We start from the raw sequence: 280,024 nt of genomic DNA on the forward strand, positions 1-280,024 counted from the left end.
ATCACTGCATGCAGAGCACTTCAATGACCAAAACACAAGTAGTTTTTCAAAAAACATTGGTTTTATTGCAGAACATTTTCGTGGTGAAGACGAAAAAATAGTCTTCAGGTGGGGACTTCACAGCAGGCCCACTGCACCTCCTCGCCTGCGTAAAAGCACTGTCAAAACAGCACACATTTGAACTGTCTTACCGATTACCAGCAGCAGAGGCAGCAACGGTCCACTTGCTCGGCACCTACATACAAGATTTAACCCACCCAAGCAACTGGGGCGCTCACCCATATCTGTGTAAAGGCTAACCCAAGCAATAGCGACACGATAACAACGCCGTGTAAGCGCACTAGTCGCTATTACAGGAGTTAGAGTGATACGTGTTGCCCCGATGTAATGATGGGTATCGGGCGTAGCAATCATGGTTTAAATGAGGGGAAGTGAAGCATCACTCACGCAAACACACTTGCCCAGCATGCACGCACGCAACCACACTATCGCATCCACCAGCATTCAAACGCGCAATCACGCATGACGCATACACTCGCACAGTCACTCTTGCTCGCCCGTGTAACACTTCATACAATGAGACAGTAGAACCCCACCCATTCATTTTTAATAGACAAAAATACGGTACAGTGCAATACAATAATTCACTTCGCGAGAATTTAATCCCTAGGGCCCTACCAAAAATAACGCACTAAGGGTTAAGGGATGTGGTTCAAGGGAAGGGGGCTAAAAATAGAACTTACCAAATGATTCGAAAAACCCAGGACGGCTGCTTCAACATTTGGCGACAGGAAAAAATGCGGACGCGACACGGATGGCACCAGGCTTTCAGACACGACGTGGCCAGCAGGACTTCCAAATCGAGACGCTTGAATGGTCCTCCAAACGGGCTGCTTGTTGTGCACGGGTCAACGCATACGCGATTCACGCCGATGATTAACTGAGACAAGACACTGACAAATGATTGGGCGTCTTCGGAGAAGCCTCTCAAGGGAGGCACATTGTAACAACTTTTACTTAACGGTATGTTACAATATTGGAGTACAGCAAATAGCATACATACAAATCATCAAAACCTAATAATGAAGCGTCGCTATTGTGTCATACGAGTTAAGTGCCAATGCGGCAATGCAATAACGATAGCGATGCTTCGAAATCGCCTGATACAATCGTAGCCGCCGCACATAACGTCGGACGTTGCACATAAAGATGAACCCCCAACGCGGCAGAGGCTAGGATTGTCGTGAGGCAAAATCAGAAGTGAAAGTGAGGGACAGGAAAGGTGGGGGTAAGGGGTCGGTCAGAGGGCTACGTACCATGAGATGGAGTCGACTGCTGCTTGTCCGGATGATAATTGGACGGGCCGGCGATTGCAGGAACGCCCGACGTGTCCATGAACATCATGGCCATGTTGGAGCCCTCTGCAGAAGAGGCCGCAGCGGCAGGAGGGGCGGCGACCACGGGCGATATCGCCTGATCGTCGTAGGGTATTAAACTAGAAGGCGACGGCTTAATGTCCACTGCAAATAGATCACACAAAAACAATTAGAATAAGATCACTGAAGACAAACTACACAACACCGCACCTTGACTGGAAATGGAGATGTCTGAAGGCAATGAGGCTTGAACAGGAACAAGAGCGGTACTGTCTGATGTGGACCCTGTATGATGAGACTGCTGCGACTCGCTCCCTAGTGGTTGTGATGAGGCAACTTCCGTGAACACTGGAACCTACAAAATCAAACAAAACACTCAAAACTCTTGCTCCGATTACTTGAAAAGCGAGTCCACCGCACAGACTCTTAGATTTAAAAACCTACGTTTTCTGTCGTCATGGACTGTTCCATAAGATTTGAAGGCTCCACCTCAAAGTCCGCATCATCGCCCTCCCCCACGTCATCACCCATGGAGTCCTGAGTATGCTGAGAGGTGGCCGCCAAAGAGTTCGTGGCCTTTGCAGTGGAACCGACAACCGCACCCGTAGACACAGCCGTGGAAGACACCGCCACAGTAGTAGAAGTCCGACTCGAAGGAGAAGCGGCCGGAATAGTCGTAACGCGGTCGCTCGACATGCTGCCATCTTCAATTATTTCGGGGCTCTCAGGTCCCTTGATGCGCGTCGCCGGAGGCCCGCCCTGATCTTCGGAGTCGCTCTTGTTGGAATCGCTGGGCGATCGTCTCCGAGGCCGCCCTCTTTTTCGTTTACTAAGTGGCGGAGATTCGGCACGAGGCGTGCCCACTGGCTTAGGGTCCGCACCGTCCACACTCACGAGCGCACCATGCTTGTTCTCACCGGTGACCTCCGCGAGTCCTTTCACTTTGAGCGTCTCTGCCGTTTTGAGAAGCGCCGAGAGTTGGTCTTGAGAAACGTTGACCTCTCCCCGGTACATAAACTCGACAATGGCTTTCAAGTCCATGTAGCGCATGTCCTTCATGATCACAATAGGGTGCTTGCAAGGATTTTCGATGAAGAGAGCTTGGAAAAAAGGACTGCAAGCTGACAGAACCATCTTGTGGGCCTTCAACGATAGGCCTTCGCAGGCTAGCGTCACGTCCACCAGTGCTTCATTTGATAAAAGCTGTTCGAACACGGCCAGCATGTTCGACTGGTGGTTGTTCCACTTGAGGCAAAACTGCTGAGACCCCATCTTGCTTGAGGTCGTTGCGTGGCTGCACAGGAAAAAGGGGGAGGGGAAGGGTTAGGCCTTCGCAACCGGCGAGACAATATGGCGGCTAACAAAGCGGACAACATGGCGGACTAGCCATGTTGTCCGCACTAGCAAGATTGCGCACTAGCAACGCCTTTAGATTTCCGTGCCTGCCAGATTATCGGCGGTCACTTGAAACACGGCGGTCTTAGTAATCGCAACGGTGGTAAATGCTATTGAAATACAAGCAAATATGTAGAAAACGTGAAAAGTGCCGATCTTGAAGGCCAAGTACAAATACCCTTACTCCTACGTAGGCAGCGCTGCATTGCCGACCGGCGTGTCGTGCCCAAGCGGCATGCACCGAAAATCTTGACAGGCGTTGGCACTAGCCGAACAAATTGCGTGACGGCATTCACGACAGATCCGCCTCATTAAGTGGCTGCCGCAAGGGCCAAGTAACGCCCCAATTTAGAACTCCACAGGTTACTAGCAGTAACTACAGCTTCGCGCAGAAAGAGTTGACCATAATACAAAAATAACGCGCTAAAACCTCACAATACCCGGCGTAAAATTAAGTTGACCACTTACCTATTCTGGACTAGGAGTTGTGTTCATTCGTGTGGGAACGCGGCTCACCGCGATGCGGCCGTCTCCACTCGCGTCTTCGTCACTACTGAGATCACCCCGCTCAACCGCTCCGATGCCTCTACCAAATTTTCGGTACGGGGCTCACATTTGTAGTAGCACGATCCAATGGAAAGCCGCGATTTATATCCCGCGCATATTTCGACCTATCAGAGCGCACAACGTCGTTTCGTGCCGTGCGCATAGAGGAGGAAGAGGGAGACGAGGAAGCCGGTCGGCAAAAATTTCAAACATGGCGAACGCGACCAATAAAAAAATAACAAAGAAAAAACAGTGCAATGGAGAATTATTTTGCTTAGGCCTCGTTAACTGTGCGTTCAATACCGACAAGCTATCAGAAGTAATTGCACAAATTTTGAGGTCACTGTTTCACAGTCATGCGCTGGTGGTCTTTGCATGAGACACTGTGAAAAACTCGTTTTTGTCGGTGATCAAGAAGGGACGCGATGCCGCCATTTTGAAAATTCGTTGCGGCAACCCCGTACGATCTTACAGTGTTTCTGCCTGAAATAAAGCACCTGTCTTGTTATTTTTGAGCTGCACCGAATGCTCGCGATGTACTTAAGACGTATTACGAGTCTTTTTTTGCGCTTTCTGTTTTCTTACAATGATAGTTGATGCGACGGGTACGCGTTTGTTCAACGGTGCAGCAAAAACAAAGACCGAGTAATCTGTCGCTACGGGGGCACTTCAGTGAAACTATTTTAACATTGCCAAGGACGCTATGCAAGCGTGATTCATCTTGCGAGAATAAAAATGGTTATGTTCCTTCGCTAGAAATATTGAAAAAGATGGGCGCTCAGTCGAAAGCGCTGAAACGCTCTCTTTTCTGTCGATTCAGCGATTAGTAATAACGCCATTTTAATACCTCGGTTGCCGTTTTTCTACCTGCCTGGCGAGGAATCCTACTGAATGTTAATTGTGTTTGAAAATACTACGGGCATGAAGTCGATTACATCGCCGTTTGTTGTGCTGTCATTAACGTCATTAACACAGTGCTTCAATAACCGACACTAAAATACTTCTTACGTGTTTATTTATTAAAGGTACTGCAGTAATAACGAACATTGAAATGTGTCGCTGCGGAGTCAGTCCAGTGACACAATTGGGTTATTTCAACGTTGAGAAGGAATGACATGCAAGCGTGAATGAAAACGGCTATGTTCTATAGCTATAAATATTACGAAAGATGTTGGGGCAGCTGGAAGCAGCCGAGCGGGATCTGTTCCGTCGATTTGACGATTAATAACGGTTCGGTCGCCGTTTTTTTCTACCTGTCTGGCGATGAACCCTAGTGCACATGAGTGAAGTGTTTGCATATTCTTCAGGCATGAAATTAGCATCTCCTTTTTTTGTTCTTTCATTAACGCGGTCTTTTGATATCCGGCACAAAACCACCCCTTTAGACAACGACGATATGCGTACAGCTCAGCGCTACGACGGTTACAAACGACACGGCGTTTAAGCCCTTTGTTTCCGAGAAAGTACGCGTAGCACCTGTTATTCAGCGACTCCATCTTCACGATATCAGCCTTTTTATATTTAGAGATTTTTAAATGCCGGCAAAACACGGTTGCGCTTGAGCTATGCACGATAGCAACCACCAAATTTTTCGAGCTTTTTTAATCGCAGAGAAGCATGGCCCAACGACGTGTTTGTTAAGCCTCTGAGCTCCTTTTATCTCACAAGCTGCGTTCTCGTTCGTTCAAGGCTGTTACCGCGGTACGTAGCTGTTATGCGAGCTTCAGTTTTTCTAATTTAGGAGTTTGTTTTGGGCAAGAGGCCGCGGGCACTCTTAAGCCGGTGCTAGCTTAAGTTGAGCAACACGTGTGCAACGCCGGAATTTCTCGTTCTCGCACATGTATTCATATGTAGCGCAAACAACGGCTCTATCAAGTCACGGGGACATTAAAAAACACTACAACGAGCAGAAGAGTTCACAATGCAGACATCTTTTCTAGTGTAGGTGGCCGCCTTGTTGTTTCTTTTTGTATACATTTAACATAGCTGACTCGGAAACACGTGAGCTAAGTAGCGAAAACACGTGCTTTTTCGATTGTCAGGGCGTGGTTATTTTCGCTCAAGTTTGCAAAGTATTAACTACCTGCCTCAGCAAACTGTAGAATCACGTAACACGCTTACATCGATAAGCACTACTAGATTCATGTTAGTGAGAAATATATGCACACACAGGTGAAGCGATTTTTTAAATGTGTATTCAGGGGAGAGTGGGGTTCCACCTGCCACAACCATCTCCCTTTGGCTATGCCGCTGTGTGCACCTATATTTATTATTCGCCTATCAGCTTTGTCTTATTTTGAGAAAGGTTGGGGCTCTCACATTATGACTTCTCGATCCCTAATTCCTTGAGGTTATTTAGTGGCTTTACCATCTGCATCAGCAGTTAGTACTTCTACAGAAGCATTACGGTGTCAAGATATGCACAAGTATGGAAATTCATTAGCTACCTGTGTCAGCAAACAATTATATGTAGCATCACATGGCATGCCTACATCAGTGTGTTCTGCTTGATGCACGTAAATGAAAAATACATGAACACAAAGGCAAATAGAGCAATTCTTTGTGGTGTGTGTGTGTTGGGGGTAGGGGGATTTTGATCTATCCGTCCACCCTGGCTATGCCTCTGTATGCACATATATTTATATTCACCCATCAGCTGTGTCCTGTTTTGAGAAGGGTTGGCACTCTCGCATTATATCTTGTCCATTCCTAATACCTAAAGTTGATGTACTGGCTTTATCATTTTCAAAAGCAGTTAAAACTTATGCAGAAGCTTGGTGGTCTTATGTGTATTAACGGCATCATGTATGTGCCGTTATTTTCTATTGCTCGAGATAACCACATCATGTTGCTGCAAATCTGCCTGCTACAGGTAATGTTGGCCTTGATGTGAGCGTTCACATTGAAGTTACGCTGATGAGACACGAACTGGAGATAGTGGAAACAAAAATATTGTGCATTACTTAGCCCTGAATCGAAGCCACACTGATATGACTTGAACTAGTCGTAAATTTACGACTATGACATCACATAGTCGTAAGTTGTTGCGATCCAATCAGTTCATTGTATATATGTACACCTGTAATCAACAGTATATTGGCCACAGGCATCATTTAGAGTACAACTCAGTGACTATAGGTCACAAGCAAATGCTCTCCTGAATTGCAAATTTCTCCCATCTCGACATCTGAAGCCGCAGTGTTACTGCTTAACCATTTCAGATGCCATGTACACACTTGTGTACAACACTCGTTTTCATTATTTGCATCAAGTAGAGGCTAAGAAAGAGCAAGATATATCGTACATTAGATGAATTGAACCTCCTGCATGAATAATTTGTTTTCATTTAACCTCATTTTGCAGTCAACTGACACATGATCACTTTTTTGAAGGCACGACCACATTTGACAAGCCGTATATAGGTCGCAAGCAAAAGCTCTCCTGAATTGCAAATTTCTCCCATCTCGACATCTCAAGCCGCAGTGTCACTGCTTAACCATTTCAGATGCCATGTACACACTTGTGTACACCACTCGTTTTCGTTATTTGCATCAAGTAGAGGCTAAGAAAGAGCAAGATATATCTTACATTAGGTGAATTGAACCTTCTGCATGAATATGTTTTCATTTACCCTCATTTTGCAGTGTACTGATACATATGATCACTTTTTTGAAGGCACGACCACATTAGACAAGCCGTATATAGGTCACAAACAAAAGCTCTTCTGAATTGCAAATTTCTCCCATCTCGACATCTCAAGCCGCAGTGTCACTGCTTAACCATTTCAGGTGTCATGTACACACTTGTGTACACCACTCGTTTTCGTTATTTGCGTCAAGTAGAGCCTAAGAAAGAGCAAGATATATTGTACATTAGATGAATTGAACCTCCTGCAGGAATAATTTGTTTTCATTTAACCTCATTTTGCAGTGTACTGATACATATGATCACTTTTTTGAAGGCACGACCACATTAGACAAGCCGTATATAGGTCACAAACAAAAGCTCTTCTGAATTGCAAATTTCTCCCATCTCGACATCTCAAGCCGCAGTGTCACTGCTTAACCATTTCAGGTGTCATGTACACACTTGTGTACACCACTCGTTTTCGTTATTTGCGTCAAGTAGAGCCTAAGAAAGAGCAAGATATATTGTACATTAGATGTATTGAACTTCCTGCATGAATAATTTGTTTTCATTTAACCTCATTTTGCAGTGTACTGATACATATGATCACTTTTTTGAAGGCACGACCACATTAGACAAGCCGTATATAGGTCACAAGCAAAAGCTCTCCTGAATTGCAAATTTCTCCCATCTCGACATCTGAAGCCGCATTGTTACTGCTTAACCATTTCAGATGCCATGTAGACACTTGTGTACACCACTCGTTTTCGTTATTTGCATCAAGTAGAGGCTAAGAAAGAGCAAGGTATATCGTACATTAGATGAAGTGAACTTCCTGCAGGAATAATTTGTTTTCATTTAACCTCATTTTGCAGTGTACTGATACATATGATCACTTTTTTGAAGGCACGACCACATTAGACAAGCCGTATATAGGTCACAAGCAAAAGCTCTCCTGAATTGAAAATTTCTCCCATCCGGACATCTCAAGCCGCAGTGTTACTGCTTAACCATTTCAGATGCCATGTACAGTTGTGTACACCACTCGTTTTCGTTATTTGCATCAAGTAGAGGCTAAGAAAGAGCAAGATATATTGTACATTAGATGTATTGAACTTCCTGCATGAATAATTTGTTTTCATTTAACTTCATTTTGCAGTGTACTGATACATATGATCACTTTTTTGAAGGCACGACCACATTAGACAAGCCGTATATAGGTCACAAGCAAGAGCTCTCCTGAATTGCAAATTTCTCCCATCTCGACATCTCAAGCCGCAGTGTCACTGCTTAACCATTTCAGGTGTCATGTACACACTTGTGTACACCACTCGTTTTCGTTATTTGCGTCAAGTAGAGCCTAAGAAAGAGCAAGATATATTGTACATTAGATGAATTGAACCTCCTGCAGGAATAATTTGTTTTCATTTAACCTCATTTTGCAGTGTACTGATACATATGATCACTTTTTTGAAGGCACGACCACATTAGACAAGCCGTATATAGGTCACAAACAAAAGCTCTTCTGAATTGCAAATTTCTCCCATCTCGACATCTCAAGCCGCAGTGTCACTGCTTAACCATTTCAGGTGTCATGTACACACTTGTGTACACCACTCGTTTTCGTTATTTGCGTCAAGTAGAGCCTAAGAAAGAGCAAGATATATTGTACATTAGATGTATTGAACTTCCTGCATGAATAATTTGTTTTCATTTAACCTCATTTTGCAGTGTACTGATACATATGATCACTTTTTTGAAGGCACGACCACATTTGACAAGCCGTATATAGGTCACAAGCAAAAGCTCTCCTGAATTGCAAATTTCTCCCATCTCGACATCTGAAGCCGCAGTGTTACTGCTTAACCATTTCAGATGCCATGTACACACTTGTGTACACCACTCGTTTTCGTTATTTGCATCAAGTAGAGGCTAAGAAAGAGCAATATATATTGTACATTAGATGAATTGAATCTCCTGCATGAATAATTTGTTTTTATTTAACCTCATTTTGCAGTGTACTGATACATATGATCACTTTTCTGAAGCCACTACCACGTTTGACAAGCCGTATATAGGTCACAAGCAGGAGCTCTCCTGAATTGCAAATTTCTCCCATCCTGACATCTCCAGCCGCAGTGTTACTGCTTAACCATTTCAGATGCCATGTACACACTTGTGTACACCACTCGTTTTCGTTATTTGCATCAAGTAGAGGCTAAGAAAGAGCAAGATATATTGTACATTAGATGTATTGAACTTCCTGCATGAATAATTTGTTTTCATTTAACCTCATTTTGCAGTGTACTGATACATATGATCACTTTTCTGAAGGCACTACCACGTTTGACAAGCCGTATATAGGTCACAAGCAAGAGCTCTCCTGAATTCCAAATTTCTCCCATCCCGACATTTCAAGCCGCAGTGTCACTGCTTAATCATTTCAGATGTCATGTACACACTTGTGTACACAACTCGTTTTCGTTGTTTGCATCAAGTAGAGGCTAAGAAAGAGCAAGGCATATCGTACATTAGATGAATTGAACTTCTTGGATGAATAATTTGTTTTCATTTAACCTCATTTTGCAGTGTATTGATACATATGATCACTATTTTGAGGGCACGACCACATTTGACAAGCCGTATATAGGTCACAAGGAAGAGCTTTCCTGAATTGCAAATTTCTCCCATCTCGACATCTGAAGCAGCAGTGTTACTGCTTAACCATTTCAGATGCCATGTACACACTTGTGTACACCACTCGTTTTCGTTATTTGCATCAAGTAGAGGCTAAGAAAGAGCAATATATATTGTACATTAGATGAATTGAACCTCCTGCATGAATAATTTGTTTTCATTTAACCTCATTTTGCAGTTTACTGATACATATGATCATTTTTTTGAAGGCACGACCACATTTGACAAGCCTTATAAAGGTCACAAGCAAAAGCTCTCCTGAATTGCAAATTTCTCCCATCTCGACATCTCAAGCTGCAGTGTCACTGCTTAACCATTTCAGATGTCATGTACACACTTGTGTACACAACTCGTTTTCGTTGTTTGCATCAAGTGGAGGCTAAGAAGGAGCAAGGTATATCGTACATTAGATGAATTGAACCTCCTGAATGAATAATTTGTTTTTATTTAACCTCATTTTGCAGTGTACTGATACATGATCACTTTTTTGAAGGCACTACCACGTTTGACAAGCCGTGCGATGTGCGGCTTCCTTCAAGCAATGTGAAAAGCAGAAATTTTTCTTCCTCACAATTGACACAACGAAAAATGAATTTGCACTATATTTCTAGCCTGAGATTACATTCTATCCATGCCAAAAGTGAGCATCAATGACTTCAGGATAAAGAAAAACTTAATTCCAACTTGAATAGAATGAGTTACTATGACACAGATAGATTCAACAATTATCTCGTTATTTTTGTTGCAATAGAATATTGAGTACCTTGAAGCAACGTTGTAGTGATTTAACACATTTAGAGGCATTTCTTAATATTTGGCGTCTGAAAGGGTTAAAACTACATGCAATTAGAACAAGAAGTAACAAAACCTGTTTTTACAAATTGTGTGATCTAACAAACAACTTTCCATTCTTGGAAGATACACATAAAATTCAATATTGTTATAGACTCGAATTAACAAGCCTTTTATGGCACCCATTTAAATTTAAAGATGCTTTTCTAGGAAAATATATGAGCAAGAATTCAGTGATTTCTTTCCAATTTTTACAGACAGCTTTTGTTCAGATGTGCGCTGTAACACTATCGTGTTAAAATATCTACCCACTCTATTCATGACAGTAGTTTTATTTTGACAGGGCTGCATGCAGTGGTCCACAGTGCTTTCATATATAAAATGGCACTGCAGTAGTGATTTATTCTCCCTACAAGTATTCCCACAGGAACACGGTGGTTGCTTTCTGCTTTTGTTATGAAATAGGTGGCACAAATTTTATTGTCTTGTCTTCGTGCCATCTGCTTTTTTATATTTTCTGGGTCACATGCAAAAGCTCTTTTGAATCTCAAACTTCTCTCATCTCCACATCTCAAGCCACAGTGTCGTTCTTTAAAACAACATGCAGTGAGAACTCGACGTAACAACACCTGTTTTTACAAATCGTGTGATCTAATGAACATCATTCCATTTGCCGGCACATACCCATAGGATTCAATGTTGTTATGAACTCAAATTAACGAGGCTTTCATGGTACTCATCTCAATTTAAAGATGCTTTTCTGGATAAATGTGAGCAAGAATGCAGTGATTCCTTTCCAATTTTTACAGACAGCTTTTGTTCAGATGTGCGCTTCAACACTATCATGTTAAAATATTACCCACTCTATTCACGACAGTAGTTTCATTCTGACGGGGCTGTATGCAGTTGTTAGCAGTGCTTTTATGTATCAATCGGCAGTCCAGTAGTGATTTATTCTCGCTGCAAGTATTCTCACAGGAGCACGGTGGTTGTTTTCTGCTTTCGTTATTTAATGGTTCCTGCATAGATGGCACTGATTTCATTTTCTTGTCTTTGTGGGCCCCCTTACCTGCCATCTGCTTTTTTGTATTTTTTTTTTTCAGACCTCCTGTTTTCAGCCACTGTTACATGGCATACTTTTCACGAAGCACAGCAATTTGCATCTTCTCATACACTGCACGTTGCGACTACTTTCTCATGACATGCATATAATAAAGTGGCTGTTAAGTTATATCTTGCAAAATATGTCTCTAGAGATGTGGGCAGCACTGCACCAATTATACATAGGACTCTGCAGCAACCCACATAATTGCCTTTACATTCTGGATACCTTAAAATAATAGGTTTTGCAGTCCCTTTGCTCTGATGAAGCCAAACTTTCTGGCCACAACTTAACAAAAATCTGTGAAAAATAGTGGCCAATTACTTGATGTGACAGCAACTTGCAGATCTTGCAGCACATTTCTGGTCCTGATTATAACGTTATGTGTACATACAGCTAGAAATGTTGACGCAAACCGTTCTTTACTTCTTCATCTCGTATCAATAATTGTTTATATTTATTGGTTCTAATGTATGAACATCTTAAACAACTTCTTGACAATCATAGATCTAAGGAGTGCTGAACAGTTAATAGGGCAACCGTCAAACATGATTTAAGTTTTCTTAGCATTTAATGCAGACCGGTGTCAATATGAACAGCATGGTGTTCTATCATTATGTTGAGGTTGAACTCAGTCAGAATCAAAATGATTTATTTCTAATCAAACATAGGAAAAAGTACATCGTAGCAGTATACAGAAGGAGGTCCCGTAGTTACAGACTACGGGACCAGCTAGAACAACACAATGTGGCTATTCTGTATGCTTTTTTCACAAAACTGCTGTGTGAGGCCCCCCTCCCCCAGGTTGCTTTCATAAAGTCATGGGGTCAGCGCCTGTAAAGCACAGTTGCATTGTAGAGAGCAGAAGCAGTTCAAGCAGATCTTTTGGAGTGCACAGGGATGTGGTGCACAAATAACATAAAGTGGCACGATAAGCTCAGATGTTGTAAAACACCTGTATAGGTCGAGCCTGTTGCAGCGCAAGAATTGCACGAGATATAGTCCTGCTTTTTTAACATTTTTTTTAAGCTGTAGCAGTGGCATAGGCAGGAAGTTCGAGACACCGAAAAAAAATTTCTTTCTACGCCCCTGAGCTATTGCAAAAGAGACATCTATAGGACGGTGGCACCAGGATTTTTTTTAACTGGGAAAGGGCGGGTGGGCAACCACTGCTGGTGAGTTTCTCAGGGAGGCTGGGAACTTATGCGCTGCGTTTCGAATATGTTCGCTCTAGAGGAGGGGGGGGTGGAGGGGGATAGGAAGGCTGGCAGAAATTTGAAGAGGACAATTACCTGCCCCCTCAAGCTCCCCCCTGGCACCGCCACTGTTTCTACATAAGGTACCAACCTTCTTACAGAGTTTTTTATGTGGGGCGTTATTAGTATTCATATACAAACATAAAGGTCATTGCCTTTCATTTTTCTTTCTTTTTTTTTTCTGACTGGCAATCTGTTTGGGCAGGGAAAACACAGGTGGCATGTCACTTTGACAGGCAGGTACCAAAATTCATCAGCATATTTTCACTGCTTGCAACATATTCTGTAGAGGAGCATGAAATTGAAGGAGCAAGACTGGGCACTGTCTACCTCCAAAAGCAGTGAGCAGTTTGGGCCTCATCTGCCTCAGGAATGCTTTTTCATTTGTCTCGTTTTTGTTAGTGGCCGGGAATCTTTAACTATGCCACAAATTATTACGGCGCCTTTTATGGTGATAAAAACTATCTTGCTTTCTCTACCACATTCCGAGTTCAGTGATTAGGATATGCAAGCACAAATAAAAACTATTCTCATCCATCAAATTTGTGACATTGGTGTACTAATATACAAAATCCTACATTAGTGTTATTACAGAGAGTTGGGAACATGGAACTAACGACTGCATTATCTTCTGCCCTCCTACAGTGTTTACTGCTAGTGTCCACTAGAGCCTAAGTAAGTCTCAGTAAAAAAAATTATGTACATTATTCAGTGCAATGTGACAGACACCATTTTTTACTTGGACACTGTGTGTAATGCTGGAGCCCATGTTTCGACAAGTGGTCTTGCTTCTTCATCTTCAAGAATGCAACAAGAAGACAAGATACTTTGTTGAAACAATGGCTCCAGTTATACACCATGTTCAAGGATTTCTTATCCCCTCAAGCTTCTTTGTTCCCCTAAACTTCTGTCTTTTTTGGGTTGGTTAATAGAAAAATATTTTAATTGATTTCAATAATATAATAATGTTAGCATACTTTGGACTCACTTTAAAAAGGTCTTATTTTGTCTAGTGAATAAATTCATAACAAACAAGAAAGAAGTTTTCAAGCAATCACTATAAATCAGTATTATTTGCTTGAAATGTAAAATTAATGTACTACAAAAGCTAGCCCATGCAAAGTGAAACCTGATGCCTCTAGTGCAGCACAAGTTTACTGTGCATAGTTCAAAAGATTAATATTTCAGCTTTTCTCTGCAAATGATCCAAGTAATTTGTGAAATTATGTTACAGAGACAAAGAAACCAATGTTTCAAATGACAGTAAATACAGAAGTCTTATGGAGGAGGTAGAACTTGCTAACCATTTAATACATTTCGCCCCAGTGTTCTGTCATAATCCAGTGATACTTCATACAACTGCGCAATGCTCAAACCATTTCATGTAAATTTTATATTAAATGCTGATATTCTCTGTGATGTTAAAACTAAAACCTGAATGTGCAAATATGACAATATCCTTATCACTATTTATTTGTATACTACATGCCAAAACCATATGAAAGTTTCTTGTTTTAATATTTCAAGCTTCATTATTATCGTCACAATTACTGAGTTACTGGAGGACAGTTCGAATTATGCCAGCTGCATACAAAACTAAGAAGGGATTGATTGATTTGATTGATATGTGGGGTTTAACGTCCCAAAACTATCATATGATTATGAGAGACGCCGTAGTGGAGGGCTCCTGAAATTTCGACCACCTGGGGTTCTTTAACGTGTACCTAAATCTGAGCACACGGGCCTACAACATTTCCGCCTCTATTGGAAATGCAGCCCTTGCAGCCGGGATTCAATCCCGTGACCTGTGGGCCAGCAGCCAAGTACCTTAGCCACTAGACCACCGCGGCAAGGTAAAACTAAGAAGGGAGACTGTCTGCATAAGACGGGATACTGTCTGCTGGTTGAAAATTACCTTTCATTTCTTTGATGTCATATCATGCTGCCAACTCATTGAAGGTATTCTAGCAAAATGCATAACCATGGAAAAGCATTCTATTTAAGCTAACTTTGAGCACGGATTCAGAAGGAGGTGTATTCAACTGCCATCTGCTTGGTCATTGGGTTTCAGACTTTTGCATCAACTATTATTGGAGCAGACAAAATAGCATAATTCTTTTAGACTTCTGTAAGGCATTCAATATGACCATGCAAGATAAGTTCATTCTTAAACTTGAAAATGCAGGAGTTTTCCTGAGACATTTATTGTTTAAATAGTTGCTTATTTGTCCTACTGAAAACAAAACATTGAGATTAATGGTGGAAAAATGCGAAAAATGTGAAAAACAGTATTCTCTGCCCTCTTCTTGTTCTATATTTTAATGTCATTTTCATGGTGAAATATCAGCATGCACAAAAGGCAAGGACACAGTGAAAAAAACAAATGAGGGCTCAACTCTCAACTGTTTATTTTTGGTTTACACAGAATATATAAGCACCACCAATCTTCATCGAGCATGTGCGAAATGAGTCATGAATTATACAAATACAGAAAGAATAGGAACTACAAGCAGAATTGAAGTATCCAAATTCCTTTTGGATAAGTACAACTGAAGGTTGACTAATACATCTATTTGCGCACTTTCGATGAAGAATGCCTCAACTATTTTATCTGCAGTTTTATTATTATAAGTAAACAAAACAGCAGCATCATAGAACACAGAATGGTAATGACAGAGTTTACATTAATTTGACAAGTGAGAATAGTTACCTGTACTTAGAGATTATAAATGTTCTTTTAGGCAGATATTATAAAAGTTTTTGCCATGTATATTTTACTGTAAGTCAATGGTAGCATGTGCTACGCTACACCAGAATGGCATTTAAAATCCACTTTTTGAGCACAACAGCGTTTTCTTTCCATTTTTTTCTAACTTTTGCTACAGTTTGACAGAGTTTTCACATCTTGTTAGGAGCTCTAAAATCTACATCAACACCATATACCAGTTGGCAACAATTTTTAGCGCATGAGAAAAACAATGGATGTAAGCGTGCAAAAGTGAGACAGTAACTTCACTATGGCTACGAAACACATGATCTCGCAACATGATAGAAGCAACAAGCCTGTAACTATATATGTTACACAGCAATAAAACTTAGCAAACAATCTTCAAGTAGACAATCATGTTATTGTGCTTGACATTTCCCACAGATGGTGGCATGCATATTCAAACATTATCACAACTTCCAGTCACATTATCTCAGCTTCATCATCACAGCTTCCACTGCAGATATGGTGCCCCACAGATTGTGACTAACATTCAAACATTATCACCACTTGACAGGGCCCAAAACAATTTTTAAGCAGTAGGAAATGGCCCTTGCTCTAAAACAAAGCACATGTGATAAAAGTTGACTATAACAGAAGCCTATGACAGCTGAGTGTAGGCGTGCGAACGGGGGAGGGTGGGGGGTGGGGGGGATTAAGGTGCTGCAACAAACCCACTCCCCCTGAAGGTGTAGCTGTGCACGCTTATGAGGAAAAGAACAAGCATACCCGCCAAAAAAGGTCCTGATTTTCATTTTTTTTAATTGCTAATCTTGCACCTGACACACTTCTATAGTCTTTGCGCACAGAGCTCGCAGGTTGAAACTCGACGTCAAAATCTTTAGCAAAAAGAATATTGGCAATATGGGTCTGATATGTAAAAAAAGTATGTTAAATCCAAGTACTGTTACAACAGACTTTTATGTAAACACTGGATGAGTCGATTAAAACTCGTAAACGGCATTTTCTCTCTATCCTTTTTCCTATTCGATTTCAAAATATGTTCGCTGAAAACTAAGTAAATGTGCTGTAAAATGTTTCTGCACTGGCCTAGGTAGCAAAAATAATTGCTGAAGTCGCAAAAAAAAAAAAAAAAACGGCCATTTTCTTTTGCGAAAATTGCGGCAGTGAAGAACCGGGTGTTGCCATTTTGAGTTCGTAAAAAAAATTTTCGTAAAAAGCATTCCACGTTCAAATCGCTCGTTTCAGCTAGCTTATCTATTCAGATAGAACCACACAAAAAGCAGATGTCTGAAATTTATTTCGAGGCCTCTGATTGTCTGCTTGCACTGTGTTGCTCCAACACGACTCGCTCGCGATGCTCGCTTCGTAGTTCACGGGTCGACGATAATTTGGAGTACAGTTACGCTTTAGGTAAGGTAACTGCAAGCCGAAATTGAGTCATCAGATTATGATAGCACGCCGCACTCGTCGCCAACAATGCGGACGCGCGTCTCGGACACATAGTGTGTCCATACTTTAGGCGTGAATAAGTTTGCGGACATTTTTCAAAGGCTCCCATATGAGACGAAAATTTTTTCTCTGCCGAGTACTTGTTTTAAATGCAAGAAATCAGCATCAATATATTTGAGATAGCCATCAAAAATGGCTGGCATGTTTGGCGTAGATGACCCTGTCACAGAACACCTACCTGCTTCTAACCCATCTGCTTTTAAGCCAACTTTGTTGATAATAATTGGCTCCTGTTGCAGTAGTGCAGCTAACCGAAGGTCGTGTGTTCGAGCACAGCCACGGAGGTGGCGTTCCATAATGGAGCCAAAATTAAAGTCGAAATGCTAGAGGACTTTGTGCTCTGCGATGTAACCGCATGTTTAAGAACACCAGATGGTCGAAATTTTTGGAGCCCTCCGCTACAGCGTCCCTCATTCGGGATGTTAAACTCCTGACATTGTTGACGTGGATTGTTGCAATTGAATTCTAGAAACCTCGTAGTGCTTGTTTTGCGCCCTTCAAATGTTTAATTTGAAAGTTAAAAAATAATGTAGTGGTCGATATAGTGCAGTTCAAACTGCCCACCGGCTATATGCCGCATCATGTAGCATTCGCCATTCCCACTCTTTACTGCACAACAGCTGAGAGCACAGGCCTACAAAAATGTAACTTGTGCCATTTTCAAGAATAACATCGAGTTCTTTTTTTTTTTCAAGAATCAAACTGAAATGCGTAGTTTCCTTGTTGTTTTGATCTTGTAACTGTTTTTTCACATCATCAATAGTCTGAGTACACTGATCCCTAAATAGCTACGATTGTACTGAAGATGTTCTGTGGGTACTCTTGATTCAGAATGTCCCACTAGGGCTGCGAATCATATGTCCTACACTCGCCTTAACTTCTCGATTGCAAAATAACTCCTGCGCACAATAATAAAGTCTTAAAGGTTCTAAAGCATTGGCCTGTCCCTCTGCCACCAAATTTTATTTGCCTATAAAGTCCCTTTCAGTGTTGATCTTAGCTGTCTCAAAACCACATTTTTAGTACCTATCCACCCTATCTACTTGAACCAACGTGTAATTTTATATTTTATCACCATTTTACTGTGAATGTATCATTATGTTTACCATATTTTAAAAATTAGAATGAGGTGTTGTAATGCTGCTGTATCACACTAAATACTCGGCAAATGTATGTCTGATGTGCTACAAGCAAATACGATAAGTGCTACAAGTGATTTTCTCTCGGATACACATTTTCAAGTTAGCATATAATTGTACCAAAATCTTAGTCTATACAGCCTACATATAATCTGTTTTTCATTCTTTAATAAATTAGTAATAATTATTAATTATTTAATAATAGTAAATAATTATTTTATAGAAAGAATAATATTGTGAAGTTAGATAATGTTTAGAGAAAAGCTGTTATATATCTGCACAACCCTTTTGGGTTTTCTCACTGAACTCTCAAAGAGGTCTGTTGGTGAGTGAGCGTGTCACAGTCAGTGAGTGAGTGAAATTCTCGCACCTAAGGTTTGTGCTGTTAGGTATAACAGCCAATGAATTCACCCCAGCTGTTGCTTCTTCCCTTCAAACACAAGAAGTGCTCAAGCTAAACACAGCTCACCCCTTAAATAATACAAATTTTCTTGCACTACTGTCAGAAATTCATTTTTTTAAGCATGGTCAGACAGTGGAAACTGCTCTTTCACTACACTGTAGATAGCTTAATTAACAAATTCGTTTGTGCACTAGCTGATTACATTCACTGCTCTTCAAGCACATGCATGTTAACAAAATATCATGTGAATGGTCAGTTGCCCTCATGTATTCCAAAATTTTTATTCTTCTAACATGTGCCATTTACTTTTTTTAAATGAATGAAGTATTTTAAAATTATTGTTCTAACTGTGTCATTATGCTCAATTACATATAGCACTTCGTTTTTAGCTTTGATTGTTTGGCACTTATGCTAGCTCATATGACGTGATGAGGTCTGTTCCGATATTGTCACTTCATTCTGTGGTAATTCAGTAATCTTGAGTGAGCTATATGTAATTTTTGTGAAACACATTACTCTTTTTTGTCACTATAATCTGCACCTAAGATGTACGTAGTACAATAGTATATGCAGCTCCAAATTTTTTTATATATAATAACTTTTATATCTTTACAGATTCTTACAAAGTTGGCACCCAATTGATGGCACCAGCGACTGAAGGTGCTGCGGCCAACAATTAACATTAGAAAAAATTAGATGAGCTACAAAACAATGACACAATTAAATGGAAATTTTATGGGCACATACTGAGACACACAGGCTTGTGTTGGGGGAAAGACAGCCACACCTGCAACCATTGTACAAGCCAGTAAGCCTGACTACATAGAGAACACCCCACACGAAAGTTCGTCACCAAACCAGGCGGACCAATATCCCTACCCAAAGATCTGGGCAGAAGGCTTGTCTAGCATTGCATTTGCATCCGAATGAAAGTAGACAACAAAAAGCAATATCTGCTGTGCACAAGCTAAGGATTAAGGGTGGGTCTACCCATCAACGAGAATTCTTTCGCAACAATGAAGCTCGCCAATCAAGGGCATCCATGGAACTTTTTGCTGGAGGGTGCATCTGCAAGGCGGGTACGTAGCACAGGCAGCCTTTCTTTCATTGTCATGTTGTGATCAGCAAGATTAGCAACATTGCAACATAAAGTTGGCTGGCAATCCTGAAGGCCGTCTTACACGAATATGTAAGGCTTGAGTGTGCTAATCAACCTGTGTAGCTCATTGCTGTTGCATAGAAAAATATTACTATAAATTTCTTGGGTGCAGTTGGGGGAGGTGCAGCACTCCCTCCTAGCACCCCTGTGTGGATGCCTATGTAGCTAATGCTGAACACACGCCATATGCGTACCTGTCAAATGACACAAAGCCAGAGAACCTTTGATTGCAAATACTTTCACCAAATTCACACACACATTGTCAGTTAATTATTATGCCGAGCAGACTTGGAACTTCATTTGAGACTAAGTAGCTTTCTAACTAGGGTGATTCAACATCTACCACACGATGCAGCAAGAAACTCTGCTCTTGCATTCAACACTACAGTTTAACACATCTCTATCGAACTCTGGTCAGTTGAATTACCTTTTACATCGAACAATTTTCCACCATGAAAATGCTTTGACAAGAATTTATTGAAAAATCTACAGTTACATTGAAAAAAAAAAAAACAGTCAGAACATTAAGTATCGAACGTAAAGCAGTGGAAAATGCCCAGAAAAATTATTATAACAGACAATGCTGCCAAGGAAAGTACAGAGAATGTTATTAGAAGTTTTTGTAATGTAAATGTAAAGAAAGAAAAGAGGACGTAAGGGTAACTTGCCGCAGGCAGGGACCCGCCAGTCTCCGGCGGCAGCAGGTTGTCTTTTCGTCCACTTTTCTTTCTTCACATCTACATTGCAATTACTTTTAATAACATATCTTATACTTCCTTGGCATCATTGTGTTTTGGTTTTCATTAATGCTGTGTCTCACAAAGTAAACAAGCCCTTAAATTTACACTTCTTTCCTTTGCCCCGAGAAGTTGATTTTTTTTTTTCATAGAAGGGGACATTCCCACATGGACGTGGGAGACAGCAGTATCAGGAAAACACTGCGCTCATACAGTAGCAACTACCACTTCCCATCACGTGCTTTCGCCCCTTGATTAATTTTTGCATGGCCAGCCCGTCTCGTGGGGATGCTGATTTATTATGCGCTAGTTTGTTGTCCTGGTAGATGCCCTGCTATTTTCCACCCAGCTGGTGATAATAAGTAATGTTGAACTTGGGAAATAGAAGCCTTACATCACTGCTGTTCATCACGCCCCGACAAGCACTCTAAGTAACATGTTAAAAAACAAGGCTGATATTAGCACCCTGAATTCCGGCACTCGATGAGTATGCGCAACCACATATGAAGATTTTGAGGCACTACTTGTGGGGGTACAGTATTTTATTGCGCACAACCTTCCCCTGGATATAAGATATGTCAGCTGGAAATTATGGAAAATTGCAAAGTATTAAGAAAAGACACTGCATATTGCCATAGAAGGGTATAGAAAGGTACCTCAGGCACAGGTGCAGAAATGACACAGAAGGAATGAACATGACGATATTGTTGTGGGGCTGTGTCTGGACTGACCTGTAGTCCTGCGTCCTTGCAGAACGGAAGGTCATCTGGCTCTTCTGCTTCGACGTGGCTTGCTCAGACGCTCTTCTTGACTGCGGCAGCGAACGCATGCGGTTAGGCGGTTCTCGGTGCGGGTTGAGTGGCTAAGTACCGGATAGTTTTTATTTTTTGCTGGTATTTGGTGTGTTTTTCATTATTTCATGCAGGATAATTTTTGTTTCCTTGGTCTAGTCTTAAGGCTGTACTGATGTCGAGGAATCTTCCGGGTCAGGAGCGTTCCCTGTGGATGGCCTCGCTACACGATGATGACTTACCTCTCGATTTGTTTCTCCGCAGTGGCGTGAGCAATATTCCCGTTGCTCTGGTACCTTTGGGTGGAAATTTCATTAAGCTGAATAACCCTAAGGCGACACAAGAACATCTCTATGCCGTGACCCAAAACTACCAGAGCATAACCGACGTGCGGCAGTTTGGTCGTGGTGGCATTGTATGTCAGACACCAGATCAGCAATGTGTAAAGGATCTTCATAAGTGTTCTTCCTTTGCTTTGATCCCGGTAAGTGCGTATATGCCACAACATCTCGCATGCACTAAAGGCATTGTGCATGGGGTTGACGCACAACTAAGGCCTGCGGAGATGCTCGAGAAGCTGTCAGTGGCAGGTGTGGTTGCAGTTTACCGGTGCAATAAACTCGTTGACAACAAACGACATCCCACAGAGTCAGTGATTGCGACTTTTGCAGGTACGTTATGTCCGTCAGAAATTAAAGCATGGCCATTAGTATTTCGAGTAGATCAGTTAGCGTCCCGCCCATTGCAATGTCAGAACTGCTGGAGGTTTGGACATAGCTCTCGTGGCTGCAAATCGGAGGGTCGATGTCGTAGATGTGGTGAACGCCACTCAGATCAAGATTGCAAGGCCCAAGATGACTTGTGTTGCTTGTGCGGTGGACATCATGCAGCTGATTTCGCAGAGTGCCCAATGCGCCATGAAGAAGTACAAATACTAGAAATCCTGGACAAAAGGAGATGCTCTAGAAAGGAAGCCATTACAGCTGTTAAGGAGAGAGCCTATGGCTATGCTGGCGTTACAGCACGTCATTCATGTCAGGATACTAATATCGCGCAGGCAGTTGAGGTTGCGGTAGGAAGAGCGATGGCTACAGTTATGGACCAATTGGTAGCTAGCATATTTGAATGCATAGCACAAGTTTTCAGTAATCAAATTACTAAACTGTTAATTCCAACTGCTTCGGGTAATCCTGATCCCAATAAAATACTGACTACCAGTGATGCTACTGCAGTATGTAATGATGAGCTGAATAATGCGGATAACATCCAGGGCTCCTCAGAGTGCACAACAAACGTTGAACGAGATCAAGTGTTAGTCCTAAGTGTGTCTACTGATGTCGAGCTTGATGCTCGGGCACAGAAACGCAGCCGGTCCCCATTGAACCACGACGTCTCAAGTTCCCTTCCATCAAATCCCGAAAAGACGCTGTCTAGTAAACTACTTAGAGAAAGTATTTTGGAGAAAGCTATCTCCGCAACAATTCTTACACCAAAATAGCGTCCCTAAGAGTTCTGCAGTGGAATTGTCGTTCTCTATTTCCTGCTCTTACTGATTTACATTTCCTGTGTAATAAACTAAATCCCCATTTAATCTTACTTCAAGAATCTTGGATTGCTCCTGATACTAGTATTCATTTTAAAAATTACCGTTTATTCAGACTAGACCGCCCTACGAGAGGTGGCGGAATAGTGACAATAATTTCGAACAAACTTTGCCACAAAGCGAAACTGATGTTAAAGTTCCTCTCTCCGGCATACGAAATATTAGTTGTAGACTTAACTCTCCAGAGCGGGCAGGTTTTGTTAGTAGTAAATGCTTACTTTCCTTCAGCCGTACATGGCACTCGGCCATTAGATACCTTAATAACCACGTGTGGAGGAAACATTTTACTAGCAGGTGATTTCCACTCCCACCATGTCACATGGGGAGTAAAAACTGATAAGTGTGGCAGCCGGTTGTGGCATTCGGCCCAAGATAATCATTTTTCATGTCAGAATTCGGGAAGCCCAACATACGTATGCAGTCATACTTCTTCAGCGCTAGATTTAACTTTTACAAGCTCCAACCTTAATGTTTCATCTTGGTCAGTCGTTGATTGCGCAACAAACAGCGACCACTTACCGATTACTTTCGAAATAGAAAGTCAGATAGCCTGATCAATCTCTATTACTCGCATGCATATTAACTACTCAAAATTTAAGGATTCCTTCCTTTCTTCACTGTCTTCGTTGTCAGATAATAGCTCGATGACAAAGACTCGGAGCTTATATTCTTTATTAAAGAATTCCCGAGAGAAATTTGAATTCGTGGTGTCGTCAGCGAATCATAACTCGAATTCTCCTTGGTGGAATGACGATTGCTCGAGGGACTGTAGACGCAGAAAGGCAGCATGGAAAAAGCTTTTGTATAATCAGTGCCCTCAAAATTGGAAAGACTACCAGTTCATTCCAGGTGTTTTTAAACACACAGTTGCCAAGTCAAAAGAAGATCACGAAAGGCGGAAGTTCGATTATTTTTCTAGATCCATGAATAAAAAAGCGTTATTTAGATTTCTACGTAGAAAGAAAATGATTCTGCAATCAATAAATACAGACTCTATCATTTTGTCGGCTGAAGAAACAAAAGCTTCATTAGAAGTGATTGGTAAGGGATTAGAGCAACGTTTTTCCAGCCAACTATCACCACATCCTTCACCGGCGCGAAGGGATGAGGACTTCACAGACGTTTCCAGGCATGAATTATTGCAAGTGTTAGCTAACTTGCCATCAGCAGCTCCGGGCCCTGACGGTGTTACCTCATTTATGTTGAAACTGATGTATAAAGAGTGCCAAGAATACCTATTGGATATAATCAACTATTCTTTAAGTACGGCATGGCTCCCATTTGAGTGGAAAATAGCAAAGGTAACACCAATATTGAAAGCTTCGGGTAAAGGATACGTTTTGGATAATATTAGGCCTATTGCGTTAACCTCAAACTTTGTAAAGGTAATTGAGAGAATCCTGAAAGTTCGAATAACAAATTTCATCGATAAGAGAGAAATTCTGAATCCATCCCAAATTGGCTTCAGATCCGAATGCTTCATATGGCAGGCCCATATAGACCTTGAAAGTCGCATAAAATTAGCTAAGCGGGAAGGAAAATATGCTGCACTCGTCACTCTCGATATAGCAAAAGCGTACGACAGCGTTGAGCATATAGTGTTAATCAACCAGCTGCACAACCTTAACTTCCCAAACTATATACAATCATGGATAGCAGAATTTTTACGCAATAGAACGTTTTATTGTTACAAAAACGGCATCTCGTCTTCTAAATATGTGCAAACAAGAGGTGTCCCGCAAGGGGCCGTCCTTTCCCCGGTGTTGTTCAATATCTTGATGAGCTCTGTACCTCGGCACCAGGACGTCCACACTTATGTATATGCGGACGACATCGCATTCTTTTCAGCAGCAGAGGACATTCATAGGCTATTTAAAATATTACAGACATACCTATCGGCCATAGAAATGCGGCTTGATAGCTTACATCTGTATTTAAATGTCAAGAAATGTTCTGTTTTAACATTTCCACTCAAAGACCCTTTTCACGTTTCGCTCTCCTATCACCTGGATCATATTCCTCAAGTAGTGAATGTGAAATATCTGGGGGTAACCTATGACCAATCAATGTCTTGGAACACACACATTGAAAACATTGCAGCAAAGCGAGGTCGTGCAATGGGAATATTAAGCAAAATTAGTAATAGTCGCTTAGGTATGCGGAGAAATACTCTTATCTCAGGGTATTGTACGTACATTCACCCGGTGCTTGAGTTTGTGTGTGTGTTATACGCGGGGGCACCTGCCTACAAGATACATCCTCTGGTAGTCATAGAGAGACAAGCTTTGAGACTATGTTTAGGTCTCCCCAAGTTTGTTTCAATCAAGATCTTGTATCTTGAAGCTAGGGTTCCCTCACTTGCGACCCGTTTTAAATTGTTAGCTACACAGGCATTTCTTAGGCTCTATGAATCGCCGGTAAGGCGCTTAGAAACAGTTTTTATTGACCGTCCTGACTTGTTTTTTTGGACAATACTGGCCGAGATCTCGTATACCACAAATTTTGGTTATACAGCGCTTTCTAGATGACCTAGATGTTCAAATTGATGCTGTTCCTTTAATTAGTACCAATAACAGTGCTATAAAATTACAGTTTGATGATATATTTCCGAAAAATTCAAAATTGATGCCGCTCAGTTTTTTAGAAGCTATATTAAGAGATTAACTGGAACATACGCCAATACAAGCAGTCATAGCAACTGATGCGTCACAAAGGGAAGAAAAATGTGGAATTGGTATTTTTTCTCCTGCTCTAGACTGGTCCTTTTCGCTTCGCCTTCCCGATTATGTGCCCATATTTGAAGCAAAATTTTTTGCGATAATTTTAGCTCTTCGTAAAATAACTGCTTCAGTAAGAACCGCAATAATTTTAACAGATTCACTATCAGTATGTGCCTCCCTTACAGCAGATGAGAACTCGCATGCTCAGAACGCTTTCAAAGCATTAGTTCCCTCGCATCTCAATCTCATCAAACTGGTCTGGGTTCCTGGACATAAGGGCATTTATATGAATGAAATGGCAGATGTGTTGGCCAAGTCATCTTTAAATGGGCCTGTTATTGATGTATTACCGGCATCGAAATTCTTGATAGGTGCTACATTAAGAAGGAAACTACTGTTAGAGGAATTTTATACACCTTCACTAACAGCCACACCAGAATTCAAGCACTTGTTATACCATTGAAATAGTAAAATATGTCAAACGCGAGGAACGGAAGTCGCAATCACTAGACTGCGCTGTCAAATTTCACAGCTGAATTTATATTTACACAGAGCTGGTCTGGCAGCCTCCCCTCATTGTCCTGTTCGTGGAGTAAATGAGTCAACAGAACATTATCTCATTTATTGTAATAGATTCTCTGTCTTACGTAAAAACACTTTAGGAGCCATTTGCCACCTTCTCGGAATAGATTTAAATACTGAAAATGTGCTTTCTTTCGGGGCTTTGTGTCTAGGCCACAGCGACGGGAAGATGGTTGACGCATTGCAGGAGTTCGTCAAAAGTTCAAAGAGGTTTAAGTGTTGAAATCATTGTTTGGTAGATTTTGAAATTTCCAATTCATATTAAATCAAATACGACACCCTATTGCATTACACTGCAGATTATTTACAATTCAACCATCAAATTTGTCTTGTTGCATCTTTCTTTTATGACTCGTAAATAGATTAATTTTAATCTGTTATTAAATGAGAAATTCATGAAAACTATCCGGTTCTTGGCCAATCCCCCAGCGTAGGTATGCACCACATCATCAAGGATCTTGACTTGACTTGCATCCTTGCGCACTGTGTGCAGTGTTAGCCCCACCGGCGTTAACTTATTAAATACTCCCCGTTACGAATTTTTGGTGGAGGTGCTGGGTTACATTCCAACTCTGGGTCTCCGTAGCGGACGTCAGCTTCGTCCAGCCACAATGCCTGAAGGCAGTGTGCTCTCCGTTCAATCTACGCCTGCTCCGTCACCTGTGATCCCTTCCCATCTTCTCGATCCAGGTACATTTTGGGGCACCGACACAACTGACGTTGACGAGTGGCTCGCCTTATACAAGCGCATCAGCAAGCTATACAGGTAGAATGAGACGCTTATGCTGGCCAACATCATCTTTTACCTGCGAGGTACTGCACGCGCCTGGTACGAGACGCACGAAGAAGACCGGATGAGTTGGGACGTGTGCAAGCAGAAGCTCCGGGACTTGTTCGGCCGGTCAGTTGCTCGACAAATGGCAACCAGGCAGGAACTCGGAGTTCAATTTTCCACCGAGTTGTACATCACCTATATCTAACACGTGCTCGCCTTGTGCTGGAAGGCCGACAAAGACATGACCGAACTAGACATGGTCAGCAATGTGTTGAAGGGCATAGCCGACGGTGCCTTCAACATTCTAGTCTGCAAGAACTGTACCACCATGGACTTAATTGTCATTGAATGTTGGCGGTTCGAACAAGCCAAAAGCAGAAGAATCACTCAACGCTTTTCCCGACTCCTGAACACCACTGCGACTTCTTCCTGTGAAGATCCTGTGGCACCACGTCTATTCATAAATTCTAATCACAAAAATTGTCCGCCAGGAGCTGGAAGCCGTGGCTCCTTCCGCTTATCAACACCTTGTGCCTGACAACTTGGCCCCAACATCTCTTATTCAGGCTGTTGTACAACAAGAGTTTGCCAACATAGGCATCTTAGTTCCCCAAAACTCCAGCCACATACCACAGCCCATAAATCCTAATGCTCATAATGCTCACTATCACACTGCCCCACTTGTTGCTGCTGCCGCATCGGTCCCGCAGTTCTCATCGGGCTACCGAAATCCATCTGAGTGGTGCACACAAGATTATCGACAGATATGCTTCTCTTGCCATCGTGTTGGCCATATTTCTCGCGACTGCCACAACAGATGGTCTTTCCGGCATCGTTTTCTAGATGACCACCGACAGCATCATGGGCAGTGTTTGCCACCTCGTTTTCCACATAACCGTTCTACGCTATGCTCTGAACACATAGCCGTTCTACGCTACGCTCTGAACCATTCTACGCCGATTTCGTCGCCCAGAGAACCCGGTCCAGCTGCTCGCCATCGCCCCAGGGTCGCCAGCTGCGCTCCTCTCAACGCCATCACTCCCCGTCACCGGCGTATTCTGGGCAGTTCTCGGGAAACTAATAGATGCAGCTCCTGGAGGTGGCACTGCATTGACAACTCGGACCGAAAAACCTCTACAGACCACTAATTCCAGACGAAATTTACTTGGTGTTCTCATCGATGGCCTGACCGTTACAGCTCTAATAGACACTGGTGCCCACATATTCGTTATGAATTCACGTCTTCGATCCCGTCTGAAAAAAGTTCTTACCCGTGCCATGTCTTGGACTGTGCGAGCAGCCAACGGCAGCCGAACATCAGTGCTTGGCATGTGCACTGCCCGCGTCACTGTTGCCGACCTTCACACTTTAGTCCTTTTCGCTGTTCTAGACGCTTGCCCACACGACGTGATTCTCGGCATCGACTTCTTGATCGCGCCTTCAGCCCTCATCGATTGTTCAACCGGCACTTTACAGCTAGAGTTGCCTTTGTACTCTGATGTCCCTCCTGCAGCTCGCACACGGCTACGGTCCGTGGAGTGTCTACGATTACCACCTCAGGCTGCTGTGTACCTTTCTATGTCGCCGCCCCCACCTGTTCCTAATGACGACTACTTGGCAGCTCCACTCATTTACTTGAGCCTTTCCCGGAACATCATACTTCCTCATACTATAGTGAGGATTAGCGACAACAAGGCGCTTCTCCCTGTCCTCAACTTCTCCGTGCCGACCCAGGTCCTTCCTCAAGGTATTGCCTTAGCAGAACTCTCCACTCTGGAGCAATGTACAATTTCATCTCTCACTCCTGACATCAATACCATAGCCGAACCTGTCGCAGCCGCACAGAATAGAGCTTGACTAGACAAAATGATATGAAACGACCTTTCGCCATCACAAGTTAAAGCGCTCCGTGATCTTCTATTTTCTTATCTCAACATTTTTTATATCGACGACCGTTCCTTGGGCCACATGAGCGTCGTAGCCCACTGTATCGACACTGGCGACGCCAGTCCCCTTCATAAGCGTCCCTACCATGTGTCTCATTCAGAGCGCCAAATAATCCAAAAGGAGGTAGAGAAAATGCTCAACAAAGACATCATAGAGCAAATGCTCGACAGATACGTCATAGAGACGCTGCTTCCTATCTCATGTGGTTGACGACCTCCTTAGATCCTGTGCTGCGCGGCACAACTTTACGACTTCTTACCATCCTCAGAGTAACGGACTTACTGAACGCCTCAACCGCAGATTGACGAACATGCTTGCTATGTATGTTTCTGACGACCACACCGATTGGGACACTGCCCTTCCATTCGTAACCTTTTCCTACAACTCGTCGTGTCATGAAACTGCTGGCTACTCACCATGTTATCTTCTCTTACAGGCATGGGCTACGTCTTAAGGCATGGGCTACGTACAGTAGCCCATGCCTTGTTCTCATCGTCCCAGAGACCACAAAAGTCGCTCTACGGCAGCCGACATAGGGATGTCGATTTTTCTCCGGGCTCTCTCATGCTTCTGTGGCTTCCATCCCGTCGTGTCGGCCTCTGCGAGAAACTTTTATCGCAATAAGCTGGGCCTTACCAAGTTCTTCGCCAAGTCACACCTGTCACCTATAAAATTTCTCCTACTACGAACCCCACTGTTACATCCAGAAGTTTCATTGTGCATATTTCTCGCCTGAAGCTCTATCACAGTGACCCATCCGCCTAATAACAACAGCCAACAGGACAGTTCTTTGCCGCCCGGGGTAATGTCACAGGTATAGAAAGGTACCTCAGGCATGGGCGCAGAAATGACACAGAAGAAATGAAGACGACGATGTTGTTGTGGGGCTGTGTCTGAACTGCCCTGTTGTCCTGCATCCTTTCGCACTGTGTGCAGTGTTAGCCCAACCGGCGTTAACTTATTAAATACTCCCCATTAAAATATATATATGTTGTCGTTTGGAAGACAATATAAGAGCACATTGAAGCCTGGGAAATTTAATCTTGATGAAGATCAGTAACGAACCGAAATGTCGACCAATAAACTGTTATAGACATGCATACAACTTTTTCATAGACACACATACACACAAATGTGTGTGTATGCGTGCATGTATGCGTGCACACGCGCGCGCGCCGCGCAGTTTCTAATCGGATTAAAAAGAAAGTCCACGTGGTGATGGAACTCCATTAAGAGGCCTGGGGTGCGGCCTCACCAGTGACCACCACCAGTAACGCGCTCCCTCACCAGAGAAAGATTGGCCACCTTGGTACAGTATTTGGCCATTACCTCCCACATGCATACGTCAAATAACTCACGGCCCTCAGTCCCCAGCAGCTGCGAAGCGATTGACCACGGCGACGGTCAGATCTGCAACGCAGCAGAGGGTGCTAAGAGTCTCTGGATCTAGACAGGCCACCATTGGAACCTGAACTTGGCAACGTTTAACGCTAGAAACTTATCTAGTAAGGGAAGTCTAGCTATACTATTCGAAGAGCTAGAGGGTGTTAAATGGGATATAATAAGGCTCAGTGGTGTTAGGAGGACAGATGAGGCCTATACAGTGCTACAGAATGGGCACGTCCGTTGCTATCGGGGCTTGGCTGACAGAAGAGACCTGCGAGTTGGGCTCCTCATCTACAGAAACATAGCTGGCAACATAGAGGAATACTAGAGCATTAATAAAAGTGGGTAGGTATCGTAATTAAACTCAATAAGAGATACAAGATGAAGGTAGTACAGGCTTATGCGCCTACGTCCAGCCATGATGACGCGTCAGTCATCATGGCTGGACGTCATCATGATGACGCGTCTGGAATCAACAATGAGTAAGGTAAAAACACAGTATATTATACTGATGGGAGACTTCAATGCAAAAGTAGGAAAGAAATAGGCTGGAGACCAGGCAGTAAAAGATTATGGAATCTGTACTAGAAATGCTTGAGGGGAGCTACTAGTAGATTTACAGAACGCAATAATTTACGGATTTTGAATACCTTCTACCGAAAGCGAGGGAACCGCAAGTGGACATAAAGGAGCCCTAATGGCCAAAATAAAAATGAAATAAACTTTGTACTGAGTGCACACCCAGGCATCGTGCAGGATGTGAAAGTGCTTGGCAAGGTACGATGCAGTGACCATAGAATGGTACGGTCCCGAATTCGCCTAGACTTGAAGAAGGAACGACAGAAACTGATACACAAGAAGCCAATCAATGAGCTAGCACTGAGAGGAAAAGTAGAGGAATTCAGAGTCTCGCTTCAGAACAGGTACTCGACTTTTATCGAGGAAAACAGCCTTAGCGTTGACGCAATGAATGATAATCTGAGTATCATTACGGAGTGTGCAGGGAAAGTTGGAGGTACTGTAGTTAGACAGGACATTGGCAAACTGTTCCAGGAAACAAAGAATCTCATTAAGAAGCATTGAAGCATGAAAGCCTCAAGTAAAACAGATAAAATAGAGTTAATATAGAGCTTTCGAAGTTGATTAATAGGCGTAAGGTATCCGACGTAAGAAGGTAAAACATGCAGAGAATTAAAGATGCTCTGAAGAATGGAGGAAGCGTCAAAGCAGTGAAGAGAAAAGTTGGGACAGGCAAAAACCAGATGTATGCACTGAGGGACAAGAAAGGCAAAGTAACTACCAATATGAATAGGATAGTAAAATTAGCGGAGGAGTTTTACAGAGATCTGTACAGCAGCCAGCACAACCACGACCTTAATACAAGAACCAACAGTAACCCAGATGACACCCCACCAATAATGATAGAAGAAGTCAGAAAAGCTTTGGAGAGCATGCAAAGAGGCAAAGCTGCTGGTGAGGATCAGATCTGCTGTAAGATGGAGGAGAGATTGTGTTAGAAAAACTAGCGACCCTGTTTACAAAGTGTCTCCTGACAAGAAGAGTACCAGAATCTTGGAAGAATGCTAACATCATCCTAATACATAAGAAAGAAGATGACAAGGACTTGAAGAATTACAGGCCAGTCAGCTTGCTCTCCGTAGTATACAAGGCATTTACAAAGGTAATTGCTAACAGAATAAGGACAACATTAGGATTCAATCAAACAAAAGAACAAGCAGGATTTTGAACAAGCTACTCAACAATTAACCACATTCATACTATCAATCAGGTAATAGAGAAATGCTCAGAATATAGCGAACCACTATACACAGCCTTCATAGATTACGAGAAGGTGTTTTATTCAGTAGAATTATCAGCAGTAATGCAGACACTGCGGAATCAGGGCGTCGGTGAAGTATATATAAACATTCTAGAAAAAGCTACAGGGGATCAACTGCTACCATAGTGCTTCATAAAGAAAGCAACAGAATACCAATAAAGAAGGGTGTAAGGCAGGGGGATACAATCTCCCCAATGCTATTTACCGCGTGCCTATAGAAGGTTTTTAGAGGCCTAGAATGGGAACAGTTAGAGATAAGGGTTAATGGAGAGTACCTCACTAACCTGCGCTTCGCCGATGACATTGCATTGCGGAGTAAATCAGGGGACAAATTGCAACTCATGATTACGAATTTAGACAAGGAGAGCAGAAAGGCGTCTTAAACTTAATCTGCAGAAAACGAAAGTAATGTATATAACACCCTCGCAAGAGAACAGCGCTTCGAGATAGGTAATAGAGCACTTCAAGTTGTAAAAGACTATGTATACTTAGGACAGGTAATAACCGCGGAGCTGAACCACGAGACTGAAATAACTAGAAGAATAAGAATGGGGTGGAGCACATTTGGCAAGCACTCTCAAATAATGACAGGTAGATTGCCACTATCCCTCAAGAGGAAGGTAATAACGGCTACATCTTGCCGGTACTTAGCTACGAAGCAGAAACCTGGAGACTTACAGAGAGGGTTCAGCTTAAATTGAGGACGATGCATTGAGCAATGGAAAGAAAAATGGTAAGTGTAACCTTAACAGACAAGAAGAAAGCAGAGTGGATTAGGGAACAAACCGGGGTTAAGGATATCATAGTTGAAATCAAAAAAAAAGGAAATGAACACGGGCCGGGCATGTAGCACGTAGAAAGGATAACCGCTGGTCATTAAAGCTAACTAACTGGATTCCTAGAGAAGGCGAACGGGTTAGGGGGAGACAGGAGGTTAAGAGGGCAGATGAGATTAAGAAGTTTTCGGGTACAATTTGGCAGCAGCGAGCACAGGACCGAGTTGACTGGCAGTACGTAGAGGAGGCCTTTGTCCTGCAGTAGACGTAGTCAGGCTGATGATATATATAGATGTCTGTCTGTCTGTCTGTCTCTGTGTGTGTGTGTGTGTGTGTGTGTGTGTGCGTGCGTGCGTGTGTGTGTGTGGGGGGGGGGGGGGGGGGCAAGAGCATCACTGAAGTCTGAATATGTTATTAAATCAAGGATGTAGAATGTAGAAAGACGGGCCTGAACTCATTGTTTGCTTAACAGTCTTCTTACACAGACCCCTTTCCCATCTATTCTTCAGCTGCAGCCAATGGATCTCCCATTCCTGAAATTAAGCTAGGTGACGTCTATTCATATGGTCACTAATTGATGGCAACTGAAGGATCAAGCATCATCGATCTTGGCACTGTAAGTGACATATGTATAGTGCTCTGTGTGTTGTGTTTTGTTGACCCTGTTTTGCTGTGCTGCCAGTTTCAACATGACATAAATATATTTTCAGTGCACTCGTTATGTAATTTATAAACTGGGAAGTACAATTATCTCAGACCATTTATCTAATGCCTAATTTATGTTATTATTTATATTGTATGTTAATTTATTTTGGCAAATTACTCTGCTGATGTATTCTGATGATAAAACTTTTTAGAGACATCTTAAGCAGGGCCTTGCAAAAAGTTGGCTATTTGCAGAACTTTGTTCTAATTTCAATGCACATTAAAAGAAAAAAAACATGCTCTACCTTATACTCTCTGTTGCTGCAACTTACAAGATCAAAAACATCGTTTGAAAGTACTGAATTGTCAATTGGCTTACCTGTAAGTAATGCACATTGTCTAGGACTACACAATTTGTGTGCACCCAGTGTAAATAGAACAACAATAACAAACTGTACTAGATATACAAACTTGCGGTCACTAATAAGTATCCTATACATCAAATACAAGAAATAATCAGACCATAAATACATACATTACATAGTTTAACAAAACTTGAAATTCTGCTAGTGGTCTATCTCTAGGGAACATTAGAGTACAAAGCAGGGTTACCAACCGTAGGGTAATAGAGTTTTTTAGGGGGTTTATATGTGGAGCCATTAGCTTTGGTAACTGGAGTTGATGTGAAGACATGTGAATACTTTAATATTACCTGAAAAGTTAAAAGCATAAAAATTTCTGGGGGTGTCAGATCTTTTTCAGCTCCCCCTTATTTATAGCCCGGTTTGTATGGAATCTTCAAAATTTTTCGTGCACCATTGGGGTAGTAGGGCGGTTCTTTTCTCTTCAGGTGTAGGGACCGTAATTTCCACTTTTTGCTCACTGTTGATCAGAAAAAGATGTGGGCTAGTGACACAAAGTCTTCGAGGGTAAAATTTCTATATACCCTCAAAAACTAACTAATACTTTCAGTAAAACTGGAATCGTTCGAATTCCCATGTCACCAGCATAGCATGGAAGCAAAAAATATTCCATAAATCTTTCGAGGGTTGGGCGAATAATGCAATCGATGCCGAACACAATAGAGAGGGTAGTTTCCATTTTTGAGTGATCGTATAGGGGAGTGTGCAAGGTACCATGCGAGTTTTTTTGATAACGTTGGATGGATGGATGAAAGAGTATCCCCTTTATGGTGTAGCAGTGAGCCAGTGTTTCACAAAGCTCGAAATTTTATTATTATTACCTTATTATTATTATTATTATTATTATTATTATTATTATTATTATTATTATTATTATTATTATTTTATATAGTAAAACAGCCCAAGGCAGTTAGCTCATCCAGTGGTCAATTGCTGGATGAAAAGCTCATCTGTTCATGCATTAAGTGCTTAAAACCGTCCTTATCAAGTGGCCCCGATAGCATCCCTTTCACCATACTAAAGGCTTACGGTAGTATATTTGCCCCAGCATGGACTACAATATTTAATAACTCTCTGAATGCTTCCACATTTCTCAGCATGTGGAAAACGGCGCAAGTTTTTCCAATATTTAAGCTGGGCTACGAAACTGATGCTTCTAATTATTCCCCAATATCTCTTCTGCGTGCCACATCAAAGATCTTTTAGCTGGCTCTTCACATTGATTAATTGATTCCTAATCAACATGGGTTTCTTCCTGGCCGCTCAACTACCACCAATCTTGCTAGTTTCATGATACAAATCTCTTCACCTACTTCTCAGAGAAGATGGATTGACGTTGTCTACTGTCATATGAGCAAGGCTTTTGACGTAGTAAGCCACTCACTGTTTTTGATTAAAGTTGTCAACTTTGATGACTCGTCTGTTCTGAATCTCCTGCACAACTATCTGCTTAATAAATCATGTTAAGTTGCCGTAAATGGCCAAACGTCTTCCTTGTACACAGTGACTAGCAGAGTCCCTCAAGGGTCGGTATTAGGCCCACTCTTATTTTTAATTTACGTTAACAATGATTCTTTTGCAATTCATTATTCTTTTTTTCTCTTGTATGCTGATGATATCAAGATATTTTTAAAAATTTATTCAGTTAACGACTGTTGCTTGCTACGGTCATATTTGTGTTCTTTCTACGAACGGTGTGACAACAGTAACCTTTGTATGAATACCTCAAAGACAAAATTCATGAGTATGTCTCGCAAAACATCCATCGTGACATTTCCATACTCTGTCAATACCATGTCGTCATGTATATAAATTCAGTGATCTTGGTGTTCTTTTTGACAGCATGCTAAATTTCTCTGCTCACACTAAACGTGCTGCTATGCGTGGCCTTCATTCTCTCGACTTCATTTGTAGACTCTCTCGATGATTCAGTTCTCCTACAACAAGTTGTACACCGCCATATGTCTTCCTCAACTTGAATATGCATCTGTGATGTGGAATGGCAATGCTAAATCTTGCAGTGACGTCATTGAGCGAGTCCAGAAAAAATTTATGAGCATTTACAACAATTTTTTTGCTGGAAATGACTCTAGATCTCGTTCTAACACTGCCAGGTTATTGTGATTGCCATCACTTCACTGCCAATGAAATCTTGCTGACTTGTTACTTCTTTAAAAACTAGTTCACGCTATGCTATCCTGCCCTTCACCTTTCAGTTGTGTTTCGGATTCCGCATAAGTTAACCAGAGAATCGACCATTTCATGTACCTGCCAACTTCTTTCAACACTCTACTCTTCTCAGAATACAAAGTATATATAATGTTAACTTTCAAGATCTTGATGTTTTTCACAGTCCACTTTCATTGTTTCTACCTCAGCTCTGCACTGTCTTAAAATAGTTTTTCACAAAGTATAGAGCCTTTCCTTTTCTGTCTTTCAGGAACGTTTCGACATAGTTGTGTACATTCTTCTTTGTTTTTCACTCCCATTCCATGATTCTTGTCTTGTCTTTTCATTCTTCCCATTTCGTACTGTTTCTTTTTGTCTGTGTGTCTTCATTATTTTTATTTGATTTTGCTGAAAAGTATTTGTATTGTATTATTTATTTGCACTGTTTTATTTTTGCATGCACCTACACGAAAACCTTATGGCTGTTCCAGGACATGTTAAGTAAATTATTATTATTATTATTATTATTATTATTATTATTATTATTATTATTATTATTATTATTATTATTATTATTATTATTATTATTATTATTATTATTATTATGTATTACTCTCCAGAATAATAAATAAGGGTCTCATGCTATAAAAAACTTTATAAAAATACAGCCCTTTTTTCTGAACCTTGAGTCTTAATTAGCACAGATCAATGTTAGTTTTCTACCTGTATTTCTTTTCTGTGTCTTCTCTTATTTTGCTATCTGCCTAATTTTCTGACATATAAGTCCCTCGATTATCTTTTACTTATTGCTATCGTTGACCAGTTTACTTTCCCAGTGTTATCCCTAAAAACCAAGATTTATTGTTGGTTGCCCTAACGAACACCCAGGTGGATGTCTTCACATTCAAATAAACATGCTACATCCTTTTTTTTTTTAATTTTCCCCACATGTACACTTCTCTTCTTCACCGAATGTTGCTTTATAATTAAACATGTTAATTAAGGCAGCACAACCTTGCTTCAAACAGCAAAGCACATCCCCTTGAATTAGCGTAAGGTGTACCTTTGTTTATTTTGTCTTTAACCTTAAGGTGGTTTTTTAGAGCCAGCTTTTTTTTCCATCCTTACTATCCAATATATCTTTTCTGTATCTCCAATGTTTTGTTTTACGCTTTACACTGCCAGCCATATGTACTTGCTGACTAGTCTCCAGCTCTTTTTCTCAACTATGAATACATGTGCACCCTCTTCCCATACAAATATTGAAATGCTTTCTCTTCCCATCTTTTGTCTTTTATGTCAGTTTTTTTCAAACCGACTTAAAATTTTGTGGAAATTTTAAATTGGCATAGTCAATTCACATATGCCCGATTCCTACGGTGATCACAATGGTGTTTACAAAACAAGCAGCAATGTCCACCTTGATGGCAGACCATAAACATATACAAGGAATCCATCAGATCCAAACATTGCATGAGTAAATCACCTGATGATGGTGAATATTAAGGAAATAAATGTTCTTACTGCGAAGGTAAAGTTTACTTGCTTTTTTTGTTGCATTGAACTAAGGCATATATTGTCTTTTTCTGGCAGAGAATTGGATGCACATCCAGCTATTCAATTAATTCAATGCTTGATATAATGCACATCATCTTGAAGTAAACTATTTTACTTGGAGCCATAAAATGTTGGTGTATTCAATTCAGAGGCTGGTTGCAATGAAGAAAAATATATACTGCCAAATAAGTCAATGATGAGTTTTGTTTTTATATTGTGTCATGCTTAATTTAAACCACTGGGTAATTGTACCAGCTTATTAATTGGCTGGTCCCATCGGAGCATAGAAGTCGACTGCATTGAAATTGACTTTCACAGGGGGTGTTGTTGACATTTGTCATTTCATAAGTCTCAATAATATACTTGAAGTAATGTATTGCCAATTAAAAAGTGTCATAAGTTTTATTGTCCTCCATACTTTTTGAGATGTGCTTCTGCCATTATTCATCAAGATATATTGCAATGCTCTTTTCACCTCATCATTGTAGTTTCTTAGAGAACTTTATTATATGTTTGTCACTTTCCAGAATTGTGTTATGTGGTTGTTTTGATACTGTTCAGTTCAGCCTACAATTTATCTCTCTTTAATTGTTATGTATCATCAGGACTGATGAGAACATAACTTAACTTGCTTAGCTTAAACTATGTAAATCTCATATTCATTATTTGTTACTTGTCTTCTAGAACTGTTTATTCTTGTCAGTCAAAAAAGCTGCATTGGGTTTACAATGCTATTGTAAGTAAAATGTTTATTAGCTGCCCACCGGTATCAATGCTACCAGCATTTAATTGCATATATAGAATGTGGTGATTGATGCATATACACTTATTAGGCTGCAACAACTGTCACAGATAAACTTCACATTTCTCGTTAATTTTGCGTTCACCATGTAGAGAGAGCACATTCCCCATCACCTGCATATTTTATTTCATCACCTTTCGTGGTTTAAACACTGCAACTAGCTGTTTACCTCACAGAAGTTTTCTTGCTTCAAACAAAAGAAGTGAAGGGAGAAGAGAGCAATAATCGTCAATAATCAAAACAAACATTCAATCAGTACCTGATCAGCATTTAAAATCTTCCACAGCTTGACAGGGTGTGGACAGAAATATGTGAGTTAATGTACGACTGCAGGAGGGCAGTCATGTGACACATGTGACAAGCCAAGCCAAGGAGTAAGTTGAACTTCTGGATGGGGCGACATCACTGAGACTTCTCCAGGTAATTTATTGTAATTATTATATGCAAGCAGAGTTGCTGAGGCAAATGTCACTGACTAGACTGAGGTACGTTGAAGATTAGTATGAAAATTTCTCACATAAGAGACCACAACTATCAAGCTCATTATGATTCCCACTTGCCACCAATAAGCATAACCATCATCTCACTAAAACTGCTGCGTGGGTGAGTTGGTTTATGATTATTTAGACAGATATATCAGTGCAAAAAATACAGAACATTTAGAGATGAAACACACACATGCAGCACTGTTTGTGTGTTTCGTCTCTAAAAGTTCTGTCTTTTTTGCCCTGATAAATCTGTTTAAATAACCATCATCTCACTTGTGAAGAATATATCACTAGTGCAGTCATCACGAATTGAGCAGCACAGGTAACTGCTTGCTTGTTAACAAAGACTCTTTGCACGAGCACTGACTTCAAAATTAGTGGGATGAAACCATACATATTAGATAATGTGTCTTCACCAGCAACACCTTTGATGAAACTCTGGATATGTTTGTAACAGGAATTGTTGGAGAGATATGTTTTATGACAAAGTGCAGAATACGAGGCTAAATCTTACACACAATGTGAAGAAGTAGTGTGCACGTAGTGTAGTAGACAACATGAGTTCTGAATGCTAGACCATCATGGTAATGACAGGTGGCTGTGAAAAAAAGAATGGAAGCATTGCTTTAGTAGCTTCATTCTGCTCCAAATCACATTCTTGCTTGCTCCAAAATGACACATTTGAGGACAACTGCTGAACAAGGTGCCGTCTGCATCGTCTGTGGCTTCTGAATTGTGTTGCTACTATGGCCAACCCTATCAAATACATCTTAGCGGTCACCCCTAGCAACTGCATAGTGGTGCAGCCAATTCAATGAGCTACATATTATACTTTCAGCTTATTATAATTGCACAGTGTGTGCTTTGTTACACTGTTTTAGATGCCGAACAAGACATACGGCAACCGAGACCTAATCTCTTCCCAGTGTTGGCTAGCACTGAAAGACAATGGCGATTTCTGCGCAATATGCTATGTTACTCTGTGTTATTCATGGCATGTTAGCACAGCTATTACATGCAATGCAATCTTGCAGAAGCGCACCTAAAATGCAAAGAAACAGCAACACAGTGAAGGAGTGCTTATGAAAAGCCCTGTGCTTCAGGACTTTATAGATTTTTTACAACATGCAGAATTAGTGTCCTTGTACACTGTTTGAAATGCAACAGCAATTATGTTCTTGCTTTTAGTTTTTCTTCAGCCACAATGTTAAAACTAAAGCTTAAATTCAGAGTAGTTATGTAGTTATATTGCTAAATACCTTCATTATCAAAAAATGCAAAATATTTTTATAGTTTGCCACAAATGTATCTTGGTTTGGTTTCTAAAAAAGTTCTGCAGTCTTTAACAGAGAACAATTTTTTATTCATTAACGTTGGACATGTATTTTATAAATAATATGGTGATTTATTAGGCTACTCCAAAACTGCGAAGCGACCTCTGGTTCCCCTGTTGGCCAAGCCCTCGGACTTGACAAACGGAGGGACAGGGGGAGCACTGTAATGGATGGATAGATGCTATGAGCGTCCCCTTTATAATGTGGCAGTAACATGTGTGTCACCAGGCTCGAGAAAAAAATGAAAACATTACTTTCTTTAATGTTGGCATAATGCCTTATCTACTTTGATTAAAACAATCTTATTAACAAAGCAAATTATAAATTGACGTTCCATCTCTATGCCTCTTCAGACAGAATGAACTTATTCTCCCCACTATTTCTGTCCTTTGTCTCTACTTTTTTGCCACCAATACTCTAACCGTCTGTTACTAGCTTCTATCATGCATGCAGCTTTCCATTGTTGTCCCTAAAACCCAAGGCCTCATGTACGCTTGTACCCACATGTATAGCTGGGTAAATAATGCCACATTCAATCAGAACATGTTCTATTGTTTCCTTAGCTCCCCACAGCATGTACACTGTGATTCTTATTAATTGAATCTCGCTTTATAATTACTTGTTATAGGGCATTCCAACCTCACTTCCAAAAGGAAAGCACTTCCCCTTAAATCATCTTAAACCTCTCACTCGTTATTTAGTTTTTGCTCTTTCGGTAGCTTAGAGCCGGCTTCTTTTCCATTGCTGTCATCCAATAAATTCTCTTTGTTCTCTAACTTTTTGCTTAATGCTCTTTGGTGCCATATCGTCCACACTGCAAGCCATATATTTACTGGTGAGCCTCCTAGTTCTTTCCCTCCACTTTGTGTCCAAGCTCTTTCTATAAAAATACCTAGATACCTTTCCTGCCCATGTACTCTCCTTCCTTTTCCTAAGCCTCTTTTCAAATCGCATTTCGCTCTAAGCTTCCCTTACTTCAAAGCCTGTCCATCCCATATCCCCCTTTACAGCCTCATTTGTTGTATTCCCGTGATCACCCAACGCGAAGCATCCCACAGACCTTTGATTTACATCTAATTCCTGATGGCACCTCCAACTTCATACACACCACTGAATTCCCAAAATATAAGACCCAGAACCATTACGCCTTTCCACAGACCTCGAAGCACTGCGTACCTGTTGCATTCCCATAACACTCTGTGCTTCATTATTGCAGCATTACTCTTTCCCATTTCTGTCGATGTTTTTTCCTGTACCTCCACATATCAATCTCCCTCAATGTATTTGTACTCGCTTATCCTCAGTATTTTTTGGCCCTGTATTGAGACCGCTTGGTCTTTGTGATCACTGAATACCATCAATCCACATTTTGTGACATCAAATCCTACTCTTAGAGACTCGCCATCCCTCCCGCACATATTTGCCAGCCGCTGTATGTCTTGACTGTCGGCAAATAGGACAATATTCTCAGCGTAAAATAGACCTGGAAGGTTCTACTCCGCCATCGCACCAGCCTGTTTGTGTGACAGCTTAAGCCCAATGTTGCTACCTTCTAGTGCTTTTTCTATTCTCACCATGTACAGCATGAATAACAGCGGGGACAAATAACATCCCTGTCTCAGCGCCTTGCTAATTTCAACGCTGTCATTAGTGCTTATTGTTTCCCTTTCTATGCAAACTGTATTTTCTCGGTATATCTGTCTCAAAAGCTGTATACAGTCGTCACCTATGCCAACTTACTTCAATATATAACAAGAATTTCCTGATTCACGTTGTCATACACCCCAGTGATTTCCAGATAAGCTATGTATAAGGGCCCGTTTTCTATTTTAGATATTTCTAGGTTCGTCTAACCACCTGCTGATTCAGAATCCATTCTGAAGTTATCTTAAGATATCCTATTGCTCTGCCCATTTTTCTATTTTTAATTTACTGCCTGCATTGCCAACCGGTATAGCACTGGTGTAATGACTAGCAATCTATAAGAGCGAACGTTGACCTTTTATTCCTTATCTTTATAGAATAAGTTAAATCTACTTTTCCTCTAACTGTCTGGTATTTCCCTGTCCTGTAAGCATTTTTCTACTGATTTAACTAGTACATTGCTAGTGCTATGTTGTTGTTTGTTAATGAGGCTGACGGGAACCCCGTCTAAGACCCGATTAGTGTGCTTAGGAATTTTTTCTTCGGCCTTCTTTCAATTGAAGTTCTCAAGTACTACCTCTGCCTTAGTTCCATTCTTTTCCAAACTTTTACTCGCTGGAGAAATCCCCTGGGTTACCTTTTTAAATGAATTCGCTGTTACCTTCCCGATATGTAACCTAGCACTTCGTACCCTTCCAATTTATTTCCTTCATCTAAGATATGTTGTTATATAGTGACGGACCTCCTGACTGACACTTTTAGATCACTCCAAAATATTCTAGGCGTGGCCTTATCCTTTTCGCGAATCTCTGTGATCCAGCTTTCACTTTAACCTTTAATTTTTGCCTCGACCAGTTTCTTGCACGTTTTTTTTTTCTAAATATATTTTCTGCATGTGGTTGACTGCATCCTGTGGGTCCCGTTTTCCCTGTATGTGCTCCCGTGATGCCTCACGTCGCTTCTCAGATTTCTTAGCTCCACCAACTTTTTGGCTTTCTCTTTCCTTTCCAGCAAACAGATTTCTGCTCTTTTGTCATATTTGTTATTTGTGTGTCATTTAAATACGAGCTACCAAACTTTGCTGCTATGTTCTTATTTTCAATTATATATCCGATTTGTGATGTCATGCATTTATGACCACTACCTTTGCCCCCCCCCCCCCCCCCCTCGAGCTTCATACGTGAAACCCCGCGCACGCCCACAGTTCTTTGGTTGATACACGCGTAGGCGTTATTCCTTCATCGTCGTATTTTACAGGCAGCGACAGGTCTTCAACAGAGAACACCCTCACAAAATCGCGCTTCACGCTCTTAAATGGACGCGGCATGAAAACACGCCTGTGTAGCAAACGGCAAGCGAACAATCGGATGGTGCAATCGTTTTCCCTCTTCTTCCTTCCTTTGTTATGCAGAAAAAATCACAGAACATGCGTCATGTGGAGCAACAGGGATTATATTCGACACTCATACATGCGCATCCAAAAGATATTGCGGAGAATAACAATCGACGCGATGGCAGAGAACACACAGTACATCGCAACGATCGATAAGGTTGGCGATCGCGGCTACGTCGCAGCATGTTAACTGCTTTCAAGAAGGGCTAAAGAGCTGTATGACCGCTAACGAATCAAAGGCACAGTTTCCATACCCTAGATGGTGGCAGTAACATTTCCGAAATTTAAGCACGCTAGTCGCAAAAGCAAGCTAACTGCCCCCTTCGCCAAAAGGCCGTTCGTAAGCTTCACGGTTGTTTTCTTTCCTTCCTCCGTGGTGGTAAGCCTGTTTCGCCGCAGTGGCGCTACAGACCCTACAGTAGCGCCAAAAAAACATCTGTCTCAGTATAATAACTCTATGTATATTAGCTCTGTAGTGTACTTGAATAATTTTAGCCACTATAATTAGCTTTAAAAAATGGCGTATTTGAATTTAAAATTTTCTATGCAGGAATTGGATACATAAAAAGTCGACCTCTGGCGCTCAAATCACGAAAGATTGCTCTCGAGTTGCCATAGCCTTGCGTAAGGCAGCAGCACATGTATTGGACTCACTTTGCCGTTTCTAACATACACAGATATTTTAGAACATCAACGACTCGAAAGACGGAAACTTCCACCCCCGGGGCCAAAGCTCAGTAAAGAATCTCAGGTAGCGTGGCGTCGCCTGCAGACCATGTCTTACCCCAATCCATAGATACTATCCAAGATAGATCCCGACACATACGCACCACAGTGCAGGTTCTGCTTCACTAAAACAGCCACCCTGTACCACATGGTATGGGAATGCCCACACAATCCATCTCTACAACCCAGAGCACAGCACAACACTGTAGGGGGGGGGGGGGGCGTTGTCAGATAGGAAGGAGACGCGGCGCTGAAACGCTTTGTCCCAGAGTCACACTTAACTCATCAACCCATCATCATCCTACGTCTGTCCCGGCTCCTCCTCCCCCCAGGGTTGTGTGGGGGGAAGATTTGTTTCGGGCAGACGGCCATGCCCTGGCAAGGGGGCCACCGTTCGGCGCCAGGCGCCCAACAGACGCGGCCTGCCTCCCGGCATACAAGCCAGGGAGGCCCGACAAAGGGACTACCCTCCGGCGGAGCAACTTCAGTCGCAACGCGCAAAGTGAACGTACCCTGGCAGGGTGGGCTATCGCGGCGCATGGGGCGCGCTGCGGTCATGGCCCGTCTCCTGACCACTAGGGCCCAGCGAGACTTGACATAGGGGCTACCCTTCGGCACGGTAGCTCTCGCCACCACACGCAAAGCGGACGTACCCAAAAACGTGGCAGCGGTGCTGCCTTCGGTCGCGGTAACTTCAGTCACCACAGCCCGTGCCCTCACACTGTCGCGCGGCTGAGAGCCTGCGACAACACCCCCACAGTGCGGATGGGCTATCGCTCAGCGCGAGGCGCTTTGCGGTCATGGCCCGTCTCCTCACCACAAGGGCGCAGTGAGACACAATCCGTCCTGTGGGGTCTACGGGACTACTATTTGGTGCAGAGGCCAGTGCTGCTGCACACAAACCAAACGTACCCACGGAAACCGGCACGGCTGAAAACCGGCTTAGTCCTTCTCGAAGAAGGAAACCACCTTCCGCCTCGACGAGTAAAGTAGCCGAGCCTACAGAAGGGGCCAACACGGACCTTGCGGGTAAAGCCCGACAAGGTGACAGGATCACCTTAGCACATGCAAAACTCGGGTGAAAGACCATACAGACCAAACTCGGGGGCGACTGGCTCACTAGGCCTAGTCGTGGAGCCTTAGAGAAAGCCATCATTAAAAGTTGATGGTTATCTGCTCTCCTGCCTCACTGAAAATCACTGCCGGACGGTGCCACGTCTCGTAGAACTTCTTTGCACCTAGGCGCTGCCACTCTCGGTGGAGAACGAACCAGACCTCCTTCCGTACTTTTGCAAGTACTTCGAGAAGCCCGGGTCGCTTGCCATCAAAGACGGCACAGCACCGTGCAACCCACACTTGGTACGAGCACTCAACAAGCAGAAGCACGTATTGCTTAGCCGCTTGTCGCGACAGGGGATGAAGAAAACGAACGGTGTTGAAAGGAACACCTGGGTGGCCAAACAAGCTAGCTATCCTTCGATGGAGGGCAGCTGGTAGTGCGCACTGAGAGAACACGTGAACCAGGTCCTCCTTAGTGCCACAAAAAGGGCACACTCCTCGTTGAGCAATTCTTGTGAAAGGCCTGAAGCTTAGAGGCAGGCGATCTCTGGCCAGGCGATACATGAATGTAGCGCGCTTGGCGTCCAGGAAACTGGCAGTAATTAACCGCCAGTTAGGACTGTATTCGGACAGGTCGTGTTCTCTGTAGCGTTCGGGTAACTCCGGAGCGAGTCTATCGACTAACTCACGAAGTTCGATCGAAACTAAATCTATCTCGGGGTCGACCTCTTGGAGACGGGCCAAAGTAGAAGCGGCCCCTGCATAAAAGGCAGAAGGCGTTCCCGCCCGAGGCACGGAATTCGAAAATGCCCCAGGCGAGAACAACCTCAGCCTGGTACTCAGGAAATAAGACGCGAAGCTTCTAGTAAGGAGCATATCTGACTCAAGAGCTACCCGTGTCCATTTAACATGTAATGCCGTGGTCACAACGCTAAGGTCGGGAATACCTAGTCCTCCTTCGTTCCTGCGCAACTTCAACACGGGGCGCGCCACAAAAGGAGAGGCGCGACCCCAAAAGAATTCGAAAAACTTTCTTTTCCAAGATAACTTTGGTGTGGGGTTTAACTGGCATAACCGAACCTATGTACGTAAGGAAACTGAACAACAGTGATTGAATTATCGTGGCCCTAGCTGTAAGCGGACAAGACAAGGCACCGAGTTCCTTAATCCTGTCAGTCAGCTTTTGCCTTGCTAACCGCCAGTTCTCGGTAGTCAGGCCGTCCGGCTCGAAATGGAAACCTAATATATGTAGGCGCTTCTGTATGGGGAGGCCATGTACAGGACGTGGACAGGAGGGAGCGCAGTTCAGATACATGACTGCGCTCTTCGACTTATTTATTCTGGCGCCGCTCGCCGAGCAGTAGCCCTCCATAACGTCCAAGACGGTGCAAACAGTTGCTTCGTCCGGGACGACAATAGAGAGGTCATCTGCATAGGCAAACATTGCCACCGGGGGGGAACCTGGCGGAAGGGGAAATCTACCTATGCTGGTGTCTTTAGAAAGCCTCTGCAAGAGCGGCTCGAATGCGAGCACGTAGAGAGCGGGCGACAGTGGGTCACCCTGTCGGACTCCACGGCACACACCGAACGACTCCGAGACGCGATCTTGTATGACAACAGCAGAAATAGGACGAAAGTAGAGAGCCCTGACCATGCTGATGAACTTTGAACTGAAGCCCGCCTGCTTTAAAACTTTAAAGATGTACTTGTGACTGATAATATCAAAAGCCTTTTCTTGATCAAAAGAACAAAGGATTCCGCTTAGGTTGCGAGAATTCGACCATTCTATGAGGTCCCTGATAGCAAAACCATGAAGTTGGCACGACCTATTTTGGACACAACACGCCTGGTACGGACCCAAAACAGTACTGAGCACTGGAGTGAGTCGAACGGACAGGCACTTAGCTATGAGCTTGTAATCACAGTTCAAGAGGGTGATGGGCCGCCAGGCTCTCAGGTCGGTGCGTCTCGTCTCATCCTTGCACAGGAGAGTGATCCGCCCCTCTCTTTGAGTCGCTGACAGGGTCCCCTCACGGAGAAGCCTGTTTGCCAATGTGGTAAAAGGCCCCCCCAAAACCCTCCAAAACTTGACATAAAACTCGCATGTCAAACCATCTGAACCTGGGCTGCGATTATGCTTTATGGATTTAAGGGCTGCAAACACCTCCTCTTCGACGAAAGGAGTGTCACAAATATCAAAGTCCTCGTAAGTTTTGGTGAAAGGAAACGAGTGCGGAGTGGGAGGTGGTTCGGCGTAAAGGTTCTTGTAGAACTGTCTTGCCACCTCTAATACTTCGTCCTGCGTTTCCACTAAACCGCCTGTGTTAGGATCGACCAAAGAGGTTATCGCTGAGCTCTTTCTAGCCAAGTGTCTGCGAAGGACATTTCTGCTGCACCAAGCCTCCATTTCCCACTGCTCTGCGCGTGCTGTGGCCCGCAAGCGGTCCCAGCGTCGCTGGAGCAGGACTATATATTCTTTGCGCAGTGAAGTAAGAGCCGCGGTTACCCCCGGGCCGCAGGACAACGGCTTTGAGAGCAGGAGGATCGCGTCAGAGACCGCTTTGATCTCGGCGCGCTCCTCCCGCGCCCGCCTCTTGCCCCAATCCCGAAAGCGCTCCGCGACTCCGGCCTTCACCGTGTCCCAATCGCTACCGCCTAAGTTCTGGTCGCCAAGGAGTGAACCGATGAGATAGGTCGCCACATCTTTTGTGGCGTCCTTATCTTTAAGGAGCCGTGGATTTAAACGCCACGGTCGCTTGCCCCATGGCACCAAACTAGAGTCGGCAAATCTCAGTGCAAGAAGGCTATGGTCACTCAATGCGGAAGAACACAGCCAGCTAGAGTGCATGCTAGGAGCAAGCGAGGGCGAGACATAAAAACGATCGATCCTCGACCGGCTCCCCCTCCCCGTCCAAGTCATGCCTGACTGGAGAGGACGGAGGGACCGCCAAGCATCGACAAGCCCCAGCTCTTTAACAAGCTCCCGCAACTCTAGGTCGCCGTTTCCGTCTCTAAACTTTGGAGTTCCTTTGAGGGAAACGCGATCCGCTTTTTCTAAAACGCAGTTGAAGTCGCCTACTAAAATGACACGGGAAGGGCCAACTAGATAAGAATCCAGGGAATTAAAGAAATCTTTCTGCTGTCTGTACTGCGTTGGAGCATACACATTCACAATTCTAACGCCAGAGTCAAGATCCACTGACAGAACACGGCCGTCCGAATCCCTGACGTAGCGTAGCACAGAACCGGTGAATCGTGGCATTAAAATGACAGCAACTCCCCGGCAATGTGCGCCACCATAATTCCAGTAGGATTTGGTGCCAAACGTTCTGTCAAAGTTCATAATCTGTTGCAATTTAGACACAAAAGTTTCCTGCAAAAGGAGAATGTCTATTTTTCGAGACCGAGCTAAATGAATGACCTCAGCTTGTTTCGCTGCTCTAGTAATACCCCGACAATTAAAGGTAGCAATAGTGAGAGAAGAAGCCATGATGAAAGATAGGAGAGAAGACAGACTCTAGAATAGGCAAGAAGCGAAAAGAAAATCACAGAAGAGAAGAAAACAGCAGATACTCGAAGGTATCAGCTGCTGAAAAGCTACCTAATATAAAACCTACGAACGAGAGTCCCCCTCGGAGAGGGAATCCTCGTTCGTGGACGAGTACACTGTGTTAGACATTAACGAACACTCGCAATTGCCTGGTCCACAGTTAGGGCAAGAAGAACTGTTGTTCAACTCACCCGTGGTACCGTCCGTGACAGTCGACGAGGTGGACTCCTCGTCGGACTCTGTCGCTGCGGCTCGCTTCGGAACCGGGAGGTCGTCCTTAGGGCTGCCGGGGCCGCCGCTCGGAGCCGCCGCCAGCCTCTCCTTGGAGGGCCCTGGTGATCGGTTGGCACGCCGCTTCTTGCCCCGAACAGCGTCCGTCCAGCTCATGGGTTCCTGTGTCTCCTCGGCAGCAGGCGCGTCAGCAGGGCTGGTCCCGGGCGCACCGGCAGGCGAGGCCGGCGACGGCTCGGCGGCAGCAGAGAGGGTGGGGGCCTCAGCTAATTCCGACCCCGCCTCCTGCTCTTCCCCTCCTGGAGCCCGTTCGCTAATGGGCTCCGGCTGTGGCTGGGTCGAGCCCTCGGCGTCCCCTGGAACAGCCTCCCGATCCTCCGCAACGCCGCTCACCTGCTCCTGGGAAGAAGAAGAGGCTACAGGCGGGGCGGCCGACGAAGTCGTCCGCGCCTTGCACTGTGAGGGGCCATGATCGCCGCCGCAGTGCTTGCATTTGACCGCGCACTGGTCGTGACCAAAAGCCCCACAGCGCACGCACTGTGGTACAGTGCACTTCGCCGCATGGTGTCCGGTTCTGTAGCAGCGCCGGCAAACCCGCGCGACCCCCTCATACTCAAACTGGACGATGATGTCCCTCACCTCGATGAGGTTGGGGATACTCTTGTGCATCTCCATTTTGACCATGAGGACGCCGCTCCAGACTCCCGGCAGATACGCTGACTCCTCTCGCGTCACATCCAAAACCTTTCCAAACCTCGCCAACAGTTGTGTTATGATGCGCACATCCGCGTCCGCCGGGAAGCCTATGACGCGCACCACCTTGACCCGAACACCTCGGTACTGAAACCTGATCCTCGCATCGCGAATGGCGAGGACTGGATCGTCGGAAAACCGCCGACTCGCCTCGTCGTTCGCGAATGTCACCTCGAACTTCCCTAAGCCATAATCCTGAACACACTTCAGCTCGCTGACCGTGAAGCGCTTCACGAGCTCCCTGCAAATGTCGGCACTGCCGACGCCCTTAGGCACGCGTGCGTAGTGCACCCGCGGCCTAATCTGCGAGAGCAGACTGGTAGTCATCGTGGTACCACCACCACGAGGCTACCAAGTCAGTTAGGAGCTAGCCTAACCTGAAAAAAAAAGCAGAGAAAAGGGGACAAGAAACCTCACCAAAACCTTGCGAAAACCGACGAAAACCTGTGCAGGAGTCCGCCGGGTCACCGCATGCGAACAGCGGGTCTCGTCCCACTCGAACAAACCAACACCTCCTTCAGACGAGGACGACGCCGCTCAAAGACGCTTGTCTCACGATGGCCCAAGAGGCCATCGTGAGACAAGCGAGGACAGCGGCCCGTGTCAATGAGATCCCGGACTAAGAAGCCCACTCACCGACACTCCCTCCTCAATCGCAAATAAATGTTTTATTCTCTCTCTCTTACTTAGTTTCGCGCAGAAAATCATAACGTTTTATTCTCTCTCTCTCTTCAGCGGTCAATGAGATCCCGGACTAAGGAGCCCACTCACCGACACTCCCTCCTCGATCTCAAATAAATGTTTTATTCTCTCTCTCTTACTTAGTTTCGCGCAGAAAATCATAACGTTTTATTCTCTCTCTATCTTCAGCCGTGAAAGTATTCACTCGAATGCAATACGAGTTTTTTGTTTTTTTTTTTTCGCAAGTTTGAATGTATACCGACTTATTTTCTTCCTGGACCAAATGAAAAGTCTCCCCGCATCTCACTTCGTGTGAGCTTCTGGATTTCTGAAGAATAAAAAATATTTCACCTAAATCATAAGGGCCTCAAATTTGTTTCATGTAATCAACTGCAGCAAGTTGATGACGAGAAGTTAACTTACACGCTTAATTGTATCGCTCATGTGGGTTCGGCTCAACGTAAAGCTCGCCTATGAGTATGTCATTTCTTATATATTGCTTAAAAGCAAAAAGAAAGGAAGAAAAATGAAGCACCATTTCATCTTTGTTTTTGCTAGAATTTAGAAAAGCCATGATCCGGCGTTTCGTCTATGTGACTCGTTTACTCTTCCTCTAAACAATAGTACCTAGATTATTCTAGGCATTATACTTTGAACAGTAGCTGTTGCTGGGCTGACCCACGCCACCCACGCTCAGATACGTACGTCGATGCCGCCGCAGTGCGTACTTGTACAGTGTATCAAGTCACGCACATTTAGGGAGCCATTGTGGAGAAAGGATGATCCGCTTCCATTTAGGGATAATCCGCGAGGCACGGAGCTGATATGTTGGAAAACATTTTACTGTCGCACCCGAATGAAATTGGAAAGTGGCCCAAACCTTTGTGCCTTTGTAGGGGAGTCGGCACCTGGAGGCACTACAGATAGGCGTGCCCACGAGGGCTATCAGATAGGACTACATATGTATGGCTAATGTAGATAGGCCGTCACTAGAGGTCCAGGGAAGTTTAAAAGGAGGTAGAAAGCCTGTCAGTGTAGCTTAGCTTGCTCTTTCAAGCAAGGAAAGTGAAAACAAGAACGTGATGTCGGTGTACAGATTCATGCTTATTCCTATATTACTGCTCTATCCCCCCCCCCCTTCTTTCTTTAAATAAAGCCATTTGTAAGTTCAGCGCTGTGTGTGTCTTTCATTGTCGTTATCGTTCCGTGAAGATAACGGCAGCCGATGGTCCCAGATAGGCTGCATTCCTAGAACTGTTCGCTTCCAATCTTTACTTCAGCGTCAGGCGCTGCGCCGTGCTCCGGGCTGCAGAGATTAGGCGCCTTTTTCTTCTTCGAACCACAACCACCACCACCACACTTCAGCAAAGGCAGGCCGTTGAGAAGCATGTTGTCCTTTGGGCTCGACCAGGGGTGGAGGGAGAAAGGGCTACGATGAAACATCGCCCCCTCTAAAATGGTGAACCCTGCCCTGCGTGTGCGCGCGCTAGCTGTTGCGGCGACGAGTTCCCGCGGCTTCTCCAAGCGAGGGGACCCCAACAAGAACGTGGCCTGCCTCTTTAGGAGAGACGTCGACGAACCTTTTTGTGATCAAAAGCATTCCAGGGGGTGTGGACCTGCAGGTGCGGCTGCAAGTCTCGTGAAGATGTCTACATGCGAGATTAATACAAAGTTTGTAGAACTGCCGGTCGGGCGTGCACGTGTCTTTTGCTGGAACAGCTATTCCCGGTACTTCAGCTATCGTGGTGAGAAAGCGGTGGTAGAGTGGTGGAGATGTTGATGCCCAGACAAAAGCATACCCGAGCATTCCACGTTCTCGGTAAAGCTGGCGAAACCGCTTTGAAAGTGGCTTTGGCTTCTTGAGCAGCAACGGCCAGAGGAAAGGACACATTGTGTTGCGAACGGTCGAGGAGGAGAGATTGAGGAGAGGAAAAGGTGCAGCTCGTGGCAGTTGGAGGCATGACTGAGCTGGTTCAGCGCCTGCAGGGGAATGAAGGGAGGGTAATAAAGACGATAAAGAGAGAGGTGTCTTTTCCAGGGGGGAGCCGACGTTTTATTTATGTTTAGAAGAACCAAGCGTTGGGCGGGTTCGTGCTTTTTTGTTTGTGTTTTTATTTCTTCAAAAAATGCCGTGCATCATGTTTGGTGTCGCTGCTCCTGTGGGCGCAGAATTAAGCTTGACCAGTTTAAATATAGTGAGCGATTAATTAAAAAAAAAGTGGGTGCGTCTGTGACTTCACCAACTTGTACATTTTTTTCTTTTTGTAAACGCACGTACTGGGTCTGAGGATATGTAATCTGTTTGTACAGACATCGGGGGTATTGGCACAAAAGCCGCGCCTGTTTTGAGTGATTTGTACTCAAGTCGGGTCAATAAAAAGCTGCAGGACATTCGAAAGGAATTTACAGTTCGTATAATATGGTTATTCGGTACGGTTTTGTTTTGCTCATGCAATGCTTACGCAAGGAAAGCCACGGATATTTTGAATGCAATTAAAAAGTGGCGGGGTTCTGGTTTTAAGCTTTTTTTTTATATCTGTGCCTTTCAAACAGGGTGATGTAGAAGTCTGTGTGATTCTTTTCTTTTTTTGCCATTAAAACCTGGCAATATAGGCGATTGCTTACCGAGCTGTTAGGTAAACCATTTCTAAAATATTTCTCAAGGGAAAGGAAAAAAAAAAAAACGCGCAGCACAGTTACAGCAAAAACTAGAAAGACTCTTTTCTAAACCCAAAGAGTCTTCTCTAAACGCTCTTTGGGTAACTGCTACAGGCACATTTGCTGGGTTTTCGATGGACGCGGCTGCATTTTCGATGGAGGTGAAAATGCTGTAGGCCCGTGTGCTCAGATTTGTGTGATCACCTCACGTGACAATCAAAATGTCTGGAGCCCTCCACTACGGCGTCTTTCATAATCCTATGGTGGTTTTGAGACGTTAATCATCAATCAATCAATCACTAGCTGGGTACCCAGTACGCCATAAATAGGCTAGCATATAATGCTATCCTTCATCATTTTTCGGAGAGGCGTGGCATCCGCTGCGCAGTCGCTAGGAATTTCGTGCGATTTTCTTATGCAGTGGCTGACGACCATGAAGAATTGTGCCTGAAGTGGGTATGCGCCACAGTTAATAGGAGATCAAGAACAAGCATTTGTAGTGGGTTGGAGCATTGGACGACCAACTCGTTACGCAATTCGCATTGTCTGACGGCTGGTTGTTGCTTTGATGTTCTAAAACGCTTTGTTAATTACTCACATTAACACGATTCCTTTCCCGACACCAAGCCTGCCTAAGGCGAGTGTAAAGACGAGTTCCGCACACCGGCGTGGCACAAGATTCTGCTTCTGGTCACCGACGCGTGCGGACGCAGGATGGCAGGCTCCTCAAGAGCTGTTACAGCGGCCGACGCTGGCCGCGGTTTCTCGTGCACATCGCTTCCCAAGGACTACCGTTTAATTCTGCCACCACTGCCCACAGGAGAAGGACTCAGACCATAGCCTCCTATATTTTTTTGTGCCCGCGCATTAGCGCTAAATACATACGCGCCATCCGTCCCTTATAGTTTTGGCGCTCGCCGCCAGATGCCGCACCGATCCCATAATAACAGCAGACGACGCGGCCTATGCACGCTTGCGTTTATGACGGTCTAGAAACCGTCTACATTGCATTGGATTATGCGTATACGTTAAGAAGTGCGCACACACCAAATTTTTAACACAAGCACTGTATGCAGAATGCAATGTGAGCTTTGTTATTTGATTTCGCGCTCAAAGCTTGAGCACTTTTCGAGACAATGGTTTGACATGAAAATCTTTTGCCAAGTCGTGTTTGTCAGTCACACTCGTCGCGAAGTTCAGAAAAAGTGGGCGGAGAAACTTCACGAGCACAACCTCCAAAAGTTTTTTATGATGTCCCGGGGTCGAGCACTTGAGTTTGTCACGTTTCTGTAGTATTTGCGCGGCGTTGTCAACGGCAGCCTTCAGTGGCTGATTCATCTTTCTCGCTCTTGCGAGGAAAACTTCCGCGTAATTCTTTAGAGAATTTAGAACCATTACGAGCTCAGTTGACGGATACAGGAGTACACCTGGGTGGATATCTCCACATTCAATCAGAACATGCTCCACCGTTTCCTTATCTTTCCCGCAGCATGTGCATTGTTCTTCTTCTTTACTGAATCTTGCTTTATAACTACGCGTTCTAAGGCAACCCGATCTCGCTTCAAACAGTAAAGCGCTTCCCCTTGAATTATCGTAAAATGCCTCCCTCCTTATTTCATTTTTGCCCTTTAGGTAGTTACTCAAAGCAGGTTTTTTCTCCATAGCTGCCATCCATTCTCTCGTTTTGCGCCTCGGCGCTCCGCCAGGAGCGCTCGCATCCCATAATAGCTCATAATATCCCATAATAGCTATACAAGATTCGCTCGTATAGACCACTAACCATTACATCGGTACTATACAGGTTGGCGATGCAAGCAGTAAAAATGAAAATAGAAACATGGGCCGAACATAACGATATTTTGGGAGAACTTCAGAACGGATTTCGAGTCGACAGGCGGTTAGACGATAACCTGTTTGTTCTCACTCAGTGTATAGAAATATCTAAAATAGAGAATAGGCCCTTGTACGTGGCTTTTCTGGACATCACTGGGGCATACGACAACGTTAATCAGGAAATTTTGTGGGATATATTGAAAGGAATGGGCATGGGCGACGACTGTATACAGCTTTTGAGGGAGATATACCGAGAAAATACAGTTTGCATAGAGTGGGAAGGAATGCGTAGCAAAGAGAACGTTGAGGTTAGCAGGGGTCTGAGACAGGGATGTCCTTTGTCCCCACTGTTATTCATGCTGTACATGGTGAGTATGGAAAAAGCGCTAGAAGGTAGCAACATTGGTTTTAATCTGTCACACAAACAGGGCGGCATGATGATTGAGCAGAAGCTTCCAGGTTTATTTTATGCGGACGATATCGTCTTATTTGCGGACAGTCGAGATGATATACAGCAGCTGGCGAATATATGCGGAAGGGAAGGTGAAGCTCTTGGACTAGGATTCAGTGTAACGAAGTGTGGTTTGATGGTATTCAATGATCCCTGTGATCAGACGGTGTCCATACAAGGCCAAGAAATACCGAGGGTAAGTGAATACAAGTACCTTGGAGTATGGGTAAATGAGAGTGATAGATACATGGAGGTACAGGAAAAAGCCTCGGCAGCAAAAGGAAAGAGGAATGCGGCAATAATGAAGCACAGAGCGTTGTGGGGATACAATAGGTATGAGGTGCTTCGAGGTCTGTGGAAGGGTGTAATGGTTCCAGGGCTTACTTTTGGGAACTCAGTGGTGTGCATGAGGGCAGAGGTGCAATCGGGAATGGATGTAAATCAAAGGACTGTGGGACGCCTCGCGTTGGGTGCTCACGGGAAGACGACAAACGAGGCTGTGAAGGGCGATATGGGGTGGGCAGGTTTTGAGGCGAGGGAAGCGCAGAGCAAAATAAGGTTCGAAGAAAGGCTAAGAAATATGAAGGAGAGTAGATGGGCAGAGAAGGTGTTCCGTTATTTGTATAGGAAGAGCGTGGACACACAGTGGAGAAAAAGAACTAGAAGACTCACTAGTAAATATACGGCTGGTATTGTGAGCCATATGTCAACAAAGAGCGTTAAGGGAAAAGTCAGGGAGGCGGAGAGGATTTACTGGATGGCAGCTATGGAGAAAAAACCGGCTTTGAGTAACTACCGAAAGGGCAAAAATGAAATAAGGAGGGAGGCATTTTACGATAATTCAAGGGGAAGCGCTTTACTGTTTGAAGCGAGATCGGGTTGCCTTAGAACGCGTAGTTATAAAGCAAGATTCAGTAAAGAAGAAGAACAATGCACATGCTGCGGGAAAGATAAGGAAACGGCGGAACATGTTCTGATTGAATGTGGAGATATCCACCCAGGTGTACGTTTGGGCACGAACCTACAGGAAGCCTTGGGTTTTAGGGACAACAATGGAAAGCTGAACACACCCGCGATTGAAATAAGTAAGAGACGGTTAGAGTATTGGTGGCAGAAAATTAGAGAGAAAGGACAAAAATAAATATTGGAAAAATAAAATATGGACAGTGTGCCGTAAATGGCAGAGAACTTAAGCTGAAAATTTACCTTTTTCCATTAAGATAGAATTTATCGAAGTAGAGGCATTAGGCCAACATGGAAAAAAGGGAAAAAAAGGTTTTTTTTTTTTTTTTGTTGAGCCTGGTGGCATACTTGTCACCACCCCGTTATAAAGGGGACGCTCATAGCATCCATCCATCCATCCAGCTCGGGGGACGGCGCTGAGGGACCGACCGCTCGGGCACAAAGTTATAGAGGAGGCTATGCTCAGACGCACGTTGGTTCTGCACTGCGACATCGCAGCGCGTCCGTACGGGATTAATGACTTCCGAAAGCCGCTCAAGGAACTAGGCATCATTCAAGAGGTAAGCGGCATAGGAGCGTATCAGATGTCGCACGTCTGGCTTCTTAACATGAAGACAGATGAAGCCAAGAAGATAGTTCTGGACGCTGGCCTACTCTCCGTGAAAGACCGGCCCTGCGTCGTCGTCGACCCAGAAAGGCAAGAGGTGCGTCTCAAGTTGCATTGGGTAGCCTTTGACGTCAACGTAGAGACTGTACGGCGTGCTTTCCGGGAGTACGGTGAAGTGAAAGAAGTTATCAGGGACAAGTGGAGAGACGAAGACTTTGAAGGAGTTGAGTCAACCACAAGATTCGTTCGGCTACTACTTAAAGAAGGCGTTACTACGGATCGCATACCCCACCAGATGCGTCTCGGAAGCGGCATGGCACTGGTGGTCGTGCCAGGAAGAGCACCGCTGTGCCTGCGTTGCCGGAACACGGGACACATTCGTCGCGACTGCAGGGTGCCCAGGTGCGCTGGTTGTCGCGCTTTTGGGCATGAGCAGGCGGACTGTACTCGTTCCTATGCCAGTGCAGCAAGTCGAGCAACAAATGCCGACCACAGTGAATTGTTCATGGATGAAGAGGAAGCAGAGAGGGCCGCGGCGTCGAAGGCAGGAGAGGAGGCGTCTCATGCAGTGGCGACCAGCGAAGAAAAGACGGAGACACCTAAGCAAGACACAGGCACAGATGAAAATATGGTTGTGGGCACTCCAACGCAACGGCGTCCGACTCAAATGGAAACCCAGCACAAGGCTGAACCAGTCATCGGGTCCGACGCTACTTCGGACATGGATACAGTTGAAGCTACGCCAGTAAAGCGACGCCTGAATGAGGGAGACGCGGCGTCCCAGCAGCGTCTGACCCAGGAAGATCAAGGGCAGTGGCGAGTGGCTGGCTCCAAAAAGTCTCGGGGTGCTGGCCGCCTGCGTTCGTCGTCGCTTTCACGCGGCGGCGACGGGACGACGCCTTGAGCGTCGGCCGGACAGTTGTTTAGGTGTTGGTAAGGTAAGCGTCTTTCGCTCGGCTTTCTCTCATCACGATGGCGACGATTAGATTGGCGACGCTAAATGTACGTGGGCTTTCTGCCAAACGGCGGCAAAACCAGCTTTACCGCCTGATTATAGAACAAGATCTGGACATCGTCGCTGTACAGGAAACTAAAGTAGAGAGTGAAGAGCACGCTGAGCGAATGGTGCAGCCTTTCACGAGAGTGTTTGATGTGTGCGTTTGTCACGCGGTGGGTGCGTCTGCAGGTTGCCTCTTGTTAATTCGGCAGAGCCTTAATGCGAAAGTGGAGTCTGTAACTACCTGCGAGGCGGGTCGTTTTATTATATGTGATTTATCCCTACCAAGAGAAAAATGGAGAGTAATCTGTGTGTACGCACCCACTGTGATTCAAGATCGAAAGGAGTTTTTTGAAAAACTTGATGTGTATTTAAAATGTGAACGTAAACTAATTTTGGCTGGGGATTTCAACTGCGTTTGTTCGAGTATAGATAAATCAAGTTCCAGGCCATACAGAGATTTAAGCACTGCCGTTCTAATTGATATGGTGGCGAAAGCTCAGCTAGAGGACGTGGGTGAATGTCTTTGCAGTGGAAAAGGGGTTATGTTTACCCACTTTCAGCGTTCAAGCCATGCTAGACTTGACAGAGTATATGTGTCTTCCGAAATCATTCCTTCGTGCCATGATTACAGAGTTACACCTGTTACGTTTAGTGATCATTGTTTGGTTTCATTCTCAATGGGTAAACATAAAAGGAATAACAAACATTTCTCTTGGGACCTCTGGAAATTTAATGTAAAGCTACTAAAGGATGAAGAGTTTAATCGGATTTTTCTAGAGGGCTGTCACAAACGACTCCAATTTTCGGAGCATCCGCGGGCCCCATCTTCCAAGGAAGGGCGTTTTGTGTTGGGAGACGACATCCGGCGACTATAACGACCCAGCGTGGCGCCGGCTCGTCTTCCCTGCCCCTGACCGGAAGGAGAACCGGCGGTCTCAACAAGGAGAATTACTCCCAGATGAGACGGGAACACGTGTACGCCCCTGAAGAGGTTTGGAATGCATCGGAATAGTCAGTTGACGTACAACCAGCAACAAGTGCGGTCGTCGGTGTCGCGAGTCTCGCGTAGGCGGCGAGCACGGAGTGACCCGCGCAACGTATTGAGACGGCTGCAATTCCGGGCACCCTCGTCGTCTACCAAGCCGGCGAGATCGTCAGCGGCACCCGTCAACTCCCCTACGTGCACCAAGGGCTGGTTTGGTCCGTATGGAACTTTTTATTGTGACTTTTTTGTTAAACCGTAAACTTGTTTTAACCAGCCTTTTTTTTAAATATTTGTAGTGTGCGCTGCGTCGCACGTTTAAATTCTAAAGCGCCACCATGATCATTCTGTAATTAATTTCTAGTGTCTCTCTCCTTTGATTTCCATCTTGTTGTTATTTTATTAATGTTCCGCATATTTGTCTTTAGTCTGTATCTTTTGTAGTGTTCTTTTAGCATATTTTGTTATATAGCTGTTCTTTCCTTTGCGTATCAGTGTTACTCCTCTCTGTTATTTTTCTTAACTCCTGCCTTTGCCAGTGTTCCAATTAAATGCTTGTTTATGTGTAATCGAACTCCGTGTCTGCTCTATGAGTGCGTCGGTCAGGCCCACACATCACCACACGTGCAACCCCGCACGGGTCGACCAACCCGCAAATAAATTCGAAATGTGCCACTTCGAGGCCTTTCAGGCGTCGCAGGCCGAAGCGTAAAGTGGAAGCCTGCGAGTCTGCCACACGTCGATGTTGGATCGGCGGGGCCTCACCCGAAGTGTGTGACAAGGGCATAGAAGACTTAGCAAATAGAACACTTGAATCCTGGGGACATAAGTGGGAAATATTTAAACACACCATTAAACTGAAAGCACTTGAGAGAGCCAGTATCCTGAGACATGCTGAAAAACAACTTGAAGTGCGTTTGCGTGAAAACTTGCAACAGTTAGTAGCGGATGAATGTACTCAGGCCGGAACATTTTCAGAGGAGATAAACATAACTAAACAGAAGCTAGAGTTGATAGACCAAGAACGTTATCGTGGAGCATTGATTCGAGCTCGAGCAGAAAACTTGGTAGCGGGAGAAATGCCAACAAAACGAGCTCTTGGAGCTGAGAAGAGACATGCCTGTAAGAATGAAATAAGAGAAATAGAATATAAAGGAACAAGGTGCCATACGAAAGAAGCAATAGCCGGTGCTTTTTTCGAATATTACAAAGAGTTATTCACACCAACCAGTGTACACGCAGAACGTTTTAATAGCGATTTCATTTCATTAATGCCAAGACTTGATGACGAAAGAAAGACAATTTTAGAATTGCCTATAACAGAGCGAGAAGTTGAAAAAGCAATTGATAAGTTAAAGAATGGTAAGTCTCCTGGACCAGATGGCCTTAGTGCTGCAGTGTACAAGGAATTCAAACACGTAGTTTCACCTATTTTGAGGGAGGTATTTAACGAGGCTTTTAAGTGTAAACAACTTCCACCATCATTTTTGTCAGCCCACACGGTCTTAATACCTAAAACAGAAGATCCCGCGAAGTCAAGAAGTGTTACTGCATATAGACCAATTAGCCTAACTAATGTTGACTATAAAATATTGATGAAAATATTGGCCAGAAGACTCCAGACAGTTATGACAAAACTGATTGGGCCCCACCAAACTTGTGGCATAAAGGGAAGGAAAATAATGACCAACATAAACATAGCACGATCAATCCTAGAAAGTTGTGACGTTATGCATCTCAATGTTGCCATGCTTCAAATTGACCTCGAAAAGGCATTTGATCGCGTGCCGCACGACGTGCTCCTTTCATTACTTGAGCACATTAACGTAGGGAGTTTGATTAGCGAAGGAGTGCGCATGGCTTACACTGGATGCACGACGAGATTGGTATTAAATAAAACTGCGGGTGAGCGTATACCTGTGCTGCGGTCAGTGAGACAGGGGTGTCCACTATCGCCCCTGCTTTTTGCTATTTTCATAGAACCTTTCTGCTTAAGTGTAATTAATAACCCTGCAATAAGCGGCTTTAAACTGCATGAAGCTGAGGTTAGCCTCCTCGCATACGCAGACGACATTGCAGTTTTCTGTACAAATTATGAGAGTATAATGCATGCTGTAAATGCCGTGAAAACTTTTTGCCAGGCGAGTGGTAGTGCCGTGAACTGGGATAAGTGCCTTGGCTTCTGGCATGGGGAATGGGACGTCACGCCAAGAGTATTTCTAAACATTAAATGGCAGGAAACACCAGTGAAGTATTTAGGAGTGCCGCTGGAGTTCTATCATGACAGTGAACCGTATTGGAAAAAAGAAACACAGGCATTGCGCAATGATGTAGAAAAATGGAAAGGTTGGGGTATTTCGATATTCGCACGGGCCACAACATGCAACTTGTTTCTGGTGAGCAAGCTGTGGTACGTAATGCAGGTTTTGCACTGCAGTAGAATAAGTGTACAGAAAATACACAGAGTATTTGCAATTTTCATATGGAGCTCTGTATGGGAAAGATCAAGCCGCACAAACCTTTTCAGAAAAGTTAGAGATGGTGGACTCGGATTAGTTCATTTGTACATAAGACAACTTGTCAATCGTTTCCTTTTTCTGCGTGATGTGGATGACCCCTTTTTGAGAACTGTTATACAACTAAGGTTATCTAGAGTGCTGCCGGGATTTCTCGTATCATCATCAAATATGCAAGGACCAATACAAGGGTATTTAAAAGAAGTTGTTTCGTCTTTCCGCCTTTTGTCAGTAAGATTTTCGTTAGAGTATCTGGCTGAAGTACCACGTAAAAAATTGTATAGAGACCTTGTCGATGTTTTACTGCCTGGTCCATTGTACCGTCAGCTATATTGTGCAGGCCCAGGACAGGATGTTCTGAAACGTGTTAAAAGAATGCTTGTAGCGCCAGGGGTCAAAACTTTTTTCTTTAAATTACATACTGATACTTTACCAGTTAAAACGTGGTTGCAGGATAAGGGAATATTCGTGCCATGGAGCACAAATTGCCACTTGTGTAATAAACCGGAAACAATTGAACACGTGTTTATAGATTGCTGGAGCGGGGTCTTTTTCTGGGATATACTGCAAAGAACCTTGAAAAAAGAATTACCGTTAAGTCCACATGGCATCCGTTTTCTTTCGGTTAAAAAATGAGGCAGGTGTACCTTATGATCTTATCATGCTTCTGGGCCTGCACAGTATATGGAAAACCCGATGTGCCTTTGAAAACGCGGATGTAGAAGTGCTAGCTGTGCGCCAATATTTTTGCAAATCTGTGTGCCATTTTCTTGAAATGCTGAAAAGCCAAGAGGATGTGCCAGACTGGATTGGGTGCATTGAGCGATTGTTACGAATGCCCAAGTACTGATTAATAGTCAGCCAAGAGCTGACGGTACTTCAATGAATTCTGTGGGTGTATTTTGTGACACACTTGAATATGGACCAATATGTAAAATGTGAACAGTCATGATTTGCAAGGCAATAAAGAAAAAAAAAACACCGGCGTGGCACAATGTTAGAATACTTGGCTGGCACTCAGAGGACTCGGGTTCGAATCCTGCTGTGTCCTTGGTATTTCTATTTACTTAGTTTTTTATTATTTCGTGCGATATTGGTTACGGACACCAACGGCGGCGGCGGACAACCACGACGCCGCACGTGACGCGTGCTCTGAGCTCATAACAGCTTTCGCTGTAGAGGCTGGCTATTCTGCCCATGTTTAATCATCAGCTTGGGAATAGTTCTCGGTATGGATAAAGAAATGCGCTGGAACAAGATGTCGTGCCGTATGTTCGGATATGTTCTCGGCGCCGTGCGAATGATTAAACATTTTTACTATTGTAAAAAAACAAAAACAAAACGAGCAGTAATGAGGCGGAAAAGATGATCGCATTGTTAGGCGTGCGTGTTCATTTGTAGCGTGTTGCGCTGGCGTTTTGTATCGAATTCCACGTACGTACGGAAATTCTTGTCTTGAACAGGCCGGCAGACTCGTCAATATAAAAGGGGCGTACTCATTGTTCATAATCCTAATGTGTCACATCTTAGCGGCACATTGTATTATATGCGGCTGTTCAACTGTGTTGATAGAAAAAAATATTTCAAGGCACAAATGCCGAAATACACGTTAAATGATTCAAACATTCCACTATAAAAAAAAATGGGAGACTCTTGCATTCTGTCGATTCTTAGCCCTTTAGCGCTCGAATCTTCAATTTAACAGTGGGCAGTCATCTTGTGATGGCGGGCCCCCCTTTCGGTCTTTGTTTGCTTGTGGTTTTTATAATTACTAATCGCAATGAAACTCTGGGAAAGGTAACATGTCGAAAATAAACCAACGTAATTATTGCAGTCTCCGAAGTTTATGATTATGTTTTACATAACTCGCAGGCAAAGCGCCCTGCTATGCATGATCACGAGCCAGCTTTTAGTGAAAGAGGAAGAAGAAAACGCCCCGTCAAGCGAAAAGTTGCTAAACGTGAGTGGATCTGCTTATCGTCATTTTCGCATGTGTTTTTGAGAATAGCCCACCATTTATGGTGGTGAAACCCATGCTATAGTACAATTCAGCTCTGAAGAGAACGTGGCTACGCTAGCTGCACTGTATTGTGTCAATTTTCTCGTTAAAGAAATAACGCGCTCTGCCATTTGTTGTTGTTGTTAGTGGTTCATGAGGAAAAGGAAGAAGGCACCTAATTTCTGTCTGCCTACAGGCGACACGGCGCAGTGCCTTTGGGGTGGGGTGGAGGGGGATGAAAGAGGATAGGAGAAATAGTGTGTGGTGTGTAAGGAGGGATGTCCGGTCCGCTTCAGCGCGAGCAGCAGGCCGTCGGCAGGGGCAAGGGCACAGCCATTTGAGCCCCCCTGCCGACTCATCTCGTACAGGTACCCTTTCCGCTTCCCCACCTCCTCACGTCGTTGAAGTAAGCGCCTTTCTTGAAACCCCCTGTTTCTCTTGAAAGGAGGACCCAGAAGGGGCCCACTGAATGATTGTTGGGAAGGTTTCCACAGAACTGCGTCGCCACTCCGAACCGTACGACGGGTGCACTACTCCATTGTGTTACATCATTGGTTCCGGTGTTGGGAAATACCTTGTAGCCGTCGAGGGGTCTCGCTTTTTCCTTTCCGAGGGCGCAGCAAAGGTTTTGCGATACCTTCTCCACATGACATGACATGAATACTGGACACTGTGACGGCAGGGAGAATGATGACGATTCCCTAGAACATGAACATAGGGAACACTAATGCTACCAAAGAAGCGGTATTTCGTATAAACTCGCTCCTATAGTTTTGGCAAAATTATCTAAATAAACATGCGACCTCTTCCAGTTGAGAGACCGTATTTCTCAGTGAGATCATCGCCCCGAACGTAAACGAGGGGGATGACGGCGTGGGCCAGCTACGCTGGATACATGTGCCTGACCTTCTCGTGGAATTAATAGCTGAACAGCAATAGCAGTTTGATTCCTGCTGCTGCGGATATGCACTCGACAGGGAACATTGAATTTTGCCAGGGAGCGCATGCAATATTCCATTGAAGGACGAAAGAAAGCCTGAGTATAACTACATTATATTTGTAATCATAACTATTGTGACAGCATGATAAAGGTAGCGAGTTCTATGAAAGGTAATAAATAGCCCAGAAGGGTTCGAATAGTTAACATACAAATACTATAGGACAATATATGCCAAATAGTAATACAAGGCTGTACGAAGGCACACAAACAAATGAAGCCCCGTAATAAGGTGCCCTTTTAGCTGCTAACGAAAGGTTTGCTCATGCAAGTGAGTGAGCAGGGCCCATTGGAGATGTTATGGTTCCATAACATTTGCAGTAACTCTCGCCAGGATGTTCAATGAGTTGCTCGCGTAAACGTCTACACAACATTCGTGCCTGAGGTAACGGCCACTCGTAAAATCAAATGTAAGAGTGTTTATCCCCATCCCGACATCTATCTCGAACAGAGAAAGGAAATGAGTCACGTTCTGACACCGGTTACTCTCGCTTTACCATTAACGCTTCACAACAACGCATATAAGCCATGCCAAACGTCCCAGCTATTTGGCGACTATCTCAAATGTATTCGAAAAAAATAGTGCTGGTTTGCTGCATTAAAACAGTGAACTGCTAAAATATTTCGGAGAGTAAAAAATTTTTGGTCACTGGGGGTGCCTTCTGAACTTCCCAGAATATCGTCTGGGTGCTGTAACAAAACAAAATTATTTTAAAAGTACTGTTATCTTTTTTTCTATACCAAATTCTGTCTATATGTTAAGTAAAGGAGCTTGTGTAGGGTGTTTGGAGCTCAATAATATTATTGCGGTTTTTCTGCCACATAGGCCTCCAAGAATTTATCCAAAATGTGTTATGTTTGAATTTTTTTTTATTGCAATGCTGCACTTTGTATGCCTATCTGAGCAATGAATACTTACCTAACAGAAGGTATACTTTGCGAAAAATGTATTTTTAGGCCTCTCAAGCGGTTAAAGTTTACGTCAAAAATCACGAGTTTCACAAAATTGTCATTTTTGTTCATAATGATTTGCAATTAGCACAATGTGGTGGTCCAATTAAAAATCAACTTTATATCTAACTCAAATAAAAATTTTGATGTGGCAAGTTTTATCATTATAATTTTAGTTTTAAGGAAGAAAATAATTTTCGAATTTCCCCATTGACGGCAATGGGGAACATCAAGGCGGAAGCTGTCATGTGACCAAATGGGAAGATAGCCGTCAATGGGAAAGTTCAAAAATTATTTTCTTCCTTAAAACAAAAATTGTAATGATAAAAATTGCCACATAAAAAGTACTGTTTATTTGCTTTCGAGTTAGATAAAAAGGTTATTCTTAATTGGACCACCACAAGGGCAAATGATGATGATATGTGGGGTTTAGCGTCCCAAAACCACCATATTATTATGGTGGTTTATTATGGTGGTTTAGCGTCCCAAAACCATTATATTATTATGAGAGACGCCGTAGTGGAGGGCTCCGGAAATTTCGACCACCTGGTGTTCTTTAAACGTGCACCCAAATCTGAGCACACGGGCCTACAGCATTTCCGCCTCCATCGGAAATGCAGCCGCCGCAGCCGGGATTCGAACCCGCGACATGTGGGTCAGCAGCCGAGTACCTTAGCCACCAGACCACCACGGCGGGGCAAGGGCAAATCGTGTCTCAATATCAACAAAATTCTTAATTTCATGAAATTCATAATTCTTTTTTGTAAAGTTTAACAACTGATATGTGAGGTTTAACCTGCCAAAACCACCATATGATTATGAGAGACGCCGTAGTGGAGGGCTCCGGAAATTTCGACCGCCGTAGAGTTCTTTAACGTGCATCCAAATCTGAGCACACGGGCCTACAGCCTTTTCGCCTCCATCGAAAATGCAGCCGCCACAGCCGGGATTTGATCACGCCACCTGCAAAAGCCTTGAGAGGTCTTAATACATCTTTCTTCACAATATATACCTCCTGTTGAGTAAATATTCATTGCTCAGATATTCATACAAAGTGCAGTATTGCAATAGAAAAAATGCAAACATAACACATTTAGGATAAATTATTGGAGGCGTATGGGGCAGAAAAACTGCATTAGTGTTATTCAGCTTCAAACGCCTTATACAAGCTCATTTACTCATATAGACCAAGTTTTGTATAGAAAAAAAGAAGAGTGGTACTCTTATGTAACTTTTTTCCTCCAAACAACACCCAGACGAAATTCTGGAAAGTTCAGAAGGCACCCACGTGACTAAAATTTTTTTTCTGTTCAAAATATTATGGAAATTCATGGTTCTTAATGCAGTAAATCAGCACATACTTTTTCGAATACATTTGAGATGGTCGCCAAAATGGCTGGGACGTTTGGCGTGGAATGACCCACATGTATTTCGCGGTGAAGCCAACATATGACATCATTCCGTGTGAACAGTCTCTCTGATGGCTACTCTGACGGTTGGCCTTGCCTCGAGTTCGCACGCACAAGAGAAAATGCGGTAAAAAGTTCGTCTTATTATACCGCCTCATATGAACCCAAGCTCCGTTTTGCCTGCTCCAAACCCAGGGTTGGAGCAAGTACTATGCCCAAAACGCCGCGTCTTCAACTCCAAACCCACTTCAAGGCAGCTTTTTGCCTGCTTCAAATACGACATTGGCTGGACCTCCGCTTAACGTACCTCTTAGACAGTATTCCAAACAACATGATATGCGAATGTCTGCAGGGGCTGAACCACGAGGTTGGATTAGGGGACGGGATAAGGAGTGGGGAACTAATTCTGACTCGCGCATCGAAGTACGTATTGCCGTAGGCGACGTCTGCCCGCAGAGCGTTTCCCTTATCTTTGTGTTAATGCCTGTTTGAATAACTGACTTGCAGGTTAAATCATGGGCGACGAGGAGGCGGGCGACAAGGAAAAGGAAGATGGAGCGGGTGACAAGGACGATGATGACGATGACGATGATGCCGGAGGTGACGACGGAGCACCCAAGGGAAAGAGGCCACCGGACTCCATCATGGTGCAGCGAAAGTCCGCCAGAGGGTGCGCAACTGCGTGTTACTGTCACCACCCCGTTATAAAGGGGACGCTCATAGCATCCATCCATCCTGTAGAGTGCCTCGATGCGCGCGCACCCCCGCTTAGAGTGGTGTCAGCTTTTGCAAGGGCAGATGCCGCCGCCTCGGCTTCGGCGCCAGCGCGACCGCCATTTTGGCGCCTCCGGCCGGTAGTTCGTGCTTGGCGTGTGAGGTGTTGTTGGGCAGTGTTCATTCCCTTCCAGTTTTATGCACCCATCTCCGCATCACCATGCCCGGCTGCTGCGTGCCGCAGTGCTCGAATCACTCGAGAAACGGATGGAAGTTGTACCGGTTTCCAAGAGACCCAAAAAGAAGGCTTCTTTGGACCGTTAAAATCAAACGAGACAAGTGGCAACCGACTAATACGTCGCACGTATGCAGCGTAAGTAAACATTTTTTTTTAGTGCGTCGTATTCTGACTGGTCAGCATTATTTAGGGCGCCGTTGTTTTTTATTTAGGTGCGCAATGTAAACGCAGGACAGCCAAACGTCATGCAGGGTACTGTGCGGCGTGCTCGTGTTAAAAGATCACGCTTTAAGAAAATGCGTCAAGTACGGGGGCTTCGGAAGCCCCCGTGTCGATAACATTTCATGCTGGTTCAAGGGCATCGAGTGTGCTACTACATTCATAGGAATTGCGACTAGTTTCAGTGCCCTTGCACGGGAAAGTGTTGCCTTGGCAGCAGCGTTGTGAAATCCTTCCCACCCCCTACCCGAGGCTGTTAATTTCGTGCACTGCGCTTCGCAGCTATTTTGCTCGCGAGACCGGCTGCCGCTGTCGTGACCGTCCGCCTCGCAGCCCGAAGACAGACTTCGTGAAATTGCCGTACTCGCTCGCCAACTCACCCCGACAGCGTACGCGTCGACCGGGTGCTGGCGGAGTTGAGCTGAACGAAAAGTAGGCAAGAGATGGGGACGCAGGAGGTGTAGTTAAACAGATGAGAATTTAGAAAGTGGAGGAGGGAGAAAATTATATGCAAGGGCAGAAAACGGGGAGTGAGTTCAGGCCGCGTGCCGGCGAGCGAGTACGGAAATCTGACGGCGCCTGACTGCTGCCGAACTTCAAGAGTACGGCACGTAGAGTTCACGTAATTCACATAAGAGGAAATTGGACGTGAAATGCGCGCATATGGCCTCGCAGGGAATTAACATAGGCTCGGGTGCGTGGTAGGGGGATTTCACAACGCTTACGAGGCCTGCCCATGTTTATTCGTGCACGCGTTGGCACTGATCGGTCGAAATTTGAACGCCTCTTGTGAAATCAAGCCGTTTGAACATAAACATGCTGTTCCTGCGAAAAACTCGTAATATTACGAGGCCGGACTTCTGCCCGTCTTGTGTGTATCGTCGTATGTATACTTGGGAATCAGGAACACTTCAGTGACGAACAAAACAAGCGCTGTTACGGAGTGTTGTCATTTTTACCTGACAAATAAATTCGATTGCATTGGGAACTTGGAGGCTTGGGTACAAAGCTTTCGATAGAACGAAATCTGTAACGCTCGCTATAAAATCAGACCTGGTCCTTTGTCGGCACAATAGACTAATATTTTATTCACATGAATTCAGGAATCCTTACAGATTTTCAGTGCGAAAATTGAAAGGGTTATTATAACAGCAGGCTGGGTCTATGATCGCGCTCACTGAAGTGGCTTACGTGAAAGCGCGCGTGAGCTCAATTAGTTTCCTTCTTTTTGTGCTTCAAAGTTGCTGCTAGTTCCTGCTGCGAATCATACTGAATGCATACATGAAATCTTGTTTATTGACAGTGACAGACATTCGTTTTTCTTCTGCCAGTGTGTTAATTTCCAATTCTGGTTTTATTTGCAGGCTCACTTTGAAGAGAACAACTATGAGCAACATCGTGCGGATGGCTGGAAGAAGTTGAAACCAAATGCCGTCCCAACTTTGTTCACATTCAAACGTAAGATTGAACTTTTTTCTTGCATTACATAAAGCAGCACCAGTTGCAAGTACTCTATGTACCTGGGATTTCTACAAAGCTAACACCAAATAGATCCTCATATGCTGCGTCCACATTAGTGCATAAATTCTGGAAATGCAGTCACGGACAAAGCTAGGAAATGCGAACACAAAAATGTGAACCAGACCACGCAAAATCGAAAAATACTGCTAATATTAGACGGTCAAATAATGGCACGCTATTAGTGCGTTTGGAAAGCTACATTTCCCAACTTTGTTTTTGTGATTACGTTGCATCACTTTGACTTGCATGTAAAAAAAAATTGTGATACTTGAGTGTTGTGGTTTATATTTCTTGTTTGCATTTTTTGGTCATGACTGTATATACGTCTGGATTTCAGTGTTTACAGGCATGACCCACTGCACAACAGTTTTCCGCTACTTAGCACACGGTCGTGTACTGCTAGGATGTCAGGTGCAGTGGCTATGTTATTTACAAAGGGGGAAAACGGAAACCATTATGTATACGAGATCCACGATGCACGAGCCCCCACTACAGTGCGCCTCATTACCTGCGTTGCGTTGGCGTGTTAAGCCCTACAATCAAATAATCAATAAACTGCATAGGGAGCGAATGTCAGTTGAGCCCTCCACAACGGCGCACACGTGTAGCTCTGGCATATGAAGCTCCAATTTGAATTAGAGCCATTTATTGTGGGGAGAAATTTTGAGCACAATTTAATTATGGTATTTTAAGACCTTCCCCTATCCCTTGTGAAAAGGGCGGGGGAAGGACAAGTGTCTTCCTCACGTCAATAACTAAGCCGGTATCTGCTGCATGTGTTACATTTGTAAAATTAACAAGCTAGACATGAACTGGCATTGCTTGAATATGTTCATGAATACATACATTTCTGCTTGCAGCACTGCCTAAGGAACGAAAGCCACCAAAAGAAAGAACTGTGCCTGCACCCTCCAGCAACGAGACCAACAAATCTCCTCCTGGTCTGCGTCAATATCCAGCTGCAGTTAAAACTACCCTAGAGACCCCACAAAACCACGCCGTTCCTGAATCTACACGGCAAGGAACATCGTGTTATGGGCACGACACCATGGAAGTTGACGACGCCGTTGTTGAACTGTCAGCGAACACTAGTGATGCAGCGGCTGGTGAGACATCAAATTCTACTGCAGAATCAGCAGAACTGAAGAAGAAGCTTGCTGACCTTACAAGAAAGTACTCTGAACTTCAGCAACATCATGACACAGCCAAGAACACCATTAGTGGTCTCAAGAAAAAAGTGCAAAAACTCGAGACTGAGGCAACAAATATTTCGCAAAATATGAAATTTTTCAACGACGATCAAGTACGCGCTCTCTCAAGGAGCAGCAGCTTGGGGAACTCTTGGTCTCCGCACACTGTCAAGCAAGGCCTTCAAATTAAGTTTGCTTGTGGAACAACCGGATATGAAACATTGAGAAAAATGGGATATCCTCTCCCATCCAAAAGAACGCTCGCACGGAGGATTCAAAATTTGAAGTTTCTCCCAGGCGTTCTTCACGAAGTGATAGACGTTATGAAATGCAAAGCCGAGACCATGGAGGATGTAGAAAAGGACTGCGTCCTTTTTTTGGATGAAACGGAGATAGTGCCGGGGTTTGAGCTAGATCGGGCTGAAGACGCACTTCTCGGAGGAATAACTCTTCCTCCGAAGCCTGAAGAGCCTGCGGTTCATGCTCTGGTATTTATGTTGGGCGGACTTAACCAGCGATGGAAGCAGGTGATTGCATATGAATTTACCGGAAGAAACATCGATGGCGGCTTGCTGAAAAACTATGTGTTGGAACTAGTACAGCTGTGCAGTCAAATATATCTGAGAGTTCACGCAATCACATGTGACATGGGCTCGGCAAACCGCGCAATGTGGAGGGAATTCGCCTTTTCCAGTCACAGAGATTCTTCCACGGTGTGCTCCATACCTCATCCGTGCATGGACGGGAAGGAACTTTTTTTCATTGCTGATCCGGCTCACGTCTTGAAGAACCTCAGAGGCCAGCTCTTGAGCTCAGAAGTTTTCACGTTGAGTGAGGCCACAGTTGCCAAACATGGCCTGCCTTCTTCACAAGTCAACTTGGAATATGTTCAGGCTGTGCTCGAAGAAGATTCTAAAAGAGAACTGAAGGTAGCCCCAAACTTATCCGAAATGCACACCAGCGCAGGCCACTTCACCAAAATGAAGGTTGGTGTCGCTGTACAACTTTTTCGGGAAGCTCCCCCAGCTATCAGATTCCTTATAAAGGAAGGAGTTCTTAAACAGGAAGCAGAAACAACAGCTTGGTTCATGGAGCTGATTTCAAAATGGTATGCACTGATGTCTTCGCGGCATCCAACACTGGCCCTGAGTCGGAGAAGTAGGGCTAAGTACTCCGAAGCCCTAGATACATTACACACAGCAATAGAAACCATCAGAACTATGAAAATGGGTGCCACATCCCATTGGAAACCGTCGCAAGCAGGTGTACTCATATCAACTACAGTTGTACTTCGCCTCCAAGACGTTCTTTTAGGAGACGAAGGCTATGAGTTTTTTCTTACGAGCAGGCTCCTGCAGGACTGCTTAGAGAACCTCTTTTCTGTGGTGCGGCTTATGAAGCCGGTTCCCAATGCCTACGATCTCAAGTGCGCTCTGAGACTGGTGAGCGTAAGCCAATTTTTGCATACACCGAGGACGACCAGCTACGAGCTTGATGACAGGGAGTACCTAGTGGACCTGCTATCCCAGGGGAAGGAAGCCTGCGTCGAGAAGGAAGCTCAAGAAATCGATGATTCAGAGATTTTGTTCATCGAAGGATTGTCGTCCACAGAATGCAGTATTCTCTTTTACCTAGGAGGATTTATTTTGAAGGGAATTTTGACATCTGTGAAGTGCGCAAAATGCAAAGATGCTCTCCTTGGAACTGCCAACGACGAGCATGCTTCGCTGACAGCACTGAAAGAGTACGTTTCAGATGGAGGCAACCTCATCTACCCCAGCAAGGGAGTTATGAAAGCCTTGATAGACTATGAGGAGCATTTTGCTGCCATAAACTCTTGGTGCACGGACAAAGTAGTCACGATGAAGTCGCCGCTTCGTTCACTCACCGCATACCTAAACAAGGTGCACCGCCGCAGCTTGTGTGTATGCGCGGAGCACGAGGACAGTATATACCGACTGCTCACAGAGAGGTACGCAAGAATAAGGCTGCGCATTCACCTTCGGCAGGTTCCAGTCGGGAGTTGCAATGGACATGCAAGCAAAACATGTGCCGGCGTCAACCTCTCATGAGAAATGGACACGCCAAGATAAGCTGTATGCTTAAAAGGTTTCGGCTCACGTGGGCACGCTTTTGACTCTTGCATTTTTAATTTTAAACATTTCATTTCGTACTGCATTTGGTTTGTCTTGTATCTGACTTTGATTTTCACTAGTGGGACAACGCAGCATTAAGGCGCACAAATAAATGGCCTGTTCACTGAAATCGTGGGTGTCGTTTCATAAAGGTACACTGGTAAAGCATGTTACTCTCGGGTATGCTGCCTGCACAGTGCATGAAATGGTGAGGCAGGGGAAGGTGGTACCGAATGTCAGATAATGTGTGTGCGTGTGCGTGCGTGCGTGCGTGTGTGTGTGTGTGTGTGTGTGTGTGTGTGTTATATACACACACACGCAAGTATATAAAGTACAGCGATTCCTGCCTTTGCTATTCGGCTGATTCACAAAGACCCAAATATTGCATTCCTTTCAGCAAGCGTAGTAATAAAAGTTCATGCGCCCCTCCGTCTTAACGACGACAACGGTTTAACGCGAATCTTTCTGGTGTGGGAGTTCGTGGCTCATTTCATTCAGTCTATGTCAGCCCCTGGTGCATTGTACAAGCACAGGCCACCAGTTTGTATGACGTGCGTTGTTCCATTTAACAATTAGGCAACAACAGCACTAAGAGGTGTCCAAGTTGCACCAAAAAAAAAAGCTCGCCAACGAGTACTTCTTTCCTACCATACGCGAGCACCGCAAGCGGTAATGCGCTTCGCATGCTGCCCCACTACGGCAGGAGCCGTAATGGCGGCCGTCGTAGCAGACGACGCGGCTGTCCTCACCCTCAGCGGAGCGCGCGGGCATCAAGGCACCCTATGTTACTGTCACAAGGGGGGGGGGGGGGGAGTTATTCTAAGTGAAAAGAAGGGAAAAGTGAACCCTGTAAGTGTCTCTCAGGGAGAGGGCACCTAAAGAGTAGCTCAATTGGGATGGGGGTAGAGAAGGGTGTAAAAGGTAATATTAAAAGGGTAAGATATAGAGAGAGGGGAACAACGGCATATGCTACCAAATGATATACTGTATACTTGCAACTTATGCCTAGTTTTACTGCATGTACTACGCCACAGCCTTAAAATTTTATGCAATTATTTGATTCTGCTGCTTTTCAAGTATTTTGAAAACTAACGCTGCGAACTTCATATTTTAATGGCATGTACTACAACTTACTTGGTGAACTGCAGGAGACAAAAGTTCTTTTTTTTTGGGGGGGGGGGCTTCACAACTGAGCAACCACTTCGCTTCTAAACTGGCGGATTATTGTGTAGGTCGCAAGAAGTTTCATACAGGCAGGAACTTTTAATTATGCGCTATCTGTGCGAGGTTAACGAGAATTCACAATTTCTGAAAATCTTGGCTCCCGGACACGTTTATCTCCAAATGTGAACAAGTAACCGAATAAAAACTTGGAGAATGTTTATATACGATAGCGTTATCGGGCCCAGTCTGCGCCGCTTTCTCATACATTTGTCGTGATTCGCTTCTCGGTGGGCACCTCGACAGTGCCGTGATTGTGAGGGAATCAAGGACGCCTGTAATCGTGCTATAGGCCCTTGTGGTAAAATTATAAACGGACGTACATGATAGAATATATGGCAGCATTAATCAATTCACAAAGAGGATAACCGGGAAATTCTTACAACATATAACGAGGTCACTAAACATTTCTACCTGTCTAGAAGGATTTTCCTTCCACCTCACAAAAATCTAACCCGGCCCCAAGCACTTACATTAAGGCTTTTGCAAACGCGGATGTACCCTACTTTGAAAATGTTACACATCATGTACCCTGACTTATACCCAAGTAATCTTTGTCCACATTGTGGGGAAATAGCTTCATTAGAACACATGCTCTGGCAGTGCACCGAATTCGCTCATTTATCGCACATCACCTCTGCCAGATGGGAGGCGGCAATCCGCAGCTCATCCTTGGCAGATCAGCTCTGGGCTGTCCACCAAGCCCGCGAGGCGGCTGAGGAGCTCGGCATCTCAGTCCCCATGTGGGAGCTGCCCGCAACAACTGAGTAATCTGTGTTTTGGAGTACCAAATAAAAGTTTACGCAATCCAATCCAACCAATTCACAAAAACCTCACTAAATAAATGTTGTTCTTTTGTGTCAGCTAATATGGCCGAATTTCGCAATGTCTTTCGTTTTTCACCGCCTGTCATCTATGCTGCAGCGAGGTAAAGCAAACGAACGATGGACCTATAGGTAATCATTCAAGCTATAGGTCACTATAGGTCTATCAGATTAGACAAGCGAACGAGTGCCTACCACTGTGGTTCTGTCTATTTTTTTTCTATTGAGCAAAGTTCACGGAAAGAGCAAAAGTCACGGAGTGTTCTGTGACGACGCAGGAGCCAGAGCAGCGCGGGTTCCTCGGGTAAGACGGACAGCGACGCCAAGTCTACCGCCTCGATGATCATCACCATCGGGGGCTTGCTCATATTCGCCGCCGTCGTTCTGGGTGTCGTCGGCTTCATCGTCTACAAGATTACGCAGTGTGAGTTACATTCTCGGAGTGCCCGGAAGTGCACATTAGAGGCAATGGTTCCTTTAACGGAACACAGAAGCACAGAATGCACATGAACGTGGCATGGGTTTGCACTAATGTTTGTCTATAGCTGCCCTTGCTAGGATGCACAAGTTCTACACCCTCCGACTAACCCAAATCACTGCGTTGAATAGTCTATACGTTTAAGGTATTGTTACAGAATTACCTTAAGAGGTGAATTCTTTTAGAAAAAAAAACTACGAAATACAATATCCTCAGAAAATAAGTAAGCTCTAGGCGTAGGTGGCAAATAGCGGGTTATATCGAGGACTGAAATTTTTAAGTTTCACTTGAGCAGCTAACAGTGACGAATGTCCTTGCGCTTTTCTTTCCGCCTCTGTTGCAGCCGGGGAAAGCGACGTGAACGAGAGTACCAGCACTGGCGGAACAAGCAAGTATACCTCTGCAAGATTCCTTCAAAGACAGACCGTTCCTCTGTGCAGGCTTGAAAAACAGAAAAACAAAACGTTGATTGATATTTGGGGTTTAACGTCCCAAAACCACCATATGATTATGAGAGACGCCGTAGCGGAGGGCTCCGGAAATTTCGACGACCTACCCGAATCTGAGCACACGGGTGTCACACACGTCCCGTTAATTAGGGAGGCAATCGCCGGGCTAATTCTAAGAGCCGAAGTATCGGCCCCCCGAACCGCACCACGAAAGCGTGGACAATTTAAGAGTGGTCCTTATTGGTGCGCCAGCGGACGCCGGCTGTGGTCCAAAGAACAAGTCAGCGCTGAGAGTTGATAAACAAAACAAATATTATATTCTCAGAAATGGCAGATCGAAAACAACACACAAGAATGCACACTCCACAGTAGTTACATACAATACGTCACCAATCAAACAACGTACTACACAGTACAATCAGCCACACTCAAAACAACGGACACAGACAACGATACGCACTACAATGCAGTCGCATGCATTGAACAACCAAGACACTTAAAGACTAAAGAGATATAAAACCTATTCAGTCCAAAGTCCTTGGAACAAAAGTCTGAATGATACTCTTCCGAGAATCACTCACTCAAAGTCCAGCGTTGTTGTCGTTCCGTAGCTCTCGAAGTTTCTCTTCCAGGAAACCTCGCGTCCTCAATTGGCCACTCTTCAAACTTCAACTTCTTCGCCGGAACACGTCGGCTTCACACACGCAGCTGTTGCCCGCGTCTTCGCTCGATAGCGGTAAACACACGCTCTTGCCTGTAGCCCGAGCCTTCACCCCTAAGGTGGAAATCCTCTTCATCTCCGGCTTCGTCCCTACGGACCAAAAACCTTCGCCGACTACACGGCGGGATACCCTACGCGCTCTGGCGTTAACTTCCGTCTCCTCCTGCTTTCTCGTCTCGGCTGCTCGATTAAATACCTTCCGCGCCGCCTTCCAGAAAGTTCTCCTCATTTCGTCGGCGCGATGCGCAACGAAGGCTGGGGAGAGGTGCGAGACGGTTCGACTGCCCTCCGCGTCGGATGACTTATCTCGGCGTGGCCCCGCCTCCTTCGTTCTAGAAAAATCGCGGGCTTGCTCGGCCGCCGTTGTGGGGTGAGGAGGTTCGTCGAGGAAGCCACGCTTCTGCGGGGAGAGCGCGCGCCCGGGGGAGCCTTGGACGTTTGCTTTCTTTTTTTTTCTTTTGACCTCGCGGCGTTTGTCCCGCCCGTTGTCGCAAGAATTTGGCGGCGCGCTCTTTTTAGCGCTCGTTTTGTGACACTGCCCCCCACTTTAAGAATATTATCTCATAATATTCAAAACCACACAAACGAGCGCGAAAAGTCACCACACACTCTCACAGACTGTAACACCATCAGTCGCTCATGACACTTCACATTCACAATAGATCACTTAATACAATTGTACATTGTAATTCAATTAAACAACACGTGAAAACACAACCAGAAGCACATGAGTACAACACTCCACCACACATTCCCAATAATACAAATGTACAAAGTTCTCTCATTACAACAATGGTCCAATACTATACATCACATCACAGCACAACACTTCGACACTTGTAACACAGGATAATCAGAACATTAACACAACATATGTCACTCAGCACTGCCAAACCCATTCTTCTTTGACCTCAGCACTTATCCTGAGTACTTCGAGCAGCGCTTGCGCCCCTTTTTGCGGTGCTCGCTCGATCTCTTCTTGTGTTTCCACGTTCCTTTTCGGCGAGCCTTCTCCAACGACGATATCTGAGGCGTCGTCTCAGCCATCGTTGTCTCTTCCGACACCGTTAACGCGTCATTACATTCGACGGGTCCTGTCTGTTTATTTACCCGCTTGACCCTGCCTCTACATTTTGCCCGGCTGGCCAACTCCGTCTCCTTTACACTGTCGGTCGGTTGAGGTCGTGCCGACGTAAGTCCAGTTGCTCGGCCCGTGAACTTATTCGACACGATCGTCTTCTCCTTCGCTGTCTCTTGCGCCGCAGCTTCACCTTGGGCTCTAGTGAGATCCGTCACGGGGTGCTCCTCCACTGTATCTCGCAGCCGCTGTGTTGGCGAGGGCTCTATCTTCGGGTCTTCTCCCAAACATTCTGGATCACTTGGCCCTCGCGCCCCGTCGATGTTTCCGATGACAAGGTCATACAGGGGGGTCGTCATGCATAAAGCAGTAACCTTCCCGCTGAAGTACGGGGTTTCCACCTCAATTTCTGCTTCGGGAAGCATCCGAACCGTACGGTCAATTAGGCAAACCGGTTTCGTTCTGCCTGTCAACTCACTTTCCCGTACCAAATTTCTCCGCACGATAACAGTGGAACTGCCGGTATCTCTTAACACCGTAATCTTTTTGCCCGCAACTTTTCCAGGCAGCGTTGGCATTCCTTTCGTAACACCGGTTGGCTGTTTTGACATTACAGCACCCACAATAGGAATTTTCTCCCCATTCTTCAACTCTACGAATCCATCGGTGACGGCATTATTATCAGATTTCGGTGCCGCTTGCACACAAGATACCTGGTGAGATTGACTCACTCTGTTCCGACAAGCATCTGCTTTGTGCCCAGTCTGACCACACTTGAAACATTTTACTGCCGTAGGGCTCGTAAAGATCGTTCGACAGTTTTTCGCGCGATGACCCACTCGGTTGCACAGAAAACATCGCGGAATGCTCTCTGGTGCACGCTTCTTTTCTTCGGGAGCCAATTTCTTCGAATCATCGGGACAATCTTTCTTGACCTTGGCCAAATTAGTGCCACCTTGCGCTTCCAAGAATTGATCAGCCAATTCAAGCATGTCTTCAAGTGAGTCAGCCTTCCTCTCTTTTAAGTACAGTGACAGGCTTGGGTGGCAACTAGTAAGAAATTGTTCTCTAATTAGCAGCTCTCTAAGCTCATCGTACTCCTGCGCTGTCCCTGAAAGTTCAATCCATCTGTCGAAATAATGGCAAAGTCGGGCGGCATACTGCGTAGCCGTCTCCCCATCAGCTGGCTTTCCTGTCCTAAATCTGTCCCGGAATCCTTCCACGGTAAATCTAAATCGCTTCAGCAAAGCAGCTTTCACCTTTGCGTAGTTGGCTGCATCGGTCGGCGTCAGCCTACCGTACACACTGAGCGCTTCACCACTCAAGCAAGTACTCAAAGCAGTTGCCCATTGATATTCCGGCCAATTCTGGCTCTTCGCAATCGTCTCAAATCGGTGAAGGTACGCGTCAAGGTCGTCCTTCCTTTCATCAAACGCTACGAGCAGCTTTCTTGGGTTCAAGCGGAAGCCGTGATCTTCCCGTTCGCTGCTTTCAACTCTAGCTTGGACGGGAGTTTCGCTTCGCTGTTGCAAACGGAGCCGCTCGAGTTCCATCTCGTGCTGCCGCTGCCGTTCCCTTTCAGCCATCTCCGCTTCTCTTTCTTCTCTCGCCCTTTCGGCTGCCAACTTTTCTCTCTCCAGCTCCAACTTCAATTGCTGCTCTCTTTCTTCCTTCAGCTGTCGCTCTTTTGCCTCTCTTTCTTCTCTCGCCCTTTCGGCTGCCAACTTTTCTCTCTCCAGCTCCAACTTCAATTGCTGCTCTCGTTCTTCCTTCAGCTGTCGCTCTTTTGCCTCTCTTTCTTCTTTCAGCTGTCGCTCCTTTGCTTCTCTTTCTTCTCTCGCCCTTTCAGCGGCCAGCCTTTCTCTCTCCAACTCAGCTGCCTTTTCTTCCTTGGCCCTCTCTGCCGCCAACCTCTCTCTCTCCACCTCAGCTTCTTTTTCCGCTTTGGCTCTTTCGACCGCCAACCTCTCTTTTTCCAGCTCGGCTGCTTTTTCTTCTTTGGCTCTCTCTTTTTCTTCTTTTTCCTTCTGGGTGACCCACTTCCGTAGTTCGGCGCCAGAAAGACCCATCTTTTCACCAAGAGCAACTAACTTTTCGAGATCCATTGTGTCTCGCCACTCGCAACTAAAACCTTGCCGCGTGCAAAAAGTATCTGCCTAAATCAGTCTATCGGAACACTCCCCTGCACTCTTTACGAGAACACTGAACAACACACAAAATCGTTCCGATAGCACTATCAACAACTCGAGGCTCTTTCTCACTACTTTGGACACACTGTGCACCAAAAGGTCCTGTCGCGGACGCCAGATTAATTGTCACACCAGTCCCGTTAATTAGGGAGGCAATCGCCGGGCTAATTCTAAGAGCCGAAGTATCGGCCCCCCGAACCGCACCACGAAAGCGTGGACAATTTAAGAGTGGTCCTTATTGGTGCGCCAGCGGACGCCGGCTGTGGTCCAAAGAACAAGTCAGCGCTGAGAGTTGATAAACAAAACAAATATTATATTCTCAGAAATGGCAGATCGAAAACAACACACAAGAATGCACACTCCACAGTAGTTACATACAATACGTCACCAATCAAACAACGTACTACACAGTACAATCAGCCACACTCAAAACAACGGACACAGACAACGATACGCACTACAATGCAGTCGCATGCATTGAACAACCAAGACACTTAAAGACTAAAGAGATATAAAACCTATTCAGTCCAAAGTCCTTGGAACAAAAGTCTGAATGATACTCTTCCGAGAATCACTCACTCAAAGTCCAGCGTTGTTGTCGTTCCGTAGCTCTCGAAGTTTCTCTTCCAGGAAACCTCGCGTCCTCAATTGGCCACTCTTCAAACTTCAACTTCTTCGCCGGAACACGTCGGCTTCACACACGCAGCTGTTGCCCGCGTCTTCGCTCGATAGCGGTAAACACACGCTCTTGCCTGTAGCCCGAGCCTTCACCCCTAAGGTGGAAATCCTCTTCATCTCCGGCTTCGTCCCTACGGACCAAAAACCTTCGCCGACTACACGGCGGAATCCCTACGCGCTCTGGCGTTAACTTCCGTCTCCTCCTGCTTTCTCGTCTCGGCTGCTCGATTAAATACCTTCCGCGCCGCCTTCCAGAAAGTTCTCCTCATTTCGTCGGCGCGATGCGCAACGAAGGCTGGGGAGAGGTGCGAGACGGTTCGACTGCCCTCCGCGTCGGATGACTTATCTCGGCGTGGCCCCGCCTCCTTCGTTCTAGAAAAATCGCGGGCTTGCTCGGCCGCCGTTGTGGGGTGAGGAGGTTCGTCGAGGAAGCCACGCTTCTGCGGGGAGAGCGCGCGCCCGGGGGAGCCTTGGACGTTTGCTTTCTTTTTTTTTCTTTTGACCTCGCGGCGTTTGTCCCGCCCGTTGTCGCAAGAATTTGGCGGCGCGCTCTTTTTAGCGCTCGTTTTGTGACACTGCCCCCCACTTTAAGAATATTATCTCATAATATTCAAAACCACACAAACGAGCGCGAAAAGTCACCACACACTCTCACAGACTGTAACACCATCAGTCGCTCATGACACTTCACATTCACAATAGATCACTTAATACAATTGTACATTGTAATTCAATTAAACAACACGTGAAAACACAACCAGAAGCACATGAGTACAACACTCCACCACACATTCCCAATAATACAAATGTACAAAGTTCTCTCATTACAACAATGGTCCAATACTATACATCACATCACAGCACAACACTTCGACACTTGTAACACAGGATAATCAGAACATTAACACAACATATGTCACTCAGCACTGCCAAACCCATTCTTCTTTGACCTCAGCACTTATCCTGAGTACTTCGAGCAGCGCTTGCGCCCCTTTTTGCGGTGCTCGCTCGATCTCTTCTTGTGTTTCCACGTTCCTTTTCGGCGAGCCTTCTCCAACGACGATATCTGAGGCGTCGTCTCAGCCATCGTTGTCTCTTCCGACACCGTTAACGCGTCATTACATTCGACGGGTCCTGTCTGTTTATTTACCCGCTTGACCCTGCCTCTACATTTTGCCCGGCTGGCCAACTCCGTCTCCTTTACACTGTCGGTCGGTTGAGGTCGTGCCGACGTAAGTCCAGTTGCTCGGCCCGTGAACTTATTCGACACGATCGTCTTCTCCTTCGCTGTCTCTTGCGCCGCAGCTTCACCTTGGGCTCTAGTGAGATCCGTCACGGGGTGCTCCTCCACTGTATCTCGCAGCCGCTGTGTTGGCGAGGGCTCTATCTTCGGGTCTTCTCCCAAACATTCTGGATCACTTGGCCCTCGCGCCCCGTCGATGTTTCCGATGACAAGGTCATACAGGGGGGTCGTCATGCATAAAGCAGTAACCTTCCCGCTGAAGTACGGGGTTTCCACCTCAATTTCTGCTTCGGGAAGCATCCGAACCGTACGGTCAATTAGGCAAACCGGTTTCGTTCTGCCTGTCAACTCACTTTCCCGTACCAAATTTCTCCGCACGATAACAGTGGAACTGCCGGTATCTCTTAACACCGTAATCTTTTTGCCCGCAACTTTTCCAGGCAGCGTTGGCATTCCTTTCGTAACACCGGTTGGCTGTTTTGACATTACAGCACCCACAATAGGAATTTTCTCCCCATTCTTCAACTCTACGAATCCATCGGTGACGGCATTATTATCAGATTTCGGTGCCGCTTGCACACAAGATACCTGGTGAGATTGACTCACTCTGTTCCGACAAGCATCTGCTTTGTGCCCAGTCTGACCACACTTGAAACATTTTACTGCCGTAGGGCTCGTAAAGATCGTTCGACAGTTTTTCGCGCGATGACCCACTCGGTTGCACAGAAAACATCGCGGAATGCTCTCTGGTGCACGCTTCTTTTCTTCGGGAGCCAATTTCTTCGAATCATCGGGACAATCTTTCTTGACCTTGGCCAAATTAGTGCCACCTTGCGCTTCCAAGAATTGATCAGCCAATTCAAGCATGTCTTCAAGTGAGTCAGCCTTCCTCTCTTTTAAGTACAGTGACAGGCTTGGGTGGCAACTAGTAAGAAATTGTTCTCTAATTAGCAGCTCTCTAAGCTCATCGTACTCCTGCGCTGTCCCTGAAAGTTCAATCCATCTGTCGAAATAATGGCAAAGTCGGGCGGCATACTGCGTAGCCGTCTCCCCATCAGCTGGCTTTCCTGTCCTAAATCTGTCCCGGAATCCTTCCACGGTAAATCTAAATCGCTTCAGCAAAGCAGCTTTCACCTTTGCGTAGTTGGCTGCATCGGTCGGCGTCAGCCTACCGTACACACTGAGCGCTTCACCACTCAAGCAAGTACTCAAAGCAGTTGCCCATTGATATTCCGGCCAATTCTGGCTCTTCGCAATCGTCTCAAATCGGTGAAGGTACGCGTCAAGGTCGTCCTTCCTTTCATCAAACGCTACGAGCAGCTTTCTTGGGTTCAAGCGGAAGCCGTGATCTTCCCGTTCGCTGCTTTCAACTCTAGCTTGGACGGGAGTTTCGCTTCGCTGTTGCAAACGGAGCCGCTCGAGTTCCATCTCGTGCTGCCGCTGCCGTTCCCTTTCAGCCATCTCCGCTTCTCTTTCTTCTCTCGCCCTTTCGGCTGCCAACTTTTCTCTCTCCAGCTCCAACTTCAATTGCTGCTCTCTTTCTTCCTTCAGCTGTCGCTCTTTTGCCTCTCTTTCTTCTCTCGCCCTTTCGGCTGCCAACTTTTCTCTCTCCAGCTCCAACTTCAATTGCTGCTCTCGTTCTTCCTTCAGCTGTCGCTCTTTTGCCTCTCTTTCTTCTTTCAGCTGTCGCTCCTTTGCTTCTCTTTCTTCTCTCGCCCTTTCAGCGGCCAGCCTTTCTCTCTCCAACTCAGCTGCCTTTTCTTCCTTGGCCCTCTCTGCCGCCAACCTCTCTCTCTCCACCTCAGCTTCTTTTTCCGCTTTGGCTCTTTCGACCGCCAACCTCTCTTTTTCCAGCTCGGCTGCTTTTTCTTCTTTGGCTCTCTCTTTTTCTTCTTTTTCCTTCTGGGTGACCCACTTCCGTAGTTCGGCGCCAGAAAGACCCATCTTTTCACCAAGAGCAACTAACTTTTCGAGATCCATTGTGTCTCGCCACTCGCAACTAAAACCTTGCCGCGTGCAAAAAGTATCTGCCTAAATCAGTCTATCGGAACACTCCCCTGCACTCTTTACGAGAACACTGAACAACACACAAAATCGTTCCGATAGCACTATCAACAACTCGAGGCTCTTTCTCACTACTTTGGACACACTGTGCACCAAAAGGTCCTGTCGCGGACGCCAGATTAATTGTCACACCAGTCCCGTTAATTAGGGAGGCAATCGCCGGGCTAATTCTAAGAGCCGAAGTATCGGCCCCCCGAACCGCACCACGAAAGCGTGGACAATTTAAGAGTGGTCCTTATTGGTGCGCCAGCGGACGCCGGCTGTGGTCCAAAGAACAAGTCAGCGCCGAGAGTTGATAAACAAAACAAATATTATATTCTCAGAAATGGCAGATCGAAAACAACACACAAGAATGCACACTCCACAATAGTTACATACAATACGTCACCAATCAAACAACGTACTACACAGTACAATCAGCCACACTCAAAACAACGGACACAGACAACGATACGCACTACAATGCAGTCGCATGCATTGAACAACCAAGACACTTAAAGACTAAAGAGATATAAAACCTATTCAGTCCAAAGTCCTTGGAACAAAAGTCTGAATGATACTCTTCCGAGAATCACTCACTCAAAGTCCAGCGTTGTTGTCGTTCCGTAGCTCTCGAAGTTTCTCTTCCAGGAAACCTCGCGTCCTCAATTGGCCACTCTTCAAACTTCAACTTCTTCGCCGGAACACGTCGGCTTCACACACGCAGCTGTTGCCCGCGTCTTCGCTCGATAGCGGTAAACACACGCTCTTGCCTGTAGCCCGAGCCTTCACCCCTAAGGTGGAAATCCTCTTCATCTCCGGCTTCGTCCCTACGGACCAAAAACCTTCGCCGACTACACGGCGGAATCCCTACGCGCTCTGACGTTAACTTCCGTCTCCTCCTGCTTTCTCGTCTCGGCTGCTCGATTAAATACCTTCCGCGCCGCCTTCCAGAAAGTTCTCCTCATTTCGTCGGCGCGATGCGCAACGAAGGCTGGGGAGAGGTGCGAGACGGTTCGACTGCCCTCCGCGTCGGATGACTCATCTCGGCGTGGCCCCGCCTCCTTCGTTCTAGAAAAATCGCGGGCTTGCTCGGCCGCCGTTGTGGGGTGAGGAGGTTCGTCGAGGAAGCCACGCTTCTGCGGGGAGAGCGCGCGCCCGGGGGAGCCTTGGACGTTTGTTTTCTTTTTTTTTTCTTTTGACCTCGCGGCGTTTGTCCCGCCCGTTGTCGCAAGAATTTGGCGGCGCGCTCTTTTTAGCGCTCGTTTTGTGACAACGGGCCTACAATATTTCCGCCTTCATCGGAAATGCAGCCGCCACAGCCGGAATTCGATCCCGCGACCTGCGAGTCAGCAGCCGAGTACCTCAGCCACTAGACCACAATGGCGGGGAAAAAAAAAACATTGTTCAGGGTCGTATTTACAGAAAAAAAGAGAAAGAACTACACCATCTCCAACTAAAGTGAAGAAACGGAGTAATAATAGTAATAATTGTCGGACTTTAACGTCCCAACACCACTATATGAGAGACATATCGTGGTGGAGCCGGGCTGCGGAAATTTCGACCACCTGGGGTTCTTTAACGTCCACTGACCGACGTCCACTGACCGGCTCTGACCGAATCCAAACCGCGGGCCCGCGACCGGCAGGTTAGCAGAATGAAGAAAAGGAAAGCATGGGTGAAATTAGTTGTTTTCACCTGAAAAGTAGGAATGGCAAAATAAGGCCACTAAATGTGTACAAAAACAATTGACCATCGGTGAAAGCCGAACCCATAACTCACTCTAGTGTAAGCCTTCAAGATAATTATCACTATATGGAGGAGTGTAGGTATGCAGACACGGTCACGGAAAAAGAGAACGAGATCACACAAACACCGTTCCAATTTCGATCACATGGGATTTTGTCTAAATGCGCCTAAGTGTGAGCGCTCCATCTGCGTGTCACATTAATTGAAATGCGCCTGTCTGTTTGGACGTGTTGTATCATGTACCGCCGACGTCAAACGAAACGCGAACAGCGGCAAGCTTTAGCTATGGTATAGTGCGCGCGCCGAGGTACGCCATGGACATGGGCACTGCTGCAATACCGCAGGGTTGGACGCCTTTCAATTGCTAGAATGATTTGCATCTGGGCTAGTTGGTAGTCTTGCATATCGAGTGGTTGCAGCTAAAATTAAACGTACACACGAAGGAATTGTGATTCAACTGTGATAACGGCGCGCACTATACGATTTGTAATGCTTGCCGCTGTTCGGGTTTCACTTTACGCTTTTTGTACGTCACTGATAACAAACATGAAGTTAGAGTCTCATTTATGTCTTTTTCTCTTTCTCTCCCTTGCAGCTACAGAAGCGGGGAGCAATGGTAGCGTAGACGATGGTGGTGACTCCGTAGTGTCCTTCTTCAACAAGATCGGCGCACAAAAAGGTTAGCGAATGTGAAGTTATGTAATTTCGCGTGCAGAAACCACGCACGGCCTGTTTATGACTCATGCCGTTCTACACGGGAAACTTTGACAACGCTATTCGAACACACGAGCGTTTCTCCATCCATTCCTGTTCGAGATCGATCCCACGACCTTCCTGCTCAGCACTGCAGCTAATACGTAGCAACTATAGCAAGACGGAGTGATAGTTGACGTCGGCAGAGCGAAGCCAGCTGCAGAGACGCGAGCTGGTTGAGTTCGTCAGTTCGTCAATGTAAAAGTTAAGGAAGCCAAGTTTGCCAAACGGATTCATGTAGCTTTTCTTTGCATATCAGGGGGCTCTGACCGTTATTTCATTTTTTTATATGTCTAGGCGCGCGAGTGTTCTCATGTTTTACCTCGAACTTAATGCGACAATCATTCTCCGAATCAGGTACAAAAATTCGCACTCAGCAGCCGCAGAACGCATCTGACACTGACCCGCTGCACCGAGTTACAGCCTTGGGAACTTGGCCCCTGTGAACGGCACCGCACAGAAACGATAGGCTATAGTGGTGCGGGCCTATACAATGCCTGTATGTTTCGGTTCCTTAAATTACGTTTATATACCTTCTTGGCAGCTAGACGGGATTTTGAATAAGAATCTTTCAAGAATAAACTTTCACCTTGTTCCGATGTTTTATATATTTGTGGTACTATATATATACGTATAAGCATAAGGGAAAGAAGTGTATACCTAAGGGCTCGTTTTTCCGTGTGTAGACACAATAATGAGATCTAACAGACAATAATGCCAAGGAATGTATAGGGGAAGTTATTAGAACCAATGTAATGTAAATAAGAAGAAAGAAAAATGGGTGAAAAAGATGACTTGCATGTATATATGTTTTTATAGAGGCAAGCAGCGATATACCTGACTGGAGCTGACCTGTTTCTGTCTCCCTGGACTAAGACGACGGAAAAATAAACTTGCCTAGTACACTTTACTGGGACGACACTCAATTATGACAATTTTGTTTACCCTGGTGTGACAACGTAACATAAGTTCAGTTACATTAATGATTAGACAAGAAAGCAGCTGGTGTCAAATCTCGCTGAGGTAAGGTGCAACTATCATGTGATTTGACTAAATAATGACTGACACGGTCGACTTTCACATTGTTGGGGGTGGGGTGGGGGGGTTGTATACGCAGGGGTTGGTGCGGATTGCTGAAACTGGCTTCTGTATTGTGGTCGTGGTGTTGGCGCGACCGCTTTCTTTACAACGCATGTGCGCTTACACCTGAAAGCAATGTCACATTGTCTAAAACCATGTTTACTAACGCGCTGTGGCGAATAATGTGCGCCCAGATTGAGTGATCCTCCTTTCGATGAATAAGAGAAAGCATGGCTTAGAGTGCAAGCCCTGACTGCACTGTTGCTGGCAGTTCGCAGGGTCGCCCGCAGCGGAGCTCAGCAGTTCCTCGTCTTCGCGGAGGCCCCCGAAATCCTGGATGAAGGTGAAGTCTGCTTCACCGCATTACTCGCGCGACTTCTGGAAAGTGACGACGAAATTTGATTAGCCGTGCACGCACTCGTAAGCTCGCGGTGCTAGACGGCTTTTGGATAATGCCGGCACGTTTATCCACTCCTTCATGCAGTGCCGGCCCCCATAGATAACTACACCGGAGGTAGCAACAGTCGCCTGGACGTGTTGGACAACCTGTGAAGAGGTGCGCCGTTTCGCCGTGTCCTGCTCAACCTGAGGTATACCACGAGCGTCCAGTGCATCGCACTGCGGGTTATCTATGATTATCAGATAGAGACGGAATCAAGCTTACGGTCTTTAGATCACAGATTTTTTTTTCGTGCTATCTGCTTTTCTTTGTCGTGTTGAACCAAATATTTAAGCCATGGTGTCATTATAATCCCAATAAAATGGAGCCACATAGCCACCACATAGAACACGTCATAATTAGTGTTCAGGGAAGCGGTGCAGTTTGAAGTCAGATGCTTTAATGAACCCCCGACAGCCAAACTTTCCTTGTGACTTTTTAACTGTCATCTGTATAGTTTTGTGCCTGCTTATCACGTGATTGAATCGTAAGTGCTCTAACGTACCATATATTTAATGCTGTAGCGTCAATAATTGTGACAACTTTGAGCGTCACTTCGAAACACCTCCATAAAAATGTAAGAAAGCAGCGCCCCACCACGGGGAAGCGCCTAAGTGGCGGCGTTAAAAGCGCGGTTTTCAAATTGGGGCCCCGGGCGTGGTAACGAACGAGACGGTGTGAGTGCTTCGGCATTAATTAAGCCTGTTGACCCTCCTCATTAAAAAAAAACAGCCTTCATGGCTTAAGCGGCGAGGGCCATCTTGACAGCAGCCCGATAGCAGAACGAGAGAGGCGAGGAACAATAGCCCTCGTCGATTCCCTCGTAGATCTCTGAGGCTGACAATACCATAGCTTTACTAGTACAACGTCACACGGGGTCCCCGATCTACGTCGCGGCAGCGGCGATGTCGGGAGCTGCTGCTAACTCAGATGAGTATACCCACACCTATATATTTTACAACCAAATGCAAATTAAGACGTTCACCACTAATGTTCGTTCCTTACAATATTGATCGCAAATATTCAGTTGAATTTGTTCGTTACGGACGCTATATGTCGCTTGAAACGAGAGCAAATGTTCTCGGTTTGTAAAATTATTGCTTCTCATTCAACTCGCACGCGTAGTTTGTTCCTCTCCGTTTTGTACCGTATACGCGAACTTGAAATTCACCTACTCGCCGAAGTGCTTGTTCTTGTTCAGTAGGTGAACTATAGAACAAGTGCTTGTCTTAGAGGCTGCAATAACGCACAACTCATAATTGTCTCCAAAAGCACGGAAGATATACGTAATCGTATGCATGCAATATGTATTGGGGCTATAGAATGTTTTCTCTTAAACTATATAGGACAGCTCCTTGAGCTCTATAGAGGTTGCGACCTACTGCCCTTGTTCTTCTACTCCCTTTACGTATTACGGTCCTTGATTGTTGTTTCAGTGGGTCAGCGCCCGCGAGGAGTCCACGATGCCTTGTGGGAGCTGCCTTACAAGTTCGCCAGGTCATGCGTCCCACGCTATGCCGTCTAAAGTGCGGCGTGACGTTTTTCAACGGATCCGCGTGTCCAATATAATGTGAATGAATCCACACGCAGAGCCTCATGCCTCATCATTAAACTGCGCGCGTGTGCAGTTGTGATAAGAACATCCAGGTGCTTTGGAAATAAGATGTGCGTGTGTGTTAATCAATGGCGTAAATAATAATAATAATAATAATAATAATAATAATAATAATAATAATAATAATAATAATAATAATAATAATAATAATAATAATAATAAATTAAGAGTTTATGAGTTACAAAAGAATTGGCCGCAATATGAAGGTCAGAAACATGGCCACAAAAATGCGTATATAAAAAGAGACGCGTTATTGATTGATTGATTTGTAGGGTTTAACGTCCCAAAACCACCATATCATTATGAGAGACGCCGTAGTGGAGGCTTCCGGAAATTTTGACCACCTGGGGTTCTTTAACGTGCAAGAGACGCGTTATACAGCAAACCTTACAAAAATGGCTGGAAATACAAAATCTACAATTAAAGATGATTCGCGAAAGGAACTAGTAGCTGACAACTACTAATTTTGTAGCACGACGCCACTCAAAATTTATGCGGATTTACCAGAAAAAATTGCCTTGCAGTCCAGGATGGCACCCCATACCAGGACGAACTTACCACTTTTTAAGATCTGTTGATTGGCACTTTTCTGAATATATAAGTGAAAAGAGGGCAATATATTTCTTGGCATATCTCTCATTGCGGGCACTTGTTGTGTGACGTAAACTATCGCCATCGTCATCAGCATGCAGAAGAACATGCAGAAGAAGGAAAAGCAGAAGGTCACCTTGTCGACCATCGTTCTCAAGTACAAGCCAATCGATCGAACAACCATGATTTGAGGCTACAAAAACAAGATGCTCGCGTCAGAATCTGCACAGCAGATTGCCACCTTCAGTGGTGAATTATGTGCGATCTATTCAGAGGATAAAGCCATTGCCTCGTCCATCTGGCTGCCATCAAAGAGCAGCCCGTCGACGGGAGTCCTACCATCACCGCTTTGCAAGAGCTCTCATTGGATGAACCTCATGAGGTAAGCGACTTCACAGAACACGATGACGGAGAAATGAGGGCACAACGACAGACAACTCGTTAATAGATTGAACTGGATCTAGTTTGTACTGATTGAATTGTTCTGTAATACTCGGAACAGATACACAGACTAATACAGAACGACGCCGCGGGACGAGACCAGTTGATGCCTACAACGGCTGTACTGCGCCGTTTTGTGTAGCCTTTTTTTGTATTCGCTATAGTAATATGGAGGACAGGGGCCATATTATTGAAAAAAAAAAGTTGAGCAAGAGAAGGCTTGCTGTTGTTGCATGTAGGAGGAGGCAAGGCGCGAAATTCTTCATAGAGACGCACCGTAAAAGGCGTGATAGAAAGTTCAAGGGAAAGTGCGATTTATATTTTTAGTTTTCTTTATTCCAAGGCCTTTAAATAGCGCATCTATAGCCTTGATGTTTTACTAATGTCCGTCATAACGTTGCTATCAGAAGATAGTATCAGCTAACTATATATAGTAACTAGTGCAATGGGGAACAAACGTAGACGTTCTTTAATTAGAAGGAAATAGGCTGTCCAAGTTTTCTTTTTTTTTCTACTTGCAAAACAAATTATACAAATGCCCACACCTATGGGAGAGAGCAAAAAAAAGACGTGTCATTGCTGAGACTTGGGCCTTGCTTGTGAAAGCTATACGAAATGAACTAGAGTCGAAAAAAAAAAAACTCGAAGCGACGAAAACGAAACTTTGCGTCGCTTTCCGTGCTATCTTGCCTTTTGCGACTCTGTGGTGAAACAAGTCGTGTGTTGTTGGACCGTGGTGATTCTGTGGTTACTAAACACGTGAAAACTGGCGTCACAAAAATACGTGGTGGCGTATGCAGAAATGGCCTCAAAACCATCGTCAGTTTGACAAAAACCAAGCGATGACATATTATCCGACTTAGGGCACATTGAACATTGATTTTTTTTCACGCAGTATTAACAATCGCTTAAAGAAAATAACGTCGTCCCATTTCTCCATCTCAAGTCAGTGAGAGACTTCCCCGCTTTAGTATTTGCTTTGCTCGCTCAAGCCCCTCATCTCCAATATTTTCTTGCTAGGTAGATGGATAGAGCATTGTTTTGTCATTGCATATATGACTATATCATCAATGCTTTGTCCTGTTAACGACGCGTTCCCCTTAATAAATTAGGATTTCGCTTATTCTTCCCAATTTTCAGGCCATCGCCCTTCGCGTCGTTTGCCATATTCGTGTTTCCCTCCACTACGTCATTCTCAGCCATGCTTGCCTGGAAACGCCTCAACACCGGCGCCGCTAACATCGACGGAAACCCAAACGCACCTTTGTGCAATGTCTCACCCTGCTCGGGCCTAACGGTAGTCGCCTTCATTCATGAGGGAGGTCTTCGCGTTGGCGGAAACGCGGACCGTCGGCACGACAGCTCAGTTATCACCGCCCAGGAACACGTGGCCGTGGTCGTGCCGAACTACCAACTTGGTATGTTCGGGTTTGCCAGTAGAGACATCGTCGGAGCCGCCAGGAACCCGGGGCTACTGGACATCGTCATGGCGCTCGACTGGGTTCGCGAGGGCATAGCAGTCTTCTGCTGGAACGCGAAGAACGTTGTGCTGTTCGGCAGTGGATGGGGCTCGTACCTGGCCGGCCTGTTCATCGTCTCACCGAAGCTCAAGAGCTACTCCAGAACGTCCAGAATGATCCTCGGAAGCGTATCGCCTCTGCTCAAGTCTAACCACGAGCACCAGACGGAAGAACACTGGACTGGCTTCTTTATCGCTGCGGGCTGCGGTCACGCTGAGGAGAGCACTACGCTGGAGTGCCTGCGAAATGCGACAGCTTCGAGCATCGCTGAGGCGCAAGTGCAGTTCCCTGGAACTGTGGTAGTCCATTCATGTTCCCCGACGACTTCGTGCTGCCGGAACATCCCGAGGAGTTTGTAGATGAAGTCCGCCCGTACTCGTCGGTCGAGGCGCTCTTGAGTAACGTTATTTCGGAAGCACGAGTTCCATATCAACGCCTATTCGAAAATAAGTCTGACGGTGCCAACTTAAGCGTCGAGATTTTCATGAACGCTGTTGGACTGGCAGCCTCTCAACTTGCCTACGACAACTATGTCGAACTGCAAGGTAAAGTGGTATCCTATACTCACTTGTTGTTTACACAGGTGCAGCTAGCTCTACGAAGAGTTATCACTATAGTTCACTCATTTGGCTGCGGTGTTTACTTAATCCCCGTCCGCACGATGTAACAGAGGAAGAACGATCCTTCGACTACTCACAAAGCAGGAGACACAATATAATGTATACTCACTGCACACGTCGAAAGAAAGTCAGTTAGACATGCTTATGAAGTCACATACTGTGGAACGTACCGTTTCAGATGCGGTGAACAGCCTGTACAAGGAATGCGGGTCATGGCACGGCAGGGTGGGCGTTGAGTTCTTAAGTGACATGCTGCACAACTGCCCGTCCGTGCTGTTCGCCAAGAGGCTGTGCAGAGGCCGAGCACGTGTGGTGCACTTGCTGCTCACCGAGTCGACCGCCACTCGACCTGCAAGTACTGCTTTCTCTTGTTACATTGCGAACTCCGAAACTTCATTGTCCAAAATGAAAAACTTTGGAAGATGGTGTTTAAGTGACATTTATTATTGTGGAAGTGAACATACGACGCCGTAGCCGCGTCCCTCGACAACACTGGAAGGAAGAGAGTGTGAAAAGAGGAAATAAATTATTATCATAGCCACACGCATGTGGTTAAAACACACGAGAACGTGTTTACGGCTATCTAAGGTTAGATATTATGGATACCGATTTAACGGGTCACGCGTTTATATGAAGAACACCAAGTGGATGACACGTATGTTGTCAGTTTCAGTACATTACTATTCATTCAAAATACAAAGGTTCATGGTTAATAGCATGAAGACTATTGTATTCAAACAATGGTGTCCGATACATTTGATGCTGCTTTTACACCGGAGAAATAATAAATTTGCACCGAATCGGTTTCTTTCTACGTTGTGCAAGTAATCGTAGAAGCAATGAAACCAAACCGGTGCCTCATGCTATTCGTAGTTCTCGAGTATGCAGGAGCATGACGATCGGCGCTGACGTACTCTTATAGTAAGGCAGCGCTAACCATCCGTATCCACGTCCACTCGCAGATCCAAAACGCAACCCATGGTGATTACGTCCCCTTGGTCTTCGGAGCACCCATAGCCAAAAGCTTTCGGGAAGAGACAGCGCATTCGACCATTGGAGTAGAAGTGGTTCAATCCAAACGGATCATCTCTATTTTGACAGACTTCGCCAAGAACGGGTGCGAGAACGACCCTGCTGCGAACAACGCAGAGCTGTTCGGTTCATGCGTGGCCAAAGCTTGATTGATTGATTGATTGATTGATTTGTGGGGTTTAAGCGTCTCTAAACCATGATATGAGTATGAGAAACGCTGTAGTGGAGGGCTCCGGAAATTCCGACCACCTGGGGTTCTTTAACGTGCGCCCAAATCTGAGCACACGGGCCTACAACATTCCGCCTCCATCGGAAATGCAGCCGCCGCAGCCAGGATTCGATCCCGCGACCTGCAGGTCAGCAGCCGAGTACCTTAGGACTACCGCGGCAGGGGATGTGGTCAAAGCTTGGGAATATTGTCGCAAGTGAGGACGGGGCGCCTGCCTTGGTCGTCTCGCCCGAGGATTAATCAAATATAGTTTGAAGGAACGGAAGGCGCGTTAGCATGCAGCGCGCACGGAGCTCAACACGCTTAATTATTGTACTGAACGCTCGAGTGTGATGCCATACGAACCGAACTAGCTGTTCTAAACCGACACCACGTGACTTCACATAGCCCTAGTATGAGCATGCGCGGTCACTGACGATGTACTATCAGCGTCAAATGAAACCCCAACAGTGGCAAGCCTTCGAGATGATATATAGTGCGCGCGATCCACTTATGACTACGAACAGGCACGCATGTATGCAGAAAGCTACCGAACAGTGATGCGTGCGCCTGTCAATCTTGATAACTGGACGGCACGCACTACACTATCGCAAAGGCTTGTCGCTGTTCGGGTTTCATTTGACGCTGATAGTACATCCAGCTGCGAGTTATATACGACACCAGGCGTTATCGACAGACGTCACCTATACGTATGCTGGACCGAACTGCACCGGCGATAGAGGTCGAGCGTTCTCAGACAAGCATGTTGAGCTCTGTGAGCAGGCGTAACACTGTGTAATCGCGCAAACAAATTATTTGCTCGTACAAGCGCTTACGTAATGTGTCGTTCTACGTGTCTTGAATGTCGTTTGACGAAGTGGTTCGACTACCGCAGTGCTCCTGACACACTTCCGTTTTCGGTGGTTGGCACGTTTCATACCCGAAAGTGGTTCTCAGTCATGGGTGTGTTTAGATTTCACTGGGCACAAGTAGAAGTGATGGGTAACCAGTTGCAGTGAAAGAAAGAGGGTGGGTTATAAATTAACACAACGAGGAGCACAATGTAGGTGCTTTTTAGTGGTACCTGTTAAAGAAGGGTCAAAGTTTCACGTCAATTCAACATCGGCAGCTTGTCAATAAATTGTACGTTGCGCATGCTCTATAACCACAATCAACCTGTTTCTAGCTGTGTTTACCCTTCAGGTATGCCAGCCAGGAAAAAGCATACAAGCATAAATATGTCCTAGAAAACTACGACAAAATCTATAGAGCCATCTCTTGGAGAATGGTAATCATTTTCGCGGAAGCCAACCAGAATTACTCAAGACACGCTGTGGTAACTGCATTCATTTGTTTTCCGGAAGGTCTGATTGCAGCTCTGAAACGTCGTTAATACGGGCAACCACCGCTGCCGTGTGATTATCTCGCACTTTCCATCCATCACTGACGTGCAGCAAGTGCAGACTTTAAAGCTAGCTCGGTTTTAATGCAACAAAGTTTTGCGGTGAAGCATATAAAAAAAAAAAAAAAAACTAGAAGGCGTGGTAGTTTTGGCACGTTGCTAAAATACCTCTAAATAAAAATAAAAAAAAAATAAGGAAAACAAAAAACGTGCTTTATTTGTTTTTCGAGTGTGCGTTACGTGTACTGCTTAAAATAACATTGCAGATCCTATGGGGTCCGTGAATCCCCCCTCGTCTCTTTTGGGAACCTTTGCTTGAAGTTACTTGAAGCTTAGCAAGCTCTGGAATACCACGTCGGCGTCAAACTGCATGTAATCAGCCAGGCTTTCGCGGGCAACGTCTACTGTATACTTTTGAGAAAAACTGTGTGTGGCGTTGAGATACATTTTATACCAAATGCTTCCTTTCTTGCACTGGAGTACGGTAGGGGAAGCTACTGATTTCATTCATTTCTCTTGTATTTCATGCTGGCGCTTGTCCTCGGGTGTTATAGGCGAACGCTAGAGGGCGGGGAGAGGGTGCATGTGTATATGTGTGGATTTGTGATTCACGCACATAATTGACGGATGACTCGGGCGCAGGTTCGAGGCCCTGTCGGCAGAGTTCCCTGCATTCGGTGATCCAAGAACCAACGGAACATCTACCGTGTTGTTCCACGATCACGCCATTCGAACAGGCGGCTGAAAGCAGCTGGGGCAATGCGCTTTCATCAACCGGTACATGATGTACCACGCCACGAACAAGTTGGGCCCAGTGGCTTCGCTGCAACGTCGCCACTGCAAGTAACGCCACCACTGTTTAGCATCGGCCCCATTCTCCTTGATGGAGCCGTACACTATGATGAACAGCAATTCGTGCCACGCAGCCTTGATGCGACGCTTGTGTATTGACGTGCGTTCTATTCCATCGACCACTCTTTCTGTGATTCCAAATGGCCGATTTATTAGTTACAAGAGGTCATAATTTTTTTTTCGTTTGCCTTTATCTGTGAACTATAGACAATTGGTGCAGTTAGCTTCACCGTGAAATAAACTCGCTATGGAAACGTTCTATCTGTATTATCTTTTACTCCTAGCAGTCTTGAAGGTGTTCTACGACACGAGAAGAAAATAATGTAGGCTACTTTCACACAAGTGAAAGCTGTATGAATTGTCAGCATTTGTTTGCCTGTGTTTCCTGTGTGTTTATATTGCATTTATCAATTCGTTTCTGTTCTTTCTCGATAATTATCATATTTGTTTTGCATTTACCTATTTTGTTATCTATGGTATCGCACGATAACGCAGAGCCACAGAACAAGCATAGGCGAGCGAAGGGGGTGGAAAGACTGCTCCATGCATTGACTTAATAGGAGCGGGAGCACTGCAACTAGCCCTTACCCCCCCCCCCCCCCCGCCCCCTTCTAGAAGGAAATCCTGCACACGCTTACGATAACACGTAACCTTAACTGTACCTATTTTGAAGCCCTGTCTGTGTTCGTGGTGTTCAGCATTCTGGTTTCCGGTTTCGTAAAGCACAGTTTTCCGCGCAAAAAGCGTACCTTCGGGCAGCTAATGCCACCTGGGAAATAATCCCGTTACTCCAAAAGAAGGTAGTTCCATTTGACCCCATTCGGCGTCGCCACAGAGACGAAATGATTTATTATAAGTGATTGTAGCTGCCAATGACACGACTGCGCCAACCACGCGGCAAAAGCTTTCTTTCGCATTGCTGCATCTTCTCATAAAACGCACACGTTCCTAGATGCGCCATTCGCCAACGCAAGCCAGTTGCACTGCATACATTTTTCAAGAACTATTTGTATGCAGCTGCATGAGCGTCTAGTTGTAGGCGCTCTAGATACTTCCGGTTTCATAAAAATAACGAAATACTTTAGTTACGGCAGACAAACATTTATTATCATAAATTATAATTTTCCTTCTTGTTCGTAATGAATGGAACTGTTAAAGCCTATGCTATACGGTTGTTCATATTGATTTTCAAAGTGCTATAGCTCGAAAAACAACTGACAGAAAAAGCTACAAAATTAGAAGGAACTAACAAAAATATCGGAGGAGAGGCGTAGTTGTTAAACTTAACGAGGCATTCAAAGAAAGAAGGGGTAGTAGAAGAATAGCGTTTTAGCTCTGAATGAGACAAGTACGTGTGCGAGATGATTTACTTCATAATCGAAAATGGCCAAGACATACTACACACTCAAGTTACAGTGTACTAGAACTTCTAGTGCACTCTACTCAATTCAAGTACGAAAAAACAAGCAATGGAGAACAGATTATTCAAGGATGTCTATTATTATTGACATACCTATCATATTACCACGACTATATTTATAAGCTAGTTACTTCATTCTTTTATCATATTGTTACGGTGCACCATCGACAGGAGCAAGCGTAGCACTTTGCGAAGAGGACGAAGACGCCTGCGCGTTAGACGCTTGCGCTAGAGGCAACTCAGTCATCTTGTTCGGCTGCCGATTATCCGTGGACGCTATATTATAAACCTAGATCTCGCCCCGTCACAATATATAGAAAATTTCCGAAATGTTTAGAGGAAGAAAAAAAGAAGGGGGGGGGGGGAGTCATTTCCATTTATTTTCTTGCCTTCGGCTGCACATACAATGCGAAATTCGACATGAAGTTTGCGAAATTAAAAAAATTTTCTCGTCGTCCAGCGGGTCGAGGAAGCCGCCAGGATTCAACGACAGCTGGCTGTCCCTTAGGCAGGGTCATTGCAGTGCCCCACCGACTTGCAGGATTCAAAATGCAGTAACTTCGTTTTTAGGGGTGGGTCACTAGGACTCACTCCCTCCTCGGTAGTAGTAGTATTAGTATAGTATGTAGCCACTTCGAGTTTTAAGAATCGCTCACTAGATGGCGTTGTGTGTATATGTCTATATACATGATATAGTGCTAATGGCCGACTACAAGGAAGATTTGCAGAGATTGATGGACATCTGCGGTAATGAGGGAAATGGGATAGACTTCAGATTCAGTAAGGAAAAATCAGCAGTCATGATTTTTAATGATATTGAAGGAAGGAAAATAGGAGGAAAAGAACGCCAGGGAGGTTGACCAGTTTATAGGCAGCCGGTTTGCTACACTGCGCATGGGAGAGGCTGGGGACATGAAAGATAGAGAGCAGAGAGGGAAGAGAAATAAACACAGCACATTCGGCAGCACACACGCGCACACTCAGTCATTGTCCAGTCTTGTATTTCGCGGTGTGCGACATTGCTGTTGGAGCCGCTTGTTCAAGTCCGTGTCGCGTAGGAATTTCAACAGAGCTTTATTCACCTTCTGTTGCAATGTCTTTCCTCGGGCACTTGACAGAATAGTGTCCACAGACATTTAGCTGTTGTCGATGCGCGCAAGAACGGATGCCTGTGACTGTCTGTGGATGTCATACAACCGACAGTCACACAGGATGTGGAGTAGCATCTCTTCGCAATGACAGGCATCGCAAAGAGCTTTGTCCGCCATTATGACAAAGGAATAAGATTTTGTAAATGCCACTCCTAGCCATAAGCGATGAAGAAGGGTGGTTTCTCCTCGGTCGAGCCCAGTGGGCATGCGGAGAGCCATCAAAGAGGACAGGTGGTGTTGACGATTCGTCTCGTTGCTTGGTGGAAACCATAGTGAAAACGTGACTTCACGCGCAAGTCGTCGAAGATACCTGGCTGCATTGGTCCACGAAAGTGGTATGGCTTCGTCTCGTGTTCCTTCAAGAGCTGCCCGCGCGATAATAAAGGTAGTGAGCTTAGGATACAGGAGGTCAGGCTAGAAGTAACAGATAAATACAACTATCCGGGCGTATGGATAAGCAATGGGACCGAGTACTTAAGGGAACACGAAATATACGTGACGACTAAAGGTAACAGGAATGCAGCAGTGATGAAAAATAGGGCACTGTGGAATTACAATAAGTATTACGTTGTGAGAGGAATATGGAAAGGGGTCATGGTTCCTGGTCTGACGTTCGGCAATGCGGTCTTGTGCATAAGATCAGAAGTTCAAGCAAGATTAGAAATTAAGCAACGTGGAATAGGTAGGCTTGCTTTAGAAGCTCACGGGAATGCACCAAATAAGGAAGTACAAGGTGATATGCTATGGACATCATTTGAAAGCAGGGAAGCTAGCAGCAAGATAAAATTTGAGAAGCGATTGAGAGAAATGGGGAAGGAGCGTTGGGCTAGGAAAGTTTTCAGCTACTTGTACATGAAGAATGTCAATACAAAATGGAGGAAGCGAACCAGAAAATTGACGAGTAAATACTTAGAAAAGAGCAGGGGGCCAAGCCGTAAATAGCTATCGGTTAAGAAGAAGGTGCAGGAAACGGAGACCGACATATATCGGTCTCCGATATATATCGGTGTATATCGATATATATCGATATGTATCGGTGCGGACTTCTTAATCATGCCAATTCTGCACATATGTGTAGAATTGGCATGATTAGGAAGTCCGCACTAGAGATCTATCGAACATTAGGCAGGAAATTGCCAAGGAAAGGATCTATGATAATACTCGGGGTAGGTCTCTACTGTTTGAGGCCAGGACGGGAGTATTGAGAACCAAGACATATCGGGACAAAAAGGAAGGGGTAGAATAGAAGGGTGTGGAGAGGAGGAGGAAACTTCTAGACACTTGATAATGTTCTGTAAAGGGCTTCACCCTATAGTTAAGGATGATGGCGCAGACTTCTTCAAAGCACTGGGGTTTAGGGACAGGGAGGGCAAAATAGACTAAGAGGGTAGAATTAACTAGAAGGAGGTTATCTGATTGGTGGCTAAAGTCAAGGCACGAGTGAAAATTAAACCCTTCACTGCAAAGTACCAGTCCTCAACTTCACGATTTAAAGAAAAAAAAAGATAAATCTAGTTTTTGGTTCACTAAGTATCACGGCTAGGTGGCGTTACCTGCCACCCGATCTAAAGGGTACAGTCATATCAATCCACTCAATCCATCCATCCATCCTTAGATATATTATCCCTAGATGGCGTTAGTGATTTTTGCATAATTGATATTGTTAAGTTGACAAACGGACAGACAGACAGACGGACGATTTCGTATAGTTGATGGATGGACGGACGATGAATAAACAAACAAACAGACAGACAGACATACATACATACACACATACATACATACATACGTACATCTATCTATCTATCTATCTATCTATCTATCTATCTATCTATCTATCTATCTATCTATCTATCTATCTATCTATCTATCTATCTATCTATCTATCTATCTATCTATCTATCTATCTATCTATCTATCTATCTATCTATCTATCTATCTATCTATCTATCTATCTATCTATCTATCTATCTATCTATCTATCTATCGATCTATCTATCTATCTATCTATCTATCTATCTATCTATCTATCTATCTATCTATCTATCTATCTATCTATCTATCTATCTATCTATCTATCTATCTATCTATCTATCGATCTATCTATCTATCTATCTATCTATCTATCTATCTATCTATCTATCTATCTATCTATCTATCTATCTATCTATCTATCTATCTATCTATCTATCTATCTATCTATCTATCTATCTATCTATCTATCTATCTATCTACGTCCCGGTGCTCTCTATGAGACTGGAATCGGGCTTGAAAAATAAATGCGGATCTGGCTGGTCATGACATGAATAACGTGGCGATTTCGCGGCGTACGTTGTCAAACCCTGTCTTCGACAAGTGTGGCACGTAGCCGTTTATCTCGGACCGCGGTATGCAGGTATGCGTCACAGATGATCGACAGTTTATATCTACCCAGGAACGGCGAGAACAAACATTTGTAGTTTAAGTGCGAGAGCAAAAAAAAAAAAAAACACTCACATCGGCAGCGTTGACCCGACGACTGCAGAGAATATCAGGGTCCCAGCAGGAATCAAACCCAAAGAATTCTGCGTGGAAATAAAGTATTCTACCACGGCGCCACGCCAGATCTCGTAATTGCTTTGAAAAAACACCTTCTGCAAGATTAATGTTGGTGAAACGTCAATTGTGCTTGCAATGCTTCCTATCAAATTTTACGAAAAGATACATATGCACTCATATACGATACAGGTGTCCTGTCAGGCTACAATCAACGCCATCCGCTAAAGTTGGTCTACGTAGCACTAGCCGAGGCTACTGTCCTCGCAAGCACAAGCCCTCATTTAAGCTTACCGCTTCTGATGTTGGTTTTTTTTTTTTGCGACAAAGACTTGCCTTGAAGGCATAATGTTTTTGCGAGTATGTTTGTTAAATGTGCGCCGTTTGGCCAGTGTTGTGTATGAAGTGAAGTAGTGTCTTGTGGAATGTGTTGTCATGTATACCACTGCATGTTGCTGTTGTAATCGTTACGCAACAGTAATCAACTGGTTATATAAAAGGTATGCGGCTGCTCAACATATGTCTGTAGTTCAACAGTTGTGCATATCTTTGGCGTCATTTCGTAACGTTGCGCTCAATAAAAGAATTGCAATACTGCCCCCTTCCCTCCGCCTGCTTCGCATAACATCAATTCCCATGGTACATGGGATTTTTCTGGCTCTCTAGTGTCTGTGTTTGCATTTTGTTGTGTTGCATTTGCATCTACGAGAAATTACCAACGAGTAGTTAGTAGCTCAAGTTTCCGTCACTCAAACAATTATATTTTGCCCCTGCTCTTGAATGAATAAAAGCAAATAAAAAGAAAGCTTGTCCGTACGTTTTCTCATAAGATTAGGGTCAAGATGGTACCGCCAATAGAATGATACTGTAGCTTGCGAAAAAATTAGACCCGTCAGAATGTTTCAATATATAGATGCCGGCAAAATTTACTTGGGAAAAACGCAAATAAGGTAGTTAAAAGAATTCAAAGCACGATTTCTTCAACCAATTCTTTCGGTATATGCATTTATGCCAAATATATTACTCAATAATCTACTGTCTCCCGTAAGCTGTCATTACAATCTGTAGTAACAATGGCAGACAGGATTTTTTACAATGTACTTATTTTTACGACAGCCACCGCCACCATCTTGATCATCATAATCATCGTCCTTGTTTGTTGTTGTTACGTTAAGAACCCGTTGCCGTTCTAGTCCGCTAGTTTATAGGCTAAAAAATTCGGCAGATCTCACGTACCATGGGAATCGATGTTACGTGAAGCATGCGGAAAGAACGTGACTATGCTGTACGTTTTTTTTTTTTGAGCGAAACCTTACAAAATGACGCTAAAGATAGGTGCAGATGAAATGTTGTATGCACAGACATACGTTGAACAGTCTCATATGTTTTACGTAACCAGTTGCTTACAGTTACGTAACGAAGTCAAAAACAACATGGGTATTAGCAACACCAGAAGCAGTAAGTTTATGATGTAGCGCTATAGTGCTCACGATGATGATAGACCTGGACACTGCTACATAAATCGACTTCATTGAATGGCGGTTAGCTACAATTGACGTCAACCCGAAGTGACGGTTGTATAATAAGGGCAGTTACGTAACTTTTATGAAAGTGGATAGCCAGCACTGCAACTACTGTTGGCGTTTTACAAACGTTAGGGTCTATCTGAAAGGCAGTTCAAAGACTGGGCGTGGTTATGTGGTAGAATGCTTCACTCTCACGCAAAACGCTTGGATTTGATTACTGCTGGGACCCTGATATTTATTATTTGCATTCGTTGAGTCAACGCGGCCGATGTCAGCCTTTTCTTACCACTCTTGCGTTAAAATAACCGCAATCTGTTCTCACCGTTTGGTTAGGTATCAGCTGTCAATCACCTATGGCACATACTCAGATAGATAGATAGATAGATAGATAGATAGATAGATAGATAGATAGATAGATAGATAGATAGATAGATAGATAGATAGATAGATAGATAGATAGATAGATAGATAGATAGATAGATAGATAGACACGCGAGATGTGCCTGCGGTATGCAAAGAAACGCTTAGCATTTGGAATGTTTGGCGTGAGCAAGGCTTAGCCGTCAGACAGGCCTTGAAGCTTCAAATTTCTAAGTAGTGCCTTCGTAATGTCTGGGGATGAGTCCGCCAGCCACTCCCCCAGAGTCGTAGGGCTTAGATTGGTAAGTATGTCTCTGAGGCTCCCGCCTATGCATGGTTGCACGGCAACATGGGCAACCTCACAGAACGCGGGCGTGATGCGGGAAGCCCCTGCATTCGTGCACGCTGGCGTGAGGCCCCTCCTTGAATGTAGTGGGCAGTAATAAAAATACGGCAGATCCCACGTATCTTGGGAATCAGTGTTGTGTGAAGCTAGCGGAGGGAAGGTTACTGTGTTGTAAGTTTTTATTGATTGACACGCCATAAAATCATGCTAAATATATGTATAAATGTTGCACGCACCGGCACATGTTGAACAATTTCAAATGTTTATATTACCAGTTCTTTGCATTTGCGCAACGATGCCAACAGAAACATGAGTATTAGCAACACCAGAAGCGACAAGATATGAAGCGCTGGTGCTCGCGAAAATGAGAGCCTTGGGCACTGCGACATAAATCAACTTCCCCACATGGTACCTACCTGCATTAGGCATTAACCCGACGGGACGACGTGTATCATATGAGTACATATGTAATGTTTATAAAATTGGATAGTCAGCACGGTAATCGACATTGACGTCTCACGAACGTTAGGGTCTGTTTGAAAAGTAGTTCAGAGACCTGGCGTGGCTTTGTGGTAGAATGCTTGATTGCTACGCAGAATACCTGGGTTAGATTCCTACTGGGACACTGATATTTATTATTTGCATTCGTCGGGTCAAAGTGGCCGATGTAAAACTTTTCTTAGCGCTCACGCGTTAAAAATACCTTTGTGTGTTTTCGTCATTCAGGGGTTTAGACCATTCCATGGACACTTGCAGGGTACTCACTAAGTCATTAATCATTGTGTAGCAGGCAGGCAGGCATTCCCTATGCCATCCTTCGTCATTCTTTGTAGAAACGTGTTACCTGCTGCACACTGGCAAGGAACATTGGGCAATTTTTGTGTGCTGTGGCTGACCACGATGAATAATTACGCCCGAAGCTTTTGTAATCCCCACAATCCCCCACAAACGGTATGCGCCACAGTTATTAGACGAACAAGATCAAGCTTTTGTAAGGAGTTGGAGCATTCGACGATGCACTCGTTGCGCAATTCACATTATCTGACACCTGGTGGTTCCTTTGCTGTCGTATAACGCCTTGTTACTCGTGTTGACGCGATTCCTTTCCTGACATCAAGCGTGCCTATTTGCGTGGCTCAGTGGCAGAATACTGGGCTGGCGCGCAGGAGACCCGGGTTCTAATCCCATTGCGTGGTGTTTTTTTATGTACAGGCTTCTGTTTATTATTTCGTGCGATAGTGGTTACAGACACTGGCGATGGCGGACAACTACGGCGCGCACGTGACCCGTGTTGTGATCTCATAACAGCTTTCGCTGTAAAAAAAAAAAAAAAGAAAACTGTCGTTAGAACAAGTATGCGGCACGCATCACCAAACATCGTTTGTGTTACGGGAAAAGTTTTATATCGGCAAGTGCCGAAGTAAAACCGGAATAACCGGTGTTACGCTGGGTCAAATGACAGTCGGATATGGTTAGATTGACGACCGAATGTAAGTGGTCAAGTATGGACCCGATTTTTAAAGTGCAAAACATCTAAGCACCACTCGGAAGGTGCTTAAATGAGTTCGCCTGTGTTCTTTTGACGTCATTTTAAATGCGAAACATTTCTTTGAGTACTGAAAGCACATTTGGCGCCTCGCCGTGGTTGTCTAGTGGCTAAGGTACTCGGCTGCTGACCCACAGGTCGCGGGTTCGAATCCCCGCTGCCTTTCCGATGGAGGCGGAAATGTTGTAGGCCCGTGTGCTCAGATTTGGGTGCATGTTAAAGAACCCCAGGTGGACGAAATTTCCGGAGCCCGCCACTACGGCGTGTCTCATTATCATACGGTGGTTTTGGGAGTTAAACCCCACATATCTATCTATCTATCTATCTATCTATCTATCTATCTAGCCGCTTACGTCTGGGTGCTCTCGTGATCACCCCCTTAACTTGTTCTGAACTTGTTGTATGGGTGGGTAAGACGGTATGACGAATTCGATGCGCTGGTGAACACATGAATAACGTCACAATCCCGTCGTGTACGCCGTCAAACACTTCCCGCCAGACAGTGGCACGTACACTAACGTTTTCGCATACACTAGCGTGCGCGGGTGTGCGCATGAGGAAATATATTTTGGGGCCACCACTTCCCATGAAAACTGCTAAGTGAGTAGAACTGACATTTGGGCAATTCGGATGTAATTCATTGTGTCGAATGGTTCTACGCGACACGAATAAGGACAGAGTAAAAAAAAAAAAAGGGGGGGGACACAAACACCAAGGCCACGTCTCACGGTTATGTCTTTATTAGCACAAAAAACAGATAATTTTAAAGCGCATCCTACACCACGTAAACGCATGCCAACGAAAGACGTGATCGTCGTTTTCTAATCATGGAGGCAAGAGCACATCTTGGTTATGTCCGCTAGTGATATCCACGTGAAGAAAGATATATGCAGTGTGTATTACTTGAGTGGCCCTTCTAGAGAGGAATTAGACGTTCGATTTCGAGCGCGAAAACATCTAATAAGCGGAGGCTGTCGTATCTAGAGAGAGAGAGAGAGGGGGGGAGATAGAGAACGGGCGAGGAGGAGGAGGGCGATGGGGGAAGCCCTATTCGAGAAAGGGACGTCGTCGTCGTGGGCGCCTTCCGCATCGGCCGCTTCGATCGGCGGGTCCCGGGAATCCGCCCGGGCGCGCCGACTCCGGGTTCAAGGTCGCACGGCTGAGGTGGGGGCGGCTCTGTCAACAGCGCCTGTTTCTGCCATATCGTAGCCTCGGTAGCTGGGTGAAGGCCACAGCGTAGGAGAAAAACAGGTTTTGTGACCCACAAAAGTCACACTCTATTGCAGCATTCACTCCGGGGCTCGTCATCAGTGAGGTAGATTCCGATTGCACTGAAAACCAGCTTTTGGTGCAAACAAGTGTATGCATAGCAGAGAGCTTGATCGAGATTCTAAGCTACATGCTATGCACATAGCTTGGATAAGGTGCCAAGCTAAATGCGTGTGCTGAGTTGTGCGTAACTTCAACCGCCTGGATTCAGAGCGGGAAAGGATTCACTCAAAAAAAAAAAAATTCTCTCTTGTCCACGCCTGGTTACGAGGCAAACCTCGGTGACTGATGCCAAATTTTATTGATTTATTGATCGACTGACCGAATCGAACATCGGCCACCACGGCTGGCACCAAATCCGGAACCCCGAGCACTCCATCTCAAATCCACAGACACAGAAGCACAGATCATAGCTACTGTGTGTGTCCTATCCTTCTTCTCTGCGCCCAAGTTACAAAAGAGGTACAGAAAAAGAGACAAAAAAAATTAGCGATGATTATGACAAGAAGAAAATTGTAGGTATGCATAAAAATTACATCCCAAGCACTCCGTACAAATGGTTAACTAGTGAAAGCTGGAACGTGTGGCCTCGGTGTTTAGCAGTGAGTTCAACCCGACGCTGCACTGAAGCCTTTCACAATTGTTGGTTACATGTTCGTGCTTCCTAATAAGGTTAGACACACGTTTGGCTCGGCATACAGAGTTTATTTTACATGCCGCACACTGTGCCTCGCATGATCACAGTCATGAAATGAGTGTTTAAATGAGTCTCGCATTTGAACGTTAGTTGCCGGTAATCACAGTGGTAGTCCTAGAACCACAGGTGGTTACAGACGTCGCGCCGAAGCCAAAGTGTCGCAGGAGAAACTTCCGCCGTAAGCGGGCGTCCGCCCCGGAGAACGCACTCCAGCAATCACTATATACGTTAATGCTGTTGTTCTCGCAACATCGCTTGTTTGGCACGCCGTTGTTGCAAGCGTTTGACATCACGAGCTAACTCGGCGCCGTGGTTTGCAGGATACGCCCACCACCAGTGCTTTTGCATTCCAGTTCGCGATTTAGCGTGGCTTAGAAGGCAGCAGGATCATCGGTACGCAGGAGCTGCCAGCAATCCGCCTCACGGGCCTGTTTTTGTGCCCGTACTGCACCATTGGCCCGGATAATGTGATGTGTCTCATGTTTCCACTGTCGGCACCATTCTAAGAGCTGTCTGTGGCTTACCCACGTGGAAACTCTCAGTATAAACTTATGCGCGTGTGCTCGGCGCCACGGCTGCGACGGGATGAATGACGTCACTCACGCCGCAGCCAATGGCGCGCGTGCTTGGGTACGATGCTGAGGACGACGTAACTGATAGAACAGCCAATGGAGACCGCTCGTGACACCGATGCCGAATGGTTTTTGGTTCTTTCTAGCCATATTGCCACCACTACGATTGACACCACTACGATTTCGTGCAAGCAGAAAGAAGACAGTGAGTTGCTTCCTCTTATTGAATTTTTGAATGGCCGGACAACAACCGTCCCTAGAAGATTTGCAAGGAGCCTGCCGTCATTCTGCTTACGTAGTGGTGTTCTCTATAAGAAGAACTTTTCTCCCAGAGGAAGCACCCACCTACTTGTCGTTCCGACGTCACTTCGTGAGGAGATACTTTGTGCTTGCCACGATGAGCCAACGTCTGGTCATCTCGGATACACACGCACATTAGCAAGAATCCAACAGAAATACTACTGGCCAAGACTTCCAGCTATTGTGAAGCATTACGTGCGCACGTGCCTCGATTGCCAACGACGAAAATCACCACCATTAAAACCAGCTGGGCTATTACAACCAATTCAAGTGCCCACGGTACCTTTTGCCCAAATTGGAATGGATCTCCTTGGACCATATCCGACTTCCCATGCTGGCAACAAGTGGGTCATAGTCGCCACTGATTATCTTACGCGCTACGCCGAAACAAAGGCTTTGTCAAGTGGCACCGCCGTTGAAACCGCACGATTCTTCGTAGAAAATATCGTCCTGAGGCACGGTGCTCCAACAGTCATAATAACGGATCGAGGTGCCGCTTTCATGGCCGCGCTCCTGAAGACAGTGCTTGAGCTCAGTGGAACCGCCCATCGGAAAACCACTTCCTATCATCCACAAACCAACGGCTTAACAGAACGCCTCAACAAGACTATTGCCGACATGTTGAGTATGTTCTCCTGTTGAGTATGAGTTACTGCACGACTGCAATGACATCGATTTGGACGCTGCATCTTTTATCCAACGAGCAGAAGAAGCGAGGCAGCTTGCGCGCGTCCGAATCACCCAGCAGCAAAATTATGACGCCCAACGTTATAATCTGCGACACCGACATGTCGTCTATCGGGCCGGCGACAAAGTCTGGGTATGGAGTCCTATCCGCCGCCGGGGACTGTCTGAAAAATTGCTGAAGAAGTATTTTGGCCCCTACACAGTTTTACAACGCCTGAGCGACGTTAATTACGTGGTCGTTCCTGACAACCCCTCGACAACTCGCCAGCAAAAACCAGAAATCGTGCACGTTGTGCGAATGAAGCCCTACTTTTCAGACTGATTTACACCATGCATCTACTCCACCGTCTTTTGTAGAAGAACATCGGGACGCTGCTCTCTGGAGGGGGGTAAATGCCACATTGAATATGCAGCACGAAGAGAACAACGAAGAACACGCGCAGCGAGTGAAGAAGACGAGGTTCTCTTCTGATCAGTTTTCCAGTATTCTAATACAATTAAAGTGAGTTCCCTGGATTCGACTGCTGCTGTTTCTGCATTGTGACAATATAGCACTTTCGCTGGGAAAAGTACGGTTAGATGGGAGACGGGGCTATGTGCTACCAGAGACATTCTTGGCTCGATTGAGAGCGAACTTGACTGTCGTGAACAAGCGCTGCCGTACATGATCACCTGACGAAGCGCAGTTCTGTAAAGTACTTTGTATGGCATGTTGAACACTAGCCGTACACGTGCAATAACGGTAAACTTGGCGTTTAGACATTTCTTCGGCAGCTAGTAAGATACTTATAGTACAAACAGTTCTAGTGCAAATGCTCCACACCTCTCGTTCGCTTGCCAGTCCCCGGAAAACATAGAAGGGTGAATGAAGGTCGTTCCTGATAGCTTGTAATGTAGCAAGAGACAGAGAGGGCGAAGTGTTCTCTGCACAATAACAGAGGACCCCCGTGTGTGAGCGTACACACCCAAACATATGTATGTTTGCAATGCTCATTGTAAACGCAGATGTTTGTTGGCACACAAACATACCACCAAAACAAACAGATAACAAAGACGTTCAAATTCAAGAAAACGATGTTATTGGATTGAAGAAAGTATAATTTTAAGGGTTTGTTTTTGTTTGTTAGATGTAATATTAACAACAACTAACAGATAGCGATGTCAGGCGAAAGTATAGGGGATGTTATTAGGAGTAATTGTAGTGCAAATGTCAAGAAAGTGAAGTGGACGAAAAGATAGTGACGGTTGCGGCGCAGTTGCTTAATTCTTGTAACGTAACATGTAGTCGTTAAGACACCAGGCAGATATTACATTGAAAATTAACCCTGTGCACTGAAACGTGATTTCACAACGTTCGTTGAAGATGGAAGCCGGCATTGGCATACAGCGTGGCTATATAATTTGATAACAAAATCAGTTAGATTATGCTGGTTATGTAGAAAGTAATGTTTTGTTTTTTGAACACAACTGCTTTTCATACTTCAGATTCTCTACCTGCTGCAGAAAAGTGCGCGTCTGACATTTCAAAGTGTACCGGAGTCATACTTCAAACAAAAAAAAAGAAAATAAACACCTGTGTGTGTGTGTGTGTGTGTGTGTGTGTGTGTGTGTGTGTGTGTGTGTGTGTGTGTGTGTGTGTGTGTGTGTGTGTGTGTCTGTGTGTTGTTTAATAATTTCAGTAGCTCTTCTGCAATGAAACAATTTTCGCACATCGGGCTTCTCCGCAAGTGCAGTGTTATTGAGAAGAAACAAGCTTGCGGTCCTAATGACGGATGTAGTTGCTAGTTCAGCTGTAGTTCACCTTACAATAGCAATAATGAAGTAGAAAGGGGGGCGTAACCTTCACTATTGGTTAAACCAAGTCTCCTTTTTCTCTTCCATTTTTTTTTAAATATCTGTAGACGACAGCGAGCAATGGCTGAAGCAATTCTGATTCGACAAAACAGCAAACGGGTGATTTGGTGACAAGCTTCACCATTAAAGTGAGAATGAACACAGACGACCAGAGTGCAGGACGAGGGTGCCATACCCTGTTTTTTTTTTACCCATCCTTCTTCCTCGGCGTTCCCATAACACCTCGGTAATATATTTATAAAGATGTTAGTCATTACCAATAACAGACTGGTAACATAATTGTGCACTCACGTTTTTTTTTTCAAGAGAGAGAGAGAGAGAGAGAGAGAGAGAGAGAGAGAGAAACGTTTTAGAGTTCATATGCTACCTCAGCTTCACGAGAGCCACTTTATCGATCGATTCACGACAATACTCGTTTAATCATGTAGATAGAAGTTATTGCAATAACATTACACCATTAATTTTACTTAGCTATCACATACCATACTTTTGATATCAGATTTTGTCGATATGTTGTGACTGAAACGAAGTAGTTCTACAAGGTATCCTACTTTCAGATCAAATAGTACGCTTTAGGCATGATGAGGATGAATACGCACACGCTAAAAATAAAGCCAGCCGCAAAAGAACCACATCTCTGGGGTTCTTTCTGCCATTGCTTAATGGCTTCCCGACGCTGACGTGCTCTTATAGGGCCTGAACTCGATTTTTTCTATGGATGGCAAGTGCTTAGAGTAAACATGAATGATGAAAGCAAGCCATGGAGGCGCGCATAACAAACGATGCTAATGTAGTGTGTAAAAAGGCTGCAAACAAGACACGCGCGATGGGGAACACAGCCACACACAAAGTGGAAAATCACGTTTAGTAAATCGCACCGAATTATTCAAGAAGCTGTTTTAGTCGGGTGCTTTGTTTATACGGTGCACTCTAAAAAGACAAAATAGCGCTAACAAAACAAGAGCCTCATAAATGTTTGGCATTTCAGACAGTATGTCACCAAGGCTCCTCACTTTTGCTAAGCATTTACGTCATATCTCAATGCTCTGGAATTTTCGAACTTTGATTGTTCGGAGAACAAAAGTTCATTGGAAAATTTTTATTCAACCGTGCTTCCTTAAACTCATCAACACATAACAGAGGGTATAAGAGGTCATCTTTATCGAACGCAAGTAGCCACCCCCCCCCCCCAAAAAAAAAAGAAAAGCTGCGAGCTTTCTCCCGCAACCATATCGTTTGAAAACGTACGTTTATAACGTTTGCCTGTGATGAAGATAATATTTACAATCATAACAAGCATCAACAAATGGCTAGTCACTTATTTTTTTTTTTACTAATAAGTCTGTTCATTTTCACACTCCGCTGCCAATAACATCAATGACGTCAGTGCAAGTGCCGCAAGTTGAAGTACAAAATACTCTGTGCTCAAAGAACGGCTTGACCAAGTGTTAACTTGGTGGTGCATGTTGTTATTGCATATACTTTTGTCCTCTCACACTCAGGACTGCTTATTTACTTTACGTAACCAGCGTAATTCACTGTCAGTATAAAAATTGACCGGACCATTGCCCTCATCCCCTCTCCTCTTTAAAAAATTCGCTTAAGTTCAATGAGACTTTGCTTAAGAGGTACAAACTATTTTGGTATAATAGTAGGGAGTTTTAGAATAGCGCACCACGAGTCCTCGCGGTGGGGTCGCTGCCACAGCGCATGCGTCGTAACGCGAGTCGGCGTTCGCGTTCGCAGCCCACGCACAGGAAATCCGAAATAGCGTGCGGCGATCTCGGCCCGCATGTGGCCCGCAAACGCTGGTTTCCATGCTACCGTGACACTGCAACCGTGCGTTGCGGTTTGCAACAAAGAAAACGCTATTCTTAAGCTCATATGGCGCCCGCTACGCCCGCAACGCTCGCAGCGCTTGCAAACGGTATTCTAAAATTTCCTAGTATTTATATGTCACACGAAACACATTCTGCCAGTACGATCAACCAAACGTTTCGAGCTGTGACGAGGCAACGCTTGCAATGCAGAAGGATAATATCATTATGCATACGCTGCGAGACAAAAATAACGTACACAAAATAGAGCAATGAACGGCGTTGAGCGATGAATGGCGATGACGCCGAATGACGTTGTTACTTTTTATGTGTTTCTCATATTGCGAATGCACCGTATACTGACGTCATAATGCACCAACTTTCGTTCTGTTTTTGCGGCACTATCAAGGTGGTTTATTGGTGGGCACGGATCTAGAAAAGCACAACCTCGATAAATGCTGGTAACAACCTTGCAAGCCACGTACGAGAGCGTTCGACTGATTGGATGTCTAATTTTGTTTGTTCCTGTCGACGTTAAGACTACTATCACATGGGTGCATTATTACGGTCTTCTTGTGCGTAAGTTGATCCTTACTACATAATAGAGACTGCAGAACTTCATACTTCTTCTTTTTTTGAATAGCACACACTTCTTAGTTGACTTGTTGATCTGCAAAAACAAATCTTCCAGTATATACCTTGTGTGCATTTCCACTTTTACAGAAGCAGCATCTTCTCGCTTTCATGTGTACTTCAATTCACGCCTATGCACCTCACTCGACTTTTTGTCGAACTGCAGGCCTCGCTATGAAGTCGCCAAAGCTACGTAGTTTCAGTGTCAATCCCCAAAAGCACGCCGATCCGGCATCGGCGCGAAACCGAGGTCAGTGCTGACGTCACACAATTGCGGCTTCCGGTGCTACTTTTTAGACGACTGACCCGTTCCCCATTAGGACCCCGTCGGTCCTGAGAGATCGATGGCGGTGCCGCTTTCTGCGCCAGCATCGCATCGCCGTTCGCAAACAGCCAAGGGCTTGGCCCGTTGCCTGGTTGTCATACATTCCGCAATAAAACCAGCAGTAAGAGAGTGACAACCAGAGACCGAAGCTGTTGCCGTAGCCAAATTTAGTAGCTTTTGCAGACACTTAAGCATCAAATTTCAACAATCTTGGGGAGAAAATTTTATAAACTAGCACACGCATCCGATGATGTTCTGACACGCGATGAAACTTCGTCATTTGCAAAAACCATGCACATTTTTCTTCCATTAGTTTCCTCGAGTAATACTTTGGTTTGGGGTAGTTAGTTCATTGTCGATAGTTTTTTTTTTGCGCAGCCACTTTCTAACTTCTTTTAGTTCTGTCTTTCTGCCTCATCTTAATCACGCGTTCATTAAATATAGAATACGAAATGTTCTCTCATGCAAGCTTCTGCAATGGTTGGCAACCAAAGTACGCTTTTATTCTTTCTTGAAGCACGTAGGAAGACGCTGGTGCGTCAGAAGCCTCATTATTACACATATCGCTGTAAAATGTGCAGGGCACCGAAAATTTATTCATTAAGACGAAAATGTTACGTGAGGTACATTTCTGTTGATATGGACCGAAATACATATATCTTGAGTCACAGTCACCGAATTCGGACATTACGTGTCGTGAAACTTCAAGGTTATTTTATCGCTCAAATGTAAGTGCGATGTAAGTTAGTTAAGTGAATCGCACCTTTGTTCGCGATAATATAAATGCCCATGATCCCTGGTACAACGTTCGCGCAATTATATATTTTTGTGAGCCAAGCTTAAACATTCCGATTTACACCTTTCGCTCATGTAGGCCATCCAGCAAATGTTGACGAGACGTGACAGTTCTGACAAAGCCATATACGCGCTCAGTATGGAAACATATGCTCTAATAATAAGTTCTGCTCTGAAATAGTTCTTGTTACATATACAGTTACCCACTGGACTAATAGCGTCATGCGCTAAGAGAGCAGACATTCGCATTTGCTGTGGTGCCAACGTCTCGTAAACTTTCGCTGCCGGCTGCACTTTCTACGACAAGAAATAAAGGGAGTCGCGGTTTCGATAACCATCGGAATGCAGCGCTGAACGGTCTTCCCGTAGACGAGGAGAATTAATCATGAGGTCAAACAACGACGTGGAGCTTCATTTTTCAAGCTGTATGCCTAAGTGGATCGCCTACGCCAGTTCCCAGCCTAACACAACCATATAAGTGGCAACTCGTGTAGGAAAAAAACAACTTCTTTTTAAGGGAAGGGGCAGGAATGGAGTACTCCGGAGCATGTTGGGTGGAGCTCCAAGTCCGGATCCCCACTACATGGTTTTCGCCGCTCGCTTAAAGTGACTGAGAAGTGATGATTGCACCTCGGGGTCAGATGTGGTGAGTGGTGCCTCCCACTGCTGCAAGCTGCCTACAAGCTTTTTACATAACAATTTTTTTTTTTAATTCTGTGGCTTTTGGCAACGAGCGCCGGTGGTGCGTGTAAAGCTGGCAAACCGTTGCACCAAATTACGGGGGTTATAGTATAGAAATAACGTTTCGGTGATATTGTGCGCTTTCGCATATACTTTCATATTTTAAATAATTCAATATGTATGTTTTGACTCGATGAAACATTGCGATCGCTACTTACCACGTGCACTTCTTTTTATATGAACCATCATCTAAATAGCCTATATAATTTGCAAGATTAATGCACCATGCAACGACGATACGAGGGACAAGAGAATTTACAGCAGCCGAGAGGCGTGCGCATGGTACGTTCGTTGGTAAAATTTTGTTTGCTGATGAATCCCATTCCTTTCATTGTCAGACATGCGCAAGAGAGGGGGAGACTCCCTAACTATTTAAGGGAGGACGCCAAGTCTGCTCCACACCTTTGCTTAGCAGGACCTGTACCGTCCTTGTTTAAGGTGCACGAATATGGCTGCGCATGTATTTGACGGAATAACAGCCGAGGACACCTAAGGCTGCGTACCGAAATCTGTTTACTTGCCACCTTTGACCCGGAACGCTATAGAGACACTAAAGACCTCGAACACTAACGACAAGCCGCTGTGAGAAGAAGCAAATCATCACTTCGTCTGCAATTCTGCGTGCACTGCGGACTTTGTTTTCCTGCGGAAATGAGCGACCACGAGGGAGAAGAAGGGGGACACTGCAATGCTTCTGTTCCCATCCTCTTTAATCGAAAATTTTGAGCACGCCTATTGTGTCATTAACACGGCCGATCAGTGGAAACAGTTACAATGTAATGGCTTCGCGCTTCCTGAAAAAAAAAAAAGGCTAGGCGGAAGCCCCAGACTGCGCACGGGTATCTCCACAAGTGCGAACAGAACAGCCGACGCTGAAAGTGCACTGCAGTTAAAAACAAACAAAAAAAGGCTAATCAAATAGCGATAAGATTCGGAGACCGGAAATAAGTGGTCCAAGAGGAGAGGGAGAGTTCGCAGAGTAGTAAGAGCGGCGGGTGAGAGGAAAACGGCTCGATGTGCGACGTCGAAAGCGCTACTTTCTATTTCGGGAAACGCTAAAAGCGACCGCGGGTCAGACGCGTCGGCGAGAAGAATAAAAAGCGGCGTGCCCCATGGGCGCCGGCCATACAACAGCGAACGACCTAATGCGCCGGGAAGACGCAGGGTTCTTTCTTTCTTTCTTTCTTTCTTTCTTTCTTTCTTTCTTTCTTTCTTTCTTTCTTTCTTTCTTTCTTTCTTTCTTTCTTTCTTTCTTTCTTTCTTTCTTTCTTTCTTTCTTTCTTTCTTTCTTTCCGTCCGTCCGTCCGTACGTCCATCCGTCCATCCATCCATCCATCCATCCATCCATCCATCCATCCATCCATCCATCCATCCATCCATCCATCCATAATAACTTTCTTCTATTCGCCAACCAGGCTGACACATGCTTCGACCAATTATAAAGTTATCACGTCATGTGGTGGCGGGCAAGCTATGAGGCGAGCTAAGATTTGCTATATCGTACATCAAGTTGAGGTCACAAAATAAACACTGCGAGATGATTCCCGTGTGGCAGGGTTATCAGTTACTAAGGCAGCACAATCATTCGCGTCACGTGGTCGCCATCGTCGATTTCCACCTGATCACGAAACTGAGTCAGATCCGAAACGTTGAGAACAATTAAATGGATTTATTTTGGTTGGAGTCATACTGAAGAGAACCTTAAGTGCTCAAAAGAACGTACTCGCGTAGAGGCAGAACACGTCTGCACGGAGAAAAAGATCTTTCTGACCCTGTTCTTTTCTTTAGCGTTGCGCTTTTAAAGTAAATATTATTCGTCTATAGCAGATGCCCCTTTAAGGTGTATCCCCACTCACTCATCGCGCAGATGCATTCAAAATAAGTTACGTCCTAAATCTCTTTAGACACACGTGACCACTGCGTCGTTATGTGCTACATATTATCATCAGCTTATAAGGAGTGTCTATATTAGTGACGGTGGATTTGAGCCATTCTTGTTCCACCACTTACTCGAAGCCAGAAAAGACAACCGAAACCGGCATGCAATCAGTAATACGACTGTGCATTGTAGAACGAAAGTAACCGTTCTCTAAACTACAAAATTCGAATTGATTTACACTAAAGCGGCAATATGTGATGAATACGACGCATTATATTGCAGAGAGGGGGGGGGCCCTAGAAAAACGCCTACACAAAGTGAAAAAGAAATAATACTTTAGTCAATATATATAGACAGGCAGTGTACGTGCAGAGCACCTAAAGATAAATTAGCGCTATACAAATGACCCCATATAATAAAGAATATTGAGGTCTGGGAGGTCTTTAGTGTAGGAATGAGACTAACGGCGTTGAATTGCATGTATCGTCAATAGTTACACATTTTTATAGCTAGAGCATATTGCTAGCCATTCGTTTGTGTTTCTCTTCTCTTCATTTTATTTTCTCGTTTCTTTGCCCCCCCCCCCCCTCTTTCCCACTAGTAAAATATATGAGGTCATGAACGCGTGTTAATAAACTAGAGCTGCATATAAACGCGCGTACAAACCAAGAGCTTATTCGGACAGCATTATTATCGCTGTTTATTGTACACGCTCTCGTAGCACAATCTTCTACATTATACAAAAGGGGAAAAAAATACTCGGAGACAAACAACACGCGAGTGAAAAAAAATGACGACCAGAGACAAGCCAATGCGGCAGCTATAAAATGAACACATACGAGCTGCATATGTTGCTCGTGGGATGCAAACCACACAAAAAACAAACAAAAAATGAAGGCATGATCGGAAAAAGGCAGGACACAAAACAAGTATAATGTGCGGGACCGTGCGACGGGGAGCATTTGCGGAAGGGGGTCTTGTCACGTCCGCTCGGTCGACTCTGAAAGGGACGCAGCGTGACGTAGGTTGTCGTTGCCTCCTGACGTCACCACACCCAGTCCTGGCCAAGCTCGAGTGAAACTAATTTGGAGTGCGACAGGGATAACCCGAGAATAGAAATCCATCGACGCCCTGTTATCCCCCCCCCCTTTTTTTTTCTCGCGTCCTTGCGATTTTATTTATGCCTTCCTTTTTTACTTCTCTTCACGGATTTCCTTTTTATCGCACCTTTGTTTGCTTTTCGAAATCATCTTTCACGTCGCAAGCAAACATTACTAATCGCCGGAGCTGGCTTTATGAAACATGCCGACCGATTAGATCGCTGGGAAGAAAACTTGCAACGTGGCATGCTAGCGTGTTCAGCATGCGAGACCGAACATCGCCAAGGTGATGTTGGCAAAGGCATTCAGTGTATAAGCAAGAGACTGTGCGTCATTAATTTGCTTATTGAGGCTAGAAGTTCATCGTGCGGCTGCTTTTGGATGGGTTGACTCGTCAAAGTATAGGGTTAATTTTGTATTTCTGACCACTGCTGTAGCAGCTTTAATTATGTGCAAAAGTTTGAAAGTAGAGCTCTTGTACACAACGAATTATCGAGATGTCGAAGCTGCCACCATCCCAAATTTGCGGTGCCTCGAAGGTTTGACGTCATACTTCTGAGAAGATTCGCCCACATTTCCCCACTGTTTCCGATACGTGAATATGGTGGCTACTTTTATTATAACCTAATTTGCTGCGGATACTTTAGATTTAGCTGAACTGTGCTCAATCTTGCAGAACTTTGCAGCTTTCATTGACGTTAGAGAAGTCTAATATGCCTTCTATAAAAATTAAGTTGACAACGAAGGTTAACACTAGAGGGATGGAGAAATAACGATTTACTTTTTAGTATCGCTGGTGACGATCGCTGTTGTCGCTAAAGTGGGTGTTTAGCACCTTCTGTCCATTATTGTTTTTTGTTTTTACGGTGAATTCTGTGTGTTTAGAATCCACGAATTTGCACCACCCGCGTTGAAAAAAAAAGGCTCTTCTCAGAAATGTGAAAGTGTAAGAGACACCAACAAAATAAAATGAATATCGGCGCCCTATCAGAGCTGGAACCAAGTGGGAAAGGAGGATTTAAGAGGCAACCCTCCTCCTTCCGACCGGAGGAATCGTGGGAAAAAGTACAGTTTTGGTTAAAGTTTCGCAGGCCACGTTCCCATAGGAATACATGAAATAGTCACCTGTGAACTTTCGATCGCCCCTATACCTTGTTCGTCTTTCTTCCTTTCCTATTTGTTTCAGTCGTTCGCGCTGCTATTCCACGAAAGGAAAAACTGCAGTTCTACGTGTTGAATTTTGCCTCTCCGTAATGGTGGTTGCTGCTGATCATCCACCCCATTTTATAGCCAGGCTCTTCGGCGCACACATATCTGGGTTGAGCGCCGGTAGAGGCCACAAAACTTCGCTTTCTCGGTCGTTGACCCGAAGGTCGCGGGTTCGATTCTGGCCACGCTGGTCCCATTTCGAAGGAGGCGAAGTGGTAGAAGCCCACTTACTATGCGACGTCAGTGCATGTTAAAGAGCGCCAGATGGTCCAAATTTTCGGAGCTCTTCTTCACTACGGCGTCTCTCATAATCGTATCGTGGTTCACGATTCACGAACGCGAAACCCAAGACATCATCATCATCATAATCACCACCACCACCACCACCATTATTATTATTATTATTATTATTATTATTATTATTATTATTATTATTATTATTATTATTATTATTATTATTATTATTATTATTATTATTATTATTATTATTATTTCACTTTCTTTTCGCATTCTCTGGCCCTTCGGTCGGAGCTCGTAGACGTGCGCTGCGGTTGGTACACGTGCACTGCAGCTGGCTTCGCTCGTCGTAACGCAACTGTTGGTGCTTCTCTTGGTTCGCGAAACCCGCAATACACCTAGTGGTGTGCGTAGCACACCGGCGCTGCCACTTTCTGTGGCAAAGGGAAACGATTGTTACATTGCTACAGCCGTGAATAGCCAAACATTTGGAGACAGTTGACGTGGCTCCAACATGAAGCTGCGCTCAGAATTCACATTGTCTCGGTATTGTAATCATCGGTGATTTTTTTTTTCAACCACAAAGTCGCAGCCTCTTCACGGATGTACCGTGTGTTGCACAATTTTGACCCTGCATCTTGGTAGCTTCGTTGTGCGAAATAACATGATACACTAATCTGTCAATAATTAGGCAGATTATGCACGCCGCGGTATCCGATTTCATGCATATCGTTTTACGGACAGCTGCTATTGTCTGTAGCAGAACGAGATAAATAGAAGTGCACGAGTTCCGCAGCGACTTCGTCTCCCGAAGCAGCTTTGAACTACGCTGCTCAGAAATGGAGTACTTTGCACTAGTTCATGCATCGATGCTAAAGGTGACTCGTTGTTGCAAACCAAACGAAATCTGAGCCGATTGTGCAATGGAACATAGATGTTCGCAACTGTATTGCAAGGTGTCTCATCGCTCAAAACATGTTCCGACTTGCACAGTTTGCTCAGACAAGCGGACAAAACAGCAACGGCGACGCGGATGGCGACGGCGCCTATCTGTGGTTCCACTCTGGGATGCCGTCTCGACCAAAAGGAAGAGGAGCGAGAGGGAGAGAGAGAGAGGCATGTTGTCGACCTCGAAAAACCCGGCTGACGTCTGTCCGGGATCCCCACATTTTGCCCGGGGAAAGGACGCAATCGATACGACGCCCGCTGGCATCACACAGCGCGTCCCTCCTTCGAACACCGTTTTCCTTTCTTTCCCTCTGGCCTTGCTGCCCTATTACTTGTCTTTCGGGAAACGCCGTGAGGTTGAGACGATTCTCTTTTCATTTTGCGTCAATGCATATCCGCTCTGAGTGCGCCTACGTCACGCGCGCGCCCTGCAACACGAGGTGGCGTTCAAATACACGTTCGCAGGACTCTTTGTATATATGTGGTAATTATTACCAGTTAAGCAGCATATAGGTCGAAGGATTCACAGAAACTAATTGACAGACGCTAGCACAGCGATATACAGATAGCCGCATTGACTATTACGCGTAGGTACTATCAGCGCCCAATAAAGCGTGAACAACTGTAAGCATTAGCAGTGGTATAGTGCGCACCTGTCAGTGGCGACGGCTGGATGGCGCGCACTATACCATTTCTAATGAATACCGTTGCTCGGGTTTAATATGACGCTGATAGCACATGAATATATAGATGCTTATCGAAGTTATACCCAGATACAGATCTTCTAGAAGAACGCCTTATATTGAAGGAAGGTACCTAACCTGAATTAAATGTGGTCATTGCTACTTTTGATTAGGGAGTGTATGACAAAACCCACATAATGCGCAAACATATCGTACGCGTTCCGATTTTTCATTCCTGTAAAGCGTGTTTTGCCTGTAAAGCTGGTGTGCTAAGTGGGTGAAGGACTTGCAGCGCCTCAGGGGGAAAGACAGGGTGAACTCGATCGCTGCCGAATACGTCTGCCTTATATTTAGTACGCACGCGGAAGGGCCACAGGTGAGCGTAGTAGGCGAGCGTTGGAAGCGATATATTGACGTTTTGCCTTCTCAGCGGGTGACCGACTTTTATCAGAACGAGCTTCGTCTAGTGTCTAGGCATACCTAATCCTGCGCCACGACTGTGTTGCCAACGAAACAGAAGGAAGAACGCGAATAGACAACATGACAGGTATATGAATTCAAGATCTAAGCGAATTACGCAGCCGAATATCACCTTAGATGTGTTTGCTAACAACCAAAACAAACAACATCGAAAGGACAGAAGCATTGGCTGGCTCTTCCGCAACGAAGACAGGCTAGAAGTCAGCATGACATCTTACCAGCAATGCAGATTGATTGGAGACGATACTCGTCACTATCTTAATATGCGGCCACGACGTGGTAAAGACCTAAATTTTTTAATGAACCCGAACTAACCTGTCTTAAACTGAACCTCACTGCAAGTCTTGTGTTCGCCAAACAACATTAACGTCGCGAGGGACTCTGCCGGTGACGTCAGACAACGTGACACCATCTCTCGAAGGCGGTGGCTCAAAACTCGCTCAGCAAAACTCACAGACCACTGGCTTTGAAGATAGCCTAGGCAACCCTGTCTCAGTGCCAAAAGGTAACAATTAAGTGTATGGTGCCCTGTATCTACTTCTGCACCGTCGCTGTTGTATATTACAAATAAATGTATCGCAGATTCAGTACCAACACTTACAGAAAAAAATCCACCACATAAATCTCACAATATAAGCACAATGCTGTCCGTGGTGTGGCGATCGGCCAGCTCTCGCCCACATTACGTGGAGATGCGAATCACGGCCCCAAAACGTCAATTCTTCCCTTTCGGGGACAACACCTCGACTGAAACTGTGGGACACCTGGCTTGCTAGCAAGGATCGGGAAAGCCAGGTGGCTTTGCTCGACCAAGCCCAGCGAGCCGCAAAGGCCAGTGCAGCCCTGGACTGACGGCCCCACCCACTTGACCAAAAACCTTTTATGAAACATAAAGAAAGTTTCTTCTCCCCCCCCCTCTCTCTCTCTCTCTCTCTCTCTCTCTCTCAGTGATCTTGTGAACAAGCGTTAAGAACTTAACACCAATATTTTCGTGACTTCATTGGACGTATGAAATGCGCTCATGGCCCCGCCGCGGTGGTATAGTGGCTAAGGTACTCTGCTGCTGACCCGCAGGTCGCGGGATCGAGTCCCGGCTGCGGTGGCTGCATTTTTGATGGAGACGAAAATGTTGTTGGCCCGTGTGCTCAGATTTGGGTGCACGTTAAAGGACCCCAGGTGGTCGAAATTTCGGGAGCCCTCCACTACGGCGTCTCATAAACATATGGTGGTTTCGGTGCGTTAAACCACGCATATCAATAAAATGTGGTCCTGTACAGAACATTGGGGACAAGTGACAGCATTTTCTAAACTTTTGACTGTTTACCCGAGTGGTCCAGTTTCATTCTCACAACAATGCTCAGATATTCTGTTTAATGCCCCAATGACAGCTATGAATTTTGGCTCAAGGTAACGAGAAGGACGCCAACAATGAGGTATAAACGAATTTTATACTTAATATACTCGCGGTGTTTGTGTTGCTCGTCATTCTTGTGCGTGTTTGACATTGAGCGTATGCTTCTAAAATTTACCATATACATTGTGGTGGTCGTGGTAAAAACTTTTATTTGTGCGAAGATCACTCGGTAAAACAATACTCAAAAAGGAACGGCTGTGGTTGCGATGTTCACTGAGTCAGACAATTGATTAGAACAGGAAGTTTTTGGGAAGCTGCCTTTAGTGAAATGATGAGAGGCAGATGAAGCCTGCTCTAGGAAGAAGAATGCGCTCCTAAGTGTGAAAGAGGTCCACGCGCCAACGAATCGAACGCGACCGAATGATTTCGTAACGGGTCAGCCAAACACAGGGCAGGTTACGTCACAGCTCTTATCACCGCCAAACCGGCTCCCGTGTCCAGTGCTCCCGTGCACAATGTTTGACACTTTAGATGCTCGTTGTTTTTTTTTTTTTCGAGAGCTTACGTAAACGTTCGGGTGGCTTTGTACCAAGCACGCAAGTCTTGTTTGTACACCAGCTAAAAATCTCACGCGAAAGGGAACCTGTTTTCTACCGCCATATGAAGAAAACTCAACTTTTTTTTGCAAGTACGTGGCACGTGAGCTCAGCCTAAAAAAATTGACAGCATATTCACGGAATGAATGATGGAGAGTGGGGCGAAGCATCCGTCCGCACATTCGTTCTTGCTTCCGTCAGTCCATGCGTGCGTCTGGGTGGCCGCCCATGCGTCCATCCACCCGTCCGTGCGTGCGTCTGTTCGTGCGTCCGTCCCTGCTTTCGTCCATACATCCGCCCCTGCGTCCGTCCATGCGTCCATCTGTCCGTGCAGCCATCCGTGCGTCTGTCCATGCATCTATCTGTGTGTCCGTTCGTCGACCTATTCAACACTCCAAGTACCACCATCTCGCATTTTTTCATCAAATATTCTTGATATAGAGGCACCGCTATCCAGCGGACATTCCAAGGACTGAACAAGAGGAGGCACACGCACACTTTCTTACGGCTTGCGCTTCGTGTCTACTTCCCACCTTTAACCACCTCGAGTTCATGGTATATACTAGTTCACTGTATTCATGGCACTGCGGCCCAACGCTCGCTAAACCTTTCTAAAACCTAGGAGGTTACGCCCAGCGAGTATAACGTAGCAGCCCTTTCTTGTCTTCTGTGCGTTGATGAACAATCAAATTTTGCAGCGTGCGCGTTAACTAAAAGCTAAATTCTCCTGTCTTTCATTCCCCCTGAGCAGCCATTGGCATGTACATTGAGCACTATCTTTTATTGTTCAACAACGCACAGAAGAAATCTCTTACCGGCACCACCTTGGAGGTCAAAATGTTATACTTGTTACACACTACTACAACGGCTACGAGGGACGAACGGGTGCCGCTATAAAGAGCTTCGCCCCTAAAAAGTAATTGCCAGCAGCTTTGGGATCCCTGCTAGGGGGAAAACAGGTGGAGGGATATAGCCCTTTTCACAGGAGACGAACCTTTCTGGAATCTGGCACAGGTGTTCAAACGTTGCCGTCGCAGTCTCGGCAGTGCATTTTGGGGGTCGCAATTGTTTACGTCAGACCTGGGGAGGGGGGGGGGCTAGGGTGGCATCCAAGGAACCTTTTATGAAAGTGTGTATGCATACAGCAGCCATACGAAGCTGAAAAATTCAGGCAGCTAATACAGCTGCCACCCGATGACAAGTAGTGATTTCTTGCGAATGAATTAAAAAAAAAACATTTGTCGAAGGCTCTATTGCTGTTTTCTCAAAGCACGTGGAACATATTTACGATGTTGCCCCATAAAATGGAAGGAGACAGTTGCTTGAGTTATAAATGAAAACATTGACCGCAAGAGCAAATAAATAAATAAATAAATAAATAAATAAATAAATAAATAAATAAATAAATAAATAAATAAATAACAATTCCTTGGAATGTGGGGTACTAATGCAGCGCATGAAACTAAAATCGAAAATAGTTTGCAGCACTCAGAACATCATACAATGATAACCGAGGAATGCGACGAAAACACATAAATACACAGCTAAACTGTGAAAGACGCAGCAGCGACTAATTTTACAGCAACTTTTGCTGTGCTGCACGTCAGCGGCGCACTCAGCGCGAAAATCGCTTCATATTTTGACCGCTGTGCCGAAAAAGAAACAGTGACGGTTTTCGTTGGACGCCTGCAGCAGCTTCGCGTATACGCAGGCAGCCATTTTTAAACGGCTGTGACAAGCATGAAATATAGTTATAATATACGTTCATCCTACGACTGGTTGCTTAAAGAGAGAAAATTCGACTGCGAACAACATAACATGAACACAGAGCAGGGCATAGGGCTTCTCACGATCATACCTAGAGAGAAATCTGGTGCTAGTAAGCTGCTGCATGCAGGGGAATGGCGGGATACGGGAGCTTCGAACTTCACTTGGATTTGTATACCTCAAAGACGCGTCTGGCTTCACGTTAAAATGAATGATTTTTTCACTGTAAAAGAGCCCGTAATAAGCTATTTATTTTTGTTATTGCACAGAAACATGTATTTAACACTGGAACCTGCTACGTTGATGTACAATTTTACGAAACGAACGGTCGCTAAACGTGGCGGGCAGACGACAAGCAAGCGTTCCCTCCGCCATTTTTATGTCGTCTGTTCGTTTCGTTCGCCGTTTGGTTGTGATGTCAAGGTAAGTGCACTTTTGTTTTCGAATATAACACGCGCGAATGAGATCCGCCTACAAACGTTTTTGTTTTAGTAAAGCTTTATTTGCGCAGTCGTGTTCACTTTAGAGCCGAAGCCTCGCTGAACACCAGCCAACACAAACCTCGCAGTCAAATATACCGTCATTCCCAGCGCTCCAACATCGCCCCTTAAGAAATTCGCATAGACGGTGGCACCACACTTCCCTCTAGGTATTTGTGAGAAACTCCATGGCTGTGTTCCAATTCTTAGGCAGCACGTAGACAGTCTACGCAGACTGCTTAGAAGACCGCACTGAGCCCATGCTATCCGAGAATCGGAACACGTTTAGACAGCTTTTACGCGACGATTAGCCACCTCGCGTCAAGAACAAAAAGCTAAAAAAACGTAACAGTTGTAATTTCTGGCTTGTTTTGTGTTGAAATAAATAAAAAACAAATAAACTTTACTCAGATTGAGCGCCTGGGAAAGCGTCTGCTTGTGTGCAGATGGCTATTCTGGCGAGATTTGATCTATCTGAGCAATTCGCTGAGCCGCCATCTTGTTTAGACAGCAAAGTAGCCTGCATCGTATTTGTCTACGATGCGGTCTTCTCGGAGCTGTCTACTTTTCCTGCTACGTGAGAATTGTAATGGGACTTAAGATGGCCGCCGTCCATTTAGCTGTCTATTTAGCCGTCTACGGTGAGTAATGGAACAGAAACTATGTTGCAGGGCACCATCATATGACAAAATACTTTGGGGGACAAGTGAGCAGGTGGGGCAGACACCAGAGGAAACTAGAGTAAGTGATTTATCGATTCATATGTGGGGTTTAACGTCCCAAAACCACCATATGATTATGAGAGACGCCGTAGTGGAGGGCTCTGGGAATTTTGACCACCTGGGGTTCTTTAACGTGCACCCAAATCTGAGCACACGGGCCTACAACATACCCGCCTTTATCGGAAATGCAGCCGCTACAGCCGGGATTCGATGCCGCGACCTGCGGGTCAGCAGTAGAGTACCTTAACCACTAGACCACCACGGCGGGGCTAAAGTAAGTGACATTCTCCTTGAGAATGGCTTGATCATATGAACAGCCTTGATGCATCTCTTAACAACACACGGACCCGAGAAAGCACGTAAGGACATGGCACAATGTTATTAGCAACAACATGTTTATTTTCACAACCAGATTGCTCCTATAGACCAATATCACCAGGCAGACAGTGGATCACGTAGTATCACTCAAAGACATGTGCGAAAAAAGCCACTCCACCTAAGCGAAATCATGACAAGGGCAAATCAGCGCCTGCGCAAGAAATCCAGCTCTTTAGGCGACAATGATATCGCTGGCTTGGTAATACAGAAGTGACCAAGTGCATTCACAAGCTCGGCTTCAACCGTCAAGCGAGTGACCTCTTCTTTATACCGACCAAAAATGAGTGTGTTTGCAAAAAAAAAAAAAAAAAAAAAAGATCGCAAACAACACGCTTGAACGTGGAGTGGTAGAAATTCTCCAGGTGCTGGTTTATTTGATTTAAAATTGTGTTCTCTCAATCGCTAATTCACGCATCTGCTGGTTTGACCTAAATATTATTTTCCATATGAGGGGTGAACACACAAAAAAAAAGCACACAATGCAGCTCAGAAATCCCGCCAATAACTTTAGTATCAAGTGGCTTTCTTGATAATAATTCAACCCTAAATGCGCATACGCGTCAAAATACCTCCCAAGTGATACGCGACAAGAAGTTGAAGTTTTTGCCTATAGGCGGTACTGCTGAAGAAGGCGATAATCATTCGCATTGTGAGCACACATTGCTAAACTTGCAAATGATAAACTTGGGTATCATATGTCTTAGAGAATCATCTACGCCATCGGCGACACAGCTCAACAGGTAGTAATTCATCGTCGTCGTCATCATCATCATCATCATCATCATCATCATCATCATCATCATCATCATCATCATCCTTATTATTATTATTATTATTATTATTATTATTATTATTATTATTATTATTATTATTATTATTATTATTATTATTGCGCTATGCCATAATATGTGGTTACAGAAGAATACACAGTCGAACGTTCGATAGTGGAAGACAGCACCGGGATCCTCGACACGTATTCCACGCATTTCGCGAATGTCTGTGTTTGCCTCTGTGAGTTCAGCCCTTAAACTTAAAGCTGCCTTCACTGTAAAGAAGAAAAGAACATGTCGAGGAATATCACAAGATCAACGAGGAGGAAATGATGGTCAACACGAGAGCTGGTTCACGCCCCTATTTTTTGTATGGTTTCGCTTGGTTATAGTCATGCATTCATTATATATAGGCTTCTGATAAGTTGGTACGAACCAATACGAACGAAAAGTATAACCTGTTATTGCGTGTAGAGTCGTGTGGTAATCCGTGAAGCCTGGAAATCTGAGGTAACCAAGGCTCGATTCTGCCTATTCCCGGTGCACATCACCGGACTCTGTTCGGAAGTTCTGGCAAAGTTACACAACTAAGTAGGCGCATCATACAGCCTGTACATTTTAAAATATGCCGTTACGAAAGCCTCATCATTATTGTATTGATGTAATCGTTGCTTTCTTTCATGAGAATGGGGAATCTGTGACGATTGAAGCCATGGCAGGAGAAGCCGACGACAAGGACAAGGGCGTGCTTCACAACAAGCAAATTGGCGTAGAAAAAACAGCGCCTGTCGCATTGATAGCGTCCCGCATATACAGTGTTAAAACATCATGGGGTTAAAAATATTCATTATTTACTTTAAAACATAGTTGTGAGGAATGCGATTGGAAGAAGATGCAAGACTATAGTTTTACATTGCATTTATTTCGTCATTCCCTTTATTTGTAATGTTTCACAGCGTTTAAACATGCCCTTATAATCGACAGTGTAGGAAGCATTCCGCGTGGGTATGATCCGGCTTCCCCTAGGCGACAAAACAAGGACTGACACACGCAGCATACTGACCAAAGACGTTGAAGTGTTCAGCATCAACAGAGAAGCCTTGATTTGAACTGGTAATAAAAATGATGTTAATTAAGTGATAATTAAGTGTTAATTAAGATCTAGGTTAATAGATCATACGTGAATTTCGTGTTGTGTAATTCGCCGAACGGTTAGGACTCGGGTTTCGATTTACACTGTCCGATGATCGAGAGTGAGTAATCTGACTACCACCAACTATGATTTCCCAGGAGTTATAACCACAACACAAAAATTAGAAGTCACATTGCCGAGGTCACGGTATACCGCGTTCGGGCACCAAATTTCTATTTCTCGTGCTTAGGTTTGCAGCAGTATCACTTCGTATATGCATTCCAGGAAGCGGAAGTAATACACAAGTTTCTTTTTGCTTCTGGGACACTTTTCTCAAACAGGAGTTTCTCAATAAGCAAGTTTAATCTCAGAGTGAACACCCTCGCCGTGCTCTCCTACATGTTCTTTCCGCGCAGATGTATAACGAAACTTTTGCGATGACGATAGTTATAGCACGAGAACAGAACGGCGACAAAGAGGCAAGAAGGACACTTGGTCGTCCTTCTGTTCTCGCGCTATAATTATCGTCATGTCATACCAACTAGCCCAAACAGCCACACTTCCAAATTTGCGATGAGTCAGCTCTGACTATCATCGTCTGCTTTCGAATGACACACACACACACACACACACACACACACACACACACACACACACACACACACACACACACACACACACACACACACACACACACACACACACACACACACACACAAAAACGCTCACCAGTTTTCCAGCGTATTCGCCTCTCGAATGCCAAGGCCATAAGGTGTGGCTATAGTACCATGTATCTGATATCACGCGAACACTGTTTTTTGTCGTTCTTTTTAAAAATATAATGACGATGTTTACCGGAAATGTTCGTTGACGTGTGTGACATTGAAGAAACATGAGTTGCGTTTCCTTTGTATTTTTTCTTGTTTACTATAGTTCCCACAGAAATGCGCTGCGGTTGCTTTATTTGCAGTTTTATGTGCGCCATCTTTAGTGTTATTTCATAACGTATCACTCAATAAGAAACACTGCATAGTCACCTTCCTTGAGCATACTTCGCACAACATAGATCCCCAAGGTACGCGCAATTTATAGTTTTTTTGTTTTTTTACGCTTTGATTTGCAGACTTTTACTGTGACAGGATTACTCAGGGGCTGCATCACTATGTTGTTCTTGTCTTGTATCTTGCAGCAAAACTTGCAGGTGCATTATGAGACAACATCAACGCTGATAAACACTCTTTTGTTCCCTTCAACGCACTGCTGTGTTTTTTTACGTTTGAAAGCAAAAAGAAAATAATGGTATTCTCCTTTCTTTTTATTAAGCAACTACATCATAAATGTGTGCTGCACTTGAAACGCAATCAGGAAAGATTCGTACAGCTTCTTGAAAGCGTATCTCATCTTAGTTTTGCTTCGCGGTGCAGTACGTTCGTAGACTTAGCTTAAGAGGAGATGATTCACGGTGATACTCTTTGTGTGCACGTCAGAGCAGACGTATTTGCGAGAATGCCGACGTCCTCGTAAACGTCTAGGACGTGGTTAACAGCTGCAAAAATAAAGATGTCGAAGCAAGCAATGATGTCCATGCAACCAACCAACCACCTGCCTTGTGCAACCACAAATCTTTTTTTTTTTTTTACCTTCAGCTAATGCAACCTTGAATAACTAGGAAGGCTTGCAACCAAGCACCTTTTGAGTGGGACCGTGCACTGCGTCTTCGTTTTCGACAGTAGTGGCATAACGTTCCATTGTACAAGCATTTTATGCAACGCCCCACGATTTTCTGCGTCTTTCCGTTCGCCGTTTGCAAGCAGCCGCCTCCAGACGCGTAAGTCACGCGTCACTCCCGGGCAGGGCCCGGGAATCGGGAAAGGGCGAGACGCTCACCCTCTCCACAGCAACCGACGCCGCCCGAAGGCCGCGCGCGCTCCATGTTCCGCAGGCGCGGCCTTCGAGTCGCCGAAAAGGCAGAAAGCTGGACCGCAGATTCTCAACTACAGAAGTACAATACAAGAATATGCCTTAACAGTCTATAATTTTGCGAAGCAGTAATGTCGCGTATATTTACGGCTCCTGTGTTTTTTTTTTTTTTTTAATCTGGCCTCGCTCTCGGTGGTCATAATTTCTGCTGAAATACGTCAGCGTTGTAAGGCTAAAATTTCAAAGTGCAAGCATAACCACCGTGCTACCTTGCAGACTGAGTTCTTGCTTTGCAAAGCTGGATAATGCAAGCTAGATTGCATTATCCAGCAATCACCACCCGGCAGTGGCGGCCGCATTTTACAGGAACAAAGAAATTGAGAGAGAGAACACCCGTGCTACGTGCGCTTATACATATAGATGCAGGTTAAAGAATGCCATGTGTTCAAAGCTAAACCGGAGTCTTCCCCTTCGGCTAGACTCGTATTGTTCTTTCTACGAGATAAAACCACAGGGTACGGCAAGATTTCACAAAGAAGGCCCAGAAATGAATAATAATAATCGTCGGGGTGCAACGCCCCAAAACCACCACACGTGATGCTGTAGTGAAGGGCTCCGTAAATTTCAACCATCTAGGATTCTTCAACGAGCATCTAAATTTGAGCACACGGGCCTCAAGCATCTTCGCTTCCTTCGAAAATGTGGCCGCCGAAGCCGGGATTCGATCCCGCGACCTGCGGGTGAGCAGCCGAGTGCCTTAGCCACTAGACCACTGCGGCAGGTGGGGCAAAAGTGAAGAGATGTAGAAAATATGCACGCACTGCATGTGAAGCACCTCTGTGCGCTTGATAAAGTTATGAAAGTGACTGCCTCATTTACCGTATCACTATAGTGGCGTGTATATGGAAGTGTGGGCACTTTTTTCTTCCTGTTTGTCTACACCGGACAAATGACTACTGTGCTGCGATCTTCTAGAGTGTATACCAGCCCAATGACCTTGAACTTTACACAATAGCTGCGTAGCACCTGTTCATTATTCGTGCATCTGTGGCAGTACCATGCATTGGATAAAGATTTAATTTTGGAGCAAGGCGTATACAAGTGCCACAAAAGAAGTTTTTTTTCTTCACCATTGCATAATTACAAGCAAGCAAGACAATTACGACATGTGCGCAGCGCTACTTTGAGGAATTATGAACGCTCATGTCATACGCAAATTTCGACAAAAATGTGCCGCGAACAAGAAAAAGATGCTGTCATTAGGCGTTCCTCGGTGAAATAGATCTCCTGGGGCTCCCAAAAATGAAATTATCATTCTTGTTATTCGTGGAGGAGCGCATTGATACGAGTGTGCGGTGACAATCACGAACGTATTATTGGGACTATTATTGGAATACCGAAATATATATGATTTCCGACCATATAAATCATTTTAGCAGTCGAGCGGCCCATTTACATTGCCATTAGATCTGTTGATTTGAAATATTGTTCCAGTTCATGAATAATTAAGTAATAGTTATACTCCTTGGCACTATAGTCAAACGAGGGTTCGAACTGAAATTCTGGAGTATTTAGACTGGTCCACAATATTTTACAAGACATGAAATTTATTATGAAAAAGAGGCTGCAGTTTCCTGTAAGCTGCACTGAAAGTGTACACTACGAATAAAAATTTACTCAGACAGTTTTCATAACGTGCATGGTTATTTACTAAATTAGGCTAAATAAAACTTGGCATGCTTTAAGAACAGCAGAAATCCACATATTAAGTGAACCATATATGTTCCGCAAAATTTGTCGCCGAGTTGCTTGAAGTATGCATTGGGAATCTCCGTGGTGAATATTTGATTTGTTTGGGTGCAGAGGATTGCTCCTGCAGACAGCTTTCTCGTAAAGCCCATCGTCGAAAGCTCTCAGGCAGTTCCATTTTCTTTTTTTTTCTTAGCATACTATTTAAGAAGTACTTCGCATTGCAGTAAATGACCAACGCAATCAACGTGAGACGACGGCGGTTGCGATGACACCCGTCATAGCGTTTTGGCAACCGTCCCGTCTTACACGTTGCTATTCTACTTAGCTATTACACATGTAGCTCAAAGCAGAACTACTGATGTTAACTTTCAGGATAATATACCTAAACACGTAGTCGAAATATGCGTTGTTATTTTTTTCGTGCGGCATATGGTGCTGCACTGTCACAGCATTTGGCACCTGGCTGCCCGTGACCAGCAGCGATCACTGATCATGCGTCTGCGTTGGCTGTCTACATACTTTCTCCTCGTCAGCCCCAAATCCCACTTACCATTTTCACACGACAGAATTAAACTAGACAGCTCGTGTCATCACGCTCCCGGCGTCGGCGTCGTTCGTTATGAGCGAAAAATCAGCGTCGTATACGTGACAAACATCGAGACGGATGCACACAGGACAAAAATATTAACAATTTAGGTTAGAGTGGATATTGAACCGAGACATTCTGCATGGAAAATAGGTATTTTACCACAGAGCCACGTCATCGCTTGAGACTTGTACAGAAAAAAAAAAAAGACACTACAAGAGTGTCATAATGTGTGAGAAGTTTCCATAACGCATGTAATAGTGCACGTGGTAGGAGCATATAATGGCGCCAGGTATGAAACATGTGAAGTGCGTAACGAGATGGGTGGTATAAATGCCCTCCCATTACAAATCGCTCACTCATAATTGATCATTATCAACAGCACAGGCGTCAGCTGCACAGAATCACCTACAGACGCATATATAGTAGGACCGTCGCTGTTTCGTAGCATGATTTGCAATACAGCAGACACTCCGCGAGTGTATTTGCAGTAAGCAGTCTGGGAATTTGGCAAGACCAATGTTGCGCGCACAGACGATAGTTTCTCCAAGATATACACCGAGAACCACAACTGGATTAGCAGTTGAGAAGACTTTGCGCGCGGGGCCCGTTTACGTTACCGCGTTCTATATAGTCGTGAAGCGTCATCAAAGTTTTTCGCAGTAGAGAAACAAATGCCCGGTTGTCAGTGTTCTCTTCCTCCCTCTCTCATTTATTTGTGGATTTTAGTGACGATACAGGCCTGCCAAATGCAAGTTCGCGAATCAGAATGCCTACGACAGCGCCACCTGTGCACGCACTCAGCGCTTTCTATAGGCGCGCATGAAGACTATAACACAATTTCGCGTGCGATGTAGCGCACGCGAAATTCAACAAGCAGATGCGTGATCGAAGAAAACACTTTAAGAAGCAATTTCGGTCATTCAGACAATTCAACGAAAAACGAAATAAATGATCAAGACAGATGGTTCGACACATTAAGAACATATTTTCTTTTTTTTTTTTGTCGTCCAGTGTAGGAGAAGGTGCTTGTTACTGAAATCACCAGTCTCAAATGTTCGTCAGATGCCACGCTTCTTATATATCTTAGAGAGATTTGCATAGCCAGTGGTAAAGATTTAGTTCACATATATAACCAAACAGAGTCTAATAATTTAGTCTGCTCATTTGTATGCTCTAAAATGAAGTGTATTCGTACAAGGTCCATGATGAATTTGCAAAAGAAAACATGATCGAAAAAAGTGAAGTAATTTATATATGTAGAGTAGAAATCCTGCGCAATAAGATGAAACTAGAACTACGTTCAAGGGATGATACATTGTTTCGTATTACAGATGCTGAGTAAGCATCTGTAGCGTTGTGGAAAAGGGCAGTTTCAAGAACGTGCGCATGCATAAACGCACACACGCACGCTAACGCAAACACGTGCGCGCCCAAATGCGTTGTATTAATCGTTTCCCCCTTCGTCGTTGTCCATATTGATACAAAACAAAACAAAAAAAACCCCGGTGGCTAGCGTATAGCCAGCCATTTTCTCGCTTCAAGGTTTCGCTGCAGCCTCTTGGACTTCCCACTTCTCCCTGCAAGTACAGCGGCTAGAATACAGCAAGCAGTCCGAGTCGTGCTGCTGCGCAGCGAAAACTCTCCGCGCAGTAGATGGCGCCACTTTCCCGGCCGCTTCTTGCCATCTCCCGAGCACGCGTTCCCTCCACTACGTTCCCTCCACTGCCCACCTCTTCCGCGCACTGGCGCGGAGCTGAGCGACGCAGCCTTCCCACAGTCGGCGGCGAAGCGCCATCGGCCGATAGAGTTGGCGCGTGACGCCAGCTGCAAGCGCTAACGAAACCCTCGTGTCAGTGGCCGCCTGCGTCAAGCCGGTCAGGCGCGCCGGATTAACACGCGCGCCTTCGAACGCATCGAAAGCCCGCGATGGATCTCTAAGAGGACGACGTGCCGCGCGCGCCGCGGACAGTGCACCCAAGAGCGACGGGCTCCGCACGTAGCTCGGAGCCGAGGCTCGGAGCCAGCGGCCGTTCGCGACTACGGCACGGCGGCGGAGTCCGCGCAGCGCTGTTCGGTGTACCTGTGGCGCGGGCGGCGGTGAGGGGCGGCTGATTGCGGTGCGCGGTTCTCGAGTCGCGAAGGAGACGTCGTGTCTGCCAGGCAGGCGGACGCCGCAGAAGCGAGAGTGCGCCATGACCGCGCCGCGCTCCCGGAGAGCACGGCCGCGGAGGCGAGCGGCCCAGAGACGGGGACCCGGCGGGCACCGGGTCCTCCGGTCCCGTCACTGACGCTGGCAGGAGCGGCGGGAGAGGCGGCTGACGGCGATGCGACCTCGCTCAAGACCTACATGGAAGACGTCGGCAGGCGGTGAGTCGTCTCGAATGCAAACCAGTGTTTCGCTTTTGCACGCACGATGCTTGCCGACCGCCTGTTGCACTTTACAAACCTAAATCAAACGAAAACCTTAACATTCTAAGTTGCACGTTTTTACAAAGCAAAAAGTACATAATAAATTATGTACACATGACCGAATATAATGCATGGAATGTTCCCGGTACTCTGCGCAATGTTCGTTTCCCGTATTAACGTAACTATATATTGCATCGGTTACATATTGCGTCCCACGTGAATGGCTAGCACTTCTACTTTTGAAGTGGCCAGGGATGGGAATGTAAGGGTCGACGTATACATGCATGAATTCCGAGGTTCACGTGTCATTGCGGCTATAACGTGTTGCCTACTTGTATACTGTAGCATGCAACGAATCCAACATCTGCGCTGTGCGCTGAGCATAACTGATACAGAAATGTGGAATTCCGCCATTTACAACGAATGAAGAGTATTTGTAAGGGTACTTGAAGCTAGCTCCAGCACTGGCGATCTATAATTGAGATTTACTTAGATGGACTCGAAGTTAGACCGGCCCAGATGCGTTCATCACTGATAATTTAGGTTGAAACTGTTCAGCATTATTATATTAGAAAAGATGAAAGTGACGAGGACTTCAGTGTTGGTGAGGAGGTTAATTCGGAAACTATGTCATAGTACACCGGCAGCCATGCAACATACACCACACCTTTATTTGCCAACACAATGGCGAATTTCAGTAATTTGAGACACCAGATACTCGTAGCATTCAGGTCGAGAACGTCGTAATTTTTTAGGGGTGAAGCTCCTGAAGCCGGGTTTGTTCCTCCAAGGTCGTGATACGTGGGCGCCTATATAGTTCGATGACTCACTCCGCAGATGCGGACGGACGGACAGACAGACAGACAGACAGGCGGACGGACGGACGGATGGACGGAGGATTCAGAGTTTAGCGATAAAACCTCCGAAGCTTTGCCCCAATCATCACCATTCACTCCGTGGATATGCTGTGATGTTTTTTTAGAAGTTGGGGCTGTTTCGCCACTGCGAATTTCTGACACATTTCCAGCTGCTGAGGATGTAACAACTCGCTCAACGAAGCACGCATATTTTCTTAATGTTAAGGACATTCTCGTTCACGTTCTTGCTTTTGCGGCGTGCAGTTTTAAAGTAACGCATACCTCGCGCCTGCGAAGAGAGCCCGTTCGTGGACTGCATAGGCAGGCGTTTACGAACGTTTAGGAGCGTCGCGCATGCTACCTGTTGATTGTGGGAGAAAGACGAACGCCGCTGTGGTTATCCGGAAGGACTGCTTCTTGAAATCGCTCTCGCTGGACCTGCTTAAAGTGTGTACGTTCCTTGATCAATTTAATGTGACACGTAACAGGTATTTTTAGCATTTGAATTTAAAATATTTTCTCCCCAAAACAAATTTTTTAACAGAAAAAAAATAATATAACGCTTTTGTTTCGCTCCGCTATAGCTCACAATATTTGAGATATTTTTTTTACTATTTTCTGTGGATTAGCATCCTGTGCATGTGCACATAGCGTTCTCACAAGTTCTGTCATCACGTGATGATGCAACGGCGCTCGCCTTGAGACGATGGATACAAATGAACGCTGCGCCGTAACTAAATACTGCGGGGTGTACGGTCACACTGATTCTCGACACTGTACTATCACGACACCCGAAGCAGTAATAATGGTTTATCATACCGCTGTAAGGGCTTCCGCGGTAATTTATATCGCTGAGGCTGCGTTGTTATCACCTTTCAGCCGTTCTTGCCAATGCACAAGGTTCCTTGACATGATGGCGTTAATGCACTTGCATCAAATATAGGAACACTGGTATTTTATGCATTCAATTTCGCCATGTATTCAACAACGCTTTCGCCCGGAACTGTTATCGGGGCAGACTTAAGGTTGCTAAGGTGACACCGTTATTTAAAAGTTGGGGATCTAATAATAGAAACAGTTACAGACCTGATATGTCCTGAATATTAAGGGCACACATTTTGAAAATCTTGTTCAATTACAAATAAAGTAATTCCTTCTCAATAACTAAATACTTGACCCCGAGCAATACGGTTTTGTCTCCTGCAAATCCACAAGCAGAGTAATCCCGGTCTTATCGCAAATTAATAACGCTGCACCTAATAAGCCGGAAGTAATATCTGCGAGTAATGGACGTCCACAAGTACGATACCATCAATGCGTTGGGTCATCATGACCAGCGGGCCAGAAGTAAACAGCTGTTACCGAGGAGTGGTCTGATGAAATTCAAGCCTTCTAATTTTGTTAACCGTCCTACGGAGTAAGACAAAGCTCTACTTAATCAGGTTGGCTACCCCTCAAGACTTTAACAGGCTGGAGAGGTGACCTACCTGTTACCTAACACCATTGGGGATCAAGCAATCGCCTTTTTTGTCTCCGATTGTCCAGGAAGACGCAGAATCCAGGATTCTTCGTCCAGGAAGACGAAGAATCGCCCAGGAAGACGCAAGTCAGGGCCCCGACACTACAGAAACTTCGCTTTCCTTAATGAGGGACCCTGCGTATGCCTGTGGTAAACAGCCATCCGTCTTCTAAACTGTCTTCTGTAGAATGTATTGCAAACGCTACACCATTGCAGCAACGATGCCGAGGTGCAACCTTAGCCGCATCGATGAGACCCCCATCAGTCAGTATGGCCGTAATGGCGACTGTTGGTATGGCGCTAAGATGCGCATAACAAAAAAAGAGACTCGATCCTCGTTATCAGTGTCTCGCAATTAGGTTGCCGTACACGTTTCAGGCTGATACGAGACCAACGACGGTGTTGAGACTCCTCAGGAAAGTACTTCTGAATCCGGATTCACTAGTTTGGTGCCCCGCTGATGCGAGACGGGAGAGTAACGGAAGGGCCGACGGGCTTTCTCGCACCAGCAACTGTCGCAACCCTACAAAATTCCACGCCACACTCGAAAGAAAGGCAAAAAGGATAGCCACATAGGTACATCATTCCACATCCGTATGTTTGAGCAGAACAGTTGGAACATTGCGTGGAATACAAACGAACATATGATTGGTTGATTGATTGATTGATATGCGGGGTTTAACGTCCCAAAACCACCATATGATTATGAGAGACGCCGTAGTGGAGGGCTCCGGAAATTTCAACCACCTGGGGTTCTTTAACGTACACCCAAATCTGAGCACACGGGCCTACAACATTTCCACCTCCATCGGAAAGGCAGCCTCCGAAGCCGGGATTAGATCCCGCGTCCTGCGGGTCAGCAGCCGAGTTCCTTAGCCACTAGACCACCGCGGCGAGGCAAACGAACATATACCCTAAACTACAAAGAAGACGTCACATAAACCCCGGAATGTTCGTGGTACGAGGAACGGCCAACGCTCGCGCTCATCACGTTGAAATGCAAACTGTGGTTTCAGACCATAAATTATTCGCTTTTGTGGCTCACATATCGCAAGAAGTGGTTGGAGACCTGGCTTTAGCAGCAATCCCGTGAGCCAGCTGACTCATTTGGACCAAGCCCAGTGAACCACAAAGGCCAGTCATCAGTGCACTCATGTGCTGAGGGCCCCGTGCATCCACTTGTCCAGTAACATTATGGTCAAATAAGGTTTTTATTACAGCTAACTGTCCCGGATAACAATAACCATACTCAACTGATGAAATAAAAGAGATGCCGACCTTCGTAAGATAAACTAATATATTACAAAAGGAGGCCGTATCTGCTCACAAGGAGTTGTGATCTGAAAGTAATAATAAGGTTTTTGTGTTTAACGCCCCAAAATCACGATATGATAACGAGAGACACCGCAAATTTCGACCGCCCATACACCTAAATCTAAGCGCACTGGCCTCAAGCATTTTCGCCTCCATCGAAAACTACGCCGTCACGGCCGCAATTCGATTTTGCGACCTGCTGGTCAACAGTCGTGCACTATAACCATTAGAGCGCCGTGGCGGGTCAATTTGAAAGTAATATCTGCGAGTAATGGATGCCCACAAGTACGAAGCCACTATTTTGCTGGGTACGTTAATCCGGGAATGACTTTAATATAGCGAAGATGACCAGCCCTCCGAGAGTAATCTACTCTAAACTAAGAAAGGTTCGATAAAATTCAAGCGCTCTACTTTTGCCAACTGAGGCCCTGAAATACGGGTACCACCTACCATAACCATACAAAGCTAACCTTGATAGGATTGTTTATTCGTTTTTCCTTCGAAAACAATGGCACGTACCCACTCCGAGGAATCGGTCAAGAATCAGTCAATAATCAGGAGAAGGTCAAGAAGTCTTCTTCTTTTCCGTTTCCTTTTCCTCTCTCTTTCTCTTTCTCCTTCTTCTCCTTCTCCTTCTTCTCCTTCTCCTCCTTCTCCTTCTCCTTCTCCTTCTCTTTCTCTTTCTCCTTCTTCTCCTTCTCCTTCTCCTTCTCCTTCTTCTCCTTCTCCTTCTTCTCCTTCTCCTTCTCCTTCTCCTTCTTCTCCTTCTCCTTCTCTTTCTCCTTCTTCTCTTTCTCTTTCTCCTTCTTCTCCTTCTTCTCCTTCTTCTCCTTCTTCTCCTTCTCCTTCTTCTCCTTCTTCTCCTTCTCCTTCTCCTTCTCCTTCTTCTCTTTCTCCTTCTTCTCCTTCTCCTTCTTCTCCTTCTCCTTCTTCTCCTTCTTCTCCTTCTCCTTCTTCTCCTTCTCCTTCTTCTCCTTCTTCTCCTTCTCCTTCTTCTCCTTCTTCTCCTTCTCCTTCTTCTCCTTCTTCTCCTTCTCCTTCTTCTCCTTCTTCTCCTTCTCCTTCTTCTCCTTCTCCTTCTTCTCTTTCTCCTTCTTCTCCTTCTCCTTCTTCTCCTTCTCCTTCTTCTCCTTCTTCTCCTTCTCCTTCTTCTTCTCCTTCTCCTTCTTCTCCTTCTCCTTCTTCTCCTTCTCCTTCTTCTCTTTCTCCTTCTTCTCCTTCTTCTCCTTCTCCTTCTCCTTCTCCTTCTCTTTCTCCTTCTTCTCCTTCTCCTTCTTCTCCTTCTTCTCCTTCTTCTCCTTCTCCTTCTTCTCCTTCTTCTCCTTCTCCTTCTTCTCCTTCTCTTTCTCCTTCTCCTTCTTCTCCTTCTTCTCCTTCTCTTTCTCCTTCTCCTTCTTCTCCTTCTTCTCCTTCTCTTTCTCCTTCTTCTCCTTCTCCTTCTTCTCCTTCTTCTCCTTCTTCTCCTTCTCTTTCTCCTTCTTCTTCTCCTTCTCCTTCTTCTCCTTCTTCTCCTTCTTCTCCTTCTTCTTCTCCTTCTCCTTCTTCTTCTCCTTCTTCTTCTCCTTCTCCTTCTTCTCCTTCTCCTTCTCCTTCTCCTTCTCCTTCTTCTCCTTCTCCTTCTCCTTCTTCTCCTTCTCCTTCTTCTCCTTCTCCTTCTCCTTCTCCTTCTTCTCCTTCTCCTTCTCCTTCTCCTTCTTCTCCTTCTCCTTCTCCTTCTTCTCCTTCTCCTTCTTCTCCTTCTCCTTCTCCTTCTCCTTCTTCTCCTTCTCCTTCTCCTTCTCCTTCTTCTCCTTCCTCTTCCTCTTCTTCTCCTTCCTCTTCTTCTTTTTCTTCTTTTTCTTCTTCTTTTTCTTCTTCTTCTTCTTTTTCTTCTTCTTTTTCTTCTTCTTTTTCTTCTTCTTTTTCTTCTTCTTTTTCTTCACAATCTTCTTCATCATCTGCTTCATCTTCTTCATCATCTTCATCTACTTCATCATATTCTGCTTCTTCATCATGCCCCGCCGCGGTGGTCTAGTGGCTAAGGCACTCGGCTGCTGACCCGCAGGGCGCGGGTTCGAATCCCGGCTGCGGTGGCTGCATTTCCGATGGAGGCGGAAATGTTGTAGGCCCGTGTACTCAGATTTGGGTGCACGTTAAAGAACCCCAGGTGGTCTAAATTTCCGGAGCCCTCCACTACGGCGTCTCTCATAATCATAGAGTGGTTTTGGGACGTTAAACCCCACATATCAATCAAACAATGCTTCATCATCATCATCATCTTCTTCATCTTCTTCTGCTTCTTCATCATCATCTTCTTTTTCTTGTGCTTCATCATCATCTGCTTCACCTTCTTCTGCTTCATCATCATCATCATCATCATCATCATCATAATCAGCATCATCATCATCTTCTTCATAAAAATCAAAATCATCATCATCATCTTCTTCTTAAATAGCAGGTGTGCGTGAGCGAACAATTTTCTGTTGCTTCTTCATCATCATCATTATCTTCTTCTTCTTCTTCTTCTTCTTCTTCTTCTTCTTCTTCTTCTTCTTCTTCTTCTTCGTCGTCGTCGTCGTCGTCGTCGTCGTCGTCGTCGTCGTCGTCGCAAACATGAATGAGCTGGTCCACTCCGTCCCGCAGTTGCGGAGAACAGGATCATCTGACCACTTATAATAAAACTAGACGGCAAGAAAGTAAATCGAGTGCAGGCATCTACTTTCTGACTATCGCAGACATTTTCGTATTTCAGCACTTCTTTAATGTATAAAATTCCTCCCCACATTAATCGCAATAGTTCCTGCAGGCACTGCAACGAATTCGCTAGCTCAGACCACATGTTCTGGCGTTTCCCTTCGTTATGGGGCCGGACTAATACAATGAAGATAAGTGGATATCCGCTATCAAGATCCCCGAGGTCGGGAATCAACTGTGGGCTGCATCATAACCTATAGTCAAGTGTCCTAGGATACGACTTCAGGAATACCAGAATTTATACATACTAGCAGGTTTCCTAGTAAGCTTTTATGGAAGGCCGCACAAGCAGTAAAGCAGCTACAAGGATGTGTGGTTTGTAGGGCAAATGCGGGGAGGTGTTCTAGAGAAGGGATCTTTGAAGGACGCATATGTGATCGCCAGCAGATAGCGGCATTCCGCTGTCGTATATAGCGGCGTGGCGCACCCTACATCTTCCAAAGCGGTGCTTTCTGCGCGCTTCGATGCTCCTATCTGTCAAATGAAACGAACGCTCGCTTCGTGTGAACTGTGAACTGGAAAGTACATTGGGAAATTTAAGTTAGTTTTGAATATAAAGCGCCAAAGACGTCTACAGTACAGAAATGAATACAAGGCAGGCTATGATAAATCACCAGGAGATTGGTATAAGGTAACAAATGTTGGAAGCATTGATGACGAAATAGCAGACCAAATGACGCCAGGCCTGCGCGGAAGGCGCGGCACAGTCACTGCAAAAGCTATAGAAGAGCGGCCTTTCAGAGCCTTTTTTTTTAAACACTCATTGGGTAACTGCTGCAAGCACACTTGCAGGGTACCCACTACGGCATTATTAATACTAATTTCTAGGTAGTAGGCCGGATCTCGCTATGGTATGCTTCGTCGTTCTTCTGAGAAGCGGCGTGGTATCCTCTAGACACTTTTTTGCCCATTGTTCATGCAGTGGCTGACGACGATGAGGAATTTTGCTTGAAGCGGGTACGCACCACAGTTAATTGGTGATCAAGAACAAGCTTTAGTGATAGGTTGGATCATTCGATGACCCACTCGTTACGCCTGGTCGTTCTTTCACAGAACAGTTCTAAAACGCTTTATTACTCACATTGACGCGATTCATTTTCTAACATCAAGCCTGCCTAACGCAAGTTTGCGAACAAGTCCCAAGCACCGGCGTGGCTCAGTGGTAGAATACTGGGCGCAGCGGACCCAGGTTTGAGCCCCACTGTGTTCTTGGTACTATTTTTTTGTCTCATTTCGTGCGACAGTGGTTACGGACACCGGTGGCAGCGGCGGCGGCGGACAACCATGGCGCTGCGCGTGACCCGAGTTGTGATCTCATAACAGCTTTCGCTGTAAAAGAAAGCACGTGTCGTGAGATTTTTCCTGTGACTCTTGCCTTGGCATGTATATGACTCTCTTTAAGAGACAAACGCTAACTCTATATTTTGTGACTGCCCATTATACTTGACGCCAAGGAAGATGCTAACTTCAACGCTGGCAGGCATCTGAGGAACACCGCTTAGTGAAAGTTACATCTTGTCAGCAATGTGCGACCGAACAGTGTCAAAAACTGCTACAAGAGCTGTTCTATATTCTACCAAAAGCACTGGACAGGATACTAAGCTGTAGGGTATTGGGCTAAGTGGCTACCGTACATACGCACCACCTCTCCTTGTCCACATCATTCCTCTTTTTTCTATTCTCTTATCCCCTGTGTACAGCAGCAGGCTATAGAACGTACTATAGCTCAGGCCAATCTCTCTGCCTTATAATAAATTATCGGACTTTATCTCTTTCTCTCTTGAATTCTAGGACTCTCCAACGAGAGTATAAAAACCTCAAAATGAAGTTTACGTGTCTTGTTAAAGAGAGCCATATAAGTGAAAGCTCAGAACTCCCAGAAAAGAGGACTCTCACCTTTTAGAGTGCACATAGGGACGTCAAACCCTATGCAGTACAGTTGGAATGTGTTCTTGCTGTATATATAAGCGATGTGGAATTGCTGAACAGGGAATGGAAATGGCTCACGCGAGATTCCCCGTCTCCTCATCGCTATAATCTTCAATCTTCTCGCGAACTTCTGTCTTGTTACTACTTGCAATATAAGTAACATAAAGTCCGGTGTGTTGGAGCACAGGCGCAACTGCATAGACTTAGCAGGTACTTGAAACAGGACAGATGCACGTGTGCTGTCTATGCGCATTTTATGTTGCCCATGTAGTTGGGCCTGTGATACAAAAATAGCCAGGGTTGTAAATGCGTTATAACCTCACACCTGGGTTGAGGTTATAATTGTAGAGGTAGCTGCGGGCCTTCTGTCAAGTGTCTGAAGCAACTTTTAGCCGCAGTCTCCTCCATCGTTCATGGAAATAAAACAATTATTATTATTATTATTATTATTATTATTATTATTATTATTATTATTATTATTATTATTATTGTGTGCCTAGTGGATGATCAGTGCTACTGAACTGATAGTCCGAGAAATTAGCTCGGATCCCTCCAGTTTTTCTTAATAATTCAGAAGTTCACGAACGGAGATGGAAGTCTGAAATTCACCGTGCTTCTGCATCTTCTGCGTCAGAGTAAAATCATATAACGCAGACAGATAGGTAAAAGTAAACAAACTTCATTTAGGTACACCGAAGGAATCCACGTTTGTTTTCAAGGGGAGGATCGCCGATGGCTACCAAGCATGGAACGAAGAGGCCGCTGCCTCGTGGGCCTTCTGGACAGCCTTGAGCTGTTTTAGTCGGAGTGGATTCTTGATCACGGAATAAAACTCCTCTTCAGGGAATTCTCGATGCGCTCCCTGCAAAGAGGGGCTCCTTCGGGGCCCTAAAGTAAATGTAATCTTGGCTGTCCGGACAAAGTGCTGAAATTTCGGAGCAATGACTGCATAAGGGAGATGTTTAGAATTTTTCACCTCCTCCAGCTTTTTTGTTTGTTTGTTTGTCATTGAGCCATCGTATATATGCCACATTTCCCAGAGGAATATTCAACGGACTCCCAGCAGTCAGCCCTAGCGATGATCTAACATTGCGCAGTGTGTACCCCCGTGACATACGAAAGCGTCACGGCGTCTTAATTGCGTCCAACGTTCAGCAGGCGAACTCGTGTGCTTCCTCTCAGTTTTCTTGCTAGCCCCGCCGCGGTGGTCTAGTGGCTAAGGTACACGGCTGCTGACCCGCAGGGCGCGGGTTTGAATCCCGGCTGCGGCGGCTGCATTTCCGATGGAGGCGGAAATGCTGTAGGCCCGTGTGCTCAGATTTGGGTGCACCTTAAAGAACCTCAGGTGGTCTAAATTTCCGGAGCCCTCCACTACGGCGTCTCTCATAATCATATAGTGGTTTTGGGACGTTAAACCCCACATATCAATCAATCAATCAATCAATCAATCAATCAATCAATCAATCAATCAATCAATCAATCAATCAATCAGTTTTCTTGCTTTCGCGTTCACGTGTTTGTCGCAATGCGACATCGCGAATAGCGGCTGTTTTTGCTTGTTCTGCGGAAGGAAACGTGAACGAAAAGGAAAGCAGGAAAAGAAATGGAGCGATTGGGGCGCCGAAACAACGTGGCACAAGTGCGAGTGCGCCGCGCGCAAATGTCAGCGGTCGAGAGAGCCCCGCGATAGGTGAAAGAGGGCACTCATCCATTCGCGCGTTTATTTAATAAAACGAGTGCGCGGGCTTTAACCTTACACGTTCCGGTAAGTGCGACGAAAGACCATCAAGCAAGGTTTCTGGTGGCCCGCATTATACCTGGCTCTGTTTTGTTTAATACGTACCTGCAATTCTTCAGTTTTAAATGTCCATCCACATTTTTATGGTTTGGTTGTTCGGTGCGGAAAGGCAGTTGACGCATCAGTAAATTGTACGAAAAACTCAGGAATCAAACGAGACAACCAAGTAAGATGCAATGTGACGTCTTGAAGAATCAACTCAGCTGAATGTGTGAATAAACGTCATGGAAGGCAAGTGACGAGTTCCACAAAAAGCCGCTGAGTCGGTGGCACTATACCAGCAGCATGCAAGTGATTCATGCACTGGCCCAGAGGCTTAAGTCAGCATGTATTAGAACAGTTTATCAATCAATCAATCAGTCAATCAATCAATCAATCAATCAATCAATCATGTTCATTTGTTTGGTTGCATAGCGTAAATACATATGCAGTTAGGTATGTTGCAGTGTAGACGTTACCTTCACCTTAAAATCACTTAATTAACGTACTGAATTTACACTGGCTGCTACATAAATCATCATCACATTTATACCTGTAAATTCTCTTGGATAACGAAATAAAAGCTGAAGAAGCTCGAATAAGAGCTGTGGGTCCAGTGTGGAGTTAATTAGCGCGTAGGCAAGTTAATGTAGCGCGTAGACATGATAACCGCTGGCTATTAAGGGTAACAGACTGGATTGATAGGAGGAGGAACAGGAGGAAAAGGAAAGGCAAGGATGTTAACCAGTCTGGAGCGATTGGTGTGCTGCCCTACTCTGGGGATAGGGATGAGGAAGTTTGAAAGATGGAAAAAAAAAAATTAGAGAAAGGAGAGCTCGCACACGCGTTGGGTTCACAAATGCTGATGACTTGGAACATGTTGACGCACACTGAGTAGGCAAGAGGGTTAGGGAAAGCCAGAAAGCTAGGTGGGTGGACGAGATTAAGAAGTTTGTGAATATAAAGCACCAAAATTTTATTTAACTCCTATAGGGAACGAACGACACGAAAATGACGCACACGGGTACTGCATATCCTCAAAAGAAGCATCATGCAACGTTGAATTCTCGTTTGCTTTTCGTGTGAGCTCTGCTATATTAAATTTGCATGCTTCGTACGGAGAAGAGGGAAAAAAAAGCCCAGTGAGAGCTATCGACGAAAAAAAAAAAAAAACAGATCCCATAATTCGAGAAAACAATTATGTCGAGCGCAGAGGCCTCGTTGTGCGACCTACAATGTCTTCACGTACATATAATTTTGCCGTGCCTACTGAGGAAACGCACCGTATCAGTTTTTTTTAAGGCCTCATTTTTTCAAAGCCTTAAGCCGAATGTTAACAATCGGCGCCTTCGTAGTAAACTCGAGTGATGCGAAAAAATATCATCGTCGCGTTATGAAGTCACCACATGACGTCATCACATGACATTACACTCGGCTAGAGGGTGGGCCAATAAGGGGGCAGCACAAAACAAGGCGAGCCGCTAGCAGCTTTTGAAGTGGGACGGGAAGGTATCAATACATCGAGTGAAAATGAAAAAAAAATCATAGCGTTTGCCTTCAATGCTTGAGCGTATGCATAAGAGACTGTGATTGTATGATTTATTTATTTATTTATTTATTTGTCAAATACTGTAAGACTTTCGCAGGCCATTACAGGCCATTACAGGTTGTGTACCGAGGTGTACACAATGGAGTACATTGTGCAATATGTCAAACTAGAAATTGATAACAACAACCAAATCGACGAAGTACAGCTGAGTCTCGTAATCAGGGAGGAAATGGTTAAAATGTACAAATCCAACAAGACATTATTAATGACATCCAAAGCAAAGAATAATAAGCAAGTGTTCCCCTAACAAACTCCATCCATGCTGGAAAACAGTCTGTTTAAATTTCAGTCACATGCAGCGCGCACTTCGAATGGCGGAAAGCGCGGCTTCGGGAGCGCTTTTCCGTGCGACACGCGTGCTGACAGAAGAAGCCGAAAAGCGGAGAGAGAGAGACCGCGCGAACAACGTCCTCGACGACCGCGGTTCGAGTTGCGTGGACGCTGCGCGCGCAGGTACGGCGAAATGTCAACGACTCCTGGTCTTGCTCGGCGAACCATGAGAGTTTTATCTGCCCGGCGGCGCTATGCCAAAGGCGCCTGCCTCTCTTAGTGGCTGGATAAGAAAAAAAATGATGGAAATGCCGGCAGTGGTGGCGTATGCGGGAAGAGAAGGGATAAGGAAACTAGGAAAGACGGGTGCTGCGCATGTGTTGAGCGGTGGCTGAATTGTTAATAGACGGGAATGAATCGACGAGGTTCGTAAAACATTTAGAGCCGAGTGGACGAATGAGTTTGCGTAGTGTAAGTGATATAAATGGAGAATCGCTTTCGCTTGCAAAAGAAAGTATGGCAGTCGTATGACGAAGTGGACCTGCGAGCTATTTCTCCTCATTACCTTTTACGCATTCCATCCCCTCTTCCCCTCTCTCTTTACACACAGTGTACGAAGGTGAAAGTACGAAGCTAGCTGCCAAAGTGCCAAGTCCGATTTAACAAATCTGATTGTCAATTGAGAAGAAGAGAGCGTTATTATTGGCAGAGAGTTGAGAATTGAAGTACCGCGCATGTGTTTTTTTTGTTGATTTCTTCTTTATTGCCCCCGGGGGAATTAATACATGGACGTGTATCCCAATTACAACTGAGCTAACGTGGCGACGAGACAGTACCGATACCATGTAATAAATTGTACCACACTGCATGGTTTATTTGATAACACTAACTTGTTCATCTTAAGTGCAGATACTCAGAAGTTACTGAAAGCAAAACGAGATAAGACGCAGTTTCGCTTTTAATGCAAAGCATCGATTCGGTACATTCATATACATACTTCAGCGAGTCTTGCATTGACTGCGTGGAATTATTCAAAATCATTGTTTGTAGGCGTACTAAAAAAGGAAATTTTATTAAAGCAAGAGTATTTATTCACCACCAATTATGGGTCGACTCATCATGATTTGGGGAGATCGTGGTTCATAAAGGCTACAGAACGACTATAGGAATGAGTGCTTAACATCTGCTGTCGGTAAAAAATATAAAAAATACGAGAGTGTCAATAAATTAAAAGTTTGACCAATGAAAAGACGGTCTGTTTAGCTTAAACAGTGCATTGGGGTAATTTGTATATCCAATAAAATACAAAAATAATGAGGCGGTAAAGAGAATTGTTGGCATGACAAAAAGTAAAGAGGCAAACATTCTATCAAGCCGCTTTTGGCATTTGGCATGCTCGTCTTCGAAAAAATCTTAAATCGCTTCACGAAGAACAGAGTGCGTAGGAAGGAACCTATGCCCTTTCAGAAGCTCCGAGTTTACTCGCGGAGGAAATGCGTTACAGTGGCTCAAACAAGCAAAACGCTAAACGACACAACAGTGTGCACTTGTCGCCGAGTGCTAACGCAAGCGAAAGTGCCTAGCAATCGGCCTAAAGCGACGACGGCAGTTAAGTTCGTCGGAGCAGTGGGAAACGATACGGAGCGAACCTACGTATGGCAAAATGCTTCTGATAAATATGTTCGGAGGAAACATTCGGGTAGGCAGAAGATGAATGGCGTCGCAATGAATTCGAGGAGCTAACTCTTGACAGCACTCGACGTGACTTCAGAAAGAGAAAGAGAGAGGCAGGAGGAAGGCAGTGGGCGTAGAAAGGTTAAAAAAAGCAAACCGTGTCCGGCACTTGCGCAGGTGAGACGACTGCAATCGACACAGTAAACGGCAGGAGGCTAATGAAAGCGACGTTCGCCGGTGTCGAGCCGGAACAAATGCACGAATTTACAAGCACACCAAACGATTGTCGCGCCGCCGTGCACGGGCAGCGCGGTGCGGAGAAAGGCAGAGCGGCGGCGCTCGGACAAAAGAGAGCGTCGGCCGCGCGCTCCCGCAAATCCGCACGCTCAACTCTGACCTTTTGCAGCGACGTAAAAAACGCGAACAAATGGACGGCTTCGCCGAGGAAGCGGTCGTGGCGCGCTCGCGTAATTCCGCAGAATGCGGGAGCAAGGGAAAGGCTGCGCTGAAAGCCGCCGCCGCGTGTTCGGGAAATTCGGGAGCAAAAGAGCGCGCGCCTCGTTCCCTAGCCACGATGAGCGAAATGCCGGAGGCCAGCAAAGAGAGCGAGAGCAGACTTGACCTTGCAGAATCGCTACCCGATTTTCCAGCTAAGCGCGGAGTGTTTCGAGAATTCGCAATGATGTGTTCCCGATAACCTAAAAAAATCATATACAATTCAAAATGTTCACTGCATATCGTTGGCCCGATCGAACGATCGCTAGCCTATACATGCCCTTTCCTCTTTTCTCCTTCTTGCACACCTGTTTTTCTCCTCGCCCTTGCTTTCATGTTTTTTATTTCTCCTTTTCGCCTCCCTCTAGTGAAGGATTTTAAAGTTGGTTAACCTATCTGCCTTTCCCTCGTGTGCATCTCGCTCCATATATACCGCTTTCGAGCACTTGTTAAGAAATATTGAGAGAGGCAGTGTCGCACGCATGCACTTGTTACATCGGCAACACACACACACACACACACACACACACACACACACACACACACACACACACACACACACACACACACACACACACACACACACACACACACACACACACACACACACACACACACACACATGCTCACGTACAGAGATAGATAGATAGATAGATAGATAGATAGATAGATAGATAGATAGATAGATAGATAGATAGATAGATAGATAGATAGATAGATAGATAGATAGATAGATAGATAGATATCTGAACCGCTGAACACACTTGGATTCCATGCACTGTGGAAGGAAAGAAAGGGGTGCTAAAAAAAGAAATTGTGGGGAGTTCACAGTATGGATGCACACACGTACACGTGCTCAATCGCCTTACCGTTCATTTAACAAACTACGTCATTTAATCACAGGTGTCGTAAGTACATTCAGATTCCGCCAAGCTTTTGTAATTTAGCACATCCAATAGGCACGGAGGTTTGTTTCCAGGACGTTTTTCTTCGTGATATAAGCCCCATAAAACTCTCCAAACTAAGCGCGTCACATATTCGTTTGACGATCAGTCTCAGAGTATGGTCTCTTCCAGCATTCCACATCAAGTGTAGAGTGTGTGGCGCTTCAGTTTAAAGTATTAAAGTACACAGCATATATATATATATATATATATATATATATATATATATATATATATATATATATATATATATATATATATATATATATATATATATATATATATATATATATATATATATATATAGTTTCTCTACATTTCATGATTTCGTTTTTATACTGCAATGGTATTTTTTGTTTTCTTTTTCATGTATGTTTTGTTCGTCTCGATCTAAGTTAAATAAGGTCACAAGAGAAATTCGCGTGGAGTCGCGCACTCGAACATGTGAGGTTTGCGTAAACAAATCCGGTTGTAACCATGTCAGCAGAGCTGATACATGCTTTCGCTGCTCGCCTGAGTGAACACTGCACTGCGCGAGCAGCGCATAGCACGCGCTGTCGGGCAACTTGCGTTATGCGCCGGCGACGTTCTGCACCGCTGATCGCCACGTACACGTGTATTCGAGATCATGACCATATATAGAGGTCTGCTCGCGGTCTGCGCCTCGGTGCGGCATTACTAAACGCCGACTTCTCGTGATCAGTCGTGTCAGGCAGTGCATACTAGTGCAGCGTTTCGTACAACTGTTTACACGGGGCTTTGCACACAAAATAGCGCAATAGCAAGGAATAGCGCTTATTTGGCTGAAGATTAGAGGTGCGGTGCGCATGCAGAACAGCGCAAGTGGGGCTCAAGAGGTAAGCACGAAAAAAAAAAAAAACCCTGTCAGAAACGAATGATGTGCACGTCAAACCAATGCGGTAGCAGTTCATTATTTGAGAGGATAATAATAATAATAATAATAATAATAATAATAATAATAATAATAATAATAATAATAATAATAATAATAATAATAATAATAATAATAATAATAATAATAATAATAATAATAATAATAATGTGGCAACCTAAATGTGACTAAAGAAATGTTCTGTGGATTGGCAACGGAACGATTAGTAATTTGGAGTCAGCCTGTAGTAACATTAAAAAAGTACACTTGCCCATACCAAAAAGTCACAAGTGGCTCCATGGTCATGCAAGAGTAGTGAAAAGAATGAAAATTGGTGGGAGTACATGTGGCAGGAACTTATTCGGCAGCTCGTATCCCTGAAAAAAAAAATTAAGTGTACCGACAGTGTCTGGAACTTGAATATGGAAGTGGAAGTCGTGCAAGAAGCGATGTGATTATGGTAACCCTAACGCTGACAAAGACAGAAATGCTCGGGAATCCGCTCTTACGGGCTTGGCTAGATGTTCTCTTTCACTTTTTATGAGCTTAATTGCGCATACTTGGGTGCTTATATTTCTATGTATCTGTACCACCCTGAATGTGTTTATCTACTAGTGTGTCAGACATCTCAGGTATCTCACCGCCTTACTCTTCATCGAGAAAGGAAACACAAATGCGTGCGGTGTACTTTCGAAAATTACAGCGTGATATTGTCCCGCAAGAAGCTGCGGTTCTAATTGTCCATATTGTGACTAGCGTTGGCAGTGACAAAGTTAAAGTGCCGCAGTGATTACGGGTGAAGTCAGACAGTTCCCGCAAGAGGCTATATAGTTATGGACAACATTACGCAGGCAGAAGGGACTTGGTAGAAGACACAATTGTACCTGTCATGTTTACGAAGTTACTTTGAACTTTTCGAGAGTAAGCACATCTGCCAAACGACGCACCGCGAAGTATACCGCAGTGATATGCCCACGATTTGTTGAATTATTGATTGACGTGTAATAAACATCGCATGGAAGACACCTTAAAAAAAATATGGATGCACAGAATGGCGCCGCACACACAAAACTGTGTGCACGTCACTGATGATGACGATGACGGTGATTATAGTCGATATGTATGGATGGTTCCCTTCCACTCCGGGGGATTGGCCAAGAAACGGACAATCAGCTAGAAGTCACCTCACATCAGTTTTATATATAATGAGTTATAAAATGGTTAGAAGAAATGAATGATAATAATTTATAGATTTGCGATCCAAACCACCCTGATTCATTTACGAATTTTGTTCACAGCGGTACTCCCGGACTTTCCTTGTCTTTGTCTTCTTCTGCACTGTATTCCCTCCGATGTCTAACCGGTCTAACCAACACGCCCGACCTTCGATGCTACGTATGATCAGCTGTGCAATCAGCCAAAATGTGACAGCTATCGTTTATTCCCCCCCCCCCCTTTTTTTTTCGTTCGCAAAGAAAACGAAAGAACTTTGTGGCCTAACTCATTTGTGGCTTATTTCAATTTTGTGATTACTCGCTTAAAATTAATTGAACAGAATTACGCTCAAGGAACACGGGCATCTTTACCCAGCCGCCAAATCATTTACTAATATAGTAGTGGTTACCTTGCAAGCGTACTTGTGAACCCCAAGAGAGTTTGCAGAGGTTTTTTTCTTTATTTCTGGAAACAGTAGATCATTTCTTTTTGGCCTGCTGGCGGCTTAACACAATGAGAAAGACCATTTTAGAAATACCTCTACGTGGAATTGGTATGGATTTATCTGTGCCTGTTATTTTGTCTTTTGGAGCTTCCAATTCTGGGTTCTCCAGTGCGACAGTGTGCGTGGCCGTCCGGAACTATATTATTGAAGCTAATGGGTTGACTAATTGATATTTATTACTATCTTAACGTGTCTACAACATTATATACGTATAAAAATCAGAATATTGCTGTAATTTAAGAAATAATTCCTTTTTTTATTTCTATAATTATAAGCATTGGGTCAAGCACCACAATTTCCTGGGTCATCGGTTATCTTTCTATCATATAATCTTCATTATTCTAAGAGTGCACAATATTTTATAAAACCACTAAATTCTTGGCCAATCCCCCACAGTGGGTATGTGCCACGAACTATATATGTGAACAAGAACAAGAAATGGTGCTATTCCAGCTTCCGCTGTGATGGCTGTGCTGCGCTTTCCGTAAAGGCTTGTCGCTTGTCGACTTTTTTAAATGCGAAGCATTTCTTAGTGAACATCGGCGACATTGAGCAATCTATCTATCTATCTATCTATCTATCTATCTATCTATCTATCTATCTATCTATCTATCTATCTATCTATCTATCTATCTATCTATCTATCTATCTATCTATCTATCTATCTATCTATCTATCTATCTATCTATCTATCTATCTATCTATCTATCTATCTATCTATCTATCTATCTATCTATCTATCTATCTATCTATCTATCTATCTATCTATCTATCTATCTATCTATCTATCTATCTATCTATCTATCTATCTATCTATCTATCTATCTATCTATCTATCTATCTATCTATCTATCTATCTATCTATCTATCTATCTATCTATCTATCTATCTATCTATCTATCTATCTATCTATCTATCTATCTATCTATCTATCTATCTATCTATCTATCCGCTTATGTTTGGGTGCTCTCGTGGCCACCCCCTTAACTTGGCGTGAACCAAAATCAGCTTGGGAAGGTAAAATGGTTTGACGAATATGACGCGCTGGTCAATACATGAATATTGTCACAATCCCGTCGCGTACGTCGTCAAACGATTCCCGCCAGACAGTGGCACATACCCACGGGCGGGTATGTGCCGTTGGTATGCGGGTATGTGCCATAGGCGATTGACACCTGCAGGAACGACGAGAAAACACACGTGATGTTTTAACGCGTGAACCTTACGCAATACCCGACATCGGCAGCGTCGACCCAATGAAGGCATAGAATAAATGTCATTGCCAAGTTAAAAAAAAAACTCACATATATGCAGTGTTGACCCCTCAACGAATGCAAATAATAAATTTCAGGGTTTCTGCAGGAATCGCACCCAAGCATTCTGCGTGGCAGTCAAGCATTCTACCACAAAGCTATACGCCAGGTCTCGGAACTACTTTTCAAATAGACGCTAATCTTCATTAAACATCAATAGTGGTTGCAGTACTGCCTACCTAGTTTTATAAACATTGCATATGTACTCCTTTGATACACCCGTCACGTCGGGTTAACGTCAATGGTAGTGTTGATTTAAGTAGTAGTGTCAAGGGCGAGCATCTTCGCGAGCATCAGCGCTTCATATCAGCTTCTGGTGTTGCTATAGTACGCATGTTCCAGTTGACATCGTTGCGAAAGTGCAAACAACTGGTTATATAAACATCTGCAACTCTTCAACACATGTCTGTGCGTGCAACATTCGTGCATATATTTAGCGTCATTTCATGACATGTCGCTCAATAAAAAAAATTCCAACACGGTCACCTTTCCTCCACATGCTTCGCATAACGTCGATTCCCAGTAACGTGGGATCTGTCGAATTTATTTTTTGTTTCTCTGCTGTACCGTGTTTGCTGGTACGTCAGCTGTTGACGTCACAGGCTTTCGCTAGCGACGACGAACATGCTGAAGTTGACTGTATATATTGCGAAGACGACAAACGTATACGTCACCGACCTTTCTAGGAAATGGCAGCTTCGTTCAAGGAGAAGCAGTGATAAAGGAGGCTTTAAAAATTAATAATAATTGTTATAGGGTTTTACGTTCCAGAACCACGGTATGATTATGTGGGACGCCGTAGCGAAGGGCTTCGAAAATTTTGAACACCTGTGGTTCCCTAACGTGCATATAAATTTAAGTACATGACCTTTAAGCACCCTCTCCTCCACCGAAAACGCGGTTGCCGTGGCCGGGACTCTGTTATCCCGCCACCTTCAGATATAAAGAAGGTCGTGCGCTACGGTGTAAACAAAACACGCGGTCCAGTTTTTTCTGCCCCGCACTGCGACATGGCAGCAAAACCAATCGAACGCTTATGTCATCGTCCTCGCTGGCAGTTTCACACGCAGGATGGCACTCGGTGTACTCTAAACAACCTGTAACGGGAGCTGGCCGCTGAATGCAGTTTCCGTTAAGGACACCACGCACAGAGCATCACCTCGAAGGTGTCGACTGTTGATCCCGCGTTGGCGGCTCACCGTCGCTTTTGTGAAAGGGAGAGAGACGCCCTGTTGCCCCACACGCTATTGAGTGTGACTCCGCGCTCGGAGACTGCAGACGCTCGGATTGGGACACCAACACGACGCCGGTTTGCATTCGATTACTTAACAGGATCATGTAACTGATCCGACGTGGCCTTCGTCCACGTTTTTCGTTTTGCTGGGCTGCCCTGTGTGGTTTCGGCAGTGGGCCGGAAGGGTGATTCGAGACAACCGAGGTCGCCAGAAGAAAAGCTTCTAAAATCGTGTGGTGGCCCATAGAGTTTCCTGCATGCATTATTAGGAAACTTGGTGGCCCGGCCTCAGTCTTTTTAGGACTTTACCACTAGGAGGAGAGAGTGGTTTAATTGCTTCTGGTGTAGTGTTCGCGGCTTATACGAGGTCGCCTCGAACGACATTTAATCGCAATGACACACGCAATGAAAAAAAAAACGAGAGAATAATAATAATCTGACAGGTTCAACGAACTGTGGCAATGTAATGCGAAGCAATTAGCAAGGAGATGCAAACACCGTAATGCTTGGCTTTCAGACAACGCATTAATGTCATGACATATCGTTCACGATCGCATGATTGTTGAAATTTATTTGCATCATCATAATGAGGGAAGGCTCGGGGAAAAAATTGGAAATCGATTCACTTGAGAAGCGCCCGAGCCCTCAAATAAAAAGCACACAAAAAGGGGTATACAATATACATTAACAAGAAATTTTAACCGTTTCACATTGCAGGTCAACCTATAATGTTATACCATATAAGGCGAAAAGCTTGCTGATAATTACAAATACAGAGAAACACTAACACCACTTAAAGAACAAAGAACCCACATAATTAAATGAAATACCCTCGTATATTGCGTAAGCCTCACTGTTCCACATGAATATCTTGGAGAATCGGTTTGTTCAACGGAACTGCAAGTGCATGACGTAACATTTGCTGTCCATGCTTAGTACGACAAAATGAAACGAACCAGTACTCCTTGGTGCGAAATGCATATACAGAGGTATCCGTTTTCAGCGATGATACGCTAAGAAATGCATGCTCGCAGTTACGCACACATTTTTGTAGCGCCTACATAAAAAAGAAAACTCGTAAAGTTGGCGCACGGGAACATTTTTAAACTGGCGAAAGAGACCAGCAGTGTGTGCATTGTAATCAGCATTAGCGATTTGACCCAACGTCTTCTTTTGTAGCACATGCAGTTTGCTAATGTTAGATGATGTGGTATTTCCCCAAACTAGAAAAAACAATAGTTGAGGTACGATAATAAGATTGTGTTATAAATTAAAACTTTTACGGACACGGGAAGGTATGAGCGACATTTCGCTAGAACAGCTACACACCTATTTAGACGAGGCATTACTGAACCAACACGGGGATTCCAGGCTCATGTTTTTATTGAAAAGTATTCGTAGCGTTTTTACAGTATCCACTGTTTCAGTTTTACGGTTGTCGAACTTTATAATTGGTTCTAAAATAAGCGGGCTTTGACGCGCATGGAATAGTACAGCTTTTGCTTTTTCGGAATTCATTAACAAACAGTTTGCAGTGCTCCATGCGCTAAGTTTTTCTATTATTTCGTGGATCGCCAAGGTGAGGGGCTGTATGCCATTGCTTTTAAATAGAAGGCTTGTGTCATCCGCATACAAAATATAAATTGGAGCGTCGCTAATAGTTGTTATATTACTAATATATATTAAAACAATATTGGGCTCAGGATAATACCCTGAGGGACTCCTATGATGATGTTCTGGCAATTAGACACGTGGTTTTTTATCGCCACACGCTGGCGTCGATATTGTAGGAAAGTTTTTAGGAGAATAGCTGTGATTACGCAAATACCATTATAATTCCAGTTTTTCCAAAAGTATTTCATGACTGATTCGATCAAACGCCTTCGAGTAGTCTACAAATACTCCTATGCAACATTCCTTGTTTTCAATAAACTCCAGAATTACTTCATTTTGCTTTAAGAGAGCTGTTTCTGCGGACCTTTTAGGGAGGACGTCATACTATGAAGAAGTAAACAAGTTAAATTTTGTGCAGAGTTTCATTGGCCGTTTATAAATTAACTTCTCCAAGCCCCTGGAAAAAATTAGCAGAATCGAAATTGGCCTACAGTTCACCATGTCATTTCTATCACCACTTTTAAAAAGCATACTGACTTTAGCTACATTACCCGCAGGTCGCGGGTTCGATTCCCGGCTGCGGCGGCTGCATTTCTGATGGAGGCGTAAATGTTGTAGGCCCGTGTACTCAGAATTTGGGTGCACGTTAAAGAACCCCAGGTGGTCGAAATTTCCGGAGCCCTTCACTACGGCGTCTCTCATAATCAAATGGTGGTTTTGGGACGTTAAACCCCACAAATCAATCAACTTTAGCTACTTGCATCAGTTTTGGAAAGCATCCTGAAGTAGTCGATAAGTTATATACACAAGCCAATGCTGGTGCTATTAGTTTAACCTCGTGTTTAACTGGAATTATCTCTATGCCATCGATATCACAGGCTTTGCTGTTTTAAATGAGTAAAATATAGCACGTATTTCGGCCTCGTTGGTTGGTTCGAGATACATGCTCGACGGGTTCCTGTTTATAGCATGATTTGTCCTACTTGACCTTCGTGGACCGGACACAACATCTCCGAGAAATTTATTAAACTGCTGAGCAAGCTCGAGCCCCTCAATGTGATGTCCTTGATGATTTAGCTCAGTGACTCCTGGCGAGACTGGTGTGCGATTAAGCAATATGTTGATCTTATTCCACATCTGCGCACTGACCTTACATTTCTATTTAATAAATTGATCATGCAGAAGACAACGCTTTTCATTTTTTTTTAGAAAAGTGTTCAGCTTATTGTGGTATTTTTTCGTCAATATCGAGATCCTCTGGTGACCTGGTCTTAAGAAATTTGTGGAACAATCTTGCTTTATTTTTTATTCTGCGTAGACACTCGTGGTTGATCCACGGTTTCCGGCTTTTGTTACATTTTGGCGATATTTTTTTCTTTAAAATGTTCGAGATATATACGTATGAAAGCACAAATTAAAACCTCGCAGACAGCGTCGGCTGTTAAATATAGCTAGATGTCATTCCATCTTTCTCTTTCAAGGCATGCGCAGAAGGCTCTTAAAATTGTTGGTACGATATTTCGTACCGTCCTTACGTCATTCATTCGCGTGTGCATAGGTTGACCTTCACCCCTGATAAACAAATAAATTAGTAAGTGGTCGCTGATATTATAATTCAGGACACCGGATGTCAAACTTTCTGTATATATATTTGTAATAAAAAGGACGATGAGTGCCTCTGTGTGGGATGTAACGCACGTTGCCATATCTATTATGATGGCGTGACCAGATGACTCTACTGCGGAAAAAAAGTGCTTCCGTATTGTGGCTAGATTTTAAGATATCAATATTTAGGTCTCCGCCAAGAATTAGCTTTGCTTTTTCGATTGATTCATTGATTGATTTGTGGGGTTTATCGTCCCAAAACCATGATATGATTATAGGAGACGCCGTGGTGGAGGGCTCCGAAAATTTCGACCCCCTGGGGTTCTTTAACGTGCACCCAAATCGGAGCACACGGGCCTACCACATTTCCGCCTCCATCGGAAATGCAGCCGCCACAGCTGGGATTCGATCCCGTGACATGCGGATCAGCAGCCGAGTACCTTGGCCATTAGACCGCCGTGGCGGGGCTTTTGGTTTTTTCGAATTCACATGAATGAGAAGCTTTTCAAGGTATTCAATGAAATTTTGCATTTGTCCCTTCGGTGGCCTATACACGACAGTGAAAAAAAATCGCGAGATAAAAATTTGCGAAGCACTATATGACCTGGGATATATTGGAAAAGTGGTTATCAATTTCACATTCTAACTCACTCTTCACGAGGATTTCTAAAGCACCACCTGGCTTGTGTTGCCTATTAAGGAAGAAGCTTTGATGAACATCACGGTTGAAAATTTCAGTGGCTGCAGAACATCATGTCTCCGTAAACATTAAAACGTCGATATTGAAAACAAACTCATTTAAGAAAACTGACAGTTCATCCTCCTTGTTTCTGTGGGAACGCACATTAAAGTGAAAACAGGTGTAAGGGTTTTTAGAAAGGTGAAATGCATTGTTAACATATTATAAGAACGCAGCCATTGCAGAAACACTAAGTAACAAAAAAAAACATGTGCAGTCGACGCGACCTAGTTAGTCTTTTTTAGATCACGTTCGCTGCGAATGTGCACAGTCGGTGACGTTTCATATTCCCTGGCCAGAATCTTGCCATTGCTTGAACAAACAAATCGTCAGTTGCAGACATATGCAATCACCGGCATAACGGCGCGCATGTAATATACTCATATACCCACAAAATATTATATCTTAAATGTAAGTCTATGACTCAATAACAACAAAAATTACGTTTTGGAATATGCCGTGCTAATGCACCGTGTATTTCGGAATATACCCTGCATGACCTGTCTATGTTAACCTATGTTTTGCATAATATGACAATTTCGGTGTACATCGAGTTTTTGAAAAGGCCGAAAAACCACCGAAACCATGTCGTGAAATTGATGACATGCACGACGTCTACAACATCATTTTCATATTACGGAGTGTCACGTTCTTCACATACACACATGTCGTGCCATAACAATTTCTCTATCTAACCAAAAGGACACGAAAGTTACAACACCGTCTCATGTAAACTGACTTTTTGTCGTGACATGTCACTTATTCTCGTCATACTCATGTTATGCCATATCAATTTCGGTCTTCCTAAAGCTAAGGAAAACGGCCGCGAGAGCATTTTAGGCGACCAGTTAGAGATAGATAGATAGATAGATAGATAGATAGATAGATAGATAGATAGATAGATAGATAGATAGATAGATAGATAGATAGATAGATAGACAGACAGACAGACAGACAGACAGACAGACAGACAGACAGACAGACAGACAGACAGACAGACAGACAGACAGACAGATAGATAGATAGATAGATAGATAGATAGATAGATAGATAGATAGATAGATAGATAGATAGATAGATAGATAGATAGATAGATAGATAGACAGACAGACAGACAGACAGACAGACAGACAGACAGACAGACAGATAGATAGATAGATAGATAGATAGATAGATAGATAGATAGATAGATAGATAGATAGATAGATAGATAGATAGACAGACAGACAGACAGACAGACAGACAGACAGACAGACAGACAGACAGACAGATAGATAGATAGATAGATAGATAGATAGATAGATAGATAGATAGATAGATAGATAGATAGATAGATAGATAGATAGATAGATAGATAGATAGATAGATAGATAGAAAAACACAGCGTAAAGCTTATTTTACCCCCCCCCCCCCCCTCTGAGCTGCTTAATGTCAAACACTGATGTTTTCTAAAGAGACATCCTCATGCAATCTTCGCTATTAAATTCAATAGCATTTCTATTGCTAGTAGCGAAAATCTGGAGGTCGTGATATGTCAGTGAGATTTCCGCTGCAAAGTTCACTTTATTCACTGGTTGTGCAGACAATTACCATTTCAACCACCTAGCCATTAGCATTCTTATATGTTCTTGTGCGTGAACACTAAGTAATGGTCTTTGTCCCGACGAATGTACTCCGCTACACATAAACTTTAAATTTTTCCTCGCAATGAGCTTCCACCGGCTTAACGGTCTATTAGATAAAATTCATTATTTAATTGCACGAAAGGGTAACTCTTTCCTTGGCTTTCTTGTCTGTCAATTTTAATTTATTGAACTGCGTAGCACAGAGAAGAGATAAAGGCCAGCCGCAGGACGTACTAATCTTGTTCGCTCTGAAAAGAACAGCATGCACGTAAAATATTTCCAGCAAAACGTGTGCTAAACGGTTCAGAACACTTAGTACTAAGCCAACTTCCGTAAAATCGATTGTATTCTCGACTGGAAAAAAAAAAGCTGAAATTATTCCTGAAAATTCATTTATTAAGATTCCATTTATTAAGTGCTGCGGGTGGTGTCTAGACGTGCTATTAGATTACGTTTTAGCAAATTGGTTAACAGGCTTTGTTTGTTTTCGTATACAGAGTATGAAGTCAAGACGTCTGTAACGCTGAGAAAGTAACTGTATTATTGTTATGATTATGATCGTCATTTACAAATATGGCGCCTGTCTAGGTAGGGGAATATGCCTTCCGGGTAAATGCAAAGCAGTGGTGTGATCAAGTAGACGCCACAGTGGTGGCTGTTTCGCGCGAAGAAACAACGAGGGAAAGGGTCCAGCGGAACGCAAACTTTGGACTCGCCATTTCAAACTTACTGCAGCGTAATATACAGGCAAATCCATGCGCGGAAACCAAGCCATCCATCGATCAGACAGCGCTTAGTGCAGTGCGTTACATAGTTGTATACATGCGCAGAAGTGTGGCTTCTATATACTTGAACGTGAACCGACTAGCCCAGCAACGTGATGATCGCAGAAGCACTGTACCTCCTGCAATCAGCTGTGGCGGCTGCATTTTCGATGGAGGCGGAAATGCTGCAGGCCCGAGTACTCAGATTTGTGTGCACGTTGAAGAACCCCAGGTGGTCGAAATTTCCGGAGCCCTCCACTACGGCGTCTCTCATAATCATATGCTGGTTTTGGGACGTTAAACCCCACATTTCAATCAATCAATCCTGCAATTGGTGCGCGTCTGGGCTTTACGAGCTGCTTCAACTTCCACGACTGTCAATAAATGTCCAGATATGGCGATTCATTCGTGTTTTGCGTAAGAGTGTGCAAGTATGTTACGCCAGCACATATAGGTGTGTAGATGGTGCGACGCTTACATCAGCAACGCAGCATGACATCCACCCTTCCCGCTGCGCATATCCCAGGAGGATCTATCGCTTGTTGCGTAGCTCCAGCAGCAATTTTCGTGTGTCGCCTCACCTTACGGGGCTAGTCAATATCCGCAATGCGTCCTTGGCAAACAGGAAAAACTTGACCTGTGTTCGTGGGTTACACTATATATTTGTAACAGAAACGACGCACGAATGTTTTCCCTTGTCTGTATATGCAATGCGATTCACGCGAAAGGCTACGTATCGAACATTCGCGAAAACACTTGTCCTTTCTGAAGAGGAATGAGAAATGTTGTTTTTACGTTCAATTAAGAGAGAAGTGCACACGGCGCTGTTGGCAACGGAACTGGATTAGCATCTGGACGGTAACGGAACGAATTAACAAAGCTTCAGCGAATGGTGTATATACGCGGTGCCTCCACATAAAGTTTAGTTGCGAGTCAGTGTTTGTTTGTGCTCTTTCTTCGTCCCGTGCGCGCTGCTTCAGGACGAACAACTGGTTCGCTCAAGGCGTCACATGATTACAGCTTTCTTTTGCGTCTCCAGACGTTCGGGAACTGCACAGCAGTCAAAGCCATCGCTCTGCCCACTCCCCAATGCATACGTTTTGCGCCGCTGCCTCTCCCGTAGGTCTTCCTCGTCGGCCGTTCCCCAAGCGAACCACCGAAAAAAGGCCGTGATTTCGGCTGGAAGCCGTACGAGCGTCTGATTTACGGACACTGGGTCGCTGGCTCGCCCGACACGCGCACATGCAGACAGACTGACACGTGGCGAGCAACAGCAAACGAGAGAAAGAAAAGCGGAGGTCTCATTTGCTTTGTTCCGCAACCCGTCTTCCATTTCTGGTTCTCCCCGATTGTCGCCAACACCGACGGAATAAGAAGCAAAGCCGTTGCCGCGGCACGCGGTGCTCAGAAAAGGCAGCATGTCCTCCTGACGTCATCAAGGTCGCGCAACCTGTTGTCATGGAAACGCGTCGAACGGCGAACCAGCGAGCGAGGATGGGAGGCAAAGATGTCGCAATATGCCCCCCCCCCCTTTTTTTTTTCTTTTTGCTTTATCGTCTCTCAAAAACCGACACGGATGCAACGCCGGGCCCGAGTAACTCAAGTCGAAGGAGACCCCGACAGACGGAGGTGAACTTCCGGTGGGCAGTATTAGTAGTGCTTCCGCAAAACGCGTCGGGATGGCGCCACAGGTAGCATGCCAGTGTTGGCAGGTCCTGGCAGAGCGTTCCCAGCGCTTCGGTGCGCGCAGCTGGGTTTGGAGGACCCGGCGCAATAAAGAAGAAAAGGCGAGCGCGAATAGAGAGCTGCTCTCCCTTGACAACCGGCAGTAGTTTATTTTTGTCGTTTTTCGTTCGCTAGCTCTTTAAGCAAGGTAGCAACGGCTGGGACGCGTCTTCGCTCGAATTTCGACACGCTTAACTTTAGTTAACGCAATATCTGGTGGGTTGCCACGGGAAAGTTATTTAGAGCAACGCTTTCGCCCGTGCAACCGAGTCACCGTGGTCCGAAGACCTGTTAACATTTGACACTACATATTTTTGCATATGTTGGAGTAACTACCGCTGCGATTCAGGACACGTATTCACAAAAATGCCTTACGCTAGAAGTTTTCCTAAAATATATGTCAGCCAGTCATGATGCGGGACATATCATTTGCGAAGCCTTTTGGCCAATTGCAAAGAGCGCGTGAACGAAAAGCTTTGTGAATTCGGTTCCAGGTTAGTGCGCCCGTTTTATGAAATGAACGCACCGAAAGTGATTCTCCAAGGTCGAGTGAAAATGTCGGCTGCGGAGGTCACAGTGCCATCTCTGAGCGGATTCAAGGGCGGCGGCTCTCAAGCGGCACGTGATGAAGAAGCAGCCGGCGACCGAGAAAAAAAGAGGTCTCGTCAGCGCAGGCGAATGCACGATAGCATGCGAGGCAAAAGAGCGCTGGGCACGCCGATAAACTTTGGTGCCTAGCGGTGAAATCACAAAGTAGGACCACTTGGCGCCAAATGCAGCCGGAGAGGGCGAAGCGCCCGGAAATATTGATTTTCCGGTTCCGGTATCAAGGAAGACCGACCACGACGGGGAGAGAGTGGCGTGAAAGGGAAAGACAGCAAGCGTTTACACCGAGCAAGTGTTCTTCCTGTGATGAAGCTATACGTATGGCTTTTGTCGGCGGGCTTTGTCCGCTACGCGAGGCCGGGAATTTCCCGGAAGCATTGAAGGAGTGAATCGAATGCGGGCTACTCGACCGCGAGATCGCGGACTCTGTTTCGGACCGTCGTAGTGAACGATCTGAATTCCAAGTCGGCGAGGCTGACAGCTTCTGGAAACGAGAGCCGCAAACATTCATTCCAGCAGCGGGCTTCTGAGAAAACGGGGCCTGTTTCTAGAAGTGGTGGCGATATAAGGCAACCGCCTTATATCGCAGAAATTCATAACAAAAGCGGGTGGTAGCATACATTACCGCAGCAGACTGCAGTTTCTGGAATGTATTATTGCTGGAGGCTACTTTACGTCCTATTCTAGATCGTCGTTGCTGAATGTAAAAGAAAAAAAAAAAGTTGTTGCACCGCACGTGGTATTGATGCATTAACAATACCGACAAATGGACGGGAATTGGTACTAGAAAGAAATAGACACCGCGTCCGTGGATTATTCTTCTTTCAGTTTCGTGTATGTGTTGCGCCAAAAAGTCATGATTTTGATGCGTTATTCTACGAACACACAGAAATTCGTAAAAGAGTCTATCAATGATAGCTTTCATTATGTTTAATTGAAAAGATCCGTATCAACCGGTTCGGATAGCACGCAGCTACAAGGACAGTGATATGAGTTCGTCTAAAGAATAATATTTTTATGCACCAAAGCATTGTATGATTATTAGAAGTATCTAAGGGTTATTTAACGAGCACAAAAGTTAAGTTCCTGCAATAAAGCATCATCGAAATGCGGCCGGCGGAAATTGAATCCGTGTGCTCAAAATTGGGTAACGCAACAATCAGACGACGGGTCGTGTTCGAAAGGAAGGTGGTAGGTTGTTTCGGAAACAAAGCTAGACAGATGAAGAGAAAAAAAACATGTCACAACTTTGAATGAACGCGATGGCAACAAATGGGAAGGTATAACGCGAAAAATGGCAAGCAGTTCGAAACGTGCCCCGCGTCTCTCACGCACAAATGACGCATAAAACGCATTCACAGGTACAGATGAACGCGAATAAGCCTCTCAGTTGTCACTTCGCTGTATTTGAAAAGCGCGCGCTTTTCGCAAACGGAGACTGCAATGATTGCAGTGCCATTTGCGCGTCCGGTAACTACAACAGAATCGTTACACGTACAGCCCAAGCCTGCTAAGACATACGATCATCCCCTCCTCCCCACCGCGAGATAAGGGCGCGCGAGAGGTCGTCCACACCTTTCCGCGGGCCAAAGTAGTGGGGGCGCGCGCATGCATCGAGGCACCCTAGCCACCGCGCGCTCATTGCGGCATATTGCTGATAATGCTGAAAACACGATAGTTCCCTCACGAGATGCCCGCCAACATCGGTATGTGGTAGATATAAGTAGCTTGCCGTTTTAACGTCGAAACATGTACTTTTTGGCGGCTCAGTGGTTAACACCTTGCATTCACGACGTGGAGGTTCGATTCCGCGTGCCGTTGTCTTTTTCTGGATTTTTTTTCTTGCGTTTTCATATATATATAGATACGTATAAATATACGGTGCATGACGTCGACGCCGACGCTGGCGGCGAATTCCAGTCGATAGTGTCCATATAATTGCTATCGCAATAATAATTCGTCGTAGCCAAAATTCGAAGCTAACGCGCTAATTCACTCATGTGCCAAGTCAACTTTGATGATACAGTGCCATGTTGCAGACCACAGTGAACTTCACTGGAAGAACATCACCGCTATGCGGGGAAGTTCACCGCATAGCGTGGAAGCTGCATGACGTTCCTAACGAAATTGCAACTGCAGAATCAGCAGTCAGCATGGATAAAGTATTCCGTCCAGCAGCAATATTATGTTACTGCATGCACAGGCGCTCGCAGATAACCCCGTTGGGTCGACAAATCTTCATCCCCTATCCCTCTTTTTCTTCCCGGCTTTCCCATTGGACGAGCCCCAAAGACAGCATGCTTAATTCCCATCATATGAAAACGTTAAAATGAATTGACGACGTGCTTCTCCCAACGGCCTGGTTTTTGTCCCGGGCTTTCGTGAAGTGGAGATAGGAAGCAAACAGCTCTTGTAATGTTACATCACGGGCCTCCGCCTGTGTATATTGTCGAAAAACCTGCTTTGTCACAATCATGTCGTTCAACAATCACGGGAAAGGTTCGCCAGAGTAAAGTGTTGAGGTAGGCTTTGAACGCCCCACCCTCTCCCCTGCAGAACGCACGCTTGGGCAGCGAGCGTACGATGACTGCTGATAGTGCAATACTTTTTGCGAATCAAGCAATGCGTCAACCACGAGCAAACTAATCGAAAACATATCACCGTAAATGGCGCATGTACTGGAGCTATTTCTGTAACAGCCTCAGAAATTCTGTGGCTGAACATTCAAGTGAAAAGTGACCTGTTAGGGAATTTCCGCAACGGGGTGATTAAATAAAAATACTTCTTTTTTGCGCAGAATGTTTGAGAAATGAAGTCAGTTAAGACAGGTCCGACTTTTCTCAAACGTTCTGCGCCCAAAAAGTATTTTCCTTTTGGTATCAAACCCTGAATACTGGCCGGAACGCGTGATCTTCAGTTGACCACCTCTGTGGAGCAAAATAATATGCTACACCCTTCTACACTGTCTGAAAATATCTTCTCGGTACTGTAACCCTACTGACGGTCACCTTTACACCCCTCCCCCCCTCCTATGCGCACGCATATGGTGACACCCCCGCAGGAGTGCGGATTGAGTCGAGACGGTCGGCGCTTTGGGAGGCTATCGAGTGCGACCCATAAACCGCGCGTTTTTTTCAGTTGTTTGTGGACACGCATACGCGGCTATTGATAAACCATTTTTTTTCCTTTTCTATACGGCACAGCTGTCTGCTCCCCGACGTGTGTTCGGCGACTGCGGGAAAGACGATGGCCTCGCAGAGCGTGGTTCTTTCGCTTTTTCGTCATTGCGACATTGTCGGAGTGGTAGGCACGTGGCTGCCCTCACGGAACACCTGCAGTAATCGTAATGTTTATAGACTGTCGCGCCGCCTAGTGGGATTCAGGAGCGTCCTCCCAAGGATGATCAGTAGGCAGACTAGCCGCAGTGTTAACACGTTAGCAAGAAACGAACACAAACCACTTTGTATGTTTAGTGCATCAGTGAATATACCGGACCATTCGTGACACGATAAATCTGAGTCGTTCTTGCGAGACGCGAAGCATTCGTGAAAATACGTGGCCACTCGCGCTTTCGATTATAGCCCGGAGAGTACGCATATATCAGCTTCGCGAGATTTTCTGCAGCCACTTAAATGTTAACTTCTGACCATTTCAATTGAAACTCCTTGTTTTACGTGCGTATATCATTCGTCAGTGTTTTTGTGGTGCACAAATTCCATAACACTCATTGTATGAGTAAAGTAGCACAGGCTTGCGCTTTGCGCTTCTAAACTTTGGCCTAGGCTGTCGCTGCGCCGCTTGTTTTTTACGTTCGCTGATAGATGGCAGCACACTGCAAGCGATTTCTTTTTTTGCTGGGTATAGGAGCGAAATGATCTCCGCAACCCCTGATAAACGTGGTTAGTGACGCCGTGTGGGTGTTGTGTGTGGTGAATGACGTGTTGTTGGTGCTATCGAAGCCGTTTGGTGGAGAGAATTCCTCAGATTACTCTCAGCAGTGTTGTTCAAAAAAACTGTTTTTACGTAGTGAATTTTTCACTCGACACAGATGGTTGTCAACGCGCTGAGAGTGACAGCGGCGATGAACAATCAGCTGCTAGCCCACGAGCAGAGAGTTGCACTTCACTTCCCGTCGTGCGTTAATGTTTTTTCACGCTCGTAAGTCACTTCGATTGTACTTATCGCATAATATCCTTCAGCGAGCTCAAAATAGAAGCATACTTTTCCTTGTGCATTGAATGTATCCCATTACAGTGGGTATTACAAAGCGTCGCATGCCGCCAACTCGCTCGAGCTCGACCAGCGAAGCGAAATGGTTAGAGCTATGCAATATGCAGTCACGACTACAGTCCACGCTAACTTCTTCTGCACTTCACTGGTGCCGTCCAAACGACCTTGTTGTTCGACAAATTTTCGCAATTTTGACGTTGCGAAAAGCGTACGCGTGTATTCGTTTCGATATCCTTGCTTCGATCGCGCTGATGAAACCTGCAACATCCAAGTGCAGGGAATTGCGCACTGTTAGAGTCTGCTCATGGCTGCGACACAAGTGCTACTTGATGGGAAGTCAAATGCTTGTGTTCCGTTCAAGAAGCAGCTACATGATGCTTACAGCGCAAGTAACGACAGCCTAATATGTTTGCAAACCATCGCTACGTTAAGCATTCGTTCCTGTGCAGCGGCGATGGCGGGCTACTCGCTAGTGGCCCACTACTGCGGCAAATTCGCCATCGCCACAAATGATCTCGGAGTGCCGTTCAGTTCATACGTAAATTCTGGTTCGCGCAGTTTTCTGTAGCACGCAGAGGATTACGCAAAGCATCGTTGATACATGGTCGATTATAGCTGATACCACCACCCTTTGCACTGCGACGAGAAATTAGGTAGCGAACATTCGGCAGTTCCTATCGGTTGGGGAAGTGCTTTGGTTCGATATACAGTCATTTGACGATCAAGAGTTCATCCGGCGAAAGCGGCACGGGAAGTACGTCCGTGCGTCCTATCTTTTCTTAGGCGAGTTCCACAGCCATCTTGGATTGCACGGCATGCCACCTACAGGCCGTGGGCACTGCGAGTACTAGCCGTAGGAACTGTCGTGAAAGTAAGTTTAACCTACGTGTAGAATAACACGTACAACAGCAACGCTTCTGAGATGACCTTGTTACCTGACCTTGGCGAAAAATAATGAAGCTCGTCATACAAGGCGGAAACACGTAGTTGTGCTCACTTCTCCCATTTATCGTCAATGCCTTATAGGCGTGTACACAAATCGGATGATAACGGAGCTAATTATCAACGTGCTACCAACTTCAACAACCCGCGGGACGGAAAAGGGACAATAAAGAAAACAGAGACGACCGCTGTCGGGGACACCTGAACGTGAGCTTATCCTCTTGAGTATATACGGCATAAGTAAGGAATGGCTGTCACCCTCTGCCTTCACGCTGGCTGTTCTCGCCAATGTGCTGACTTATCTGATTTTTCTTCGGAATGCCCAAGAATTATGCTATATATATATATATATATATATATATATATATATATATATATATATATATATATATATATATATATATATATATATATATTAAGTGAACGCGCACAAAAATAGCGTAACTCTTGGGCATTGCGAAGAAAAATCAGCTAAGTCAACACATTGGCGAGAACAGCCAGCGTGAAGGCAGAGAGTGACAGCCATTCCTTACTCATGCCGTAGACTCAAGAAGATAAGCTCACGTCCAGGTGTCTCCGCCCTCACGGAACACCTGCAGTATATACTAGCCGTAGGAACTGTCGCGAAAATGAGTTTCACGACGGTCCTTGTTGTTTTATTCCGCACCGCGCAAGCTTCATCAGTTGTGTGCAAGAGCGTGCCACATGAGCCAGGTACACACCAAGTGAAGAGGAAAGATAAAAACCATTTTTGTTGAATGTACCGACAAATTCTTGTGGAGCGTTTACCTTTCCTGTAGTCATACGTTGGGCAGGCGGGGCGATGCATGAACAGCATAGGCTACAAGAGCAGACGGTAAGTTGGGCCAGTTGGTTAGGTTCCATGGTGAACTTACTTACAGCGCAACACCAGAAAAAATACAGGACAGCGAAGGAGCAAAAGAGAAAGAAAATCCCTGTCCTCTATTTTTTCTGGTGTTGCGCTGTAAGTTTACAAGAGCAGAGTTTGAAGGTACAAAAACAAAAATGACGGGTTTCTTGCCCAACACTAATATCAGTGTGGCTATATACTCCCGTGTTCGAGGAAGCCAGGGTCCTGACCAAACACGCGAATGATCAAACCGGCCTGACCATTGAGGCTTCGTTTATCGTCAAGGGCAACTGTGCCAGCAAATCCTCGACTGCCTCAGATCCCAAGAGACATGACTCGTCTTGACAGCATTAACCGTGGTCCATACCAGCGCTATGCTTTCTTTTTTTTTGTTTGTGCATTTGTTTATCATGGATTTATTGATGTCGGATAAGTGTTTTCTGCTTAACTTGTTGACGAGGAGTTAAGCGTTTTTTTTTTTTGTGCGCGTCACGTGGTGTGGTATACTGACATATATACACGTGCCGATAAATCCTCGGTTGGAAGACGATGATTGCTTCTGTTTCTTTTCTTGCGCCTTCCGTTCTGCACTGCTTGTCGAAGACGGGTAACCAACTGGCCCAGTAACAAACTTTGCTTCACTGATATTAACGTTTCAACGGGGCGTATTTACTGGAATATCGTATTCGGTCATTCTAGCGACGCAGGCGGCGCCATGTAGCCGTGCTCCGAAGCTGTCACACGGTGATAAACCTGCGACGCAGTTCGGTCTCTCAGTAGTCATGAACCAATGAACGCGTCTTCACGGTCCGCGACGCTGACGTAAACGCTCGCGACATCACCGTCTCGTCCGCCATTTCGACCTTCCGCTGCGCCGCCTATAGATGCTGGAATGATCGAATAGTTGCAGTCCCTTCTTTAGCGTTTGTGGAGACGTTTTGTCGCGTGCACATTTAGGAAGGCGAGGTGGTCAAAGCTTCCAAAGCCCGCCACTACGGCGTCTCCCGTAGTAATATCGTGGTTTTGTCACGTAAGACATCAGCAATTATAATTATGATTATTTGTCACTTGCTGGTCTCACGGGATAGAAAAATGGCAGTTAACATTAGCTATAATTACTGATGTAAAATCAAAACACGCGCAATCCCGGCTGCGGCGGCTGCATTTCCGATGGAGGCGGAAATGTCGTAGGCCCGTGTGCTCAGTGGAAATTTGGACCACCGTGTGCCCGGTGGTCCAAATTTCCGGAGCCCTCCACTACGGCGTCTCTCATAATCATATGGTGGTTTTGGGACGTTAAACTCCACATATCAATCAAAAAACGCGCGGCTCACTTGGCGAAGCAAGACAACCTGCCATTCGGCATCCTTATTATGTCGCCTGAAAACTATGATCATACCAACGCGTAGAGCACAAAGTAAACTGTTCCTGGTATAGTGCCTTGACTGTATTATGGTGCACTCGAGCGACGTATATTGGGATTTGTCATTACGATCGGACCTTTTTCTCACCCTTGCCATACGAAGGAGACAGCCAACTCAACGCCCATGATGTGAAAGTTAAACCTCAGGAGCGATAGTCTTGCTTCGGGTGGAGAATAAACAGCGACGTCAGCAGGTTGCTGTACTGTACATTAGTCATCGTTATGGTTCTAAACACATCGAGCTCGTTCGTGCGAAACACAGCATACTGTTGCGCAAGACGGACCGATCCCGCCGAAGCCACCACTGTTGCGAAAGACGGGGACGCCAACACGGCCCCGAAGGCGCCACTGCTTCCAACTCCGCCGAGAAGGTCACCAGCCGTTTGGTAGCGTATGTTTATCAGCTCGTGACTGCTTCTGCGCAGAGCTGATAAGACGAGCGGACGAGACGACGGTGAGTTAAACAAGGTTTATGTACAGCATATACACAGAGGCATTACAAATTCGGCACTGGGGCCGACAGAGACTCGAAGAGCCGAGCTCTCCTCTCTAATACATAGGTCAACTTTTCGCCTAAGACCGCCGACTCACACACATGTCGGCTCTCCGACATGGGGACTCCTCTCTCGTAGGACCGCCGATCGCGACGCACCGCAGGGCTTCTTTTATAGGCACCGGGTCCAACCACAAATGTCCAATCAGAAGCGCCGCTGGTCGTCAGGGCAGATTCCTCCAATGGGGTCGCCGCGCAATGCGTCAGACCACCAGACACGAGGACGCCGGCTCGCTGTCACGTGCGCCGCTGACTCAATGCACGTGGGCCAGAGAGGCGCCGCGCGTGTTTACTCCGTTGAGTTGTTCGCGTCAGGCGGACTGCGGGCTGGCCTTGACCCAGATTGCCTTTTTCAGAGGCACGGACGTTTGACGAGGACTCGCTGGCATAACAATACGCAGTGGCTCCTGATTCACGCCAACGAGTCAGAACTACAGATCGGCGAGTTCTGTATAGCGAGTGATTTCTTCTCCATTCTTCTATAAGAGTCATATTTATGCATACTAGTTTAGTCCGTCGCGGTGGTGCAGCATTTACGGGGCTCGGCTGCTGATCAGAAGGTCGCGGGTTCGATACCGGCTGCGGCGGTCGCATTTCAATGGAGGCGAAAATGGATAGAGACGATGGTTTACTGTGCAATGTCAGTGCTCGTTAAAGAACAACAGGTGGTCCAAATTTCCGTAGCCATCCACTACGGCGTGATTCATGAGCATATCGTGGTTTTGATACGTGGAATCTCAGATATTACTGTCAAGTACCGAAAATAGCGAAGTGTGGACCTGACAGTTCGTAACAAAACCTGAATTTTCTGCTATCGTAGTTAATAAATCACGTGTGCATTCCGATGCTTCATTTTATCGCATTATTATCTAAAACTTCAGCGACATGTTCAAGTTGACGATGACGATCCCGATCGATTTGTTGTACTCACGATACCACGGTGCATGCGCTCTTCCACAAAGTAAACGTAGCGAAACTACTCTCGATCTCGGAGGCCTTTGTTCAGGCAATGCGGGAATCGTTCCGGCCCCGACAAAAACGGCAGAGGGCAGCACAGAAAAAAAATATTAACAGACGGATTCTCCATCCCTGGGACATGCGTTGCCTCAATATTATACGATAAGCAGGTCGAATTTCGACAAAGCCACATTTCATAGCATTTGTAAGCGCCGCAACTCGTCGGCAAAATTCTTAATGGTGTGCACGGCAAACAGGTGGTAACAGAGCAGAGCAAACGCAAATGCACTGCAAACATGTGTGTAACTGAGCACGACACATATATCGACAAGCGCTTGCCTGTTTTATTTGTAATGTCACTTAGGGTTGACATAATGCTTAGGCCTATTTATGGACGCGCCCCTAAGCCTTCAAATATGGCTATGCGCTTGTGCTTGCCGACCTGGCTATGCGCATGTCCTTGCAAGCTTCATAACGCTGGCTAGAGAAAAATCCACATCGACTCAGAAGATCGCAGAATGTCGAACGAAATACTAATCCCACTCTTCACCAGGACTCTTTTTTTCCCCTCGTTCTCGTGTTCGAAACTTTCTCCTCTCGCAACAAGCTGTTATTGATGCTGTTCCGAAAGACGTAGCGCCACAGCAAATGTCTACATCGGTCATGCGCCAATGGTGCATCGCAGACGCCGTGCTGCCATTGGCTGGCCTAATCTGTCATCTTTTGCGCCAGTCTGCCGCCCGCCTGCTCCGGCGAAATCAAGCACATCGCTACATAAAATTAAACGCAGGGTCAGGTGTTCGATGACCTCTCCGCTGCACGCGCCTGGCACGCGTTGCCTTTGTCGCAACGGCCCTGCGCACCTCGGCTGTCGTGTGCCGCGCCGAGGTTTGAGAGAAAGGGGGAGCGAGAAAATCAACGACCAAAAAAACAACGTCGTGGCGGCGAAGGCAGTAGCCGACGGCTGCGTAACTGCCCCCGCGACCCCTCGCTCAGCAGGCACGCGCACTTCTCCGCAGACATCTGTCGTCTCGCCTCACCTGCTCCTGAAACCGTTCCTTAAGCGTGGCTACTTCGCCCCCCCCCCCCCCCCACCCCCCATCCCCACTTTTCTTCTTACTATTTCATGCCAAACTCCTCTCTTCGGGTAGTTGTTATTTCGGGCACCCTGCCTCTCGTTTCAATTTTGCGTCTTCGGTTCGGCGCCCCTCTCGCAGTTTTTTTTCCCTCTGCCACCCCCCGATAAAAGTTCTGGCCTCGCCGCGCGCACCACGCTAGGTGGCGCGTGCGAGTTTTGGAATAATGCGAACGAGGCACCACGGGTCCCTTTAAAGATGGCCCTGCCGACTTTCTCAATGCGACCGAGTGAAAGGGGAAGGTGAGATGAAAGCGCACACCTTCCCATGTAAACAGCGGACGACCCGAGTCGGGTGGCGCCGCCTCACCACAGACGGCGCAAAAGCAGCCGGCGACGCGTGCCACACTCGCGTGCCGTGCGGGAACCTCCTCTTCCTCCTCGCCCGGTCTGAAGCGACGCGCAGAAAACGACCGCGATCCACTGTTGCCAGGTGCCAGCGCGTTCTAACAGCAGGGGGACTTTCAGTCTGGGTCGAACGGGAGCTTCTTTACTTGACCTCGGTGGTACGACGATAGTTATAGCGCGAGAACAAAACGACGACACAGAGACAAGAAGGACACGAAAGACACGCACGCTCTTCTCCTTCCTGTCTGTGTGTCGTCGTTTTGTTCTCGCGCTGTAACTATCGTCGTACCATACCAACTAGCCCAAGCTGCCACACTCGGTGGTACAACCATGTTTTCTTGCTATCGTTTCCATCTGAGGTTTTTCTTCCCCTTCCATACTGCAGAGTATAGCCTACCGGACTTATCCCCGATTAACCTCCCTGCCTCTCCTTTATCCTCCTCTTCTTCCTCCTCGCATCATAAGCTTTCCTCGCGTGATGGCCGGGTGCACCGCGGCTATAATTTTGTAGCATTTGCTACGAACGTCCTTTCGCAAATGCACTCAACTCGGACCCCTCGGCGAAAATGTTCTTACGCGTGTCTTGTTCCTGCTTGATAAGGACGTGCATGTGCTTCTCTAGGCAGTCGAGACACGTTTGACCGGTTCAGATGAGACGATCTGAAAGCATTTTTCTTTGCAATATGAAAATTATGATGAACGCACATTATTTGATGCCGTTATGTGAACTTGGACTCGAAATTTCGATAACTGTCGAAAAATATGACAACACGAAACAGTGGGACAAGAAAACCTGGATGCATTACGCCAGGGACCATGCAAGTGCTCTCAATCAACAGTGAATTTTACCACCTAGTATTCTCTGCGATCCACTGTTTTCTCCCTGTGGAATGCATGTTACAGCTACAGTGATCGCTGAGGGCTTTAAGGGATGCAATAAATTAACTAAACGTTCTTATGTGATGTGTGGCCCGCATGTAATGAAAGTTTATGCCGAATGCCGCACCTCTTTTTGAACTTTTGATCATATGCCATATGAATTAGTATAAAATTCCGTTCAGACATTCATAAATGCCAATGATCTGGTTGCGTTTCACAAGATGAATTTTGCGACTGCCATATATAACAGCGAAATGTATAGTCTCGTGAGTTGGTGTACATATATTTCATTTGTGAGGTTGAACGTCCAAAACTGGCCCAGGATGAGACAGACGCCGTAGTGGAGGATAATATAAACCAGTACACGGGCCTCTACATTTCTGCTCCATCGAAATTCGACCGCCGTGGCCGGTATAGAACCGATGTATATTCATATGTTACACGAACAGCGCGACAAAAAACTGAATGCAAAGTGTAATACATGCGCTAAGCTGTGTTTTTGCTCTTTTTCAGGAAGTTCAATTTCAGAGAGTTGATCTCCCAATCACTTGTTTGCTTGTTTCCGTTGCATTCTCGCCATCACGTGCACCGCTCAGACTAGTTATGGTGCGCAACAAATACACGTGCAAACATCGAGAAAACGGGTTATTCACGGAACAACGAACATGGGGGACTTGAATAAGGGACGTGGTATAATTTCATCAAACGAAGTGAACTTGACCGATTCCGGTGGTGTGCATAGAGCCGCTGGACGTTACGACCACATCTATACTTCTGAGGATACGAGTAAGTACTTGCGACATTTGTGTGCTTCGGACGTGTTGGTTACCAAAACGTAGACGCACAACTACACGGGTAGACTGTAAGACACCGGCAGTATCGGGCAGCAACGTCGACTACACTGGCGTTTAAAGGGTAAGTTATGATGTGACGCAACGTCAGCACTCTCTCAAGGGCACAGATGTCAGTATTACCAAAACAAAGTGCGCTTTACACTGTGATGACGTGAATATCATACGTAATTTAGTTTGCGTATACTGCTTCGGGGTCTAGACAGTTATGAAGTCGGAGCCAACAACGAAACCGCAATAGACGTTAGGCCGACATGACGCCAGGCTAACCGCGCCTGTGGCAACATCATCACCAACCGTCTCATCGGAATACATTTGCCATGCTTATTGCGCGGTTATAAGCTTACGTGTACCTCGAACCACTACCACTATTGACGTTTCACGAACATTAGGGACTATTTGAAATGCAGTTCCGAGACTATAGGCGTGGCTCTGTGGTAGAATACTTTAATGCCACGCAGAATGCTTAGGTTCGATTCCTGCTGGGATACTGATTTTTATTTCTTGCTGCTAGTCTGGTTGTCATTGTCGATGTCGGTTTTTCTCGGCGCTCTCACTTTAAATTGACACGGTCTGTTCTGCCGTTCGTGTGTACATAAACTGTCAATCGCAATGTGGCGCATACCCGCGTACTGCGGCCCGTAGTATGCGGGTATGTGTCACACGTGCCTGGAGGACAGGGTTTGTAGTCGTATACGTGACAGGATTTTCTCTTTACCTATATATGCCGTTAACGAATTCATATTCGTCAAGCTAAGTTACTCTCCCATGCCATTTGTGGCCTACATTACGTCGACGAGGCGACATCGAGAGCGCCCATCGGTTGATAGTTAGAGAAAAACGCTCATATCTGCCTTACGTTGCGACTTAAGTGGCAGGAAGGTTATCATTTCAAGCAGGAATAACAGCACGCAAGGCAGCTTCATTCAGAAGTTGAGCTTTAGCAAAATACAGGGCCCAGTGACTAAGTACTGCGCACTGTTCAAGGGGCGTAGCCAAGATGTCTACCCAGCACGACGGCGGATATCACGCACGGAACCGCCGCACGCGCCTCATCCGGAAATGTCCCGCATCGCGGCTGCCAAGAAAGTTTACCCATTCGCTCTGCTTTCATTCCCCTAAAAACAACTCTCGGCCCGAAGGGAAACACTGCGGTGAAATAAAAAGGGACGTCTGGGGTCAGGCCATGGGAAGAGCGGTGGAGAAGGAGGGGACCAGCATATCCAGTACGGGCGCTGCGGGAAAGGAAAAGGGAACAAGGGATCGGAGAAGAGTTCCGAAAGAGCGTTCCGGCAGAGGGCAATGACGTCAGAGAAGCGCTATTTTTAGCCTCCGCCGAAGCCAAAGTTGGCTCGCGGCCCATTTCTTCTTGTTGCCACTGGTGACGTCCCCTCTTGGTGGTTTTGTTGGCTGGGCGTTTTTGTTGGGCATTGCGCTGACGGTGGGCGCGTGCAGGCAGGCCACTTTTCCTTGCGGGACGTCATGCATTCGGGACGTTTTCTTTTTTCCGCCCAGCAGTAGTGGCCGCGCTGTCACTGTGTGTGTGCTTCGATTGATTAGGCTTTCGGAGATAGCAACATCGAAGGTGCGCGCTTGTGCAAAGAGCGAAGAGAAGGAACAGTCAGAGCCTGTATAGCAGTGCTCGCTAGGTGAATTTGTCGATTTCCTGTTATAATATTATTCACCAACGTGTAGCTCCACAGTTAACCTCAAGAGAGAGAACATCTCGTTTTTTTTTAACAGCGCTGGTTAGGTGCACACATACCCGAGCTATATAGCACGCAGTGTGTGCCTCGCCTGACCTGGTGCGCATCTGGGATGAAACGATGACCACGTAGATATAGTACAGGTAGCGTGAAGTGCGTGCCATGCATGGTGCAATCGATGAAGCAGGCATCAACCATCGAGAACATTCCGTGAGCTTTATGACATTGCACAAAATAAGAACGGATGACGAATTTGCGCACACCGTCGAAAACATCGACGCCACCAGTGCATTTTCTATATCACATAAGTATGACCCAGGACCAAGTCCAGAATCGCAGTGGTGCATGCTTGCGTCTCACACATCAGGAATGGGCACTCCGTGTATTCGGTTGGTCGCACGACCTCCTCCGTCTGCGGACTATTCGTTGTTTGCACTTAGCATGGAGCACGCACACCTCGATGTTATGACTCAGTGATCTCGTCCGCATCGCGTCCTTGACCCGGACGCTACCCAAGCGCGTCGCACCTGCACTACGTATAGTCGCGGTGCAAAAAAACACCGTAACTCAGCGCACGTTTTTGTTTGTTCGTGTTTTGGTGCAGGCGCGACGCAGCGGTAGAGCCAAAGATCGCTACAACTGTTTGGATATGCAGCTATACACAACCTGCTACAACGTTTGGCGTCGTTTCGATCTGTGTTTCGGTGGTGACGCTTTGATTTGAGTGAAATGAAAAAAAAAAGTGTACACCGACTTGTGTGCACCATAAGTAACCCCAAACTTCCTAAATTGATCTAACGTACGCCACTATACGGAGTGACTCATAGTTTGTGATTTTGGCACGTTAAACATTATAATTTCTTTTTCTTTTTCAATTTATGATGAGCATCATGCGTATGACACATGTTAGGATGCTCAGAGGAATTATATCAAGCTGGATATATATTTGTTTAGAATTGGCCATTTTACACGCCAACGATTAACATTGCCCCCGCCTTAAAATAAGGCGATGACATCGACTCGTCGAAACTCCAATCACAGTGTAGTTGATAGCACAGTCTGCACATCTCGTGTGGAGTATTACATCATACTGCAACGGAGTTTCTCAGTTTGTCATACATCATGCTGCAACGGATAAATTGCAACTGCAGAGTACATCATGTCGCAATGAAGTTTGACAAACCGACAACTACATTTCTCGAAGATAAACATCTCTGACGGGCTCGGTGAGTTGTTTCCGCGCGTTCGGAGGCTTTGCACTCTTTCCCGGTATAATAGACGTTTGCTCGCTAGCGTGCTGTCCCGGTGGAAAGCGCATGCCAGGTTCGAAAGGACCAGGTGGAACGCTGCGGCAAAGCGTTGCCCTTCGCTGTTGCTGGTCGCGTGCGTCGCCCGCACATGTCTGGTTGCGAAGAGGACCAAATACATACGTGAGCGAACAGCGCCTGTCCTGACGCAGTGCAATTATCCGCACAGAAGGCGTAACCAGGAACTTGGGAGGGGCGTGGAGGCCGTCACAGAAGCGTACGTTCGAAAACTTCGCATTAAGGATGCGTGCTTCGCGATTTTCCTGCTTGTTTCACTTTCTTATGTTGTGCAACGATGGTGAGTGTATGTGCGTGCGTGTGAGTGAGTGAGAGGCGGTGTTCTTCTCGGGCAATTTTACTCGTGTTTTTAAGCGTTCCTATAGACAAGAACGTTTTAGATCCTAAATACTGTGCGTTTGATGAAGATGCTTTCTTAACATATGTAAATACCCACGATCCTGTATGAAATATTGATGTAATTGATATGTGGGGTTTAACGTCTCAAAGCCACCATTGATTATGAGAGACGCCGTAGTGGAGAGCTCCGGAAATTTTGACCACCTGGGCTTCTTTAACGTGCACCCCCTGTGTGAAATATTAAACACCGGCGTGAACACATTCGTTTTAATGCGTGACGGTCGTATATACACGGACGGCGCTTGCTTGCGTATTCGAGCTTTAGGAGCGAAGCTCCTTATAGGGCGTGGGTCGGTCGCTCCTCCATATGCATGGAGTAATACGTAGCCACCGATAACACATACCCGCTAGAGCGGGTATGTGCCACATGGGATGCGAGATGGGAGATTGCTACTTGGAGTGCTCACTAGATAGACAGGCGCGCGGACGGACGCACAGCCAGACTAGCAGACGGATGGGTGGACGCGTGGACGTACGGACGGATGGATGCATGTACGGACGGATGGACGCATCAACGGACGGACAGACGAATGGACGAACTCACGGAAAGACGCGCGTATAGACGGACGGACGCATGTATGGACGCATTGATGGTCGCGCGGACGGACGGAAGCAAGAATGAACGGACGGACGGAAGCACGGTCGGGCTGACGGACGCTTCGCTCCACTCATCATTCACTCTGTGGATATGCTGTCATTTTAAATGCGAAGCATTTCTTAGTGAACTTCCGCGACTTTGAGCGTATCTATCTATCTATCTATCTATCTATCTATCTATCTATCTATCTATCTATCTATCTATCTATCTATCTATCTATCTATCTATCTATCTATCTATCTATCTATCTATCTATCTATCTATCTATCTATCTATCTATCTATCTATCTGTCTGTCTGTCTGTCTGTCTGTCTGTCTGTCTGTCTGTCTGTCTGTCTGTCTGTCTGTCTGTCTGTCTGTCTGTCTGTCTGTCTGTCTATCTATCTATCTATCTATCTATCTATCTATCTATCTATCTATCTATCTATCTATCTGTCTGTCTGTCTGTCTGTCTGTCTGTCTGTCTGTCTGTCTGTCTGTCTGTCTGTCTGTCTGTCTGTCTATCTATCTATCTATCTATCTATCTATCTATCTATCTATCTATCTATCTATCTATCTATCTATCTATCACTTTAAAGTCAGCAGAACGTTACGAGGTGGAGGTAAATGATGCCGTACATGACTTCCGTGTCATGATTATCATGTTTGGATGTGTCGTTTACCTTCGTCATGTATTCACGTCACGAGATACCAAATTTAGTATATATGTGGAGCTAGCGAAACGGCCGCGAGCACGCTATGAGCGTGGTATGTTGTCATGTGCATGACACGCATCTCATGATTATGATGTTTGCGCCAGTCACATACCTTCGTCATTCATTGACGTCACGGAATACCAAATTTGGCATATGTGAATCTAGTGAAACGTCCGCGAGCGCATCATGAGTGTGGCATGTAGTCATGTTGTTACATGACACGCATGTCGTCATTATCAGGTTTGGATGTGTCATTTGCTCATGTCGTCCGTTCCCGTCGCGTAATGCCGAGTTTGGTACATGTGAAGCTAGCGAAACGGCCGTGAGCGCATCATGAGTGTAGCATGTTGGCATGTTGTTACATGACACGCATATCATGTTTATCATGTTTGCACTAGTATCATACCTTCGTCATCCATTTACGTGCCGTAATACCAAATTTGGTATATGTGACGCTAGCGAAACGGCCGCGAATGCATCATGAGCGTGGCATGTAGTCATGTTGTTACATGACACGCATCTCATGATTTTCTTGTTAAGGTCCACCGCTTGTGTTCGCCATGCAAATATGTCATACCATACCAGTTCTGCAACATGTCATGTGAACGAAACCACCGCAAGAGCTGCAGGACCATGAAATGTAAATCATGACATTCATGACATACATGTCACAATTTTCATGTTATGACTAGTCAAATATGTTTTTCATAGTCATGTTATGCCATATAAGTTTGGTATCGATACCATTATCGAAACGGCCAGGAGAGCTAAAAGTCGTAGGCGGCTAGATAGATAGATAGATAGATAGATAGATAGATAGATAGATAGATAGATAGATAGATAGATAGATAGATAGATAGATAGATAGATAGATAGATAGATATCATTGAAACCAAGGGCTGTTGTCGAAATCCACGTTTCTGTAATTTTGCGACTCATTGCTCGAGCGACACGGTTGACATTGCCGTCAGTACGTGTTAGGGCGTCGCCTCAGTTGCATGGAAACATTCGATATAGAAGTGGCGTTCTCCACAATGATGCAACTTATCTAACTGGGGCCAGCAGCCGATGGAACCGACACCAAATCCGGCTCGCTACCGAACGGTGGTGGTCCGTTGCTCCTTGTCGCTGTTGCGCGTTCGGCAGCGGAGGAGGCCGGTCCGCTCTCCTTGGGCTCTCTTTCTGTCTGCCATTTTCATACGCCGTTCGCCAGCCGTCGCCGCGCTGGAGCCGGAGACCACCTGTTGGGGCCGAGGTTGCGGCGCCGGCTATATGTCGCCGTTACAGGGGCAAGACGAAGAAAGAGAGAGAGAGAGAGAGAGGGGGGGGGGGGCGGCAATGGAGGAAGCAGTCCTTGCGGCGCCGTTAGAAAAGACTCCTGCGCCGCCCTGAACGAGGCCGGCGGGTCACGGGGGGGCTCCGGCAAGCATCCACATTGACGGCCCGACATTTTCGCAGTTTTCGAGGTTGTCCGATAAACACCCCGAGACAGAATAGCTGAGTGCGGTCACCTTCTCATCCTTCGTCGCGGTAATCGGCCTCTTTGGATGTAATAAACATGTGCACCAGGATATTTTGCCTGACTCGATCACTTGCTTGCGTATTTCACTGGGCCATTAAATGACTTGAAAAGAAAGCTGACAGAGGGTCGGCGAAATCGATTGTATAGGTGACATCCACATGATTATAATGTAAGACACGCAGGCCACAGTGACCATATAGCTAACTGACATTTTGTTCGTGTTCTTTGCGCAAAAAATATGTCGGATCACATAGGTAAAAAGTGTGTGCCATGACTCATGATGTATACGAGCAAACAGAGTGCTGGCAGTGGAAGATGAGCACACACTAACGTGTCACCGTCACGGCTGATGAGCAGCCTATAAAGTTTCTGAACTTTCACGAACAACATGGGCACCGAAACAACCGGCTGCTACCAAACAGAAGCGTGCTATTGATGTTACTACAGATGCACCTTGAGTTGGGCGAGCGAGGGTTCATACTCAGAGAAATGCAGCACGCTGCATTTCTCCGAGGTATTCCGTCACACTCGACATATGTACATCAAGCGAGAAGCGGATGTTTTTTTTACAAGCTTCAACAATTATTAGTAACTAGCGTGTAATTCAATAACTATTGATTCTCATGTTCGACATGTTAAATAATTTTGTCAATTAATTATTGTTAAATAAGTCAATTTATTCTTCATTTACTCTCCCGTTCAGAAAATCTATGCAATGACCGCAGCTGTCTTTTGGAACTTGCATATACACGAAAATTCACGCACAGTTTGCGAGTAGCCACGATAGGAATGCATTGGCTGAAGATAACAGAGTGAATAATAAACACTCATTCGAGAAATGGTTGGCGGTGTATTTCACAAGGAATGAGCGAAATCAATAAAGGAACCTCCAGCTTGCTGCACTAATACACGCTATGACAACCGTGTTCTCATGGATTTTACTTATATAGGGCGAGATATTTGCTCCCGATAGCTATACCGAAAGTTCGAACTGTCGCCACCATCCTTTCAGAAAGATGATGTTCGTTGGTATATGCACGGCAATGTCATCCCTTCGTGAAACGTCACTTAGAACGTTTTTGGCGGCAATACGTGAACACAATCGACAAATCCTCGACTTCACGATTGTACTGAATGGTCCGCACTTCTTTTATACTGTGAGTATAGACGACAGCCAACTTTCGAGTATAGACGACAGCCATCTTTGCGTCGATAGTGCACGTCGAACATATCAGTTTCAAAAATGTGTGACACACCTTGGTCTGATTTCTTTCAAGACAAGTTACCCCGGATCAATTTCCGTACATTTGCTGAAGAATCGAACTGCAACGCCTAAAGCGACGTGCAAGTTTGGACAATGCACTACATTAGAGAAGCGGCACGCCAGTATAATTTTAATTTTGGCATAGAGACGTTTTTGTCCTCACGACCGCGTCACAACTCACGTTCGAGCCCAGAGTATATTACACCCCCGTTAGCTGCGTTTGCGTCACTCCTACGCTACCTGGGTCTTTGACTCGAACGTATACGTAGACCCTCCCTTTCTTCCCACATATATGCACAACAAGCACAAATACGCGGCATTGTACGCCACAAACTTCGTGCGTATAGCATTCCCGCGACGCGTGGCGTCACGTAACACGTCACTCGCGCTCAAAAAACGCGGGAGCGCCCGTCGGCCAACAACTGGCAGCGCGGCATACTCCGCATAAAGGAACCCGGGTCGAGGCACACGGGCTTCCACGCGCGCCCGTTTGCGTGACGTCAACTGACGTCAGAGACCGCCGCTGGGCTCGTCACGTTTCCCGAGAATAGCAGCCGTTTTTCAAGCCTCTTTATGGCCGACACACGGGCTGCTGAAAAAAAGGGGACCGCAAGCGATGCCTCGGTGCTCGAGTTTTCGATCGGTTAGCGCTTCCGTCGGCACGGCATGTCGGCTTCCTCGTCCGGCCATGCAATATGTGGTAAGTGCAGTGCGGTCGGTGGCCGAGATTCTGCTCTCCGCGGTGGCGGGTTAATCGCGGAGGCCTGCGACGACTTGATCTATATATAGAGCGTTTTCTCGATTATACGGACCCATTCGAAAGACGACCACACAGCACGGATGCGTTGTAGTGCAGACGTAGTGCTTAGAGGTTGTTTCTGTAAATATCTCGTGCAATGGTTCGCCAGTTCGGGCGAGCGACGGTGCAGTTAAGCGAAGTCCATGTGCGTGTGCAGCATGGCACGCGTCGTGACGCATTCTCTGACGATGCGATGATCCACGGAGAACAGCTTTCGAAATAACTTGTGTATTACAAAGCTGCTTCGAAAGATACATTCTATACACGGGCCGTGTTATCATCGTATTCGCTGTGTGTCTCGAATTTCAACACAATGTTAGCGAACTTTTCCGAGTTTTATTAGGCGGGTCTAGCAGCTTCGCTTGCTTTCAATATACATGTAAACCGCCTAAGCCCCCTAGCCCCTACAGACACACTTTCCGCGATCGGCCTCGCGTTCTCTCGTTTGCGATTCCCTCAATAGATCGCTGATTCTGGGAAGTTTCTTGCAAGGGCTGCATATACACAAACGTCAATACGTAACACTATGCAACAGTTGCCCAGTGGTTCGAATAAACTTCCTCCAGCAGTTAACTTCCTAACTTTGATTCTGTCGTAATGCACGAAAGCTATTTTAAATAAGAACATTCTGGGCAGGCGTCAAGTGCCAATTATATTGATCGTGCTTTATCTATAATTGATAAAACTATAACTTTGTACATGTACATCATGTTATCTTGATTTCGGTACTTGTGGCAGGATTCTTATAGCTTCCTCTCATATTTTTCTTTTACATATTGATATCTCCAAAGCTTTGCTTTCACATGTAATCACTAGAAAAATACAGCGATTATGCTACTGTTACAGGTATTAAATGTATAATAAGTTGACTTTCCTTGACAAGTACATTCATAAGAGCGCCTTTTTGCCTTATTTTTATGGTTTGAGCAGCTGTCATACTGGAAAATAAAGACGTCTTTCTCATAAAAAAAAAAAACGATGAAGCAGAACGAAAACTTCTTGACAGAATTAAAGTGAGCGCGAAAGAACAGACAGTGCTCGCGGAACAAAGGGTGGACAAGACGTCGTGTAATGAACAGCTGAAAGATTGCGCTTTCTCAACGTCCGTCCATAGTCATCCGCGCGATCGAAGTGGCCGTTTTAGAACTGGCCAACTATATATATCAACGTGACACTCAGCAAGGGATTCTAAACTGAAGCAGTGAATCTGTTTAGGCTTTGAAAACTAATGACGCTGATTTCACTATATATTGTAAGCTTTGGAATAGATGAAAAGGAAATCTAGATCGAGCTATCACTTCTAAATTTCGCGCCGAGATCTCCATGCGTATAGGCATTTCAAATTGCATTTTGCGTATTTTGAGCGACGTTGGCTCAACGGCATCTCCCGAAACTTGTATATCTTAAACCTCTGGCTCCCGCAGAAAGCAGCGTCACTAATTTTTGCCGACTTGAAACGGCATGTACCCTTGCGGACGTCGTAATGATCTATGACGTCACTGTGACTTTATAGAATTTAAAGGTGGCGTCGCCACCGGCATTTTCTTTTCGTGCGTTTTCTAGCTGTACCTCTTTTCAGCGCAAGCGCGACGTTTTTAGTATTGTGAAAAGTAATTTACTAGTACAAGAAAAGGTCGTCTTGCTCTTCACCGTCCCTTTGAAAAATTCCATGATAAAGTTATTTCACTCACGCAGGACCTTGCGCGGGAGTTGTGTTGCGTAAGTGTCGCTAATCGCACGTCGTTTCATCCCTGTATGATGCTGCGTTGAAGCCAGTGCTTTCCCAAAAACGTCCCGATATCAAGTGTTTGCATTTTGCACGCTTGTTCGGTGTTCTTACCTTGCGAATGTTTACCGTGTAGAGACCGCACGCTCACGCCTTTGCCCTCAGCGCATCTTAATAATAATAATAATAATAATAATAATAATAATAATAATAATAATAATAATAATAATAATAATAATAATAATAATAATAATAATAATAATATCAAAACTCGATGTTCTTTAACCCCATTTCACGAAGCTTTCGATCTAATGAAGAAATTTCGCTTCTTCAGGAAACACGAATTCACGGACCTCAGTGTTATGATGATCAACCCGAATTAATGAGCTAGGTTGGCCCCCAAACCCGATTCAACGAAGTTGTTTTTTCTTTTTTCAGAAATTAGTAAACGAAAAAAAGGCATATTTTTTTCTTTTAAATTTTGACTGAGACGGATGTCGCTTCAAACCTGCGTGCTAAAGCTATCGCACTAAATATTCTAGGCGCCCTGCTTGCGGTACCTTTATTTTAGTTTGCGGAGGCTGCATGCCACGCCCATGCATGCAGTGATGAACTCGGCAGGCGGTACTTACGTTACCGGATGATGGTGCTACGGGTGGTGATGGTCGGTTGGTTTTGTTATTTCATGACACTATAGTCGTCTGATTGCAACTTCCCGGCTTCGCCCGCTCGCACAATCACTCCATTTGTTCTCCCCGTGTCCGCATATCGCTTGCCCCTTCATTGCATGCTTCAGATCCTTCTGGCCTGCATCGCATGGACATGGCGGCCCCTGTGTCCGAGTGACATGGCAGGCTCGATGTCAGGGTCGCCCTCTCATACTTTGCACACGCGCAGCAGTGACAAGAACGATATTCCGGTATCATTTTGTCGTCGTAACGTTACAATTTCAGATTTCGAAAAACTGAAAAAATTTCTCTCTAGAATTTGCGAACTTCTCGGTTGTAAGAAATAATTTAAGCGTTCCAACTACTTCGTACAATCAAGCTTCAACTACAACAGGTAAATAACTATATAAGAAGAGTTCAAGGCTGAATATTTGAGTAATTCGGACCGGTTGGCCACCGTGTGCTGGGGGAAAGGGCGTAAGGACAATAAAAGAAAACATCAAAGCGATGCTACACAAAGAGAAAGGAAACGAAAAAGAAAAAGGAAGGAAAGAGTAATATGACACTGAAAGTTTTCCTGCGTTAGTAGTGCCCCACTTAGCCCGAGGTCGCCTTGTCCTTATGAGCTGCTTATATGTACGGTTGTCTTTGCCAGTGAGTAATCGCTGCAGAACAGGTACTCGGCTCTTAGTGAGGAAACCAACCTTAGCGTAGATACAATGAATGATAATCCGACGAGTATCATTACGGAGTGTGCAGTGGAAGTTGGAGGCAGGGTAGTTAGACAGGACACTGGCAAGCTTTCCCAGGAAACGAAGAACCTAATTAAGAAGCGTCAAATCATGAAAGTGTCAAGTACAACAGACAAAATAGAACTGGCAGAGCTTTCGAAGTTGATTAATCGACGTAAGGTATGCGATGTAAGAAGGTATAACATGGAGAGAATTGAACACGCTCTGAAAAACGGAGGAAGTGTCAAAGCATTGAAGAGGAAACTTGGGATAGGCAAAAGTCGGATGTATGCACTAAGGGACAAAGAAGGCAAAATAACTACCAATATGGATAGGATAGTTAAAATAGCGGAGGAGTTTTACAGAGATCTGTACAGTAGCCGAGACAACCACGACCTTAATACTATAAGAACTAGCAGTAACCCAGATTACACCCCACCAGTAATGATAGAAGTCAGAAAAGCTTTGGAGAGCATGCAAAGGGGCAAAGCTGCTGGTGAGGATCAGGTAACATCAGATCTGCTGAAAGATGGAGGACAGATTGTGTTAGAAAAACTAGCCACCCTGTTTACGAGGTGTCTCCTGACGGGAAGAGTACCAGAGTCTTGGAAAAACGCTAAAATCATCTTAATATATAAGAAAGGAGATGACAAGGACTTAAAGAATTACAGGCCGATCAGCTTGCTCTCTGTAGTATACAAGCTATTTACAAAGGTAATTGCTAACAGAGTAAAGAAAACATTAGAATTCAATCAACCAAAGGAACAAGCAGGATTTCGAACAGGCTACTCAACAATTGACCACATTCATACTATCAATCAGGTAATAGAGAAATGCTCAGAGTATAACCAACCCCTATACATAGCCTTCATAGATTACGAGAAGGCGTTTGATTCAGTAGAAATATCAGCCGTCATGCAAACACTGCGGAATCAGGGCGTAGATGAAGTATATATAAACATTCTGGAAGAAATCTACAGGGGATCAACTGCTACCATAGTGCTTCATAAAGAAAGCAACAGAATACCAATCAAGAAGGGTGTAAGGCAGGGGGACACAATTTCCCCAATGCTATTTACCGCGTGTTTACAGGAGGTTTTCAGAAGCCTAGAATGGGAACAGTTAGGGATAAGAGTCAATGGAGAATACTTTAGTAACCTGCGCTTCGCCGATGACATTGCATTGCTGAGTAACTCGGGGGACGAATTGCAACTCATGATTACGGAGTTGAACAGGGAGAGCAGAAAGGTGGGTCTTAAAATTAATCTGCAGAAAACGAAAGTAATGTACAACAACCTCAGCAAGGAGCAGCGCTTCGAGATAGGTAATAGTGCACTTGAAGTTGTAAAAGACTATGTCTACTTATGATAGGTAATAACCGCAGAGCCGAACCACGAGATTGAAGTAACTAGAAGAATAAGAATGGGGTGGAGCACATTCGGCAAGCACTCTCAAATTATGACAGGTAGATTGCCACTATCCCTCAAGAGGAAGGTATATAACAGCTGTATCTTGCCGGTACTTAGCTACGGAGCAGAAACCTGGAGACTTACAAAGAGGGTTCAGCATAAAATTGAGGACGACGCAGCGAGCAATGGAAAGAAAAATGGTAGGTGTAACCTTAAGAGACAAGAAGAGAGCAGAGTGGATTAGGGAACAAACGGGGGTTAAGGATATCATAGCTGAAATTAAGAAGAAGAAATGGACATGGGCAGGGCATGTAGCGCGTAGACAGGATAACCGCTGGTCATTAAGGGTAACTGACTGGATTCCCAGAGAAGGGAAGCGGGTTAGGGGGAGACAGAAGGTTAGGTGGGCAGATGAGATTAAGAAGTTTGCGGGTATAAATTGGCAGCAGCAAGCACAGGACCGGGTTAACTGGCGGAACATGGGAGAGGCCTTTGTCCTGCAGTGGATGTAGTCAGGCTGATGATGATGATGATGATGATGATGAATCGCTGATTAACAGCCAAGGAGGCGACCGTGCACTCCACACCCCTCCTCCCTCTCTCCGCTGCGTTTTAAGTTCTGGACACTGCAGTCATTGATATGAACTCACGTATGTACCACATTGTGATACACAAGCGATCAGCGATCCGAGGACAGTGGTGTTCAAATTGCACACTGACGCGTCAAGGTTAGCTCCGCCGCTCTTGGAGCGCGCCGCGCAAGAAAGCCCGCTTCTGTGCAGCGCTGCACTGCGCCGTTGACTGACCTCTCCACGAGGTCAGTACTCCCAGGCTTCGCGCAGCCAAAACTCTAGTTATGCAGGTTGGCTCCCTGCCTTAATGCGCAAGTAAATTTTGTAGAAAGGTCACGAAGACCGGCATGTGTGGTGTCGAAAACTTTATATGGCTTCTACCCCCGTGAAACTACTCGCCTATAAGACTCCAGTCAGAATAAAACGAATAGCCATGCGCTATTTGGGACCCTCAGCACTAACAGAACTTAAACACTGGAATATGCACTAAACCGTGCAGCACGATTAAGCTTTTTAAAGAGTACTCACACCAGTCACGCGTAAGCGAAACTTAAATCTCGTGCTAGTCGTGATATAGTCTTTCATTACGCCGGCGTACAGCTCGTCGGTGCCTTTTGTGCAAGCTTTATCACGCATCATGTCGTACTCCCGCCACCATGCCAGCCCCCATCAACCACGGGGCAGCTGCAGATACCCGCGCACCTTTCATTTTTTCTTCTTTTTTTTTTCTAAGGCAACACAAGATTGGAATGACCTTCTTAGTGACGTTATGCACCACTCTAGTCTATAGTATCAACTTCAAAGCAGTGATCGATCATTTTTTTTTGTTCATTTAAAACGACCCACCCCTGATGCCCTTCAATTGGTCCCCTGAGGCAATACAAAAAAACAATTATTAATTAACTAATTAAAATCAGGTTGTATGCGCGTAGTACTCGTGCGTATGCTCCGTTACGCCATCTTTTTAATTTTTTCGCGTCTATTTTTTTTTCACTTATTCAAAAGAATGAATGTACCAAGCAAAAATGCACCAGACTTTGACGAATCCATAAAGCAAATGACCGACCCACAGTACCAGTACCACATTGTACCAGAACTATATCTCCCTTTTCATTTTTATTGCGGAGGAAGATCTTATTCAAGTGATCACGAACAGTACGAAGAAAGCAGTCTTGCTGCTCGCTCGTTCTTATTGCGTTATGTACGATCGCAGAAATGTCGAGGGGCTGTCACCTCCGCCCCAGCAAGCACGCGAAAGTCAAATGTGTTTGGCATCTTGTTTCGCCTTTGTCTTGGTCCAGCTTGAACCAACACATTTTTATTCCACAGTTGACTACTTCGGGAGCAAGCTTGCTTAACAAAATGTACCAGTGAACGCAGTGCTGAAGCTGTGCTAGCCTACGCGAACGACCGCTGACCATGCGATTGATTGATTGATATGTGGGGTTCAACGTCCCAAAACCACCATATGGTTATGAGAGACGCCGTAGTGGAGGGCTCCGGAAATTTCGACCACCTGGGGTTCTTTAACGTGCACCCAAATCTGAGCACACGGGCCTACGACATTTCGCTGACCATGCGAGGGCATCACAAAGTAGGTAGAAGACGAAAGGCGTACAAGCGATAGCCCTGCATGCGAGAGCTGCTAATCGCTCTAAATGCCAGTCAAATATAGTCTCAAAGAGCCTGGGCTAGGGGATGCAATGAAGTAATGTAGGCTTCCTTAAATGTACTCATCTAGTGACTTTTAAGCCTAAATCTTGTGGCGCATGACCCCATTCGTATCGCCACTTAGAAGTCCAAAACTACCAGGGCAAAGCGCCACAGGAAATAATACTTCACGGTCATTCGGTGGTACGCCCTGGGCTCTTGAATTAGCTTAGCTTATGGCAGCGCGCATAAAAAACAAGGACAAAACGGACACAAAGATACGCATACGTATACATCAATCTTTCTTTATGTGTCGGTTTCGTTTTTGTTTCTAATGCGCACCGCTATACGCTATCACGAACAAACTAGTTAACTTACCTGCCTTCTCTTTTCTGGGCAACCAAAGGGCCAACGTGACCCGTGAAGGCGAGTGATTCGTTATAACGAATTGCGGTGCCCCATTTAATCTCGTTAGAGCGGGGTTTTTTTACAATGGTATCGATGTAGAGTATACAGCAGCGGAACAAATGTAGTATCGAAATAAGCAGAGCGAGCACCAGCGTCAAACAGCAAGCACTGAAAGCGTATCGGATTGCTGTATACATTGCAGGCTTGAAATGAGTAAAACCTCGCGCGGGGGATTGTTGCATCTCACATGTGCCATGCTCCGTCACGCTGCATTGCGACACCGACTGGCGCGGCTGCACGCTGGGCGGGCGACAACCACGCGTAGGCTTCCCCGTATAGCCCGCCACGTGCGTGTCACATGCCCGCCGAAGGTAAGGAGAGCCAGTCATTGTTCTCGCAGGTGTGCACGCGGTCACAAAGAGCACGAAGAAAAAAAAAGAAATCTGGATGGTGGACGAGTAATATTGGGAAGGGAATGAGATATGGGAGATCGGGAGAGCCGAACGAGAGAAGGGAAGAAAGGCAAGCTGGTGACGGGGCTTGCACACGAAGCTGCTTGCGGTGTGTTGCAAGAGTTCGAGCTCCCTGGATATCACTTGGAACGTTGCTCACCGTGTTCCTTCCAATCCCGAACTCCTTTCGCATTCGGTTGCGTCTTGACCATTTCGATCGAGCATGAACAAACCAGCCCAACAACGTGTTTCGATAAGTTGTATTTCATTTCGAGGGTGTGAATTCAGCACGTGTCATCGGCAGGAGCCGTCTTGATAGAATGACCACGCTAAACAAGTTCCTAAAAATAAAATAGAAGAAGAAGAAGAAGAAGAAGAAGAAGAAGAAGAAGAAGAAGAAGAAGAAGAAGAAGAAGAAGAAGAAGAAGAAGAAGAAGAAGAAGAAGATATCGTGGTAGACGTGACGCACTGTCATGCCTCTGGGTCTGAAGAATCTCCGCTCATGAGCGGTGTACAAGCCTGCCACGACCCCCTGACTCCAAGTGTTTTTTTTTGTACTTTTATTCATTTTCACCTATCAGAACCCAGATATGGCGATAGCGCTGGCAGAGGCTGCGTATCACGAACTCCGATCCAAGCTTTGATGCTGCGGCCGAGTGATCGGAGGCAGTCAAGGGCCGTCGGGGAAGAGGAGTAGACGATGGATTTAAAGAAAGCTCGCGAAGGACAGAGGCAGGGGCCGCTGCATCGCCCTCCTGCTCTGGCTTGTCTCCCCTCCACCGTAAAGACATTAGCAAAGAAGCCCACCTGGCGACCTGGCACGGGACGCGATCGTGCAAGGACTCTGCTCGGTCGGCAAGCTGCCAGGCGCGGTGGGCACAGACCCCCAGACTCAGCGCGCCGATAGGAGACACCCTCTCCCCCTCGCTGAAGTATCGCAGGGGCTGAAAGACGCTGTCGGGGGGAAAGAAAGGTAGCCTGCTTCACCCTCCCCCTTCAAAACGATCATCGAGCGCCTCTTCTGGCGACGTGCGCGAGGCAGATGGGTGGAAAGGGTGACATCCCCACTCCTACTGTGCCCGCTCGGCAAACCGGCGGTGCACGTAGTCGCGTGACTGGCTCGTGACTGTCGCGTGACCACGAGCGCCTGCTACGAGCCGACACGTCGCAGCCGTGGCACGCTGGTGCGCGCGCTTGCCACGCGCCGGTTGAACTGACGACTCGCTGCAGCGATTTCGCCCAGTCGCGCATGCAGACTTTCGCGTGGTGTGCAGATGTCGAGAGCGTAGGCCTGGTGGTAACAACGATGCATCGAAATGAAGCGGCGTTTCGGTGTAGAAACGGTGCGCTCCGGTTTTTAGCGCTCAAATTTTGGCGGACGTCGCGCGTACAAACGAACGCAAGCAGGGCGCGTCGATTCGATTACGCCTGGTCACACTCAATTTGTACTGTTACGTTTCCGTCAGCGTAGAGAAACATTCTAGTTGGTTTTCTAAAACTCTGCGATTATCCATCTGCTGGCTGATTATTCATCTCTGAAAGAAAGGAGCGACCGCGCTGAGCCTTTTCAACGTTGTCGAAAAATGATTGTTCGGTTGAACGAGTTTCTCATTGAATAAACGTACTTCCAATGTAGTATAGCTGTACTGCTGTTGTCTTTCTTTAGTTTGATTATTTACATATAGTACGTTAGTTATTATTGCTAGCACCAGCGTGGCTGAGTGGTGGAATACTGGGCTGACACCCAGCGGACCCGGCTTCGAGTTATTATTACAGCCGCATTGGAACCATCGCCAACACGGTCTCATTTACTGTTTCAATGGAAGAGTGAGGGAGATATTGATTGATTGATTTGTGGTGTTTAACGTCCCAAAACGACCATATGATTATGAGAGACGCCGTAGTGGAGGGCTCCGAAAATCATAGACAAATTGGGGTTCTTCAACGTGCACCCAAGTATGAGCACACGGGCCTACAACATTTCCGCCTCCGTCGAAAACGCAGCCGCCGCAGCCGGGATTCGGTTCCGCGACCTGCGGGTTAGAAGCCGAGTACCTTAGACACTAGACCACCACGGCGGGGCAGTGAGAGAGATATAACTTGTTTGTTTCGTACCGTGAGTGAGAAGGCAACCGTGTTACTGCATGCATAATTCATAACACGTGTTGGTGGTGCAGTTCGAATTGGAGCCTTCTTTGACTATATCATCGACCATTTTGGATTGCAGAATTTTTTCTTCCTTTTTACCTGTCCCCCCTCTCTTTTTTTTTTCTCGAGCCTGTAGTTGCAGTCTGTCCGCGCTTAAAATAAAGTAAGTTGCCCGTTTGCGCATCACCCTACGCTGCCTTTCGTTTTCTTCGGTCCTTGTCACAAGCGCATTGCAAGGTGACGTCGTACTAACTAGCCCCCGTTGCAACCTGATTAGATCGCAGGTCCGTCGGAGCTCGCGCGCTGTAGAGCAATTAAAGTCGACTACGAAGACGCTCAATTATGTATTCATAAAGTAAGAGGGAATGAAACTGCAGTAGCTCGGAAAGGACTGTTCGCATTCCATCCGAGCAGCGGCGGTCGGTATAAACAGGTCATTGGCACAGTGGGCTCCGCACAGATGTTCAACGTGACCATGGTTCATTTCACTGTCGGATAGCATGCGGACTTGCTGGCGCGAGTCAATTAAACGGAGACGTCGCCGCAGCACCTGGAAACGAGAACATCGGCCTCGCGCACTTTCTGGCCTCCACGGCAGCGCTGGACGCGATCGGCGCAGGTGGCGCTTACCCGATCGAGATGCCCTTCACGGATTCGCGCGCCTCCTCCGGCGATAAAGAATGCTGCGTGTTGTAGCGACGAGGCATTTTATTCGCTACCCAGCGACTCGGAGAAAAACACCTGGGCGACACGGCCACTCCGAGTCGCTAGAGTTTATGCGACAATCAAAAGTTAAGTTTACGAATCACTCATGCACCTCGATTAAAATTGAAGATGCAAGTTCGTTTTCGTGAACGGAGACCCTTCGTGAGCTAAGTTCGCTCATTGTCTGGGTGGACTGCGTAGCAGGCTTTTCGTATATTTCAGCAGCAAGCGCGATAGGAAAAAAAAAAAAAGAGAGACGGAAAAGAGTAGACATAAAATTAAGACTACAAAAACTATGAGAAAGACACCCAGACCGGGCGGAGGGAAAAGGTGCCCAGTCGCCCGGGAGGCGCGCCCGCAGCAAATAAATAAATAAATAAAATAAATAAATAAATAAACAGCGACGAAGCTAAGAAGTGACAAGAAACGGGACGAAGAAAGGTCGCGCAACCTCTGAACCCTGCCGAATGTCGACGGAGGATTTTTTTTTTTCCTTTTTCATGTTTGCATCGCTTACCTACGGCGACGTCCGCAGATCGCGAAGGGGACAAATATACAGACGGAGACAGGAGGAGGAAGCAGACTAGCCCAGGGAGAACCCCGCGACCCCGGACAGAAAGAGCGCGCGCCCGATGCTGTTGCGGCAGGAAAGAAAGCGGTGCAAGAGCCCCGGGCTGGCACAACAGCAGGCTGTGCTTCTCTTTCCGTCGGGCCCCCACGGTGAGCGGGGTGGGGGAGGGGGTGGAACGGGGGTCGCGCACACCGGCGCACCGCCAGGCGCGTGTCTCGCACACCCCGCGCCAGCTGCCGCCGCAACAGATGCGCTCGCGGGGAGCGGTCCCCCCACCGCGCTTTCTCCTGCCGTTGGTGGGGGCCACCCTCCCCCTCTGTGAGGCTACGCCGGTAGGGAGGAGGGGGCAGACGGGATCGGCTCGGATCTTTCGGACCGACAGCCCCGCATTTGCGCCGTCCGTCAGTGCCGGTCACACACACGTCGACTGGTTGTGCCGTTGTGCAAGCGTGTTCGCGGTTTGGCGTCCGTCGGCCGACGTCGCCATGGTCGTGCTCTGTCTGGTCTACTCGCGGCCCGTGCGCCCGGAAAGCAGGCCCAGGAGACTCCGTCACTGTCACTTCGTCGTCTCCGACGAGGAAGACGCCACCGGCAAGGTCGTCGTTCGCACCAGGTCAGTCGTGGACGGGCCTGCACTATAGACGGGCGCGACGCAGCTCCCGTGTTCATTGCTGAGCATTACGAACGAAGCCCGGGCTGCCTGTGCCGGTGGTGAACGGCACCGTAGCATGCTGAAGCGACGTGTTGCTTTCGGCATTGTATTTGCATTTACGCAGATGTCTAGGAGGCGAACGCATCGTTTTCCAGAACAACGGAAGCATGAGTGCAAACAACTTTGACATTATAAAATATCATTCAATAATAGAGGTTTGCGCGCCAAAAGCAGGTCGTAATCGCGAGGTAAGCCGTATAATGAAGCACGCCGGATTAATTTATGCCACCTGGGACGCACTTACGTGTGCATGAATTTATGAACACTCGGATGCTTTGTACCTGGGGCTTTGAAATTACAAAAAAAAACATAATTAAATAAGCCATAAGCATCAGCCGACAATCAGCAAGTTCTCGATTTTCATATTGTGTCATTCGCTTGAGCCTTGGAGTTAGATCATGCGACCGAGTTAACCTTAGAGTATCCACGTGATATGACAGTAACAGGTGGAATACCACCGAGAAAGCGCACCGGAGAGAACTATCATGTTTGCATGCGCTGATAAGATTAGCAGAGTGTTTCTAGGAAACCGAAACTGTCGCCATTCCCGGCGCACGTGGACAACAGCGCCGTACATTGCTATCCGCTAAAAGGATCCCTCATTGTGCAAGGTAGAAGACAGTCAAGCAATACGCAGCACATTCAGTAAAAAGAAACAAAAAAACGAGCTGATAATCGTACTGTGTACGTAAAGCTTCCTGTTTGATTATGGTGGTAATAACAACATAAGACTGGTTAGTCTTCAATGCGCACTTCTACGTATTTTTCGTCAGGTATGATACAAATGTTGTATGATACCACGCAAAAACTGAGCCGACAGACACTTTCGTATGTAGCGAACCGGGGGCACCAGGAAGTATAGAGCTGATGTCCATGGCAGTCCACCGTTGAAGTTCTTTCTTGGAGCTCGGCGCGAAATATGCATGCGTGGTCGCAATTTGCACTTTACCTGTTAGTAAACTGTTATTTGACGGACGTCGCGCACAGGTCGCGAGTCATCGTTTGGAGATTTTAAATGCAACAATATTTGTTCCTTGTTAGAGCAAATGTGTAACATCGTATAATGTACCTGTGTATAATGCCCTAACGAAATTTCCTGCTGCACGACGTGCTTGGATACATGCATGAATGTCTCGCGGTAATCATCACACATAGACACTCTAGACGGGGAGGTTCGAAATTTGTACGCGCGAATTAAACCACTGCAAGCCTCTGTAGGCTTAGGCGGTCGCGGAGTGTCCTCACGCAGCACCTCCTCCGATGTCACTCGGTGCTATATTTAGTCGGCGTCCAAAATTTCCGCAACTCGTCTCGGTCTGGCGCCACACGGATACCTGTCAGAGACACAAGATGAACGGCGCGTTTTTTCAACGCGGAGCGTTTGGCCCGCTGAGCAAAGCGCGAACCTTGACAGGGATATAAGCCAGCGGCAAAATGCTCGGTGTGATGCAGTGACATCGGACGGTTCATTGCTACTCAGGAAGAGGACGCCTACACTTATGACCCTCCGCAGTTTCTTCCGTAATAACCATGGTGACGAAATGCCCTTGCCTAATAGCTAAGTTCGTTGGCTTATATACGCGCAAGATGTTTCTGAAGAAGTCTGCTCAGTATCCCCTTTTTTTTTAACGCTATTTGCTGTTTTACATCTAGTGTGATGATTTGCGAACATGCAAATGTCCCAGGATATGTAACAATATGCATACAAAAGCTCTGGTGCGCACTGATATAGCTGGTCGTCTTCAACGCCGGTAACCAAGGGGGGGCCTGACTTCTCTATATGCGCGTATGTTTGTATCTACGCACGTAAGTGTGTACATACCAAAATGAAATGGAATAAGACGGCGCTCTGAACAGGGCGAAGTCTGTCGTCTGTACTTCATCCTCCTCACCCAAAGCGCTGTTTTATTCTTTTTCGTAATGCACTATCCAGGACAACAGATCGGGCACACTGATGCAGTTTAAAAACGAAACATTTCGAGAAAAGGTGGTGGGTGAAGAGTGGATGATATGGTTGGACGCGTATATACGCCAAAACGTTTGATGCTCTCCGGGAAAGGTGTTGCATTTCACGGCTTTTATACGTTCTACATGGACTTGAACGTGCGAACAGTGAAACACTTCGTTATATCGAGAATTTCATTAAACAGAAGTTCGGTATAGCGGGGTTTACACAACCGCGCAGCTATATCGTGGACGACAGTGGCGAACGCGTTAGGTTGCTCCGCGGAAATTCCCTGTCGTACAGCCTCGTGCTCTATAATAGCGCAGACGCGACACTCAGCGTGCCGGCGGCGCTCTCGCACCCAGGCCCGGCGAGTTGTTTGCCCCGTGGCCCCAGTCGGATTCATCGCTATAGGGTCGACAACCAAGTGTTTGTGTCGTGCGTGATGAACGACTCGGCGGCGTCCGTTGAACAGCGCTCGTTTGCGCCGTCGGGCTAAAAAATGCTCTTGACAGCGAAGCCAACACTTGCGCGTCCGACGCGGACACGTTCGCACGTGTTGCTTGCGCGGAGAACTTCGAGGGTCGTGTCTAATACATGTGCCGCTTTTCCTGCTCAAACTGTTAAAACGAAATCGGGGGCACTGAGCAACACCACTGCGTGCGCCAGGGAATACACTCTCGTTGGACCAATGAAACCGCTCACCTGTATCACTGCAACGTACCACGTGATACGTTTGTGACACGAACCCAGAAAGATCGGCGTTTTCTGCACCGCGAGCGATGTGGCTTGCATCACTTCCCAGCCCGCAGTGTCCCCGATCACGACCCAACTCCCAGCCAATTTTTTTATGACATTCCTTGTAAACATGTAATCTTGGCAAGTGCAACCCAAAAAAGTTGACTTTGACCGAACTTGACTGGGTTTTGTTCCGAAGTTTGTATAATGTAGTGACTTCCGACGCCCTGAAACAGCCGCGTTCGCCGTCTGACGACTGGCAGCTCTTCGCCAGTGTAAGTAGGCGAATCCAGGATCGCGTAAGAAAAAGTTACCGCAGGAGCCGTCGGAAACGCAAAACCAAACAAAAGCGGCACAGCAGCCTCGATCGAGCTAGAGAAATGTGCAATAAACGCCACTTGGCCGCTCACCCAATGGGGGTAAAATGGAGCGCCCGATGAGCGCGCTGTTGCCGGGTGGCGCCACGGTGGGTACCCCAGGTGACGTCAGTGCGGGGCAACGCCTCGCCTCCTCGTCGTTTCGTGGGCGGCTTGCTTATTGTTGTCCCATTACGGGAATTTGCCGATCGCAGTGCGGCCGTTACTTGGGCCTCCTAATCGTTCACCATAATGTGCTCGTCCGTTTTCCGAGTGACCCGAGGCCGCGCGTGCGTCTAAACTTGTACGCAGCGCGTGTGTTAAAGGAAGCGACCAAACACCTTATCTTAGCCGCCTCATGGAGCATTTAATCAGTCCGGGGAATCGAAACCGTTGCTATTGTGGAACATCAGATGGTCGCTGGAGCGCGATAAGTCTGCCATGCACGCCCGCACACGCGTATACTGCAGTTCCGTTCGTGTGCACTGGTTGTACTTTTGTGCGTATTTTAGATTCGCTTTTTGAGGAATATCTTTTTGTAGCGAGTTGTCGTGGATGCATTTGCGGTGTTCTTGACGTTCAAATTCGTTGCGCAGTAGGTGCGCCCAGGGTTCCCATTTAGTGGAGGGGGCGATTCGTTTCAGCCCCCCTCCTTTACATTGGACTGCCTTTCGTCCCCCACTTTAGGGAAGCAAAGGCGGGAGGCTTTTGAAAAGCAATATTTGAGGCCTTCGGTCGCCGTTAAGGTCAAAACCTGCGTGACCATAACCCTGGTTCTTGAAAAGATGACAAGGACAGACCCGACTGGGTAAAGGCACGGAGCAGACTTTGCACCCCCTATTAGGTTGAGTGGAAGGGGAGGCACCCTCCTGACACCTATCGACCCTTGCTCCTATGGCTTTGCTCGTTAGTTTTAAGCATAGCAACAAATTTAATAAAAAAATTGGATGCACAAAGTAACGAGTACGAGAAAAGACGAGGCTCGTTTGCACCATGGATCAGCTATTATAGCCCAAGAACGCGTTTTTCTCAACAGAAACATTCCTTTTTTTTTCAATTTTGGACTTCAGCGCCTTTCGCCCCTATTCGACATAGTATTTGTCGAAGAGCCGTAAGGTACCAGCCCCCGCGGATTAGCATCGCGCAGACAAAGTTGGACACGTGCCTAGCGAGCAGCCGCCGTCGGCAGGTGACGGCCCAAGGCCTTTTCTTTTTTAATGAAACGCTTTGGCCAAGGCCACGGGATGGACTGTGGGTGTTTGGCGTTGCGCAGAACATCCAAAGGCCACGAACAATCACCAATCGCGTTCGGTGTAGTGCAGCTAACCGTAGCAAAGTGCGAGCTACACATACAGTGCAAATTTCTACTGCTTCGCCGATATCCTCATGACCACCTATTTATCGCGAATAATTTTAGGTAAAAGCCTTACATGCCTCATTAAACGAGAAAATTGGCTGTCGTCGGCGTGAACACGAATGAGGAGAAAAAAAATCGCATGATGACGTCATTATGTGAGATAATCACGGCTTCTCAGATCACCAAAATTTGGCGTCATCACGACGTCACGTAACGTGATGGCACGTGATGACGTCGGCACATGACATCATTGCTTGGTCAAAGGTGGGCTGATCACGGAGGCCATGCAACACCGAGAGATGTGCAGAAATCTCGCAACGCCTTTGATCCCAGAGCAGTGCAGCGCAACCGCTTTATGTGCAGAAAGCGTTCGGATGGAGGTAGGGATGGAGGTAGTAATTTGACTAATAATAAACAGAACAATGGCGTGGCCAAGAGGAAGGGGAGGCGGTTCAAATTTCTCCTGAACTTTTCCGATCCGCGTTTTCCAGGATGCCATGGCGCATGCGCCCTTCCCCTAGCGGAAATGTCGCGAAACGCTTCCTGGTCTCCGAGGCTTTCGCTCTAGCTATACCACTTCTCCCGACCCCTACCAAAACTCTATACCGAAACACCAGAGGGCAGCACAGAAAAATGGAAAAGGATGATTTTGCTTGCGTACGTATACACGCACACGTACAAACGTATGCTCGAACGTACATAAAGTGTGGTTGAACCCCCCCCCCCCCCCCCTACCGAAAAAAAAAGCTTTTTGAAAAAGATGGTGGCTTTTGCATTCCCGCCGTCGTACGCGAATGCATAATGAGCCCCGTGAGTTTCTACGGCTCGCGGCGTTGCCACGCAATCAGCGTGAGACAACATGTGGTGTGGCTGTTGATATAAGCACATTCATGCTTTGTTGTGTGTCTTCCCGATGCCGTGGTTTGGGATAATTTTAAGGGATAAAAACAAAGAAAAAACCTGTTCCATCTGCAAAATATATACTCTCGCGGCTTATTGCGCGAGTTTTAAGATCTTATACCGATTAAGATTTGGTGCAGCAAGAGAGTCGCGACGTTTACTTTATGCGCGATTTCTTTGCTCGCACGGTGAACCCTTTCGATTGACCAGCATGTTTAGGGGGTCTTCAATAAATGCGATTATTTTGTTCGAACGAATAGTTGTTATGTATACGCGTGACTAAACTGAACTGAAATACTTTTTTTTTTTCGTGTGCGCAGGTTGACCCGCACGCTTTCGACGCCCAAGCGCTGCTCCACATGCAACAAGATGGTGTACTTCACGGGCATCCGCTGCAAACAGTGCGGGTGAGTACATTAGTATTGCGCTTTGATTACATCCCGTGCACCGGTATATGGTGTTATCTTCACGGCCTTTGCGGCGCCTGCATAAAAGCGTCACTATGGACACGCCGTGGCACATATTTTATTAGGCCGAAAATTTTTAGATGCCTGATCACTGCACAAAATTGACCGTCGGCGGCGACCCGCGACGTCAACTCGAGTGATTCAACATATCATCACCGTGTGAGACGTCACGTATCACCGAAAATTTGTGACGTCATTATGCCATCACAAGCGTGGCGTCACATGCTGACGTCATCGCATTACACCGTCTGTTGGTCAAAGGTGGAGCCGATCACGGAGGGCATGCAAAAACCATGTGACGCGCAGAAAACTGTGACGTGCAGGCGGAAGGGCTAACGATGAATACACCCGAAAAAAAAAGGCACCGAAACAGCACGCGTGGTCCTAAACATCCGCTCAAAAAAAAGATTCACCCTCGGTTTGACCCGCAAGTGTGTTCGTCCACGTGTTGAGAACCGAATTGACCATCTGCTGTTTATGAGAACGACAGTCGGGTTTGCTTCGCGCTTGCGTACATCTAGGTCGTTATTATTTATTACGCCGATGGATGACATTCAATCAGAACGAGGAGTCGGACGCACGAGCCGCCGCGAAAATAAAAGGATGAATTAGCGAGCGAGCACCGGCCATCGCGTTGTCTCTTGACCTTTTGCTTCTGTCACAGGCAGCTGCAAAAAGCGTGCCCCCCCCCCCCCCCCCCCATCTGCCCGTTTTCACTCTCGTGGTTAACGCAGCCTCTACACCTGTGAACAATCTCCGCACGCAAAACAGATATGCCAAAACACTATTGACATTAGCGGGGGAAGAGACATATGATCCTTAGCAAAACGCGAGAACTCTATAGTCTGACGCCAGGCGCAACCGGTGCGAAATGCGACACGCTGCATTTCGCGCCGATGCATTAGCCAGACAACACTGCGTCTCCCTCTCTCGTGACGGACGGACGCTGAACGCGCTGAAACGCGCATGCGCCACAGCAACGCAGCGCGATGCGCACGCGCGAGTATATGGCAGGACCGGCACCTGGCGTGGATAAGGTCCCTATATATAGATAGAGGGACTTTAGGCGTGGCAACACCGGCGTGACGCGACGAAATAAACGCCGGCGAGCACGCGCACCGCGTCACGTCGAAATATATTGGCGCCTTGACTGTTGCTGTGGCATTTACTCATGTTCTCACATGACACGCATCTCATGATTATCATGTTTGCACCAGTCACATACCTTCGTCATCCATTGACGTCACGTAATACCAAATTTAGGTAAAGCTAGCGAAACGGCCTCGAGCACATCATGAGTGTGGCATGTAGTCATGTTGTTGCATGACACGCACGTCGTGATTATCATGTTTGGATGTGTCATTAACCTATGTCATCCGTTCGCTTCGCGTAATACCGAGTTTGGTACATGTGAAGCTATCGAAACGGCCGCGAGCGCACCATGAGCGTAGAATGTAGTCATGTTGTTAAATGACACGCATGTCATGATTTTCATAAAGTCTGTCGCTTGTGTTCGCCATGCAATCATGTCATACCATACCAGTTTTGAACATCCCATGTGAACGGAACCACCGCAAGAGCTGCAAGACCATGATGTAAATCATGACATTCATGAAATCCCTGTGATGATTTCCAAGTTACGACTAGTCAGATATGTTCTTCATATGGTCATGTTATGTCATACCAAGTTTGGTATTGATACGATCATCGAAACGGCCAGGAGAGCTAAAAGTCGTAGACAGACAGATAGATAGATAGATAGATAGATAGATAGATAGATAGATAGATAGATAGATAGATAGATAGATACGCTCAAGGTCGCCGAAGTTTCGCTAGGAAATGCTTCGCATATAAAATAATAATAATAATAATAATAATAATAATAATAATAATAATAATAATAATAATAATAATAATAATAATAATGTCTGGAGATTTACGTCCAATTTATATATGACCTCTAGACGGAGCATATATATGGCATCAGAAATAAGGAACGCGCAAGAAACGCCAAGCGCATGTGGTAAGTATATACGGCACATGTCGTGAAGCGGAGAATGCGAAGGAGCGTTCGCTAAATTCAAAAGGGTGGACAGGCATTTTCGACCATGTGGAGGGCGTGTGTTCGGCTGCGGCTCCAAATTATGCATCACCTCTTTGTTGTGTGCTAACTAATATTATACCGGTCGTCCACTTCCACATGGTGGGATGACTCACAATTTTTCATAACCATGGTCACTCCCCCACAGTGGGTTTGGGCGTTGTTTTAGCCAGTAACCACAACAATAAAATTCCACCACGTTTTAAAAGACCACTCAATTCTTGGCCAATTCCCCAGAGTGGTTGTGAACCACCAGAGAAGGTAAACAAGAACCTGAATTCTACCGGGGGTCGCACGCTGAGGTGCGCCGAATTTACAGCGAAAGGTGTATGGCTAGGAGAACGAAAATCCGTTCGGCAGCGGTGTCATGAGTGGTCTCCATTGAATGTGTTGTCAGTTACGTCATTCCCGAGCGCGCGCACCATTGGCTGCGTTGTGAGTGACGTCGTCGCAGCCGTGGCGCCGAGCCCTTCCCGCCGATGTTGCTCGCGATGTCAGATGCTTGCAACAACGCCGAGTTGCGGTGTCAATGTCTGTGACCGCCTGTGGTCCGAGAACAACCACTGTGATGGACGCATTTAACCGCTCATCACATTCCTACGCGACCATGATCATGCGAGACGCAATGTGCGGCATGTGAAATGAACTCTGTGGTAAACCCGAGCCAAAGGTGTCAATACTCGGCGACTTTTCTTGGCACTGAAGTGAACGCTACGGAGGCGTAGCTTCCGCACGTGTAGCACTACGCGAAGTAGTCCGTTTTGGCACGCTGTGGAAAGTGAAGGGGGTGCACCATCTGCGTTTCATGTAGACACAGACGCCGCTTAGCGTTCGATGTGCACGTAAAAAGGCGGGACATTTTTCACACATTCAGAAGCGCGAAGTCACAACCGATAAATTAAAAGAAATACGAATATCTGACAGGTGTGAGCTGTGTCCTGTCTCAAATATCTTCACGTAGACAATACGGGCGCTACTTTGGAACTACCTTCACTGGCGGTAGGATGCATGTGATTTGGTTCCGTGTCTTACCCTTCAGTGCCAAGAAAAGTTGTCGCCGAGTATAATCTCGTTGAGAAGCACGAACATGTAACGCTTCTGTACCACGTCGGGTCGAACCCGCTGCTGAACGCCCAAGGCCGCATGTTTCAGCTTTCGCTGGTTAACTATTAGTGCGGAGTGCTTGGGCGGTGATTTTCTGCACTTTTTGCTGATTAGTTTGAGCCACGCCGTAATATTTGGGGTTATACGTCCCAAAGCCGCGATATGATACGCCGTAGTGGGTAGGCTCCGGAAATTTTAACCATGTGGTGTTCTTTAACGTGCCCTCAGGCACCTTCGCCACCGTGTGCGTTCTGTGATGAACTGGAAACAATAGACCATTTCTTTTTGACCTGCAGGTGGTTTAACACATTACGAAAAACCCTATTAGAAATACCTTTACGTGGTATTGGTATGGACTTATCTCTGCCTGTCATTTTGTCTTTTGGAGCTTCCATTTCTGGTTTCTCTAATGCGACAGTATGCGCGGCCGTCCGGGACTATATTGATGCAACTAATAGGTTGACTAATTAACCAGTTTCATTATCCTAACAGGTTCACATAATTATACACGTATAAAATCTGATTATTGCTCTATTCTGAGAATAAATTCGTTTACGTAAATATTTTATGCATTACATTTAGCACCACACTTTCCTTGGCTATCGGTAATCTTTCTGTTAAACCTCCATCATTCCAAATATGAACAGTAAATTTTAAAACCACTCGATTCTTGGCCAATCCCCCACAGTGGGTATGCGCCACTAACAATAGGAAAACAACAACAACAACAATAACGTGCCCTGACATCGCCCCAGTACAGGACCTCAACCATTTCACCACCATCGAAATGCGACCTCCGCTGCAGGGGTCGAACCTGCGACCTTCGCGTCAGCAGCCGAGCACCGTAACTACAGCTCCACCGCAGCGGAGAGGGCCATATATGCATTTCGAGGAAAAGCGAATCGCACTGCAGGCTGATGACCCCCGTAACTTTGTCGACGAAGTGCAGTCAATGCGTGCAGGTTTGCAAATGCGTCAGCGATTTTGCGTGGATAGCAACTGGGCATAAATTCGCCAAACAACGTAGGTAGAAACCTGTCGAGACAACCGTCACAGCAGAGGTCGCCGAAGCTCCACTACGCATTTCGTAAAAAGGTTAAAGTGTACTTATCACAGCTAGGCTGTCAATTTGGCAAAAAAAAAAAACAAAAAAAAAAACACGTAGAGTCGCCAACAAGAATCGAAGTTAAATTGCTCGTTCAGCTACAATGATGGAGTCTTTTAAACGAGGCGAATCCCATCAGTGTTTCAGACGTCACCACGGTGATTGAATGCGATCAGTGCCACGAGCGGAGGAAAGAGTGAAAATATAAACGAGATCTCGAAAAGAAACGAAACGAAAAAGCCTCGGACTTTTCAAGCTAACACACATCATTAAGACAGCTTTTGTCAGAATCGAGAAACGGGCAAGGTACGAGAACGGTAGTGTGGACAAACAAAGGGATCGTCTTTTAGGAAGCGATAAAAAGGGGAGAATCCAATTGGAAGAACTAGGCGAGGCGTCTGCAGGCTTCAGCGAGGGGGGCCCCACTGCGCCGAACAGCTGCTGGCTCCGAGCGCGTTCCCGACCCAAGCTGTTGGGCGTCGCTGGGGCGCCGTCGGGGCGAGGGCAACGCGGGCTCTTTCAGTGGGCTTCGGTTCGCGCGTCCCTCCGGTAGCGCGAGCAGCTGCGGCTTCGGTGGCGGCTGACCGCGAGCCATGGCTCCTTGCAGGGCGCTGTCGCACGAATCGTGCGCCAACCACAGCCCCCACTGGTGCTCCCCGGCCACCGTCGTCGACCTGGGACGCCGCAGCGGCGCGGGAAACCACCAAACCCTGGATGCCGGTGAGCGTGCAATCTATCAACTGGACTGATTAATGCACTAATGCATGATGTGTATTGCCTGCACGCATAAGGCCCGACGTGCGACGTCCTGTCAGCCTTCAGCCACGAGAGCCACAAGCTCTATGCATGCTGATATTTGGCAGGAAAAAAAAAAAGGATCATGTTTTTCGGAAGTGAATCCTGTGTGGAGCTGAGCTGCACGTTTCTCGAGAGAAACTTTTTTTTTTTCTTTCGCGACACGGCCAGCCAACACGACCTTGAGAACCGTGTGGATGGCTGATCGTGACGTCATTTCTAGATGTGCTGCGAGTGTTCAGAAGAATGTGTTCGGATCGCGAACGTAGCCGGTTCAAGCCCGCACTAAAACGCTGTTCCGCACGTGCAGCCGAAGACCGCTGCGGGGAGCAGGAGTGGCGCTTTTCGAGCGTGGGCCACGAGGTGCTCACCGTGAGCCCGCTGATGGACCAGCCTTTCCTGTTCAGCAGTACCGGCGACCACGGCACTTCGGCGTCGGCTAGCCAGCTACAGCCGGCTCTGCCGGCGCCGCCGCCACCACCTCGGTCTCCGACGCTGGCGGTGACGGGACTGCTGAAGGTGGTCCACTGGCTCTCCCAGAGGCGCAAATCTGCGCGTCCCGACGCCGTCAAGCAGCTGGGCCGCTCGCGGCTGGCCGACGAGCGGCTGGCGCGCAAGAAGCTCAAGGTGCTGAGCTCACACCAGCCGGCCGCGGCCACGCCGCCTTGCACGTGCCACACGCGCAAGGCTTCGTTCGCTGCCGGCATCCTGTCGCCCAACGGCAGCCTCTCGTCGAGCGGCTACATCTCGTCGTCGGCCTCGTCGGCCGTGCAGACGCCATCAGACACCGAGCTCGACTGCCGAGGCGCCCGGGCGCACGAACCCTGCCGGCTGCATCCGACGCGCGGTGCTGGCCTGGTGCGCCAGAACGCGGTGATCAGCGAGCACGGCCGCTCGGGCCGCCAGTGGCTGGCCAACAAGGCGCGCACACTCAGCCTGGAGACCAAGGCCAATGACGTCGAAAAGCTCTGCGCTACGTGGCCTCCTCTGGGAAGGTCAGCTGGAAATCCAGCAGGTGAGCTCCGCTCGGACGTTAAGCATTGCTGCATGCACCGTGTGTCCGAACATCAAACATACCCTGGTGGCTTTCAAAATGGTCGAGTGGCGGGTTTGCACACAATGATACCCAGTCGAAGCCTACACAACGGCCAGGTAACCGTGATTCGTGCAAATGCCATCAAACACTCGATGCATTTATTTGTGCAAGGTAGCCAATGACACTTGAGTTTCCTCATTTCAGTGGTCATCCTTGAAGGTGTGTACAGTGTCAATTTTTACGAAAGGAAACACGGGAGCGCGTGGGCTCCACGCTCCGGGGGTAGAGTTACTGTATATACTAATGGTGTCATCGATTGGCAGATTCGGAGTGGTCAACAAACTCTGCGCCGAAACACTCCACCCTGGTGGAAGGCAACAAAAGGGAATCTACGAATGGAACACATGCGCTCCCTGTGGAGCAAATGGCAGGGTCAGGATGGAACGCGATGCGCGCGTATCTCTTCTTGCATGAGTGGGCACGCTGGCAGAATGACGCTACGCTAGCAAAACACAAGCTCCGACACGAGGCTATGGTCTGGCCACCATAGCGAGGCGCAACTTACGTGATCGGCGTCCGTTGGCGCGCCCAATGTTGGCACCGTTTCAAGACACAGCCAAGGGGCACCAGCCAAGGGGCACGAAACCAGCCAAGGGGCACGATTGCAACTTCTTCCCCCTTCCAAGGCGATTGCCGGCATCTTGCGTTATCGATATCACCAATGACTGCTTGTTTTGTTCGCCGCGAGATGACGCCATAAGAGGCCGTGCTTGCTGTCGTTTGCGCTTGAATGCCCTGCCAGCAGCCCCCGAAGCGTGCAGGCCACGCGCTCCTGTGTTCCCTTTCATAAAAATTGACACTGTACATTACTAGAATATCACTCGGCTAAATTGTTCCGCATTAGACATATCATGGTAAACACTGATGCTCAGTTGGTATGTTCTAGAACATCCTCACGGCCGAGAGTTGTGTACATGATTGGAGAACTGATAAATACTGCTTGAAGGTTTTCATGCAATTGATAAGTTCTAAATTGTCTAGTCTGAAGTGAACGACAGTATGGAATATAAGGGCAGAGTGAGCATGACAACACGAGCGCAACTGTCGTGTCGAATAGTTTCATGGGCTACTTTTGAACGGTATAAGCTCCCAGTGCGTTTGTAAATACAAACATGTCACAAACTCATCATGCAAGAAAGTAAGGAGTACAAACACTGACATTAGCAAAAAGCAAGCAACACAAATGCAGACTACCAACTGAAAAAAGTTTCACCATGGCAAAAAAAAAGTAGATACTAAACTTATCTGAGCATGGTAAGGAATGCAGGGCACATGTAAAACGTGTGTCATGCACACTAATTATTTGGGTCTCTGCAAAAGATAACTGTTTAAACTACTTGTTTCTTGATGCAGTATAATTGAAAGCTGTCTCAAATATTCAACTCCGCTAAAGTTAATATGCCAAGCCTCAATAATAAGACTTATTTCAGCATGATATCTATTTCTCACTTTCTTCACCCTGGATGATAGATAAGGAATGGCTGCATGGGAATCCAGAAGAAGGATCATGGAGGTAGCTGCCCCCCCCCCCCCCCCCCTTTGGAATTTCAGACTTTTTTTGTGTAGTAGCAGTAAGCTTCTTTCAGCTGGATTAGCTGTGTAGCTCATGTCCTGCAAATCCGTGTGAAACAGCCTTGAGGATTGCCAGTCGACCATGCATGTTATGCAATATTCACGAATCTTGCCAGTAATGTCACAGCAGTGAAAGAAAGGCAGCTTGTGCTGAATGCCTTGCCCCTCCACTTCCTACATCTGGATGCTGCCTTCTGCAAATGCAATGTTCTGTTGATAGGCTAAAATGAATGTATTAGTGCTACCTATTGCTCCCATCTTCTTATTGTTTCCTCTAACACTCTGTGAGTTTTGAATCTCCTCTTTTGTTTCAGTGTTTGCACGTGTTACCTTCTTTCAACATGAAAGTCTATAAACGTGCTTAACGTTGCTGTTTTATGAACTAAAAGGCTATGCACTTATGTTGAGCATGGGGGCAACAGCCAGAATCATTTTTCCTCCCAAGCTTTTTTTGACATTCTAAAACCGAGGCTTAGTAATTACTGCATTAAAGAGGGCTAGTGTCCCCTGCAATGTCCAAAAATGATAAAATAATCCCCCTCTATTGCTGGATCCTGTTAAGCCATCTTTGCAAATGTGCGGTTTGTCTACAGTGCATTTTTCTCATTATTTCATCAATCCTTTGACTAAACTGTCCCATTTATTCTGTGTGCAGAGAACTTTCTTGAAGAACCCGAGTCTGGCATTGAAGAGAGCGAGCAGGAAGACAAATCAAAGTGAGTTTCAGGAATCCATTGCTGTCAGGAAGACATGGCCACATAACTTGTTTACACGTCCTGCCTTCACTTATTTTTACAGAAGCCAGAGCACCAACATCAAGGACACTTTAGGTGAATGGTGTGTGCCGTACAAGGACGTGGAGTTTAAGGAAAGACTACGACAAGGCAGGGATACAGATGTGTACAGGTATAATATTTCTGGCTGTGTTTGCAATGAACTGTAAAAATACAGAGCTTGGCAACATAAATTGTCCTTACGTTTGACACAGTTATGCTTTGACACAGTTATGCTATAAATTAAACTTATTGTGTGTGTGTGTATGGTGTATATATTGAGCTTGTACTCTTTGCATCTTGTGTAATATTACGGTACTTATAACATTCCAAATATTGTTTGCATGCTTTGTGCACATTGGTGCCTGTAGCCAATATTTTTCTGCAAATAGATGCTGGTAGTTGCTTCTAGTTGGCAGAGAGAACAGTTGACAGAGAAGCTGTAAAATGAGGATAATAACTGTAACGATTGGGAATCATTACAGGGGACGATGGCATGGTGAAGTTCTCATCTATACCTTTCGACACACTAAAGAGCAAGATGTGACGAAATTTTGGGATGAAGTTGGCAAACTCAGCATGATCCGCCATGAAAATATCGCTCTTTTCATGGGCGCATGTGCAGAACCTCCACAGTATGCTATCATCACCAGGTAAGAAATGTGCTTTTGGCACTCTGCAGACATGAACTGTTAAGCTCCCTTCATCATGGCCGGTGAGATGTAATCATTGCAAATGTTTACAGCATGAAGAAAGGCCCATCACTGTTTGAGCATATCCACATCAAGAAGCACCACCTCTCATTCCATACCAAGGTCAATATTGCGAGACAGATTGTGCAGGTAAACAGATTTACTTATGTTTTATTGTCTTCAAAATAGCTTCAACTCACACAAATCACTGGCTTTGGCATGCAATGAAATGGCAGTTTGTGACATGCCAGTACCGTAGATTTCACTGCTGTTGCTTAGTGGCCATAGCGTTCTGTTGCTGCTCATGAAGATACCAATTGAATACCTTCCTGTAATGGTGGCTTTATGGGGGAGGCAGGAGTGCTTGTAACGCTGCTGTGCTTATATCCAGATGCAAAGTGAAAAGCCCCAGATGGTCTAAATTAATTTATCAGTCTGTGGCAATTGCTTCAAAAAAATTTTGTGCTTTGCTTTCCTTGGTTTGTCCTGCCCATGTGCGAGAAAAGTAGCATGCTTAGATCCCGTGAAAGAGTTGTACTTTACTATTGCAGTCATTAACAGAAACGCGGTATCCAAGTTTAGTCAGTTGACAATCTTGGGTTGAAAAGTGGCTTGGATTTGAACTTGTGAGCTCATACTCACCAGCAAAACACCTTAGCCATTGAGCAACCATGGCATGTAGTGTGAAACAATTGTTATGATTGCTGTCCTGAAGGTGGTTGAGAAAAGTTTTGGTGTGGCTAGTGTCTCAGCTCTGTATTTCATTGTTCTTGCAGGGCATGGGCTACTTGCATGCCAAAGGCATTGTGCACAAGAGCCTCACCTCTAAGAATGTTGTATTGGAGAGTAGAGTCAAGCTGTGCCTCATGGATCAAGGTCTCGCGGAGAGGGTACACGACCCATCCGATCGTGGTTGCCTTGCACGGGGTCATCTCACCTACCTGGCTCCTGAATTGATGCGCCAACTCAGGGTGGAGCCACCAAATGTTTTCTCAGACTGTGAACCATCTCAAGAGTCAGACCTTTATGCCTTTGGGTAAGTCAATACTTCTAGCCCAAGAAAACGGTTTTTGATTCCAGCCAGCTGTGTCACACAGGAATTGGAACCTCGGAAACCCTACTGTTATTTCTAGTCTAGCATGGCCCTTAGAAATCCATAAAGTGACGATTGCAATGTCATAGAATGCAGGATATTAAAGAAACAACTAAAATAGGGATGCATCTTGAGTCTTGCATGGTTCGTACGTGTTATATTTCATAATGTCAAACTTGCGCATAGCTGTGCTTTCTGTAGTGTTATTAATCACAAGAAGAGAACTATAAGCTGTATTGCACTCTGCAAGCAAATACTTACTATGTGCTGCTTACAACTTATCTTTTTTTTTTCTCTGTTGAATTTTTACAAGGTGTTTAGTTGTTTTTTTTGCAGACTTGCTGTAAGTATAGAGAAATGCTAAATCTGCTGAGCTTGTGTGGCGAATGCTTTTAAACAGCATCTGCCAATGCAAGCAATACCATAGTATAACACAAATATAAATTGCAATGTTTTTACACTTGCGTTGTGTCCTAGGGAATTGCATTCTGTGTGACACTGGAATAGCTCTAGGGCTCCTGTATTTCTTTGGAATGTGTTTCTTATTTCTCAGGAAGTTTTAGACGTTTGGCAGACTATGGTACTGCATGGCAAGGCATTAAGATGTGTTCTACCTGCTCTTTCAGGACGATCTTGTATGAACTGATTGCTGAAGCCTTCCCATTTGGTTTTCAACATCCACACTCGGTCATTTGGCAAATTGCATCTGGACAGCAGCAGCCACTGAACCATCTTCAATGCACTGGGAGCTTCAAGGTAAATTTCTTAATTTTTACACTGCCAAAGATAGTTTGACTTTTTTTTCCGGTTTTCGCTTTTCACCAGTGGCGTAGACAAGGGGTAGCACAACAGGCCTGTGCCTCACCCTCCCCCCCAATTTATTTCGCTATGGCACCCCCACAAGATGTAGGTGATCTACAGGATGCACCTACATTGTCTGAAATTTCTGCTCTAATTTTGTAACAGAGGCATGTCCTATGAAAATGTGTTCATGAGAAAAATGCACATTCTTTAAATAAAGTGAGTGGCCGTAATTACTACGAATCGCTGAGTAAGATGTACAGGTTGCAAGACTCATCTGCTCTGTGAAATTAGTCAACAAACAGACGGTTGTTCACTTTTGTCCTCACTTGAGCATTGTTCGTTTTTCTTGACACATTTCTGCTTAACAAAAGGATTGACTTCCCAAATAATGGTTGTACTAGTGTTTAATTCTTTGTCACTACAGCATAATAATATTAACCTGCCATTTGGCCCTTGTCTTAAAAATATCATGGTTTCTTCATATTTTCCAATTAAGATCACAACATGCCTTGCATTGTTTGCCTACCTTTATCAGCTTTCATTAAAATAATGTTTGCCCTTCTACATAGCAAGCAGATTCCGAAATGTAACTGAAGTAGCTCTGGCACATATAGGTATCTCTATAATGTTAACATTCAACATTTAATTGACCTAAGAGTGAACTGATATGACTCCATTCCAGCTTTAGCAACTAACTTGTGAATCTGAAGCAAACTGTGATTACAATGAGAGCTTGAACCTGAGGTTTTAAAACCAGAAGGTCTGTTACATGTGCATGTTTAGATGCTTGCTTCAAGGTCATGTTCTCATGGGAAGTGTGTATTTGTCCCTAGACATTGATCCATGAATGCTGGTTCAAGGCACCAGAAGCTCGTCCCTCTTTCGTCATGATTGGACGACAGCTCCAGGAAAATGTAAGTGTGCGTAGCGAGATTAGGAATGAACCTTGCTGCAGTATGTTCCAAGATATGGGCGTTCGCAAAGATGACCATAAAAATCTGTGTCCCACAACTATCACATTCTTTTATGCACCATTGTAGCAGTTGCATGTTAGGATCTACGCAACTTTACTCAAGAGCTGGCAGTAGTTCTGCTGTACAGGAAGCCAGCATATGCACAACTTGCTATCTGCGATTGGCCTGTAGCCTAAGTTTGCGCCTTTTATTGAAGCATTTGTAGTCTCTCCACTTGAGAAAGTTTTAAGATGCTGCACATTACGCTGTGGCCTAGCATGGCCATAACAAATCCATGAAGTGACGATTGCAATGTCATAGAATGCAGGATATTAAAGAAACAACAAAAATAGGGATGCATCTTGAATATTGCATTGTTTGTGTGTTAAATTTCATAATGTCAAAATTGATATGATTACTTGCCAAATAGTCCCCTCTGCAGTTTTTACTTGCTATTATGCTGCTTATGTGAAAGTAAATGTGGAGCCACCAGCACATACGTGCATCTATTGGTGTGATACCATGTACTTATCTACAGCTTGTAAATCCGCAAGTTGTGCTTCACTTTAAAAGTAGTTCAGTTTTTCAGAGAAAGATCTGGTTAGACTAAAACAACCACTGTTTACTGCTTGCAGGTGACTCTCCACCGAAAGCACAGTTCCTCCGAGCCTGACCGCTTGCACCATTCTGGTCTCGGCATTGGGCGACAACCACTGTGTTCCTAACCGACTCGTGTCTGCACTCACGTCGCCTGGTTATTCTCCCACTTCAAGGACAGCAATGCATTATCCAATACTCTGTGGCAGTGCTTTACACCATCCTTGCAATAATTGTGTGGACGGGCTGTCTTCCCTGCAAGTGGTGGAGGACTACGTAACGGCACCCGCAAGTGATAAGAACAAACTGTTCTGTGCCCAAGTTATGAACAAACAGGCTCCAGTTGCGACCAGCTTCAGCCTGCATTCTTCTAGGAGATCTCAACTTTCACATGGCAGCTGGCTGCAATCCAGTACAGTAGCGAACAACATTCCAATGCACATGCATGAAATTACCTTTTTTTTCTTTTTTTGCTTGTTTATGTTTCTGCAGATATCTAGTGTGAAGTACCTGAAATGATGCAGCGTGGTCAACTATGCTCGTTGAGGAATGTGGGCTCCTCCGGCAACGAACATTTATAGTGGACTGCCTACTTCAATGGGCACCTATAAATTTTTGTGGGAGCCAAAGTGTACCACTGCAACATAGCAGTTTGCATAAAAAAAAGGTCGTATGTTAATGTGTGTAGACTCGGTTGTATACATTTCATGTATTTTGCTAAATGTTAACTGCTACGAGTTCTTTGCTATAAAATGAACAGAATAATAGTCTGCAAAGCAGTTAGTAGCCAAAAGCTGTACACATCTGGCGGAATGCAAAGCTTGCTGGCACACCACTCCAGACGGACCTCATAATGCCTGACTACAATGAGGAGGCAGTAACACCATGCTTTCACAATTCGTCTTTGTTCAAGCAGGTTTCAAACCAACACTTGTACCTTGAGTTGCAAAGCACTCTCTGAAGATTCGAAGAATGTAACATTTAACCTTTTTTTTTTTTTTTACAACCATGCTTCTGATCTGTCAACGCAAACCTTTACAGCTTTTTAAAAACTTTGATGTAGGGTGCATAGTCACATTGCTGTAACTAGCGATTTCGAAAACTTTTGAGATTGCGACATTTTTTCTTGTTTGAACTCAACTGTGCTGACAAATTTCAAAAATCTTTTCGGCACTATTTTCTAGAAACCTGGCTGTGCAAGATGTAGTAACATAGCTGTTGACTTCATATGGTGGAGTCTAATGAAGAAAACAGGTTTTTCCTTCCTTGCTTTCATTCATACCTGTAACTACTGGTTTATTCTGAACTTGCGCTGTGTGGAGTTGGTGTAGCTGGCAAGGTTAGTTCAGCAGTGAATGTTTGAAAACATTTTTCAGTCCTCTCTGTCTAGTCAGTAAAGAGTACGATGTGACCACTGCATCTCCATGCCCTCCCGGATGTGTGAGGAAAAAGGGGGTCATCAGCGTAACGGCTGTTTTAAGCTGTTTTCACTTGCCTTATAAGCGGAGCAATCCAAAGAACAGCATGTACATAGTGTTTAGTGTGTCTCTATCAAAGAGCTGAAGTCATCAAAGCCAAAGAAAAGTTGCAGCTTGGTCCACTGCTATTGCACTCAGTTTTGACAGTGTGTCTTGCTGCCATACTGTCGCCCAGTAGCAGTGCAATGTAAACCACCACTAGATACTGCATCTGCAGCTTTCTTTGCCAACTGTTACTACCTCCAGTGAAAAAAAGTAAATCTAGCACAGTGTTACAATATCATAACGTCACAGAAAGATTGCATATTTGGAAACAAGGAAAGTAGCATGAAGCCTTTGAATTTGTGCTGCAGTGGCCGTGGACCAAACAGTGACATGTAACTTTACCTTTAAATAATGTGTTCCCTGTATACCAATGCACCATTACACACTCAGGGTGTTTACTGTTTTCCATCTGTCTAGAAAACAACAGAAAATTGCAGATTTCATCATCTATATCATGAATTGCTTCTCATCGTTACTGTTATATTACTATGTGCCAATGTAAAGTTGTCAGTCATCAGTCCGATATGTTTTTGTTAAACTTTGCACTTACCCTGTGCTTTTATTACTTGTAGCGTGTTCACTTTTTTCTGTTGTATGTTTTGTGATGCCTGAGAAAGAGCAGTTAGTCTTGGGGAGGGGTTGTCTCAGTAAAGCTCCATTTTTGCTTGGCACATTGTTGATGAGCTGGTAGACAGATCTAATGATCATACTACTACTGCTTGTTCTCCACATAATGTAGAGTATGTCACCATGGAACTTTAATAGTGTCAAGAACAAGATTGTTTGTTGTGTATTGTAAACTGGTGAATGCTGTTTTGTACAAACATGAACTATATGCTGAATCATATGACCCATTTGAAGTGCCCCATTCAGAAATAAACCAGTGGGTGCATTGGTTCAACTTCAGGCCCAGTAGTTGAAGCACAATTCAGATGTTGGGAAATATTCGAAATTGAACAAACTCTGCAAATTACACAGAGTTTTCTACTAAGGTGTCCTGTTTTGTTTTTACAAGCACACAATTTTCTGCAGCACCGTGTTTTCTTTACGGCATAAAATGATCAAAGGAACAAGTTCTTTAAATGCAGCCCTAAGATGCAGTCCATGAGCAAAACGAGAATATTAGTGGGTACATTAAATGCACACCAAAGGAAGCTTCATATTTAAGCTGACTGCAGGACCAATCTATGTTGCGAGCATAAATCTGAGAGCAACTATGATAATGTTCTTCCTAGGTGCACATGGTGAGAAAAACACTAGTCAGAAAGTTGCTACTGCTTCAGACAGCAATACATTTGATTTCACCAGAGATGTGCAGCGTAACATACCGCTGCACTATAATAACAGTTGAACCTAAGGGTGGAAAGAAAACTGGCTTAAGGGTAGCATCACTGAAGTACTGGTGAAGCATCTAAACAGCATTTGCACACCCACTGTTATCCTGATGAATGCAAGATGTGCACTGTCAATCTTCCCTGTGAATAGAGCTGTGCATATTTTACTATTGATGCCATAACAGATAAACAAGTATTAGCTTTTATAAGTTCGAATGTTCCCAGTGTTTTACTGTAAATAAAGTTGTGCTTCACACTGTCATTGATGCATCATGTTGAACCCTATGATTTTACACTTGCTACTGCACTACATTGAGATTTGAAGAAAAGCGAAATTTGTTTCAGTCTGCGCTGCTAAATGTTCAATATTTTTTTTAAAGGTGGGATTGTTAGAAAGTGAAAAAGAAATTACCACTAAATGTACATTTTGTCACTGAACAAGTGAGCCACTGTAAAGACACCGAAATTGGGGCACATAAAAATAAAACTGATAAACTAGGTAAACAATAATAACATGAAAGGTTTATTTAGTGATCTTTATGAAGTGTTACATGTTCTGTGAAGTAATGGGCACTACAAGAATGAGCAAAATCTATATATTTTGCAAATTTCAGTTTTTTATAGAAAATTCATTGTCTAAGTAAATCCTCTATAAAAACTAAATTCAAAAGTTTTCTTTTAAATGGCACAATGTTTTCAAATTTTGTGCGCTTAGATACTAAATAACATACTTAGAAAGGAGATCCCAGTCAATCTTTTTCTGGTGTTCTGAACTTTTTCTGTATACCTGAACTGGTGTCACAGTTCAGACGTACAGAAATGTAATGGCTGGCTGTAATGGCTTGTTAGAACAGAGGACGCTCTCCACACAAAATTAAGTTTTCTGGCACAACAGTGTTAAACCATTGCCAAGTGCAAAAACACTCAGTGCCTTGCCAGAGAACAACAGTCTTAAACACATTTCTAAATTAAAATTGCCTATTATGGCTTTTAATTATTTTCAAAGAACTGTTGCAATTTTTATTAATTCAACGTCAGCAACACAGCCTTCTCAATGCATAGGAAGGTGGTGGAATGACTGCGAGGTTTACAATCGTGAATTCAACGGTTTGTATACACCAGGACTCCATAATCTTGCACACCCATTCCTGCATGTGAACTGAGTCTTGCCTGTGTAATCTGCGCCGGGCCACCTCGTAAGACTTCCAGTTGGGTAAGTAGGTTATAGAGCACATAAGGCATGACAGCACAATGAAAGAAACATAAGAGCTAAGAGAGAGGAGGATATTGCAGTGGGGAGAGCTATTGCCCGCTTCACTGTCTGTTCCCCTTTCATAGATATTTTGTTTCCTTCAAAGTGCTTAAAATGCCTTACACTGATTGGTGAGCCAATTTGATGTGATGAGGTAAAGCTAGCTGCACAAGTACTGGTGGTAAGCATATGGTGAGACCAAGCCCTTACCTGTATCAGTGGTTTTTTTTTTTTGTTCTTTCTTCATGCACAACTTGACAGTACTAGCAAGGACGCACATTAAAATGAAAAGTTGGTATGTTAGCATTAAGTGCCTTGGCACAGCTGAACAATCACTTGAGTTGTATCAGAAAATTTCAATTTTATATTTAACGAAAAAAGCCCTTACTGGGAGAGGAGGTTCAGTAAGTCTGTAAAGATTGAAAAATCAAAGGCAGTGGGTGCCGATGCCTTCGCATGGCCTTGCCACTCTCCTCCTTCAGAGGAAGCGGAAGGGTGGCGAAAATGTTATGGGGATGTCAGCAGATAATGTGGCATAGATGAATATATTGTGAAGAATTTTCTCTTTTCCTACTGGCTAAGTAGCTCCTTAGTCTCTGCAGTGCTCCAACCAACTTGTGAAATGGAGTACAGATACAGTATACGTGATCATAGCGCTCACACAGCGAAGAAAAGAAAAAATGACAAGGATAATGTGCTACCTGTCCCAGTTTCTTCTTGTCTACATTACACAAGTGCTATGGTCCCATAGTTGTATATACATAAAAATAGCTGTCAGCCCATCGACTGCCACAGTGCTTGTTGGCAGAAAGAAATGCCAGTCACAACTTGTGTGTTGCTGTACACAGCTGCCATAACCGAGATAGCGCGGTGGCCCAGTGCTTATGGTACATGCGGTACATGGCTGGGGACCAGAAAAACATGGGATTGTTCCCGGTAATGGCAGTCTCATTGCGATGGTGGCAAAATGCAGGAGTCCTACGTAATGTGTGATTTCTGCACACTTTAAAGAACTCCAGTTGGTCAAAATTATCTGGAGCCCTCCACTGTGGCCTCTTTTGAGCCTTAGTCATTTGGAATGTTCAAACACCATAAACCAACATATGATTTCCCTTGCTTTAATCGTCAGGCAACTAATCTGTGTGACATTAAAGTGAGGCCTAACAATTCTTGGTCAGATTTTGAAGCATAGCTGTCAAAACAGTATGACTAGAGTCAAAAAAGAAACTTTGGTGCAAACAAAAAGAAATGTAAATTAAAGTGAGTTAACGAGATAAGTTGCAACAAGTATGGCAGTGTAACAAAATAAGTTGCTTTACATGTTACAGCATCAACAAGAACTACAATTTCCAAAGAGAGTCAACCATATAAAGAATCCTTCCAAAACACAGTATACCATAAAACAGTGAGAGAGAAAGAATAAGAAGGTAGTGGTGAAGGTTGGGAGGTGCCATATGTGCACACAGGCTCTCCAACTTGCACAGAGGGGTCAAGAGAAAACAGGAGGAGGAGGAAGGAAGTGAACATTGCGATTGCGCACATCAAGACACAATGAAAGACAACAATGAAAGATGACAATCCCATAAACATACCAGTCCCAACACCTTTGTTCCATATTACAATCTGAGAGCTTTCAAGTGACTAGGAATGATTTATATGTGCCCCGAAGACACACTCCAGAAATTTTTAGTAAACAAAAAAAAAGCAGCATACAAGTTTTCATGGCACTCGAGGCATCGCCACTGTCACTTGTATAACAGCTCAGCTTGTTTTTGACTTGGTCTCGTCTTGTGGAGCATCACCAGAGCCACTTGGTGCCTTCTTTTCCTCCTTCTCCAAGAACACTGTCGGACACACATAACATAGCAAAAATGTTGGCAAGCCTGAGTTTGGCAAGAAATGATACCTTTACAAGGACACTAAAACGCTCTTCAGAATTTAGGGCAAATAAAATGTAATGGCAATATTTGAGCAAAACTAACATTTCACCTGGTGAACATACTTGCATGTAATACATGCAGTTATGCATACATAACAGTACTGTGCCTTTCATCATGTGCCTTTCACCATCCTACAATGTCAAGGAACAGTATTTCCTGTCACGAGTGTCTCAGGTCATATGCACATTAAATTTGGTTGTAGAGAAAAAGAAATATGCCATTTTTATGTAACACACAGTGCTCCAGTACAGGCACCACAATTAATGAAGCTTGCACCCATAGCCAGCTTGCGGCATCACGCCTGGCTAACCACTAGATTGTAAAGCAGTGCTCACAACTATTCAGAGACACTGCCCAAGCAGCAGCTGTCATTATCTGGCTACACATGTGCTTACTAGCATAACACGCTCCTTTTATTAGGTCAACAGGATAAACTAGTGTTGTGTGAGTACTTCTGAAGATCAGCAAAACTAACAACTATGAAAGGACCAGAACAGGTTCCGACTTTTCTTTTACACCCCCCAAACAAGCTTGGTAATTCGTAGGGTAGACCGCAGCGATCACCTTTTCTGAATATTACAGAGCTGCACGCCGCACACAGCTTCCATTTCGAAAAAGAATTCCCGCGCTCCTTTCCTATGCCTGACCAATCTCCTTGCATGCGCAGTGACAACAACTCGGCGATCAACGGTGCGATGCAGCACATAAGCTTGTCGATTGGTCTAAACCAGGTCTCAACAAACAGTAGTGAAGTCGATGACGGTTCCTGTTCCCACCCACAGCTACAATAGAGCTATTCAATCATACAAGTTGCGAAACTCCCCATAGGCTCCATGCATCGAAATCAGGACACTTCACTGACCCAGTCTTTGGGAGTGAGCAGATTGTCGCGCCAGATGTTGATAGGCACACCCACTATTAAGAGCATTGTTTGTGCTTTGTGTAGCTGCTCCCAGATGGCGTGGCAGTGTGCTCCCAAAAAATTTAACACCAGAAATATCGGGCCAAATTCATGCGTGGGTTTTGGAACATAGTTCTGCTGCAAATCGTTGTCAGCTGCAAATCGAGTGACTGGGCTACGGAGAAGCATTGGCACCGGGTAAACGGAAAACAACCATGTATCGCAGCAAATGGAAGTGTGTTGTGATTGAGTTCGCTGATGACGTCAATCGCTGACGTCTTGTCACAGTGCCAAAGTGGGCGGAGTCACAACGACGGGCCACGCCTTCCCATCCTCTGAAGAAGAAGGGTGGCGAGACCGCGCGAAAATTTGAAACCAGCTGAGCGCGATGTTTTAGCCCCTTTAACTTCCTTAATATAGCACGTATTTGCAAAAGTCTTGCGGCAGCATGTTCACGAAGTGAAAGTGCACATATTTCTCTTTACAACAATTTTAGGACCTTGGGATGTTTACTGGCCCTTTAAAGATATTATATCTTACAGGCTGTTTTACAAGTTTGGTTGGTGTAGCTAGTGAGCCTTCTAAATAGCCGTAGTTCTGACTCCAAATCTGTCTCTGTGAGTTAAGCTACATTGTGGTCACCAGGACTACACAATAGAGGAGCCAACCATATCGCAAAAAAAGCAAAAGCCTGTCATCTGTGGGTGGGAATGCCTGACTGGCATTTACTTATTTTTACAACAGGCTGTACATTATATGTATATCCAGCTGTCCTTGCTTTAACATTGTACAGCTGCCTGTGAGAATAGGCAAAAGTCATCAAGGCAAATCTGTGCCTCATCTGCAAATATTTTCCAAGCATCGGGTTTCTGAAAGTTAGTTGTGAGTCAATGCATCTACAATAAAATTGAAAAAGGTGCATGGCACTATATACTTCCTCGGCTGTCAACGCAACATGCCTTAAAGTCCAGGCCATAGAACAGATAATTATTCTTGAACAGGCGGGGTCACTGGCGCCAATGCTTCAACAGGTGGCCTAGTTTTCATTATGACGGGAGTTGTTGAATCGAAAAAGAGAAGACTACTTGTTGAAGTATGAGCCCAAGCAACACCAGCGGCTCAAATATATACATATTGTCACACATGCTTTTTTCGTAATAAGTTTTATACTACAGGCCCATTGCACTTGAAGACACTGCCTAGTGCAAACCGCAGCAGAATATCTGGGAGCATTCCACATTATTTTGGGATCCTGTGTTAGGCTTGAGCATGCAAATGCAAATAGATGAGCTTATTCTCGAACAAATGCAACCATCAGCAATAACACTCGGATGTTCAATGCCACATGTTTGAATGCCGGCGTGCTTTGCCTTCGATCAGATTATCGACTATTGCCGCTCTGTTCACTGCTATCAATCTACAGCGTGTATTGCTTGTAGTGCAACATTTCGTTTTTTTTTTTTCGGGCACAGGTTTACTCAAATAAAATGTAAAATCTTGAAAATGCTGACTGCTGCCTTAGTGGACGTTATGACCTCGTGACGAATCTTCAAGCTTGAATTTTCTCCTGAAGCCGTGCTTGTTTGGAGGCCCATAAATAGTACTGCGGACACATGTATGTATGCGCAGAGACAGGACAAAAAAGTGACAAATATGCGCACGACTGCCCTATTGTTTTGATTAGCAAGTGTCCCTAATGTGGTTTTTTATAATGCCCTGCCAACAAGCACCACCACAGAACACCAGACAAGTGATAAAACACCAACCTGTTCTGTATTCACTCTAAAAAACCAGGAGTGTGCAAATATTCAAAATTTTGAATACAAATGGCATATTTTCCTTCTTTAAGAAACTTTATAAGAAACATACACATTTGAATATATCTGAGCATTTGGCCACGGCTGACCACGCAGAAAAGAGGCAAATATTCAGACAAACCGGAAGAGAATATTCAAACAATCAACTATGAGAGCAAAAAATGTTCATCTCTGCAGTGAAACATCACTTTGAACCATATTAACGTATTACAATCCAAATGTACCTGTGGTGAATTCCTCACAAGAACGAGCCCAAAGTATTCGCAGTTACAGTAGATCATCCAATAACTACCAGTTGTTTTGTGCTGTGATCACGATTAACTGCTCCCCATAACTTGCTGTGTAAGCAATTTTGCAGTGCCTCAGTGTCTGCAAAAGGCCATTGGTCTACACAGGGAACACAAAGAAAGGCCTAGCAATAATATCGACGTTGATGCCAGTGACTAGAGCGATACCGTTAAAGATAGTCACCTCAAACTATGAATAATGTGATGATAACCACCTAAAAACTCACAAGTACGATGTACCCTATAATGATTAAAACATTTAGCTATCTACTCGATGGTGTATGTAGCACACCACTATTGTAAGTACAGTGTAAGTGTTTAACCCGTTCCCTGCTGAAGACAGTTTGGACTTGTCCACAATGAAGCAAGCATTTGGGAGCGCCATGTTACCCTATTTCATTTTGCCGTGTTCTCTCTAACTTCCAACAGATTGCATACAAATATTTAAACACACGCTCAAAAGATGCATTATAGTTGAGAAAGGACTTGATTCTGGACACCTACAATAAAAAATCGTGTCCTCCTGACTTTTATAATCCTGAAATTTATACTACTGACTTCAGTAAGATAGCACCATTTCAGAGAAGACAAATGCTATACAGGGAAACATGAAAAGCTGTATCGTTCTTACAAGGTCGTAATAAGTATAGTAAAGCTAAGAGTCGTAGAACTGCACTCATGAATAATCTGCTGCTACACCAGATGATGTAGATATACTTCAATCAAATTAAAGATGAAGATGTGTTTTTATGCAATCTCATGCATGCCCAACCCTGATAACTTTGTGCAAATTCAAAGCCTGAAACAACATTTGATTAAGAAAAACAGCATTAAGTATTTACTTCCAAAGATGTCTGGTGGTGGTTCCAACAGGCTTTTTCGTTGACTCTGCAGTGTGTGCCTGTTTTAAAGAGAAAAAAAAAAAACAAGCAAAGATTACCTATAGAGAAATTTGCCAAAACAAACAAGTAAATGTTCAGAAAGCCTGCTAAAAGTTGACAGAAGCTACTTTCATAACTTCAATTTTTGAGAATACGTCAGCCTTGTTTCATGAAACTTGCAGTGGGCACTCGGATATAGTCACTGATGGAATTGTCAGCAAAGCACAATGAATGGAAATAATTCCTACGTTCTTCTTTTCTACTTCATAGATTGCACAAATATCAGAGTTGCCAGTTCCACTTATAATCAGTGGATTTGGGCTCATTTTATTGAGGAGTTGCTTATAGAATTTTCCAGTTGCTTTTCAATATTTTTTGGGGTGTATTTGCATTTTCCCAGCAGATATAGCAATTTTATTGATAATCACAATTAACAATTATGCATTTGTCACTTTTTAATAGCACTGTTACGGGGGTTTATTGATGTACACAGCAACCGGGAAGATAGCAGCAGCAGCAGCAGGCAAAGCGTAGCCAGGGAGCGAACAGCCGAGCAAGCCAGGCGATGGCGATGTGCTTCCACATTTGTCTATCTTCTTCCTCACAATAACACCCGGTATCGAAAAGTAGCTATCCTGGCGATCTAAAGAGAGATCAGAGGGTCATAATATGGCTTGAGATGGTTAATGTGGACTGTTTCTCACCCCCGACGACGAAGGTCGGAAGATGGCGTAACAAGTTCAGCCACATAATTAATAGGAGAGCTCTGCGCAACCACATGGTAGGGTCCGTGATACTTCGGAATAAGCTTAGACGAAAGGCCGGGAGCACTAACTGGTGGGACCCAAATCCACACGAGAGAGTCGACGGTGAAAGGGTCAGCAGGAATGTCGGAGTTGTGACGCTGTTTTTGGCGACACTGTTGGTTGCAGGTGAAAGAACGGGCCAACTGTCAGTATTTCTTGGTGTGGTGAGCCACCGCAGACACAGGATGGTAGTCGTCACAGTCTGGACGATATGGTAAAATCGTATCAATGGTGCTAGTGGGTTCACGCTACGTATAGAAAGAAGAATGGTGAGAATCCAGTGGTGGCTTGGGAGGCGGTGCTGTAGGCGAATGGGACAAACTGAAGAACAAGATCCCAATTGCAGTGGTCTGACGCAACGTACATCGACAACATGTCACCCAGAGTGCGGGTAAATCGTTCCGTTAATCCGTTTGTCTGTGGGTGATATGTGGTAGTGGTACGGTGAATAATTCTGCATATGGATAGGAGTGATTGCAACACATCTAAGAGAAATACACGGCCCCGATCACTGAGCAATTCACGAGGGGCGCATGGCGGGGAACAAAGCTGCGTAGAATAAACGAGGAAACGTCTTTGGCTGTTGCGACAGGCGATGCAGCAGTTTCGGCGTATCTTGTCAAGTGATCCACGGCGACGACAATCCAGGGGTTGCCAGCGCCAGTGCATGGGAGAGGCCTGTACAAGTCAATGCCGAAGCGATCAAATGGGTGGGCTGGGCAGGAAAGCGGCTGGAGAGGTGCTGTGGAGAAATGCGAGGCTGGTTTGCGTTGTTGGCAGGCGAGGCATGAATGAACGTATTGGCAGACGAAGCTGTACATTCCGCGCCAATAATAGCGTAGGCGAAGGCGTGTGTAGGTCTTGAACACGCCATCGTGGCCACACTGAGGGTCATTGTGGAAAGCGGAGCACAGATCGCGACGAAGATGGCGGAGCACGACCAATAACTATGTTCGGCCATCATTGTGGTAGTTACGGCGGTATAAAAGGCCATCGTGGTTAGTGTAATGTTGCATCTGGCGGCGTAGCACTCGTGAAGCCTGGGTGTTCATGGGGCTTGACAAAAAGTTTAGAATTGTGGCGATCCATGGGTCATTTCGTTGCTCCAACGCCATGTCCAAGATGTCAAGTGGCAAAATACCGTGATTGTGACTAGATGTGTTGGCGTCTCAAATGAGTGGGAAGCATGACAGGGTGTCAGCATCAGAGTGTTATTGGCCAGAACGATATACGACACGGATGTCGTATTCCTGGAGTCCGAGGGCCCACCGAGTGAGGCGACCTGACGGGTTCTTGAGGTTTGACAACCAGCACAGAGCGTGGTGATCTGTTACGGCGTCAAAAGGACGACCGTAAAGATAGTGGTGAAACTTATGTAGAGCCCATATGATGGCCAGGCACTCTTTTTCGGTTACGGTGCAATTCGTCTCAGGATTTGTGAGTACACGACTGGCATATGCAACCACGTATTCGGTGTTGGCATCGTCACGTTGTGCGAGCACACTACCAAGGCGGACACCACTAGCATCAGTGTGAATTTCTGTGCGTGCGCTTGGAGCTAAGTGAAGCAAAATTGGCGGAGACGTAAGCAGGCGTCGAAGTGTCGTAAATGCATCGTCACAAGCTTCTGACCAGGTAGATAGTTCATTGTCACCTTGGAGAAGTGCATTGAGAGGTGCAGTGACAGTATCGAAATTTCGAACGAAGCGCCGAAAATAAGAGCATAGGCCAATGAAGGTGCGCAGTGTTTTCAGGTTAGTAGGCTTCAGGAACTCGGATACGTCGCGAAGTTTAGCAGGATCAGGAAGAATTCCTTCTTTGAAGACGACGTGGCTTAGTATAGTTAGTTTTCTAGCGTCAAATAGGCACTTTTTCAAGTTAAGCTGGAGACCGACATTTTGAACACAGGTCAAAACATGATGCAACCGTTGTAGATGGGGCGGAAAATCTGGCGCGAAGACGACAATATCATCTAAATAGCAGAGGCAAGTGTGTCACTTCAAGCCATGTAAGATGCCGTCCAACATGCGTTTAAATGTGGCAGGCGCGTTATAGAAACCAAATGGCATTACAGTGAATTCGTACAATCCATCTGGTGTTACAAACGCGGTTTTCCAGCGGTCAGTCTCAGCCATGGGCACCTGCCAGTAGCCAGAGCGGAGATCCAAGGAAGAAAAGAACTCCCCTCCTTGCAAGCAGTCGAGTGCGTCATCAATTTGTGGCAACGGGTACACATCCTTTTGGGTAATCTTGTTAAGCCGGCGATAATCGACGCAAAATTGTATTGTGAAACCTTTCTTCTGAACAAGGACGACAGGTGGAAGGCCCAGAGACTGTTGGAAGGTTGAATGACACCGCGTTTAAGCACGCCATTCACCTGGTCATCAATAAGGCGCCTTTCACTCGCCGATACTCCGTAGGGACGCTGTCGAATGGGCGCATGGATTCCGGTGTCGATAGTATGCGAAACAGTCGTTGTGCGCCCGAGTGCACTTGCTTAGCAGTCAAAAGAGGAAGAGAAATCATCGAGCAAGCGAAGAAGTTGGCCTCGTTGTGTCGTCGTAAGGCCATTGGCTAAATCTGGTGTGAAAGATCGCGGTAGTGGCCGAAAAGTTGATGTCTCGAGGGTGGCCATATCAGTGGGGTCGTTCATGGTGTCGAATATCGAAGATGACCCCAGCGGCTCGGCTTTGCCGAAAGTTTCCCGGCGGCGCAAAGTGATTGGCTCAGGCGATGGATTGGTGATGTACATCACACAGGCGCCTGAATGAACTCGAAAACGGCAAATGGCAATGGCAGTGATTGGCCGCGAAATAGAAGTGCAGACGGTGCGAAAAGCACTGAGTTGCCGCCTTCAGAGTCACAAGAGATGGAGACAAGAACAATAGACTGGGCAGGCACAATGGTGTCGTCACAAACTGTGATTTTGCGACATGTGTCCTTGTCATTGATGACGCCTGTCGAAAATGGGAACTCGAGTTCACCACAGGCGCAAGTGATGATCGCACGATGTGTAGAGAGGAAACCCCACCCTAATATGACGTCGTGAGAACAAGATGGCAGCACAATGAATTCGATCACATAGAGAAGATCCTGGATGACGACACGGGCTGTGCAGGCACCGGATGGCTCGACATGCAGCGCGTTGGCTGTACAAAGGGATAATTTAGAAACAGGCGTCGTGACTTTTTCGATATGGCGGCAAATGCGGGCATCAATTGCTGAAAGGACATCGCCGGTGTCGACAAGGGATAGCGTCTATGTTCCTTCTATAGTGACTTCAATAAGGTTTTGGGGAGAGATTTGAGGCCTTATGCATTTCACCGGAACCGAAATTTTCGCCTCCTGAATTGCGCTACTTAGTTTTCCTGCCGCACAGGGCTCCGCCGTCGGTGCATGAGAGAAAGGGAGCGGCGGTGAGGAGAAGGTGAACGGCGAGAGGAGGGTGGGGTCTGGGAGGTAGGATCAGATTCGTAGTTGTCTGAATAACTGCGGCGGGGTTGACGTGGCGTACACGTGACCCATGGTGGACGCACACTGTTGAAGATAGGTGGTGCACGAAAGCGACAGTAATGGGCCACATGTCCAACAAGGCCACAATGAAAACAAATAGGACAGTTGTCTTGTGTGCACCAAGGGTCGTTGGTTCGTGCGTACTGTACGACTGGGCAGGCAGGCTGCGATACTGGCGGGCGAATAGGCGGACTACGTGGGCTGTGTAACCTTGCATTACAGGCCTGGAAGCGACTGCGGCGTACGTCAGGGGAGCAGCAGTCGGAGCCTGATGGAGCGAAGGCGAGACTTCTTCGGCGACCTGGTCCCTGATGATGTTTTGGAGAGGGGGCGCCAACGGGGATTTCGATTGGTCGTGAACAAGTGGCATCAGCAAAAGCTGGCGAACGACCTCTTCACGAACGAAACCCTTAATCTGTAGCAGCAGAGATGAGTTGTCAGGAGCAACAACCAATCCCGACATTGAATTCGTCTGTAGATGAGAGTGGCGCGTGACTGTGCGTTGTTTGCGCAGCTCATCAAAACTTTGGCAAAGACTGACAAGTTCAGACACTGTGGATGGGTTCTTTGCCAGCAGCATCTGAAAGGGAGCGAACAGTCTTCAATCCCTTTCAAGATATGCCTGATCTTATCGGCATCGGCCATTGCAACATCAAGGCGGTTAGACAGGTCAACAACATCTTCAATGTAGCTGGAAAATGTTTCACCATTCTGCTGCGCGCGGCCACGCAACCGTTGCTCGGCTCAAAGCTTGCAAACAGCGGGGCGCCCGAATACTTCTGTCACGCGTGTTTCCAAAGCAGCCCACGTTGGGAAGTCACATAGGTGGTTTCGATGCCACACGCTGGCGACGCCGCTCAAATAAAATTACACATAGTTGAGCTTTGCGGCGTCATCCCAGCGGTTGATGACGCTTACCCATTCGTATTCAGTGAGCCAATATTCAACACCCTCCTCTTCTGTATCGCTTAAGATTGGTGGGTCGCGTTGACGCTATGGGCCAGGGCAGACCAAAGTGGGCACCACGACAGCAGGTTGTTGCTGCGGTTGATTTGGTACTTCATCCGGCATTGCAGAGGCTAGCTTGAGCTTCCAGCTGCGAAGTTCCAGGTTGTCGCTACCCAGCAGCTCCACCACTTGTTACGGGGGTTTATTGAGGTACACAGCGACCGGGAAGATAGCAGCAGCAGCAGGTAAAGCGTAGCCAGGGAGCGAACACCCGAGCGAGCCAGGTGATGGCAATGCGCTTCCGCATGTGTCTATCTTCTTCCTCACAGCACGTTAGTCAATGACTGGTATTTGAGTGTTGAAGTCAAACATATGCGGGCAATGAACAAGTAACGTTAATTATACACTAGAACACGTGCATTCAACCCCATGGACACTATCCTGGAGAAAATGTTAAAAAGTAAATACTACTTGCTTTCGTTCATTGCTGTGCGTATTCTAACTGTACAAAATAATGAAACAGATTATCTCAACTCCCCTTTGTGCTTTAGTAAAATTTCAGAACTATTAAATGGGTAAATTCAATAAATTTCCACTTATTTTGGGCTTTTCGTTACGATTATTGGCTTGTTAGCTCGGCAGCATCTGCCAGCTTTGACTGATAACAGCAGAAGTGAGAGAGAAAGGCAAAAGAGATCCAGAGAGGTTGCCTACGATTTGCTACCCTACATGACAGAAGGTGGAAGGGGAGGGAAAGAAGAGAAAAATGAAGAAGGAATGACAGAACAACTTAAATGCACACACACATCAACATTCAGCATAGATACCTAGGAGGTCACAAAACTAGAGATGCTTTAGAGTCCCACTCATCATTAACATCCAATTCGTACATCGTTTAAACTTAATCTCCCCCCTATGGGGATTCTGTAATTTTAATCAAATGCAGAAAGAAGTATATGCAATTCTAAGTATCTCTATTTGGAAACCATGCACCTGTAAACACATGAAGGCAACAGAACTACTCTTACTTTAACTTAACGTTCATGTAAATAACCAGTAGTTAATGTATTGGCAAAAACTTGATAAATATGACCGAACACTTATTTTAACACTAAGCATACCATTTATCCCAGGCTTTCACTACTGCATAAGTATAGTGAGCAGGCAATGCTCAGGTGTTGTCACTGAAGGCTTGTTTATAGCCCAGCATTGCTTGAGTGCCAGGGAGTGCAAGTTGAAGTCTGCCAGGTCAAATGTGCTATGTATACTGCCTGGTGACATTATCTTATTAAGCAAGTTGCTAAGTCCTCTCGAATGGGCAAACAAACTATGGTCATCACAAGCAAGTCAGTGAGCCAAACTATATAGCTTTCCTCTAAATTTAATGTACCTTGTGTCTACGCTTACAAGCGAGTGAGTGTCGATGTTTAATTCTATGTCAGTACGCTTGTGTCAACAACTAATTTTTGGTTCAAGGAGAATTCAAAGCAAACAATAGTTAGGTAGAATAATCAGGTAGCACGTACAACATATTGCCGCCTGGTGTTATGAGCCAGCAAGCCGTGGCCAGCCAAAAAGCGCAAAAATGACAAAGTGTGTTGGCTCTTTGTTCACGATACACATTCGTGCCTTTCTGCTTCGCTGTTCCTGTCTTGTCTCTACGGCCCCTAGTGCGTGACAAACAGATGGAGGTGCGGGGTATCGATCCCCGCACCTCTCCGCATAGCAAGAACTCGAGCGTTGTATCGGTAGTCACTCCTGTGCACTGCGCCAGCAGAAGAATCCGGGGCCGATCCCTTGAGTTTGGACTTCTCCCAGACAACATGGGAAGACTTCAAATGCCGGCTTCTTGGGACATATGCTAGCCCTGACTGTTGGGAGAGACCTGAGCGCGATCTCCAGTCCCGCATACAAATGCCGAACCATCCCTACCGACACCAACACAACCACTATGAACGGCACAACGCCGCTTCATTGCACCTTACTGACACCGCGAATGCTGAATCTCTTTCATGGCACAGCACCTGAGGATGTCAAAGATTGGCTCATTCACTACGAGTTTTCTGCCATGCACAACCAGTGGTGGGACTATGCAAACATCGGCTCCTCCATTTCAAGCATTTGCATAGCGCACGTGTGTGGTAAGAGAACCGGGTAGGTATCCTAACATCATGAGAAGTCTTAAAACGCTGGCTTCTTGGGACGCATGCCAGCCCTGACCGTCGGGAGAGAACTGAGCGCGATCACCAGTCCCGCACATAAATGCCGAATGAAAGGGTTGCGCTGTATGTCAAGAACATGACACGTCTTTTCCACCAAGCTGACCACGGCATGCCAGAAGAAAAGAAGGTACAGTACTTCATGCGCGGGGTGAAAGATCAGCTTTTTAATGGGCTTGCGCGCAGTCCGCCCAAGACTGTGTCAGAATTTCTCACAAAAGCCTTCACTGTCGAAAGCACTCTAAGGCACTGGGCCCCGCTATGCGAACGGCATGTCAACGCTTCAACCACGAATTACTCGAGAGCTTTTGGTTGCCAAAGGAATTTCTTCCGAGAGCTCATACACTCAGTGATCCGCGAAGAACTTCAGAAGCTGTCCACGCCCTTGCAGACCCACGATCTTCTCAATGTTCGGCATTCTGCGAGATGAAGTCCAGCATGCTTTAAGAGAACGCCTTTCATGCGGGATTACCAACAACCCAGTGACTTAATCCACATGTAGTATCCTCAAGCTTTGCGGCAGCCGTTTACACTTACAATTACGCATCCGACCATGGCCCCAGCCATGCTGCAGACGGTCCAAGTAGCCCCATATTACAACGCACCTTGTCTGGCCTAGCGGAAATCAGACGTTTGGTGTGCGCCAGATCGACATCCCCTCCAATTCCACAGTGGCGAAGCTGGGCACGTGTACCGACAGTGCTTTTACCGACAACTTGGACCACCCCGATTTGTGGCGAACTCACTGCCACCCAGGTTTGGTCAGCGGCCCCCTGAAATTGAAGGTTATGTGGCTCAGCAGAGCAGACCTTCGTCACCCTTGTGCCAGTAACTCTCCTTATCACCGCGGCGATTTTCTCTGACAACACACCAGCTGGTTCCGCAAAGTTTTCATTAGACATTCCAGTGCTGCTCGACGGTCGCAAAGCCAGTGCTTCAGTGAACATGAGTGCGGATTTTTCTATAATAAGTGAAAAACAGGCCGCCCTCCTTAACAAAGTGACGATGCCTTGGAACCTCAGGCCAATACATGCTGCTGGCCCACTTGGCCTTTGCACGACACAAACACAGATTCACGGTTCTACCTTTGTTGTCAGCTTGAGCATTCTTCGTCAGTGTTCTCGAGACCTTAACAATGGCATGGACTTGAGGGAGCACGGTGCTATCATCCACATTTGACAATGCCTCAACATGTTCTCAACAAAAAGCGCCACACCAGAGCATGATCCCAGCCACGATCGAGTACTACATCAATCCTCCAGCCACTGGACGTAGTGCTCAATAAACCCTTCAAAGATCGCATGCGCGAGCTCTACAATGAGTGGATGCTGGGCAACAATCCCAAGATCCCCCGCTGACCGCCTACAACGTCCACCGCTCGCGACCCTTTGTGGCCGAGTGTCGTCAGCTTGGTAATCTCTCTTGGAAGAAATGGTGCACAGGTCTTTCCGCAAATGCTGCATCGGCAACACATTGGATGGAATGGAGAACGATGCACTCTGGGATGTAACTAGTGGGAAACAGACGTCGTCGGACTGAAGTTCCAATGATCTGAGTGACAGCACTTAGTGGCCTTCTGGCATTTAACTACATAAGATTAGTGTCAAAATAAAAAAAAATTGTCACCACAGTAGAGCTGGTTGTGTGGGTATTTATCAAAGCAAGGGTGCGCTGCAATACATAAAAATTTCATTTTCAGATATTCAAAGTTGGGGGGCGACATATATTCCGGTTTTTGGGTACATTGATGACTCTGCTCTGTGTGTGACAAGTACTTTGTTAAATGTGCGATGGGTTCAGTCTATGAGATACTGCTGAATTGAGGTAAAGTTATATCGGCCAAACTGGCCGATACATCAATGACGACTTGGAACATGCCCTTTTGTAAAAGAATGGTGCAATGTCATATTCACTTTTAGCATTAGAGTTTGTTGGTAAATGGCGAGTATCGTACCAACGAGAGTATATTGAATTTTTTAGATTTATCCAAAAATACAGAGCCCTGGTTATGGTTGAAGAATCACTGGGAGTAGTCTCTAAATGTATTCCTTTTACTTAAGTACTGACAACTGCCTTCTCTATCGGCCCTCTCTCACTTTGCTGGCGTCCGTCACCATTTCCTTCCTAACTTGAAGATTTACAAAGCTATGTATGTCAGAGTGCATTAGCCATGCAACTTTCAGCGAACAAAACACTAACACGACATGCTTTTGTCCTCCCGCCGATTACCCAAAATTAGTGAGGGAGGAATGCGTTTCACCGAGTGCTGCAAAGGCATTAGGAGAACATGCCTACCGAAGACAAGCGCAGCCAATGAGAACTGTCTGTGGTTCTTCAATGGTTGTTAGTACTTAAGAAAGAAGAGGTAAAAATATGAGGAGATGTCCCTACCAGTGGTGAGCCTAGGTAAATCATCTGTCAGAGAGGGCAGCAACAAGCTATTGTGGCAAAGCCACTACGGGCAACTGCTTGTGCTACCAGTGAATGAAATGCGAATTGTGATGGGAAGTAGCAAAAGTCCACACTGGGCCTCCTGCATTAATATTCAATTTATAGGCAGAATAATCTTAGTTTGCACATGTTAAACTCCATAATTATTTCTGCATTCAGCTCATGATGATATGAGGAACATGTTAATTTTACCTGCAGTACAAATCTGTGGCTAACATTTGCTGCAGGGCCCTTCAAAAAGATTTCTATGTGAGGCACTGGCAAGTAATCTGCTTACTTGTGAAAGCGGGCAAGAGCGTAGCAGACCATTGATGCCCCCATTACGACAAGCGTCATCCACAGGGGATTCTAAAAGAAAAATAGGAACACGATTACAAACACCTCTAGGATCAGTCGTGCAGGGGCTGTCAGTAGCCCATGACATCAGGGCACAGTTTAAGGATAACTACGGTGAACATCTGTCATGCCACGCCACTTCATCTTTCTGTATTGCAGTGTTTACACAAACTGGGTGCAGTTAGGTGAAGAAATTCAATGGAAAGTTCATTCAATAACATAGTGAAAGTGGTAAATGGTTTATGGGACTTAATGTCCCAAATTGACTCGAACTGTGAAAGACGTCATAGTGGAGTGCTCCGGATGTTTCGACTACGTGATATTATTTACGGTGCACTGACATCATGCGGTACGTGGTCCTCTAGTACATCACCTCTGTCGAAACATATATGTACTGAACTCACAGTACTGAACTCAAGTCAGCAGCGGAGCACTGTAACCACTGAACCACCGTGGCAACTTCACAATGAAGAAGTACATTTCATGGGAGGTCCTTAGCACCATGATGCGGTCAAATGTTATCAGATATTATGGATGGGATAATCGTGTCTGTTGTTACACAGGCAGATAAAGAAGGCCCAAGGAGCCTATAGCCAAGCAGTGAGCGAACACTTTATCTGGTATAATGAATGGTAATCTAGTCACTTTCAGAAGCAAGCAGAACAAGGGGGCTATCAACGAATGGAGAAACAAGAGAATGAACTGACATGAAGCTTATATAGCATATTGTGCATAGGAGCCATGTGTATATCATGGTATATCATGTGTCCTACAAAACTACGCAGTATAGAAAAGGGAGAGACAGAGGAATGGGCGGGTATAAGTGCAATACTTTGAGTTCAGTTTGCTTACAACGAAGTTACATTTACGATATTGTTTTGAAATACGAAGCATTTCTGGGGTGAAAGGTAAATTGAGCACGTCTACCTAGCTATTAATCTACATGTCTATCTAGCCGCCTACGTGTTCTTCCAGACTTTGCTGATCTTCATTATGCCAAGTTCGAACTGCGCAACTAAACACAAACAAAGTGTGTGCATGTGTGTTCGTGCATGAGCATGCTCTACTTTGTTGCACGTGCATGCACACACACTAACACACATTCACGCGCACACGCACACACACAGAGAGCGCTGCACGTATGTGTGCATGTTTTACCCTGTTCGCGTTCAGTCATGCTGTCAAACTTAGCATAATAAGCCAATTAGCCTGCCAACACACTTTGGCTGATTTTCAATAACTGGCTGAAGATGTTCATGATGTTATAAAGTTATGTTGCTTTTGTAAATGCAATACTTAAGTAGCTGACGAAAAATGCAAATTACTTACCACAAGAAAGGGTTGTTCTCGGATGCCGACATCAAAGACAACAAGAAGCACACCTAGAACAAAGCCTGTTGCAGCTCCCATCCAGGGAATTTGATTGTCCACTGTTGAAAAATATACATACGTTACATTAAATTTTAAGGGGAGATGCGGGTCAAAAAACGCGAGTTTTTTTTTCTCAAAATTACCGATTTTTTATTTTCGCCTCTTCTGATAAGATTAGTACCTCTACTGTTATGAAAAAAGCAATACAGGCCGAGATTTAACTGGAAATGCTTTAAAATTGCATCTAAAGAGCACAAGGTGCCTGTTAAAAGGTCGAAAGTGCGCAGTCTTCGAGCACCTTGCCACCGATAATGCGCCGCCCCTAGCCATTGTTGATCGCACGAGTCGAAGAGTCGAGCATCACTCTTCAAATACCAATAGTTTCTCTCGCTGATGCAGCACAAGAAATAATAAGAAGAAGCACTCTTCTGCGTGTTTTTCGAGCGCCGCGACTGGATTATCACATGGTACGAATCGGGGACCGTCATTGGCCGCTGCGCGCCTGTAAGTGCTGTGGAACCTATTTGCAGGGTCCATGTCTTGTCAAGCAGCGCAGCTGAACAATGCTTTTCTCGTGTAATTATCTCTCTTATGAATGAAAAAAGCATAGCTCGTAAGTGAAAGCCATTGTGCGGCGAGCTCTGTAGGAATAGGCTACGAGCAGCTGGTCCGATTTGCGGCAGCTGTTGGCTTGCAAAAACCAATGCATCAAAAGTCATTCACACCCGTCAGCCAGAAAGTTCGTGATGCAGCAATGGATGACGTCAGTGCCAATCTTGAGAGGTCGAAAGAGCTCGCAGTGAGAGAACTTACAGGGACGACATTGCCATTATGTACGACGGTATGTGGCACAAGCATGGCTGCAAAATGGCATGACACTGGACTTAGTTTGGATTTCGCAGTCTTGTCGAACTTCTTCCTAGCTTGCAGTCAGTACAAGGCTTTGCCAGATGGAGCGGAAGTTTGGCAAGCGTTTTATGGCCTTGTCTGTGAGCAAAATGTCTGTGAGGAGTCGACTCGAAAAAGCCGAGAGGGACAAACTCACGGTGCTGGCGTAATTTAGTCGCAGTGGCCACTACAAGAAGGATTGTTCTTTTTGGTGTGCGAATTTCATCTGATTTAATATCTTTCATAAATAAAAACTCAATTTTAACTTTAAAACTCGTTTTTCTCAAAACACAAATTTTGCCATTTTTCCTATGTGCCCCTCCATTTTTGGGCACTTCTAGTGCTCGGATCTTCAAGAGATTTCGCCAAACTTTTTTTCAAAGTACGACAAATGCAATTATCTAGTTTAAATTTCAATATTTTATTGTATGATAAAAAATTTTATGTATACCTTTACTAGGGTAGGTAAAATATGGACTTTTTACGTCTATTTTTTTTCACGTGTATTACATATTTTGTATGTGCTTCCTATTTAGTTAGTTGCACTATACACTTTATTTGAAGCATTATGAGCTATGAATGGTAAAAAATTGCAGAAGTTCAGGGATGAAAAGAGGGGGGCAAAAGGGTTAAGGTTTTCACTTTGTCATGTCGCAGAGCTAAACGTAACTTGTCAGAAAACTAATTATATATTTGAAATCAGCATAAAAAGTTCCATAAACAGCTTAAGTTTTATTGCTCTAGGGTGAATATTAAAAAAGAAAATGTCTTCGAGTAGCATCTCCTCTTAATGCTTGCATGTGCTTTCACATCCTGCCGATAAGCAACACAACTATTGTACAAGGTGTTATATTCGTACAATATGCATTTTTATTAAAGATGGTTAGGGTTAAGGCAATAAGGCATCAATCAATATCATAAGTAAACTATACAGTAAAGTGAAACTACTTCGGCAAGTGAAAAAAAAAAAAAACTTGCAAGTTTTTGTTAATTACTTTTTTAAGGTAACTTCAGCAGCAGCAACATTTGCCACTTTGATATGCTGTTCACTGTGCAAAGCTGACAGTTGCCTTACTGTCATTGTATCTTTATATAAATCTGTATTGCCTAAACAAAGAAAGACACACTCTTTAGTTTGCTTCACAAAGAACCAGAAGTAGTAAAAAACACAGTGATATGCATTTCATGTGCACACCTTGCCTTCAGAAGGCTAGCTGCAACAGCAATATGGACACATTTCACGGGCTGTTGGCAAAAGGCTTTTATCGAACAGGCAAAAACATGATGCCAGGACTTGTAGTGAACAATCTAAACCAAGAAATGTGACTTGTGCACCCTACACAAGCTGCACAAGTAGTTGTGTTTGATTTAAAATGGAGCCAACACCACCGGAAACTGAACTAGCAACCCCGTGCTCAGCAGTGGTTTGCCATGGCTGCTAGGTGACTGCAGCTATGGCACCAGATAGATGCTATTCAATCTATTCAACCCAAAAGGAACTTTTCAATGTATTCGTTATAAGAATAGAACATTTGGTTACAGCAGAGCCATTAATACAACTGTGCACATCTCCCCTCTTTCCCCACAAATCATTATGAATTTATTATCATACCCAGCACAATCTATCTTCAGAAGGCCTGGCTCACATTGAGGTGCTATTATGCCTTTAAAATTTTGCCAATTTTCCATTTCCTGTCTTAACTAGTAGCAAAGATGTGCATTGATGTATTGTTCTTTCATTCTCCTTTTTGTAGTCCTGACACAATACATCTTGATAAAACTCAGTAGTTTGCCGAGTTCATTTGGCCGTTCCTGAGACCAACACCTGTAAACACTTCTTGTTTCTGTTAATGCCATTCCAGAAATAACGTATGTAGCACACTCAAACCTCATTATAACAAAGTTGTATCTTAAACGAAAATAAGTTTGTTATATGCAAATATTCGTTATAAAGTTTATTCCTAGCACTAAATTTCTTGCAAGACTATCGTTCATTTATTTCATTATAGCTAATATTTTGTTATATCCAGGTTCGTTATATCGAGATTTGAGTGTACTACTATATACTACACACGTTTCCTTACAGTCATAGGCGTATCAGCCAGGACGAACGAGGGGGGTGCTAGCCCCCCCACTGAGAAAAGTGGGGGGGGGGGCTAGGCCCCCCTCTTTTGACAGTGCTTATTGTTGGCTGCACGTTAGGGAAACGAACAACTAAGACGATATTTTTGTTCACCACAGTAATCACTCAGTTACATTGTTACGATGAAGTGAAATTTTTCCGAGGGAATGTTACAATATAGTGATTTTTCCAGCGTGTCTGGTGTGACGATTTTCCTTGAATATTCTTTGTGGTGCGGTTAACCTATGCGACGCTTTCCCGCTTTGTGCTCTGGCATTTAATTCCAGGCTAGCACTGAACAGGGGCCCTCTATCATTACATCAATTGTTTATGCTTGTATTCTGCGGTGACTGGCTGATGCAGTTATCGATTGGAACAAACAAAACATTTTTTGAACAGTTTAAATTATTGAAAAATTATTCAGGAAAATGAGAGAGCTTCAGGAAAATCATTTTCTTTCGTCGAAAAGCAATAGCATCATGGCTGCTCTCAGACCATGATTGTGACGAATATTTTTAAATGTTTTAGTTTTACCGTAGTTTCCGATCAACCTGATTCGCCTTGCGTATCGTATTTTGGAGCGATGTTGGCAGCTTGCAAGGTGGCGATGAATAAATCAGTGGACTCAAGCATAGAGGGATATATATATATATATATATATATATATATATATATATATATATATATATATATTGCTACGTGCCAGTGCATGGAGCTGAAGAAGAGAAAGCAGATAGACTGGCACGAGCTAATCTGTGTGGCTGGCGTTGCTCGCCTAACCGGCTGTAAATACAGTCTCCTTCCCATAACATATATATATATATATATATATATATATATATATATATATATATATATATATATATATATATATATATATATATCCTGTTGACGAGTGAGGTTGGCTTGCCCCCCAACTCACGAAAGAGTTGGTACTTGGTACACCACTGGTTACAGTTATGACTAAATGAAATATCCAGCAGTTTTTTTTTTCTCTAAGCATAACTCATCAGCATTCTCTTTCTCCTCCACTACTGAGGATGGAGAAAATACAGATACACAAACGCTGCTGAAGAAAGTGTTTGCTGAGCTCACAAAGAGCACTTCTGAAAATGATAGTTCCAGTGACATTCCTTGTTGCTAAGGCGACTTTACAGGCTATTAATACTATTATAACAAGTGGAAATAAAGCAGCTCGACCAAAAAAATGTAAGAAATTGATAAATGAAAACTTTTTAGTAGTATGAACCACTAAATTTGTTCACAGCACCTGAATGCAATGTGTGCCCAGTTTAATATCAAATTTTAAGGTTATTGCGTACAGCATATCCATAAGATTAACGGACTGCTTTTAAATTCCTGCATCATATTTCACTGCAGCTTTAATGGACGAAGAAAAAACTTTATTTAAAGTGATACGTAGCATGAACAAACAAATTTGTTCACAGTACTCATATGCAACATCTGGCCACTTCAATATGAAATTTCGCACTAATTGTACACAGTACTATATTCATAGCCCTGCTTTTGAATCTTTCCATCATATTTCACTGTAGCTGAACATTTGTCAGGACAGTTAAAAAGAAATTAGGAGGCTGAAACTGTGTTTTTGTGCGTCGCACTCAAGACCAGTGACCATTCTTACCTCTGATCTGCTTTTCCAACTCCCGCTTTGCCTTCCTCAACTGGTCCAATACCTTGGGTTCATCAGCTCCGAACTGCAATGATTTCTGAAGGAAGACAGGAATACAGCATTGGTGACTGGGCATATCCTGGGCAATGCAAGACCTCAGAAAACTCGGCGTTGAAATTATGGCGACATACAAACAGTGACGCTATGTGGCTCTTAAGTATTGATGAGTATGTATCGATGTGAATTCATGTGGACTCTACTGCAAAGAATAAACATGACCATGCTGTAAAGGCACACCAAAGGCCAATCATAGTGTGCTTGCTCATACACGATTCAGTGAGGATGAGTGATATATGCTTCCTATTTTGTATACTTACGCGAAAAGACTCCATCGCTTCTTCGTAGTGCTCGGCCTTAAACTCCACTTCTGCCTTGCGGTAATAACCCTACACAGTGATACGGTTGGAACAAGAAAAAAAAGGTTATATGCTTTTCTGATCGCTGGTGACCGTAGCTTGCAATAATTTTAAACTAACGTACATTGGAACATTTAGGACGCACATAAAATGACATTGTTACAGTGCAGTGACCCTTAACATATAATAAATTTTAGCTGTGCACGAGTTTAAGTGAAAGAACACACACTTCAAGTTAACGATGACCCACCTTAGCCCATTCTGGGCTGAGTCGGATGGTTTCTTTGGCGTCTTCGTAAGCCAAGTAAAACTGGTCCATTTTCAGAAAGGCCATTGAGCGATTGCTGTAGAGAATGCTGTTTTCTTGATCATTTGAGATGGCCTCTGTGTAGTGCAAGATGGCCTCTGCAAACTTCTCTTCCTTAAGGCACTGGTTGCCCTTCTCTTTGAGCTCTTCAGACTGTGAGGGAAGAAAGTTGTAAAATAAAAAGGTGGTTGGCTTTACTTCACGAATCAGTGGCAACATCACAGAAAAGAAACTCAGACAAGAAAGTTAGCAGCATTATGCACAACTAGACGAAACGAGCAAGTTGGGGCCTTTAAAGCAGCAGATTATAAAAGAATCAGACAGCAAATAAAAAACACTCTTAGCTTACCGAACAATTTGTTGTGAATACACACTGGAATAGACCAGATAGGTCTACAGACATTCAACTAAATTGTTTTCAGCACATCACCCAATTATAGCTGTTTTCAAGAATGCGAACACAGAGACAGCGCAGCATGGGCAAACAAACTATCTCACAGCACTATCTAAAAATAAAAATACAGTCTTCAAGAAAGAAATTGAAGGCGCATTGAGCTAAGCGACAAACAACAAATTGCCCAACGTTCTGCAAAAGACATGTTTTCTTGGTGACGCATAGTGTATACAGTCAGTGGCAAATGTTCCAAGATACTTCTGCCGATTCCTTTTAGCCCAAAAGTGTTTCACTTTAGCACAACACTGACAATGAAATCATTAGCATACTCCCATTTGCACAATTTCATAAAAAAAAATAAAGTACCGCAAACCAATGACATTTCGAGAATGTTATTCAGAAAAAGCTAAATGTGGTTGATCAAATAGGTCTGCAAGCAAAGAAGCGAAAACAAAATATTCACATGGGCAGCAATTTCGTTTCTTCAGCAAGTGCGTCATACTGATCGAATTTTTTTTGTTAGGACACTTATGTGTGTAGGGAGAAGAATGCTCTGCGAACCATCTTATTGAACTTTTGCTGGTCGACATGTCTGCTCTTTCCCTTAAACATGTGATAAAGTAAAACAAATAGGAGATGCCATATCTAAAATGGAAAGAAAGCGAAACACGTCCTACACAACATGGACGTTCCAACAAAATACGACTCCGCCTTGAACAGCGTGAATAAAAGCGGCACGCATCAATTTCAAAATAAAAATAAGCGGAAGTTCGACTTCACATCGTGTCGGTTGCAGCGGAACATTAAATGCAGCTGGCGACAAAGAAGGCACGGGAAAGCTGCCACACGCGCTTCACAAATGCAGGCGCGGCACTGAGACGTAAAATATAATATATACATGATTTTATTCGAACGATTGTCGCGAAAGCACCACAGTAAATGAGCGGCCTTCAAAAATATTTGTTGTGGAGCACGCAGAAAAAGAAAAATGATGATGCCGGACACTCATTCAGAGTACACTTGCACGATTTTCAACTGTACGAATTAATACCTATGTATAACACCTTAGTATTGCATCCGGTACACGATTACTGACGCAGTTCCACTATTCCGGGCAAAGCCATAAAAAGTTTGAGGCTATACCTTGCTTGGGGATCCCTTCATCGTGCTGGAACCTGCAGGAGGCTTGCTTGAACGATGCCGACAGATAGATACAACCGATTCGAGAACCAGCTATGACTTCGGAATGTGCCGACTTTGATTTCTGCTTTGGCTACCAATTACAACCGAAAGCGAAACTAGCGCTAGCGTTGTTGCTGGCGTTAGGGTGGCTGATTGGGCGAAAATGCTGATTGGGAAAGAAAGGTGCAGATAGTCAAATGTTTATATATTTTTTTCATACTGCGTAAACCACCGAAATGCTCACTGATCCGTGTACAGGACTAATGCGCAGCAACAACTAGAGTAATCAACCAACATGGGAGGCAACGTTGATTGGAAGCACAGGCTAGGCCAGTTATGGATTCGTGGTTCCAACGGTAATACTGTTTAGTGTGGTCAGTACCTCTTTCTAAAACATATATGGGCAACGGATTTATCTAAAGAAACACAATATCTTAGTTCAAAGTCTGACACAAACGCGGAAGGTGGGGTACGATAAGGAGGGCCTACAAGTTGTGCGCATATAGCTGTATGAAAGAAGGTAAACCTGAATGTAACGCGAATATTTACTTGTACAAAGTCGCATGGTAAAGTTACAACGTAATATTGTCAGTGAAGATGGTTTGACTTTGAAATGCAGGGCACACGGCGTGGAAACGGTTGCAGGCGTTTATTTCAACAGCTTCGAAGCAATTGGCAGTGCTACACTTGACTCCCTGATTGCTTACATGCTGAGGCGATCTGGTGAGCTTGTGTGGACACTTAGTGATCACGGCAGACTCCAGACCAGCTGGACATCACTGACACTCTTCCCGGTACAGCTCACTAAGCGGCATCCCCTTGTACATACTGTTATATAGGTGAGGATACGCGAGGCGCGATCAACCAGATGAAGTAATTACTACAGTGTACTCTTACAGCTCTCTGTAGTAACAAAGATGCGTGCTCATCGGTCTAATTAGGAAGCCTAATTATAAGGTACCTTGATACCCTGTTTTATCAAGGGACTTTTAGGCTCCCTATGTTCAATGATGGCAGCGGATACCTAGCGGCTGGACGACGCAACTGCTGCAGAAACCGCGGTGATGCCATGGAAACTGGCGCTTCGCGGGAAATCTGAATTTACAAGGCAACAGGCGCGTACGCAACCGAAAAATTCGTCTATATATATCGCGCCAGAGTTCCAAAGGTGCGCCGAACTGGAGGTTTTCGGGGCTGACGCCGCTGTCTCTCCCAGGAAGAAGCTGCGACCCTGGGGACCACCATTGTGGTCGTTTCCTAAAACACCTTCGGCGTCGGACTGCATGTCAGCTGACTTCCCGGCTAGGACAAAAAACACAGAACGCCGCTCCCTCGTCAGCCCAGGCGCCGATCGTAACGCTGCTGCCAACAGCACTGATTGCTGGTATACAGCGCGCAACAACTGTAGTACATGAAACATCTTTTTGTCTTCAACTTGCGTCGTCCCACCGACGAATATCCGCTGCTGTCACAGATACATCGTACGCGCATCATTGCTACCTCTGGCAAGCAAGCATAGCAGTGTTGCCACGTAACATAGTGCACACTACACCTTTTCCTGCCCATAGACTTGTTCAGTAATGATGTAGAGAATGCTGGTGCCATACGCGGCTACTGCGGCACCGTCGCGGTCAACATGACAGTTGCGGAACTCATGCAGCGGAAATCAAAATAAGCTCATGCATGACTGGACAAATTGAAGATCACTGGGATAACAAGTCGGGACATGCAACATTATCAGTCTCAGCAAAGTAATAAAAATGGGAAGAATAAAAAGACAATATGAGGATCGCGGTAAGGAAGGGAAAAATAACGGGGAATATCCACAACTATGTTGAAACCTTTCTGAAAGACCGAAAAGGGAAGACTCTGTACATTGTGAAAAACTATTTTAAGACAGTGCAGAGCTGAGGAAAAACAATGACAGTGGAGTGTAAAAAACATCAAAATCATGAAAGTGAACATTACAGAGACTTTGTATTCTCTGAAACAGTATAGAGTGTTGAAAGAAGTTGGTAGGTACATGAAATGGTCGATTTTCTCTGGTTAACTTACGTGAAATCCGAAAATTTACACAACTGAGAAGTAAAGGGCAGGATATCATTTCGTGAACTAGTTTGTAAAAAAAAAAAAACGATACGTTCAAAAGAGTTGACCGTTAGGCAAGTTGGTGCTTTGGCATATAGAAACCATCGTGAGAGCGCAACTAAACACGACACACAGGAAGAGGCAGACGAGAAGAGGCGCAAATAATGCATAGGTCAGCCTGATTTCGTCGGCAGTGAAGTGATGGCAATGATAATAATCTGGCAGCACTGAAACGAGATCCAGAGTCATTTCTGGTGAGACGACGATTGCAAACGCTAATGAACCTTTTCTGGACTCGCTCAGTGGCTTCACTGCCAGATTTAGCAATGCCATTCCAGATCACAGATGCATATTCAAGTTGAAGATATGGTACGGACTTACCGTACACCTCAAGTCCGTAACAGCCTCCTACAGCCTTCCACAAATTGAATTTGTGGAAGGCTGTAGGAGACGAGTTCTCGACAATTTTAAATAATAATAATAATAATAATAATAATAATAATAATAATAATAATAATAATAATAATAATAATAATAATAATAATAATAATAATAATAATAATAATAATAATAATAATAATAATAATAATATAAAAAACGAGTGTCCGCGCAACACTTCACAGTCCGTGAGCAGGCATTGCGCCTACAGACGCACAAACGCGGCCTGTCGCTGCACGTCTCATGGTGTGGTACACTGTGTAATATAGCTATAGAGCGATCGCTCGTCATTGCTATCAAGGCTGGCCGTGTGACGCAATTCTCTCTCTGTACGTGGAGGAAGGAATAAGGAACCGTGGAATCCATGCGTGGAATAAACACAGGAATTAACCATGTCCGAGCATGAGCCTCGAGAACTATCATCCTATCCTACAGTGGCGCGAACGGGAGGGTTAGGGGGTGACATTTGGCACAAAAAAAATCCTGGTGGGGCAGCTGCGATGTTCCGTATAAAGTGCCTATAGGCACCGCCCACTCACCAGAGGGAGCTGCGTTGCTCACACTGCTAAAGCCCCTAAATGTTGGCCCCGTCCCAAAGTTTCTGACATTCGCCGTTAGGGGCACGCAGGAAAGAAACGCGTGCTCGCGTCCTCAATGCCTCCGGGGCGTAATCCGCCGAGTTGCGTTCTATTTTCACCGATGCCGTCTCAAAGTTTCTTTTTTTTTATCCGCTAGGCTATGCATTCTGGTGCTGCAGTCGGCCTAGAAAACTCGACAAACTCGACGGAACGGTGCCTATAGTTATCTAGGAACCTTAGTTGCGTAGTAGCACCAACGCTACCACCGCTGTTGCTGCATGCGCTTGTGTGCGTTTCATCGCGTCGTTTTACAGCGGGAGAACACATGCGAGGTGATTTCCATTTCAGCTTCTCAGGGAACCATGCAAAAATACGCCAGTTAACATACCGGTGAACCCATCCGACTACACGGCGACGAACATATTAAGGTGTGTTCATGCGCGCTTTCTCCGATTTCGTCATACATACATCTGCGGCGGCCTTTCTGTGCACGTCTGTACTAAAATGGAATATTTTAGAGCTCGTTTAGCAGCAATTCCGGTGGCGGCGTCATTGGCTGTGAGCGAAAAATTATCATCTTTGCGTGACCGATAAATTGAGAACGATTAAAAAATAAATGATAAAAAATCCTGGGTCAGAGTGGAGTACAAACCAGTGCAGTTCGGGTCCGAGTGCATGGGGATCGAACCTGGGTAGTTTGCGTGACAAGCGGATGTTCTTCCACGCGGCTCGTTTATGCAGTGAAAAAAAAAATAAAAATAAACTTTTCTGCTTTGAGATGCAGTGAAAGTAGCTTCCATGCTTTACACACACGTCCTGTATACATGCTTCACGATGCAACACGAGACAGATATCGCAATAACACGGCAGCTGAATGAAAACCTTGTTTTTTATTTAGCGGCCATGGCAGTAATAATGCCTGGTACAAGCACCCAGTGCAAGCGGGCCGGGCGTCACAACATGTGGTTGTCATAATGGATTCGTGGTTTAAAGCCAGTCACCCTCTACAAAAGGCACACAAGCTACTGCGCCTATTTCCTTGATATATATATATATATATATATATATATATATATATATATATATATATATATATATATATATATATATATATATATATATATATATATATATATATATATATATATATATATATATATATGACGCTATGATGACTGGGAGACCTGGCCTGGCTCATACCCCATGTTTTGTTGCTTGTTGACGGCGTTGCTTTGTTGACTTCTTCCTTCTCTACCTCTACTAACCATCCCTGCCTTCTTACGTCACAGGATTCCCCCTCCCCCCGAAAGATGGCACCGGTTACAAACTACAACAAATTGAAAAAGAGATTGATTGATTGATATGTGGCGTTTAACGTCCCAAAACCACTACATGATTATGAGAGACGCCGTAGTGGAGGGCTCCGGAAATTTAGACCACCTGGGGTTCTTTAACGTGCACCCAAATCTGAGCACACGGGCCTACAACATTTCCGCCTCCATCGGAAATGCAGTCGCCGCAGCCGGGATTTGAACCCGCGCCCTGCGGGTCAGCAGCCGAGTACCTTAGCCACTAGACCACCGCGGCGGGGCAATTGAAAAAGAGAATAAACAAAACAATGGCCAAGTTCACAGTTTCACATCCCGACGGAGTTTCACAATCTCACTGAATCTTCAAGGCTGAGGGAGCAGTCCGGTGATTTCTATGACGACTCTGGTGGACGAGCTTGACTGTTGCGTCCTGGATGGCATAACCACACCCTGGAAATCTGAACCGGTGATGACATCGGTTGAGTTTTTGTGAGGAACGACAAGGTTGGGAGTGCCTGTAGCATTTGAAGTTCGGATGTCGTCGGGGTTGTCTTTTTAGTCGTGAATGGTGCCATCCCAGTGCTTCTAGCCCCATTCATCATAGCGTCATATCTATCTATCTATCTATCTATCTATCTATCTATCTATCTATCTATCTATCTATCTATATATATATATATATATATATATATATATATATATATATATATATATATAGTGTTTAACGTCCTAAAACCACCATATGATCATGAGAGACGCCGTAGTGGAGGGCTCCAGAAATATTTATTGACCACCTGGAGGTCTTTAACGGGCCCCGAAATCTGAGCTCTCAGGCCTACAGCATGTTTGCCTCCATCGAAAATGCAGCCGCCACAGCCAGGTTTCGATCCCGCGACCTGCGGGTCAGCAGCCGAGTACCTTAGCTACTAACCATTAGGCAATTCCCTTAAAGGGCCACTCACCAGGCCCCTTACCGAATTTTAGTTAGAGTGTGGAAGTTGTTGGGCGTTCGATGAGGAACGTTTTGTCACAAAAATTTCTCGAATAGGTTCATTACGAGTGGAGAAAACAGGTTTTTGAAGCGGCACGAAACGAGGGTGGGAGGAGACGAGCTTGAAACCCTTGCCGCTCCTTTGCGTGGCCTTCGCAAGCCAAACCTCTTCCCCACCCTCTCCGAAATCCGAGCACGAGGTGACGTTCGCATGACGTGCCCGAACAAGCCCAGCCCCCGTGCACGCGAGCGGCGTTGCTTTGTTGACCAGCGTTATTTTGTGGTCTTCTGCCTGTTTCTGCGGCATTGTTTGGAAACGCTGGCTTAGACGCGGTAGAGTAGATGAGCACAATGAGTGCGCGAACGCGTAGGAGCGTTCCACGACGGTCGTCTGCTCAATGCGCTGACCGCGGGAACCTGAACGCATGTGAAACGCTGGCACATTAGCCCCGCATCTCGTAGCATTTTTTTTTTTTTTTTTTTTTTTTTTTTTTTTTTTTTTTATTGGCGCTAGTATGCCCTACGGCATCAGTTAAATAAAGAGGAAAAGTTTTGTTTCCTGTATGAAGGCCAGGAGTTGTCGATGCAGTGGACCGTGCGTCCAGCGCGTCAAGTCAGGTGGTCGGCCGGGGTGGTGGTGAAGGCCGCGTAGGTGGCGAGTGCGAGCCTGGTGAAGGCCCGGGCAGGTTCCCAATAGGTGATCAAGCGTTGCCTCTGTGGCTGGGGCAACGCAGAATGGGCACGTCGTTGGGGGAGGCTGTGCACCAGATGTCCATGTAGCCCGGATTGCAGGAGTCAAGGCGGCGCCCACACGAATCCTCCTGAGCGCAACCTCCTCTCGGCGAGTTAAGCCGCCGGGAAGGTCAGATCCACGCGGAGGAATGAGAGCACGCGTGGAGCGCCGGAGGGTTTCTTTGTGCACAAGCAAGCTGTCCTTCGGGGACAAACGAAGTAGAGGCAGCGGGTGTTGAACAGTCGCTGGATGGCAAGCGGCATCTGCTTCCACTTGAGCCGGTGCAGACCGGCGGGTCCACAGAACGCGGACAGGACAGGCACATGAGTGGATCAGTCGGTGTATATCGGAGGCTATATCGATGGAGCTGGTCACTTTTCGCAGCTCTCGAACTGCCTGCGTGGAGTCCGTATATACAAGCAATTTATCGTGTGACAAAGAATCCATTTTGGATATCATAACTGTTAACCCGTCCCGTATAGCAGTGAGCTCCGCTAATACGGATGGGAACGGTGCCTCTGTTACGTAAGAGCAGATATGTTGGATTTCAGGTTGCGCGGGGCATACGAGACTGGTGTGCAGAACGCAATTATCGGTAGCTGCGTCTACGTATACCGCTAGTGAGTTCTCGGTGGTAGTGACGATGCCCTCCTGCGCCGCTTGTCGGGTGGATTGTCGCAGGCGGGTCAGTGGTCGGTTGTCACTGGCCTGTGCCTTGAGCCATGGTGGAACTTCTGCCACGGGTGCGTCAGGCTGTGGCAGCGTTGAACCATAGTAGTGAGCTAGAGCTGCCGCCGCAGGAACAGCTTGACTCTTTAGGTAGCGAGCGACTCGACGCTGGTGTACAATTTCGTCGATGGTGTTGAGCTGCGCTTCCGCCTGGAGGGTCGTGATAGGTGTCATACGGGGAAGGCATGTAATCGCCCTCATGGAATCTCGGTTGGCGGTTTCGAGCAAGTCCCAGTCTCTCAAAGTCAGTCGTTGAAACTGAGCTTGATAAACGAGCCGAGGTTGTAGGATTGATCGCACCAAGATACGGGCCATTCGAGAACAGGCACCCCCCGTCTTTTGAGAGATGCGACGAATGAGATGGAGGGTATTAGCACTCTTCCGGCGAGCAGAGCGAACCCACGCATTCGCAGAGCCAGATGCGTCCAATTCGACCCCGAGCACACGTATAGTGGATACAGGGGTGAGGGTATGGCCATTTAGGCTCAAACATATCGGCGTCTGCAGGAGGCGACGGCGACCTCGTCTGTTGGTGATAGACATGAATGCAGTCTTCGTGGCAGATAGTGTCAGTCCTATGCGCGCACACCAGTCCGACGCCTTGTCGAGAGCACTCTGGAGTGCCTCCTGCTGGCGTTGAAGGTCTGGATGTAGTGTCCACACAGTCAAATCATCGGCATACAGGAGGAAGAAGGCATCTGGAATGCGTGCTAGTTGCCACGCGAGGGGCAACAGGGCAATATTGAAGAGTATCGGGGCTAGAACCGAGCCCTGCGGTACACCCCGCTTCATTACAAAGTGTCCGGTTCGTTCCTTGCCTACTCTGATGCAGAAGGTACGGTGTGCCAGAAAAGACTCCACAAAGTCGCAGACGCGAGGCGGAAGTTGAAGCCATTGCATTATGTGATTGATCGCAGAGTGGCTGACGTTGTCGTAGGCCTTATGAACGTCCATGGCGAGAAGGGTTCGAATGCTGCTTGATCTTCTTCCCACAAGCACCATGGACGTCAAATGATCTAGGCCATCTTCCGTGCCCAGGTGCGGTCGAAAGCCAATCTGGGCCGGATGGTACCAGGCGTGCTTTTCCAGCCACCAGGAGATGCGCGACGCCAACATGCGTTCAAGAAGCTTGCACAACGTACACGTTAGAGCAATCGGCCGAAGATTAGAGAGGCTGTTCGGGTGCTTTCCCGGCTTAGGTATCGGCACAACTTCGGCATGCTTCCACGATTCAGGCAGCCCTCCGGTCGTCCAGACTGCGTTAAGCGTGTCCAGCAGCCACTGCAGTGCAGGGCCATCCATGTTCTTGAACACTTCATAGGAGATCCCATCTGGTCCTGGTGCCTTGCGTACTTTTGCCTGGTCAATTGCTGCCTGGAGCTCCGCCATCGTGTATGGCGCTTGCATGCCTTCGATGTCCGACGGACTGGGAGTCACGCCAACCTCCGGAGGCAGGTTACACGGACAGTCGAATTGTGGTGGGGCCAGGTTGTAGGCCGGGAAGAAAGCCTTAACTATTTCTGGAGCGAACTGGCTTGGCGTGCATCCAGAAGACAGACACGCACTGGCCGCTGGGTCCGGCGTACGGGTGCCTAGTTCCATACTCCGGAACGTTCGCCATATTGAGGCGGTTGAAGACGATGGACCGAGTGACGCACACCAGTCCATCCACCGTTCGCGGGCGAGACGCTTCTCGCAGCGACGCGCCGCAGCGGTGAGTCTGTTGAGGTTATCACGAAGCTCAGCGGCTGCCGGATCTCGGTTTAAGGCCAGCTCTGCACGACGGCGTGCTGCCCACAGACGCAGAAGATGTAAATTTGGATGTGGTCGGTTCTCCTCTACCCAGCTTGACTGCGTGGCGGCTTGTACAGCTCTGGTTAACACCTGCAATGGATCAGACGATGTATCAGCAATCGAGTCGTTCAGTTCATTGCGGAATAAGTCCCAGTTGGTTGTGTAGCATCGACGTCGGAGGCGGCGCTGGTTATACGCGGCCAAACCAATTTTCAACGGATGGTGATCACTCCCCCAGCAGTCTGGTTCTAGGTCCCACGAAACGTCACACATGCCCAACCACCACGAGAGATCGGGCGCATAAGGTGGAGCACAGGGATGATCCCACCGACGTGTAGAAGTAGCCGGGGCATTCAGAAGGACAAAGTGCGCGTCTGTAAATGTGTCTAGCACGATGTTGCCTCTAGCACTGGAAGAAGGGTAGCCCCACGACTGATGAGGTGCATTGAAGTCTCCCCCAACTAGTACTGGGCACCCAGGATAGGTTTGACGCAGGTGAGCCAGCCACCCCAAACGCAGTCGGGGAGCGCTGCCACTATACGGACGCACGTAAACTGAAACCACAATCACGTCAGTACGCGGAAGTCTAACGAGCACTGCCACCACTTCTTGCCACTGGTTACACCACTGCAGCAGGGGAACCTGCGTTTGAGGATATGTAGTCACAACATACACTGCAGCCTTGCCTGGAGGTCCCAACGCATTGGTGCAGCGTCGATCAGGGATGGTTGGGGAATCATACGCAGTGAATCCAGGGATGCGTGGAAGCGAATTCGTTTCTTGTAGAAGCAGGCACCAAGCGGGGAGCTTCCCCAGCGCAAGGCGATAGCGAAGCTCACCAACTTTATTTGCAAGTCCCCGGCAGTTCCACTGCAGGACACAGTGGTGGCGCGTTGCTTTCAAAGGAGTGGTCATTGCGGTGGAAGGTTGGCGAGCACCACCTTTGAAAGCTCTTGCAGTTGCCGGGCAACAAAGTGGAGGAGCTCTGCCGGAGTCATCTTGACTGGTGCTGACGCGCTTGCGCAGGATAATTCAGGCACAGAAGCAGCGTACGGCACGTCTGTACCGCGCATCGCAGTTGGTCCAGCGGGTCGAGCGAGATGGGTTCTGCGTTGAGCGAGGCGCTTGACTTCCATTTGGAGCTGCTGTATCTGTTGGTCAAGCTTCGCCAGATCGTCTGTACCCGTAACGCTCAATTTAGGCGTATTCGCAGGCTGCTGAACACGTTTTTTGCCCCGCTTGACGGCGTCGCTGTACGTGGGGACTTCATAGCAAGCATTTTCAGGTTCTACCAACGCTGGTGTGTCCTCTTCGGAGGGGGACAACAGTTCAAACCGGTTGCTAGTCGGAATGTCGGCGTCCCTTTCTTCTTGTGTCACCGAACGCTGGCGGCGCTTGCGTTGGCGACGGGCTTTGAGAGCCTTCTGTTTAACTGGACAATCTTTGGACGTTATTTCATGATCGTCCGTTTGGCAGAGCCCACATTTGTACGTGCGCGTCTCGACGGACTCCATGGAGGTGTCTGCGGGTTGGGGACAAGAATCTCGCATGTGACCGGTACGAAAACACCGATAGCAGTGTACCACACCGGGCTTGTACTCATGAAATTTCAGGATGCATCCATAGTACGTAATGCGGCTTGGTGGCGTTCGAGGCCCTTGGAGAGTGACAAGGCACGTGCGTCCACGGCCCATATAACGAGCTGTTACAATCTTGTGTGTGGAGCAGGTCAAAGCAGTGATAAGGCCCTCCGGCGATTCCCCTGGGTCAACCCCAGAGACCACATACCGACGCAAGTCCGAGCCGGAACTCAAGTACGCTTGCACCTGTACAGTACAATCAGCTGTGACTGGCAGAGTTTGCAGGTGGGTGAGGCGGTCAACGTCTGCTAGCGAACGCACCCATACGGATACGCTGTTGGTGGGATGGTGAATGGAGAAACCTTGAAACGCGGTGGTTTTGAGGCAGGTGTCGAAGGCTGACTGAAGGAGGCGATTTGACAATTTTGATACATCGAAGCACTCACGAGGTTTTACGACGACTTTGTACTTAGACTCGGTGCCAGGCGAGGCGACAGCTGCCGGAGAGGGGCACTCCCGCTTGCTTGCCGGTGTGGCTGAAGCAGACAAATCATCTGTTCCCATTTGTGAGTCAGCCACGCGTTTCGCACTGCGTTTCGGAGCGGATGATGGTTGTGATGGCTGCGTCCCAAGCTCCGCTGCAGCCATCGTCACTGGTTCACATGAAGAACACTGGAGCGCCGCCGCTGCCAGACGCAACCGGCGAGACGCCGGAACCGTCCTGGCGAGCGTCCCACGCACAATGTTGAAGTGAACGGCACCAAGGGTGGTTAGTCCAGGTCGTCGATGGTGTCCGGAAGAAGAGTGCTTGGGGGCGACCCCACGGCCTCGTCCAGGGCGTCCGGCAGGTCTGTCCTTAGCCGGTGGGGCCAGAGAGCTGGGCGGCGTTGCGTTGAGCCAGGGCGCAGAGAGTGGGGGAACGCCGGTGGGGCGATGGTCGCGCGAGCCGATCCCGTAGCATTTAACGGGGAAAAAACTGTGAGGAAAAGGTGCACAATTTTTTATTTTGTCTCATTATTTATTTCAAGTTTTATTCATCTTTTAAAGCAACAAATACATAAGCTACGCATGTTGTGTTAAATAATTTTTGCCTTGTCACGTGGTATACTGTTGACAACGTCGAGCAGAGTCGTCTCCGTAGAGGACCAACGTGACCGCAGTGCTGTGTACGTAGGACCATTCCTACGAACCCGTCATGCCCTCATTCTCTACGCGTGCGCCGGTTGATTGATTGATGATTGATATGTGGGGTTTAACGTCCCAAAACCACCATATGATTATGAGAGACGCCGTAGTGGAGGGCTCAAGAAATTTAGACCACCTGGGGTTCTTTAACGTGCACCCATATCTGAGCACACGGGCCTACAACATTGCCGCCTCCATCGGAAATGCAGCCGCCGCAGCCGGGATTCGAACCCACGCCCTGCGCGTCAGCAGCCGAGTACCTTAGCCACTAGACCACCGCGGCGGGGCTACGCGTGCGCCGGTAGAGGGGAGGGCGAGCAGCTTTCATCTTGAAATATTTGACCCATATCCGCGGCGCGTAGCGTTGCTAAGTTTGGCAGACGTGACCATGAACGCCTCGTCTACGCATTGCGCTTGTCAGCTCAAAATTGTCAAACCTGTCGAGTGGCCCTTTAAGGCCACGTAGTGGGTGCATATCAAGTTCGAAAAGGTTTCATGCTCCTAAGTGTTCGAAGTACGCACTAGGAACAGAATATTGCTATCGCGTTTTACTCCTGAAGGCGAAGCTTTAGGGTCACCTAATTTCTTTATTATAATTTTTTAAAGTTCGCGATAGTGGCGTCTGATACAGCCACTACGGCGTGATTACCGTTTTTCAATACACCGGTGAGATGTCGTGTCACCATGCTTGTTGTTGTTAAACGCTAAACGCTGTCTTCCCCCCCTCCCCCCAAAACAAAACAAAACAAAACAAAACAAAACAACGAGAACGTTAGGATGGATGGATGAATGAATATGGCTGTACCCTTTAAATCGGGCGGTGGCTAGCGCCACCAAGCCGTAATACTTAATGAACCAAAAACTATATTTATTTTTTTTCCTTAAAAAGTGAGTTTGAGGATTCGTACTTTGCAGTGAAGAATTTAATTTTCACTCGTGCCTTGACTTTAGCCACCAATCAGATAATCTCCTGCTAGTTAAGTCTACCCGCTTAAAGTCTATTATTAGAGACGCGCCCCTTGCGGCGAGGAAGGGCATTTTGGCTCCAACGCTGCTTACTACAACCAACGCCGAGTCGGCGTTGCTACAACACGGCTATTTTGTTGGAGGAAGAGGAGAAACATTTTTGGCGCCCGCTGCTTTCTGCGTCGAAGGCTAATCCTCACTGGTTGGTGCCCGCTCACTTGGATATCAAGTTGATAATTCTCGCCTACACAATCAAGCAGTCTTCGACGACTGTTGCGATGGAAGAAGTCGTAGCCCGAGTAGGCAACGTCGTGTTCGAGCTGGAGGTGGCCCTGGATCGACAGCTCGGCGCGCTGCCGCTGCCTTTTCCCGGCATGGACAAGTCTGGAGCAGCCGTGTGCTCTTTCTACCTGAAAGGCAGCTGCGGCAAGGGATCTGCGTGCCCCTTCCGGCACGTCAAGGGCGACCGGACAGTGGTATGTAAGCACTGGCTACGCGGTCTATGCAAGAAGGGTGATCAGTGTGAATTCCTTCACGAGTTCGACATGACGAAGATGCCGGAATGCTACTTCTACTCGCGTTTCAATGCATGTTCTAACAAGGAGTGCCCGTTTCTGCATATAGATCCTGAATCAAAAATTAAAGATTGCCCCTGGTATGACAGAGGCTTTTGCAGGCACGGCCCGCTCTGTCGCCATCGACACACACGGCGCGTAATGTGCATGAAGTATCTTTGTGGATTTTGCCCCGATGGACCCGAGTGCAAATTTATGCACCCAATGTTCGATCTACCTGCTCCAGACCCTCCGCAACAAGGATTAAAGAACATTGTGTGTCATTACTGTGGTGAGACCGGGCACAAGGCACTGTTTTGCCAAAAGGTGCCCGGTGATACACGCGAGGAGCAACAATTTCATGTGCAGTTAATTAGTCACCTCAAGGGTGCCCACCGCTGGGATCACGGGTATGGCGGCGGAACTATCACTGGACGAGGGAAACGAACCTTCAGACCTCTGGATCAAGTCACCTGCTACAAATGTGGTGAAAAGGGACACTACGCCAACAAGTGCCCCAAGGGACATTTGGCTTTTCTCAGCAGTGCTCTCCAAGTTTCTCCACACGTGTAAAGCCGATGCACGCAATATAGCAATATTTGGCTTTATTTGTCTGTTTATCAGTTTTATCAGTGAATAAAAGTAAAGTTCGTGTCAAACTTTTTTCGAAATAAGCAATCGTATGACAACTGAAAGGAAGGTGCGGCAAGCATTCGCCTATATAGAATGGTAGAACCACGCCCAGTTAGAAAGAAATATGATCGATCGATCGATGGATAGATAGATAGATAGATAGATAGATAGATTGATAGATAGATAGATATTCGTTCCAGGGATGATATTTCGTAGGTGTTCACTCAGTGGACTATCTCTTTTAGGCTGCACTGATTGTGTAGAAAGGTCGAAGCCGCTGTGCCAACTCGCTAGGTCTCAAAATTTGACTAATCAGATATTGATAAATGGTCAGTGCATATTGTGGACACTTACAGAGGATTACCCATATCGCCCATGATAAAACGCATAGCGGTGCTTCATGCGATGCACGGGTGACCGATGCTTAATGACGTGGAGGAAAAAAAATCAGCATATCCCCGGAGTGAAGGATGATGAGTGGGGTGAAGCGGCCGTCCTTGCTTTCGTCCGTCCGTTGGTCAGTCCGCGCGTCTTTGCTTCCGTGCGTCCGTCCGTGCGTCCACCCATCTGTTTGTCTGTCCATCCGTCTGCCCGCGCCTGCTGAGTGAGTCATCGAACTAGGTGGTCACGAACCACGACGAGCTAGGAGGGACAAACCCACAGCTTAAGAAGCTTCGCCCCCCAAAAAACAGCCGCACAGAATCTGGTTTGAAAGTTGCCTTCAGGCACATGGGTGCCCTAATTCCGCGTTTCGTCCATTCATCGCAGCACTAGGGCGCCCCGGTGCGCGATTTATCGGAGATGGTGTAAGGCCGCGTTCACACTGAGCATTCCGGCCGCCGAAAGTGCTCCGAATCCGGTTCGGCGGCGGCGAGATCCGCCGAAAGGGCCCTCTCCGCGCCGATCGCTCTCGGACCGATTTTTGCGGCGTCTGCCGCCGAATCGGTCACCGCGGACCAATAGGAGCGCTAGTCAAGGAATTTTGAAAAATGGCGGCCAAGCCCTACTCACTTGTTATGTCACAGTGCACGTAACTGAATGTTGAAACCAACGGGAGTTTAACCTACTCTGTGCCTACTTCGCGTCCGTATTTCGTGAAAGAGGTGACCGAGCTTGCTGTTGGCGTGACCGAGCTTGTTGCGGTATTGCAGAGCAAAACGAACCCACCAACGCCGCTGGCGTCGGTGGTTTTTCTGCTCTTCGTGCATTACAAGACAGCCACTTGCCAGCAAAGTGAGCAGTACTGTCTTTTAGATGCGGAAGCATCTTATACTCGCGCCTTGTAGTGCGCCGTCCGCGCCGTCCGCGCCGTCCGCACCGCTTCTCGAACATTCGACAGCTGACGCGCGCGCATGCGCCGTCGCGCCGTCGCCCACTCTTCCACCATCTGTGCATCCCTTCCTCCTCTACACACCGCGCGCGCTTCACTCCTCCACCATCTGTGCACCCTTCCTCCTCTACACACCGCGTTCGACATCTACAATTCTCCTGATTCTCCAGTGGACGCGCATGTGGCGTCGCGCTTCGAGAACATTCAACAGCTGACAGTGCATGCGCCGTCGAGCTGTATATATACTCAAGGTCGGCGCTCGCTCGCTCAGTTGCCGCTCGTCGGTTGGTTTGTACGGCGCGTCGACGTCCAAGGTCGCGGTGAAATGAATTCCAACGAATCCACAAACACAATGATCGACGTCCCTTCGACCAGCGCCGCCCTTTCGCATACGTGTGTACGTGTTCACTCATTTAACACCCCCTCCTACAACCACGTTAACCAATTTAGCCATCGACCCAAGTAAGTCGCAATTTAACACCCCATTTCACAACCACGTTAACCAATTTAGCCATCGACCCAAGTAAGTCGCACTTTAACACCCCGTTAACCAATTATATGCTCTGCATCCTCCTCAGTGTTCCCCCGAGGGAAGCTGCGGGCAATTTTTTCTTGCTTCTTGCGTACGAGAATTGCCGAAGTATACACCACCGGATAGCGTAGTGGCGTTTGCGAGCCGCGACAGCAACCGGGTGACAGCGCATCCATCCCGCGTTCGCCCCGTAGTAGATGGCATATTCGGCGGCGCGGGGCGCATTTAGTGTGAACGACACTGCGTTTCGGCGGCAGGGGAATTTCGGTCGCTGTAGAAAGCGGATGTTTCAGTGTGAACTAGGCTTAAGTGATGCACAATCGTAGAGTCGTTGCAGCCGTCCCTAAATGACGAACGCTTTTTAAGGGCGAAGCTCCTTAGGCCGTGGTAGTAGTAGTAGTAGTAGTAGTAGTAGTAGTAGTAGTAATAGTAGTAGTAGTGTAGCCACTTTTAGTTTATGAATTGCTCAATAGATGGCGCTGTGTGTATATGTACTTTAGGGAGGAGCCCACATGACCGCCTGCTTTAGGGTGGTGCCAGCCTTTTTTTCTTTTGTATCTAATGATACTGTCAATCCCGTCAGAGATTTTTACAGGAGTGGGTAGAGGTGTCTAAATATTATATATACACACAATATAACAAATTTCAAGATAAGATAATACAGAATAGTACAATTGTAAGAAAAAAACATTATACATGATTATAATGACAATAAACCTTTGTTAATAAGAAGTGCACATGTTTCACTCGCATACGTGCAGAAACTGAAGGAAAAATAACAAGAGTCGAGAAAGGCAACACGCCAAGATACAAAATTCGAACAACTTTCACCATTTCGGATCACAGAGATCAGTATACTCTGAAAGAGGACATGTTTTGAACAATACAATTCTGATAGCGTCGCTATCTTGTAGTTGACAGAACGCTTAGGCCAGCCAGTTCAACAAATCTGTTGACAGGAGGTTGCGCAACCGCCGTCTCGTGTAAATCATTCCACTCTCACACTGCACGCCCCCCCCCCCCCCCAAAAAAAACAGTGTTGTTGGTGCATAAGTATTCTTGGAGTCTTTTGACGAGTTTGTCTAGAAGTGTTGATGGAAATGTATGTATTCGAATCTATTTTAAGTTTGTTGTGTAGGATGAGGTACATAAATTTGAGTCGGGATAGCATTGCACGACTAGCTAGCGTGTGAAGGCCAATCTATGTCAGCATCTGCGTATATGAGTCGGTGAGCCCATACCTGTATCAGATAAAACGCGCGGCTTTGCGCTGGACAGCCCCGATAGTGGCTCTTCGGTTTAGGTCGACGGGGACCATGTCACGTTCGCATGTTATAAGACAGAGCGTATAATCGTCGCATATGCCAAGAGCCTATAGCTTCTCTTGTCGAGTATCGCAAGATGTCACACAGGTCCCGTTATTTAGGGAGGCGATCGCCGGGCTAATTCCAAGGGCCGAAGTATCGGCCCCCCGAACCGCACCACGAAAGCGTGGACAATTTAGAAGTGGTCCTTTTTGGCGCGCCAGCGGACGCCGGCTGTGTCCCAAAGAACAAGTCAGAGCCGAGAGTTGATAAACAAACAAAATTATATTCTCAATAATGGCAGATCGAAAACAATACACAAGAATGTACACTCCACAATAGTTGCATACAATATGTCACCAATCAAACAACGTACTACACAGTACAATCAGCCACACTCGAAACAACGGACACAGACAACAATACGCACTACAATGCAGTCGCATGCATTGAACAACCAAGACACTTAAAGACTAAAGAGATAGGAAACCTATTCAGTCCAAAGTTCTTGGAACAAAAGTCTGGATGATACTCTTCCGAGAATCACTCACTCAAAGTCCGGCGTTGTTGTCGTTCCGCTGCCCCTTGAAGTTTCTCTTCCAGGAAACCTCGGGTCTTCAGTTGGCCTCTCTCCAAGCTTCAAACGTCTTCGCCGGAAACACGTCGGCTTCACACACGCAGCTGTTGCCACGCGTCTTCGCTCGATAGCGGTAGACACACGCTCTTGCCTGTAGCTCGAGCCTTCACCCCTGAGGTGGAAATCCTCTTCTTCTTCTCCTGCTTTGTCGCTACGGACAAAACCTTCGTCGACTACACGGCGTAATCCCTACGCGCTCTGGCGCTAACTTCCGTCTTCTCCTTCGAAGTTTCTCTTCCAGGAAACCTCACGTCTTCTCCTGCTTTGTCCCTACAGACAAAACCTTTGCCGACTACACGGCGGGATACCCTACGCGCTCTGACGTTGACTTCCGTCTTCTCCTGATCTCTCACCTCGGCTGCTCGATTAAATACCCTCCGCGCGAGATTCCAGAAGGTTCTCGTCATTTCGTCGGCGCGATACGCAGCGAAGGCTGGGGAGAGGGCGAGACGGTTCGAATGCCCTCCGCGTCGGATGACTCAACTCGGCATGACCACGCCTATTTCCTTCTAGAAATTTCGAGGGCTTGCTCGGCCGCCGATGTGGGGTGAGGAGGTTCGTCGGCGAAGCCACGCTTCCGAGGGGAGAGCGCGCGCCCGGGGAGCCTTGGATGTTTGTTTTCTTTTTTTCTTTTGACCTCACGGCGTCTCTCCCGCTCGTTATCGCAAGAATTTGGCGGCGCGCCCATTTTTAGCGCTCGTTCTGTGACACTGCCCCCCACTTTCAGAATATCATCTCATAATATTCAAAACCAAACAAACGAGCGCGAACAGTCACCGCACACTCTCACAGACTGTAACACAAACCATCGCTCATGACACTTCACATTCACAATAGATCGCTCAATACAATTGTACGTTGTAATTCAATTCTACAACACATGAAATATAGCCACCGGTACACGAATGCAACACTCCATCACATATTTCAAGCAATACAAATGTACAAAGTTATCTCATTACAACAATTATACAATACTATACATCACATCACCGTAACAAACATTTTGACTCACTCGACATACAGTTGTGACACAGGATAACAAAGCACAACACGTTGAGGCTCAACACAGACAAACGCATTCCAATTTGACCTCAGCACCTATCCTGAGTACTTCGAGCTGCGCTTGCGCCCTTTTTTGCGGTGCTCGCCCGACCTCTTCTTGTTTTTCCTCGTTCTTTTTCGGCGAGCCCTTTTCAACGACGGTATCTGAGGCGGCGTCTCAGCCATCGTTGTCACTTCCGACACCGTTAACGGGTCATGACGCTCAACCGATCCTACCCGGTTATTCACCCGCTTGTTCACGTCCCGACATTTGGCATGGCTGGCCGACTCCGTCACCTTTACACTGTCGCTCGGTTGAGGTCGTGCCGACGTATGTTCAGCTGCCCGGCCCGTGAACTCATTCAACACGATCATCTTCTCATTCATGGTCTCTTGCGCCGCGACTTCACCTTGGGCTCTAGTGAGATCCGTCACGGGCTGCTCCTCCACTGTATCTCGCGGTCGCTGGGTTGGCGAGGGCTCTATCTTAGGGTCTTCTCCCAAGCATTCCGGATCATTCGGTCCTCGCGCCCCGTCGATGTTTCCGATGACAAGATCGTACAGGGGGGTCGTCATGCATAAAGCAGTAACCTTCCCGCTGAAGTACGGGGTTTTAACCTCAATTTCTGCTTCGGGAAGCATCCGAACCGTACGGTCAATTAGGCAAACCGGTTTCATTTTGCCTGTTAACTCACTTTCCCGTACCAGATTTCTCCGCACGATAACAGTGGAGCTGCCGGTATCTCTTAACACCATAATCTTTTTGTCTGCAACTTTTCCAGACAGCGTTGGCATTCCCTTCGAAACACCGGTTGGCTGTTTTGCCATTACCGCACCCACAATAGGAATTTTCTCCCCACTTTTCAACTCTACGAATCCATCTGTGACGGCCTTATCATCGGATTTCGGTGCTGCTAGCACACAGGACACCTGGTGAGTTTGACTCGCTCCGTTTCGACATGCGTCTGCTTTGTGCCCAGTCTGACCACACTTAAAACATTTTACAACCGTAGGGCTCGTAAAGATTGTTCGACAGTTTTTCGCGTGATCACCCACTCGGTTACACAGAAAACATCGCGGAATGCTCTCTGGTGCACGCTTCTTTTCTTCGGGAGCCAATTTCTTCGAATCTTCGGGACAATCCTTCTTGACCTTGGCCAAATTAGTTCCACCTTGCGCTTCCAAGAATTGATCAGCCAATTCAAGCATTCCTTCAAGTGACTCAGCCTTCCTCTCTTTCAAGTACAGCGACCGGCTTGGGTGGCAACTAGTAAGAAATTGTTCTCTAATTAGGAGCTCTCTAAGTTCATCGTACTCCTGCGCTGTCCCTGAAAGTTCAATCCATCTGTCGAAATAATGGATAAGTCGGGCGGCGTACTGTGTAGCCGTCTCACCATCAGCTGGCCTTCCTGTCCGAAATCTGTCCCGGAACCCTTCTACAGTAAATCTAAATCGCTTCAGCCAAGCAGCTTTCACCTTTGCATAGTTGGCTGCATCGGTCGGCGTCAGCCAACCGTACACACTGAGCGCTTCACCACTCAAGCAAGTACTCAAAGCAGTTGCCCATTGATGTTCCGGCCAATTCTGGCTCCTCGCAATCGTCTCAAATCGGTGTAGGTACGCGCCAAGGTCGTCCTTCCTTTCATCAAACGCCACGAGCAGCTTGCTTGGGTTCAAGCGGAAGCCGTGGTCCTCCCGTTCGCAGCTTTCAACTCTAGCTTGGACCGGAGTTTCACTTCGCTGTTGCAAACGGAGCCGCTCGAGTTCTATCTCGTGCTGTAGCTGCCGTCCTCTTTCCTCTCTTTGTTCTTTCGCCCTCTCAGCTGCCAGTCTTTCTCTCTCCAGCTCCAAATTCAATTGCTGCTCTCTTTCTTCTCTCAGCTGTCGCTTTGCCTCTCTTTCTTCTTTCGCCCTTTCAGCTGCCAGCTTTTCTCTCTCCAACTCCAACTTCAATTATTGCTCTCTTTCTTCCTTCGCCCTTTCAGCGGCCAGCCTTTCTCTCTTCAACTCAGCTGCCTTTTCTTCCTTGGCCCTCTCAGCTGCCAAGCTCTCTCGTTCCAACTCAGCTGCTTTTTCTTCCTTGGCTCTCTCAGCTGCCAACCTCTCTCGTTCCAACTCAGCTGCTTTTTCTTCCTTGGCTCTCTCAGCTGCCAACCTCTCTCTCTTCGCCGCCTCTTTCTCCTTCTGGCTTACCCATTTCCGTAGTTCGGCGCCAGAAAGACCCATCTTCTCACCAAGAGCTACTAACTTTTCGAGATCCATTGTGTCTCGCAAATAAAGTCTTGCCGCGTGCAAAAAGTATCTGCCTAAATCAGTCTATCGGAACACTCCCCTGCACTCGTTAACGAGAACACTGAACAACACACAAAATCGGTCCGATAGCAGTATCAACAACTCGAGGCTCTTTCTCACTACTTTGGACACACTGTGCACCAAAAGGTCCTGTGTCGCGGACGCCAGATTAATTGTCACACAGGTCCCGTTATTTAGGGAGGCGATCGCCGGGCTAATTCCAAGGGCCGAAGTATCGGCCCTCCGAACCGCACCACGAAAGCGTGGACAATTTTGAAGTGGTCCTTTTTGGCGCGCCAGCGGACGCCGGCTGTGTCCCAAAGAACAAGTCAGAGCCGAGAGTTGATAAACAAACAAAATTATATTCTCAATAATGGCAGATCGAAAACAATACACAAGAATGTACACTCCACAATAGTTGCATACAATATCATCATCATCATCATAATCATCATCATCATCATCATCATCATCATCATAATCAGCCTGACTACGTCCACTGCAGGACAAAGGCCTCTCCCATGTTCCGCCAGTTAACCCGGTCCTGTGCTTGCTGCTGCCAATTTATACCCGCAAACTTCTTAATCTCATCTGCCCACCTAACCTTCTGTCTCCCCCTAACCCGCTTCCCTTCTCTGGAAATCCAGTCAGTTACCCTTAATGACCAGCGGTTATCCTGTCTACGCGCTACATGCCCTGCCCATGTCCATTTCTTCTTCTTGATTTCAGCTATGATATCCTTAACCCCCGTTTGTTCCCTAATCCACTCTGCTCTCTTCTTGTCTCTTAAGGTTACACCTACCATTTTTCTTTCCATTGCTCGCTGCGTCGTCCTCAATTTAAGCTGAACCCTCTTTGTAAGTCTCCAGGTTTCTGCTCCGTAGCTAAGTACCGGCGAGATACAGCTGTTATATACCTTCCTCTTGAGGGATAGTCGCAATCTACCTGTCATAATTTGAAAGTGCTTGCCGAATGTGCTCCACCCCATTCTTATTCTTCTAGTTACTTCAATCTCGTGGTTCGGCTGTGCGGTTATTACCTGCCCTAAGTAGACATAGTCTTTTACAACTTCAAGTGCACTATTACCTATCTCGAAGCGCTGCTCCTTACCGAGGTTGTTGTACATTACTTTCGTTTTCTGCAGATTAATTTTAAGACCCACCTTTCTGCTTTCCTTGTCTAACTCCGTAATCATGAGTTGCAATTTGTCCCCCGAGTTACTCAGCAATGCAATGTCATCGGCGAAGCGCATGTTACTAAGGTATTCTCCATTGACTCTTATCCTTAACTGTTCCCATTCTAGGCTTCTGAAAACCTCCTGTAAGCACGCGGTAAATAGAATTGGGGAAATTGTGTCCCCCTGCCTTACACCTTTCTTGATTGGTATTCTGTTGCTTTCTTTATGAAGCACTATGGTAGCAGTTGATCCCCTGTAGATTTCTTCCAGAATGTTTATATATACTTCATCTACGCCCTGATTCCGCAGTGTTTGCATGACGGCTGATATTTCTACTGAATCAAACGCCTTCTCGTAATCTATGAAGGCTATGTATAGGGGTTGGTTATACTCTGAGCATTTCTCTATTACCTGATTGATAGCATGAATGTGGTCAATTGTTGAGTAGCCTGTTCGAAATCCTGCTTGTTCCTTTGGTTGATTGAATTCTAATGTTTTCTTTACTCTGTTTGCAATTACCTTTGTAAATAGCTTGTATACTACAGAGAGCAAGCTGATCGGCCTGTAATTCTTCAAGTCCTTGTCATCTCCTTTCTTATGTATTAAGATGATGTTAGCGTTCTTCCATACAATATGTCACCAATCAAACAACGTACTACACAGTACAATCAGCCACACTCGAAACAACGGACACAGACAACACAATACGCACTACAATGCAGTCGCATGCATTGAACAATCAAGACACTTAAAGACTAAAGAGATAGGAAACCTATTCAGTCCAAAGTTCTTGGAACAAAAGTCTGGATGATACTCTTCCGAGAATAACTCACTCAAAGTCCAGCGTTGTTGTCGTTCCGCTGCCCCTTGAAGTTTCTCTTGCAGGAAACCTCGCGTCTTCAGTTGGCCTCTCTCCAAGCTTCAAACGTCTTCGCCGGAAACACGAAGGCTTCACACACGCAGCTGTTGCCACGCGTCTTCGCTCGATAGCGGTAGACACACGCTCTTGCCTGTAGCTCGAGCCTTCACCCCTCAGGTGGAAATCCTCTTCTTCTTCTCCTGCTTTGTCGCTACGGACAAAACCTTCGCTGACTACACGGCGGGATACCCTACGCGCTCTGGCGCTGACTTCCGTCTTCTCCTGATCTCTCACCTCGGCTGCTCGATTAAATACTCTCCGCGCGAGATTCCAGAAGGTTCTCGTCATTTCGTCGGCGCGATACGCAGCGAAGGCTGGGGAGAGGGCGAGACGGTTCGAAAGCCCTCCGCGTCGGATGACTCAACTCAGCATGACCACGCCTATTTCCTTCTAGAAATTTCGAGGGCTTGCTCGGCCACCGATGTGGGGTGAGGAGGTTCGTCGGCGAAGCCACGCTTCCGAGGGGAGAGCGCGCGCCTGGGGAGCTTTGGATGTTTGTTTTCTTTTTTTCTTTTGACCTCACGGCGTCTCTCCCGCGCGTTATCGCAAGAATTTGGCGGCGCGCCCATTTTTAGCGCTCGTTCTGTGACACAAGACCCGCTTTAAAGACATCAATAACCGCATCGCTTTGCTTGTCATGTGTTCTATATGCGCTCACCATCCGCGATCTGATGATATAACAACGCCCAAGTACTTGCACAGGATGATTGTGTTAAGGATGATGCTAGAATAGCCATACGGTAAAGAAAGTCTGGATTTATTTTTTGTTACGGTCATTGCAACTGTTTTATCGAAGTTGATTACCATTTGCCAATGATCGTATCATTGTGTTAACAAGGCGAACTCATTGTTTATATTAGTTTGATATTGCTGGCTTAGTATTTCTTGGTACAGAACGCAGTCATCTGCAAACTACCTAATTTTATATTGAATCCTACAAGTTATGTCATTTATGATAATCAGTGGGTAGTGACTATTATAAGTGACCCACTACATGCCGCCAACCATGGAGGAAGGAAAGGTAGGAGAGGGCATGCCCAGCCGGTGCGCGGCGTGAAAAGTGTGGAGGAAATGACATCATGGCGGCAATATTCACTGGATACAATGGCGGCGTTGTTATGGTTACGTGTTGGAGCTGGTCTAGCAGTGAGCGGCCGCGGCTGGCGGTGGCATGTGTGCCTCCCCTGGTCTCGTGCTGAGCCGTGGCGGACAATATCCGGGCTCTGCGCCACGTTATTGTTTACGCAGTGTTCTCCCGGGAGTTACTGTACTCTTAGCAACGTTTACAAATCTTTTTGTCCATCACGGGGTTTCAACAGTGCGTAGAACAAGTGCATATCCATATGTCATGCGGCGGATTAAGCAATTAGTGTTCAGCGAAATTGCGTTGGGCACCACGACGAAGCGGAACGACGACGAACGCCTTGAAGGTCAGTGACGGTTGGGCAGTGCTCCTGCTTGTGACAACGGACGACGCTGTTGGGCCCAGCAAGACGCCATGAGGACCATGTGCACATACATAGTTTCATGTTGTGTGTGTACAGTAACAACTTGCATGTGCGTATTAAAACACCTTTTCTCTTCCGCTTCGTATACTCTCCCCAAGTATTGCATGTAATCCCAACGTAACAGCCACCGCGTTCAAGTGTCACTTGCACCGTGCTCAAAGTCACCCCGGTCGCAGGGGGGGCGCTGCGAGCGCTCGATGGTGACGGACGCACTCCACATCGCCTCCGTAGATTTTCTGCTATTTCTGCGGACATCCACCTTGGTACCCCCGAAACTTGGATTTATCGTCACCGCCAAGTTCTCCGCTTCGCCTAGACAACACCTTCGTCCAGGTGGGTCCAGTTTTGACAACTTGAGGGACGTCCTTCACTCCCGGCTACAACGCCGCCTCGCTAAGGGCTCTCAGCCCGGCGATGGCGGCCGCTAACGTGGTTACGGGCTATGATCCTACCTCAAGCCAAATGCTGTCCATGGAGATTTCATCCTCCGAAAACACTATGCCATCAGAAGATGAATACCTCGACGACATGGTGAAACTGTGGCAACGCAAGCAAGCGAAATCGAAGTCTGCGTCTCAACAACAACGAGACGCCACGGCGGGCCACCATTCCCCAGCCTTGCAAGGAACGCCGGCGCGCCATCCCTCCGGCGGTGTGCCTACCTCTGCTCCGTCCTCGCAGCCAGCGAAGCAACGCAAGTGGCGTCCGCGTCAAACTCCTCGCCTCTCTCGCGACGACTACATCGTAGTACTGAAACCTCGCGTTCCCTGCGAGCTACGCACATTTGTCCCGGCCGATCGTGCGGGCGACGCCATCCGCAGCTACCTCGGCGACCGGACTACCACGCAAATTCAAGTGTGGCCAATCTGGGAACAGAACATCTTGGTCTGTAGCACCACCATTTTGCCTATGGCACAGCGACTCCTCGGGGACTTCCAGCTGCAAGTGGGGGATCAGCAGCTGCCCGTTCGAGGCCACGCCAAGGCACCAGGGGATACATGCAAGGGCGTCATCAATGTAAACCCTGCTGAAAGCCCGGAAAAGATAAAGTCTGAACTGTATTGGCCTCAAGGTACTATCCTTGCGGTCCGCAAACTCGGAGATTCCGCGGCGGCGGTGGTGACTTTCGAGGGCACGAAGTTACCCCGCTTCCTCTTCTACCACTGCGTGGCGACGTATATCCGCGCCTACAAGAAAACGGTCCCTGTATGCACCAAGTGCGGTACCATCGGTCATCGACCACCTCAGTGCCCTCACGCCGCTCCAACCCAGTGTGCCAAATGTGGAACCCCCGCACCTGCAGGTCTCAATGCCCACGACTGCCACCCCAAGTGCCTCCTCTGCCACGGCGCCCATGAGACTGGGACCAGTGGCTGCACGGCAAAATACCGAAAATATCGGAAACGCAAGCAGCCCTCAACATCTCCTCGAGGGACCACCTCATGTTCGTCACAGCCAGACAGCAGCACAAACCTGCATCATTCGGCTCCACCACTCCACGCCGACTCTCAAGCATTCCCACCGCTCGAAGCACCAGCGGCGGTACCTCAGGTGAGCAGTTGGGCAGGGAAAGCTGCTTCTAAGCCTCTCTCACCCCCTTCTGTCGATCCTCCTTCTCCCGAACTTGCGGCCCTTCGCCAGCAAGTTGCGGCACTTCAAAAGCAAAATTCTCTTTTAACTAAACAACTCGAACTCTTAAATAAGCGACTTCAACCCCAACAACAGTGTACTGCAAGGCCATCCGGTATTGCCTCCTCTGTCCAGGCGGCTACGCCAGCTACGTCCAAGCTTGGTCCTCGCGCTAAGTCCACTCCCATTAAACCGCCGGTTCAAGCAGCCATGTGTACTCCAGCACCCGGAACCGGTGCCACATCTACTCCAGAAGCTCTTGAGGCTCCTGGGGCACCTCAGGTTCTCTTGCCCGCTAACCAAACTCTCCCTAGCGAAGAGCACACCCCGCGCGTAGAGGAACGCCTCACGCGCGTCGAAGCTTCGATTAATCACCTTCTCACCAGCTTCTCGGTCCAACGCATAGTAGTAGAGGTTACCCAGGCTATTCAAGCCTGGGCAATCACTCAGTTTCAACCCAAGGCATCGCGTTCCCGCTCCTGCTCGGTGAGCAGTGAGGGTACAGCTCCACGGCGTCGTCGTAAGGTGGCTACCACCACCCCGCCGTCGGACAATCCGGCCTCCGTGCCCCTCCCTGCCTCTGAGGATTCCGAGCGGGACATGGAGGACCAAATATAAAACCTAGGACAGTCACGATGGCTACCAATCGTACGTCCCGTTCAAACATTGCGTCTAAATTCGAGATCATACAGTGGAACCCTGGAGGCTTCGGGAACAGGCGAAAGCGTTCACATCTTTCCCTTTTTCTCAGCTCACTTGGCTCTCAGCTGGCCGTCTTGGCGCTCCAAGAATGTGGCCCTGCTCCATCCCTTTCTGGATACTGCTCCTATCTAGGCGGCACCACCACATGCCTCCTCGTGCATAAAGCTTACACCGCGATACAGATCGACCTCGATCTGGATCTTCCTTACGACTACTGCATGATATCAGTGCTGTCTCAGCGGAGGGGCCAACCATCAATACATATCTTAAACGTGTACTGTCCCCCTCGCCTTTCGAGGGCTTCGTTTGCGCATCTATTCCATCGGGCACTGCGTATAGCGGCCCGACAACCACTCGTGATTGTCGGGGACTTTAATGCCCCCAGCCCTCACTGGGGTTACCACTACGAGAAGGCCCGGGGCAGAGAGCTCAAGGAGCTCATTTCCTCGCTGAGCCTGACGCTTCTAACCGATCCGGCACAACCCACACGTTCCGGCAACTCGGTCACGCGAGACACATGCCCCGACCTCTCCCTCACCCGTCACATCCGCGATGCTACATGGGAAAATTTAGGCGAAAACCTAGGCAGCGATCACTTTTTACTCCGCATTTCGTTCACACCGCGGCAGAAAATGCGCCAACACTGGGGCCAAGCCCGTCTCACCGATTGGACTCAGTTCAGAATGCAACCATTCCCCGCCGGCCTCTCCTCGACCGAATATGCAGCGTGGGCATCATACGCTCTTCATATGAAACAAGCGAACACTCGCACCCTTGCAACCTCTAATTTAACTCCTGCAATCGATCCACACCTCCTACATCTTTGGCACGCTCGCCGCGGGCTCATACAGCGCTGGAAACGCAACAAACTTAATCGAAAACTTCGCGCTCGCATTGAGGCGCTCACTGCAGAGGCGGCCGCATACTCCGCACAACTTTCCGATGCTAACTGGGCAGACACCTGTTCGAAGGCTGCAAACCAGATGAGCTCTAAGAGTGCGTGGCGACTCTTTAGAAGCCTTCTCGATCCCTCCACCACCAGGGGAGAAACGCAACGCCAGCTCCACCGTGTTCTGCATGCATTTCAGGGCACTACGGGTGAACTCGCGCGAGAACTTTGTGACCGCTACATCTGCCGCACAATTGATCCCGCAGGCCCAGCATATACGTATTCCGGCGCCCCTAACACCGACCTCGACGCCCCATACACGCTTTCTGATTTACGATTTGCACTCACGAAAATGCGACGGGGCACGGCCCCTGGACGCGACGGAATCACAGTATCGCTCCTGCTGGCAAATCTTCCCGACCAAGCACACCTCTCGCTACTCCAGCTTATAAATTCAATATGGGACGGTTCTCCGCTTCCAACGGAATGGACCACATCGGTCGTGACATTCATTCCCAAATCGGCAAAGTCCGTTAGTATTGAGGCACTGAGACCTATCTCACTTACGTCTTGCGCAGGCAAACTCATGGAAACCATGGTTCGCGAACGCCTTTCCGCCTACTTGGAGGCCAGGAGCACCTTTGCCGACACGATGTTTGGCTTTCGCCCGCATCTGTCGGCGCAGGACGTCCTGCTCCAGCTTCAACACGATATCATAGAGCCGACTACTATGCGCCATAACGATAAAGCCGTGCTCGCTCTCGATCTCCGCGGGGCGTTCGACAACGTCAAACACAGCACTATACTCACTAACCTGTCTACCACAAACTGCGGGCAGAAGACTTTCAACTACATTCGCGCCTTTCTATCACATCGCATCGCCTTCATTCGCCTTAATTCTACCGAACACGGCCCGTACTTATTAGGCACGCGGGGTACACCTCAAGGGGCAGTCCTGTCTCCTCTGCTTTTTAACCTGGCGATGATGAACCTCCCCTCTCTTCTAAGTGAGGTCGAGGGAATACAACACGCACTATATGCGGACGATATCACAATCTGGACCAACACTCGCTCATTAGCGCAAATCGAAGAACGCCTGCAAAAGGCTGCCCTTCTGGTGGACACCTACGCAGGTTCATGCGGCCTGGAGTGCTCTCCAGCTAAATCGGCTCTTCTTTCAGTCTCTCCGCTACCGCCGCCTCAAATTTTTCTTCCGTCCGGGCCCGTCCCGTCAGTGCAAAATATTCGGGTTCTTGGCCTTCACCTCACATCGTCCTTGGATCCAAAGGGCACATTAGCAGGCCTCAGACGCACCAGCGAACAGGTGAGCCGCATGATACGGCGAGTTTCTACCAAGCGCGGCGGCCTCCGCGGGTCTCAGTCCCTCCGATTGGCCCACGCGTTTGTGACCAGTCGCGTCCTCTACGCCTTGCCTTACCTTCGCCTGCGTCGTCGACACGAGCACCAGCTGGACGTCCTTCTTCGTTCAGTATACAAACGCGCTCTGGACCTACCTATTGCAACTTCCAACAGCCGATTCACGGCTCTGGGGGTACACAACACCTTTGCAGAGATGCGCGAAGCTCATCGCGTTAACCAAATCAATCGACTGTCACAGACGCCTTCAGGGCGCCGTCTTCTACACAGACTTGGCCTTAACCCGATATCTGACCAAGACCCTCTGCAGCCGGTACCAGAGCTCTGGCGTCAAAAGCTATGGGTGGAACCTCTACCCCGTAATATGAACCCTGACCTCCATCCTGGCCGTAGACTAGCACGCGCCGCGGCTCTTCATACGCGACACTCCGATCGTCCTGGTGTTTTCTACGTGGACGTCTCGGGTCCCTCCCCCTCGGGTCACTTCACGGCTGCCGTGATTACAGAGGGCAAACACATAGATGGCCTCTCCTTTCGAGCAGACACAGTAACGCACGCCGAAGAGGTTGCCATAGCTTTGGCCGCCTCTCACCCTGCCTCACGCACCATCCTGACGGACTCGCGCTCGGCCTGTTCTCAGTACCTTCAGGGTTCCATTGCTCCGCTGGCGGCTAGCCTACTACAGGCAGCCTCTTGGCGCTTTAACCCTCATCCTATTCGTATAGTGTGGACCCCAGGCCACTCGGGCCTGCCCGGCAACGAGGCGGCAAATGCCGCTGCCCGCGCTTCTCCTGTCCGGGCCGTTGCCCCTCCATGTCCCGAGACGGAATCTGGCAATACCAACCTGACGCGCTTTCGCGAAATTTTGGCCTATTACCGGGCTTCGCGCCGCCTCTACCCGGACCCCGCACGCGGTTTGGAGAAAGCGGACGAACGACTGCTACGCCGCCTGCAGACGAACACCTTTATCAGTCCGGCGGTCGCCAGGCACTTTTTGCCGGAAATCAATGGCACCTGCTCGACCTGTCATGTGCTCGCCGACACATATCACGTCGTAGCATCGTGCCCAGTTAATCCCGTCCCTTTCTCATCCCCTTTTCCTATCCCAACTAGAGAGGCTTGGGAGGAGCACCTGCTCGGCTGCTCTACCTTGGCTGCACAACGCTCCTTGGTGGAGCGCGCACGGGCAGCTTCCAGCTCCACTGGCGTCCCGGAATAGGGTCTTGCCACTCTAGCACGCCGATGGGCCACGTCGGCACTCTCTAGTAAACTTTTTCTGAAATAAATGTTTTTCACCACCACCACCACCACCCGGTCGCAGAATGCTGACGCCGGGGAGTTTCACGCGGAACACGGACGCAGTGGCCGGACGCTGCGTCGACCGCGTGGCGGAATGCAACCGTTGAAGGCGCATGACCGATCGTATTGTCTGTACAGTTGCTGAAATAATGACGTGAAAACACTCACCGTTGTCAGTGCATCTAGCGCGCGTTCTCTTGTACTTGCTTCGTTGTCGGTGAGCTGTTACTCGCTCTTAATACTGGGACGAAATTATTTCGCCGAAGGTGCCGCGCTGGCCCAGAGTGTTGAGCCCCGTTCCATTAGTTTCGGATCGTCACGACACGCGCGCTGCGCAGCTCACGTGCTTTCCGAGCCGGAGAGAGAGTCGTGCCTTCTGCTTTACGTTCGGATGTAAACAAGAGAGGAGAATTTGCCCAGTCAAAATGGCCGAGTTCCGGCTTCATCGCGGCTAGGGTGGCTAGCCTATCGAGGCTTCACAACGAATGACGTCAGGGCCTCTCCTACCTTTTCTTCCTCCGTGCCGCCAACGCTTCTCCGCCCGCCAAAACACAATGTTTCAAGACGACAATGTCACGCCATCGCGCCATATTGTGGCCCACACTGCGTGTACACCATAGAGTTTCATGCAATAGTACCTTGAGGGGAATCTGGCGCTAGTGTCTACGCGGGCTCCTTCAGCAGCACTTGTACCCCCATGGGAATTATGGGAAGTACAGGCTTCGGATCTGCTTCGAATGGATCACGTTCTTGAGATTCGCGACGTTTGTTCGCTGAGTGTAAAACAAAGTGATATGAAGGTATGCCTACTTGAAACTTCCTTCGTTTTTTTTATACGCAAACATTATTGCAAAAGGCTTTTGTTACTATGCGGTAGAAGTGAAACCTAGACAAATTTAGCCACCAGGGTATGCATTGTTCTGCCATTGCGTTCCAGATTTGGCATCAAAATGTAATGAATAATTTTTTACAACATTTCAACACAAACATTCCCGTTTTTCCCTCGAAAGAACGCAATATCTATTTATGAACATAACAGCACAGTATTAAGTGATAAACACTTAACGTTTCGTCTGCTGCTATGCCAGGTGCGTCTGTTCAAGTGGTCTGCCCCACGGACAAGCGCACGAATGGTTACGCTCAGAGCTTGATGCATGTAACGTGACGATGCCGACGCTGGACGACGCCACCGACGGTTACATTTCGAGCTTGGTGCATTTAACGCGTTGACTCCCAAATTTGGACGGCTGTCAGCAGGCCCGAATCCTTCCGGCAACTTGTTCGCAGATCCGTGAACACCCCTTTCTGCTTGGTTAACAGCTCGCCCGCTGGTGGGAGACCCGACCTGAGGGTGGGCAGCTTCATAGGTCACCCATGAGAGTGCTCATGATAAGAGTCTAATATTTTAAGGCTGAAACAGGTCAGGAACTCGAAAGCAGCAAAAAAAAAGTGATCATTTTAGCATAACAATAGTGAGGTGAGGATGTTGGCCCATATGTATGGTTCACACCTACTTTGGAGGATTGGCGAAGAAACGCATGATTCAGATAGAAGGGACTACATACTAATTGTATATCTAAATAATTATAAAATCGTTAGAGAAAACAATTCTACTAATAAAATCACCCGAAAAGAGGCGAAGAAGAAAGCGTCACGAAACCCACGCTTTCCACAGCTAAATTTATATTTGCACAGAGCTGGTCCGGTAGTCTCCGCTCATTGTCCTGTTTGTGGAGTAAATGAGTCGACTGAACGTTACCTCATTTATTGTAAGAGATTCTCTGCCTTACGTAAAAATACTTTAGGTGCCGTTTGCCACCTTCTCAGATTTGATTTAAATGTTTAAAATGTGCTTTCTTTCGGGGCTTTGTCTCTAGGCCACACTGACTGGAGGATGTTTGACGCTTGCAGGAGTTCGTCAAAAGCTCAAAGAGGTTCAAGTGTTCACATCATTGTTCGGTAGATTTTGAAATTTCCAAATTCATATTAAATCAAATACGACGCTTTATTGCATTACACTACAGATTATTTACAATTCAACCACCAAATTCGTCTTGTTGCATCTTTCTTTTATTTCTCGTAAACAGATTAATTTTAACCTGTTATAAGAAAGAAGTTTATGAAAACTAGCCGGTTCTTGGCCAATCCGCCAGCGTGAGTATGCGCCACATCGTCAAGGACCTTGACTTGACTTGACTTCTGCGCTCGCGGCGATGTAGAAGAAGAAAGAAGCTCCCAGCAGTCGGTCGTGCGGCTGCCATGGCACCTCCCAACGCCGGGATGACGCTTCACGATGCCGACAAGAAATACGACATCGCCCGCACACACCTTACGTTTCGGGTGAGCCGCCTTTCTCTCGTTCCGCCACTGCAACCGTGAGTTCGAGAGTGCCTGTCTCGACACTTGCGGTATTACCAACATATCGATAACACAATATTCTTTTTGCTGTTTCCATTTGAATACATAATACGCTAAAGTGGATTCGAACCAGAGAAGCCCGTCACAATATTAGCCAAACTCAACATCGAGATTCAACATTAACATTGGTACTAAGTGCGAACCAAGACGAGGGACAAAAGTTACCAAGACGCAGTGCTCTGTGTCTCTCTCTCGCCTCGTGTTTGCTTTACCGTAGAATGATTGATCGCAGTTCTCTTCATATTCAGCACTAAAATACACCAAGATAACGAAACAGTAATGAATAAGGCACAAATAAAAAATTGGCAGATCCTACGTACAGTGGGAATCGATGATAGGCGAAGCACAAATGAGGAAGGTTGATATGTCACTTTAAAATCAGCACAACTTAACGAGGTGGAGGCATATTATGCCGTACATGACATCCGTTTCATGTTTACCTTCGTCATCTATTTACGTCACGTGATACGAAATTTTGTATATGTGGAGCTACTTCGTCGTCCACTGACGCCACGTAACACCAAATTTGGTATATGTGGAGCTTGCGAAATGGCCGCAAGCGCATCGTAAAGGGCCCGATATACTACAACGTAACGTTGACACGCGCTAACGCTGGGCACAGCGACGCTACTTAAGCAAAACGCGAGCACTCTATAATCTGACGCCACGAGACACTGAATGTGCTCCTCAGGAAAGTTATCAAGAAGGTCTTGGGCCTACCCATACATACCAGCACCGAGCGTCTGCTTGAGCTTGGCATACACAACACGCTCGAAGAAATAGCAGAAGCCCAAGAGAGAGCACAGTTTGCAAGGTTATCTACTACAAGGTCGGGGAGAATGATCCTGCAGGAGCTGGGCCAAAACCCAATAGCAATCAGACGCAATTACAATGATATCCCTGACAACATCAGGGAGACTATCACGGTATCTCCTATACCGAGAAACATGCATCCAGAACACAACGTCGGAAGAAGAGTAGCGAGGGCCAGGACTATACTTGGTCAAGTCTCAAACGAGGAACGAGGGGTCGTATTTGTTGACGCGGCTTCCTACGCCAATGGGAAAGCGTTTGTGGCAGTGGCAGTCGATGGGGCTGGCCATGTCGTCAACTCAGCGACGGTCAGGACAAAAGACCCAATCATTGCGGAACAAGTGGCCATCGCCTTAGCACTCAAGGTGGATAACATTGAAGTGGTCTACAGTGATTCCATGGCAGCACTACGTGCGTTCGCCAAGGGGACAGTCTGTGAACAAACGCTGAAAATACTGCAAGGCAAGAACATAACACATCATCTGCTGAGTTGGTTCCCAGCTCACCTTGGACAAATCAACGATTCCCCTCCCAATCTCAACGAAGCAGCACACGAGGCGGCGCGAGAACTCTCCAACCGCGCCTCCCCGGGGATGCGTTCTACCGGTGAAGGGGATAACCGGGAAATTCTTACAACATATAACGAGCTCACTAAACATTTCTACCTGTCTAGAAGGATTTTCCCTCCACCTCACAAAAATCTAACCCGGCCCCAAGCACTTACATTAAGGCTTTTGCAAACGCGGATGTACCCTACTTTGAAAATGTTACACATCATGTACCCTGACCTATACCCAAGTAATCTTTGTCCACATTGTGGGAAAATAGCTTCATTAGAACACATGCTCTTGCAGTGCACCAAATTCGCTCATTTATCGCACATCACCTCTGCCAGATGGGAGGCGGCAATCCGCAGCTCGTCCTTGGCAGATCAGCTCTGGGCTGTCCACCAAGCCCGCGAGGCGGCTGAGGAGCTTGGCATCTCAGTCCCCACGTGGGAGCTGCCCGCAACACAGTGATCTGTGTTTTGGAGGACCAAATAAAAGTTTATCCAATCCAATCCAATCCAATCTGACGCCAGGCACGACCAGCGTCCGTCAGCGTGGCCCGACGGCAAACGGCGCGAAATGCGACATACTGCATTTCACGCCGATGCATTACCCAGACAGCACTGCGTCTGCCTCTTTTCGTGACGGAGGGATGCCAGACGCGCTGAAACACGCACGCGTCAAAGCAACGCAGTGCGGCGCGCGCATGCGAGTATATGGCACGACCGGCGCCTGGCGTGGCAACGTGACGCGACGAAACGAACGACAGCTTGCACGCCCGCCGGGTGACGACGAAATGTGTTGGCGCCTTTACTGTGGCATGAAATCATGTTCTCACATCATCCGCATCTGATGATTATCATTTTTGCACCAGTCACATACCTTCGTCATCCATTGGCGTCACGTAATACCAAATTTGGTACATGTGAAGCTAGCGAAACGGCCACTAGCGCATCATGAGCGCAGCATGTAGTCATGTTGTTACATGACACGCATCTCATGTTTTATTATGTTTGCAGCAGTATCATACCTTCGTCATCCAATGACGTCTCGTAATACCAAATTCGGTATAAGCGAAGCTAGCGAAATGGCCACCAGCGCATCATGAGCGTGGCATGTAGCCATTATTTTGATGTTAGGGTTTGTCGCTTTTGTTCGCCATGCAGTCATGTCATACCATACCAGTTTTGCAACATATGTAAATGAAACCACCGCAAGAGCAGCAAGACCATGACATGCAAATCATGACATTTATGACATACATGTCATGATTTTCATGTTATGGCTAGTCAGTTATGTTTGTCATACAGTCATATTACATCATACCAAGTTTGGTATCGATACCGTTATTTAAACGGCCAGGAGAGCCAAATGTCGCAGGCGGCTAGATAGATAGATAGATAGATAGATAGATAGATAGATAGATAGATAGATAGATGGATAGATTAATAGATGGATAGATAGATAGATAGATACGCTCAAAGCTGCCGAAGTTCGCTAATAAACGCTTTGCACTTAAAAACCAATCAATATAATGAAGCACGTGCCTGTTTTGAAACAATTAAGCATTGTTAGGCTCGGGTTATTCTATAATTTCGCTTGCCTTCCATTGCGCTGATTGGTGAACGCGCTTGCACAAGCTGGAATATCACCTATAGCCTGTTGCTTCATAGTTGTGTTCTCCTCCTTCATGTCTCTTCGGTGAAGGAGTAAGGGCATGTACTGCACTGCGTTACCATGTGACACCTGCTCCTGAAAGCAAGTTGCATATCCGACTGTGATAGTTAGTAGCATTGGCGAACAGTCGGAGATTTTATCGACGCTCCTGCGAGCTTTCGAAACCTACAGGCTATGCTCGCAGCCAACTGTTCTTCGCAACAAAGCGAAGGCTACGGTGACAAATAACCCAGATGGTAACACTGATAGTTACAAACCTGGAAGTGTGTCCGGAGTGGCTACTTACTGAGAACATAAACATAACTTTGTTTTCGACAAGAAACTACTTGAAAAAGAATGCAGCACACATGACTGAGACGATAAAATAAAGTCGATGCTAGTGAAAGGCGAACTTTCATATGTTATAAAGAAAAATATGCAGTGTGCCGTAAATCGGGAAAATGATCACAGGTTTTGCTATTTCGAACAACATGCAGACTACAGACATGAACACTACAGCCCAAAGGAATGTACGCTGCGATGCTTTATTCGGCACGATCGCACTTGAAGACTGGACAAATTCTTTAAATGACAACAAAATTAGCCCATAACAAAATTAGCCTTTTCACTAGTACGGTCCATGCAAAGGGATGATCGTGCCCCCGAAAAAAAAAAAAAGCCAGATCCCATGCACTGCAGTAATCCATAGAGAGCGAAACGACCAACGAGGCGCAGTATACACAGCATTGCTTCGCTTCGAGACAAATCAAGACATTCATGTTTTCAAGTGAAAGCCTTAGACGCACCCCACGAAACGCGAAAATTGACCGTTGGCGGCATCAATACAGGTGACGCAACAAATTATCAAGCTATGACGTGAGAGGCGCGTCACCACCACAAATTGCCAGATTATGCGACTTCACCTTGACGTGACGCCATCATAATGACGTGATCACATCGTACTGTCACTTCTTCGAAGATGCTCCCATCACGGAGGCAGTGCAAGGCCAGATGAGGTGCAGAAATCTTGCAATGCCTCCAATCCCGGAGGCAATGCAGAGCTACGTTAGGTGCAATGGGTTTGCGGAAGGGGTCGGGGGAAGATCAATACATCCACTGAGAAGGCAAAAAGATGTGGCTTTTGCCTTTGAGTGGTCTTCGGCGAATGCGTGAGAGACCTTGACGGTTTTATGATATCCACTATGGCCTGCCTTTCATGCATGCATGAAAGGCAGTCGCGCCTAATATCAGTTGCAACACGCTCG

At 45.9% G+C, this 280,024-nt stretch overlaps 7 protein-coding genes across 9 annotated transcripts in view; 5 read left to right on the forward strand and 2 right to left on the reverse strand.

Annotated features, from left to right (window-relative positions):
- Positions 1-42: 42 nt before the first annotated feature.
- On the reverse strand, positions 43-3,396 carry LOC119186484 (uncharacterized). The gene is made up of 4 exons (XM_037435056.2): positions 3,240-3,396; positions 1,821-2,670; positions 1,587-1,731; positions 43-1,520 (listed from the first exon to the last, which is right to left on the reverse strand). Exons 2-4 carry the CDS (start codon positions 2,646-2,648, stop codon positions 1,309-1,311), a joined length of 1,185 nt encoding a protein of 394 aa, XP_037290953.1. The 5' UTR covers positions 2,649-2,670; positions 3,240-3,396; the 3' UTR covers positions 43-1,308.
- A 29,905-nt stretch (positions 3,397-33,301) lies between these two features.
- On the forward strand, positions 33,302-89,256 carry LOC119164469 (uncharacterized). Its single transcript, XM_037416667.2, has 9 exons — positions 33,302-33,505; positions 63,226-63,313; positions 67,217-67,379; positions 75,050-75,195; positions 75,593-75,637; positions 85,995-86,078; positions 87,504-87,575; positions 87,717-87,822; positions 89,108-89,256. The coding sequence occupies exons 3-8, from the start codon at positions 67,225-67,227 to the stop codon at positions 87,782-87,784; spliced, it is 570 nt and encodes a 189-aa protein (XP_037272564.2). The 5' UTR covers positions 33,302-33,505; positions 63,226-63,313; positions 67,217-67,224; the 3' UTR covers positions 87,785-87,822; positions 89,108-89,256.
- Positions 67,550-74,879, forward strand: LOC142771284 (uncharacterized). Its single transcript, XM_075872764.1, has 4 exons — positions 67,550-67,796; positions 69,245-69,338; positions 70,262-70,507; positions 74,812-74,879. Exons 1-4 carry the CDS (start codon positions 67,644-67,646, stop codon positions 74,877-74,879), a joined length of 561 nt encoding a protein of 186 aa, XP_075728879.1. The 5' UTR covers positions 67,550-67,643.
- A 45,134-nt stretch (positions 89,257-134,390) lies between the features above and the next one.
- On the forward strand, positions 134,391-215,105 carry LOC119186509 (uncharacterized). 3 transcript variants are annotated; one of them, XM_037435066.2, is made up of 12 exons: positions 134,391-134,888; positions 201,754-201,840; positions 206,818-206,930; positions 207,316-208,020; positions 210,329-210,389; positions 210,472-210,579; positions 210,932-211,099; positions 211,192-211,288; positions 211,915-212,174; positions 212,858-212,987; positions 213,869-213,949; positions 214,624-215,105. In XM_037435066.2, the coding sequence occupies exons 1-12, from the start codon at positions 134,869-134,871 to the stop codon at positions 214,711-214,713; spliced, it is 1,920 nt and encodes a 639-aa protein (XP_037290963.1). In that variant the 5' UTR covers positions 134,391-134,868; the 3' UTR covers positions 214,714-215,105. The 3 variants fall into 3 exon arrangements, with proteins under 3 accessions (XP_037290963.1, XP_075749405.1, XP_075749410.1); XM_075893290.1 differs by lacking the exon at positions 134,391-134,888 and adding an exon at positions 184,160-184,286; XM_075893295.1 differs by lacking the exon at positions 134,391-134,888 and adding an exon at positions 195,829-196,038.
- A 5,178-nt stretch (positions 215,106-220,283) lies between these two features.
- Positions 220,284-243,197, reverse strand: LOC119186523 (uncharacterized). The gene is made up of 8 exons (XM_037435075.2): positions 243,068-243,197; positions 241,474-241,683; positions 241,185-241,253; positions 240,820-240,904; positions 236,123-236,223; positions 234,735-234,805; positions 224,482-224,540; positions 220,284-220,538 (listed from the first exon to the last, which is right to left on the reverse strand). The coding sequence occupies exons 1-8, from the start codon at positions 243,086-243,088 to the stop codon at positions 220,456-220,458; spliced, it is 699 nt and encodes a 232-aa protein (XP_037290972.2). The 5' UTR covers positions 243,089-243,197; the 3' UTR covers positions 220,284-220,455.
- A 12,415-nt stretch (positions 243,198-255,612) lies between these two features.
- On the forward strand, positions 255,613-256,726 carry LOC119160124 (cleavage and polyadenylation specificity factor subunit 4). Its single transcript, XM_037412840.2, has one exon. The coding sequence runs from the start codon at positions 255,777-255,779 to the stop codon at positions 256,623-256,625; it is 849 nt and encodes a 282-aa protein (XP_037268737.2). The 5' UTR covers positions 255,613-255,776; the 3' UTR covers positions 256,626-256,726.
- Positions 256,727-275,583: 18,857 nt separating this feature from the next.
- The window catches only part of LOC119164498 (high affinity cAMP-specific and IBMX-insensitive 3',5'-cyclic phosphodiesterase 8B), a 53,300-nt gene continuing 48,859 nt past the window's right edge, over positions 275,584-280,024 (forward strand). The window contains exon 1 of the mRNA XM_075868450.1: positions 275,584-275,664. Within this exon, the coding sequence (XP_075724565.1) occupies positions 275,584-275,664 (81 nt within the window). The remainder of the gene's footprint in view (positions 275,665-280,024) is intronic.

The sequence above is a fragment of the Rhipicephalus microplus genome, chromosome 1, assembly GCF_043290135.1.
Source record: "Rhipicephalus microplus isolate Deutch F79 chromosome 1, USDA_Rmic, whole genome shotgun sequence".
Taxonomy (NCBI): Eukaryota; Metazoa; Arthropoda; class Arachnida; order Ixodida; family Ixodidae; genus Rhipicephalus; species Rhipicephalus microplus.

What these genes read in the sequence shown, in the direction of transcription:
- LOC119186484 (XM_037435056.2), bottom strand. Translation starts at nt 2,648, where the DNA reads ATGGGGTCTCAGCAGTTTTGCCTCAAGTGGAACAACCACCAGTCGAAC. An exon ending in AGTCCATGACGACAGAAAAC is followed by an intron (nt 1,732 to 1,820) that starts GTAGGTTTTTAA and finishes TTGATTTTGTAG; the next exon opens with GTTCCAGTGTTCACGGAAGT. An exon ending in CATCTCCATTTCCAGTCAAG is followed by an intron (nt 1,521 to 1,586) that starts GTGCGGTGTTGT and finishes ATCTATTTGCAG; the next exon opens with TGGACATTAAGCCGTCGCCT.
- LOC119164469 (XM_037416667.2), top strand. Translation starts at nt 67,225, where the DNA reads ATGGGCGACGAGGAGGCGGGCGACAAGGAAAAGGAAGATGGAGCGGGT. An exon ending in CGTCTACAAGATTACGCAGT is followed by an intron (nt 75,196 to 75,592) that starts GTGAGTTACATT and finishes CCTCTGTTGCAG; the next exon opens with CCGGGGAAAGCGACGTGAAC. An exon ending in CAAGATCGGCGCACAAAAAG is followed by an intron (nt 86,079 to 87,503) that starts GTTAGCGAATGT and finishes TGTTGCTGGCAG; the next exon opens with TTCGCAGGGTCGCCCGCAGC.
- LOC142771284 (XM_075872764.1), top strand. Translation starts at nt 67,644, where the DNA reads ATGCCCGGCTGCTGCGTGCCGCAGTGCTCGAATCACTCGAGAAACGGA. An exon ending in AACTTTGTTCACATTCAAAC is followed by an intron (nt 69,339 to 70,261) that starts GTAAGATTGAAC and finishes TTCTGCTTGCAG; the next exon opens with CACTGCCTAAGGAACGAAAG. An exon ending in CACTAGTGATGCAGCGGCTG is followed by an intron (nt 70,508 to 74,811) that starts GTGAGACATCAA and finishes CTTTTGTGTCAG; the next exon opens with CTAATATGGCCGAATTTCGC.
- LOC119186509 (XM_075893295.1), top strand. Translation starts at nt 195,911, where the DNA reads ATGGTCGTGCTCTGTCTGGTCTACTCGCGGCCCGTGCGCCCGGAAAGC. An exon ending in AAGGTCGTCGTTCGCACCAG is followed by an intron (nt 196,039 to 201,753) that starts GTCAGTCGTGGA and finishes TCGTGTGCGCAG; the next exon opens with GTTGACCCGCACGCTTTCGA. An exon ending in GAGCAGGAAGACAAATCAAA is followed by an intron (nt 210,390 to 210,471) that starts GTGAGTTTCAGG and finishes TTATTTTTACAG; the next exon opens with AAGCCAGAGCACCAACATCA.
- LOC119186523 (XM_037435075.2), bottom strand. Translation starts at nt 243,088, where the DNA reads ATGAAGGGATCCCCAAGCAAG. An exon ending in TGAAGGGATCCCCAAGCAAG is followed by an intron (nt 241,684 to 243,067) that starts GTATAGCCTCAA and finishes CTTCCCTCACAG; the next exon opens with TCTGAAGAGCTCAAAGAGAA. An exon ending in AAGCGATGGAGTCTTTTCGC is followed by an intron (nt 240,905 to 241,184) that starts GTAAGTATACAA and finishes GTCTTCCTTCAG; the next exon opens with AAATCATTGCAGTTCGGAGC.
- LOC119160124 (XM_037412840.2), top strand. Translation starts at nt 255,777, where the DNA reads ATGGAAGAAGTCGTAGCCCGAGTAGGCAACGTCGTGTTCGAGCTGGAG.